We start from the raw sequence: 288,358 nt of genomic DNA, 5'->3' as shown, positions 1-288,358 counted from the left end.
TATATCAAATGAATCATCTCCAGCACCACCCCTATATCAAATGAATCCTCTCCAGCACCACACCTATATCAAATGAATCCTCTCCAGCACCACCCCTATATCAAATTAATCATCTCCAGCACCACCCCTATATCAAATGAATCACCTCCAGCACCACCCCTATATCAAATTAATCATCTCCAGCACCACCCCTATATCAAATGAATCACCTCCAGCACCACCCCTATATCAAATGAATCACCTGCATTATTTTGGCAACCATGGCTATGCTGGATCATATGTTGGATGATAATGCCCTCATCCACAGGGTACGACTAGTCCCCCAGCTAGCACACTGGATCTAGGCCGATTCCGGCTGAGAGTCGGGGCACTCGGCTGAGAGTCAGACTCGGCCGACGTCATATGGCCAGAGTCTTGGCCGCCTTCGGCAGTATTACTTAAGGCTAGGATGCAGGGATTGAGCTCTGGCCGATTCCGGTGTGAGTTATCTGGCCCAAATGTATTACTTGGGGCTTGGGCCGATTGGGGCTACTCTCTGGCAGATGATTACACGGGCTGCTTTATATAATTAACAGTTCATTATTTATTTATTTATCCATTTTTTTCTGTGATCATAAAACACAATTCACATTTAAATTACATTCTTTAAGAGTCCTGTGTAGTATTTTAGTATTTTGATACTTTGTGCAATGCAATTGATAAGCATTAAAACCTTTGTTGATGGATCCTCCCCGAGTGGCGCAGCGGTCTTAAACACGGCATCACAATGTAAACTGTGTTGCTACAGATGCTGGTTCGATACTAGCCGCAACCGGGAGACCCATGAGGTGACTCACAATTGGCCCAGCGTCGTCCAAGTTAGGGGAGGTTTTGGCCTGGCCAGGATGTCCTTGTCCCATCGTGCTGTAGCAACTCCTGTGACAGGCACAGGCACACTGACACGGTCACCAGGTGTATGGTGATTCCTCCGACATCATTTTTTGGGGGTGTATGGGTATAAATTTGTATGCATAAAATGTGTAACAGTAATATTTAAAATGACTAAATCGAGTAATTTGTATACATTTATTTAAATTTGCATCGGGCCGCTTCTGGGGGGGGTTCTAGTAAGATGCCGGCAAAGTCGGGTAAATTCCGGTAGACGGAAACGGCCCAATGTAGAGGGAAACGGCCCGATGTAGACGGAAACGGCCCGGTGTAGACGGAAACGGCCCGGTGTAGACGGAAACGGCCCGGTGTAGACGGAAACGGCCCGGTGTAGACGGAAACGGCCCGATGTAGAGGGAAACGGCCCGATGTAGAGGGAAACGGCCCGATGTATTTGGGTCGATTCTGGGCAGACATTTTGATTCCGGGGCTAGTCCGACACTCAATGGTTTGATGAGCATGAAAATTAGGTAAACATGCCATGGCCGTCTCAGTCACCAGATCTCAACCAAATTGAAAACTTCTGGGAGATTCTGGAGCTGCACCCGAGGCAGAGTTCTGCACCACCATTAACAAAACAACAAATGATGGAAGAATCAGTTCCAGACACTTGTAGAACCGATGCCAAGGTGACATAAGGTGTTTCCTTTATTTTGCCAGTTACCTGTATATCGCTCTAAAACAAACAAATCCTTGTTAAATGCAGCCATGCCTGTCAACCCTGCCTCCACTGATGACTATTACGACTGCATTGCCTTCAACCGGGCAAAGCCCCGCAGGGCTGTGGCAGCCTGCTTCTGTGGCCTCTCTATTCCAGGAAGGAATGCAAGGTATTTCGTCAGCACAGCTGAAAGGGGGTGGAGGAACACGTAGGCCTGGACCCCGGGGCCTATAAACACACAGGCTATGAGCTGGCAGCTGGGTCTCTTTGTGTGGTGGTCAACTGTGCTTCCTCATGTGTGTGTGTGTGTGTGTGTCTCCCTCGATTGTTTAACTTTAGAGAGCATAGGAGAGTTGTGGGAGCCAGTGCTCTCACTGACTAAGGGGACAGTTGGGGGAGCCAGTGCTCTCACTGACTAAGGGGAAGGTTGGGGGAGCCAGTGCTGTTACACTGACTAAGGGGGACAGTTGGGGGAGCCAGTGCTCTCACTGACTAAGGGGGACAGTTGGGGGAGCCAGTGCTGTTACACTGACTAAGGGGGACACTTGGGGAGCCAGTGCTCTCACTGACTAGGGGGGACAGTTGGGGGAGCCAGTGCTCTCACTGACTAGGGGGACAGTTGGGGGAGCCAGTGCTGTCACTGACTAGGGGGGACAGTTGGGGGAGCCAGTGCTCTCACTGACTAAGGGGGACAGTTGGGGAGCCAGTGCTCTCACTGACTAGGGGGGACAGTTGGGGGAGCCAGTGCTCTCACTGACTAAGGGGGACAGTTGGGGGAGCCAGTGCTCTCACTGACTAAGGGGGACAGTTGGGGGAGCCAGTGCTCTCACTGACTAGGGGGACAGTTGGGGGAGGCAGTGCTGTCACTGACTAAGGGGACAGTTGGGGAGCCAGTGCTCTCACTGACTAAGGGGAACAGTTGGGGAGCCAGTGCTCTCACTGACTAGGGGGGACAGTTGGGGGGAGGCAGTGCTGTCACTGACTAAGGGGGACAGTTGGGGAGCCAGTGCTCTCACTGACTAAGGGGAACAGTTGGGGGAGCCAGTGCTCTCACTGACTAGGGGGCACAGTTGGGGGAGCCAGTGCTCTCACTGACTAGGGGGCACAGTTGGGGGAGCCAGTGCTCTCACTGACTAGGGGGGACAGTTGGGGGAGCCAGTGCTCTCACTGAGTAAGGGGGGACAGTTGGGGGAGCCAGTGCTCTCACTGAGTAAGGGGGGACAGTTGGGGGAGCCAGTGCTGTCACACTGACTAAGGGGGACAGTAGCCTGGTGGTGAAATGGTCTACAGTGGTGAAATGGTCTACAGTGGTGAAATGGTCTACAGTGGTGAAATGAGGTCTACAGTGGTGAAATGTCTCTCAAGTTTGGTTGACAACACCTGGAAAAGGGTCGGGAGAGAATTGTTCTATAAGGGTAGAGGCTCTGTTTGTGATAAGAACAATACTCTGGGTTTCTGTTCACTGTGACAGGGGGAAATGGGTTAAGTTCATGATTTTCTCGTGCAGTCACTGTTTTCCCTGCAGGCTCACTAACCATAATAGAGGCTCTTATCATTTAGAAGAGTTTCTAAGAGGTTTCAGACAAAACAGCACGTCATGTGCTGCGATGAAACGGCTTTGAATCGGTTTACCTGATTTTTTTTTTTTTTTTACCCCTTTTCGTGATATCCAATTGGTAGTTACAGTCTTGTCCCATCGCTACAACTTCTGTACGGACTCAGGAGAGGCGAAGGTCGGGAGCCGTGCATCCTCCGAAACACAACCCCGCCAAGCCACACTGCTCCTTGACACAATATTCGCTTAACCCGGAAGCCAGCTGCACCAATGTGTTGGAGGATACGCCGTACAACTGGCAACCGTGTCAGCGTGCATGCACCTGGCCCGCCACAGGAGTCGCTAGAGCGCGATGGGACAAGGACATCCGGGCCGGCCAAACCGTCCCCTAACCCGGATGACGCTGGGTCAATTGTGCTTCGCCTCATGGGTCTCTTGGTCGTGGCCGGCTGCGACACAGCTCGGTATCGAACCAGGATCTGTAGTAACGCAGCTAGCACTCCAATGCTGTGCCTTAGACCAATGCGGCACTCGGTTGGCCCAAACAAAGAAACTTGACGTGATATGAAATGAAACATGCCCTGCATTCTCATGTGTTAGCAGATGAACGTGGTACCTTTCTCCCAAGGATGAACCAGACTTGTGGAGGTCTATAATCCTTTTTCTGAGGTCTTGACTGATATCTTTTGATTTTCCCATGATGTCAAGCAAAGAGGCACTGAGTTTGAAGGTACACATCCACAGGTACACCTCCAATTGACTCAAATGATGTCAATTAGCCTATCAGAAGCGTCTAAAGCCATGACATAATTTTCTGAGATTTTCCAAGCTGTTTAAAGGCAGAGTCAACTTGGTGTATGTAAACTTCTGACCCACTGGAATTGTGATACAGCAATTGTTGTAAAAATGACTTGTGTCATGCACAAAGTAGATGTCCTAACCGACTTGTGTCATGCACAAAGTAGATGTCCTAACCGACTTGCCAAAACTATAAAACAATACATTTGTAGAGTGGTTGAAAAACGAGTTTTAATGACTCCAACCTAAGTGTATGTAAACTTCCGACTTCAACTGTATTATTGTTGCATCATAAGACGTTATCAGGCTCCAACCTGTTCAAACGCCTACACAGTTCCTACCCTGTTGAAGTTTTATTGCTCTTTTGTAAAATAAAATATTTAACTAGGCAATCTAGTCAAGAACAAATTCTTATTTATAATGACGACATAGGAACTGCCTTCTTCAGGGGAAGAACGACAGATTTTTACCTTGTCGGCTCGGGCATTTGATCTAGCAACCTTTCTTTTACTGGCCCAACGCTCTAACCACAAGGCTACCTGCCGCCCTGTAACGGGGCATGTTTGCTTAATATTTCCGACTAACCCTTCCCATCACTACTTTAAAACCTTTTTTATGAGCGTTAAGTCAAAGACAAAACTATGTAGACAAACTGCTGAAACAAGAGCAAAAAAAGTGTAATAAAAATCCTTTAAACAGATTGTGCACAGATCGATCTTGTGTCTACAACTTCTGTGTTAACTTCCTTGATAAGCGGCTAGTTTTACATGGAAGAAATTAGCTTTATGTGCCGAATGTGGATCGTGAGGAAAATGCTTGTGCTTCTACTTCTCGACAGTGCAGCAATATCTAACAATTCCACATATACCTAATACACACAAATCAAGTAAAGGAAATGAATTAAGAATATATACATATGAGATGAGCCATGTCAGAGAGGCACAGACTAAGGTATAGTAGAATACAGTATATACATATGAGATGAGCCATGTCAGAGAGGCACAGACTAAGGTATAGTAGAATACAGTATATACATATGAGATGAGCCATGTCAGAGAGGCACAGACTAAGGTATAGTAGAATACAGTATATACATATGAGATGAGCCATGTCAGAGAGGCACAGACTAAGGTATAGTAGAATACAGTATATACAGATGAGATGAGCCATGTCAGAGAGGCACAGACTAAGGTATAGTAGAATACAGTATATACATATGAGATGAGCCATGTCAGAGAGGCACAGACTAAGGTATAGTAGAATACAGTATATACATATGAGATGAGCCATGTCAGAGAGGCACAGACTAAGGTATAGTAGAATACAGTATATACATATGAGATGAGCCATGTCAGAGAGGCACAGACTAAGGTATAGTAGAATACGGTATATACATATGAGATGAGCCTTGTCAGAGAGGCACAGACTAAGGTATAGTAGAATACAGTATATACATATGAGATGAGTGCTATGATATGTAACAGGAGGAACAATCTTACAGACAGTTGTGGCTGCTTTGTGTGATGTATTGTTGTCTCTACCTTCTTGCCCTTTGTGCTGTTTTCTGTGCTCAATAATATGTACCCTGTTTTGTGCTGCTGCCATGTTGTGTTGCTACCATGCTGTGTTGTTCTCATGTGGTTGTCATGTTGTGTTGCTACCATGCTGTGTTGTCATGTTGTGTTGCTACCATGCTCTGTTGTTCTCATGTGGTTGTCATGTGTTGCTACCATGCTGTGTTGTTCTCATGTGGTTGTCATGTTGTGTTGCTACCATGTGGTTGTCATGTTGTGTTGCTACCATGCTGTGTTGTTCTCATGTGGTTGTCATGTGTTGCTACCATGCTTTGTTATCATGTGTTACTGCCATGCTATGTTGTTGTCTTAAGTCTCTCTTTATGTAGTGTTGTCTCTCTTGTCGTGATGTGTGTTTTGTCCTAAATGTTTATTTAATCCTGGCCTTTTGGTAGGCCGTCATTGTAAATAAGAATATGTTCTTAACTGACTTGCCTAGTTAAATAAAGGTTAAATAAAATACAAATAGAACATTTCTGAGGGAAACTATGTGTCCTTAAGCAGACAAAGTGGCTAACACTCCCTAGTACCTTACCGATGACAAGCATACCCATAACATGATGCAGCCAACACCATGATTGAAAATATGAAGTGGTACTCAGTGATGTGTTGTGTTGGATTTGCCCAAAACATAATGCTTTGTATTCAAGACAAAAAGTGATTTTTTTTCTGACATTTGTTGTAGTATTGCAAACTTATTGTAAACAGGATGCATGTTTTGGAATATTTTTTATTCTGTACAGGCTTCCTTCAGTTCACTCTGTCATTTAGGTTAGTTTTGAAGAGTAACTACAATGTTGTTGATCCATTCTCAGTTTTCTCCTATCACAACCATTTAACTCTGTAACTGGTTTACAAGGTCATCTGTCGTTCTGCCCCTGAACAGGCAGTTAACCCACTGTTCCTAGGCAGTCATTGAAAATAAGAATGTGTTCTTAACTGACTTGCCTAGTTAAATAAAGGTAAAAAAAAAAAAAGAAGACCAGTGGGCTTTTGAAGGGGGATGAAAAGCCATTCTCAAAATATTTTTTCATGGAAAACATGTTCGCTGTAAGGCCTAAAGCATTTAAACAGTACATTTCAAACTACTGACTTGTTCTCATGAGAGAGTTTCTCTTAGGGTGAAAGGTCATAAAACATCAATACATTGATAATAATTTGATGTCAAGAAACTGGGTTTAGATCCAAGGTTGGCAGAAGGTCTTTTTACACTACAGTATGTCATGTGTAACTGGCTACAAAACTTGAGACGAGAAGCATAGACAGGTGACAGAGTTTGAGACAGAACTTTATTGTGATAGCTCTACAAAGGTTTCCTCTGTGATCTAGGAACAGATCCTTTCTCTAACATTCAAACATTAGAAAACACAGCGAACTTGGGAAGTGCATGGCTTTTATCATGTGATTTGCTGTTAGCCTGCCTGATATCATGAAATGTAATTAGAAAATGGATTGGATGCGCTGACGACCACACGCTCGTCAAATAAATAGGGAATTTCGGGGACTATTCTTTTCCGCGTAATATTAAGGATCCAATCTCATCTCATCATATTTGCAAATTCTTAATTATTCTGATCTTCTGAATCACTGAGGAACAAACACTCAATGATGTTAACATACAGCAGACAGACCACATGTTGGGCACGACAACAAGGAAAGGCAACTCATGACATTAGAAACTGAAAAAAATAAAGTCATCATGCAGATTAGCAGTTCTGGTTATTAAATCAGCTGTAAAGTTGTTCTCTCCCTAACTTCTATCTCTGTCCGGATACAGTACTTTTATGTGACATCTCACGTCTCGGTTAGGACACCCCACTCCAGTTATAGAGAGGATGGTACTGCCTATATTGCCGTCTTATGGGAATCTGACAGAAGCAGTGAAAGGAGGAGAACTGAAGGTAGCTATTTGCGATTGCTCGATTGGCCCAGGGTGGCGTTTACTCCACCTTGATAGGCCCAGGGTGAACGTTTACTCTCCCTTGATTGGCCCAGGGTGAACGTTTACTCCACCTTCATTGGCCCCGGGTGGCGTTTACTCTCCCTTGAAGCGAGGAAGCCTCTTCTCCTTGAACGCAGCCAGTCCCTCCAGCCTGTCTTTCGTCGGAATCACCTTGGAAACGAAAGACAACAACATATATGTTCTATTTTGAGTGATCCTGTGAGCGATGGTGGTTGTTTTTTATGCGTCTACTGTGTGAGTTGTTTAATGTACAACTGAAGACTGTTCAAAGTGGTGTCCAAAGTGAGCGTAGATATGCAGCAGGTGGAAGAGGTACACTATGTCAATAGACACTATCTAACCTTGACAAAATCGTGGCGTCATTGTATGTGAACTGCATATAAAAAGAGTGTACATTTTAAATAGTTCTAGCAGAAAAATAAGCGTCAGAAATCTACAGCATATGGGCTATTTAACAGAATATGGGCTATTTAACAGAAGGGTTGTGGAATTGAAGTTCTTGTTCATGACTAGACGTACCTGGGCATAGCATGCTTCTTCAATTGCTAATCCCGTATTTAAATCCACCTGAAAAATATCAAGATATTAGAGAAAATAACAAACATATGCAGCAATATAAACCGTATAAAATAGCTATTTTCTACCATCTTTATTCTTGACCAGCTATGAGGTTTCCTTGTTTCATCGTTTCCTGTCATTCCTACAGGATCGAAACTACAGATGTAGCGTCTTAATTTAATCACCCTGTTGCAGAAGAACATTCCTGCAATGGAAATGTAAAACTTGTAGTGTATTATTTGAGGTTTAAAAAGGCTTCTCATGTTTGTAATTTCCACTGAAATTTCAGACTTGATTTTCCCTTATGGAAAATGTATCAACACCTACAAAAATGTCCATTAATTACACTGAACAAAAACATAAACGCAAATGGTAAAGCCTTGGTCATATGTTTCATGAGCTGAAATAAAAGATCCCTGAAATTATCCATACGCATAAAAAGCTTATTTCTCTCAAATTTGTTTACATCCCTGTTAGTGAGCATTTCCCCTTTTCCAAGATAATCCATCCACCTGACAGGTGTGGCATATCAAGAAGCTGATTAAAAAGCATGGTCACTACACAGGTGCACCTTGTGCTGGGGACAATAAAAGGCCACTAAAATGTGCGGTTTTGTCAAACAACACAATGCCACAGAAGTTTTGAGGGAGTGTGCAATTGGCATGCTGACTGCAGGAATATCCACCAGAGCTGTTGCCAGAGAATTTAATGTTAATTTCTCTACCATAAGCCGCCTCCAACGTCGTATTAGATCATTTGGCAGTACGTCCAACCAGCCTCGCAAACGCAGACCACGTGTAACCATGCCAGCCCAGGACCTCCACATCCGGCTTCTTCACCTGCGGAATCGTCTCAGACCAGTCACCCGGACAGCTGATGAAACTGTGGGTTTGCACAACCGAATAATTACTGCACAAATTGTCAAGGAAACTCATCTGCGAGCTCGTCGACATCACCAAATGCTCATCTATGATGGCCACTGGCACACTGGAGAAGTGTTCTCTACACGGATGAATGGAGGTTTCAATTGTACCGCACAGATGGTAGACCGCGTGTACGGTGTCGTGTGGGTGAGCGGTTTGCTGATGTCAATGTTGTGAAGAGAGTGCCCCATGGTGGGGTTATGGTATGGGCAGGCATAAGCTATGGACAATGAACACAATTGCATTTTATCGCTTGCAATTTGAATGCACAGAGATACCATGACGAGATCCTGAGGCCCATTGTTGTGCCATTCATCCACCGCCATCACTTCATGTTGCAGCATGATAATATACGGCCCCATGTCGCAAGGATCTGTACACAATTCCTGGAAGCTGAAAATGTACCAGTTCTTCCATGGCCTGTATATTCACCAGACATGTCACCCATTGAGCATGTTTGGGATGCTCTGGATCGACATGTACGACAGCGTGTACCAGTTCCCGCAAAAATATCCAGTAACTTTGCACAGCCATTGAAGAGGAGTGGGACAACATTCCACAGGCCACAATCAACAGCCTGATCAACTGTATGCGAAGGAGACATGTCGCGCTGCAGGAGGCAAATGGTGGTCACACCAGGTGCTGAACCTTTGTTTGATCAACGCCCCTACTTTTTTTAAAGGTATCTGTGGCCAACAGATGCATATCTGTATTCCCATTCATGTGAAATCCATGGATTAGGGCCTAATGAAATTATTCAAATTGACTGATTTCCTTCTATGAACTGTAACTCAGTAAAATGTTTGAAGTTGTGTCTATATTTTTGTTCAGTGTATAATCCACATACTAATTCACATTTCCTGTTGCTGTAGGCTTCTTTTCTAGCTGTAGAAAACTGGCTCAAATTATGATCCTATATCTGTATTGAGCATATGTCTGTGCATTGGTAAAATGTTCACCAACTTTAACAAACCTACCTAGATCCAAGACCCATTCCAAATTCACACTTTAAAGGTTGAATTATACAGAATTAGGGGCAGCATTTATTTTCCATGACAGCACAGAGAGGAGAAACCTACTTTCATAGGTTACCTTGGCATTTAACTGAACCAGAAATATCTCCTGTGCCATACTCTCCTTTAGAAAATAACCTACATTTAAAGAGATCGTGGTTGAGCAATTTTAAAAAGGAATGCACAGAAGAATTTCTCTCTGTTTAAAAATGTGCATCTTTCAAGTGGGCCAGCTGCTGACCTGTATTCATATAACCTGAGAAAACTACATGAAACCAGGCTGATCTTGCATGTGATTTGACCATTGCCATCCCCAATATGGATATTGGCAGTTTGTGTAGCCTATGATACATTAACATGGTAGAACAGGCTGTCTACAAATGACACAGCACCTGTCAGAAAGTGCGGTTTATTTGTCAGTTGTGACCGTTGGCCTCAGGGATAACGAAGGCACTCAACAGATTCTCTCAGGTTTCTCTGACGGCCTTCAGATGTGACATGGATCCCTTTGGCTCACTGACTACTGAATCAGATGCTTACTTCAATCCTCCACCATGCTTTGTGGCACCGATCCCTAAATGCAGCAAGACCCAAGAGGCCCAAATACTATTACTAGACCTAGGAGATCATTCCCAAATACTATTACTTAGACCTGAGGTCATTCCCAAATAATATTACTAGACCTAGGAGATCATACCCAAATACTATTACTAGACCTAGGAGATCATTCCCAAATACTATTACTAGACCTAGGAGATCATTCCCAAATACTATTACTTAGACCTGAGGTCATTCCCAAATACTATTACTAGACCTAGGAGATCATACCCAAATACTATTACTAGACCTAGGAGATCATTCCCAAATACTATTACTTAGACCTGAGGTCATTCCCAAATACTATTACTAGACCTAGGAGATCATACCCAAATACTATTACTAGACCTAGGAGATCATTCCCAAATACTATTACTTAGACCTGAGGTCATTCCCAAATACTATTACTAGACCTAGGAGATCATACCCAAATACTATTACTAGACCTAGGAGATCATTCCCAAATACTATTACTTAGACCTGAGGTCATTCCCAAATACTATTACTAGACCTAGGAGATCATTCCCAAATACTATTACTTAGACCTGAGGTCATTCCCAAATACTATTACTAGACCTAGGAGATCATACCCAAATACTATTACTAGACCTAGGAGATCATTCCCAAATACTATTACTTAGACCTGAGGTCATTCCCAAATACTATTACTAGACCTAGGAGATCATACCCAAATACTATTACTAGACCTAGGAGATCATTCCCAAATACTATTACTTAGACCTGAGGTCATTCCCAAATACTATTACTAGACCTAGGAGATCATTCCCAAATACTATTACTAGACCTAGGAGATCATTCCCAAATACTATTACTAGACCTAGGAGATCATTCCCAAATACTATTACTAGACCTAGGAGATCATTCCCAAATACTATTACTAGACCTAGGAGATCATTCCCAAATACTATTACTAGACCTAGGAGATCATACCCAAATACTATTACTAGACCTAGGAGATCATTCCCAAATACTATTACTTAGACCTGAGGTCATTCCCAAATACTATTACTAGACCTAGGAGATCATTCCCAAATACTATTACTTAGACCTGAGATCATTCCCAAATACTATTACTTAGACCTGAGGTCATTCCCAAATACTATTACTAGACCTAGGAGATCATTCCCAAATACTATTGCTAGACACAAGAGGTCATCCTTAAAAGGTCATTCCTAAGGGGTCAATCTCAAATATGATTTGAACCCAGGTCTGCTTAGAACATCAACATGACTTAACCTGTGCTCTAACCATTCAATAATAAACATATGAACATATTTGGTCAAATTATAAAATACTGTACTTGAGACCAGTATGTTGACTGAAAACTGAATTTGGATACATTTGATCACTTATTACAGAGAAAAGTACCGGTATGTATGCGTCTTACCTCTATGCCCTGGTTGATTGCCAACTTTGCCATCCTAATTGCAATGGGACCCTGAAGAGATCAAAGCAAAACAATCGTTTGTTTAGGGTCAAAAGTGCATGTAAATAACTTCTTATGGCTGGGAGGCGCTATTTCCACGTTCGGATGAAAAGCGTGCCCAGAGTAAACTGCCTGCTACTCAGGCCCAGAAGCTAAGATATGCATATTATTAGTAGATTTGGATAGAAAACACTGAAGTTTCTAAAACTGTCTGAATGATGTCTGTGAGTATAACAGAGCTCAAATGGTAGGTAAAAACCTGAGAAAAATCCAACCAGGATGTGGGAAATCTGAGGTTTGTAGTTTTTCAAGTGATTGCCTATCCAATATAGAAATGTGGTCTTTAGAACATTGTTTCAGGCTTCTACTATGAAGGGGGAGCGAATAAGAGCTATTTGAATCAGGGGTCTGGAAGAAAGCCATTAGTTTAGTCACGCGTGTGGCCGTGAGTAAGAGCTCCGCTCCTTTTCATTTCTAAAGACAAAGGAATTGTCCGGTTGAAACATTATTGAAGATTTATGATAAAAACATCTAAAGATTGACTCTATACATCGTTTGACATGTTTCTACGAACTGTAATAGAACTTTTTAGACTTTTCGTCTGGACCTAGTGCTCGCGCCTTGTGCATTTTGGATTACTGGACTAAACGCGCAAACAAAAAGGAGGTATTTGGACATAAATGATGGACTTTATGGAACAAAACAAACATTTTTTGTGGAACTGGGATTCCTGGGAGTGCATTCCGATGAAGATCATCAAAGGTACGTGAATATTTATAATGCTATTTCTGACTTTTACTGACTCCACAACATGGCGGGTATCTGTATGGCTTGTTTTTGTGGCTGAGCACTGTACTCAGATTATTGCATGGTGTACTTTTGCCGTAAAACTTTTTTGAAATCTGACACAGCGGTTGCATTAAGGAGAAGTATATCTTTAATTATATGCATAACACTTGTATCTTTCATCAACATTTATGATGAGTATTTCTGTAAATTGATGTGGCTCTCTGCAAAATCACCGGATGTTTTGGAAGCAAAACATTACTGAACATAACGCGCCAATGTAAACTTCGATTTTTGGATATAAATATGAACTTTATTGAACAAAACATACATGTATTGTGTAACATGAAATCCTATGAGTGCCATCTGATGAAGATCATCAAAGGTTAGTGATTAATTGTATCTCTATTTCTGCTTTTTGTGACTCCTCTCTTTGGCTGGGAAAATGGCTGTTTTTTGTGACTAGGCGTTGACCTAACATAATCGCATGGTATGCTTTCGTCGTAAAGCCTTTTTGAAATCGGACACTGTGGATTAACAACAAGTTTATCTTTAAAACGGTGTATAATACTTGTATGTTTGAGGAATTTTAATTATTTCTGTTGTTTGAATTTGGCGACATGCACTTTCACTGGCTGTTGTCAAATCGATCCCGTTAACTGGATTTCAGCCGTAACAAGATAATAATGGTTGTTGTGTCTACCCTGAGTCTATATAACAGGTGGTTCCCCGGTATAATGTTGCAGGTCACTAGAAATCTAATCCGTACATAAAAGGTACAACATCTGCATTCGCTCAGGTGTTATTTCTAAGAAGTTGATACATCACGACTGTAGGCTACACTCCAAATCAGTGTAGTATTCTGAGAATCTGAGAACAGGTTTGATTTCAGGGAAACCACAGAGTCAACGGAACACCCATACTTGCATCTAAAGAGTACGCTGATTGGGTATGCAAAAATAAAACGTTTTATATTATGTGAAATTTCCAAACATTTAGTACAGTTTATATGCCAGGATGTAAAAGTAATTTCAGTTTTTTAATCTAGTATGAATTCGCTGCACAAATTGAGGAAGAAAATTACATTTTTAGACCCAGCTGATAATCAAGTAAGGGGACACGATTTCAGACACAGCCAATGTGTAATAACATCCCTGCTTAAAGATGGTATTACTCTGGTTTGTACAGTGTACAATGTACAGAGCATTCGTCAAGTATTCAGACCCCTTGATTTTTCCCACATTTTGTTACGTTACAGCCTTATTCTAAAACGGATCAAATACTTTCCCCCCTCATCAATCTACACACAGTACCCCATAATGACCTAGTGATAACAGGTTTACATTTTTTTGTAGAAATTTATACAAAATAAAAAACTGATACATTATTTACATAAGTATTCAGACCCTTTGCTATGAGACTGAAAATTGAGCTTAGGTGCATCCTGTTTCGATTGATCATCCTTGAGATGTTTCTACAACTTGATTGGAGTCCACCTGTGTAAATTCAATTGATTGGACATGATTTGGAAAGCCACACAACTGTCTATACAAGGTCCCACAGTTGACAGTGCATGTCAGAGCAAAAAGCAAGCCATGAGGTTGAAGGAATTGTCCGTAGAGCTCCGAGACAGGATTGTGTCGAGCCACAGATCTGGGGAAGGGTACCAAACATTTCTGCAGCATTGAAGGTCCCCAAGAACACAGTTGCCTTTATAATTCTTATTAAATGAAGAGGTTTGGAAACATCAAGACACTTCCTAGAGCTGGCCGACCAGGGGAGCAATCGGGAGAGAAGAGCCTTGGTCAGGGAGGTGACCAAGAACCCGATGGTCACTCTGAAAGAGCTCCAGAGTTCCTCTGTGGAGATGGTTGTCCTTCTGGAAGGTTCTCCCATCTTTGCAGCACTCCACCAATCAGGCCTTTATGGTAGAGTGGTCAGACGGAAGCCAGTCCTCAGTAAAAGGCACATGACAGCCCGCTTGGAGGTTGCCAAAAGGCACCTAAAGGACTCTTAGAACATGAGATACAAGATTCTCTGGTCTGATGAAACCAAGATTGAACTCTATGGCCTGGATGCCAAGCGTCACGTCTGGAGGAAACCCTACAGTGAAGCATGGCGGTGGCAGCATCATGCTGTGGGGATGTTTTCAGTGGCAGGGACTGGGAGACTAGTCAGGATCGAGGGAAAGATGAACGGAGCAAAGTACAGAGAGATCCTTGATGAAAACCTAATCCGGAGCACTCAGGATCTTAGACTGGGGCGAAGGTTCACCTTCCAACAGGACAACAACCCTAAGTACACAGCCAAGACTACGTAGTAGTGGCTTCGGGACAAGTCTCTGTATGTCCTTGAGTGGCCCAGGCAGAGGCTGGACTTGAACCCGATCGAACATCTCTGGAGAGACCTGAAAATAGCTGTGCAGCGACGCTCCCCATCCAACCTGACAGAGCTTGAGAGGATCTGCAGAGAAGAATGGGAGAAACTCCCCAAATACAGGTGTTTCCAAGCTTGTAGTGTCATACCCAAGAAGCTAAAGGTGCTTCAACAAAGTACTGAGTAAAGGGTCTGAATACTTGTGTAAATGTGATATTTAAATGTAGTATTTTTAATACATTTGCAAACATTTCTAAAAACCTGTTTTTTGCTTTGTCATTATGGTGTATTGTGATGTCATTATGGGGTATTGTGATGTCATTATGGTGTATTGTGTGTAGATTGATGAGGAAGAAAAACATTTTTTAAATCAATTTTAGAATAAGGCTGTAAGTTAACGAAATGTGGAAAATGTCAAGGGGTTTGAATACTTTCTGAATGCACTGTACGTACATGCTTTATCATATACTCACATTTGGGTTGAACTCGCGGGCCAGGTCCAGTGCTCTGAGGTAGGCGGCATCTCCGCTCTTGTTCTGCTCCACGGCATGGCTGACCAGGCCCAGTCTCTTCGCCTCCGTTCCGTCAATCGCCCGCGCTGCAAAGATCAGCTCCTTAGCCAGGGCTACCCCGATGGCCCTGGGTAGTCGCTGAGTACCACCTGGATGGAGGAGGTGAAGGAGAAGGAAGAGGAGGGGGTGGAGGAGAAGGAAGTGGAGGAGGAGGAAGTGGAGGAGGGGTGGAGGAGGAGAAGGAAGAAGAGGTGGTGGAGGAGGGGGTGGAGGAGGAGAAGGAAGAAGAGGAGGAAGAGGGGGTGGAGGGGGAGGAGAAGGAAGAGGAGGTGAAAGAAGAGAAGAGATTGGATGCTACAGTGAGTAACGTTATGTTAATGAATAAATATGGCTAGCCTGCTGAAACAGAACAAAATATGAGCTATAATTCTATTTGTGAGAGCTGGCTGTTTTTATTCATACATGTAGGATTATTCATGGTTTATAACACCCAAAGACAGTCTACAACACTAACACACCTGATTTAAAACATTAACCAATCATGGAATGAAAGCCTGCACACTCTGTGAAGCTGTCCAGGACCTTTGGAGCTGGAGAGGAGACCCCTGGTCTACAGTGCATCTTTGTTGAAGTTTTCAGTTGAGTTTATTGTGATGATTTGACAAGGAATATTCCCCTCAAATGAGATAAGGATGAAAAGCAATGTTTGAACAATGCTGTGGGTCATAGCACGTTCCTCCTGGGCTGTGATCTCCTGGGCTGTGACATACTGGACTGTAATGTACTGTGATGTACTGGACTGGACTGTGATGTACTGGACTGGACTGTGATGTACTGGACTGTAATGTACTGGACTGTAATGTACTGGACTGTGATGCACTGGACTGTAATGTACTGGACTGTAATGTACTGGACTGTAATGTACTGGACTGTAATGTACTGGACTGTGATGTACTGGACTGTGATGTACTGGACTGTGATGTACTGGACTGTGATGTACTGGACTGTAATGTACTGGACTGTAATGTACTGGAATGTGGATTATGGTTAAACATTCTATAATACTCCACTGCTCTGTATCTTTTGGGGTGGAAAACATGTACAGTAGTGAATCAATTTCTTCCTTGTTGAAAGGACACTGTAAATCCTGACCTTTCTCATTCAGGGCAAGCAATTGCCTCACTCCATCTGTGGAAGTCACATATTTTGGAGGTGAAATACAAAGACAAAGAAGGTCTTGGCTTCTCACCACCTGAATATACAGTAACCTCATCTTGCAGGAGCTGTGATGCACTTGACAGCAGTTATGTCAAGCCTAGATCTAGATGCATCAAATATCTAGAAGGTGAACACAACTAAATGAGGGGTACAAAAAAAAGGGAGAAATTTGAGATAAACAGCAATGTGCTTTTTATTGGGCTTCTCTTAAAAATGCTAAAGTAGATAGCTTTCCTGAAATGTGTATTTATTTATTTCACCTTTATTTAACCAGGTAGGCCAGTAGAGAACAAGTTATCAATTGCAACTGTGACCTGGCCAAGATAAAGCAAAGCAGTGCGACACAAACAACAACACGGAGTTACACATAAACACAACAGAAAAATCTATGTACAGTGTGTGCAAATGTAGAAGAGTGGGGAGGTAAGACAATAAATAGTCCATAGAGGCAAAAATAATTACAATTTAGCATTAACACTGTAGTAATAGATGTGCAGAAGATGATGTGCAAGTAGAGATACTGGGGTGCAAAAGAGCAAGAAGATAAATAACAATATGGGGAAGAGGTAGTTGGGTGTGCTATTTACAGATTGGCTGTGTACAGGTATGGTGAGCTGCTCTGACAGCTGATGCTTAAAGTTAGTGAGGGAGATATAAGACTCCAACTTCAGTGATTTTTGCAATTCGTTTGAGTCATTGGCAGCAGAGAACTGGAAGGAAAGGCGGCCAAATTAAGTGTTGGCTTTGGGGCTGACCAGTGAAATATACCTGCTGGAGCTCGTGCTATGGGTGGGTGTTGCTATGGTGACCAGTGAGCTGAGATCAGGCGGGGCTTTACCTAGCAAAGACTTATAGTTGACCTGGAGCCAGTGGGTTTGGCGACGAATATGAAGCGAGGGCCAGCCAACGAGAGCATACAGGTTGCAGTGGTGGTTAGTATATGGGGCTTTGGTGATAAAACGGATGGCACTGTGATAGACTACATCCAGTTTGCTGAGTAGAGTGTTGGAGGCTATTTTGTAAATGACGTCGCCAAAGAAAAGGATCGGTAGGATGGTCAGTTTTACGAGAGTATGTTTGGCAGCATGAGTGAGGGAGGTTTTTTGCGAAATAGGAAGCCGATTCTAGATTTAATTTTGGATTGGAGATGCTTAATGTGAGTTTGGAAGGAGAGTTTACAGTCTAACCAGACACCTAGGTATTTGTAGATGTCCACAAATTCTCCTTCCAGAGTAGTGATGCTAGTCGGGCGGGCAACAATCGGTTGAAGAGCATGCATTTAGTTTTACTAGCATTTAAAGGCAGTTGGAGGCCACGGAAGGAGTGTTGTATAGCATTGAAGTTCGTCTGGAGGTTAGTTAACACGAACATTATGACTAACTTCCTTATCAGACTAGAATGGCGGTTATATTGCTCATGGCATTGCTCACCAAGGTAATAAACTCAGTCCGGATGCATTTCTACAGGAAATGAAACATACAAACAATGCAATGCACATAGTCCGGAGGAAAATAAAACAAAATCTTTTAAACAAATGGCAGTGTAGTGTAATTCCCTGGTAATATAGGGCTTAAGAGTGAATATGGGTCAGTCACTTCATTAGCAGCGTGTATTATCAGTATGTTGACAGTGATCACAGACACATTCTCACCTCCCGGACAGGATGCTCACACGTATTCAGTCATTCTGAATTGATCAAGTTGAGCTGATCGAACAGGGCAGAGGAGTGGTGGTGACAACAGTATTCTCTGTTAGTTGTGTTATCATTCTGACAGCTGCTACAGCCCACGTTGTGTCGACAAAGACAACATGATAACACGGGGGAAAATAAAGGGACATCACTAAAAAGTTACATATTATTATTATTATTGTATATTTCTATAAATTACAGGTAAACTATACACAAGGTAGAATGCAGGTTGTAGCTGTTCCAGACTTTCGTATATAAATAAATGCCATCTGTTTTTGTTGTCATGAAAGTAGTTGGTTTGAAGAGGTCCTTGTTGCTCAACTCTTACACAAGAACTTGGATGGGAAAGTGTTTACCCGTGGAGGAGCCTGCATGAATTATCACAGAACCCTGATGGCGCAATGACAAACACTCATTTGTTGCCAATTGCTGTTTTCTCTGTGTCTCTGTCTACATCTCTTTAGGCTGTTTTCTCTGTGTCTCTGTCTACATCTCTTTGGACTGTTTTCTCTGTGTTTCTGTCTACATCTCTTTGGACTGTTTTCTCTGTGTCTCTGTCTACATCTCTTTGGACTGTTCTCTCTGTGTTTCTGTCTACATCTCTTTGGACTGTTTTCTCTGTGTCTCTGACTACATCTCTCTGGACTGTTTTCTCTGTGTCTCTGTCTACATCTCTCTGGACTGTTTTCTCTGTGTCTCTGTCTACATCTCTTTGGACTGTTCTCTCTGTGTCTCTGTCTACATCTCTCTGGACTGTTTTCTCTGTGTCTCTGTCTACATCTCTCTGGACTGTTTTCTCTGTCTACATCTCTCTGGACTGTTTTCTCTGTGTCTCTGTCTACATCTCTTTGGACTGTTTTCTCTGTCTACATCTCTTTGGACTGTTTTCTCTGTGTCTCTGTCTACATCTCTCTGGACTGTTTTCTCTGTCTACATCTCTCTGGACTGTTTTCTCTGTGTCTCTGTCTACATCTCTTTGGACTGTTTTCTCTGTCTACATCTCTCTGGACTGTTTTCTCTGTCTACATCTCTTTGGACTGTTTTCTCTGTGTCTCTGTCTACATCTCTCTGGACTGTTTTCTCTGTGTCTCTGACTACATCTCTTTGGACTGTTTTCTCTGTGTCTGTGTCTACATCTCTTTGGACTGTTTTCTCTGTGTCTCTGTCTACATCTCTTTGGACTGTTTTCTCTGTGTCTCTGTCTACATCTCTTTGGACTGTTTTCTCTGTGTCTCTGACTACATCTCTCTGGACTGTTTTCTCTGTGTCTCTGACTACATCTCTTTGGACTGTTTTCTCTGTGTCTGTGTCTACATCTCTTTGGACTGTTTTCTCTGTGTCTCTGTCTACATCTCTTTGGACTGTTTTCTCTGTGTCTCTGTCTACATCTCTTTGGACTGTTTTCTCTGTGTCTCTGACTACATCTCTCTGGACTGTTTTCTCTGTGTCTCTGTCTACATCTCTCTGGACTGTTTTCTCTGTGTCTGTGTCTACATCTCTTTGGACTGTTTTCTCTGTGTCTGTGTCTACATCTCTTTGGACTGTTTTCTCTGTGTCTCTGTCTACATCTCTTTGGACTGTTTTCTCTGTGTCTCTGTCTACATCTCTTTGGACTGTTTTCTCTGTGTCTCTGACTACATCTCTCTGGACTGTTTTCTCTGTGTCTCTGTCTACATCTCTCTGGACTGTTTTCTCTGTGTCTCTGTCTACATCTCTCTGGACTGTTTTCTCTGTGTCTCTGACTACATCTCTTTGGACTGTTTTCTCTGTGTCTGTGTCTACATCTCTCTGGACTGTTTTCTCTGTGTCTCTGTCTACATCTCTCTGGACTGTTTTCTCTGTGTCTCTGTCTACATCTCTCTGGACTGTTTTCTCTGTGTCTCTGTCTACATCTCTCTGGACTGTTTTCTCTGTGTCTCTGTCTACATCTCTTTGGACTGTTTTCTCTGTGTCTCTGTCTACATCACTCTGGACTGTTTTCTCTGTCTACATCTCTTTGGACTGTTTTCTCTGTCTACATCTCTCTGGACTGTTTTCTCTGTGTCTCTGTCTACATCACTCTGGACTGTTTTCTCTGTGTCTCTGTCTACATCACTCTGGACTGTTTTCTCTGTCTACATCTCTCTGGACTGTTTTCTCTGTGTCTCTGACTACATCTCTCTGGACTGTTTTCTCTGTGTCTCTGACTACATCACTCTGGACTGTTTTCTCTGTCTACATCTCTTTGGACTGTTTTCTCTGTGTCTGTGTCTACATCTCTCTGGACTGTTTTCTCTGTGTCTCTGTCTACATCACTCTGGACTGTTTTCTCTGTGTCTCTGTCTACATCACTCTGGACTGTTTTCTCTGTGTCTCTGACTACATCTCTCTGGACTGTTTTCTCTGTCTACATCTCTTTGCTTTGGACTGCCTCATTTCTTACTTGCTTCATCAACTCATAACAGTTAGCTTAAAATAGCGCAACATAACAGAACTTTTGAAGGCTAAACATTTTGATTAGCCCAAAAAATGTAGCTATTGTTTACCCATTCTACAGAGTGCAAGATAGTGCACTGCAAATTCTCAGACAACATATTCAAGACATCCTCGACAAACACACAAGTGAAGAAAAAGGCAGATGAGAGATAAGATGTTACATGGAATCGTTGTGTCACTCGTCAACATTATTAACCACACAATTCTGGTAACTTCTGTGGCTCGACCTCATAGCCTTGCATAACATTGTGTAACTAAGTTTAAATACACCAGGGGGAAAATGGTGCAACAACTTCTGAGAAATCATTGTCACAATGCCATTTTCCTCATGGCGGTTGGTCAATTTTCTCATTGCTTAACCATTGCCTGAACCGTAAACATTGCACAATGAGGAACAGTTAGTGTCTTGACATGCCTTGAGAAAAGTATGATGTAGTGCAAATAGTGTTGCACAGTGCTATCATGTCAAGGAGCTGCCTTTAGGGGCGTGTGTTTGAAATCAGTCAGCCGGACAGCAAACGAAGTGAAGTGAAAATGCATTTTGGCTTCAAAGAAAAGTTCAAGGTCGGTGCTGAAGAGGACTCGTGACAGCTTTGTGAGGAGTCTAGACACTTTCTGCAGAAATGAGGCTCCTAGAATCGCAACATTAACCCTTCCCAATAGCCAGCACTATAGACTTATGTCTACTACAATGTTGCTGTTTACCACAGAAGGTTGGGGTCAATTCAGGATTGAAATGACCAGACAATTCGTCAAGTGTAACATGGTGAAATACCTCAATAACTGAAATCTTGCTGGAACGGACCTTAGCTCTGCTGAGTACCGAATTACAAAAAGTTTGTTGAATTCCCAACGTGTTATCACTATGCTTTCAACCATCTAAAAGCACAACCAAATTCCAATAGAAAAACAAAGGTTTTGGTTTAGTTGTCATCTTAAGGTGTTATCACTGCGTATTCATCCATCTAAAAGCACAACCAAATTCCAATAGAAAAACAAAGGGTTTGGTTTAGTTGTCATCTTAAGGTGTTATCACTGCGTATTCATCCATTTAAAAGCACAACAAATTAAAATGTGAAATACAATGTCTGTTTTTAAAATACAACATAATGTGTTACCACATAACAACAGCAGAACCAAATGACCTGGATTATAGTTCAGATGACTTTAAATGTATATTGTGCAAGTGAGATTCTCCACAGATTATCAACATTGTGAAGACTTTGTATGATTACATAATAAAACTCTTGTAGTTACAGTAACCTCAAAATGTGGCCATGGATGAGTTACACAATTTGGGGTTGAATAACAAAACTCCTCGGATAGTTTCATCAGAGCTACTGGCTTAACCTCGGCCAACAGCTCCGCCCCACCCGCAGCTACTCGCCCAAGCCTCTCCAGGTTCTCCTTTAACCAAATCCAGATAGCAGATGTTCTGAAAGAGCTGCAAAACATGGACCCGTACAAATCAGCTGGGCTTGACAATCTGGACCCTCTATTTCTGAAACTATCCACCGCCATTGTCGCAACCCCTATTTCCAGCCTGTTCAACCTCTCTTTCATATCGTCTGAGATCCCCAAGGATTGGAAAGCTGCCGCAGTCATCCCCCTCTTCAAAGGGGGAGACACCCTGGACCCAAACTGTTACAGACCTATAACCATCCTGCCCTGCCTATCTAAGGTCTTCGAAAGCCAAGTCAACAAACAGGTCACTGACCATCTCGAATCCCCCCGTACCTTCTCCGCTGTGCAATCTGGTTTCCGAGCCGGTCACGGGTGCACCTCAGCCACGCTAAAGGTACTAAACGATATCATAACCGCCATCGATAAAAGACAGTACTGTGCAGCCGTCTTCATCGACCTTGCCAAGGCTTTCGACTCTGTCCATCACCATATTCTTATCGGCAGACTCAGTAGCCTCGGTTTTTCTGATGACTGCCTTGGTTGGTTCACCAACTACTTTGCAGACAGAGTTCAGTGTGTCAAATCGGAGGGCATGCTGTCCGGTCTTCTGGCAGTCTCTATGGGGGTGCCACAGGGTTAAATTCTCGGGCCGACTCTTTTCTCTGTATATATCAATGATGTTGCTCTTGCTGCGGGCGATTCCCTGATCCACCTTTACGCAGACGACACCATTCTGTATACTTCCGGCCCGTCCTTGGACACTGTGCTATCTAACCTCCAAACGAGCTTCAATTACATACAACACTCCTTCCGTGGCCTCCAACTGCTCTTAAATGCTAGTAAAACCAAATGCATGCTTTTCAACCGTTCACTGCCTGCACCCGCACGCCCGACTAGCATCACCACCCTGGATGGTTCCGACCTAGAATATGTGGACATCTATAAGTACCTAGGTGTCTGGCTAGACTGTAAACTCTCCTTCCAGACTCATATCAAACATCTCCAATCTAAAATCAAATCTAGAGTCGGCTTTCTATTCCGCAACAAAGCCTCCTTCACTCATGCTGCCAAACTTACCCTAGTAAAACTGACTATCCTACCGATCCTCGACTTCGGCGATGTCATCTACAAAATAGCTTCCAACACTCTACTCAGCAAACTGGATGCAGTTTATCACAGTGCCATCCGTTTTGTTACTAAAGCACCTTATACCACCCACCACTGCGACCTGTATGCTCTAGTCGGCTGGCCCTCGCTACATATTCGTCGCCAGACCCACTGGCTCCAGGTCATCTACAAGTCCATGCTAGGTAAAGCTCCGCCTTATCTCAGTTCACTGGTCACGATGGCAACACCCACCCGTAGCACGCGCTCCAGCAGGTGTATCTCACTGATCATCCCTAAAGCCAACACCTCATTTGGCCGCCTTTCGTTCCAGTTCTCTGCTGCCTGTGACTGGAACGAATTGCAAAAATCGTTGAAGTTGGAGACTTTTATCTCCCTCACCAACTTCAAACATCCGCTATCTGAGCAGCTAACCGATCGCTACAGCTGTACATAGTCTATTGGTAAATAGCCCACCCAATTTACCTACCTCATCCCCATACTGTTTATATTTATTTACTTTTCTGCTCTTTTGCACACCAATATCTCTACATGACCATCTGATCATTTATCACTCCAGTGTTAATCTGCAAAATTGTAATTATTCGCCTACCTCCTCATTCCTTTTGCACACAATGTATATAGACTCTCTCTTTTTTTCTACTGTGTTATTGACTTGTTAATTGTTTACTCCATGTGTAACTCTGTGTTGTCTGTTCACACTGCTATGCTTTATCTTGGCCAGGTCGCAGTTGCAAATGAGAACGTGTTCTCAACTAGCCTACCTGGTTAAATAAAGGTGGAAAAAAATTAAAATAAATCCTATTCCTTAACTTTCATTTTTGGTTAAATTGGAGATTTAATTTGTAAACTTTTTTGCAAATCAAATGTATTTTCCACATAGATTCCACGTCACAATACGTGACAAATTACGTTAGAACAACATTGACTTAATGTGATTTATCACATACCTTAACAGAAGACATTTTTCAATATCTATATCAAAAGTACTTTTTTAAATGTTTTTTATGAAGATGATAAAAACAATCTTGATAGGACAGACCTGATTTTGTCAAATGCAAAATTAAATTTAGATGTATTATTTGTATTTATTTATTTAACTAGGAAAGTCAGTTAAGAACTAATTCTTATATACAATGACGGCCAACCCCGGCCAAACCCAGACCAATTTTGCGCCGCCCCTATGGGACTCTCAATCACGGCCGGTTGTGATAAAGCCTGGATTTGAACCAGGGTCTGTACTGACGTCTCTAGCACTGAGCACCCATAGGAACGGTGCACAATTGGCCCATCTCTGTATTTTGCTCCGTTCAACCCGATCAAACATCTCTGGAGACCTGAAAATAGCTGTGCAGCGATACTTCCTATCCAACGTGACAGAACTTGAGAGGATCTGCAGAGAAGACTGGGAAAAACTCCCCAAATACAAGTGTGCCAAGCTTGTAGCGTCATACCCAACAAGACTCAAGGCTGTAATCGCTGCCAAAGGTGCTTCAACAAAGTACTGAGTAAAGGGGTCTGAATACTTATGTAAATGTGATTTCATTGTTTTTTTTTTTTTACATTTGCAAAACAATATGTAAACCTGTTGTTTTTACTTTGTCATTATGGTGCATTGAGTGTAGATTTATGAGGGGAAAAAACTATTTAATCCATTTTAGAACAAGGCTCTAAAGTATCAAAATGTGGAAAAAGTAAAGGGGTCTGAATACTTTCCGAATGCACTGTTCCATTCAGAGGGTGAATGGGCAAGATTAAATATGTAAGTGGCTTTGAACGGGGTATGGTAGTAGGTGCCAGGCGCTCCAGTTTGAGTGTGTCAATAACTGCAACACTGCTGGGTTTTTCACGCTTAACAGTTTCCTGTGTGTATCAACAATGGTCCACCATCCAAAGGACATCCAGCCAACTTGTGGCTGGATGGCCACAACATGCTGGCCCAACATGGGCCAGCATCCATTTCATTTTTTTCATTTTACCTTTATTTAACCAGGCAAGTCAGTTAAGAACAAATTCTTATTTTCAATGACGGCCTGGGAACAGTGGGTTAACTGCCTGTTCAGGGGCAGAACGACAGATTTGTACCATGTCAGCTCGGGGGTTTGAACTTGCAGCCTTCTGGTTACTAGTCCAACGCTCTAACCACTAGGCTACCCTGCCGCCCCAAAAGACATCCAGCCAACTTGTGGGAAGCATTGGAGTCAACATGGGCCAGCATCCCTGTGGAAAGCTTGACAGCTTGTAGAGTCCATGCCACCACAGATTGAGATTGTTCTTAGGGCAAAAGTGGGTGCAACTCAATATTAGGAAGTATTCCTAATGTTTGTACACTCAGTGTATTTTAAATAAGATCTTTGAAAACTAACAATAAGTATTTTTGACATGGCACGTGGCCCCCAGTGATTTTGTTAGAATGTTTCAGTCACTCAGATAGCACAAGCCCAGCCAAAATGTGTAGAATTGAAGGATATTTTTTTAAATCTAAGCCCAAAAGAAAAATGTGTTAAATTTTAGCTTTAAAACTTCAAAATGCTCTCTCCACCACTTTTTCACCACGGCAAAAAGGAGGGCCTCTAAAATGTTTCGGTCTGCGACCACACCAGTGGCCACGCCCACAGCCAAGTCCCCCCTACGCCCACCACCCAAGCCCCACTTTGACCCCCCCCCCAAGAAACATCGCTGTATTGCAATCTTGAAAAGTAAATAGAATGCGATCTCTATTTCATTAGACACAAAACAAAAACCACATGGCTTTGGAAAGCAAACCATTCTAAATAAATTACGAAATACTCTCCAAATTGTACAGAGCATGGTACAACACATGGTAACTTCCGGTAAACTCCTTTGATTAATGCTTTGATCTGTTTCAATAACCCATCACTTTCATGAGCATAATTTCTTTTTTTTTAAGTGAGCAATACAAACTTACACATCTAGGCTACATTTCACCTCTGAATTCCTCCTTTGTGGCCTACATAAAGTGTTGCCTACATAGGGCTATGTTTTTGTTGACAGCAACTGTGGAACTAAAACAAAACTTTACTGTAGCAGGATGCTTTGCGAGAGACTTGGCAGCGATGTCACGAACATGTACCTTGGCGCATGCTTGGAACTTTGTTCAGGGGAAAAATAGGGAGATATATATATATATATCTCCCTATAGTTACAGGCAGGGATCTACTTCTTGTGTTACCGTTGCTCATCACTAGGCAACAGGGCTCTACTGTGCTAGCCTATTTCAAGGCGCTCCATTCAACCTGGGTTTGTTAACATTTCTGCTCACACTGCTGTTGACAACATTTGCCATTATCCAATTTATCAATTGAGTTCTATCTCAGTTGGCCCAGTTTTGAACTCTGACCGTGGCAAATGCGTAACTATGGTTCCGAAGCGAGCTCACAAACAAGAGAAACATTTTTTATTATCTGCACCAAACAAATACTTATATTCCTACACTGTCTCTCTGTTTACTGTAGGTCAAGGGGGGAGCAAACCCTGTGCCACTATGCTACTGAGTTACCTGATACAGTGCTTTTAGATATGCTTATATAATGTCCTGTCTGTTATCCCCACGGGGTTGCTGGACATTAATAATGGGCCTGTGATATTAAAAACGCCTACTTCTGAGACAAAGAGGCTCTTTTAAAAGGATCTGGGCCAAGCACTGACTGTTATGAGGAGACCTGGAACTGGGTCAGTGGAGTCATGCAGATACACTATGTGGTACGTCACAGATACAGTATATGGTACTTCACAGTTACAGTATGTGGTACTTCACAGTTACAGTATGTGGTACTTCACAGTTACAGTATGTGGTACTTCACAGTTACAGTATGTGGTACTTCACAGATACAGTATGTGGTACTTCACAGTTACAGTATGTGGTACTTCACAGATACAGTATGTGGTACTTCACAGATACAGTATGTGGTACTTCACAGATACAGTATGTGGTACTTCACAGATACAGTATGTGGTACTTCACAGTTACAGTATGTGGTACTTCACAGATACAGTATGTGGTACTTCACAGATACAGTATGTGGTACTTCACAGATACAGTATGTGGTACTTCACAGTTACAGTATGTGGTACTTCACAGATACAGTATGTTGTACTTCACAGATACCGTATGTTGTACTTCACAGATACCGTATGTTGTACTTCACAGATACCGTATGGTGTACTTCACAGATACAGTATGTTGTACTTCACAGATACAGTATGTTGTACTTCACAGATACAGTATGTTGTACTTTATAGATACAGTATGTTGTACTTTATAGATACAGTATGTTGTACTTCACAGATACAGTATGTTGTACTTTATAGATACAGTATGTTGTACTTTATAGATACAGTATGTTGTACTTCACAGATACAGTATGTTGTACTTTATAGACACAGTATGTTGTACTTTATAGATACAGTATGTTGTACTTTATAGATACAGTATGTTGTACTTCACAGATACAGTATGTTGCACTTCACAGCACGTGGTACCTGTTGGCACACTTTATGATTGGGAGCAAAACATGTCATAACACCATGTTCTCAGTATTGGTGTCTGGTACTTATATATTAAACATGCGTCCCAAATGGCACTCTATTCCCGGGTCAAAAGCAGTGCACTATATAGGGACCCATTTGGGATTCAACCACAGTCTTCATAGAGGTACCAGATGACAAGGAATGAAAAATGGAATAAGTATTCTCAGGTTTGAACAATACTTCCAAGTGCACTTTAAAAAAAATCTCTACAGAAAACTTTGAACCCGGTTACTAAGTATGCTTTCGAAAAGCGAAATTGGAACTGTGTGAAAGGCAAATTGAATTAGACAACCCTTTGAACAAAGAGCTGTATTAAAATATTTCACTGCAGCAATTTTTCGCTGCTCGCTCTAACCTTTTGGTCACCCTTACTAAAATAAACTAAATGGGGATGAGGTTGTCATTAGTACAGAGGAAATTTAGACTTCTCAGAAATGGTGAATTACCTTTTTTTTTTTAAGAAAAGAAAAGCTTCTTTGGCAATGTCAAGAAATTAATAACAAGGTAGAATGTTTTCTGTCCAATTTGCATCCTGGCAACCACTACATCCTGAGAGGAGTAAAGCACATCCTGAATTCTTAGAATCAGAGCTGATGCAAACACCATCATCACAGGAAATCACTGTTGATATAAAATGAAAGATTGTAACATTCACAGTTGAGTAATACTTAAACAGAAGGACAACGTAAGATTCATTACACCTTCATAACGCATCAAAGTCTTTCAGAATTAGGTCCTAATTCTGGTATGATACAACATACTTACCAAACAATAAGAAGCATTAATACTTTCTATTATTATCTGTTATTAGATTTGTCAGGATCCCAATTAGCCGACGCCAATGGCGACAGGTAGTCTTACAGGGGTCCGACACATAACGAAAATGTCAATTAGTTTACTAGGCAGTAAACTAATTGAAATCATAAAATGATGGCATTGCAGTCCAGACTTTGGTCAAAGCACGATATGCATGGATCCAAGTAGAGCTCACTTGGAAACCAGCAGACTTTGAGGCAAATACATTTGGAAAATCCCTAGTCATGGCCATGCCAAACAAATGAGCTTTCATTTCTTTTCCCGTAAATCCTAACTGGTTTTCTCATTAAAGAACATGCCAAGATTCTGTGTAAGGATACTGTATTCTTTGAATTTAGGTGTGTCATAGTTGGTAAAAGTTTGCCCGGGACACGGCTGCATCCCAAAAGGCACCATATTCCCAACATACTGGTGACCAACACTTTTACTCTAATAGGGCTCTGGTCAAAAGTAAGGCACTATATAGGGAAAAGGGTGCCAAATAGGGCACAGGAACCACACTTCCCTGAGTATTTCGGAAATCCCCTCAGATGACAAGGGCACTTATTATTTTAATATCAATGTCTTTATTATCTCATTATCAATATCTTTACCATCTCATTATCAATGTCTTTATTATCAGTGTCTTATTATCGGTGTGTTATTAGCCACGTCTTATTAGCATCGTCTTATTATCGTCTATATTAGCAGCGTCTTATTATCCACGGCTTATTATCCGTGCCGTATTACCCGCGTCTTATTACCCGCATCTTATTATCCACATCTTACTAGCCGCGTCTTATTACCCGCGTCTTATTACCCGCGTCTTATTATCCGCGTCTTATTATCCACGTCTTATTATCCACGTCTTTATTGTACGTGTCTTATTATCCACGTCTTATTATCCACGTCTTTATTATCCACGTCTTACTATCCACGTCTTACTATCCACGTCTTACTATCCACGTCTTTATTGTACGTGTCTTATTATCCACGTCTTATTATCCACGTCTTTATTGTCCGTGTCTTATTATCCACGTCATATCCACATCTTATTATCCGCGTCTTATTACCCACGTCTTTATTGTCCGTGTCTTATTATCCACGTCATATCCACATCTTATTATCCACGTCTTACTATCCACGTCATATCCACATCTTATTATCCGCGTCTTATTACCCACGTCTTTATTGTCCGTGTCTTATTATCCGTGTCTTATTATCCACGTCTTTATTGTCAGTGTCTTATTATCCACGTCTTATTATCGTCTATATTAGCAACGTCTTTATTAACAACGTCTTATTATCTCATTACCAATGTCTATATTATCAACATCTTATTAATTACGTCTATATAATCAACATCTTATTAATTACGTCTATATTATCAACATCTTATTAATTACGTCTATATTATCAACATCTTATTATCAACATCTTATTAATTACGTCTATATGATCAACATCTTATTAATTATGTCTATATCATCAACATCTTTATTATCAATCTCTTTATTATCAACGTCGGCAGGTGGCCTACTGGTTAGGGCGTTGGGCCAATAACCAAAAGGTTACCCGTTTGAATCCTCAACCTAACAAGGTGAAAAATCAGTCGTTCTGCCCTTGAGCAAAGCAGTTAACCCCCCACAACAACAGCTCCCAGTGTGGTAGCAAGGCAGTTAACCCCCCACAACAACTGCTCCCAGTGCGGTAGCAAGGCAGTTAACCCCCCACAACAACAGCTCCCAGTGCGGTAGCAAGGCAGTTAACCCACCACAACAACAGCTCCCAGTGTGGTAGCAAGGCAGTTAACCCCCGATAACAACAGCTCCCAGTGCGGTAGCAAGGCAGTTAACCCACCACAACAACAGCTCCCAGTGTGGTAGCAAGGCAGTAAACCCCCGATAACAACAGCTCCCAGTGCGGTAGCAAGGCAGTTAACCCACCACAACAACAGCTCCCAGTGTGGTAGCAAGGCAGTTAACCCCCGATAACAACAGCTCCCAGTGCAGTAGCAAGGCAGTTAACCCCCCACAACAACAGCTCCCAGTGTGGTAGCAAGGCAGTTAACCCCCCACAACAACAGCTCCCAGTGTGGTAGCAAGGCAGTTAACCCCCCACAACAACAGCTCCCAGTGTGGTAGCAAGGCAGTTAACCCCCCACAACAACAGCTCCCAGTGTGGTAGCAAGGCAGTTAACCCCCCACAACAACTGCTCCCTGTGTGGTAGCAAGGCAGTTAACCCCCACAATAACAGCTCCCAGTGTGGTAGCAAGGCAGTTAACCCCCCACAACAACAGCTCCCAGTGTGGTAGCAAGGCAGATAACCCCCAATAACAACAGCTCCCAGGCTTATCGACATCATTAAAAATAAAGTACAAACCATTTCCAACAAAGAAAACAAGCAATATCTGAAATTCTTTCATTATACAGACAGACCCACGGAGTGCTCAGTTGCGCTTAATGTGTTAATTCATCTTCCTTCCTTATAGATTCCCTCAAATACAAAAAAATACACTGCGAATATACTTTACATGGGGGCATTATAAACTACAACAATACACATTTCCAATACAACAATGTGGAAAGAATACAACTTCTATATTGTTCAAGGAGCGTTATTTAATCCAAACAGCTTGGACAGCCCTCGACTTTTAACCCCAGCATAATCCACCTGAGCTCGGATAACACATCACCTTTAAGATCCCCCTGGGATGTCTGGAGCTCCCTGACCCCTTCCTGACCCCTTCCTGCCTGCACCTCACATGTCAAGGCATCCATCAACCTCTAAGACACGCTGTCACCTGATAGGTCAGGTCTGAGTGTGAAAACATGGTCTCTGTACAGACCGCTCTCTGACCCTGGCGTTGAATGCTGAATCACTGAAAATGTCTCAGTCGGCTGCCAAAGGGTTTGCCAGGGAGCTAAGGGTTTCAACGTAGGGTACTTTGGAAGGGCAAAGGGAGAATGGCATGCACATGACCTTTTAAGGTTTTGTTTCGTGTTTATAGTTGGAGAGAAACATTATTTTGATTATATCCCATTCGTAACAACTATCCCATTCGTAACAACTGAGTGAGCGGATTACTTTAGGATAGGATAAAGTAATCCTTCTCACCTCCCCCCCCCCTTAAAAGACCTAGATGCACTATTGTAAAGTGGCTGTTCCACTGGATGTCATAAGGTGAAAGCACCAATTTGTAAGTCGCTCTGGATAAGAGCGTCTGCTAAATGACTTAAATGTAAATGTAAATGTAAATTAGCAAATGACTGAAAGTGACGTGCATTTGAGGCTTGGAATACTCTCTACAATAGCAATGGCCTACATAGCGAAGTTTTACATTCTAGCTGTTATTTCATTGTATACAACAGTAATTCAGTTCACGGGTTAACCACTTACTTTCCAAATACCAAACATCACAGGTTAGCAGGTGAAACAACCACTCTTTGTTCTATGTTCTGGCTATACAGGTGTTCAAACACTTATATACACAGCTACTGCCAAGATAAAGGACACACTTGAGTAAATGCAGGATACAAAGTATATTGAAAGCAGGTGCTTCTACATAGGTGTTGTTCCTGATTTAATTAAGCTATTTAAAATCCCATCATGCTTAGGGTCATGTATAAAAACGCTCACTTGCCCATTATTTTGGCTACCGTGGTTAGAAGAGATCTGAGACTTTGAAAGAGGTCTCAAAGGACCATAGGGGGTTTAAAGGGTGTGTGTGTGTGTGTGTGTGTGTGTCTCAGACACCAGATCTCAACCCAATACAACACTTATGTCAGATTCTGGAGTGGTGCCTAAGACAGTTGTAGTTGTTCAGCACCATCATCAAAACACCAAATGATGGAATTTCTCGTGGAAGAATGATGTCACATCCTCCCATAGAGTTCCAGACACTTGTAGAATCTATGTAAAGACGCATAGAAGCAGTTCTGGCTCATGGTGGCCTAACACCCTATTAAGACACTTTATGTTGGTACTTACCGGTAGCCGTAGTAAAATATCACATTTGTTATACTACAATGGGTGTCCCCTCACATAGGGAACCACAGTCAGGCACTAAGTGATACACTATTCCCATTAGGATCACATAGCGAGGTAATGACAAGCCTTGGTCACTGTAAACAACAACAGATCAGAGGACTGGGGTTGTTGTGTTCAATAGGAACTAAATGGAAGCCAACAGGCCAAAACGTGGAGGGACCAGTGATGTAGTGCCATTTCTTCAGGTGCCAAGCGGTTTAAAAAAAATGACATCATCATTTCTCAATCAAAGTTGCAATGCAATGTCTGCCTATACATACACATATCGGCTCACAGAAATGTTTATATTTTTAATACCCTTTAAATTAGATCTAATTTCAAAATAGTCCATCATCACTGTCAATCGTGAATTATATTTCTTCACGTTTTACGTGAGCTGTATCTGCGCATACCAACCATCTGATCACAATCAGTTTTGTGGGAATACGCAGATCTACTGATGTGAAACTACTGTTTCATGAGCAAATTTTATGAGAAGATGGGCTTATAGCCTACCTGTATTTTCTTTCAATAACAATCGATCGCGATCAAACATTTCAGTAGAAAAGCCAACGATAAAGGTTTGAACTGCTTTTTTTGTGTTTATGGTGGCAGTAGATGCACTTGATTCAGACATACTCCGCCTACCCGGTAGACCTGTGGTGCGCCTAATGCTCTGGCCAATCAGATAGCTCAAATCACTGTGTATACAGTTTCCACAACCACAAGCAAAGTTTGATACTAAGTTACGTGGGCAGCACGTAGCCTCATGGTAAGAGTGTTAGATTAGTAACCGAAAGTTTGCAAGATCGAATCCCCGAGCTAACAAGGTAAAAATCTGTCATTCTGCCTCTGAACAAAGCAGCTAACCCACTGTTCCAAGGCTGTTATTGAAAATAAGAATTTGTTCTTAACGGACTTGCCTAGTTAAAAAAAGGTCAAATACATTTTTAAAAAAACGTGAGATTCATAACTTAAAACCTTGACCAGAGAGAAACTCAAAGAATACAGCAAAGAGCTGCTGTTTTTACAAGTGAATTCATGTCTAAGTTTGTATTCAGCACTGTCAAGACTGTTTTTATTCAAAACTATTACAAAATTCCTCCGTACTTCCACTGGCCCTGCAACAAATGAGTAGCCAAGTGTATCGATGCCCTGCTTTTTTATTATTATTAGCAGCTCGTCATGTCTATTTTAATATCGAGGAATATTTCACTTTCTCTGGTCATAGGAACAACATGAATTTGTGCACGAGGCAGATGCGGTGCGATTCAGGGTTCGCCATCACGTGGAAGACGGTGTCTCCTCTCTCTGGTCAGTCTCACCGGAGGAAAGGAAGGAGAGAGCAGGGACTGCCAGCTAGCCTACTTCAGCAGTACTGTATCATTTTAATCATTTTAGTCAATAAGATTCTTGCTACGTAAGCTTAACTTTCTGAACACTCGAGACGTGTAGTCCACTTGTCATTCCAATCTCCTTTGCATTAGCGTAGCCTCTTGTGTAGCCTGTCAACTATGTGTCTGTCTATCCCTGTTCTCTCCTCTCTGCACAGACCATACAAACGCTCCACACCGCGTGGCCGCGGCCACCCTAATCTGGTGGTCCCAGCGCGCACGACCCACGTGGAGTTCCAGGTCTCCGGTAGCCTCTGGAAATGCCGATCTGCGGCCAACAAGGCAGAGTTCATCTCAGCCTATGCCTCCCTCCAGTCCCTCGACTTCTTGGCACTGACGGAAACATGGATCACCACAGACAACACTGCTACTCCTACTGCTCTCTCTTCGTCTGCCCACGTGTTCTCGCACACCCCGAGAGCTTCTGGTCAGCGGGGTGGTGGCACCGGGATCCTCATCTCTCCCAAGTGGTCATTCTCTCTTTCTCCCCTTACCCATCTGTCTATCGCCTCCTTTGAATTCCATGCTGTCACAGTTACCAGCCCTTTCAAGCTTAACATCCTTATCATTTATCGCCCTCCAGGTTCCCTCGGAGAGTTCATCAATGAGCTTGATGCCTTGATAAGCTCCTTTCCTGAGGACGGCTCACCTCTCACAGTTCTGGGCGACTTTAACCTCCCCACGTCTACCTTTGACTCATTCCTCTCTGCCTCCTTCTTTCCACTCCTCTCCTCTTTTGACCTCACCCTCTCACCTTCCCCCTACTCACAAGGCAGGAAATACGCTCGACCTCATCTTTACTAGATGCTGTTCTTCCACTAACCTCATTGCAACTCCCCTCCAAGTCTCCGACCACTACCTTGTATCCTTCTCCCTCTCGCTCTCATCCAACACTTCCCACACTGCCCCTACTCGGATGGTATCGTGCCGTCCCAACCTTCGCTCTCTCTCCCCCGCTACTCTCTCCTCTTCCATCCTATCATCTCTTCCCTCTGCTCAAACCTTCTCCAACCTATCTCCTGATTCTGCCTCCTCAACCCTCCTCTCCTCCCTTTCTGCATCCTTTGACTCTCTATGTCCCCTATCCTCCAGGCCGGCTCGGTCCTCCCCTCCCGCTCCGTGGCTCAACGACTCATTGCGAGCTCACAGAACAGGGCTCCGGGCAGCCGAGCGGAAATGGAGGAAAACTCGCCTCCCTGCGGACCTGACATCCTTTCACTCCCTCCTCTCTACATTTTCCTCTTCTCTCTCTGCTGCTAAAGCCACTTTCTACCACTCTAAATTCCAAGCATCTGCCTCTAACCCTAGGAAGCTCTTTGCAACATTCTCCTCCCTCCTGAATCCTCCTCCCCCTCCCTCCTCCCCTCTCTGCAGATGACTTCGTCAACCATTTTGAAAAGAAGGTCGACGACATCCGATCCTCGTTGCTAAGTCAAACGACACCGCTGGTTCTGCTCACACTGCCCTACCCTGTGCTCTGACCTCTTTCTCCCCCCTCTCTCCAGATGAAATCTTGCGTCTTGTGACGGCCGGCCGCCCAACAACCTGCCCGCTTGACCCTATCTCCTCCTCTCTTCTCCAGACCATTTCCGGAGACCTTCTCCCTTACCTCACCTCGCTCATCAACTCATCCCTGACCGCTGGCTACGTCCCTTCCGTCTTCAAGAGAGCGAGAGTTGCACCCCTTCTGAAAAAACCTACACTCGATCCCTCCGATGTCAACAACTACAGACCAGTATCCCTTCTTTCTTTTCTCTCCAAAACTCTTGAACGTGCCGTCCTTGGCCAGCTCTCCCGCTATCTCTCTCAGAATGACCTTCTTGATCCAAATCAGTCAGGTTTCAAGACTAGTCATTCAACTGAGACTGCTCTTCTCTGTATCACGGAGGCGCTCCGCACTGCTAAAGCTAACTCTCTCTCATCTGCTCTCATCCTTCTAGACCTATCGGCTGCCTTCGATACTGTGAACCATCAGATCCTCCTCTCCACCCTCTCCGAGTTGGGCATCTCCGGCGCGGCCCACGCTTGGATTGCGTCCTACCTGACAGGTCGCTCCTACCAGGTGGCGTGGCGAGAATCCGTCTCCACACCACGTGCTCTCACCACTGGTGTCCCCCAGGGCTCTGTTCTAGGCCCTCTCCTATTCTCGCTATACACCAAGTCACTTGGCTCTGTCATAACCTCACATGGTCTCTCCTATCATTGCTATGCAGACGACACACAATTAATCTTCTCCTTTCCCCCTTCTGATGATCAGGTGGCGAATCGCATCTCTGCATGTCTGGCAGACATATCAGTGTGGATGACGGATCACCACCTCAAGCTGAACCTCGGCAAGACGGAGCTGCTCTTCCTCCCGGGAAGGACTGCCCGTTCCATGATCTCGCCATCACGGTTGACAACTCCATTGTGTCCTCCTCCCAGAGCGCTAAGAACCTTGGCGTGATCCTGGACAACACCCTGTCGTTCTCAACTAACATCAAGGCGGTGGCCCGTTCCTGTAGGTTCATGCTCTACAACATCCGCAGAGTACGACCCTGCCTCACACAGGAAGCGGCGCAGGTCCTAATCCAGGCACTCGTCATCTCCCGTCTGGATTACTGCAACTCGCTGTTGGCTGGGCTCCCTGCCTGTGCCATTAAACCCCTACAACTCATCCAGAACGCCACAGCCCGTCTGGTGTTCAACCTTCCCAAGTTCTCTCACGTCACCCCGCACCTCCGCTCTCTCCACTGGCTTCCAGTTGAAGCTCGCATCCGCTACAAGACCATGGTGCTTGCCTACGGAGCTGTGAGGGGAACGGCACCTCAGTACCTCCAGGCTCTGATCAGGCCCTACACCCAAACAAGGGCACTGCGTTCATCCACCTCTGGCCTGCTCGCCTCCCTACCACTGAGGAAGTACAGTTCCCGCTCAGCCCAGTCAAAACTGTTCGCTGCTCTGGCCCCCCAATGGTGGAACAAACTCCCTCACGACGCCAGGACAGCGGAGTCAATCACCACCTTCCGGAGACACCTGAAACCCCACCTCTTTAAGGAATACCTAGGATAGGATAAAGTAATCCCTCTCACCCCCCTTAAAAGATTTAGATGCACTACTGTTCCACTGGATGTCATAAGGTGAATGCACCAATTTGTAAGTCGCTCTGGATAAGAGCGTCTGCTAAATGACTTAAATGTAAATGTAAATGATGGTCAGTCTCACCAGAGGAAAGGAAGGAGAGAGCAGGGACCGTGTGAGGCAGACCCTCTGTCTGGTCAGTCTCACCAGAGGAAAGGAAGGAGAGAGCAGGGACTGTGAGAGGCTGACCCTCTGTCTGGTCAGTCTCACCGGAGGAAAGGAAGGAGAGAGCAGGGACCGTGTGAGGCAGACCCTCTGTCTGGTCAGTCTCACCAGAGGAAAGGAAGGAGAGAGCAGGGACTGTGAGAGGCTGACCCTCTGTCTGGTCAGTCTCACCGGAGGAAAGGAAGGAGAGAGCAGGGACCGTGAGAGGCAGACCCTCTCTCTGGTCAGTCTCACCGGAGGAAAGGAAGGAGAGAGCAGGGACCGTGTGAGGCAGACCCTCTCTCTGGTCAGTCTCACCGGAGGAAAGGAAGGAGAGAGCAGGGACCGTGTGAGGCAGACCCTCTCTCTGGTCAGTCTCACTGGAGGAAAGGAAGGAGAGAGCAGGGACCGTGTGAGGCAGACCCTCTGTCTGGTCAGTCTCACCAGAGGAAAGGAAGGAGAGAGCAGGGACCGTGTGAGGCAGACTCTCTGTCTGGTCAGTCTAACCAGAGGAAAGGAAGGAGAGAGCAGGGACCGTGTGAGGCAGACCCTCTGTCTGGTCAGTCTCCCCGGAGGAAAGGAAGGAGAGAGCGAGGACCGTGTGAGGCAGACCCTCTGTCTGGTCAGTCTAACCAGAGGAAAGGAAGGAGAGAGCAGGGACCGTGTGAGGCAGACCCTCTGCTGCTCTCACCCTCCCTCCTCTGAGACGAATGCTGCGTTAAAAACAACTGGGAACTCGGAAATCTCTGACTTCCGACTTCAGTGCGTTCGAGACAACTGGGACCTCTGGAAGAAAAGAAAAATAGAGATCTGACTGGGAAAAATAGTTTCGAATGGTCATCCAACTCGGAAACTTTTAAAATATTTTTCTAGAGCTCTGACTTTCTGACCATAAGATCACTGACGTCATGTTTTGATCTTGTTTGTCCGAATTCCTAGTCTTGAAAGCACCATGACTATCAGATGCAGGTGCCATCAGGCCAGTGAAATAGAAAAGCTAATTATTTGCAATGTATGCTCAGCTGTACCTCACAAGTGCTACACCAACTGATATATTTTGTTATCAAAGCTAGCGTTTTAAAATATAATATCGCCTGAGAAGAAAAGAAAAGAATGGCAGGCCAGGCATGTAGCCAATATGCTGTGGTAATGTACTAGGCCCACTGCATAAACCTCATTTTTATTAAGTTAATGTTACGTGTTTAAAAAAGAATCTGAGCTGTAGATCTCAGCTTGCTTTTTGACTGAGAAAGTGATCTTGACTCAGAAAAGGTTGGTGACCACTGGACTAGCCTGTTGATTTTTGGCTTCTGTCATTCGCTGAGGAGAAAGAGCTGCATCAGTCAAAGGTCCCTTTGTTTTTAAGACATACAAAGCCCTCAGAAGACGGCAGTGAATGTGCTTGCTGGGTGCCAATGGAGTCAAAAGTTAGCTATCTAACTGGTGATTCTAACTGGTGATTCTAACGGGTGATTCTAACGGGTGATTCTAATCGGTGGTTCTAACTGGTGATTCTAACTGGTGATTCTAATCGGTGGTTCTAATAGGTGGTTCTAACCTAACTGGTGGTGGCCTCTGGAACGGTGTTTTCTCATGTCCTAAATCTAGATCTGTGTGTCAATGTATATCTTCTTCCGGAATTAAGCTTTACAGTCCGCTTGACTTGAGATCCGTCAGCTGATGAAAAATAGAGACTACAACTCGTTATTTTTTATAATAAAACACACAAAACAGAGAGCAATGAAAATAGCTCTAACTCATCTCGCATTCTAGTGTGCTCCATTTCCTTAGTGAGGAAGTAACTGGGCTACACTGACTGGGGCTACACTCTGACTGGGGCTACACTCTGACTGGGGCTACACTCTGACTGGGGCTACACTCTGACTGGTGCTAAAAATGAAGACACAAAATATGGTTACATCCTTAATGACTATTTACAGACAGCGCACACCCACCCACACACACACCCACATCCAGCCATCCACACCAGAGTTTCCGTTAGCCGGTAATCGACGGCTTTTATCAACAACAAAAAAATCGGAAAACCTGTTTGAAACCTGAATGTTTTACTTCAGGTTTTACCTTGCTCGAAAACCCAACCATAAAAGCATTATAAAGACTTCATAGGAGGCGCGAGAATTTAAAGTTTGGGGAAGCATATAATGTATTCTAGCTACTATTTCTAGCGACACAGTGATACACCGTGATCATTGGCCTCTGCTATATGGACACAGTGATACACCGTGATCATTGGCCTCTGCTATATGGACACAGTGATACACCGTGATCATTGGCCTCTGCTATATGGACACAGTGATACACCGTGATCATTGGCCTCTGCTATATGGACACAGTGATACACCGTGATCATTGGCCTCTGCTATATGGACACAGTGATCATTGGCCTCTGCTATATGGACACAGTGATACACCGTGATCATTGGCCTCTGCTATATGGACACAGTGATCATTGGCCTCTGCTATATGGACACAGTGATCATTGGCCTCTGCTATATGGACACAGTGATAAACCGTGATCATTGGCAGATAAATAGCCTAAATGAGCACATGGAACTCTGAGATGGCCAATGCAGCCGTTGACCTATAACTTCCATTGTCAACCAAGTAAAAATACATAAAGCCGACAAATAAAAACAGTAGAAAATATACTGATTAAAATTCAGGTTCATTCAATCACATGAATCTCTCTACAAGCCTGTCTGTCTGCCCTTCTATCTGTCTTGACTTGAGCTACTGCAAGTGAAGCGCAACATTGTATCAAATCAATCAACTGGATCCAGCCAAAAGCTGTCTCTAGCGAACTTGCAACATTGTATAAACTAGTCCATTCCAGAGGTATATTTTCCAGTGAGCTTAGGACAGACAGCTATTTTTGAGCAAGGAATATATATTTTAAGATGTTTCTACCGGATATATGGAATCATCAGATGATGATATTTTGCTCTTTTACATGAGGCTTGGTGATTATCGAGGGGGAGATTGTTGAAAAGATTTTTCAAATAGGACTATTGTGAGGAACTATTAGGCTATCATTCGCAATAGATATACTTTGTTGACTTACTGTGTGAGGTGAAGGGAAAAAAATACTGAGAAGCAGAGCTTATTAGTGGTGGACGAGGTGAGTTAAGACAATCAGACATCCCCCAATGGACACTTCCTTACATTTATGAGCAGCAGGTCAGGTAGGCTATGTCTATATGTGCTCAGGTGTGCACACACCCTCAACTTTAACAGAGAAACCTGACCCACGATCATTACACACAAGCCATAAGACTCCTGAACATATCGTCAAATGGTTACCCAGACAATTTGCATTGCCCCCCCTCCCCATATGCATAGTCACATTAATAACTCTACCTACATGTACATACTACTTTAACTAACCGGTGCCCCCGCACATTGACTCTGTGCTGGTACCCCCCTGTATATAGTCTCACTATTGTTATTTTACTGCTGCTCTTTAATTACTTGTTACTTCTACCTCTTATTCTTAACCATATTTTTTATTAAATTGAATTGTTGGTTAGGGGCTCGTAAGTAAGCATTTCACTGTAATGTATAAAACTGTGGTATTCGGCGCATGTGACTATTAACATTTGATTTGACAAAGGACTCCAAACAAAAGACCATTTTTAAAAAATGGACAAGTCATAAATTATGTTAATAAAATAAACCAAAACTTGTTTCTCACAAGTGGGTCGGTCTGGTCTCTCTTTATGTAGTGTTGTGTTGTCTCTCTTGTCGTGATGTGAGTTTTGTCCTATATTTTTATTTTATTTATTTTTTCTAAATTGCAGCCCCCATCCCCGCAGGAGGCATTTTGCCTTTTGGTAGGCCGTTTTGTAAATAAGAATTTGTTCTTAACTAACTTGCCCTGTTAAATAAAGGTTCAATTTAAAATCTCCTATATTTTGTGAAATCATTAAAGGTTAAGGTTAAAGGTTAAATAAAATAAAAAGTGAACTGAGAACGGTAAATAACTCTAGGTCTAATTAGTAATACAACGCATTAACAGAAATGAAGGTCACCAAATTAAGGGAATTAACGGTACATTTACTATTTTGGTATTTTATTAGGATCCCCATTAGCTGTTCTGAAAGCAGCAGCTACTCTTCCTGGGGTCCAACACAAAACATGACACAATACAGAACATTAATAAACAAGAACAGCTCAAGGACAGAATTAAATCAATTTAAAAATGGCACATGTAGCCAACATATCAATACATACACACAAACCATCCAGGTCAAAAAAAGGGAGAGGCAAAGTGCCGTGAGATGTTTCTTTATCTGTTGTTTTTAAACCAGGTTCATTGAGCAATATTAGATGGAACGCCCTTCCATGCAATAATAACTCTTATGTACTGTAACACTCAAATCAAATCAAATGTTATTAGTCACATGCGCTGAATACAACAGGTGTAGGTAGACCTTACAGTGAAATGCTGAATACAACAGGTGTAGGTAGACCTTACAGTAAAATGCTGAATACAACAGGTGTAGGTAGACCTTACTGTGAAATGCTGAATACAACAGGTGTAGGTAGACCTTACAGTGAAATGCTGAATACAACAGGTGTAGGTAGACCTTACAGTGAAATGCTGAATACAACAGGTGTAGGTAGACCTTACAGTGAAATGCTGAATACAACAGGTGTAGGTAGACCTTACAGTGAAATGCTGAATACAACAGGTGTAGGTAGACCTTACAGTGAAGTGCTGAATACAACAGGTGTAGGTAGACCTTACAGTGAAATGCTGAATACAACAGGTGTAGGTAGACCTTACAGTGAAATGCTGAATACAACAGGTATAGGTAGACCTTACAGTGAAGTGCTGAATACAACAGGTGTAGGTAGACCTTACCGTGAAATGCTGAATACAACAGGTGTAGGTAGACCTTACAGTGAAATGCTGAATACAACAGGTGTAGGTAGACCTTACAGTGAAATGCTGAATACAACAGGTGTAGGTAGACCTTACAGTGAAATGCTGAATACAACAGGTGTAGGTAGACCTTACAGTGAAGTGCTGAATACAACAGGTGTAGGTAGACCTTACAGTGAAATGCTGAATACAACAGGTGTAGGTAGACCTTACAGTGAAATGCTGAATACAACAGGTGTAGGTAGACCTTACAGTGAAATGCTGAATACAACAGGTGTAGGTAGACCTTACAGTGAAGTGCTGAATACAACAGGTGTAGGTAGACCTTACAGTGAAATGCTGAATACAACAGGTGTAGGTAGACCTTACAGTGAAATGCTGAATACAACAGGTGTAGGTAGACCTTACAGTGAAATGCTTACTTACGAGCCCCTAACCATCGATGCAGTTGAAAAAATATGGATAAGAATAAGAAAAAAAAGTAACATGTAATTAAGAGCAGCAGTAAAATAACAATAGCGAGACTATATACAGGGGGTACCGGTACAGAGTCAATGTGGAGACTATATACAGGGGGGTACCGGTACAGAGTCAATGTGCAGGCTATATACAGGGGGTACCGGTACAGAGTCAATGTGGAGGCTATATACAGGGGGTACCGGTACAGACTCAATGTGGAGGCTATATACAGGGGGGTACCGGTACAGAGTCAATGTGGAGACTATATACAGGGGGTACCGGTACAGAGTCAATGTGGAGACTATATACAGGGGGTACCGGTACAGAGTCAATGTGGAGACTATATACAGGGGGTACCGGTACAGAGTCAATGTGCAGACTATATACAGGTGGGTACCCACTGACAAAGAAATTATCCGTCTATAATTTTAATGGTAGGTTTATTTGAACAGTGAGAGACAGAATAACAACAAAAAAATCCAGAAAAACGCATGTCAAAAATGTTATAAATTGATTTGCATTTTAATGAGGGAAATAAGTATTTGACCCCTCTGCAAAACATGACTTAGTGGCAAAACCCTTGTTGGCAATCACAGAGGTCAGATGTTTCTTGTAGTTGGCCACCAGGTTTGCACACATCTCAGGAGGGATTTTGTCCCACTCCTCTTTGCAGATCTTCTCCAAGTCATTAAGGTTTCGAGGCTGACGTTTGGCAACTCGAACCTTCAGCTCCCTCCACAGATTTTCTATGGGATTAAGGTCTGGAGGCTGGCTAGGCCACTTCTTCTTGAGCCACTCCTTTGTTGCCTTGGCCATGTGTTTTGGGTCATTGTCATGCTGGAATACCCATCCACGACCCATTTTCAATGCCCTGGCTGAGGGAAGGAGGTTCTCACCCAAGATTTGACGGTACATGGCCCCGTCCATCATCCCTTTGATGCGGTGAAGTTATCCTGCCCCCTTAGCAGAAAAACACCCCCAAAGCATAATGTTTCCACCTCCATGTTTGACGGTGGGGATGGTATTCTTGGGGTCATAGGCAGCATTCCTCCACCTCCAAACACGGCGAGTTGATGCCAAAGAGCTCCATTTTGGTCTCATCTGACCACAACACTTTCAACCAGTTGTACTCTGAATCATTCAAATGTTCTTTGGCAAACTTCAGACGGGCATGTATATGTGCTTTCTTGAGCAGGGGGACCTTGCGGGCGCTGCAGGATTTCAGTCCTTCACGGCGTAGAGTGTTACCAATTGTTTTCTTGGTGACTATGGTCCCAGCTGCCTTGAGATCATTGACAAGATCCTCCCGTGTAGTTCTGGGCTGATTCCTCACCGTTCTCATGATCATTGCAACTCCATGAGGTGAGATCTTGCATGGAGCCCCAGTCCGAGGGAGATTGACAGTTCTTTTGTTTTGCTTCCATTTGCGAATAATTGCGTCACCTTCTCACCAAGCTGCTTGGCGATGGTCTTGTAGCCCATTCCAGTCTTGTGTAGGTCTACAATCTTGTCCCTGACATCCTTGGAGAGCCCTTTGGTCTTGGCCACGGTGGAGAGTTTGGAATCTGATTGATTGATTGCTTCTGTGGACAGGAGTCTTTTATACAGGTAACAAGCTGAGATTACGAGCACTCCCTTTAAGAGTGTGCTCCTGGGAGCCAGAAAAGACACCTGGGAGCCAGAAATCTTTCTGGTTGAGAGGGGGTCAAATACTTATTTCCCTCATTAAAATGCCAATCAATTTATAACATTTTTGACATGCGTTTTCTGGATTTTTTTGTTGTTATCCTGTCTCTCACTGTTCAAATAAACCTACCATTAAAATTATAGACTGATCATTTCTTTGTCAGTGGGCAAACGTACAAAATCAGCAGGGGATCAAATACTTTTTTCCCTCGATGTATGCATAGATGAAAACAACAGAGAGTAGCAGCGGTGAAAAGGGATGGGGGGGCAATTGCTAATAGTCTGGTTTGCCATTAGATGTTCAGGAGGCTTATGGCTTGGGGATAGACGCTGTTTAGAGGCCTCTTGGACCTAGACGTGGCGCTCCGGTACCGCTTGCCGTGCGGTAGCAGAGAGAGCAGTCTATGACTAGAGCAACTTGCCCAAGCCTTCCACATTTCTCCTTCTCCCAAATCCAGTCAGCTGATGTTCTGAAAGAGCTGCAAAATCTGGACCCCTACAAATCAGCCGGGCTAGACAATCTGGACCCTTACTTTCTAAAATTATCTGCTGAAATTGTTGCCACCCCTATTACTAGCCTGTTCAACCTCTCTTTCGTGTCGTCTGAGATTCCCAAAGATTGGAAAGCAGCTGCGGTCATCCCCCTCTTCAAAGGGGGGGACACTCTTGACCCAAACTGCTACAGACCTAAATCTATCCTACCTTGCCTTTCTAAGGTCTTTGAAAGCAAAGTCAACAAACAGATTACCGACCATTTTGAATCTCACCATACCTTCTCTGCTATGCAACTGGTTTCAGAGCTGGTCATGGGTGCACCTCAGCCACACTCAAGGTCCTAAACGATATCTTAACCGCCATCGATAAGAAACATTACTGTGCAGCCGTATTCATTGATCTGGCCAAGGCTTTCGACTCTGTCAATCACAACATCCTCATCGGCAGACTCGACAGCCTTGGTTTCTCAAATGATTGCCTCGCCTGGTTCACCAACTACTTCTCTGATAGAGTTCAGTGTGTCAAATCGGAGGATCTGCTGTCCGGACCTCTGGCAGTCTCTATGGGGGTGCCACAGGGTTCAATTCTTGAACCGACTCTCTTCTCTGTATACATCAATGATGTCGCTCTTGCTGCTGGTGAGTCTCTGATCCACCTCTACGTAGACGACACCATTCTGTATACTTCTGGCCCTTCTTTGGACACTGTGTTAACAACCCTCCAGGCAAGCTTCAATGCCATACAACTCTCCTTCCGTGGCCTCCAGTTGCTCTTAAATACAAGTAAAACTAAATGCATGCTCTTCAACCGATCGCTGCCTGCACCTGCCCGCCTGTCCAACATCACTACTCTGGACGGCTCTGACTTAGAATACGTGGACAACTACAAATACCTAGGTGTCTGGTTAGACTGTAAACTCTCCTTCCAGACCCACATCAAACATCTCCAATCCAAAGTGAAATCTAGAATTGGCTTCCTATTTCGCAACAAAGCATCCTTCACTCATGCTGCCAAACATACCCTTGTAAAACTGACCATCCTACCAATCCTCGACTTCGGCGATGTCATTTACAAAATAGCCTCCAATACCCTACTCAACAAATTGGATGCAGTCTATCACAGTTCAATCCGTTTTGTCACCAAAGCCCCATATACTACCCACCATTGCGACCTGTATGCTCTCGTTGGCTGGCCCTCGCTTCATACTCGTCGCCAAACCCACTGGCTCCATGTCATCTACAAGACCCTGCTAGGTAAAGTCCCCCCTTATCTCAGCTCGCTGGTCACCATAGCATCACCCACCTGTAGCATGCGCTCCAGCAGGTATATCTCTCTGGTCACCCCCAAAACCAATTCCTTCTTTGGCCGCCTCTCCTTCCAGTTCTGTGCTGCCAATGACTGGAACGAACTACAAAAATCTCTGAAACTGGAAACACTTATCTCCCTCACCAGCTTTAAGCACCAACTGTCAGAGCAGCTCACAGATTACTGCACCTGTAAATAGCACACCTATCATTTAGCCCAAACAACTACCTCTTTCCCTACTGTATTTATTTTATTTATTTATTTATTTTGCTCCTTTGCACCCCATTATTTTTATTTCTACTTTGCACATTTTTTCACTGCAAATCTACCATTCCAGTGGTTTACTTGCTATATCTTATTTACTTTGCCACCATGGCCTTTTTTTGCCTTTACCTCCCTTATCTCACCTCATTTGCTCACATCGTATATATACTTGTTTATACTGTATTATTGACTGTATGTTTGTTTTACTCCATGTGTAACTCTGTGTCGTTGTATGTGTCGAACTGCTTTGCTTTATCTTGGCCAGGTCGCAATTGTAAATGAGAACTTGTTCTCAACTTGCCTACCTGGTTAAATAAAGGTGAAATAAAAAAATTAAAAATAAAAGAGTGGCTCGAGTCTGACAATTTTTTGGGCCTTCCTCTGATACCGCCTGGTATAGAGGTCCTAGATGGCAGGAAGCTTGGCCCAGTGATGTACTGGGCCATTCGCACTACCCTCTTTAGTGCCTTGTGGTTGGTGGCCGAGCAGTTGCCATACCAGGCAGTGATGCAACCGGTCAGGATGCTCTCGATGGTGCAGCTGTAGAACCTTTTGAGGATCTGAGGACCCATGCCAAATCTTTTCAGTCTCCTGAAGGGGAATAGGTTTTGTCGTGCCCTCTTCACGACTGTCTTGATGTGCTTGGACCATGATAATTCGTTGGAGATGTGGACACCGAGGAACTTGAAGCTCTCAACCTGCTCCACTGCAGCCCCGTCGATGAGATTGGGGGCATGCTTGGTCCACTTTTTCCTGTAGCCCACAATCATCTCCTTTGTGTTGATCACGTTGAGGGAGAGGTTGTTGTCCTGGCACCACATGGCCAGGTCTCTGACCTCCTCCCTATAGGCTGTCTCGTCATTGTCGATGATCAGGCCTACCACTATTATGTCATCTGCAAATTTAATGATGGTGTTGGAGTCGTGCCTGGCCGTGTAGTCAAGAGTGAACAGGGAGTACACGAGGGGACTGAGCACGCACCCCTGAGGGGCACCTGTGTTGAGGATCAGTGTGGCGGATGGGTTGTTACCTACCCTTACCACCTGGGGGCAGCCCGTCAGGAAGTCCAGGATTCAGTTGCAGAGGGAGGTGTTTAGTCCCAGGTTTGTTAGCTTATTGACGAGCTTTGAGGGCACTATGGTGTTGAACGCTGAGCTGTAGTTAATGAATAGCATTCTCACATACAGTGGGGAGAACAAGAATTTGATACACTGCGGATTTCCTACTTACAAAGCATGTAGAGGTCTGTCATTTTTATCATAGGTACACTTCAACTGTGAGAGACGGAATCTAAAACAAAAATCCAGAAAATCACATTGTAGGATTTTTAAGTAATTAATTTGCATTTTATTGCATGACCTAAGTATTTGATCACCTACCAACCAGAAAGAATTCCAGCTCTCACAGACCTGTTAGTTTTTCTTTAAGAAGCCCTCCTGTTCTCCACTCATTACCTGTGTTAACTGCACCTGTTTGAACTCGTTACCTGTATAAAAGACACCTGTCCACACACTCAATCAAACAGACTCCAACCTCTCCACAATGGCCAAGACCAGAAAGCTGTGTAAGGACATCAGGGATAAAATTGTAGACCTGCACAAAGATGGGCTACAGGACAATAGTCAAGCAGATTGGTGAGAAGGCAACAACTGTTGGCGCAATTATTAGAAAATGGAAGAAGTTCAAGATGAATCACCCTCGGTCTGGGGCTCCATGCAAGATCTCACCTCGTGGGGCATCAATGATCATGAGGAAGGTGAGGGATCAGCCCAGAACTACACGGCAGGACCTGGTCAATGAACTGAAGAGAGCTTGGACCACAGTCTTAAAAAAAACATTAGTAACACACTACGCCGTCATGGATTAAAATCCTACAACGCACGCAAGGTCCCCCTGCTCAAGCCAGTGCATGTCCAGGCCCGTCTGAAGTTTGCCAATGACCATCTGGATGATCCAGAGGAGGAATAGGAGAAGGTCATGTAGTCTGATGAGACAAAAATAGAGCTTTTTGTTCTAAACTCCACTCGCCGTGTTTGGAGGAAGAAGAAGGATGAGTACAACCCCAAGAACACCATCCCAACCGTGAAGCATGGAGGTGGAAACATCATTCTTTGGGGAGGCTTTTCTGCAAAGGGGACAGGACGACTGCACCGTATTGAGGGGAGGATGGATGGGGCCATGTATCGCGAGATCTTGGCCAACAACCTCCTTCCCTCAGTAAGAGCATTGAAGATGGGTCGTGGCTGGGTCTTCCAGCATGACAATGACCCGAAACACACAGCCAGGGCAACTAAGGAGTGGCTCCGTAAGAAGCATCTCAAGGTCCTGGAGTGGCCTAGCCAGTCTTCAGACCTGAACCCAATAGAAAATCTTTGGAGGGAGCTGAAAGTCCGTATTGCCCAGCGACAGCCCCGAAACCTGAAGGATCTGGAGAAGGTCTGTATGGAGGAGTGTGCCAAAATCCCTGCTGCAATGTGTGCAAACCTGGTCAACAACTACAGGAAACGTATGATCTCTGTAATTGCAAAGAAAGGTTTCTGTACCAAATATTAAGTTCTGCTTTTCTGATGTATCAAATACTTATGTCATGCAATAAAATGCAAATTAATTACTTAAAAATCATACAATGTGATTTTCTGGATTTTTGTTTTAGATTCCGTCTCTCACAGTTGAAGTGTACCTATGAGGGAGATTCTCCTCTCTGTTACGAACCGTTCACATCAGGTGCAGTGTTTAGAATGTTGTTATCTCGTAAAACAACATTTTGGCAAACGTTTGAAAATGATGTTTTATTTGATTACAGGAGTTGCATGGTATGTTAAGATGAATGCTAATTATTTACGCAACGGTACATTTCTGAAAACAGACAGTAAATTAAAATCTTCCCCCACATTTTTCTCATGGAAATTCTCACACAACACACAGACAGCTCACACACAGACAGCTCACACACAACACACAGACAGCTCACACACAACACACAGACAGCTCACACACAACACACAGACAGCTCACACACAACACACAGACAGCTCACACACAACACACAGACAGCTCACACACAACACACAGACAGCTCACACACAAAGAGAGAGACAGCGCACACCCAGACGGACAGGTTGGAGGGCCAGTGGTCAGACATAGTGGGCCAGACATTTCCGTGGGTAACTGCAACAGCCCTTCAGATAGATGCCGCTTAATAACAGGCCAGTGAGTAAATGTCTTCCAGGGCACAGGACGACACGCCTGCCAGACAAAAACTGTATCCTGCTGACGTCTCCCCTGCCACCCCACCCCCACATTTCCAGGGAGTGCGGCGGCAGCGGTGAATAAATCTCTAAAGACTTGGACGGGTGCCAAGGATTTGGTGACCTATTTTCAACCAGGTGGAGCTCTCTCTCTCTCCCTCTCTCTCTCCTCCTCTCCCCCCCCCTCTCTCTCTCCTCCTCTCTCCCTCTCTCACTCTCTCCCTCTCAGGCCTAGATAAGAATATCTCGCTCTCAAATTTCAATAGAGACCGAACAGATTTAAAAATAAATAAATAAAGGCATTTGGGTGCATTAGTGAGACCTCATTAGAAGACAGGCAGTCTTCTCTGATCCGCTGCTTGGTCACGGGTCTATTCAGCTGTTGTAGTGAAGCTTTGGGCCCGTATAAAATCTATGTTGCAGAAAAAAACGAACGGAATCACAGAATCCAGACATTAAAATGGAATTCAACAATTTTCAAAAATGTGTTGAACTTTTAGTATGATACCAACAAAATGTATTGAATTTAGTAGGAACTCAACTAAATGTATTGAACTTCATAGACAATTAGTTAATTTGGCCAAGTTAATCATAAGACATGAACAAATTTGCATCAGTGATTGGTATTTTCCTGCAACTTTCTTAAAGGGCACAGGAATTCCCGTCAGTGTGTGTTTCGTGGTGCAGGTATGTCTAGTCTACACTTTGTGTAGCCATTAGCAATAATGCTAACGATAACTGTCTGCTAGTAGATGGAAAGGCTTTCCCAAAAACCTTTTCAATTAAATGTTAACTACAAAGTAGCCTATGCCTTACCTTGCAGAATTAAATTATGATTATTGGCATCCTTCCAGTGGCCATTTGTTTTGCAAACTCTGCAATCCCATGAGCACTAAAGAAACACCACCAAAACAATGGTTGGTCTGTACTTGCATTAAAAAGGTAACTACCCCCAAAATTCAGAGAAAATGTACTTGATACGATTGTGATGTGTTGTTGTATCACCTAGCAATCTTAAAATGAATGCACTAATTGTAAATCACTAATTGTAAATCAGCATAAGAGCCTCTGCTGAATTACTAAAATGTTTTAAAAAATCTAAATTTCTTAGATTTTTTCCCCAGAGTTAAAAGTGGTCTACTGATGTGGGTTAATGTTGTGGACTTAAAACATACATTTTTGTTGTTTTTCTATTTCAAAAAGTGTGATTTTGAAAGCAAAAATCTGAAGAAAAAAAAATTGAAAACTGAAACCTGGAAAAACAAAATGGAAAAAACGACATTTGTGAGAATTTTTGGGGCGAATAATAAAATGACTGCTTTTACAGGGCTCTAGAAGCTCCTTCAGCCTGATGGAGTGGGAGGGGAGGATATTGTTGAATAATGTCCCAATTATCTCTCCTTCCTCCATAAGTGTGCACTTGTTCCGTTCCCTTCACTGAATTGAAAGGAAATGACATGTGTCAGAAATACGGTGGAAACACTCCCACTAGCTACACCAATCCAATGCAAGTGCACACTTCAGGAGACAGGAGATATTATTGGGACACACCCTTGGACTGACTTCCTTCAGTTTCTCAGCTGTGGATACTGGAGAACCTCAAGAGCTCTTTGTTGCTCTTAATTTAGAGGACCTTTCATACACCCCCCCCCCCCCAAAAAAAATCCCCAAATAATCCTTAGAACATTATTTTTAAGGGAAAGTGATATGTAAAATGTTAAACGATGCCCAGCAGGTTATTTACACGAGATTTAAGTAAATAGTGCAACAATGAGTTGCATGCGATGCAATCACCAGCTGTCTTCCTAAAGTTCATTTGGGTTTGAATCCATCGACATCAAATCTGTTATTTTGGGAAACATTTGACGCTGCAAGAGCTTTTCCGTGGACACGATTGATACTGTAATGAAAACAAATCACAAGTAAAACTTCAATGATACAATTTAGGCCATTGACAGTTCATTAGGTCAAAGGTCAATCCTCAATAGTCAAATTTGACTTTAAAAATAATGAAACGCGTGACAACTGTGGCTGTCAAATATCCCACAAAAAATAAAGTGAGGAGAGGAGAGGATCAGCAGAGAGAGAAATTATTTTTCAGAGAGGCAGCCAGCGAAATGTCAAGAGCTAAATCCCTTAGGCCTTGCGAGAGACGAAGACAAAGGGCACCTGAATCCCTGGATGAGACTGAACAGAGACGGACAAAGGTCTGACATCAGCCCTGATGAATCGTACAGCAATGGGCTGGTGGTGCCTCAGAAATGACTGACATGCTCTATGTAATGTAGAACACCTGTCAGAACACCTGTCAGAACACCTGTCCAAACAGAATTCACACCGACAGACGAATGTACATCTCTGTGACAGATAGGCCCAACATGGTGCTCCATACATTTGAGTGAGAGAAATGTCATTGGTGGCACATTGGTGGTGGTGGTGGTGGGGGGGGTATCTGGATAGACAACACGTTGTCTTTTTAAAAAAAAACACATTGATGAGTTAACTATTAATCTGAGAATAAAAAGGGACTTCTATAAAAACAAGAAAGGTAGAAACAGGTCAAGCCTCTCGCTTCATAGTAGAACGAGGATCATTCAGTCGACTTTCGTACTGGTCCTAGACTACGGCGACATCATCTATATGAACGCAGCTGTCACTTCATTAAAGCCGTTAGATGCAGTCTACCATAGAGAACTACGTTTCATTATGCTCGGCAGGTTTAGCAGTCTACACATCTTCAGAATTCTCTCCCTTTGGGTGGCTGTGCAGCTAATAGCTATAAACAGACACAAGACCTCTGTTGATGCCTCTCTACTCTTAGACTAGAGAGAAGTAAGCTGGTTTTATTAAAACAATCCTTGGAGAGGGTTCAACACCAGTGTAGCTCAATCAGACACGGATTGACCTAGTTCCCTACTGTGACCTCCCTTATAAACTACTCATCAATTCATGTTGCAAATATGGCACAATTATATTGGTTAAGTGATGTCCAAAGAGTTTGGGTAGTATACTGAATGTGCCATAAAAACCGTTGAGGAATATGTGCTAGAATGAGTCAGTGTAAGCTTCTCCTAATAAAAGGCTGACCCACAGCAGGTCAAGGTTGTGTACATTTGTAGTCGAACAAATGAGAAGTGTGTTCCTTCCTGGTTACAATTGTTGATAAAAGGCAGGAAACAAACAGGCATTTACCACATACATAGCTAGGACACAATGATACATATCTCTCCCTTGCTTACATATCGGAGCAGCTTTTCTTTTAGGTTAGACAGAGACACAGACACTCTCTTAAGCTTTGATTTTCATGCCACATTAAACAATTCTGCAACCAAAAATATATCTCTGTGTACATTTTCATGCGGTGCACCATTTTATCCAAATTGACCCAGTCAACCTCATATCTGGTCAACATTTGAGAGTTGGTACACCAGGGATACTAAATAAAGAACTCTCAGGGATTCTGGGAAAGAAAAAGCCACGTGGCCCATCGACGTAGGACGTGTTAACAGCCAAGAGAGAGAATGTCGCCACACGTCACGCCTGGACAAATGCTGCAATTTATTTCAAACAACAACATGCACTTGAGATGGACATTTCTTAGAAATACAAAACTGTGTAATTTAGAAAGTGGTTGTATATTCACCATATCGCTTGTGATTAAATTTGAAAGGTAAGCATTTTTGGTTTGATTGTCAATTTCACGAATTGTAGTCTTAGCACACAAAGGCACAACAGCACTCTAGGAAATGAAACCTTACCTGCTCCTGGAATGATGGCGAGTTTGGTTTCAGTCAGGCCGAGCTTTGCATTGTTAGCTACAGAAAAAGGGAAATGTGACAGAGTCAGAATATCTGGAATCAATCAGTTCTAGACGAACATCTTTGATCTATTTCCTTTCAATGGAAAGGGAATTCCTGCATCGGCTCAGAGCAAACTAACAAATCCCACATGTCTTGGCTTGAATATGTATATTTAGAGGGACTTATCCTTAAGCAATAAGGCCTGAGGGGGTGTGGTATATGACCAATATACCACGGCTAAGGGCTGTTCTTCAGCGCTACGCTGAGGTGCCTTATTGCCATAATAAACTGGTTACCAACATAATTACAGCAGTAAAAATAAATGTTTTGTCATACCCGTGGTATATGGTCTGATATACCATGGCTGTCGGCCAATCAGCATCCAGGGCTCAAACCACCCAGTTTTGAAAAGTCAGTAACTTATAAAGTGAATCCATTGCAGGAAGGTAAGCCTGTTCATGTCCTGCCAATAAATATTGGATGAATAATGCAGAAACAAAGTGCTCTTTTTTCTTTATTTCACCAGTTGACGTGTCCTGGGGTAAAGAATATTTTTTGGGGGTCCCTGGGTCGAGCACCCGATTCCCCTTTTAGTTTCAAGCTGGGCTGAAGCGTGTTTGGGTATGCTTTCTTACCATTGCAGGTGTTGTTTAAAAACAAGGGAAATATGGAAGTCTAGTTGTTTGTTTGCGAAAACAAGGGAAACAAGAGAGAGGGTGTAAGTTGCTCTCCATCCCTACATAGGGTGTGAAATGTGAGTGACCTTTTTTGTTGTTGTAAGGATGCACCATATATTCATATCGGTAACAGACGGCAATGGTTAAAAACATAACTACCATCCCGTTGGTCCTTATTTTGGTGTTTACCTTTTGGCTTACAGGCCACAGAACTGCTGCAGGTATCTTTAATGTAAATAAAGGAGGGACTTCTACATTCTAGGTTGTAAAATGTTTTCTGCACCCACCCAGGAACCAAGAACCACACAGCTACTGAGTCGGCCCTCACAAAATACTTTAGTTTCATCCCTCACTAACAACAATGACAACCACTATGGCTGTCGACAGTTGACAGTTGATTCATTCAGAGAGGACTCTTCAGTCACTCAAGTCTGGCATGCATGATCACATCCAATCTGTGGTGCTATGATGTGGTGCTATGGTGCTATGATGCCAACTTTAAAGCCACTTTCATCTGTGAACACCCCCCCCCCCCCCCATCCAATCCGATGCTTAAAATAGATGCTAATAAACTCATCAGAGAACATGTGTGAAAAAATACGGAATATTGCAGCTCTCTCGTACGGGGAAGGGGAGTGACGTGCTAGAAACGAGGAACAGATTTAATTCTGAGGCTGAGGAAAAACATTGCACACGCTGACATCTGTTCCTTGGTAATTTTAAAGATGGGAGCGTTGATTCGCTCCAGCGAATGGAAGCCGTGTGCATCTCAATAGAAGGGACTTGTAAACGCTTGACGAGGACAACAACATGTACGTTCAACAACAATTTGATCAAATACAGTGATGTTTTAGATAGGCATTCATCTTAGAAATATCATAACGCCAAATCAAATTATACTAATTTCATCAGTAAATGAATCAACCAACTGCCATAGCCTAATCTCTCAATGTGGGGAAACAAAATATAGGTCAGGTACATTCTACTAAATCTGTTCTGTACAGTCTATTCATTCATCAGGGCATGTACACTCTCTTATATTTGCTCGTGATCATTTTTCAACTAGAGAAGTACAGTATTTGAAAAAACATGTACATTAACTCTGTTGAACAGGAATGTTATCATGTCTCATAATCGACCCAGCACAAAGACACTGTGTCAACACTTTGTTTTGCTAGTATGAATCTTTGGAGGCTCTAGAGAAATTCTAGCTGTGTGTACTGTAATGTCTATGCTACACCCCTATATATTAGTCATTTAGCAGACTCTCTTATGCAGAGCGACTTGCAGGAACAATTTAGGGTTTAAGTGCCTTGCTCAAGGGCACATCGACAGATTTTCCACCTAGTCTGCTCTGGGATTCGAACCAGTGACCTTTTGGTTACTGGCCAAAAACCCTTAACCACTAGGCTACCTGCTACCTATATGTACCTGTTTACATACAAGCACCGGCACACCCATTTTAGCACAATGGGTTACTTACAGGCAATTCTGATGTCACAGGACAGAGCCATCTCCAGACCACCACCAAGGGCGGCTCCATCGATAGCTGCGATCGTTGGCATGGGCAGATTACCTACACAGAAACGGGGGTATTTGTCAAAATGGATTATGGATGGAAAGCATTTTTCCTCCAGTAGACACAAAGAAAATAAGAAGACATGTCATCGATCATCTCTCTGAAGACAGTCAGTCATGTCTCACACACATCCACAACATAAAACAAAAACAAAATGAAATATGTATAAATGACTCTATGAATTAGCAATGAGTCCTTAGCCCTCAATCACAACAGAGTAAAATGTGTACAGGCAATATGAACACATCTCCCTGAAGAACTGAACCTTGTGTAAATACATACGGCGCATTCGGGAAAGTATTCAGACCCTTTAACTTTGTCCACATATTGTTACGTTACAGCCTTATTCTAAAATGGATTCAAATTGTTTTTTTCCCACTCATCAAATCTACACACAATACCTCATAATGACATCACAATACCCCATAATGACAAAGAAAAAACAGGTATAAGAAATAAAAAACAGAAATAACTTATTTCCATAAGTATTCAGACCCTTTGCTATGAGACTCGAAATTGAGCTCAGGTGCATCCTGTTTCCATTGATGTTTCTACAACTTGGGAGTCCCACCTGTGGTAAACTCAATTGATTGGACATGATTTGGAAAGGCACACACCGGTTTATATAAGGTCCCACAGTTGGAAGAGCATGTCAGAGCAAAAACCAAGCCATGAGGTCGAAGGAATTGTCTGTAGAGCTCCGAGACAGGATTGTGTCACAACAAATTTCTGCACAATTGAATCGTCCCCAAGAACACAGTGTCCTCCATCATTCTTCAATGGAAGACTCTTCCTAGTGCTGGCTGCCTGGCCAAACTGAGCAATTGGGGGAGACGGGCCTTGGTCAGGGAAGTGACCATCAGGTTCTGCAGAGAAGAATGGGAGAATCTCCCCAAATAGAGGTGTGCCAAGCTTGTAGCATCATATCCAAGAAGACTCAAGGCTATAATTTCTGCCAAAGGTGCTTAAACAAAGTACTGAGTAAAGGGTCTGAATACTTATGTAAATGTAATATTTCCATTTTGTTATTTAAAAGCCTTTTCTGCTTTGTCATTAAAAGGGTATAGTGTGTAGGTTGAAGAGGGGGAAAAACTATTTAATCAATTTTAGAAGGGGAAAATGTGGGAAAAGTCAAGGCGACTGTGTACTTTCTGAATGCACTGTAGGTGCAGTGTGGCAGCTCAGTGTTAATCCCATATAGCCTAGGTGCCCTCAAACTAAACTCTGGACCTCCAAGCCAGTTCCACTGTTTTTTTCCATTGTTCCCTTTTAATCATGGACTGATTTAGACCTGGGACACCAGGTGGGTGCAATTCATTATCAGGTAGAGGAGAAAACCAGCAGGCTCCGGACCTCGTGGGGTAAGAGTTGAATACCCCTGGCCTAGTGAATAACAAGACTCTAAAAATGGAATGGAATGAGTCATCTCATTCCAGTCCACCTGGCATGAATTTATAACCACAGGAAATGAGCAATTATCATCAATGACTCGAATGGATTTGAGGATGATGAAATGATTAATGTGCTGCTTTGTGAACATGAAACAATTTGGGACATAATGTCCAGACTAATACTAGGGACAACAGGGCCGTGACAACAGGGCCGCGACAATAGGGCCGCGACAATAGGACCGCGACAATAGGGCCGCGACAATAGGGCCGCGACAATAGGGCCGTGAAAATAGGGCCGCGACAATAGGGCCGCGACAACAGGGCCGCGACAACAGGGCCGCGACAATAGGGCCGCGACAATAGGGCCGTGACAACAGGGCCGTGACAATAGGGCCGCGACAACAGGGCCGCGACAATAGGGCCGTGACAATACAATAGGGCCGTGACAATAGGGCCGTGACAATACAATAGGGCCGTGACAATAGGGCCGTGACAATACAATAGGGCCGCGACAATAGGGCCGTGACAATAGGGCCGTGACAATAGGGCCGTGACAATACAATAGGGCCGTGACAATACAATAGGGCCGCGACAATAGGGCCGTGACAATACAATAGGGCCGCGACAATACAATAGGGCCGCGACAATAGGGCCGTGACAATAGGGCCGTGACAATAGGGCCGTGACAATACAATAGGGCCGCGACAATAGGGCCGCGACAATAGGGCCGTGACAATACAATAGGGCCGTGACAATAGGGCCGCGACAATAGGGCCGTGACAATAGGGCCGCGACAATAGGGCCGTGACAATACAATAGGGCCGCGACAATAGGGCCGCGACAATACAATAGGGCCGCGACAATACAATAGGGCCGTGACAATACAATAGGGCCGTGACAATACAATAGGGCCGTGACAATAAGGCCGTGACAATAAGGCCGTGACAATACAATAGGGCCGTGACAATAGGGCCGTGACAATAGGGCCGTGACAATACAATAGGGCCGTGACAATACAATAGGGCCGTGACAATAGGGCCGTGACAATAGGGCCGTGACAATAGGGCCGCGACAATAGGGCCGTGACAATACAATAGGGCCGTGACAATACAATAGGGCCGTGACAATACAATAGGGCCGTGACAATACAATAGGGCCGTGACAATACAATAGGGCCGTGACAATAGGGCCGCGACAATAGGGCCGCGACAACAGGGCCGCGACAACAGGGCCGCGACAATAGGGCCGCGACAATAGGGCCGTGACAACAGGGCCGTGACAATAGGGCCGCGACAACAGGGCCGCGACAATAGGGCCGTGACAATACAATAGGGCCGTGACAATAGGGCCGTGACAATACAATAGGGCCGTGACAATAGGGCCGTGACAATACAATAGGGCCGCGACAATAGGGCCGTGACAATAGGGCCGTGACAATAGGGCCGTGACAATACAATAGGGCCGTGACAATACAATAGGGCCGCGACAATAGGGCCGTGACAATACAATAGGGCCGCGACAATACAATAGGGCCGCGACAATAGGGCCGTGACAATAGGGCCGTGACAATAGGGCCGTGACAATAGGGCCGTGACAATACAATAGGGCCGCGACAATAGGGCCGCGACAATAGGGCCGTGACAATACAATAGGGCCGCGACAATAGGGCCGCGACAATAGGGCCGCGACAATAGGGCCGTGACAATACAATAGGGCCGCGACAATAGGGCCGCGACAATACAATAGGGCCGTGACAATACAATAGGGCCGTGACAATACAATAGGGCCGTGACAATACAATAGGGCCGTGACAATAAGGCCGTGACAATAAGGCCGTGACAATACAATAGGGCCGTGACAATAGGGCCGTGACAATAGGGCCGTGACAATAGGGCCGTGACAATAGGGCCGTGACAATAGGGCCGTGACAATACAATAGGGCCGTGACAATACAATAGGGCCGTGACAATAGGGCCGTGACAATAGGGCCGTGACAATAGGGCCGCGACAATAGGGCCGCGACAATAGGGCCGTGACAATAGGGCCGTGACAATACAATAGGGCCGTGACAATACAATAGGGCCGCGACAATAGGGCCGCGACAATAGGGCCGTGACAATACAATAGGGCCGCGACAATAGGACCGTGACAATAGGGCCGTGACAATAGGGCCGCGACAATACAATAGGGCCGTGACAATACAATAGGGCCGCGACAATAGGGCCGTGACAATACAATAGGGCCGTGACAATAGGGCCGCGACAATAGGGCCGCGACAATACAATAGGGCCGCGACAATAGGGCCGTGACAATACAATAGGGCCGCGACAATAGGGCCGTGACAATACAATAGGGCCGCGACAATAGGGCCGTGACAATACAATAGGGCCGCGACAATAGGGCCGTGACAATAGGCCCGTGACAATAGGGCCGTGACAATAGGGCCGTGACAATAGGGCCGTGACAATAGGGCCGCGACAATAGGGCCGTGACAATACAATAGGGCCGCGACAATAGGGCCGTGACAATACAATAGGGCCGCGACAATAGGGCCGTGACAATACAATAGGGCCGCGACAATAGGGCCGTGACAATACAATAGGGCCGCGACAATAGGGCCGTGACAATAGGCCCGTGACAATAGGGCCGTGACAATAGGGCCGTGACAATAGGGCCGCGACAATAGGGCCGCGACAATACAATAGGGCCGTGACAATAGGGCCGTGACAATAGGGCCGTGACAATACAATAGGGCCGTGACAATAGGGCCGTGACAATAGGGCCGCGACAATAGGGCCGCGACAATAGGGCCGCGACAATAGGGCCGTGACAATACAATAGGGCCGTGACAATAGGGCCGTGACAATAGGGCCGTGACAATAGGGCCGTGACAATACAATAGGGCCGTGACAATAGGGCCGTGACAATAGGGCCGTGACAATAGGGCCGTGACAATAGGGCCGCGACAATACAATAGGGCCGTGACAATAGGGCCGTGACAATAGGGCCGCGACAATAGGGCCGTGACAATAGGGCCGTGACAATAGGGCCGCGACAATAGGGCCGTGACAATAGGGCCGTGACAATAGGGCCGCGACAATACAATAGGGCCGCGACAATAGGGCCGCGACAATAGGGCCGTGACAATACAATAGGGCCGTGACAATAGGGCCGTGACAATACGGCCGTGACAATACAATAGGGCCGTGACAATAGGGCCGTGACAATACAATAGGGCCGTGACAATAGGGCCGCGACAATAGGGCCGCGACAATAGGGCCGTGACAATAGGGCCGCGACAATAGGGCCGCGACAATACAATAGGGCCGTGACAATAGGGCCGTGACAATACAATAGGGCCGTGACAATAGGGCCGTGACAATAAGGCCGTGACAATACAATAGGGCCGTGACAATAGGGCCGTGACAATAGGGCCGTGACAATAGAATAGGGCCGTGACAATAGGGCCGTGACAATACAATAGGGCCGTGACAATAGGGCCGTGACAATAGGGCCGCGACAATAGGGCCGCGACAATAGGGCCGTGACAATAGGGCCGTGACAATAGGGCCGTGACAATACAATAGGGCCGTGACAATACAATAGGGCCGCGACAATAGGACCGTGACAATAGGGCCGTGACAATAGGGCCGCGACAATACAATAGGGCCGCGACAATAGGGCCGTGACAATACAATAGGGCCGCGACAATAGGGCCGTGACAATAGGGCCGCGACAATAGGGCCGCGACAATAGGGCCGCGACAATAGGGCCGTGACAATACAATAGGGCCGCGACAATAGGGCCGTGACAATAGGGCCGTGACAATACAATAGGGCCGCGACAATAGGGCCGTGACAATACAATAGGGCCGCGACAATAGGGCCGTGACAATACAATAGGGCCGCGACAATAGGGCCGTGACAATAGGGCCGTGACAATAGGGCCGCGACAATAGGGCCGCGACAATAGGGCCGCGACAATAGGGCCGCGACATTACAATAGGGCCGTGACAATAGGGCCGCGACAATAGGGCCGTGACAATAGGGCCGTGACAATAGGGCCGTGACAATACAATAGGGCCGTGACAATAGGGCCGTGACAATACAATAGGGCCGTGACAATAGGGCCGCGACAATAGGGCCGCGACAATAGGGCCGCGACAATAGGGCCGCGACAATAGGGCCGCGACAATACAATAGGGCCGTGACAATAGGGCCGTGACAATACAATAGGGCCGTGACAATAGGGCCGTGACAATAGGGCCGTGACAATACAATAGGGCCGTGACAATAGGGCCGCGACAATAGGGCCGTGACAATAGGGCCGTGACAATACAATAGGGCCGTGACAATAGGGCCGTGACAATAGGGCCGTGACAATACAATAGGGCCGTGACAATACAATAGGGCCGTGACAATACAATAGGGCCGTGACAATACAATAGGGCCGTGACAATACAATAGGGCCGTGACAATAGGGCCGTGACAATACAATAGGGCCGTGACAATAGGGCCGCGACAATACAATAGGGCCGTGACAATACAATAGGGCCGTGACAATAGGGCCGTGACAATAGGGCCGCGACAATACAATAGGGCCGCGACAATACAATAGGGCCGTGACAATAGGGCCGTGACAATAGGGCCGTGACAATACAATAGGGCCGTGACAATAGGGCCGCGACAATACAATAGGGCCGCGACAATACAATAGGGCCGTGACAATAGGGCCGTGACAATACAATAGGGCCGTGACAATAGGGCCGTGACAATAGGGCCGCGACAATACAATAGGGCCGTGACAATACAATAGGGCCGTGACAATACAATAGGGCCGCGACAATAGGGCCGTGACAATAGGGCCGTGACAATACAATACGGCCGTGACAATAGGGCCGTGACAATACAATAGGGCCGTGACAATAGGGCCGCGACAATAGGGCCGCGACAATAGGGCCGCGACAATAGGGCCGTGACAATAGGGCCGTGACAATACAATAGGGCCGTGACAATAGGGCCGCGACAATACAATAGGGCCGCGACAATAGGGCCCGACAATAGGGCCGCGACAATAGGGCCGCGACAATAGGGCCCGACAATAGGGCCGCGACAACAGGGCCGCGACAATAGGGCCGTGACAATAGGGCCGTGACAATAGGGCCGTGACAATAGGGCCGTGACAATAGGGCCGTGACAATAGGGCCGCGACAATAGGGCCGCGACAATACAATAGGGCCGCGACAATACAATAGGGCCGTGACAATACAATAGGGCCGTGACAATAGGGCCGTGACAATACAATAGGGCCGTGACAATACAATAGGGCCGCGACAATACAATAGGGCCGTGACAATAGGGCCCGACAATAGGGCCGCGACAATACAATAGGGCCGTGACAATAGGGCCGCGACAATAGGGCCCAACAATAGGGCCGCGACAATAGGGCCACGACAATAGGGCCCGACAATAGGGCCCGACAATAGGGCCGCGACAACAGGGCCACAGGCGCGACAATAGGGCCGCGACAATAGGGCCGTGACAATACAATAGGGCCGTGACAATACGGCCGTGACAATACAATAGGGCCGTGACAATAGGGCCGTGACAATACAATAGGGCCGTGACAATAGGGCCGCGACAATAGGGCCGCGACAATAGGGCCGTGACAATAGGGCCGTGACAATACAATAGGGCCGTGACAATAGGGCCGCGACAATAGGGCCGTGACAATAGGGCCGTGACAATACAATAGGGCCGTGACAATACAATAGGGCCGTGACAATAGGGCCGTGACAATACAATAGGGCCGTGACAATAGGGCCCGACAATAGGGCCGCGACAATAGGGCCGCGACAATAGGGCCCGACAATAGGGCCCGACAATAGGGCCGCGACAACAGGGCCGCGACAATACCAGTATCGCGATACTAGTTAGTATCGTGGAAAGGAAACAAAACACGAAGCGGATTTTAACTTCTTTAGGAAAAACGTAACTAATGTTGGAAGGAAAAAAACATCATTATGTTGTCATTTAGAGTCACATTACCTATTTTACATACAGCAGGTTTTTTAACCCCTTAAGAGTCGATGTCCACGCCCCTGCGGAAATCTAATTTCTATAATACAAAACATATGTCTGTTTAAAGTAGCAAAGAGTTTGGTCTGCTTCGTGTTTTTTTTTTTTGTATTGGGAAAAAAATATTGCTATACTGGTACCGTCCCGGCCCTATGAAATAAGTCGTCAACAATTCCCTCACCAAGTTCTGAGATTAGTGCCCTTGCCTTGGACACAAAGGGTCCAACTTCACTTTGGTGCATTTTGGCCCTCTCTTTAAGGTCCGCACCTGTACAGAGAAAACAACATGTCATTGTCATCCAATAAATCATGTAATAGAATGAAAATGTGCTCCCCCCCCCAGCTTTTCCGCCAGCATCTACGCTACAGTTACAGACAGCATAATAGCAACAAAAATGTACACAGATTATGGCTAGCAGTAACTGATTCCACACCCCAGTGAGTTATAAAAAAATACATGCAGGATATTTTCAAATGTATACTCATAAATGTCAGCCTTTAAATGAACAACATACCCATAGATTTGTATTTATTTTGAAGACTATCACTTACACTGTAAATGCATCATGGGTATAGTTCAAACTGTCTGACCCCTATTGTCACCCAAAATATAAAGTTGTTGTGTACCTGCACAGAATATTCCAGGCACCATGCTACAAATGATGACCGTCCGCACTTTGCTGTTCTTTTTTACACTCTCCACAGCCTCAGTCATCTAACAGAGAACACAATCAAAACGGGTGCTAATAACAGTCACGCTATGTGTAGGCTACCTCACGGATTTCCATACATACCTGAATGACAAGGTTTTTGCTGATGGCATTTTTTTGCTTTGGTCGATTGATCCCAAAGACGACAATCCCTAAAAGATAGATGAAACGTTAGGACTACGGAGTGGGGGCCATGAATATCAGACAGAGTGCGGGGCCATGAATAACAGACGGAGAGGGGGGCCATGAATATCAGAGAGTGGGGGCCAGGAATAGCAGACGGAGAGGGAGCCATGAATATCAGAGAGTGGGGGGCCAGGAATAGCAGACGGAGAGGGAGCCATGAATATCAGAGAGTGGGGGCCAGGAATAGCAGACGGAGAGGGAGCCATGAATATCAGAGAGTGGGGGCCATGAATAGCAGACGGAGAGGAAGCAATGATTAACAGACAGAGTGGGGGCCATGAATATCAGAGAGTGGGGGGCCATGAATATCAGAGAGTGGGGGCCATGAATAGCAGACGGAGAGGGAGCCATGAATAACAGACGGAAAGGGAGCCATGAATAACAGACAGAGTGGGGGGCCATGAATATCAGAGAGTGGGGGGCCATGAATAACAGACAGGGTGGGGGGCCATGAATAACAGACAGAGTGGGGGGCCATGAATAACAGACAGAGTGGGGGGCCATGAATAACAGACAGAGTGGGGGGCCATGAATAACAAACATGATATATGATATTATATAGTACCATAGTACTATGATAAAATATAGTACAGTACCATAGTACTATGATATAATATAGTATACCCATAGTACTATATAATATAGTACAGTACCATAGTACTATGATATAATATAGTACAGTAACATAGTACGATGATAAAATAGAGTACAGTACCATAATTCTATAATATAGTACAGTACTATACTACAGTACCATAGTACTACGATATAATATAGACACCCATAGTACTATATAATATAGTACAGCACCATAGTACTATGATATAGTATAGTAGCATGATATAGTATAGTGCCATATCACTATGATATAATATAGTACAGTACCATAGCACTATGATTGAATATAGTACACCCATAGTACTATATAATATAGTACAGTAACATAGTACGATGATAAAATAGAGTACAGTACCATAGCACTATGATTGAATATAGTACAGTACCATAGCACTATGATTGAATATAGTACAGTACCATAGCACTATGATTGAATATAGTACAGTACCATAGCACTATGATTGAATATAGTACACCCATAGTACTATATAATATAGTACAGTAACATAGTACGATGATAAAATAGAGTACAGTACCATAGCACTATGATTGAATATAGTACAGTACCATAGCACTATGATTGAATATAGTACAGTACCATATCACTATGATTGAATATAGTACAGTACCATAGCACTATGATTGAATATAGTACAGTACCATAGCACTATGATTGAATATAGTACACCCATAGTACTATGATTGAATATAGTACAGTACCATAGCACTATGATTGAATATAGTACACTATATAATATAGTACAGTAAAATAGTACGATGATAAAATAGAGTACAGTACCATAATACTATAATATAGTACAGTACCATAGCACTATGATTGAATATAGTACAGTACCATAGCACTATGATTGAATATAGTACAGTACCATAGCACTATGATTGAATATAGTACAGTACCATAGCACTATGATTGAATATAGTACACCCATAGTACTATGATTGAATATAGTACAGTACCATAGCACTATGATTGAATATAGTACACCCATAGCACTATGATTGAATATAGTACAGTACCATAGCACTATGATTGAATATAGTACAGTACCATAGCACTATGATTGAATATAGTACAGTACCATAGCACTATGATTGAATATAGTACAGTACCATAGCACTATGATTGAATATAGTACACCCATAGTACTATATAATATAGTACAGTAACATAGTACGATGATAAAATAGAGTACAGTACCATAGCACTATGATTGAATATAGTACAGTACCATAGCACTATGATTGAATATAGTACAGTACCATATCACTATGATTGAATATAGTACAGTACCATAGCACTATGATTGAATATAGTACAGTACCATAGCACTATGATTGAATATAGTACAGTACCATAGCACTATGATTGAATATAGTACACCCATAGTACTATGATTGAATATAGTACAGTACCATAGCACTATGATTGAATATAGTACACTATATAATATAGTACAGTAAAATAGTACGATGATAAAATAGAGTACAGTACCATAATACTATAATATAGTACAGTACCACAGCACTATGATTGAATATAGTACAGTACCATAGCATTATGATTGAATATAGTACAGTACCATAGCACTATGATTGAATATAGTACAGTACCATAGCACTATGATTGAATATAGTACACCCATAGTACTATATAATATAGTACAGTAACATAGTACGATGATAAAATAGAGTACAGTACCATAGCATTATGATTGAATATAGTACAGTACCATAGCACTATGATTGAATATAGTACAGTACCATAGCACTATGATTGAATATAGTACACCCATAGTACTATATAATATAGTACAGTAACATAGTACGATGATAAAATAGAGTACAGTACCATAGCACTATGATTGAATATAGTACAGTACCATAGCACTATGATTGAATATAGTACAGTACCATAGCACTATGATTGAATATAGTACACCCATAGTACTATATAATATAGTACAGTAACATAGTACGATGATAAAATAGAGTACAGTACCATAGCACTATGATTGAATATAGTACAGTACCATAGCACTATGATTGAATATAGTACAGTACCATAGCACTATGATTGAATATAGTACAGTACCATAGCACTATGATTGAATATAGTACAGTACCATAGCACTATGATTGAATATAGTACACCCATAGTACTATGATTGAATATAGTACAGTACCATAGCACTATGATTGAATATAGTACACCCATAGCACTATGATTGAATATAGTACAGTACCATAGCACTATGATTGAATATAGTACAGTACCATAGCACTATGATTGAATATAGTACACCCATAGTACTATATAATATAGTACAGTACCATATCACTATGATTGAATATAGTACAGTACCATAGCACTATGATTGAATATAGTACACCCATAGTACTATATAATATAGTACAGTACCATAGCACTATGATTGAATATAGTACACCCATAGTACTATGATATAACATGGAAATGATATCATCTGGTGCGCCATAAATCAATATGATCCCTTAGTGTGTAAATGTGTCCTATGGAATAACGAGACATCACCATTACATACTATGTCTGTGATCATACTGAATACCATCAATAACACTATGGCACTGTGCCCACAGAGGGTTGTGGGAATGTATTCTTGGTTCCACGTCTCCAGACAGAGGCCAATGGCCATGGGTGAATCTCAAAAGTGTTTTTCTAGAATCCTCCGGGATTTTCCTTGCCTCCTCAATCAAAACAAATCAAATGTTATGTCACATGCGCCGAATACAACAGGTGTGACCTACACCTGTGACATAACATTTGATTTGATTGAGGCGGCAAGGAAAATCCTGGACCTTACAGTGAAATGCATACTTACAAGCCCTTAACAAACAATGTAGTTTTAAGAAAAATAAACTAAATAACCTCAAGTTTTAATTTTAAAGTAACACAAAATAACAATAATGAGGCTATAGCCTAGTGGTTAGAGGTTTGGGCCAGTAACCGGAAGGTTGCTGGATTGAATCATCCCCGAGCTGACAAGGTCATTCTGCCCCTGAACAAGGCAGTTAATTCACTGTTCCCGGTAGGCCGTCATTGTAGATAAGAATTAGTTCTTAACTGACTTGCCTAGTTAAAGGTTAAATAATAATATATATATATATATATATATATATATATATATATATATACACACACACACACATACACAGGAGGTAACGGTACCGAGTCAATGTGCACGGTACAGGATAGTTAAGTAATTGAGGTAATATTTACATGTAGGTAGGGGGTAAGTGACTATGCATAGATAACAGCGATTAGCAGCAGCAGAAAAAAGAGGAGGGAGGGGGGGGTTCATGAAAAACGTCACAGGGAAGCAGTACTCTCTCTGACATTTCGATAAGCAGGCGAGGAATTGATCAAAATACTTTTGACATTAACTGGCAAGTCCTGGACTGGGGATTGAAGGGATAATACCAAACTCGTCATCCTTTATATTGACATTAGGATAAGATCACAAGGTTGGGAAGTGGCGAGATTTTGCGAGAGTCAAGTAATTGACACTGACAAATACCTTGCAGTCAATTTGAACATGGATGTTGTACGTAGTTTCCATTGAAAAAGTTAAAGGTTTTTCTATGTAGTTGACTTCTGGATAGTTATCTCTAACATAGCTAGAGAAAATGTGACAAATCTTTTTTGGAGATGATTTATCTAGTTTTACAATTGGATCTGTTGGGAATCGTTTTACCAAAATAGTCCCCTCCAAAAAATACTAAAATAAAGAAAATATTGGCAATTTAAGCTTTCTTTAGTGTTATGTGTCAGTCATTCAAATCCGCTATGTAGGCAATAGGTCATGTACAACAGGTGTAGACACCTTACCGTGAAATGCTTACTTACAAGCCCTTAACCAACAATGCAGTTCAAGAAATAAACTAAGGTAAAATAATTAAATTAAAAAGTACCAAGAAAAGGACATAACAATAACGAGGCTATAGAGAGTTAGTCGAGGTAATTTGTAAAGTGTCTTTGCATAGATAAACAGCTTGTAACAGCAGTGTAAAAATAAAGGCGGGTGGCCATTTGATTAGTTGTTCAGCAATCTTATGGACTGGGGGTAGAAGCTATTAAGGAGCCTTTTGGTCCTAGACTTGGCGCTCCGGTACCGCTTGCCCTGCGGTAGCAGAGAGAACAGTCTATGACTAGGGTAACTGGAGTCTGACCATTTTTGGGGGCCTTCCTCTGACACCGCCTGGTATGAAGAGCCTAGATGTCAGGAAGCTTGAACCAAGTGATATGATTAGTGGTTTCACCACAGCATTCATTTTACAGTCTACACTAGTGAAATAGGATTCGTTCTATACGTTTTCTTTCAACGTTTGATAATTAGCATAGGACATTGTAACATATTTTTAGAAACAATGTTTCTCTTTCAAAGGATTAGTCACTGCAACATTGTTTTTGACAGTTAAGACGTTGAGCGATAGATAGCGTAGCAGCTAACAGAGCAGCTTTATCTGCAGGCAACTCAAGCGTGTCGCGTTGAGTTGTTATAGCTTTTTGATTTGGCAACACACTTCCTGAAACAAAGTCGTCTTACACCAACAACACGATTTGGGATTGTTTTATACACTAATGGCAATGGCTAGCTACCTGAATCTTCTCCGTCCAGATATCTAATGCTCAAGTCATCCTTAATATCGGAGCTGTAATGACGGGTCGCTCCATTGCTTGTCGGACGAATGTACTGTAGTTTGTTGTTGAGGACATTGTGCAGAGACTTCGTATGCTCCTGCAATCTGCGCACTCCCTCGATGGTACCCGTTTGGGGTCGAATAGCTTGCAGAAGTACTCGGCAACCCACAAGAACCGCCATACTGTCGTGCTGCAGTGTTGTTTTGACTTTCAACTTTGAACCGAGTGTGACGTGGGGTTGACCATGTGACCAGCCGCAGAATAGGATTCCCTCTGCTAGTTACAGCCATAAAACAATGCTCTCTCCATAATTGTTTAAACAAACAAAAAACTCGCCATCGAAATCCATCACTTTGACCTGTGTATCTTCGTCGAGGCCGTAATAACACTACAGTGAAATTCTGAGCTATGGCACAAACGCATTTTTTTGCCCAAACATGCATTAGATGGGACAAAAACGAAGCAACTTGAATTGTTGCCTGCACTCAAGATGCATTGGTCTCAGGTGGTCCATGAAAGAGTGAAACCACCAACAAAGTGTAAACACTGCAGTGTGCTGTATCTCTTTACATGGTAACTGCCCTTTGATCCTGTGTGCAGTGCTCAACGAATGACATTCAATGAAATTAAGCAGTTTGGCTATTAGCAAACATGACTGTGCATGAGATATTGTTATTATTATGTGTCTAGACTTACATCCCAGGCATTATCTTATAATGTAATTGAGGAGACTGAAAAGATTTGGCATGGGTCCTCAGATCTACAAAAGGTTCTACAGCTGCACCATGGAGAGCATGGTTGCATCACTGCCTGGTATGACAACTGCTCGGCCCCCAACCATAAGGCACTACAGAGAGTAGTGCGTACAGCCCAGTACATCACAGGGGCAAAGCTTCCTGACATCCAGGACCTCTACACCAGGCGGTATCAGAGGAAGGCCCAAAACATTTCAAAGACTCCAGCCACCCTAGTCATAGACTGTTCTCTCTGCTACCGCACGGCAAGCGGTACCGGAGCGTCAAGTCTAGGTCCAAGAGGCTTCTTAACAGCTTCTACCCACAAGCCATAAGACTCCTGAACATCTAATCCAATGGCTACCTAGACTATTTGCATTGTCCCCCCCACACACACACACACTTTTACACCGCTGCTACTCTCTGTTGTTATCATCTGTGCATAGTCACTTTAATAACTCTACCTACATGTACATATGACCTAAATTACCTCGACTAACCGGTGCCCCCGCACATTGACTCTGTGCTGGTACCCCCCTGTATATAGTCTCGCTATTGTTATTTTACTGCTGCTCTTTAATTACTTGTTACTTTTATTTCTTATTCTTATTTGTACTGCGTTGTTGGTTAGGGGCTCGTAAGTAAGCATTTCCGCGCATGTGACTAATAAAATGTGATTTGATTATTTGATTTGACCAAGATACTGGGGACAGAGCCAACATGGTCTTCAATGCTTTACTTTGTTATAGTTGTGGCCATATGACAGAAATCAATAAACTATTTTTGACATAATGCAAGTTAGGCTGGTTGCTGTGAGAAAACAAGTTCTCAATGGGATATATTTGTTGGCTTCAGATGGCACTAATTTATTCATAATTATTAATTTACTGTATATGTAAATGTAATGTTCTAATTTCAAGGTAAGGTTGTATAGTTAGTTGTATGTTAGTCGGCTGATTTTCATTGTTAAAAGGGTGCTCTTGGCCCAAAAAGGGTCCCCTTAAATGGACAGAAATATTGTCCATAAATGACCTCATTGGACAGAAAGGGCAACACCTCCCCACACTTATCAGCAAAAAGCATATAGGCTATTGTTGGCCTAATACTTTGTGTGGTTTCATGATATACTGGATAATTATCATAAATGTATATGACTTGAACCATTCAGCAAAGATTCTATCCAAAATTGTATGTAAACAATAAGCAATTTAACTCACGTAGTGTTTCTTTAACTGGTCCGGGTTGGGAACACAAAAGCGGGCATCTGCAGAGCTCCCTTCATGTACATGTCTCACCTGTACTTTTTCCCCTGCTAAACTCTTCAGAGATTGTAATGGACATGAACAGTTTCTGATGAGTGTATTGCATTAATCCTACCAGTGTCAGAGACAATGATTTATTTGCATCCTTGTCGTGAACTGTTTGTTGAAATACTTAACAGATCAACTGAAAATAATACTGCTAAAAGACACACACGCACAAGGTTCAGTGCTTACACATATTTATTGTCAACAAAAAAGTCACCATTTACAACAAAACTTTCAAAAGTTGACATAAAATGTGCATGTACAGTAGCCTCAGCCTGACATTTGGCTTTGGGTTACAGGTGGAGTTATGAAGAAGATACGCCGAACTACAACAGCAAGTGCACAACACACCATTCATTTTAAATGTACTGCATTTATACACCATATCAACCGCACAGTGCAATAGTAAATACAGTGGAAAACCAGGCATTGTGCAAACAGAACTCATTTTGAGTAACATCCTTTCGATAATGACTCATGATCAGAGGTGCTTTTGGTTGATTCTATCACGGACCCTTGCCTCGATGTTATCAGTCTTTTCAGAGACAAAACTTCTGCAGACAGGTCAGCTATGCCTCGTTTTAAGTACAAGTTCTCAGAGTCTGAGTGGGCGTAGGAGCCGTCTTCAAGGTCCAGAGTGAGTTTTTTGGAGACAGGGACCAGGGAGAGCCTGTTCTGGTAGCCATTTTGTGGCTTCTCTGAGCTGTCTTTGTGCCAGTGCTCTGGCCGGTGGGTCCAATCCCGGATGTTGGTCACTTGGAGTGACAAGGGGCTGAGGGGCGACTGCATGTAGTCTGCCACGGAACCCTGGCCCCTCTGGTAGTCTTCTCTGGCCGACATGTCGATGGGAGAGGAGGACTTTCCAGAAGAGTCGTAGTCGGGGTCGATGGCCTCCACTTTGATTGGAATGGCCCTGTTTTTGAGCCGCAGTTTGTGGGGCAGAGCCGACGAACAAGCATCTGGCACTTTGAGGCGGGATACGATGACGCTCTTCGGGTCAGCAGCATGTGGCATGGGGCCTTTGGGGACCTGCTGCTCATCCTCGCCGTCCGAGGACTTACTCACGGCCCAGTCGTCCGAGGTCCTCGGGGAGTTGCTGATCGACCTGGTGAGCGGCAGGAACGGGGAGGGTTGGGAGTAAACCCTGGGGAAAGGGCTGGCAATGTAGTTCCTGTACAGTTCGTATGGACTGCTCCTCTCACGCACGTAGCTTCCGTGCTCGGCTGGCTCTTGCTTGATGATCTCGGGGGTCCTGCACATGCTACCCTTGGTCGCTGCAGAGATTTCAGCCATGTCAGACAGCGTGCTGTGAGGGGAGTGCTTGATGACCGATATGCAGCTGCTGCCCAGGTGAGGGGACTCTAGGTCCCTGATGCAAGAGCCTCGGGCTTCGCCCGGCGAGACAAAGTCGTGGTAGAGGGCGGCCGTTGACACAGAGATCTTCTGCACTTCCTGCGTGTAGGCCGCAGAGCTGACCAGGCCGAATTTGAGTTTCAGGGCCAGCAGCTCTCCTTTGAGGGAAGCGTTCTCCTCGCCCAGGGCCAGCAGCTTGTTCTCCAGCACCATGTCGTTGAGGCGGCGCTTCTCCCGAGAACGCTTGGCCGCCTCGTTGTTCTTGCGCCGCCTCTCCCAGTAGAGATTGTCTTTCTTCTCGTCGGGGATGAACTCCCGTTTCCTGCGGCAGGAGGTGCCTTTGGCCTTGAAGGGCATGGTGGAGAGCTTGTGGTCCATCAGATCCCTGTCGGCCCCTTGAAGGGCCACAGCCAGAACCAGGGCGTCCTCTCCGCTGTAGGAGCCATTTGACAGTGGCTCACTCTTGATGGTCTGCATATTTCAACGATTGGGATATTTGTGTTCAAGAAACTCATAGGTCCTTAGTCCTTTTGACTGGACATCTCGTTATCTTAAACCAAAAGGTACCAATGACATTTGTGTCCAACAATGGTAGTTCCAACAGGGGAATGGTCCTTTAGAATTCACCAAAGCTGTTGAGAAAAGAAAAGGGGAAGTTTTAGATATCAAAGTTTAAGATCGGATGGCTTTTCACATTTGTCTTTGGCTTCCATTTCATGTGTTTAGTCACCGTGTACATCACTATCACATTAATCTTTCGGCTGAGTAAACATAGATGTTGCTTAGTACTCATAGAGTACTGTAAGAAACACATTCTTGAAGATTATATGCACGCTGACCTTTTCTACATACTGCGTAATAAAGGGCAAGTTTTGTGTTTCAAGTTTTTGATGGGGATTTTTTTGTGCAGAACATATTATATATACCCGAAAAGGAGTAGCCAGGCTAGTTAAGCAAGCCAGGCACCATAATATGGTTTTGTCTTCAAACTTATAGCTATAGGTGGATGAACTTGAAAAACTGGATCTGGAGTTAGTGATGCCATAATAATCTCATAACGTTTAGTATAAACTGACTCTCAAAGTAGCTGAAATCCCCAGTGGTTTTGAGACCTGAAATATCCTCCACGCCATAATTTAAAACCCATTTTGTAATCTAGACTTTGGACATTTTGTATTATTACACCATAATGTAAAGCGACTTTTACAGCAGAGGAAAATTAATGTCTGAGCTCAATTGAGCTTCGTAACAAATGACGGAATGTCTGCATAGTAAGCTTATGTAATGGCTTTAACATTCACCTCCTGCTTAACAGTAGATTTACACCAGTCCATGTCCAATACACTGTTTAGGTATAGGTATGTACTATTATTTATTATAAACTGGGTGGTTCAAACCCTGAATGCTGATTGGCTGACAGCTGTGGTATATCAGATACCGTATATACCATGGGTATGACAAAAACATTTACTAATTATGTTGGCAACCAGTTTATAATAGCAATAAGGCACCTCAGGGGCTTGTGGTATTTGGCCAATATTGCTGTATCCAGGTTCATGCGTAAGAAAAGCTTTTAGCTGTGATATATTGGCAATATACCACACCCCCTCGGGCCTTATTGCTTAATTCTGTATTGTTTACTGACAGGGTGCCTGTGAGCAGGTCACACCACTGAGGGTGGCCCTTGGCCACACATCTTACAACTCTGAGCCTGCTGGTCATTTATGAACGTTTGAACATCTTGAAGAACAATCTACTCTTATAATCTCCATCTGGCACAGCCAGAAGAGGACTGGCCACCCCTCAGAGCCTGATTCCTCTCTAGGTTTCTTCCTAGGTCCTTGCCTTTCTAGGGAGTTTTTCTTTAGCCACTGTGCTTCTACATCTGCATTTCTTGGTGTTTGGGGTTTTAGGTTGGATTTCTGTATAAGCACTTTGTGACATCTGCTGATGTAAAAAGGGCTTTATAAATAAATTTGATTGATTGATGCTACTCATCCTAAGAGGGGACATAAACTGTTAAACTTTGCAACCTCTTGAGATCACAATATCAAGAGGGATATGCTTGCTGAATCAGGTCTCCATTTCCCTATTATAACAGACCAATCAGATGCCCTATCTTCATTCTTCACTAGAGAAAATGTATTACAGTGGATTCAATGTTTTATTAACTATTACCATTAGTTGGGTCCCGTTCTCTCTCTCCCTCTCAAATTGTAATTCAAATGGGTTTATTGGTATGGGAAACATGTTTACATTGCCAAAGCAAGTCTTTCTTGATCTCTTTCTCTCCCTCTCTCTCAGTCTCCTTCTAAAAGTACCGTGTAGGAATTAGGTAAAAACATTATCATAAATACATTAGACTGTCCATCTGTATCTACAGACAAAGTAGATGCGTGTAACAAGTACAACGTTTTCCAGGACGAATGGAGGACAAGACTACTCTGACATTTTAGGATGACAACTGCGAAATCCATTGGTCGGAGAGTGGCGAAAATGATGCGATTTTTGAGCGCGCACGACCCCATTCAGGCTCTACAAATGATGTCATCGCCAGAGGTCTAAGCATTAAGTCATGCACACTGAAACAATGCCCGTTTCAAAACAGTCTAGGAGGAAAAGCTATTTGCTATTTTCTTGCGGCAAGTCAGTTGAACAGCAAGATCTATTAGTGCCGTAAACCCACTACCCTAAACATAGATGTTTTAGCTCCAGTCGTAAAAGAGCTGAGAGACTGCCTGACAATGACCTTCAATGGTCAAACTCGGCGGTGCGTTCAAATCGAATGAGATAAACAGCTCGGAGCCAAATGCTTGGGCTTTACAAAAGGCGTGGTCCTTTAGTAACCACCGCCTAGGCTTATAGTCAGATTAAGCAGCAATGGGATAAAAAAAACTACACAGATATACTGTAGTTACATTGTGTTCCTATATTGAAGCCTACACCGTGCTCCCATAACTCCCAAAAACAAGGAACAAAGGAATGCGTCCAGTCATAATCATCACACGTGGTCGGACAGAAACAACTGAATAAAAACAAAATCAGGGAACAATGACGTCAGACTCTCACAATTGACACTATGCTAACTAAAGGCCCGAAACACGTGCGAATGAGTCTGCGATGTTTTTCTATACAATTATAATGGAGTTGTTTTTTGGAATGAACTTGAGTCAATATCGCGGCAATAGTGTAGGCAACAACGGTACAATAACGTTTTATACTACGGTTGCTTACAATGTCGCCAAACGCGTACCAAATTGAACAATACACTCTGCAAATATTGATTCCCCGCTCTTTTTTGATACCATGCTCGGATTTGTGAGTCATTTTAGCCTATGGGCAACAACTCTAGACAGTCTATAGGTGTAGCGTGCAAAGTTCCTCAATCGTTAAACAGCGACGGAATGTTCTGATTGTCAGTCAGAACAGGACCCGAAAGAATGAGGTGCTCGTTCACCGTCATGTCCCATTGCCCCTGATTACTTCATTGTGTCAGGATTATAAAATAAGCGCGATCAACTCCATCCCTCCCCAGCAAATTATGTGTCTGAGGAGGTTATGCAATGTTAGCCTATACAGGACTTGTAAATTGGTTTAAAGAAAAAATATCTAACACTAAGAACACATACATGTCGACTTGAAATATATTATCCAAGCCTATTTCCTCAATGGAAAGCATCACACATAGGTAGTCCCATGCATGTTTTGCTTGCTGTATGGGTATGTAGGCTAATGCCCATTTTAAACTGCAACGGTGTGATGTAAAGCAGTGCTTGGATAAGCTACCAACACGGGCATATTAGGCTATTATATATATATATATAATATTTTTTTTTACATTTGTTTTTACTTATTTCCATCCGCAGAGAGGCAGCAGCAAATCCACCCACATCGAATTCCAGGTCACTGTGCCATGTTCCGTCTGCGCGTATTGTTTACTGGTAGTTATCGAGCCTAAAATGATACAAAATATCAAACTAACCCGCACGCTCGCTACTGTAGCAACATGTGAAGTCTCCAGCGGTTACAGCTAACCAAGCAGGCGAACCTCATACGTAACATCATGCGTGATACCACAGCTATCCAACTAGCTAATTACACAGTAATACACTTGTTATGAGTTAATGTAATACGTTTAAAAAAAATAACAGGTAAACTTTTTAAATTAATGAATATGGTGCAATACAATAGCTAGACATTGTGTCTATAGAGACTAAATAGTTAGGGCGGCCAACTAGACTGCGTAAACATAATTTCCACCAGTATGGCTGGCTTTCCAACGCTTAACTAAAATAAAAATTACCTTTTCAAGCATCAGGTTGATTTTTTTTAAAGTATTGTTTTCCGATGTATACCGTGTAAAAGAGTATAGGCTGAGTTTCTGATTTACAAAAACAAATCGTTTTGTCGGAGGTAAAAATCCAGTAAATTTGGAGAAACGTTCCTTGTCTGCTTCGCTTTTCCTTTCGGAGTGACACTAGTATTCTGCCAGCAGCACAAACGGTGACCTATGCTAATGAAGAATTCTTCAAAATAAAAGCCCGCATTTCAAAACATTGCAATGTGGTTAACTAATTCATTTAAGATATTAGATTTTAATCAATGGACATTTTTATTGTGATTAGAAGCGAATGAAATAAGGACTTTATGGAAACAATTACACATATGCTTCTAAAAACATTTTTTAAGAAAACCATATCGAAACAATACAATGTTCAGACAATGTTCACAATATTGGGCTTTCCACTCCACCCATTCCATTGGTCCCAATGCAATACACTGTAGGGCCTATACATTACATATTGGCTTATAGAGAAAAAACGTTTCTATGTGCCTTTAGTTAAAGTGTCGTTGGGTATACTCAATAGGCTCTGTAGAATCTATAGATGGTGTTTTGGGGGTACTTAGGTCTATATACCAGCAGCAGTATATACTCCAACCATTCCATTCACTGTAATGCCTATAAATGATGATTGGCTTATAAAGAAAAAAATGAGGTAATAAAAAAATATATATAACACTTTAGCCAATTTTATTTCTCTATAAGCCAATATGTAATTGATAGGCCCTACAGTGTGTTGGAATTGGACCAATGGAATGGGTGGAGTAGAAAGTGATGCTGGGTGTTTAGACCACAGTCCCCCAAGAAACAAAACCCATTTATAGATTCTACAGACCCTACTGAGTATTCCCAACCCTACTTAGAAAAAAACAAAAATCTGCAATCGTGCTTCGAGCATAATATCCTGTTGCCAGGAGAACAGTAATCGAAGTGACCGCTGCCTCATGAATTTGTGTTAGTAGGTCAGTGGAGAAGTGTATTGGCGGCGTGCAGTGAGTGAAAGCCCACGCAGCCAATTGAAACCCAGCATTTTCTGTTTTGAGCCAATGATTCTTTATTCCAGTAGACATATCAAGTCCGATGCTCGTGAGGTCGCAAATCTTTTTCGGGGAACAGTAACAAGGAGATATTCATATCAATGGAAGAATTTAAAACATTGTGAATTTTGATTGATGGCAATTTTTAATATTTGAATTAGATGGAAACATTTCAAGTACAAATATGATTCTAGAAAAAAAACATCGATGTTAAAGATTTTTGCATTAAAGTAACCAAAGTCAACTCTTTAGTGAGCTAACATACACCACCATATATAGTACATTTATAACAATGACGTGACCCTGCAAAACAAGTGTCCTCTATTGACTAAAATAGATTAAAACTTAGATATGATGCCATATTTGATGCCATATTTAGAGGCCGTTTAAATAATTTTGGTAACAATATATATATATATATTTTTTTTTTTAAATGACCATAACTTAGGCCAATTTAATATGAATCGAATGCAGTTTAGTTTCTAGGCTACTCAAGAAAAAGACTTGGAGTAATGGAACATGAGCAATATAACCGTGCCTATTTATTTTACACCTGCCCTCAACAATGACTATTTACACCTGCCCTCAACAATGACTAGACTAATTTATTAACACAAGTAAGATCATTTATCCAAATTGCTAAATTATGGGATGAAGGATGAAAAACGAATTAGTATGAGCAGTACTAATGTGTAGGTGGGGCTTACAGACTCATGCTCTTTATAAAGAAAGTGCGACATCACCTGGCGGCAAAGTCCATATTCATGTAATTTACTGTTCAACGTATGTTTGAATAATAAACGAACTAGGCATACAATAGGACCATTGTCATTTAGGGAATTTTAATCATAACATACCGTTAACTTACATTTTACAATAGGCTTCAATAGTTTTAAGCCAAAACAGATTTTGGAAGGGCAACACAGCAGCATAATATCAACAACAAAATTATATTTAAAAAAAGGTTAGAACAGTCAATGGGGATTCAATCCAAAAATCTGTGCGATTTTCTCAAAATTATTTGCTTTAGGTTTTTCACCTCGGCACATAGCGACGCCAACTGATGCCTTAAATGTCCATTCTCAACCATTTCACCTGAGACGATTGTAGCAGGTGAACTTGTCATTATTTCTGGCGTCGTTGCTTCTTTTGACACTAACAGTTTACTGCAAGAGCTGGAAAAATATTGCGGCAACTTGTCTTTTTCTGGTTGAATGTTAGACCTACTTGAATTAGGCTTACTTTCTTTTTCGCAATCCCATTGTATCAATTCTTGCTCATCCATATGGCGCATAGGCCTAGTCCCATTGTAGATGCACAGTTGACCACTGTTCTTTATTTCATTGTCGTTATCTGTAGAAGCTCTGTTCAACAAATTCGTTTGTTCTTTTAGAGGTTTGTTAGCTTTGAACCTCAATTTGTGAGGTAAAAGGTACATTGTCCCACCGTCAGATGCTTCGGTGGTTCTTCTGTCATGGGCTTGTGCGCCCCTTTCAGTTATTTCCGAAGAGCACGGTTCTGTACCGTGACTCTGACCGTCAGTTGAGATTACTTTATTTGCGCGGTCGAGATCCACAGGTGTGTTTCCATTTGCAAAATCTTCAATGTTGGTATCTCGCGCATGGTGCGCACGTGCATTGGAGTATTGAGCGCTTGTCCGAATCACTGAGTATGATATGCCGACATTTGGAGAGGTGCTATATCTGGATGGTGATTCAAATATATGAGAAGGATAATGTCCAACATTGCATGCAATACCAACATTTCTGTAGCACTGATAGTCATTCAAAATTGGCACAGGTGGATAAGAATCGGGTACTCCAGCTCCGGAGAAACATTCCTTGTCCGGAGAATGGAATTGGTGAGAAACATCTGAACAGTTAAGATGGGTTCTTCGACAGGTGCCAACATCGGGGAAATCTGGGTTATGGGTGAATCCATGAGTAAATGTATTGTCCGACACATCTTTTGAAACATTAAACTTTGTGCCAAATGACACATCAGGTGGCAGCATCCAAGGAGCCGCACGAGGGACACTAGTTGAGGCCGGATGAAAACAATGCGTTGAGAAGAGTTGTTCATCAACGGGTTTATCACGACCACGGTCCACTCCAATGGCGCGATATTGGACGGCTGAAAGGGTCGCTCTTAGTTTTTCGTTCTCTCTGAGAAGCTCATTTGCTCGCCCCTCTAACAGAATCCCTTCCATTCTCCGACGCTGCCTTGACATTTTCGCTGCCTCGTTGTTTCTTTTCCTTTTGAACCAATAATTGCCATCTTTTTGCTCCTCGGGTATGAACTCTCTCTTTCTGCGCACTCGTAGTCTCCCTTTAGGACTAAAGGTCGAATTTAATCCCAAAACGTTTGCGTAAAGACGCACAGGGCTGCTGGTGTTGTCACCAGACTCCTGAGAAGGAGAGGACAACATGGTGGTCGTGGACATCACTTTTGGATAAAGCGATGTATCTTGGCTAGTCTGCATCCCACCTACACTTATCCATTGTTTTGCCATAAAGGATGTGCGTAAATCCAACCTTTTTTCTGTGCACGGGCAACGTCCATTCTGTAGGCCACAATTTCGAGGTCCATCTATGTGCATGCCTTTTAAATGAATTCAGAGTGACATTCGAGGATGCTGTCATTGTCAGTTGGATCAGTGAGGCACGCCTACACTTTGCAAAACCACAAGGATAAATCGAGTGAAGCTGTGTCTGTTATGTTTTTACGCGCCAGCCCAGCATCGGGCAGCTCGTGCACTTTTGATTAATCACAATGCAGCATTTTACAGCGCTTGACGTTTTGAGCCGAACCAAGGCCACCCCCCCCCCCCCTTTTCAAAAACGTAAAATGGAATGCCAGCACGGGAGAGATATCAAAACTACTCAATTTGTATGTTCACTGCAAAGATTAGGATTATTTAAAATATTCTTACTTTAATACTATTTTATGTTCATTGTAATGCATTTATATATGTTGTCTTTTGATGGTAAAGGTTATGTAAAAGGTACCTTCTCCCCTTTTTCTTTGAAAAAAATATCAGCAGAGGATATTTTACCAACAAAATAATTTACATTACATCGCTCTTCTTCAGGGGATGAAGTGGATATAACAAATACAATATATATATAGTACCCTCCGTAATTATTAGTACAGTGACGCATTTTTTCTTCTTTTGGCTCTACACTCCAGAAATTTGGATTTGAAATCAAACAATGACTAAGAGGTTAAAGAGCAGACTGTCAGCTTTAATTTGAAGGTATTTTCGTCCATATTGAGTGAACCGTTTGATGTAGTCATTGCGTGCTATGCATATGGGACCAAATACTTAACCTTTTACTACTTTAATACATATATAAGTGAATTTGTCCCAATACTCTTGGTCCCCTAAAATGTGTGTACTGTGTACAAAAAAAGTGCTGTAATGTCTAAACGGTTCACCCGATATTGTAGTGAAAAAGTTATAGATTAGATTCACGCGCAGAGCGCGGCAGGTGTTTATTTCGCCTTTAGCAGAAGGCAGGAATCGTGGTCACAGGCAGGCAAACAAGCAGGTGAATCAAAAACTAGGACTGAAGGCTGGTTCTCACAAACGCGCTAGGGAAATGCTTAATAGAGTCAAAACGAGCAATACCTCACAAAGGCACAAACACAATGAACTTAATATAAGGAGCTGATGAGACCAGGTGAGTAAACTAACACAGGTGTAATCAATGAACAAAAAATGAAAGACAGGGCTACGTTCAAGAACACAAAGAAACAGAACACAAGGTTGATTAAGAATATAAATACAGAACCTTACAGATATGGATGAAAATACCCTCAAATTAAAGTTCTGACAGTTCTGACAGCAATTTAACCTAGTAGTCATTGCCAATTGTAGAAACAATGCTTCTCTGTCCCAATAATTATGGAGGGCACTGTATTGATTGAATTATACATCTTCAGTTACACTCCCGTGGAATGATGAAAAATAATAAATAGTTTTGTTTGACTTTTATTTTCAGGTTTACTCTGATCAGTTGAAACTTAAAGTGAACATATACAGTTGATTCGAGAACGTATTCAGACCCCTTTTACATTTTCTATTTTGTTACATTACAGCGTTTTTCTACAAATTATTAAATCGTTTTTTCCCCCCTGTCCACAAACAATACCCCATAATGACAAAGCAAAAATATTTTTTTATACAGTATCAGTCAAGTTTGGACACACCTAGTCATCCAAGGGTTTTTCTTTATTTTTACTATTTTCTACATTGTAGAATAATAGTGAAGACATCAAAACTATGAAATAACACATATGGAATCATATAGTAACCAAAACATGTGTTAAACAAAAATATTCTTCAAAGTAGCCACCCTTTGCCTTGATGACAGCTTTGCACACTTTTGACATTCTCTCAACCAGCTTTATGAGGTAGTCATCTGGAATGCATTTCAATTAACAGGTGTGCCTTGTTAAATGTTCATTTGTGGAATTTCTTTCCTTCTTAATGCATTTGAGCCAATCAGTTGTGTTGTGACAAGGTAGGGTTTGGTATACAGCATATAGCCCTATTTGGTAAAAGACCAAGTCCATATTATGGCAAGAACTGTGATGTGATGAGGTTGCACCCAGGAGCCGAGAAGAGACCAGAGGAGGAATCAGTGGTTTAGGATAAACGTAATTACTTTACTGAGAAACGATAACAGTAGGATCACAGTAACACTGGGGAAACAACAAACACTAGGTCTCGAAAACTCACTCAGAAGACAAATACACACGACAAACTAATCAAGCTTCTGCAAAAGGAAACAGAAAACACACCTCTCTTAACAGGGAAATCATAATGAGTTATAGAACACACGTGAGTGTCATTAATGGTTTTTGCCGCCTCCTGGTGACAGGTGGAACCATAACAAGAACACCTAAAATAAGCATAGAGAAATGACAGTCCATCATTACTTTAAGACATGAAGGTCAGTCAATCTGGAAAATGTCAAGAACCATCAAGCACTATGAAGAAACTGCCTCTCATGAGGACGCCACAGGAAAGGAAGACCCAAAGTTATGCTATGGGCTTCAGCACATCACGGCCCCGTTCTGTGAGCTTGTGTGGCCTACCACTTAGCGGCTGAGCCGCTGTTGCTCCTAGACGTTTCCACTTCAAAATAACAGCACTTACAGTTGACCAGGGCAGCGCTAGCAGGGCAGAAATTTGACAACTGACTTGTTGGAAAGGTGGCATCCTATTACGATGCCACGTTGAAACTCACTGAGCTCTTCAGTAAGGCCATTCTACTGCCAATGTTTCTCTATGGAGATTGCATGGCTGTGTGCTCGATTTTATACACCTGTCAGCAATGTGTGTGGCTGAAATAGCCGAATCCACTAATTTGAAGGGGTGTCCACATACTTTTGTATATATAGTGTACCTGCCTCCATGGTTATAATGCCATTTGTGCAAATATTGCAATGTATGCCGCTGGTTTTCAGGACTCCAAACAATATGATTCTGAAGTCGTATAACCCCCCCACTGGTGCTGTGAAGAAACATTGAAAACTTTGAAAAGACAGAAGAACACATATACCCCCCCCTCAAAATATAAAACTGCAGTGAAGGATCAATTACAATTCACCCTTTGTTGACAGTGAGAATGTTTTTGTAGACCAGGGTATTATATTTGTTGAAGGGTCCATAGTAACCACTAGCCCCCAAAGTAATCCATAGTAACCACTCACCCCCAAAGTTATCCATGGTAACCACTAGTCCCCAAAGTAATCCATAGTAACCACTAGTCCCCCAAAGTAATCCATAGTAACCACTAGTCCCCCAAAGTAATCCATGGTAACCACTAGTCCCCAAAGTAATCCATAGTAACCACTAGCCCCCAAAGTAATCCATGGTAACCACTAGTCCCCCAAAGTCATCCACTGTAACCACTAGTCCCCCAAAGTAAACCATAGTAACCACTAGTCCCCCAAAGTCATCCATTGTAACCACTAGTCCCCCAAAGTAATCCATAGTAACCACTAGTCCCCAAAGTAACAGGGAATGCCACCTTCCATTCTGTAAGAGGGGACACACACACACACACACACACACACAAACAAAATCAGACTCGAAATCAAACGATACCTACCAGAGGCCTGATCCACCCAAAAAAAGTGATTTTGTTGTTGATTCATGTGGCAGTTCCAGTTATGTAGGTGTATCTCAAGACAGTATTGTAAACTAAGACCAGTCTACCTGTGTCTCACCTGTGTTCTCTATCTTCAGCTTCTCCACCTCAGTCTCCTGGAGTTCCACCTGGTTCTCAGTGTGGTTGGAGCAGACATCAAGAGTCCTCAGTGTTGTTGGAGCAGACATCAAGAGGTTCTCAGTGTGGTTGGAGCAGACATCAAGAGTCCTCAGTGTGGTTGGAGCAGACATCAAGAGGTTCTCAGTGTGGTTGGAGCAGACATCAAGAGTCCTCAGAGTGGTTGGAGCAGACATCAAGAGTCCTCAGTGTTGTTGGAGCAGACATCAAGAGGTTCTCAGTGTGGTTGGAGCAGACATCAAGAGTCCTCAGAGTGGTTGGAGCAGACATCAAGAGGTTCTCAGTGTGGTTGGAGCAGACATCAAGAGGTTCTCAGTGTGGTTGGAGCAGACATCAAGAGGTTCTCAGTGTGGTTAGAGCAGACATCAAGAGGTTCTCAGCGTGGTTAGAGCAGACATCAAGAGGTTCTCAGCGTGGTTGGAGCAGACATCAAGAAGTTCTCAGTGTGGTTGGAGCAGACATCAAGAGGTTCTCAGTGTGGTTGGAGCAGACATCAAGAGTCCTCAGTGTGGTTGGAGCAGACATCAAGAGGTTCTCAGTGTGGTTGGAGCAGACATCAAGAGGTTCTCAGTGTGGTTGGAGCAGACATCAAGAGGTTCTCAGCGTGGTTGGAGAAGACATCAAGAGGTTCTCAGTGTGGTTAGAGCAGACATCAAGAGGTTCTCAGCGTGGTTGGAGCAGACATCAAGAGGTTCTCAGTGTGGTTAGAGCAGACATCAAGAGGTTCTCAGCGTGGTTGGAGCAGACATCAAGAGGTTCTCAGCATGGTTGGAGCAGACATCAAGAGTCCTCAGTGTGGTTGGAGCAGACATCAAGAGTCCTCAGCTCCAGGGCTTGGGCTGGAACCAGTGAGTTTAACCATTGATTGATTGAAGTAACAAGTGACAAAATATTGGTAGGTTATCCAATTCACCAAAAAATTGCCAAAATATCTTGTTTACTGTGTCATCACCTGCATTCTCTTTAGCTCTTCCACCTGCATTCCATTCAGCTCTTCCACCTGCATTCCTTTCAGCTCTTCCACCTGCATTCTCTTCAGCTCTTCCACCTGCATTCCATTTAGCTCTTCCACCTGCATTCCATTCAGCTCTTCCACCTGCATTCCTTTCAGCTCTTCCACCTGCATTCCATTCAGCTCTTCCACCTGCATTCCTTTCAGCTCTTCCACCTGCATTCCTTTCAGCTCTTCCACCTGCATTCCACTCAGCACTTCCACCTGCATTCTCTTCAGATCTTCCACCTGCATTCCAACTTGGATGGACAAGTTGGGATGGGGGGAATGGAATGGGGAGTTGTGGAGTTGGGAGGTGATGTTTGGCTGGGGGTGATGGGATGGGGAGCTAGGAGTAATGGGATGGGGAGCTGGGGTTACCATTTCCCCAGCTCCACCACCATGGTCCCCAGATCCATAACCATGTTTCTCAGTGCTCTCAGCTCAGCCCAGATGTCTGTCCGTCTGTTGACCTATATTCTGTCTCGAACTCTACACCTGGGGGGAATGGGATGGGGAGCTGGGAGGAATGGGATGGGGACCTGGGGGGAATGGTATGGGGAGCTGGGGGGAAATGGGATGGGTAGCTGGGGATAATGGAATGGGTAGCTGGGGATAATGGAATGGGTAGCTGGGGATAATGGGATGGGGAGCTGGGGATAATGGGATGGGGAGCTGGGGATAATGGGATGAGGAGCTGGGGTAATGCGATGGGGTGCTGGGGGAATGAGATGGGGTGCTGGGGGGAATGAGATGGGGAGCTGGAGTAATGGGATGGTGTGCTGGGGTGGGAATGGGATGGTGAGCTGGGGGAATGAGATGGAGAGCTGGGGGAATGAGATGGGGAGCTGGAGTAATGGGATGGTGTGCTGGGGGGAATGAGATGGGGAGCTGGAGTAATGGGATGGTGTGCTGGGGTGGGAATGGGATGTTGAGCTGGGGGAATGAGATGGAGAGCTGGGGGAATGAGATGGGGTGCTGGGGGGGGAATGAGATGGGGAGCTGGAGTAATGGGATGGTGTGCTGGGGTGGGAATGGGATGGTGAGCTGGGGGAATGAGATGGAGAGCTGGGGGAATGAGATGGAGAGCTGGGGGAATGAAATGGGGTGCTGGGGGAATGAGATGGGGAGCTGGAGTAATGGGATGGTGTGCTGGGGTGGGAATGGGATGGTGAGCTGGGGGAATGAGATGGGGAGCTGGAGTAATGGGATGGTGTGCTGGGGTGGGAATGGGATGGTGAGCTGGGGGGAATGAGATGGAGAGCTGGAGTAATGGGATGGTGAGCTGGGGGGAATGAGATGGAGAGCTGGGGGGAATGAGATGGAGAGCTGGTGGGAATGAGATGGAGAGCTGGAGTAATGGGATGGTGAGCTGGGGTGGGAATGAGATGGAGAGCTGGGGGTACCATATCCCCAGCTCCACCACCATGGTCCCCAGTGCTCTCAGCCCAGATGTTCGGCTCGGCGGATGTCTGTCTGTCTGTTGACGGTTTGACCTCATTTCTTGTCTCGAACTCTACACATTTACCTTTAGTGAACTGTTCACGTTGACCTCTCGTGACCTCTACCCCAGACAGAGTGAGCAGTAGCAGAGGAACAACAAAGACTTGCATCTTCCTATCACAAACACACCTTTCTAATGGAACAGGAGGTAGCCTCTGAATATCTCTCATCCTTATATGCACACATACATATTCAGGCGCAAGTACAGTGGGGCAAAAAAGTATTTAGTCAATCACCAATTGTGCAAGTTCTCCCACTTAAAAAGATGAGAGAGGCCTGTAGTTTTCATCCTATGTACACTTCAACTATGACAGGCAAAATGAGAAGAAGAAAAAAATCCATAAAATAACATTGTAGGATTTTTTATGAATTTATTTGCAAATTATGGTGGAAAATAAGTATTTGGTCACCTACAAACAAGCAAGATTTATGGCTCTCACAGACCTATAACTTCTTCTTTAAGAGGCTTCTCTGTCCTCCACTTGTTACCTGTATTAATGTCATCTGTTTGAACTTGTTATCAGTATAAAATACACCTGTCCACAACCTCAAAACAGTCACACTCCAAACTCCACTATGGCCAAGACCAAAGAGCTGTCAAAGAAAACAATTGTAGACCTGCACCAGGCTGGGAAGACTGAATCTGCAATAGGTAAGCAGCTTGGTTTGAAGAAATCAACTGTGGGAGCAATTATTAGGAAATGGAAGACATACAAGACCACTGATAATCTCCCTCGATCTGGGGCTCCACGCAAGATCTCACCCCGTGGGGTCAAAATGATCACAAGAACGGTGGGCAAAAATCCAGAACCACACGTGAATGACCTGCAGAGAGCTGGGAGTAAAGTAACAAAGCCTACCATCAGTAACACACTACGCCGCCAGGGACTCAAATCCTGCAGTGCCAGACGTGTCCCCCTGCTTCAGCCAGTACATGTCCAGGCCCGTCTGAAGTTTGCTAGAGAGCATTTGGATGATCCAGAAGAAGGTTGGGAGAATGTCATATGGTCAGATGAAACCAAACTAGAACTTTTTGGTAAAAACTCAACTCGTCGTGTTTGGAGGACAAAGAATGCTGAGTTGCATCCAAAGAACACCATACCTACTGTGAAGCATGGGGGTGGAAACATCATGCTTTGGGCCTGTTTTTCTGCAAAGGGACCAGGACGACTGATCCGTGTAAAGGAAAGAATGGGCCATGTAGCGTGAGATTTTGTGTGAAAACCTCCTTCCATCAGCAAGGGCATTGAAGATGAAACGTGCTGGGTCTTTCAGCATGACAATGATCCCAAACACACTGCCCGGGCAACGAAGGAGTGGCTTCGTAAGAAGCATTTAAAGGTCCTGGAGTGGCCAAGCCAGTCTCCAGATCTCAACCCCATAGAAAATCTTTGGAGGGAGTTGAAAGTCCGTGTTGCCCAGCAACAGCCCCAAAACATCACTGCTCTAGAGTAGATCTGCATGGAGGAATGGGCCAAAATACCAGCAACAGTGTGTGAAAACCTTATGAAGACTTACAGAAAATGTTTGACATCTGTCATTGCCAACAAAGGGTTCCGTAATTTCTGGACTATAAGCTGTTACTTTATTCCCACGCTTTCAACCTCGCGGTTTATACAATGACGTGGATAATTTATGGATCTTTCCCGCTTTCACAAGATTCATGCCGCCAAAAAACTGAGCACCGTCACATAATGTGACGTAAATCGAGCGCGCTCAAACTTCCCATCATTCTGATTACGGTAGTCATTTTGTCACCCTCATCATGGCAAAGACACGAAGAAATGCATATTATGCAACTTTCAAGTTGAAGGGGATCGATCTGGCTGTTGGAAAAGGAAATAGAGCTGCTGACAGCGTGGAGCATTGTCAAAAAATCCACTATCATCAACGGGTTTCGAAAGGCTGGACTGCTGCGTGTTGAAGAGGGCAGCGATCCAACATCGGATGAAGCAATTCAACTCCGACACCGAAGGAGATGACTACAATGGTTTCAGTGCACAGGAGGAGGAAGAGGGTGACCAATGACTTTCTTGGTAGGCTACTGTTTCATTTTTGTTACAAGCCGTGATTCGTTAAAGCCTATTTATTTTTGTCAACAGCCCTGGGACAAGTTTAAAGGGCTCTGGTCCAAAGAAGTGCGCTATATATGGAATAGGGTACCATCTTGGATGCACCCTAGGAGTTTGGAGGATCAAGTGTACATCTATATTGTAATACCACAAACTTGCTCCTAGTTTTATACAGATTTTCATTTTAGGCTCAAAAGAAGATGTTTGGTATGTGTTTTTTTCAGGTTTTTGTGTTTTTGGCACGTCTGTAACCTTAATGTCACAATGCATACTACTTAATTAGGCCAGTTAGGAAACGTAAGAATGTCTACATTACCCATAATGCTCTGTATATCAGCTTCTATAGAACTATGTGACATCATGAAAATCCATCACAAGTCTTTTGATACAAACCTCACAATGACCAAGGGAACTATGGCTCTGCAAAAACAGGTGTTGGAGGTTAATGACCAAGGAAGGGAACTATAATGAATCAAATAAGCACTAGGCCTAAAACTTAGGCAACAAACATGCAAAGTGTGGGCTTTAATAAAGAGAGGAACAAGGCTGATGTCTTTATAATGTATCACTTTATTGGATACTCCATGTGGCTGGATGTATACAATATATGGTTAACATTTGTTATTACACCTTTACGGAGAGAAAAAAAAAAAAGCTAATATCTGGTTGCAATGACATTTAAGTATTAACCTCAAGACTAAACACTTTTTTGCCAACAACGCATGATAAAACAAAAATTGTGTTTAAAAAAATAATAATTACATAAATTACAAATCTGTAAAACAGGGTATCAAAGTTGAAGTTGAGCAACGTGTAACATACAAGCCCATAAGAAAGAGAATATGAGCATAAGGCTCAAACGGAATAAGGCTAAACATCAACAATTCCCACGCTAATATACTTATCATGTACAGTTCTTTCTTGTCTTATCACATGATGTATGTTGAGTAATGACACATCCATGTTCCATGAGCAATATCAATCTACTGAGTATAACAATTATTTGATAAAGTTTTATTCCAAAATACTGTATCTAAGGAAGGTTTTAATAGGGCAATTCCGCCACTTTTCAACCTCATATTCATTATATCCAGCACATTACCAGTATCTACACACTTCATGCATTTCTATGATCTGTGGTCCTAACAAATGCTTCTCTGTGACATAACATGGTATGGATTAAAAGTAAGATTAAAAAAAAATTAAAAGTAAGACGTTGATTTTCAAAATCGTCAACGAGTTTCTAAAAATCACTTTTTAAACATTTGAACTTTTGATGTCATGTGCCATTTTAACATATATAGACATATTAAGACAATGAAAATGGAGGTTGAAAAGTGGTGGAATTGCCCTGTAAACTCCCAATAAATGTTTCTGTCCATTCATCATACATTCTGCCAAATTGACACACTCCTGTCTCACGTAAAACCACAGTAAAATTGTCTCTGGAGTAGGCCTACTACTATACAATTGAACATTTTGAAAACATTAACACAAGGCAACTTCAGGAATCCTTTGTCGAAAAAAAAATACTTCATGTTGCACAGAAACAGTAAGAACCTAAATTCTTCTGAATGGCTTTGCAACAAAGTGAGCACACTGTCCATGCCGGTCGCACCCGCAGCCCAAATGGTGAAAATGGTTCTCTTCATTGACGTTTTCTGTCGAGCGGCTTTCAGGGTTCAGGGTTCGTTTTATGACACTTCGCTAAAGGGGTCCTGCAGGGAAGAACCTGAGACACTGATATCATTCGGATGTACCAGTGACAACTAAACAACCCATAAATAACATTCAGTCACTGTTTTTCCAATGCGTTCCCTTCACTTATTCATGGCGCTCAATTGAACTCAAACAAATTAAGTTCACAGAGCATTTCAGCTCTAGTTTGTTCCCCAGTCCTCCAGACTTTCGGTCCCCCTATGCCTCCGAGTGCATCTCCATGTCGTCAGTCTGTGGCAGGTCATTATCACCCAGTAATTCAGTTTCGGGGACTGTTGTGTCCTCTCCATGCCCCAGCCCATTCTGGGACGCACCGTCCGCCATGTCCTCCATGTTGGCCTTGGGGCTATCGCTGAGCAAGGCCGCTCGCTCTGTACCGGAGGCGTTGGAGGGCGCCGTGGTGACGTAACCCGTGGAGGTGGAGCCGCTGCCGCTGTGGTGCGATCCTGCCTTGGCCACCATCTGCGGCGGGTGGTGCGCCATCTGCTGGTGCGCCATTTGGTGCATGGACATCTGCATGGGGTAGAAGTTCTGCATGTATGGGTACGCCGGCATGGGCTGGTAGCCGTTGACCGGGATGTAGAGCTGCTGCGGGTGCTGCTGCAGCATGGGCCGGTGCATCTGGCCCTTCATGGGCATGAACTGGGGCTGGGGGAAGGGCGAGTTCTTCTTGGGGTTGGCGTAGCGCGCAGCATTGGTTGCACTCATGCTGATGTTACTGATGGGGCTGGTGCTCAGGGAGCTGGTCTGGGTGGTGTTGCTGGTGCCCGAGGTCTGAGCCGAGCTGTTGTAGTTGGACAGGCTCTCCCAGGTGCGCAGGCGAGTGTGGATGTCCTTAAAGCGTGGGCGGCGTGCCGGGAACTCGCTCCAGCACTCTAGCATGAGTGTGTAAATCCAGGCGGGGCAGTCGTCAGGACAGGCCAGCACCTGGCGGTTGCGCACCATCTCGATGACGTCCTGGTTGGAGTAGCCGCAGTAGGGCTGCAGGCCGTAGCTGAAGATCTCCCACAGCACCACACCGTAGGACCAGATGTCCGAGTCGGTAGAAAACTTCCCGTACATGATTGCCTCCGGGGACATCCAGCGGATGGGGAAGGGGCTGGTACCCATCAGCTTGTAGTAGTCGGCTGAGTAGACCTCCCGGAAGAGGCCCAGGTCCAGGATCTTGACGTTGAGCTTGTCGCAGACCAAGATGTTGCGGGTAGCCAGATCCTTGTGTACCACGTGGTGGCTGGACAGATACTCCATGCCGGCAGCCACCTGTGTCACCACGTGCAGGAAGTCGGCCTGCTCCAGCGTGGACTTCACCGTCTTGTCGTCATCCGAGCTGCCCACATCGGAGTGTGGCGAGCGCATGACCAGAAACTCGTGTAGATCGCCCAGGCCCGAGTAGCTGAAGATCATGCTGATGGGTTGCTCTTTGGTCACCACGCCCAGCAGGCACACGATGTTGGGGTGCTGGAGGCGCGAGCGCAACATGGCCTCGTGGCGGAACTCCTCGCGGAGAGTGCCCTCGTCCTTGTCCTTGACCGTCTTGATGGCCACCACCTGGGTCTGCTCGCCGGGCGCCGTGCCATATAGGTGGCCCTTGTAGACCTTGCCGAACCGGTCCTCGCCAAGCTCCTCCATGAAGCGCACCGCTGAGAGGTTGATCTCCCGCAGCTTTGCCTGAGTCACAAGGGGAAAACAAAGAGAGAATTAGAGTTTTTTTTTAAACTGACACTGATTCATGCTGATGTTAAAATAACACATACAAACAGTCAAAAGTTTGGACACACCTACTCTTTCAAGGGTTTTTCTTTGTTTTTAGTATTTTCTACATTGTAGAATAATAGTGAAGACATCAAAACTATGAAAAAAGACATATGTAATCATGTAGTAACCAAAAGTGGTAAACAATCAAAATATATTTCACATTTTTGATTCTTCAAAGTAACCACCATTTGCCTTGATGACAGCTTTTCACACTCTTGGCATTCTCTCAACCAGCTTCATGAGGTTCACCTGGAATGCATTTCAATTAACAGGTGTGACTTATTAAAAGTTAATTTGTGGAATATCTTTCCTTCTCAATGCATTTGAGCCAATCAGTTGTGTTGTTACAAGGAAGGGGTGGTATACAGAAGATAGCCCTATTTGGTAAAAGACCAAGTCCATATCATGGCAAGAACAGCTCAAATAAGCAAAGAGAAATGACAGTCCATCACTACTTTAAGACATGACAGTCAGTCAATATGGAACAAGTGCAGTCGCAAAAACCAATATGATCGTATGAGGACCGCCACAGGAAAGGAAGATCAGAGTTAACTCTGCTGCAAAGGATAAGTTCATTAGAGTTCACTAGCTAACCCATATGACAGTAGCTAGCCCATATGACTGTAGCTATCCCATATGACACTACTTACGCCCATATGACACTAGTTACCCCATGTGACTGTAGTTACCCCCATGTGACTGTAGTTACCCCCATGTGACTGTAGTTACCCCCATGTGACTGTAGTTACCCCCATGTGACTGTAGTTACCCCCATATGACTGTAGTTACCCCCATATGACTGTAGTTACCCCCATATGACTGTAGTTACCCCCATATGACACTAGTTACCCCCATATGACAGTAGTTACCCCCATATGACAGTAGTTACCCCCATATGACACTAGTTACCCCCATATGACTGTAGTTACCCCCATATGACAGTAGCTACCCCCATATGACACTAGTTACCCCCATATGACAGTAGTTACCCCCATATGACACTAGTTACCCCCATATGACACTAGTTACCCCCATGTGACAGTAGTTAACCCCATATGACAACCAACCCCATATGACAGTAGCTAGCCCATATGACTGTAGCTATCCCATATGACACTACTTACGCCCATATGACACTAGTTACCCCCATATGACACTAGTTACCCCCATATGACACTAGTTACCCCCATATGACAGTAGTTAACCCCATATGACAGTAGTTAACCCCATATGACAACCAACCCCATATGACAGTAGCTAGCCAACACCATATGACAGTAGCTAGCCAACACTATATGACAGTAGCTAGCCAACCCCATATGACGGTAGCTAGCCAACCCCATATGACAGTAGCTAGCCAACCCCATATGACAGTAGTTAACCCCATATGATGGTAGCTAGCCCCATATGACAGTAGCTAGCAAACCCCATATGACAGTAGCTAGCAAACCCCATATGACAGTAGCTAGCAAACACCATATGACAGTAGCTAGCCAACACCATATGACAGTAGCTAGCCAACACCATATGACAGTAGCTAGCCAACACCATATGACAGTAGCTAGCCAACACCATATGACAGTAGCTAGCCCATATGACAGTAGCTAGCCAACCCCATATGACAGTAGCTAGCCAACCCCATATGACAGTAGCTAGCCAACCCCATATGACAGTAGCTAGCCAACCCCATATGACAGTAGCTAGCCAACCCCATATGACAGTAGCTAGCCAACACCATATGACAGTAGCTAGCCAACCCCTTGACAGTAGCTAGCCCATATGACAGTAGCTAGCCAACACCATATGACAGTAGCTAGCCCATATGACAGTAGTTAGCATACATTACAGTTGTTAGCCCTTATGACTGTAGCTAGCCCACCTGGTGCTTGTGCTGGTTGAGCAGTGGCAGCTCCATGTCCTGGCTGGGCGAGGCAGTGAGCTGACGGCGAGGGGGAGTGTCAGTGGGCTCCTTCTGCTTGTTGCGGCACATGCAGACCAAGAAGAAAAGGCAGGCGATGACCAGTGGGATGGCGATGCTGGGGATCAAGATGTACAGGATCTCCTTCTTCAGGTTCTCTGGCGGTGCTGGAGGTCAAAGGTCAAACAGGGTATGTCTTTAGTCAAACTGACACTCAGCAGTATAATGTCGCCGCAAGCAGCACCTCACACATTTAGGTGGTGAACACGTTGAAAGACTTTGCTCTCACACAGTGTATCCGCACATCTACACAGACACACTTCACGCTGCAATGTGGTAGCTATGGGACCAAAACAGAGGAATTTATTTGTTCGGAAATTGACCCGATATTGTGGTTTTACTTTGTGTATTGCTGACTCTACCTTGAACTGGGCCTTGCTGAGTTAACTACTTTAGTGTTTTTATTGATTAAATGCAGATTTTCCAGATTCAGATTCTTGGACTGAAAAGCACTTTCAATGGAGGTTTTGTCTGGGTCTGGGAAAAATCGGCCTATTATGTATGTACATATAATGCAATGTAGAAACGTCCAAGTGTACTCATGTAAGAGGAATGGCATGGCATGTAGTAAAAGGTAACACTATCATTATGCACATATGGTACCACTGACATCACAAACAAACACATTACTTTTTTACTACTCATCCTAACATTTTCCACCAGACGTGGACTCTTAGATCTCACACCTTTTATGTGAAGTGTGTGGTGGGGGGATGTGCCAAATCGGTGACAAAATGCTAAAAAGACATGCTCAGCTCTTATTAAGTTTAGTAAATAAGTATTTGGGTGCTGTAGCCCAGGAGTATTTTCCATGGAAATCAACGGCCAGCCATAAAATAACTCTGGGGGTTCAGTACTCACTGCAGGGACGGACGTCGCACAGGTCCACTCTGACCTGCTGGTCAAGGGTGAAGCACCAGGGACCCTCCATCTGGCCCCCGGGGTTACGGCAGAAGTTGTGGCCCCCTCGCAGCTCAGGATACTCCATGGGGGACAGGTGGTGGCTGTGGGGGTACTGGGCACTCCACGACTGGCAGGGGTAGCCCGACTTGGAGACGCTCACCGTGCCCTTGTAGTTGGCTCCGCTGCCATTGTAGCAGCTGTGATCTGTTGGCGAATCTTTCACGAAGATTAAAAGTTAGTTTTGGATGACTTCATCTATGTTTTTACAATGTTTTAATTATAACTGCCAGGAAATCAAATAAGGAAGAAGAAGCAAGTTTGAAGTTGTGTTAAGTTTCTTCAAATGTTGTTCCCCTTACCTAAATGTGTCAAAGTAACAATTTCCAGAAATGCCACAAGAGGGCCCCCTAGATACACAATACAAACAACCATTTGTATTTATTTTATTTTATTTTTTACCTTTATTTAACCAGGCAAGTCAGTTAAGAACAAATTCTTATTTTCAATGACGGCCTAGGAACAGTGGGTTAACTGCCTGTTCAGTGGCAGAACGACAGATTTGTACCTTGTCAGCTCGGGGGTTTGAACTTGCAACCTTCCAGTTACTAGTCCAACGCTCTAACCACTAATAGTTCCTTGACCTGATGATGTAATGAAATGTCAACCTGTGTCTGCATGTTTGTGTTCAAGTGTCCACCTACATGTCCTTGTCTTATGTGTTCATGTCTATGTGTCTATGTCTATTGTCCACTTACATGTGCCCAGCTTGTCCAGGGGCACCCCGATCCTCATGCAGTTGGCAGCGTCGGGCGAGCTCGGGTGGGGCAGCAGGTGGCAGCTGGGCAGTTCCAGCTGCATAAGGATGAGAGGGTTGGAGCGGGCGATGGTGTACTCTGTGTAGCACAACTCGTTCTCTAGTGCCTCGCACTCATCACGGCACAGCTGGCGGCGCCGCGGGCCCCGAGCCCCCTCGTCGCACAGCGGGAACACGTAGTGGCAAAAGGAGGGGATGGCGAACTTGGAGCACTGGTCCGAGAGCTGCGTGGAAGTTCCGATCATGGTGAACGCAGCTGTGGGGGGAGAGCAGGAGTAGTGAGTGATTATATTATAGAGACTTGAGTTCAACACCTAGTGACCTCATCAAGAGGTTCAGAACTCTTAATGGACCCTGATTGTTCCGGGCTCCAATCCATTATGTGTCTCAGAGTAAGCATGCTGATTCAGGATTAGGTGCCCACTGTCTATGTAAATCTTATTCATTATGACCTAAAAGGCAGAATTGACTAGATCAGCACTGCTACTCTGAGACATTTGATTGAATATGGGCCCTGGTCAAACTACCTCTTGAATTCGCAAGAATATATGATGGTGATGAGTTTGGCCAAATTTAGAGATGCCATTCAAAGAGTATATTCTGATTCTAGTATTTAGCCTTTCATTAGGATCTCCATTAGCTGCAGCACATGTAGCAGCTACTCTTCCTGGGGTCCATTCTGAAGCACTATTGTCTTTATATCAACTTTGGTATGCCATCATTGCAAAGTAAGCAAAGTGAACGGGAAACTCTTCCCATGAGCCTTTTCTGTTTTTGGGGGTTGGTCTTCTACTTGAGGTAGGGACACCATGTCCTCACTATAAGATATTATTACATAGAGGAGTGAAAGTAATGAAAGAAAATACCCTCATTTCCTGAGAGAACCCATGCCAAACAGAACAGGGTTATGTCCCAAAACGGCACCCCCTATTCCTCATGTAGGGCACTACTTTTGACCAGAGCCCTATGGTCAAAAGCTGTGCACTATTTAGGGAATAGGGTGCCATTTGTGATGCAGCCCGAGTTTGGGACAGAGGAATCATGGGGCAATATCTTCTCTGACAGAGTTATTGCTTCAAATGCATTTCATTTGAGGGGCTTAACGATAAGATTATACTTCTTAGTCATATTTTCTATGTCCTTATGGTATCTTAAACTCGAGTTAGGTAACTGTACTTGGCATCTGTTTTGTGTAAAGACCCGTGCATTCCGAAGGTTTAAACCCCCAGAACCCCCAATTTTACAGATCTGATATGTACCACGATCTGCCAGGGCAATTTTCACCAGTCAGATTTGGTTGCCATACATACTTTAATAGCCTCCAGATCTATACACAACTCATGTAAAAAACAATCCTTTCCTTATGCATCCTACAAAACGACCCTTCATCTACATCACGTGGAAAACATGGAAACGTTCAAAACACACATCATGCCTGTGCGAAGTGATTATGTGCTTGCATTTTTGTGTGCGGGTGTGAATAAGCAAGAGAGCGAGAGAAACAGACAGTGTTTTACTCCAGCAGAGCTTGTGACTGTATTTTGGCATACCTCCCCACGGGCAGCCCTGGGACGTGCCTCCCCACGGGCAGCCCCGGGGACGTGCCTCCCCACGGGCAGCCCCGGGGACGTGCCTCCCCACGGGCAGCCCCGGTACGTGCCTCCCCACGGGCAGCCCAGGGACGTGCCTCCCCACGGGCAGCCCCGGTACGTGCCTCCCCACGGGCAGCCCAGGGACGTGCCTCCCCACGGGCAGCCCAGGGACGTGCCTCCCCACGGGCAGCCCAGGGACATAACTTCTCATGGGCATTCCCGGGTCTAGGGTTGCAAAATTCCAGGAACTTTCAACAAATTCCCTGGTTTAAACCGAAATCTTGGTCGGAGGAATCCGGATTTCCTTCTTATTCCCTCTGGAATTGAGGAAAAACCAGGGAATTTATTGAAAGTTCCAGGAATTTTGGAACCATACCCAGGACATATGAATCACAGTGAAAATAAAGAAGCGCTGTACGGTGGGTCAGAACATTAGAATATAAGTGGGCAGCAAATTGGCGAACAATAAATGATTGAAAGATCAGTTCAAGGCACATCACTACTAAACCGACCAAGCAGACAAAGTCAAATCTCAATGACATGGGATCATTTTTATTCCAGTGTCCAGTTTTCCAATTCTAGGTGTTGAACTAAATATGGAACATTTACATTATGGCTAATAAATGCATGCATTATTGTCTAATAATGGACTAGCCTTGGAATGCAACATTATGGATGTCGTCGGGGTATTCTTGATTAATGCACTATGATTTAAATCAAAATAACACAACATTGTATCTCTCTGGTAGTAATGGAGACAAAACACAGTGTACTGAATTTGCCCCTAGATGGCCCTGATCTTGGTTCAGTTTTGAAGTTTCCCCCGCCAATAGTGAAGGTTAGCATTTGGGGAGGGGAAGCTGATCCTAGATCTGTACCTAGTGGGAACTTTCCCCCCAGAGCATAACGGTGGTCGAGGGGGTGTGATCTCACCTGTGATGCGGTTCTCACTCTCTCCCTGCATCTGCAGAGATTCCACGTAGATGCTGCGGTTGCCGATGAAGCGGGCACAAGCAATGCCCAGGTAGGGCTGGCAGAAGCCCTTCTCATGCGTCCTGTAGGAACACAGACAGACAATGAACCACAGGTTCACTCAATGTTTCCCCTACCGTTGTATAGGCGGGGCGGAGCGAGAGAGAGAGAGACACACACACACAGGATACAGAGAGCCTGTTCAGCCAGATATCTCGTCTAGGCTACATGCTAACACTAACATGCTACCGTATTACATGACAGCCTCTCCTGTGTACGCTGATGTACAGGTAGCCTGTGAGCTAACATAACAGCCTCTCCTGTTTGCGCTGATGTACAGGTAGCCTGTGAGCTAACATAACAGCCTCTCCTGTTTGCGCTGATGTACAGGTAGCCTGAGAGCTAACATAACAGCCTCTCCTGTTTGCGCTGATGTACAGGTAGCCTGTGAGCTAACATAACAGCATCTCCTCCCAGCTAGCACAGTGGATCTGGGGCGATTTCGGCTGAGAGACGGGGGATTTGGCTGAGAATCAGACTCGGCCGACGTCATGTGGCGGCCGCTTTCAGCAGTATTACTTATGGCTAGGATGCGGGGATTGAGCTCGGGCCGATACCGGTGTGAGTTATCTGGCCCAAATGTATTACTTGGGGCTCGGCAGATTGAGACTACTATCTGGCAGATGATTACACGGGCTGCTTTGTATAATTAACATTTCTTTATTATTTTTTCCATATTTTCTCATTGTTTCTGTGAAAAAAATACAATTAACATTTAAATTAAATTCTTTAAGAGTCCTGTTTAAGTTGTATTTTAGTATTTTGATACTTTGTGCAAGACAAATGATAAGCATTACAAACATTGTGGATGGATCCTCCCCGAGTGGAGAAGGCTTCAGGGCGCCCAAGAAAGTCCAGCAAGCGCCAGGACCGTCTCCTAAAGTTGATTCAGCTGCGGGATCGGTGCATCACCAGTACAGAGCTTGCTCAGGAATGGCAGCAGACAGGTGTGAGTGCATCTGCACGCACAGTGAAGCGAAGAGTTTTGGAGGATGGCCTGGTGTCAAGAAGGGCAGGAAACAAGGCACTTCTCTCCGGGAAAAACATCAGGGACAGACTGATATTGTGCAAAAGGTACAGGGATTGGACTGCTGAGGACTCGAGTAAAGTCCCCTTTCCGATTGTTTGGGGCATCCGGAAAAAAGCTTGTCCAGAGAAGACCAGGTGAGTGCTACCATCAGTCCTGTGTCATGCCAACAGTAAAGCATCCTGAGACCATTCATGTGTGGGGTTGCTTCTCAGCCAAGGGAGTGGGCTCACTCACAATTTTGTCTAAGAACACAGCCATGAATAAAGAATGGTCCCAACACATCCTCAGAGCGCAACTTCTCCCAACCATCCAGGAACAGTTTGGTGACGAACAATGCCTTTTCCAGCATGATGGAGCACCTTGCCATAAGGCAAAAGTGATAACTAAGTGGCTCGGGGAACAAAACATTGATATTTTGGGTCCATGGTCAGGAAGCTCCCCAGACGTTAATCCCATTCAGAACTTGTGGTCAATCCTCAAGAGGCGGGTAGAGAAACAAAAACCCACAAATTCTGACAAACTCCAAGCATTGATTATGCAAGAATGGGCTGCCATCAGTCAGGATTTGTCCCAGAAGTTAATTGACAGCATGCCAGGGCGGATTGCAGAGGCCTTGAAAAAGATGGGTCAACACGGCAAATATTGACTCTTTGCATCAACTTCATGTAATTGTCAATAAAAGCCTTTGACACTTATGAAATGCTTGTAATTATACTTCAGTATTCCATAGTAACATCTGACAAAAATATCTAAAGACACTGAAGCAGCAAACTTTGTGGAAATTAAAATGTGTGTAATTCTCAAAACCTTTGGCCACGACTGTATGGTGTTTCCTCCAACACAAAACTATTTTTTGTGGATGGGTATAATAGTAATATTTAAAATTACAAAAATGTGACAATTTGTATACATTTATTTAAATTTGCATTGGGCCGCTTCTGGGGGGGTTCTAGTAAGATTCCCGGCAAAGTCGGCTGAATTCCGGTAGACGGAAACGGCCCGATGTAGATGGAAACGGCCCGGTGTAGACGGAAACGGCCCGGTGTAGACGGAAACGGCCCGGTGTAGACGGAAACGGCCCGATGTACTTGGGCCGATTCTGGGCAGTCATTCATTTTGATTCCAGGCCGAGTCCGACACCCGATTCCGGGCCGATTCAATCAGTTCCTGCCACCCAGAAGAGGGCCGCTTTGGGGCCGTTTCCTCATGGCTGTGTACGCTGATGTACAGGTAGCCTGTGAGCTAAACCAAAGGGAAATGTCTAATGTAATCTTGCCTTGTTTTGAAACTTTTCTCTGAGAACATCAGCATTTTGTGTTTGCATTGGGCTTAAATCTGGTTCCAGGTCAGTTAGGTAGCTGCCAGGGCCGACTACAGACTTTAATCCCCAACACAAACAAGCAGTGGGTTCAGTGACAAAACCTGTATGTTCCTGAAACGTGAGACTTACCTTAGGTTTACACATGATCTAGAATGGGTAGGAAGGGTTGCATCATTTTTCTGTATCCCTGAGAAGTTGTGTGTGACTTTCTGTGCAAATGTCTCTTTTCAGTAACCGGTATATGGAAACACATTGAACTGAGTGTGTAAACTCATTATACAGACTGAAGGTAGGCATATGAGCACTTTGTATAATCTGGTAGGCTGTTTGATTCAGTATCCTCTGTCTCAGTACAACCCTGTGTGGAGGAACCAGTGAGAGCTGGTCAAACTTTTAGCTTTTTGCCATTCTCAATGCAGGAGGTACATAAAGCCCTGAAATCCTTAGATCAGAGAAAGCCTGCATGTCCCGATCTTCTTGATCCCTGCTTTTTAAAACTGGCAGCTGGTTTCATAGCTGAACCACTTACACATCTGTTCAATCTAACCCTGGAATATAATGAAATTCCAAGGACCTGGAAATCAGCATTTGTCCTACCACTTTTAAAAGAGGGAGATCTAACTCTTAAAAAAAAATTACAGGTCAATCTCAAAGCTGTCACCCTTAGCAAAAATACTTGAAACCCTTGTTAGTGAAAAGCTAAAATAGTTTTTAAATACTAACTCTATTTGATCAATGTACCAATCGGGCTTCAGGAAGAAGCATAGCACAATTACAGCAGCCATGATATCACTGAAGGCTTGACAAAAAACAGCACTGTCTCACTTTTTATTGATCTCTAAGGCTTTTGATACAGTTGATCATGCTATACTGAGGCAGAGATAGTCGAGCGTAGGTCGCATGCAGTTGCATGTTTTGCTAACTATCTGTCTGATAGAACAATTTGATGGGCTCATGTCTGTTAAATTGTCTGTCTGTAATGGTGTGCCCCAGGGCTCTGTACTTGGTCCCCTCTTATTCAATATTTATATAAATCATTTAGACAAATGTTTGCAAAATGAGCAACTTCACTTTTATGCTGATGATACTGTTATTTATTGTTGTGCCTCGTCTCTCACAAAAGCTTTCCAGATATTGCAAACAGCTTTTTATACTGTTCAACGTACCTTGTGTCAATTGAAGCTTATCCTCAATACTGACAAAACTAAACTAATGTTTTTTTCTAAAGCAAGAAATAGATCTCTGAACCTTTCACCTATTACTAACTGTCCGCAATGATATTGATGCTGTAACCTCATATAGACATCTTGGAATTTTAATTAATTTAATTTAATCTCTTTTAAATGGCATGTTCCACAACTTGAAGTTGGGATTTTATTTTAGGAATAAGGCCTGTTTTTCTATTGAAGCCAGGAGGCTAGTATCAGCTACATTTATATCTTTACTTAACTATGGGGATATTTTATATATGAATGCTTCCGCTCAGTGTTTGAGATGAATTGACACCCTTTACCATGGAGCACTGAGATTTATTTTAAACTGCAAAACCCTTACGCACCACTACACTTTATATTCCAGGGTTGGCTGGCCTTCCTTAGTCATGCGTAGGCTCAGTCACTGGTATACTTTTATTTATAATGCCATTTTGGGTTTACTACCATCTTTTGGGGCATTTTGATTCTTCAGAAATGTGGTGGGTACACTCTTTGTTCGCAGGACTTTATCCTGCATTCTGTTCCAAATGTCCGAACAGAATTTGGTAAAAGGGCTATTGTGTACTCTGCTCCATCGACTTGGAATGCCTTTAAAAAAAGTTTTAAAATGGAATAACTTGTTTTTAAATCATTGATGAAGGATTTCGAGGCTGATCCCTTGACCTGTCAATGTTTTTAATTAGCTGTTTTATGATTTCGTTATACTCCTGTGATTTCTATGTTTTTTTACTATATTACTTGTAGTTTTTTCATGTTGTCTGTATGTACTTGTGTAATCTTGGCCAGGATAGGCATCAGATATTTGTATTTCCTGCAACTTTCTGAAGAGGGAACGAGAATGCCCCTGTCTGTGTGTGTGGTGCGCGCGTCTACTTCTTTGTGTAGCAGTTAGCGATAATGTTAACGATTACAGTCTTCTGGTAGAGACGGAAAGGCTTCCCCCCAAAAAAACTTCTCAATTAAATATTAACTACAAAGTAGCCTATTCTTCCCGAATGATATCATGATTACTTTCATTAATCCAGTGGGTATTCGTTTTGTAAACTAACATCACGTGCGCTAAAAAAAACACACCATTAAACAACAACCTCTTGCTAGGTGGACACTGGATTTACAGGGTAACTACCCAAAAATCTCAAATCAAACTTTCCCCAGACCTCAAAAGTGGTCTCCTGATGTGGTTTAAGCATAGTTATGGATTTACATCCAATTATGTTGTTTTTCTATTTAAAAAGGTGTGATTTTGAGATCAAAAACCTGAATAAAAATAAATAAGTGAAAATAAATGTATTTTTCCAGATAATGTGGGCTATTTACTTAATATTTCTGTTTTAATCAAATACAGAAGAACTAATATCAGTATTAAAATGTAAATACGACTTTAATCAAGAGAATACAGGTTAAATGAAAAAATAGAAATAAAGTTCAATGTTCTCTTACTTAGAAAATAGTCCTGATCATATAGGCCTAGACCTAGATCATTTCCAAAACAACTAACACACTCAACTCATACATGTTCAATCATTTACATTTTAAAGTCATGCCTTTTCTACACAATACCACAACAACAACAAAAATCCAATCTGGGAGGTAAACACGAATAAGTATTCAATAATTTTGCTGTTAATTTCAAATGTAATGAAGGCATTAGAACATAACCAGAGGCCACCAAAAGAGAGCTCCTTCGGCCCCGGGGTACCTGGCTGGCTACTTTTCCTATCTGGCTGGCTACTCTATGTACTTGTAGAAAACACTGCTTTGGATGTGCTTGAATCATACTTCCTCACAACAGAGAGTGGGAGAGAGACGGGAAGAACATCGAATATCGCAAAGCTCCCAATCCTAAAACTCGGCTGCCGCTCACGGACCTCTCAGCTGACAAGGCAGCCCCATATGTATAGAAGACGTTGCCCTTAGACACTGATCTTAGGTCAGCTTTGCATCTTTCCCACTAATGGTTAAGGTTAGGATTGGGGAGGGGAAACTGATCCTAGATCTGTACCAGGGAAAACTTCCCCCAGAGCCAGCCCATATGGAAGCAGCAGGAGGAGGGAAGGGAAAAAGAAAGCCGCAGCACTGGGAAGCAAAGCCACAATGACGTATGTTGACTCGCCAAGAGAGACTTCAGCATTCTAGAGTGTCCCGTGATCTGCCCTTTCCCAGATTAAAGAAAAGTGGGATCCAAGCAAAGGAAAAGACGTGGGCCAGTGGGGAGGTTTAAGGATTTCAACAACAGTACTGTGGGTTGGGAATCTTCGGATAAAATTCCCCTTATGTAAGACTCTTGTAGGTTACACAGTATTCTTGATACACAGTAGGCTTACCTTCTCCTTTGAGTGCAATGTGTTTGCTTTCCCTAAAGGATCTTGGTGCAGTAGTCAAATAAGAAGTGAGGACATCCTCTTTTCCAAACCTAAGCAAGCAATCCAGAGAACCTGATACTGATCTCTTAACCCGTACCAACACAAACTGTCTGGAGAGCTAGCTCAAGGCTGCGGTTACTGCTCGCTGCCCTTAACAACTGAATTTGGATCAGTTCTCTCTAACCCCAGTCTTGAGCTTAAGCAAGATTAACTATAACAACACTGGTCCAAAGCCAGTTGTTAAAAATGTACAATAACTATACACGGCTCTTGAATACCAGATTCATAAAAGGCATGTCTTTCCCTAGGAACAGATCTAGGACCAGTTTAATCCTAAAGATGAATCATAACCACAATCCATACAGGACATAAACTGATCTCAGATCAGTGTCAAGGGGGCAACTTCATCCAACTGCGATTTAAAGGGATTTTGGCACTTAAACCTTTCTTTTACTCACCCAGAGTCAGATGTCTCTGCTTGCAGTTTGAAGGAAGTTGAATGTAGCTTCTGGAGCAATTGCTAACTAGCATTAGCGCAATGACTGGAAGTCTACAGGAACAGCTAGCATGCTACTGACACCTAGATATAGATTAGAGAGACTGGTGAGATCTAGTCTAAGGAGATCTGGGGCCGAAGGCTGTGTTTGGGCTTGCCCTGTAATCAGTAGCAGACGACCAGACATCGTAAATCAATCTAGGTTATCTCAGGGAACACAAATCAGAGAGTGCTCATGCCTTGTGTGCATTGTGTACCTCAGTGTGTTTAGTCTTCCTCAGATGATCTATAATCCTCTTCACGGCAGTTATCGTTGACCCCTCTGACTGAATCTTTCCCCTATGACCAATAATATTGTAGTGTCGTCATCCGTGGTTGCCTTCAATTGCTCACAAAAAAGCGTCGGATACACGTGAAGTTGTCGTGGATTTGAGAGGTTGAGAGACAAATTTCAAAACGTCAAAACATAAGAGCAAAAAGCAGTCAATTGCCGTTACACCTCAGAGAAAGGAAACTTCCTTGATTCATAAATAAAAAGGAGAGCCTTTGTAGTTGTCCCTCACCGGAAGAGGGGAAATGCAGGAGTAGATGTGGCAGGTAAACTGGGGGCATAATTGCATGTGGCGGGCCAACAAAGGCTACTTTGAAAACAGCCATGGCCCCTGGGGACTTCGTCCAGACTTTGTTCAGCCGTATTGTAAACAAAAAAAAAGGAGTTACTAGAACCAGACTGCTTGAGAGCACAATGCTGCTGTAAAAGTTTAAAGGTCAGGAGCAACAGTGTTATGACATATTTTCTCCAATTCATGGGTTAAGTTTACAACAGCTTGGGCGTTTTTATTTTGTTGCTTTTTTTTGTGTGCGATTTGTGCTTTCTCTCTATTCAAACAAATGGGCCGTGTGAATGGATACGGTGCAGAGGGTGGCACCTCTAGAAAAGGAATGTCTGCACCGTTCACTTCTCGTTTGCTTCAACGTCCTCCAGAGAGGCGCGTTGCCAGGAGAGCTGTCAATGCTTTAAGCCCCGCAGTCCTTTCAGCATCAATATCCCATATGGTTACAATTTAACTCCAGTTTGGATCAACTGCGGGGGATTTTTGGCCAAAACGCACGTTTGAAGACTGAAGTTTAACAAGAATTACTGTAGGTTCGACTTCCTACTTTCTTACTTCCTTTTGGCCGACGAATGCGTGGTGAAGGTGAAAAATAAATACTTGCGTGAATAAGGGAGGAAGGAAAACGTTTCCAACTGGACACAGTCGAAACGCAGCTACGGGAGCTAGAGTGTGTCAAAATGCTTGTGGGCACCGAGGGTCAGATGAGTTTCAGAACGAGAGGGAGGTCACTATAGTTTATAGCTACAGACTCATTGACAAAGGCGTCAAAACCCGACGGAAAGAACTCTCTAAGGCTACTCTGGCATTGACATTGTTTATAGACTTATGGCATTGATTTACCTCCATGTTTTTTACATATGCAGCTCAAGCATTATTAGCACACATTCCACACAACAAAAGTATTACAACTACATGTGTGTAGTGTACAATTGTGTGGTGTGTGGAAACTGAATTGGATATTTATGCACCAAAAAAAAAAAGAGTCATTAACTTCACTTAGCCCTCATTCACATCAGCTGGACTGAAAAACACAGGAATTGTATTTATAGAACATTTTTAAAAAGCCTTCATGTGGTGCGAGCAATTTCCAACAGCTTTTGATCTATGAGAGCATCTACTTCTGTAAAGCTGTGCCTTCCTTCTCGACCTCAACTACCTATTATCCTTGTGACTGCACAAAATATATAGAGAGTCTGGAACCATCTCTATATTTATTCAAGAAGGTTGTGGACAGTAAAATAACTCCATAGCAGCAAAGACGAGTTGCCGGATGGTTTTCGATGTGATTTCAGAAAAGGGGGAGAGACTCAAGAACCTAATTTAAAATCGGCACGATCCGTTGGGCTGTTTTGCTACGAGGGGAAACTTTTCCAACCCCCCAATGTTGATTATCTGCAAAGACTGGCTTGATTACTTGGCTTTGTAGTTTGTCCTGCAAAGAAAACGAGACAATACCAATAGCTGTATCATTTTTTCTCCAAGCCTCCAGAACTCTCCAAACACACAGAGGAAGAGTGAGAGAGGGGTATTGGTATCATAACATTCAAGCTCCAAATAAACTCTTTGTACTGATTATCACAGGAAAAACAGCATAATCTCCGCATCACAAAACACATTTACATTTACATTTAAGTCATTTAGCAGACGCTCTTATCCAGAGCGACTTACAAATTGGTGCATTCACCTTATGACATCCAGTGGAACAGTAGTGCATCTAAATCTTTTAAGGGGGGGGGGGGGGGGGGGGGGGGTGAGAGGGATTACTTTATCCATTCCAAACCTTCTCCACTCCACACTGAGAGAAGTGGGTAACATAACAAGCACATAACATGTAAGTTCCAAATATGAAATTCCCTTTGCTGAAACCCAACGTTCAGAAATGCCGTTTGTTTGGGCATTTCACAGGGGGGAGCCAGCCTGAAGGTGTGTGGACAGGGGCGAAGGGGCGAGGGAGAGACAGAGGAGGGTTTGTGTGAGTCCAAGAGAGTGGAGAGAGGGGAAAGCAACCAGGTCAGGCCAGAGGGCCACAGAACACAGAGAACCTGTATAAGGGAAACATTCTACCTGATCAGCATTAAGCTCTGTACACACACACACACACACACACACACACACACACACACACACACACACACACGTGTAGAAACACACACACACATGTAGAAACACACACACACACACACACACACACACACACACACACACACACATGTAGAAACACAAACTGCACACACACACACACACATACACAACCATTTTGCAAATGGCAACCTAAGTAACACAAACCAGACCCCTTCACCAGAAATCGCAAACCTGGCTAAGAACGTTTTTAGAAACAGACAAGTTCTTCAGAAAGTACTTTTGGTTAGGTGACACATTTGGTTTCTGTTTCAAGGTAAAAAATACATATTTTCCACTGTAAGTGAACAATTAATTTATACATCCTATTCTAATTCACATCTATTGTAATAATCAACTCAATTCTTTATCACTAGGTTAAAGGTCACGTTTTCCGTTGGCAGCCAGATGTTCTAAAAGAATCAGTAGTAATTGTCAATCTGTGTATTGGATCAGAGACAGGCTCCTATTGGCCAGGCTGTTCAGCTCTGTAGCCAAATTAGTCTGACACTCTTCAGACGGCTCAAAAACAATGCAGTTAGTTGTGAACACACCGGATGAGGGGGAGAAAAGCCTCCAGAGTTCCATTCACTCTATAGGTTTTTTAGAAAAGGTGAGATTCTCTGAGTCAAACAACCTGTCAACAGAGCTAGTATGTGGAGTTGGACTGGGAGTAACAATAACTAAACATAATATGAAGCACACGGTTGCTGCTAAAAATAATTGTTGGTTTGTTGTCTGGCTTTTGAGAGTGCCCCATACACAGTTCAACTCTTTGTCATAAAGAGCAAAGACTTAGCTATAGCTTAACTTATCTTAATTTTACTTAAAAACAACACAAGCTTTAGAGTGTAAACACCTGACAAACAACCGCCCCATATCTCCACACGAAGCCCGCTGAGCCAAGTAAGACAAGCCACACATGAATTACACTCACAGAGGGAGGCTGGCACCTCTTTTGAAGCCTGATGAGACGTTTCCTCAGTTCCTCACAACTCCCGGGTTCTCAGCATTGATTGGGCGATGCCAAGTAGCAAGTGACCAATTACAACTCTCCACAAACAAGCATGCTAATTGCTAGGAAGCTCTATAAAGATCTGAGGCCCTCAGCAAGGTAGAGCTCCATTGCGTCCTTGCAGGCTACGAAGAGAAAACTTTGCCTTTGGTGGCAGAGAAACATCATATTTACCTCAGCGGATAGGTGATTATTACCTTCTGAGGTGATATGTAACAGTTTACGACCGTTTCATTTACTTTGGCTGGATTCACCAAGCCATGTAAATGACTTTTGTAAGCAGATTTCCTCCAGGGAGAAAATTGGGTTTAATGGCGTTACATGAGGCAATTCGGTATTTACGCACAGGCAGTGTGGTTTGTTTTTCTAATAGAGGGGAACGCTACAGAAATGTCACTTGTTTGGCCTCTGGATTAAATTAAAAAGGGTTCATGCAGTGGCCTTTGTGTCAGTAAAGGACAGTGCAAGTAACAAATCAAGTTTACCACAAGGTGGCGATAATGAATTAAATAAATGGGAGAGATTTGGTTTACATAGAAGCGCGGCCAGGCCGTTAATAACTGCTGTTCACCAAGTTGGAAAAACAAAATCTCGCCAGTGACAAAACAGACAGGAACATCTTCTGTGCCACATGTGAGACTCTTGGTAATTACATATAAAACTATGAGTGGAAAACTCTGGGCCTTCTTCACTGCTCCACTGGGGTTTATTCAAACCCACACAACACTCTGTCTCCCATGGTGACAAAAGGGTGAGAGTGGTTCTCTTCTTTCTCGTTTAACATCTCTGAACACAGGGCATCTCTCCCTCGCTCTGTAAATCAGTATGTGTGGGTGCGGTAACAATCAGCATTACAGAGTTGACTGGGGGGGAGTGAGAGAGTACACAGTGGCAGAAAACCTGACCACTGTGACTGACCCAGAATTAAAATAAATCTTTGACTATGTACAAAGTCCTCCCACTCCTCTTTCTATTCTGGTTAGCGCCAGTTCGCTCTGTTCTGTGAAGGGAGTAGTACACAGCGTTGTACGAGATCTTCAGTTTCTTGGCAATTTCTTGCATAGAATAGCCTTCATTTCTCAGAACAAGAATAGACTGATGGCCATTTTGAGCCTGTAATCGAACCCACAGATGCTGAAGCTCCAGATACTCAACTAGTCTAAAGGACAATTTTATTGCTTCTTTAAACAGAACAACAGTTTTCAGTTGTGCTAACATAATTGCAAAAGGGTTTTCTAATGATCAATTAGCCTTTTAAAATGATAAAACTTGGATTAGCTAACACAATGTGCCATTGGAACACAGGAGTGATGGTTGCTGATAATGGGCCTCTGTACACCTATGTAGATATTTCATAAAAAATCTGTCATTTCCAGTTACAATAGTAATTTACAACATTAACAATGTCTACACTGTATTTCTGATAAAATTTTATGTTATTTTAAATGGACAAAAAATGTGCTTTTCTTTAAAAAACAAGGACATTTCTAAGTGACCCCAAACTTTTGAACGATAGTGTATGTTCCCCATGCCAATAAAGCCCATTAAATTGAATTGAAACTGAGAGGAGAGTGAGACAAAGGGGTACTCAGAGATACAAAAGCATTGCTCCAGTCTGGTATTTACGACAGAGCACTAATCTACCACCAGTTCTCTGTTTGATTGGGCTAGGGAACCATCGTCACGGAAACAGCCCCCACTATCAGTACTAGCCTGAGAGCCTCTTCTTCTCCCATGAGCCTCCAGAAAGGGACAATGCTCTGGGGGGGGGGGGAGTTTCTCCTAGATACAGATCTAGGATACGCTTCCCCTCCCCCAATCTTAACCATTAGTGGAAAAAATACAAAACTCACCCAAGATCAGCATCTAGGTGCAACTTCAATCATACTACTTTTACTGTGTGACCTCTGTGATAATAATGACTGTCTGAATTTGCAGTTGATCAAAACATTCTTAGCACATAGCTTATTGCCTGTATCCCAAATGACATCCTAATTCCCTATATATAGTGCACTACTTTTGACCAGTATGGGCTCTGGTCGAAAGTAGTGCACTAGGATATAGGGTGCCACATTTGGGACAGACAAAACCACAGAAGAATGATTCACTACTCTTGCCTCTTCCTCCAAGTTCTACTTCAAAGGGAATTGTCTTGGTTGGTTATTGCTAAGGTGTTGTTAAAAAGATGAATCATTGCTTAGTCAGAATTCAAGTTTAGGTGAGGAGGGTCACAGTAGGAAGTCCTATTAAGGTAACCACACACTGAATGGGAGGGTGGTAGCTCACTTGGGGGTACAGTAGAGGTGTGTGTGTGTATAAATAAAATGAACCACATCAACAGCTCGTACTTCTGAAACAACCAATCCACAACAAGTCACTACCTAGCCTTGTATCATATTCTTTTGAGTGTACTACCCCCCATCTCAATCCATCCTGTTCTCTTCAGTAGCCTACTTTGGTTAACATGCTCCATTCAGTGTGCGTGGCTTTCAGAATGGCCCCTCAGACGTAGCGCTATTTATTTGACCTTGGCTAGGAACAATTACGACCCCAAACCGAGGGTGACTGCCAGCTTTCTTAGGGCTCCCTGGGACATTAAACAGGGCCTGTCCGACATTAGAATGAGTCTTTTGTTTCCCAGCTTACGTAAAGGAGTCCCTAGTAGGGGTCCCACACTGTTGCACCTACGGAGGTCCGCCACTCCTTTCAGACACCCAACCCCCCCTTGCTTATCGGCCTCAACTTCCAATCATCACCCGCTTTGTTAGGCTTTATTAGGACGCCACAGCAGCCAAAAGCAACAAGTGCTTTTTTTGTGTAACTAGGTGTGTTGGTGTGTGTGTGTTTTGGGGGGCAACTAGCAGTCATGGGGGGGGGGCACACTGCCATGGTCATTGAGCTGGTCTGGTGTTGAAGAAACAGAGTGAGAGGGAGTGTGATTTATATTGGCCAAGCGCTCTGTTGAGTTAGACACGGTCTGCGTAGAGTGTGTGTCTGAGTGGATAGGGTTGGGCGGTGTGAACAGAGCAGAATATAGAGTGCTATACCAAGTCTGACATATTGGTCCAGTGCTAAGCTACGCTAACGCCTAGCGCGTGTCCAAAAAACACTGACTGGATTCGAGAACAAGTCTGCCCTTTATAATAACCATAATAACACGTGGGTTTTATATACAGTTGATGTCGGAAGTTTACATATACCTTAGCCAAATACTTTTAAACTTTTAACTTGGGTCAAACGTTTTGGGTAGCCTTCCACAAGCTTCCCACAATAAGTTGGGTGAATTTTGGCCCATTCCTCCTGACAGAGCTGGTGTAACTTAGTCAGGTTTGTAGGCCTCATTGCTCGTACACGCTTTTTAATTTCTGCCCACAAATTTTCTATGGGATTGAGGTCAGGGCTTTGTGATGGCCACTCCAATACCTTGACTTTGTTGTCCTTAAGCCATTTTGCCACAACTTTGGAAGTATGCTTGGGGTCAATGTCCATTTGGAAGACCCATTTGCGACCAAGCTTTAACTTCATGACTGATGTCTTGAGATGTTGCTTCAATATACCCACATAATTTTCCTACCTCATGATGCCATCTATTTTGTGAAGTGCACCAGTCCCTCCTGTATAGCAAAGCATCCCCACACCATGATGCTGCCACCCCCGTGCTTCATGGTTGGGATGGTGTTCTTCAGGTTGCAAGTCTCCCCCTTTTTCTCCAAACATAACGATGTACATTATTGGCAAACAGTTTTATTTTTGATTCATCAGACCAGAGGACATTTCTCCAAAAAGTACGATCTTTGTCCGCATGTGCAGTTGCAAACCGTAGTCTGGCTTTTTTTATGGCGGTTTTGGAGCAGTGGCTTCTTCCTTGCTGAGCGGCCTTTCAAGTTATGTTGATATAGGACTCGTTTTACTGTGGATATAGATACTTTTGTACCGGTTTCCTCCAGCATCTTAACAAGGTCCTTTGCTGTTGTTCTGGGATTGATTTGCACTTTTCGCACCAAAGTACGTTCATCTCTAGGAGACAGAACGCATCTCCTTCCTGAGCGGTATGATGGCTGCGTGGTCCCATGGTGTTTATACTTGCGTACTATTGTTTGTACAGATGAACGTGGTACCTTCAGGTGTTTGAGAATTGCTCCCAAGGATGAATTCCTTTTCTGAGGTCTTGGCTGATTTCTTTTGATTTTCCCATGATGTCAAGCAAAGAGGCACAGAGTTTGAAAGTAGGCCTTGAAATACATCCACAAGTGCACCTCCAATTGACTCAAATTATGTCAATTAGCCTATCAGAAGCTTCTAAAGCCATGACATCATTTTCTGGAATTTTCCAAGCTGTTTAAAAGGCACAGTCAACTTAGTGTATGTACATTTCTGACCCACTGGAATTGTGTTACAGTGAATTATAAGTGAAATAATCTGTCTGTAAACAATTGTTGGAAAAATTACTTGTGTCATGCACAACCGACTTGCCAAAACTATAGTTTGTTAACAAGACATTTGGAGTGGTTGAAAAATGAGTTTTAATGACTCCAATCGAAGTGCATGTAAATTTCCGACTTCAACTGTAAGCCTAGTGCTTTTCAATGACCCAAAGTCACTTAAAGCTAGGCTAGCAATGAAGCTAGGCTAGCAATAGACACGACGACTGGTTAGCATCCTGCATTTGACAAAACTGCTAATTACATTGTTAACCTACTGATGATATAAGCAATTTGTTCTGACTGAGATTCCAAAAACAACTGGTCACAATATATAGATTATGAATCAGCCAGTGTTGTTTTCGAGACCACCTAAAGCAAGACCGATTCAACACCAAGACCGGAGCTAATCAAGTCAGAGTCAAGAATATATAGACTAGGAATCAGCCAGTGTTGTTTTCGAGACCATCTAAAGCAAGACCGATTCAACACCAAGACCGGAGCTAATCAAGTCAGAGTCAAGAATATGGAGACTATGAATCAGCATTCTTTCCAGTTTTGGACCAACCTCGATGAAAACCGCTAGTGTCTGACTCAGTGAAGGAATCTATTCCCTGCTCTGTCTTTAACTCATTCACGTCAGGAGAGCTTCAAAGGGGAAGGAGAAGAGAAGCTGCAGGAGCCTCTGTTCTCAAATGAGTTAATATTCTGCTTCGATGCATCTTCTGTTCAATGACATGTTGTTAGACTATGTATTGATAATTGCGTAAACCCACACTGATGTGAAAATCACGAGATAGATAGTGAACATGTGCATGCCTGCATTTGAGTGTGTTTTTGGGTGCAAGTGAGGTCACATGTACTTATATATATATATATATATATATATATACACACACACACACACAGCGCCAGTCAAACGTTTGGGCACGCCTCCTCATTCAAGGGTTTTACTTTATTTGTTACTAATTTCTACATTGTAGAATAATAGTGAAGACATCAAAACTATGAAATTACACATATGAAATCATGTAGTAACAAAAAAAGTGTTAAACATCCCCAAAAATATGTTATATTTGAGATTCTTCAAAATAGCAACCGTTGACAGCTTTGCACTCTTGGGTTAGGGTCACCTGGAATGCATTTCAATGAACAGGTGTGCCTTGTTAAAAGTTAATTTGTGGAATTTCTTTCCTTCTTAATGCGTTCGAGCCAATCAGTTGTTTTGTGACAAAGTAGGAGTGGGTATACAGAAGATAGCCCTATTTGGTAAAAGACCAAGTCCATATTATGGCAAGAACAGCTCAAATAAGCAAAGAGAAACAACAGTCCATCATTACTTTAAGACATGAAGGTCAGTCAATCCGGAACATTTCAAGAACTTTTAAAGCTTCTTCAAGTGCAGTCCCAAAAACCATCAAGCGCTATGATGAAACTGGCTCTCATGAGGACCGCCACAGGAAAGGAAGACCCAGAGTTACCTCTACTGTAGAAAAGAACTCTAATGAACTTAACCGCACCTCCGATTGCAGCCCAAATAAATGTTTCACAGAGTTCAAATAACAGACACATCTCAACATCAAGTGTTCAGAGGAGACTGTGTGAATCAGTCCTTCATGGTTGAATTGCTGCAAAGAACCACCACTAAAGGACACCAAAAAAGAAGAAGAGACTTACTTGGGCCAAGAAACACAAGCAATGGACATTAGACCGGTGGGAATCTGTCTTTTGGTCTGATTTTTGGTTACAACCGCCGCGTCTTTGTGAGACGCAGAGTATGTGAATGGATGATCTCCGCATGTGTGGTTCCCACTATGAAGCATGGAGGAGGAGGTGTGTTGGTGCTTTGCTTGTGACACTGTCTGTGATTTAATATTAATTCAAGGCACACTTAACCAGCATGGCTATCACAGCATTATGCAGCGATACGCCATCCCATCTGGTTTGCACTTAGTGGGACTATCATTTGTTTTTCATGGAGTGCTGTTTCAGATGACCCAGGCCTCCACAATCCCACAGCCTCAACCCAGGAAACATTCCAGGTGAAGCTGGTTGAGAGAATGCCAAGATTGACCTCAACCCAATTGAGATGGTTTGGGATGAGTTGAACAGCAGAGTGAATGGAAAGCAGCCAACAAGTGCTCAGCATATGTGGAAACTCCTTCGAGACTATTGGAAAAACATTCCAGGTGAAGCTGGTTGAGAGAATGCCAAGATTGTGCAATGCTGTCATCAAGGCAAAGGGTGGCTACTTGAAATAATCTAAAATATACAGTATATTGATTTGTTTCACACTTTTTTGGTTACGACATGATTCCATGTGTTATTTCATAGTTTTAATGTCTTCATTAATGTTTTACAATGTAGAAAATAGTACAAATTAAGAAAAACCCTTGACTGAGTAGGTGTGTCCAAACTTTTGACACACCACACACACACACACACACACACACACACACACACACACACACACACACACACACACAGTAGAATTACTTACGCTTCATTTGGCTCGTGTGTTGGTGACTGCCCTGTAGAGAACAAGAAAACAGGAGAGTGTGAAAATGGAGCAATATGCGATTGCCTTTTATCAAGCCACATCAGACGCTATCCCATTTCACTTTCGGTATTACAATCGTAGGTCAAAGGCAAAGGCTGAGAATTCAGAAAGGGCTTTAGTATCACTGAGGGAAGTTAACACCCAGTTTGTATTTTTGGCCTTGGTTTACCTCCATAAATCACCAGTTTGTATTTTTGGCCTTGGGTTACCTTCATAAATCATCAGTTTGTGTTTTTGGCCTTAGTTTACCTTCATAAATCACCAGTTTGTGTTTTTGGCCTTGGTTTACCTCCATAAATCACCAGTTTGTATTTTTGGCCTTGGGTTACCTTCATAAATCACCAGTTTGTGTTTTTGGCCTTGGTTTACCTTCATAAATCATCAGTTTGTGTTTTTGGCCTTGGTTTACCTTCATAAATCACCAGTTTGTGTTTTTGGCCTTGGTTTACCTCCATAAATCACCAGTTTGTGTTTTTGGCCTTGGTTTACCTCCATAAATCACCAGTTTGTGTTTTTGGCCTTGGGTTACCTTCATAAATCACCAGTTTGTGTTTTTGGCCTTGGTTTACTTCCATAAATCACCAGTTTGTGTTTTTGGCCTTGGGTTACCTTCATAAATCACCAGTTTGTGTTTTTGGCCTTGTTTTACCTCCAAACATCATCAGTTTGTGACAGGGAGTGTAGCTAGTAGTTGATGTTCAACAATGCCGAGCATCTAAAAATCTGTGATTTCAATCATGACTCTTGTAATTACAAGTCTACAACATGACCCAAAGCATCCTGTCACGGCTCCCACCGAAGGTGGCTCTCCTCTTCCTGTTCGGGCGGCGGTCGTCGTCACCGGTCTACTAGCTGCCACCGATTCCCTTTTCTGTTAGTTTTGTCTTATTGGTTACACCCGTTTCTTGCTTGGGTTTTGGTTAGGGATATTTAAGTTTTAGTTTGTGGATGTGCGTTTGTATTGTATTTTCTCCGGTCCGTTTTATGCTCCTAGTGTTTTGGGTTGGTCCGTTTTATGCTCCTAGTGTTTTGGGCTGGTCCGTTTTATGCTCCTAGTGTTTTGGGCCGGTCCGTTTTATGCTCCTAGTGTTTTGGGCCGGTCCGTTTTATGCTCCTAGTGTTTTGGGCTGGTCCGTTTTATGCTCCTAGTGTTTTGGGCCGGTCCGTTTTATGCTCCTAGTGTTTTGGGCAGGTCCATTTTATGCTCCTAGTGTTTTGGGCGTGACCGTTTTTGTACCGGAATAAATACGATTGTCCGAACCCTCTGCTCTCTGCGCCTGACTCCAAACCCACTACTCATAGAAGACCTGACACATCCTGATATAGCATAATACACCTCTATACATGCATGTCCTGGGAGAAACGGGAATGATAAATTGCTAGTGGCATGAGTTTAGAAATAAAAATCCCACTGGTGACATAACAGACCTTCTCCCTCTGAGGAAATACCTACTTCTGTTTTCAATAGCAGCTTTGGTAAAACGTTCACTTACTAAAAGCACTAACATTATTGTACTGAGATGACTATGCGTGGGGGAAGCTAGCGCTACAATTTTAGCCGGCTATTGCACTAAAACTGTCAGCGGCGTGGGTCTTTAAAAACGAGTTTATCTAGAATCACATAAAAGCAGTTGAAAACATTTGGAGAGCAGAAACACTGGGGAAACTGTTTCTGTGCTCGGCTCGATTTAGGAATGGTCGTTTTTACGTTAGGGAGGTGGGAGAGTTATACTAGTGCTCTTCAATAAATCTTAGAGCAGTGTCAGGAGTATGAGGTTGTACATATGGCCCCTTGACTAGTGTCACTCCAGTTCATTTAGATCAATGACATTGCCACATAATAACCCTCCAAAATAACTGGCCAGAACAGGAATAGGGCTATAATCACTACTTGGGTGAATTAATCGATTGTGACTTATGAGTAGTGAACAGAAAGTCCAATTACCAAAAATGTGCAGTTTGCCTTGTCCAGGAGTAGCTATGAATGCTGGGTTTATTTATTGAGTAAGTGAGTGGTTTCTGAAACCATGTATCCCACGGTAGGTTTTAACAACCATCTCTGTATCGCTCTCCTTTTTCGCCCTGCCCTCTCGCTCTTTCTGTTAAAGTATGAGAGGGAAAGAAAGACAGATATCGGGGCAAAAGAAAAAGTGAAAGAGCAAGAGAAAGAAGGTGACACAAAGCCCACAAGCCCAACCTCTCCTTACCCAGCTTCACGTAGAGCACGCCAGTGCCAGAGATCACCTTGACCGGGTTGGAGGCCACGCACTGGTAGTAGCCTGTGTCCGTGGTGTCCAGGTCCGTGATGCGCAGCTTGGAGCCCGCATCGGTTTTGCGGATGGAGATGCGTCCTTGCTCCTGGACCACGGGCGCGTCATTCTTCAGCCAGCGGATGGTGGGCCGTGGATTTCCCGTCACCTTGCAGTGCAGCGTGGCCGCCTGGCCCTGCACGATGGTGATATTGTTCACCGGCTCCTGGAACTCCAGGAAGTAACCTAGGAGAGAGGTCACGGGTTAGGTTGAAGGTTAGGGGTTAGAGGGCTAGGATAAATATCAATGAAGGATGGAATGTTGGGGTGAAGACCTCTACGTTCTCTTGTCCTGGTTGGTCTTTGGCAAAGTTTTTCTGCCCTTCTCACACTGTTGTGCCGACTCGAACAGCACTCTGCTGGCTTGGATGTTTTGTATTCACTTTGCCGTTTCTAATATAGTTCCAGTAGCTATGGTGGATGTGTAACTAACCAGGCCAGTACAGTACAGCATGGCTTGGCTCACTAGTGTGAAAAAGGTACAGAGGCCTATGATAGAAATGAGGCAACATACAGCACTATGTTGAATCAATGGGAATGAATTCCAAAATCATATTCTGAAGCTCCAAGGCCTGTCCTGTTAATTACTGCAGAGTTGCAGAGAGAAACACCCATTCCCTTCTATTGATATCACTTATTAGGTGGACACATGATCTCAACGGCTACAATAAGGAACTCGCTAGTGGAAGCCTTAATGAGTGAGGGGCTGATCCTTTTCTTTTCATCCAAGTGTGTGTCCCAAATGGCAAACTATTAATCCCTACATAGTGCACTACTTTTGATCAGAGATCTATGGGCCCGGGTCAAAAGTAGTGCACTATGTAGGGAATCGGGTGCCATTTGGGACACATTGCCCGTTTCCTGTCTGGAAGAGAGGAGAGTTAGAGCCAAACAATCGTGCTCCCCATCTCCTCCCACTTCCTGTGCAATGGAGGTTGAGTACTTCCTGCATCCCTCTTTCTTTCTCATTCTCTCTTCATCCCTCCTTCCCCCCAGATGCCTATTTTTAGAACACAAGGCCGGCACTGAGAAAAATATATCTATATCCCAACCGTGTCTAATTTATCATAACCATTACAGATAACAAATTCTAATTGCTAAATTGCCGCATAGAACCTCTGCAGCCACCTCTGCAGCCACCTCTGCAGCCACCTCTGCAGCCACCTCTGCAGTCACCTCTGCAGTCACCTCTGCAGTCACCTCTGCAGTCACCTCCACTGCTGAGGTCACTGCAGAGGTTACTGCAGAGGTTACTGCTGAGGTCACTGCAACCTCAGCAGTAACCTCTGCAGTGACCTCTGCAGTGACCTCTGCAGTGACCTCTGCAGTGACCTCTGCAGTGACCTCTGCAGTGACCTCTGCAGTGGCGGCTTGTAGAAGCCTATGGCTGTGCAAAGGCATAGCCTTGTTTTGTTCATTTAGCAGACAAGACGCTCCTATTTTACAAGCCCTTATCACAGTCAAGACGCTCCTATTTTACAAGCCCTTATCACAGTCAAGACACACCTATTTTACAAGCCCTTATCACAGTCAAGACACACCTATTTTACAAGCCCTTATCACAGTCAAGACACACCTATTTTACAAGCCCTTATCACAGTCAAGACACACCTATTTTATAGTAAAAAAAAAAGAATAAATCATGAGGTAATATAACAGAATAAAATACAACAGAATATGATTTTTTTTACAAATGATTTTAAAAAAGAGGCAAAGTGAAGCGCATCTCAAGAACAGTTATTCTCAAAGAGAGATCATCTCGTGCCAAGAACAGTTATTCTCAAAGAGAGATCATTTGAAAAACAAATCTGGGTTACAAACCAAAATCTTCTTTTCAATATATTCTTTCAAAATCTTCTTTTCAATATATTCTTTCAAAGTCTTCTTTTCAATATACAGATGTTTGATTTAGTTCATTCTGCCTGTTCTTTGGGATTTTCAAAATGGATGAACAATTCCACACGGAGCATTGCATGGTGATGAATTACAGCCAAAACATCTATTTGGTGAGTAGGCATATGCGTCATAATTCTGATGAAAATTCGCTCTGTCTTTATCAAATTAATGTTTTTTGCATATTTTCAGTGTGGAACGTGTCTATGTTTAGGGGAGTTATAGCCAAGGCTAACCAATTCTAAATGGCACTAGGAGTTTGCAAAGTTGTTTAAGTGGAAAATAGACGGGACGCAATTATTTGAAAACTGCAGCTCGTTATTGGAAAACATATTTTCCTACTTCAATCAACCAGCTCATTATGAATTTGTGATAAAACAGTTGTCATTTGACAAGGAATGTAGCTTGTGTATCTCATGAGTTATGTATGTTTTTAATGGGTGTTTATCTCTGTAGGCCTAACGGGAGCATCCAGTCTGACGTGTGTGTGTGTGTGTGTAGGAAGTGACCGGAACACAATTCAGTGAATGAGATGGAGGAGAAAGGGAATTTAGGGAGAAGAACAGTGTGATGCTTGGGTTAGTTTCTTTTTTGTTGTACCCCACAAACACAGATGTACAACTGGAACACTAGAGTAAATGAACGTGGTCTTCAAGACAAAATATCACTTGCCCGTTCGGGCAGTTCACAAAGCATATTCTACCACAAAGTGGTACAGTATAAAATGGATCTCTGATTAAAGATGACGTTTTATTTAAATAGGCAAGTCAGTTGAGAACAAATTCTTATTTACATTGACAACCTACCCCAGACAACGCTGGGCCCAATGTGCGCCACCCTATGGGATTCCCAATCACAGCCGGATGCGATTCAACCTGGATTCGAACCAGGGACGGTAGTGACGCCTCTTGACCTGAGATGCAGTGCCTTAGACCGCTACGCCAGTCAGTTGACGTCCATTAGAGTACTCCATTACTTATGCCCATCCCTACACGCAACCTTGTGGTGGTCGCCACATCTAGTTTACGTAACACTGACTCTTCAACAAAACAAACATGTCACTTTCTCGCGACAGAGACTGAAGGAGTAGGGTGGGAGAGGGAAGGAGGGAGACCTCTTTTCCCCTCTACTGCTCACAACGAGGTGAGAGGAGATGAGGTGAGGAATACCGCAGGCAATGAACTCTCTCTTGAAATAGAGGGCCTGGGAGGAAGGAAAGGACAGAGTGAGCATGAGAGAAAGCTGGAGAAAGAGTGAGAGTAAGAGGGAGAATAAAGAGGGAGAAAAGAGAAAGAGAATAAAGAGAAAGGGAGAGAGAGAAGGGAGAATAAAGAGAAGGAGAATAAAGAAAGAGAATAAAGAGAAAGGGAGAGAGAGAAAGAGAGAATAAAGAGAAAGAGAATAAAGAGGAAGGGAGAGAGAGAAAGAGAGAGAATAAAGAGAAAGGGAGAGAGAGAAAGAGAAAGAGAATAAAGAGAAAGGGAGAGAGGGAAAGAGAAAGGGAGAGAGAGAAAGAGAGAGAAAGGGGGAGAAAGAGAGAGAGAATAAAGAGAAAGAGAGAGAGAGAAAGGGGGAGAAAGAGAGAGAGAATAAAGAGAAAGAGAGAGAGAATAAAGAGAAAGAGAGAGAGAAAGAATAAAGAGAAAGGGAGAGAAAAGGAGAGAGAGAAAGAGAAAGGGAGAGAAAAGGAGAGAGAGAAAGAGAAAGGGAGAGAGAGAAAGGGAGAGAGAGTGAGAAAGAGAAAGGGAGAGAGAGAGAGAAAGAGAAAGGGAGAGAAAGAGAAATAATAAAGAGAAAGGGAGAGAGAGAAAGAGAGAGAATAAAGAGAAAGGGAGAGAGAGAAAGAGAGAGAGAATAAAGAGAAAGGGAGAGAGAGAAAGAGAGAGAATAAAGAGAAAGGGAGAGAGAGAAAGAGAGAGAATAAAGAGAAAGGGAGAGAGAGAAAGAGGGAGAAAGGGAGAGAGAGAAAGAGAAAGGGGGAGAAAGGGAGAGAGAGAAATATAGAGAATAAAGAGAAAGGGAGAGAGAGAAAGAAATAATAAAGAGAAAGGGAGAGAGAAAGAATAAAGAGGAAGGGAGAGAGAGAAAGAGAGAGAGAATAAAGAGAAAGGGAGAGAGAGAAAGAGAGAGAATAAAGAGAAAGGGAGAGAGAGAAAGGGAGAGAGAGAAAGAGAAAGGGAGAAAAAGGGAGAGAGAGAAAGAGAAAGGGAGAAAAAGGGAGAGAGAGAAAGAGAAAGGGAGAAAAAGGGAGAGAGAGAAAGAGAAAGGGAGAGAAAGAGAGAAATAGAAAGGGAGAGAGAGAAAGAGAAAGGGACAGAAAGGGAGAGAGAGAAAGGGACAGAAAGGGAGAGAGAGAAAGAGAATAAAGAGAAAGGGAGAGAGAAAGAATAAAGAGAAAGGGAGAGAGAGAAAGAGAAAGGGAGAGAGAGAAAGAGAAAGGGAGAGAGAGAAAGAGAAAGGGAGAGAGAGAAAGAGAAAGGGAGAGAGAGAAAGAGAAAGGGAGAGAGAGAAAGAGAAAGGGAGAGAGAGAAAGAGAAAGGGAGAGAGACAGAGAAAGGGAGAGAGACAGAGAAAGAGAGAGAGACAGAGAAAGAGAAAGGGAGAGAGAAAGAGAAAGGGAGAGAGAAAGAGAAAGGGAGAGAGAAAGAGAAAGGGAGAGAGAAAGAGAAAGGGAGAGAATAAAGAGAAAGGGAGAGAGAGAAAAACCCTTCAGTTTCTCTGCATTCTGACCAGCGTGACTCACTACAAATAACCAATACCATTGGATAAGAGACACAGACCGAGCCCACACTGCACAGTCATGTGATCCTGCCCTGTCACCAGGTAACCAATGTTAACAAACATTGTCCAGGGTCAACACTCTGGTCAAGACCGGTAGACCACTGAACCATAGAAATAGCCAATAGAATATCTAAGTACTGAACTCTGTGTACCAAGGTTACAGATGCCTAGCCCCAGACCTGCATGTGATTTAGCCAACTGCTTTCACAGATTTGGGGTTCATTCCATTTCAACTCTGCAAGGTATATAACATCAATCATCACATTGGACATTTGAGTCAAAACCATTTCTGTTCACATACTGTATCCTATTCCCTATATAATTGATTCCTTGCCCAAAGGCTTCTGGTCAAAGGCAATGTATTATGTAGGGCAGTGTTTCCCAACTCCAGTCCTCCAGTAAGCCCAACAGCACACATTATGTAGGGCAGTGTTTCCCAGTCCTCCAGTAACCCCAACAGAACACATTATGTAGGGCAGTGTTTCCCAGTCCTCCAGTAACCCCAACAGTACACATTATGTAGGGCAGTGTTTCCCAACCCCAGTCCTCCAGTAACCCCTATAGTACACATTATGTAGGGCAGTGTTTCCCAACTCCAGTCCTCCAGTAACCTCAACAGTACACAATATGTAGGGCAGTGTTTCCCAACTCCAGTCCTCCAGTAACCCCAACAGTACACATTATGTAGGGCAGTGTTTCCCAACTCCAGTCCTCCAGTAACCCCAACAGTACACATTATGTAGGGCAGTGTTTCCCAACTCCAGTCCTCCAGTAAGCCCAACAGTACACATTATGTAGGGCAGTGTTTCCCAGTCCTCCAGTAACCCCTACAGTACACATTATGTAGGGCAGTGTTTCCCAGTCCTCCAGTAACCCCAACAGTACACATTATGTAGGGCAGTGTATCCCAGTCCTCCAGTAACCCCAACAGTACACATTATGTAGGGCAGTGTTTCCCAACTCCAGTCCTCCAGTAAGCCCAACAGTACACATTATGTAGGGCAGTGTTTCCCAACTCCAGTCCTCCAGTAACCCCAACAGCACACATTATGTAGGGCAGTGTTTCCCAACTCCAGTCCTCCAGTAACCCCTACAGTACACATTATGTAGGGCAGTGTTTCCCAACCCCAGTCCTCCAGTAAGCCCAACAGTACACATTATGTAGGGCAGTGTTTCCCAACCCCAGTCCTCCAGTAACCTCAACAGTACACATTATGTAGGGCAGTGTTTCCCAACTCCAGTCCTCCAGTAAGCCCAACAGTACACATTATGTAGGGCAGTGTTTCCCAGTCCTCCAGTAACCCCTACAGTACACATTATGTAGGGCAGTGTTTCCCAACTCCAGTCCTCCAGTAACCCCAAACAGTACACATTATGTAGGGCAGTGTTTCCCAGACCTCCAGTAACCCCAACAGTACACATTATGTAGGGCAGTGTTTCCCAACTCCAGTCCTCCAGTAAGCCCAACAGTACACATTATGTAGGGCAGTGTTTCCCAGTCCTCCAGTAACCCCTACAGTACACATTATGTAGGGCAGTGTTTCCCAACTCCAGTCCTCCAGTAACCCCAAACAGTACACATTATGTAGGGCAGTGTTTCCCAGACCTCCAGTAACCCCAACAGTACACATTATGTAGGGCAGTGTTTCCCAACTCCAGTCCTCCAGTAAGCCCAACAGTACACATTATGTAGGGCAGTGTTTCCCAGTCCTCCAGTAAGCCCAACAGTACACATTATGTAGGGCAGTGTTTCCCAACTCCAGTCCTCCAGTAACCCCAACAGTACACATTATGTAGGGCAGTGTTTCCCAACCCCAGTCCTCCAGTAACCCCAACAGTACACATTATGTAGGGCAGTGTTTCCCAACTCCAGTCCTCCAGTAAGCCCAACAGTACACATTATGGAGGGCAGTGTTTCCCAACTCCAGTCCTCCAGTAACCCCAACAGCACACATTATGTAGGGCAGTGTTTCCCAACCCCAGTCCTCCAGTAACCCCTATAGTACACATTATGTAGGGCAGTGTTTCCCAACTCCAGTCCTCCAGTAACCTCAACAGTACACATTATGTAGGGCAGTGTTTCCCAACTCCAGTCCTCCAGTAAGCCCAACTGTACACATTATGTAGGGCGGTGTTTCCCAACTCCAGTCCTCCAGTAAGCCCAACAGTACACATTATGTAGGGCAGTGTTTCCCAGTCCTCCAGTAACCCCAACAGTACACATTATGTAGGGCAGTGTTTCCCAACTCCAGTCCTCCAGTAAGCCCAACAGTACACATTATGTAGGGCGGTGTTTCCCAACTCCAGTCCTCCAGTAAGCCCAACAGTACACATTATGTAGGGCAGTGTTTCCCAGTCCTCCAGTAACCCCTACAGTACACATTATGTAGGGCAGTGTTTCCCAGTCCTCCAGTAACCCCAACAGTACACATTATGTAGGGCAGTGTTTCCCAGTCCTCCAGTAACCCCAACAGTACACATTATGTAGGGCAGTGTTTCCCAGTCCTCCAGTAACCCCAACAGTACACATTATGTAGGGCAGTGTTTCCAAACTCCAGTCCTCCAGTAAGCCCAACAGTACACATTATGTAGGGCAGTGTTTCCCAACTCCAGTCCTCCAGTAACCCCAACAGTACACATTATGTAGGGCAGTGTTTCCCAGTCCTCCAGTAACCCCAACAGTACACATTATGTAGGGCAGTGTTTCCCAGTCCTCCAGTAACCCCAACAGTACACATTATGTAGGGCAGTGTTTCCCAACCTCCAGTAACCTCCAGTCCCCAACCTCCAGTCCAGTAGGGCAGTGTTTCCCAGTCCTCCAGTAAGCCCAACAGTACACATTATGTAGGGCAGTGTTTCCCAACTCCAGTCCTCCAGTAACCCCAACAGTACACATTATGTAGGGCAGTGTTTCCCAGTCCTCCAGTAACCCCAACAGTACACATTATGTAGGGCAGTGTTTCCCAACCCAGTCCTCCCCAGTAACATTATGTAGGGCCCAACAGTCCTCCACACATTATGTAGGGCAGTGTTTCCCAACTCCAGTCCTCCAGTAACCCAACAGTACACATTATGTAGGGCAGTGTTTCCCAACTCCAGTCCTCCAGTAACCCCAACAGTACACATTATGTAGGGCAGTGTTTCCCAACCCCAGTCCTCCAGTAACCCCAACAGTACACATTATGTAGGGCAGTGTTTCCCAACTCCAGTCCTCCAGTAACCCCAACAGTACACATTATGTAGGGCAGTGTTTCCCAACCTCCAGTCCTCCAGTAAGTGTTTCCCAACAAGTCCTCCAGTAGTGTTTCCCAGTCCTCCAGTAACCCCAACAGTACACATTATGTAGGGCAGTGTTTCCCAACTCCAGTCCTCCAGTAACCCCAACAGTACACATTATGTAGGGCAGTGTTTCCAACAGTCCTCCAGTAACCCCAACAGTACACATTATGTAGGGCAGTGTTTCCCAACTCCAGTCCTCCAGTAACCCCAACAGTACACATTATGTAGGGCAGTGTTTCCCAGTCCTCCAGTAACCCCAACAGTACACATTATGTAGGGCAGTGTTTCCCAGTCCTCCAGTAACCCCAACAGTACACATTATGTAGGGCAGTGTTTCCCAACCCCAGTCCTCCAGTAACCCCAACAGTACACATTATGTAGGGCAGTGTTTCCCAACTGTTTCCAGTCCTCCAGTAACCCCAACAGTACACATTATGTAGGGCAGTGTTTCCCATGTCCAGTCCTCCAGTAAGCCCAACAGTACACATTATGTAGGGCAGTGTTTCCCAACTCCAGTCCTCCAGTAACCCCAACAGTACACATTATGTAGGGCAGTGTTTCCCAACTCCAGTCCTCCAGTAAGCCCAACAGTACACATTATGTAGGGCAGTGTTTCCCAACTCCAGTCCTCCAGTAACCCCAACAGTACACATTATGTAGGGCAGTGTTTCCCAACCCCAGTCCTCCAGTAACCCCTATAGTACACATTATGTAGGGCAGTGTTTCCCAACTCCAGTCCTCCAGTAACCCCAACAGTACACATTATGTAGGGCAGTGTTTCCCAACTCCAGTCCTCCAGTAAGCCCTACAGTACACATTATGTAGGGCAGTGTTTCCCAGTCCTCCAGTAGCCCCAACAGTACACATTATGTAGGGCAGTGTTTCCCAACCCCAGTCCTCCAGTAACCCCTACAGTACACATTATGTAGGGCAGTGTTTCCCAACTCCAGTCCTCCAGTAACCCAACAGTACACATTATGTAGGGCAGTGTTTCCCAACTCCAGTCCTCCAGTAAGCCCAACAGTACACATTATGTAGGGCAGTGTTTCCCAGTCCTCCAGTAACCCCAACAGTACACATTATGTAGGGCAGTGTTTCCCAGTCCTCCAGTAACCCCAACAGTACACATTATGTAGGGCAGTGTTTCCCAACCCCAGTCCTCCAGTAACCCCAACAGTACACATTATGTAGGGCAGTGTTTCCCAACTCCAGTCCTCCAGTAAGCCCAACAGTACACATTATGGAGGGCAGTGTTTCCTCCAGTCCTCCAGTAACCCCAACAGCACACATTATGTAGGGCAGTGTTTCCCAACCCCAGTCCTCCAGTAACCCCTATAGTACACATTATGTAGGGCAGTGTTTCCCAACTCCAGTCCTCCAGTAACCTCAACAGTACACATTATGTAGGGCAGTGTTTCCCAACTCCAGTCCTCCAGTAAGCCCAACTGTACACATTATGTAGGGCAGTGTTTCCCAGTCCTCCAGTAACCCCTACAGTACACATTATGTAGGGCAGTGTTTCCCAGTCCTCCAGTAACCCCAACTGTACACATTATGTAGGGCAGTGTTTCCCAGTCCTCCAGTAACCCCAACAGTACACATTATGTAGGGCAGTGTTTCCCAGTCCTCCAGTAACCCCAACAGTACACATTATGTAGGGCAGTGTTTCCCAACTCCAGTCCTCCAGTAACCCCAACAGTACACATTATGTAGGGCAGTGTTTCCCAGTCCTCCAGTAACCCCAACAGTACACATTATGTAGGGCAGTGTTTCCCAGTCCTCCAGTAACCCCAACAGTACACATTATGTAGGGCAGTGTTTCCCAACCCCAGTCCTCCAGTAACCCCAACAGCACACATTATGTAGGGCAGTGTTTCCCAGTCCTCCAATAACCCCAACAGTACACATTATGTAGGGCAGTGTTTCCCAACTCCAGTCCTCCAGTAAGCCCAACAGTACACATTATGTAGGGCAGTGTTTCCCAGTCCTCCAGTCCTCCAGTAACCCCAACAGTACACATTATGTAGGGCAGTGTTTCCCAACTCCAGTCCTCCAGTAAGCCCAACAGTACACATTATGTAGGGCAGTGTTTCCCAACTCCAGTCCTCCAGTAACCCCAACAGCACACATTATGTAGGGCAGTGTTTCCCAACCCCAGTCCTCCAGTAACCCCTATAGTACACATTATGAAGGGCAGTGTTTCCCAACTCCAGTCATCCAGTAACCTCAACAGTACACATTATGTAGGGCAGTGTTTCCCAACTCCAGTCATCCAGTAACATCAACAGTACACATTATGTAGGGCAGTGTTTCCCAACTCCAGTCCTCCAGTAAGCCCAACAGTACACATTATGTAGGGCAGTGTTTCCCAGTCCTCCAGTAACCCCAACAGTACACATTATGTAGGGCAGTGTTTCCCAACCCCAGTCCTCCAGTAACCCCTATAGTACACATTATGTAGGGCAGTGTTTCCCAACTCCAGTCCTCCAGTAACCTCAACAGTACACATTATGTAGGGCAGTGTTTCCCAGTCCTCCAGTAACCCCAACAGTACACATTATGTAGGGCAGTGTTTCCCAGTCCTCCAGTAACCCCAACAGTACACATTATGTAGGGCAGTGTTTCCCAACCCCAGTCCTCCAGTAACCCCAACAGCACACATTATGTAGGGCAGTGTTTCCCAACTCCAGTCCTCCAGTAACCCCAACAGTACACATTATGTAGGGCAGTGTTTCCCAGTCCTCCAGTAACCCCAACAGTACACATTATGTAGGGCAGTGTTTCCCAACCCCAGTCCTCCAGTAACCCCAACAGCACACATTATGTAGGGCAGTGTTTCCCAACTCCAGTCCTCCAGTAACCCCAAACAGTACACATTATGTAGGGCAGTGTTTCCCAGACCTCCAGTAACCCCAACAGTACACATTATGTAGGGCAGTGTTTCCCAACTCCAGTCCTCCAGTAAGCCCAACAGTACACATTATGTAGGGCAGTGTTTCCCAGTCCTCCAGTAAGCCCAACAGTACACATTATGTAGGGCAGTGTTTCCCAACTCCAGTCCTCCAGTAACCCCAACAGTACACATTATGTAGGGCAGTGTTTCCCAACCCCAGTCCTCCAGTAACCCCAACAGTACACATTATGTAGGGCAGTGTTTCCCAACTCCAGTCCTCCAGTAAGCCCAACAGTACACATTATGGAGGGCAGTGTTTCCCAACTCCAGTCCTCCAGTAACCCCAACAGCACACATTATGTAGGGCAGTGTTTCCCAACCCCAGTCCTCCAGTAACCCCTATAGTACACATTATGTAGGGCAGTGTTTCCCAACTCCAGTCCTCCAGTAACCTCAACAGTACACATTATGTAGGGCAGTGTTTCCCAACTCCAGTCCTCCAGTAAGCCCAACTGTACACATTATGTAGGGCGGTGTTTCCCAACTCCAGTCCTCCAGTAAGCCCAACAGTACACATTATGTAGGGCAGTGTTTCCCAGTCCTCCAGTAACCCCAACAGTACACATTATGTAGGGCAGTGTTTCCCAACTCCAGTCCTCCAGTAAGCCCAACAGTACACATTATGTAGGGCGGTGTTTCCCAACTCCAGTCCTCCAGTAAGCCCAACAGTACACATTATGTAGGGCAGTGTTTCCCAGTCCTCCAGTAACCCCTACAGTACACATTATGTAGGGCAGTGTTTCCCAGTCCTCCAGTAACCCCAACAGTACACATTATGTAGGGAAGTGTTTCCCAGTCCTCCAGTAACCCCAACAGTACACATTATGTAGGGCAGTGTTTCCCAGTCCTCCAGTAACCCCAACAGTACACATTATGTAGGGCAGTGTTTCCAAACTCCAGTCCTCCAGTAAGCCCAACATTACACATTATGTAGGGCAGTGTTTCCCAACTCCAGTCCTCCAGTAACCCCAACAGTACACATTATGTAGGGCAGTGTTTCCCAGTCCTCCAGTAACCCCAACAGTACACATTATGTAGGGCAGTGTTTCCCAGTCCTCCAGTAACCCCAACAGTACACATTATGTAGGGCAGTGTTTCCCAACCCCAGTCCTCCAGTAACCCCAACAGCACACATTATGTAGGGCAGTGTTTCCCAGTCCTCCAGTAACCCCAACAGTACACATTATGTAGGGCAGTGTTTCCCATGTCCAGTCCTCCAGTAAGCCCAACAGTACACATTATGTAGGGCAGTGTTTCCCAACTCCAGTCCTCCAGTAACCCCAACAGTACACATTATGTAGGGCAGTGTTTCCCAACTCCAGTCCTCCAGTAAGCCCAACAGTACACATTATGTAGGGCAGTGTTTCCCAACTCCAGTCCTCCAGTAACCCCAACAGCACACATTATGTAGGGCAGTGTTTCCCAACCCCAGTCCTCCAGTAACCCCTATAGTACACATTATGTAGGGCAGTGTTTCCCAACTCCAGTCCTCCAGTAACCTCAACAGTACACATTATGTAGGGCAGTGTTTCCCAACTCCAGTCCTCCAGTAAGCCCTACAGTACACATTATGTAGGGCAGTGTTTCCCAGTCCTCCAGTAGCCCCAACAGTACACATTATGTAGGGCAGTGTTTCCCAACCCCAGTCCTCCAGTAACCCCTATAGTACACATTATGTAGGGCAGTGTTTCCCAACTCCAGTCCTCCAGTAACCTCAACAGTACACATTATGTAGGGCAGTGTTTCCCAACTCCAGTCCTCCAGTAAGCCCAACAGTACACATTATGTAGGGCAGTGTTTCCCAGTCCTCCAGTAACCCCTACAGTACACATTATGTAGGGCAGTGTTTCCCAGTCCTCCAGTAACCCCAACAGTACACATTATGTAGGGCAGTGTTTCCCAACCCCAGTCCTCCAGTAACCCCAACAGTACACATTATGTAGGGCAGTGTTTCCCAACTCCAGTCCTCCAGTAAGCCCAACAGTACACATTATGGAGGGCAGTGTTTCCCAACTCCAGTCCTCCAGTAACCCCAACAGCACACATTATGTAGGGCAGTGTTTCCCAACCCCAGTCCTCCAGTAACCCCTATAGTACACATTATGTAGGGCAGTGTTTCCCAACTCCAGTCCTCCAGTAACCTCAACAGTACACATTATGTAGGGCAGTGTTTCCCAACTCCAGTCCTCCAGTAAGCCCAACTGTACACATTATGTAGGGCAGTGTTTCCCAGTCCTCCAGTAACCCCTACAGTACACATTATGTAGGGCAGTGTTTCCCAGTCCTCCAGTAACCCCAACTGTACACATTATGTAGGGCAGTGTTTCCCAGTCCTCCAGTAACCCCAACAGTACACATTATGTAGGGCAGTGTTTCCCAGTCCTCCAGTAACCCCAACAGTACACATTATGTAGGGCAGTGTTTCCCAACTCCAGTCCTCCAGTAACCCCAACAGTACACATTATGTAGGGCAGTGTTTCCCAGTCCTCCAGTAACCCCAACAGTACACATTATGTAGGGCAGTGTTTCCCAGTCCTCCAGTAACCCCAACAGTACACATTATGTAGGGCAGTGTTTCCCAACCCCAGTCCTCCAGTAACCCCAACAGCACACATTATGTAGGGCAGTGTTTCCCAGTCCTCCAATAACCCCAACAGTACACATTATGTAGGGCAGTGTTTCCCAACTCCAGTCCTCCAGTAAGCCCAACAGTACACATTATGTAGGGCAGTGTTTCCCAGTCCTCCAGTCCTCCAGTAACCCCAACAGTACACATTATGTAGGGCAGTGTTTCCCAACTCCAGTCCTCCAGTAAGCCCAACAGTACACATTATGTAGGGCAGTGTTTCCCAACTCCAGTCCTCCAGTAACCCCAACAGCACACATTATGTAGGGCAGTGTTTCCCAACCCCAGTCCTCCAGTAACCCCTATAGTACACATTATGAAGGGCAGTGTTTCCCAACTCCAGTCATCCAGTAACCTCAACAGTACACATTATGTAGGGCAGTGTTTCCCAACTCCAGTCATCCAGTAACATCAACAGTACACATTATGTAGGGCAGTGTTTCCCAACTCCAGTCCTCCAGTAAGCCCAACAGTACACATTATGTAGGGCAGTGTTTCCCAGTCCTCCAGTAACCCCAACAGTACACATTATGTAGGGCAGTGTTTCCCAACCCCAGTCCTCCAGTAACCCCTATAGTACACATTATGTAGGGCAGTGTTTCCCAACTCCAGTCCTCCAGTAACCTCAACAGTACACATTATGTAGGGCAGTGTTTCCCAGTCCTCCAGTAACCCCAACAGTACACATTATGTAGGGCAGTGTTTCCCAGTCCTCCAGTAACCCCAACAGTACACATTATGTAGGGCAGTGTTTCCCAACCCCAGTCCTCCAGTAACCCCAACAGCACACATTATGTAGGGCAGTGTTTCCCAACTCCAGTCCTCCAGTAACCCCAACAGTACACATTATGTAGGGCAGTGTTTCCCAGTCCTCCAGTAACCCCAACAGTACACATTATGTAGGGCAGTGTTTCCCAGTCCTCCAGTAACCCCAACAGTACACATTATGTAGGGCAGTGTTTCCCAACCCCAGTCCTCCAGTAACCCCAACAGCACACATTATGTAGGGCAGTGTTTCCCAGTCCTCCAGTAACCCCAACAGTACACATTATGTAGGGCAGTGTTTCCCAACTCCAGTCCTCCAGTAAGCCCAACAGTACACATTATGTAGGGCAGTGTTTCCCAACTCCAGTCCTCCAGTAAGCCCAACAGTACACATTATGTAGGGCAGTGTTTCCCAGTCCTCCAGTAACCCCTACAGTACACATTATGTAGGGCAGTGTTTCCCAGTCCTCCAGTAACCCCAACAGTACACATTATGTAGGGCAGTGTTTCCCAGTCCTCCAGTAACCCCAACAGTACACATTATGTAGGGCAGTGTTTCCCAGTCCTCCAGTAACCCCAACAGTACACATTATGTAGGGCAGTGTTTCCCAACTCCAGTCCTCCAGTAAGCCCAACAGTACACATTATGTAGGGCAGTGTTTCCCAACTCCAGTCCTCCAGTAACCCCAACAGTACACATTATGTAGGGCAGTGTTTCCCAGTCCTCCAGTAACCCCAACAGTACACATTATGTAGGGCAGTGTTTCCCAGTCCTCCAGTAACCCCAACAGTACACATTATGTAGGGCAGTGTTTCCCAACCCCAGTCCTCCAGTAACCCCAACAGCACACATTATGTAGGGCAGTGTTTCCCAGTCCTCCCGTAACCCCTACAGTACACATTATGTAGGGCAGTGTTTCCCAACTCCAGTCCTCCAGTAAGCCCAACAGTACACATTATGTAGGGCAGTGTTTCCCAACTCCAGTCCTCCAGTAACCCCAACAGTACACATTATGTAGGGCAGTGTTTCCCAACTCCAGTCCTCCAGTAAGCCCAACAGTACACATTATGTAGGGCAGTGTTTCCCAGTCCTCCAGTAACCCCAACAGTACACATTATGTAGGGCAGTGTTTCCCAACTCCAGTCCTCCAGTAAGCCCAACAGTACACATTATGTAGGGCAGTGTTTCCCAACTCCAGTCCTCCAGTAACCCCAACAGTACACATTATGTAGGGCAGTGTTTCCCAGTCCTCCAGTAACCCCAACAGTACACATTATGTAGGGCAGTGTTTCCCAGTCCTCCAGTAACCCCAACAGTACACATTATGTAGGGCAGTGTTTCCCAGTCCTCCAGTAACCCCAACAGTACACATTATGTAGGGCAGTGTTTCCCAGTCCTCCAGTAACCCCAACAGTACACATTATGTAGGGCAGTGTTTCCCAACTCCAGTCCTCCAGTAAGCCCAACAGTACACATTATGTAGGGCAGTGTTTCCCAGTCCTCCAGTAACCCCAACAGTACACATTATGTAGGGCAGTGTTTCCCAGTCCTCCAGTAACCCCAACAGTACACATTATGTAGGGCAGTGTTTCCCAACTCCAGTCCTCCAGTAAGCCCAACAGTACACATTATGTAGGGCAGTGTTTCCCAGTCCTCCAGTAACCCCAACAGTACACATTATGTAGGGCAGTGTTTCCCAGTCCTCCAGTAACCCCAACAGTACACATTATGTAGGGCAGTGTTTCCCAACTCCAGTCCTCCAGTAAGCCCAACAGTACACATTATGTAGGGCAGTGTTTCCCAAGTCCAGTCCTCCAGTAAGCCCAACAGTACACATTATGTAGGGCAGTGTTTCCCAACTCCAGTCCTCCAGTAACCCCAACAGCACACATTATGTAGGGCAGTGTTTCCCAGTCCTCCAGTAACCCCAACAGTACACATTATGTAGGGCAGTGTTTCCCAACTCCAGTCCTCCAGTAAGCCCAACAGTACACATTATGTAGGGCAGTGTTTCCCAACTCCAGTCCTCCAGTAACCCCAACAGTACACATTATGTAGGGCAGTGTTTCCCAACTCCAGTCCTCCAGTAAGCCCAACAGTACACATTATGTAGGGCAGTGTTTCCCAACTCCAGTCCTCCAGTAACCCCAACAGCACACATTATGTAGGGCAGTGTTTCCCAACCCCAGTCCTCCAGTAACCCCTATAGTACACATTATGTAGGGCAGTGTTTCCCAACTCCAGTCCTCCAGTAAGCCCAACAGTACACATTATGTAGGGCAGTGTTTCCCAGTCCTCCAGTAGCCCCAACAGTACACATTATGTAGGGCAGTGTTTCCCAACCCCAGTCCTCCAGTAACCCCTATAGTACACATTATGTAGGGCAGTGTTTCCCAACTCCAGTCCTCCAGTAACCTCAACAGTACACATTATGTAGGGCAGTGTTTCCCAACTCCAGTCCTCCAGTAAGCCCAACAGTACACATTATGTAGGGCAGTGTTTCCCAGTCCTCCAGTAACCCCTACAGTACACATTATGTAGGGCAGTGTTTCCCAGTCCTCCAGTAACCCCAACAGTACACATTATGTAGGGCAGTGTTTCCCAGTCCTCCAGTAACCCCAACAGTACACATTATGTAGGGCAGTGTTTCCCAACCCCAGTCCTCCAGTAACCCCAACAGCACACATTATGTAGGGCAGTGTTTCCCAGTCCTCCAGTAACCCCAACAGTACACATTATGTAGGACAGTGTTTCCCAACTCCAGTCCTCCAGTAAGCCCAACAGTACACATTATGTAGGGCAGTGTTTCCCAACTCCAGTCCTCCAGTAAGCCCAACAGTACACATTATGTAGGGCAGTGTTTCCCAACTCCAGTCCTCCAGTAAGCCCAACAGTACACATTATGTAGGGCAGTGTTTCCCAACTCCAGTCCTCCAGTAACCCCAACAGTACACATTATGTAGGGCAGTGTTTCCCAGTCCTCCAGTAACCCCAACAGTACACATTATGTAGGGCAGTGTTTCCCAGTCCTCCAGTAACCCCAACAGTACACATTATGTAGGGCAGTGTTTCCCAACTCCAGTCCTCCAGTAAGCCCAACAGTACACATTATGTAGGGCAGTGTTTCCCAAGTCCAGTCCTCCAGTAAGCCCAACAGTACACATTATGTAGGGCAGTGTTTCCCAACTCCAGTCCTCCAGTAAACCCAACAGCACACATTATGTAGGGCAGTGTTTCCCAGTCCTCCAGTAACCCCAACAGTACACATTATGTAGGGCAGTGTTTCCCAACTCCAGTCCTCCAGTAACCCCAACAGTACACATTATGTAGGGCAGTGTTTCCCAACTCCAGTCCTCCAGTAAGCCCAACAGTACACATTATGTAGGGCAGTGTTTCCCAACTCCAGTCCTCCAGTAACCCCAACAGCACACATTATGTAGGGCAGTGTTTCCCAACCCCAGTCCTCCAGTAACCCCTATAGTACACATTATGTAGGGCAGTGTTTCCCAACTCCAGTCCTCCAGTAAGCCCAACAGCACACATTATGTAGGGCAGTGTTTCCCAGTCCTCCAGTAACCCCAACAGTACACATTATGTAGGGCAGTGTTTCCCAACTCCAGTCCTCCAGTAAGCCCAACAGTACACATTATGTAGGGCAGTGTTTCCCAACTCCAGTCCTCCAGTAACCCCAACAGTACACATTATGTAGGGCAGTGTTTCCCAACTCCAGTCCTCCAGTAAGCCCAACAGTACACATTATGTAGGGCAGTGTTTCCCAACTCCAGTCCTCCAGTAACCCCAACAGCACACATTATGTAGGGCAGTGTTTCCCAACCCCAGTCCTCCAGTAACCCCTATAGTACACATTATGTAGGGCAGTGTTTCCCAACTCCAGTCCTCCAGTAAGCCCAACAGTACACATTATGTAGGGCAGTGTTTCCCAGTCCTCCAGTAGCCCCAACAGTACACATTATGTAGGGCAGTGTTTCCCAACCCCAGTCCTCCAGTAACCCCTATAGTACACATTATGTAGGGCAGTGTTTCCCAACTCCAGTCCTCCAGTAACCTCAACAGTACACATTATGTAGGGCAGTGTTTCCCAACTCCAGTCCTCCAGTAAGCCCAACAGTACACATTATGTAGGGCAGTGTTTCCCAGTCCTCCAGTAACCCCTACAGTACACATTATGTAGGGCAGTGTTTCCCAGTCCTCCAGTAACCCCAACAGTACACATTATGTAGGGCAGTGTTTCCCAGTCCTCCAGTAACCCCAACAGTACACATTATGTAGGGCAGTGTTTCCCAACCCCAGTCCTCCAGTAACCCCAACAGCACACATTATGTAGGGCAGTGTTTCCCAGTCCTCCAGTAACCCCAACAGTACACATTATGTAGGGCAGTGTTTCCCAACTCCAGTCCTCCAGTAAGCCCAACAGTACACATTATGTAGGGCAGTGTTTCCCAACTCCAGTCCTCCAGTAAGCCCAACAGTACACATTATGTAGGGCAGTGTTTCCCAACTCCAGTCCTCCAGTAAGCCCAACAGTACACATTATGTAGGGCAGTGTTTCCCAACTCCAGTCCTCCAGTAACCCCAACAGTACACATTATGTAGGGCAGTGTTTCCCAGTCCTCCAGTAACCCCAACAGTACACATTATGTAGGGCAGTGTTTCCCAGTCCTCCAGTAACCCCAACAGTACACATTATGTAGGGCAGTGTTTCCCAACTCCAGTCCTCCAGTAAGCCCAACAGTACACATTATGTAGGGCAGTGTTTCCCAAGTCCAGTCCTCCAGTAAGCCCAACAGTACACATTATGTAGGGCAGTGTTTCCCAACTCCAGTCCTCCAGTAAACCCAACAGCACACATTATGTAGGGCAGTGTTTCCCAGTCCTCCAGTAACCCCAACAGTACACATTATGTAGGGCAGTGTTTCCCAACCCCAGTCCTCCAGTAACCCCTATAGTACACATTATGTAGGGCAGTGTTTCCCAACTCCAGTCCTCCAGTAACCTCAACAGTACACATTATGTAGGGCAGTGTTTCCCAACTCCAGTCCTCCAGTAAGCCCAACAGTACACATTATGTAGGGCAGTGTTTCCCAGTCCTCCAGTAACCCCTACAGTACACATTATGTAGGGCAGTGTTTCCCAGTCCTCCAGTAACCCCAACAGTACACATTATGTAGGGCAGTGTTTCCCAGTCCTCCAGTAACCCCAACAGTACACATTATGTAGGGCAGTGTTTCCCAACCCCAGTCCTCCAGTAACCCCAACAGCACACATTATGTAGGGCAGTGTTTCCCAGTCCTCCAGTAACCCCAACAGTACACATTATGTAGGGCAGTGTTTCCCAACTCCAGTCCTCCAGTAAGCCCAACAGTACACATTATGTAGGGCAGTGTTTCCCAACTCCAGTCCTCCAGTAAGCCCAACAGTACACATTATGTAGGGCAGTGTTTCCCAACTCCAGTCCTCCAGTAAGCCCAACAGTACACATTATGTAGGGCAGTGTTTCCCAACTCCAGTAAGCCCAACAGTACACATTATGTAGGGCAGTGTTTCCCAACTCCAGTCCTCCAGTAACCCCAACAGTACACATTATGTAGGGCAGTGTTTCCCAACTCCAGTCCTCCAGTAACCCCAACAGTACACATTATATAGGGCAGTGTTTCCCAACTCCAGTCCTCCAGTAACCCCAACAGTACACATTATGTAGGGCAGTGTTTCCCAACTCCAGTCCTCCAGTAACCCCAACAGTACACATTATGTAGGGCAGTGTTTCCCAACTCCAGTCCTCCAGTAAGCCCAACAGTACACATTATGTAGGGCAGTGTTTCCCAACTCCAGTCCTCCAGTAACCCCAACAGCACACATTATGTAGGGCAGTGTTTCCCAACCCCAGTCCTCCAGTAACCCCTATAGTACACATTATGTAGGGCAGTGTTTCCCAACTCCAGTCCTCCAGTAACCTCAACAGTACACATTATGTAGGGCAGTGTTTCCCAACTCCAGTCCTCCAGTAAGCCCAACAGTACACATTATGTAGGGCAGTGTTTCCCAGTCCTCCAGTAGCCCCAACAGTACACATTATGTAGGGCAGTGTTTCCCAACCCCAGTCCTCCAGTAACCCCTATAGTACACATTATGTAGGGCAGTGTTTCCCAACTCCAGTCCTCCAGTAACCTCAACAGTACACATTATGTAGGGCAGTGTTTCCCAACTCCAGTCCTCCAGTAAGCCCAACAGTACACATTATGTAGGGCAGTGTTTCCCAGTCCTCCAGTAACCCCTACAGTACACATTATGTAGGGCAGTGTTTCCCAGTCCTCCAGTATCCCCAACAGTACACATTATGTAGGGCAGTGTTTCCCAGTCCTCCAGTAACCCCAACAGTACACATTATGTAGGGCAGTGTTTCCCAACCCCAGTCCTCCAGTAACCCCAACAGCACACATTATGTAGGGCAGTGTTTCCCAGTCCTCCAGTAACCCCAACAGTACACATTATGTAGGGCAGTGTTTCCCAACTCCAGTCCTCCAGTAAGCCCAACAGTACACATTATGTAGGGCAGTGTTTCCCAACTCCAGTCCTCCAGTAACCCCAACAGTACACATTATGTAGGGCAGTGTTTCCCAGTCCTCCAGTAACCCCAACAGTACACATTATGTAGGGCAGTGTTTCCCAGTCCTCCAGTAACCCCAACAGTACACATTATGTAGGGCAGTGTTTCCCAACCCCAGTCCTCCAGTAACCCCAACAGCACACATTATGTAGGGCAGTGTTTCCCAGTCCTCCAGTAACCCCAACAGTACACATTATGTAGGGCAGTGTTTCCCAACTCCAGTCCTCCAGTAAGCCCAACAGTACACATTATGTAGGGCAGTGTTTCCCAACTCCAGTCCTCCAGTAACCCCAACAGTACACATTATATAGGGCAGTGTTTCCCAACTCCAGTCCTCCAGTAACCCCAACAGTACACATTATGTAGGGCAGTGTTTCCCAACTCCAGTCCTCCAGTAAGCCCAACAGTACACATTATGTAGGGCAGTGTTTCCCAACTCCAGTCCTCCAGTAACCCCAACAGTACACATTATGTAGGGCAGTGTTTCCCAGTCCTCCAGTAACCCCAACAGTACACATTATGTAGGGCAGTGTTTCCCAACCCCAGTCCTCCAGTAACCCCAACAGCACACATTATGTAGGGCAGTGTTTCCCAGTCCTCCAGTAACCCCAACAGTACACATTATGTAGGGCAGTGTTTCCCAACTCCAGTCCTCCAGTAAGCCCAACAGTACACATTATGTAGGGCAGTGTTTCCCAACTCCAGTCCTCCAGTAACCCCAACAGTACACATTATGTAGGGCAGTGTTTCCCAACTCCAGTCCTCCAGTAACCCCAACAGTACACATTATGTAGGGCAGTGTTTCCCAACTCCAGTCCTCCAGTAACCCCAACAGCACACATTATGTAGGGCAGTGTTTCCCAACTCCAGTCCTCCAGTAACCCCTACAGTACACATTATGTAGGGCAGTGTTTCCCAACTCCAGTCCTCCAGTAACCCCAACAGTACACATTATGTAGGGCAGTGTTTCCCAACCCCAGTCCTCCAGTAACCCCTATAGTACACATTATGTAGGGCAGTGTTTCCCAACTCCAGTCCTCCAGTAACCTCAACAGTACACATTATGTAGGGCAGTGTTATCCAGTCCTCCAGTAACCCCTACAGTACACATTATGTAGGGCAGTGTTTCCCAACTCCAGTCCTCCAGTAACCCCAACAGCACACATTATGTAGGGCAGTGTTTCCCTGTCCTCCAGTAACCCCAACAGCACACATTATGTAGGGCAGTGTTTCCCAGTCCTCCAGTAACCCCAACAGTACACATTATGTAGGGCAGTGTTTCCCAACTCCAGTCCTCCAGTAACCCCAACAGTACACATTATGTAGGTCAGTGTTTCCCAGTCCTCCAGTAACCCCAACAGTACACATTATGTAGGGCAGTGTTTCCCAACTCCAGTCCTCCAGTAACCCCAACAGCACACATTATGTAGGGCAGTGTTTCCCAGTCCTCCAGTAACCCCAACAGTACACATTATGTAGGGCAGTGTTTCCCAACTCCAGTCCTCCAGTAAGCCCAACAGTACACATTATGTAGGGCAGTGTTTCCCAACTCCAGTCCTCCAGTAAGCCCAACAGTACACATTATGTAGGGCAGTGTTTCCCAACTCCAGTCCTCCAGTAAGCCCAACAGTACACATTATGTAGGGCAGTGTTTCCCAACTCCAGTCCTCCAGTAACCCCAACAGCACACATTATGTAGGGCAGTGTTTCCCAACTCCAGTCCTCCAGTAACCCCTACAGTAAACATTATGTAGGGCAGTGTTTCCCAACTCCAGTCCTCCAGTAACCCCAACAGTACACATTATGTAGGGCAGTGTTTCCCAACCCCAGTCCTCCAGTAACCCCTATAGTACACATTATGTAGGGCAGTGTTTCCCAACTCCAGTAACCCCAACAGTACACATTATGTAGGGCAGTGTTTCCCAGTCCTCCAGTAACCCCAACAGTACACATTATGTAGGGCAGTGTTTCCCAGTCCTCCAGTAACCCCAACAGTACACATTATGTAGGGCAGTGTTTCCCAACTCCAGTAACCCCAACAGTACACATTATGTAGGGATGGAGAAAGGGGTATTGGAGGGGGGGGGGGGGATGAGATAGGGAGAGACGGAGGGGAGTTGAGAGAGAATGTTGGCCAGGTTCTGACAGGCAATCATGTCTCAATCTCTCATCAGACTGTCTATCTCTATGGTCACGCATGCACGCACGCACACACACACACACACCTCTAAAGATAGTGCCTTATTCTCTGATAATTACTGAACCATCTCTGATTTAACAGTTGATGACTTCCTGCTTTCCTTTTATCTGAGGATTTGCCTGTGTGCCATCTGTCCTATGATAAATCCTGTTGTCTTGGCCCAAAGCTCGGTGAGGTGGCATGCCTGCTCATGTAGGTTTGGTAAATGCCTATGACCACATAAGCAATCAAGTACTTTGGTGGTTAACACAGTAGATCAGTTGTTACATACATGCTGTCACTGAATCCTACAAGACCTACCGTGAGTACACTGTAACCACTAACCTAATCTACTGTTCTACAGTAGTGAAATCCATATATACACACACACACACACACTTAGAGAAAATAACATATGACCTTCATAGAGCCCACCACTTGGGTATGCCTTCAAGTTGTATATTTTGTAATGCCATAACATCAGGTTGCCAAGCCACAACTAGCCACGCTAGCCTCCAACAGCCTCGATGGAAAGTAATGGATAATGTTAGCAGGCCAAGGAGAGTGCAAGGCAAAGCTCCACTCCAGCTATATTCCAATTGGAAAATAAACCTCAAACATCCTCAAATAACCTCAATCACTTTGGTGTTTTTCCTTTCCTCCAGGCCAAAAGGTTGTTGGCGCCTGCACAACTGTTGATTCGAACAAATACACTTAAACAGTTTTGAAGTCGGTAGATATCTTGGATACTCGTCCTCAAGGCATCGGTTCAAAAGGCTGGTGATAGGATTTATCCATTTAAATGGCAACAAAGGGTCAAGGGTGAAACCAATGGTGTGGGATGAATCTCAAGTAGTTACAATATTCAGTGCATTATGCCTATAGGCATTTGATGTGTAATGTCTTGACGCATGGCAAATAATGGGATTTAAATCAGGAAGTGATGACTATCATCATCTTCACTATTAACTTATATCATTAACCAATTAAATTGTACAAGCAATAACCCAAGTTCAAAAGTGGTCTGGAAAGTTTTCCAACCTATTAACGCTACTTTAATTTAGAAAACATTTTACGTTATATCTTCTCCAAATTGATCTCAATATGTTGAGTTTTGGACAATTATTCCCCCATAATGCCGTTAGGTAATATAGTAATACCATTACTTATTTTTTTGTTTTATTTTTATTTTTTTAAATTATTTTTTATTATGAATAATAATACCATTACTGTTAGACCCACTTTTCCCATATGTTACCCATAAACACAAAATGTTAGTCTATTATCAAAAATATCAGGATGAAAACATAATGTCCTCTTCCCTCAACTTACCCCTTTAATATAGGGAGCTCCCCCCTATCCACATCGACAGGACAGCAGTGGAGAAGGTGGAACGTTTTAAGTTCCTCAGCGTACACATCACAGACAAACTGAAATGGTCCACCCAACAGGCAACAGTGCCTCTTCAACCTCAGGATTCTAAAGAAATTTGTCTTGTCACCTAAAACCCTCACAAACTTTTACAGATGCCTGTCCGGCTGTATCACCGCCTGGTAAGGCAACCACACTGCCCACAACCGCAAGGCTCTCCAGAGTAAGGCATCACCGGGGGCAAACTACCTGCCCTCCAGGACACTTACAGCACCTGATGTCACAGGAAGGCCAAAAAAGATAATCAAGGACAACAACCACCCGAGCCACTGCCTGTTCACCCTGCTATCATCCAGAAGGGGAGGTCAGTACAGGTGCATCAAAGCTGGGACCGAGAGACTGAAAAACAGCTTCTATCTCAAGGCCATCAGACTGTTAAACAGCCACCACCTATACAGAGAGGCTGCTGCCAACATACAGACTTGAAATCATTGGCCACTTTAATACATTTCATAAAGGTATCACTAGTCACTTTAAATAATGCCACTTTAATAATGTTCACATATCTTGCATTACTCATCGCATATGTGTATACTGTATTTTATACCATCCTACTGCATCTTGTCTATGCCGCTCTGTCATGGCTCATCCATATATTTATATGTATATATTCTTATTCCATTTCATTAATTTACTTAGATTTGTGTGTATTAGGTAGTTGTTGTGGAATTGTTAGATTACATGTTAGATATTGCTGCACTGTCAGAACTAGAAGCACAAGCATTTCGCTACACTCGCAATAACATCTGCTAACCATGTGTATGTGACCAATACATTTTGATTTGATTTTCTAATTGTAGTTCATTAGAGGAGCAACATAATGTCCTCTTCCCTCAACTTATCCCTTTACTGATTACAGTTTACTAGGAAGAGCCAGAGAATGCTTGGTTGAATAGTGACACACATACACAAATTCAATACAACTTGTACATCCCATCCCCTGGCTCCACACACTACAACATCTGCCTGGAGTACTTGTGGTCCGCCTCAGAGAGAGCTTATGCAATGGAAAAATGGCGCTGAGGAGTGTGCCTAACCCCACTGCACGCAGCAGAGTACTCAGCATAGCGCAGAGCAATGATGTCACCATTTAGGGTTTAATTAAAGGTTCCTAGTACAAATGGCATCCTATTCTCTATGTAGTGCACTTATTTTCACTATGTAAGGAATAGGGTGTCATTTGGAACACCCCCCCCCCCCCTGTTTTCTTCTGACAGCCCAGAGGAAGTGGAAGCTGCAGCTCTGCAGCTGGCAGACAGAGCCTAATAGGTTTGACTGTTTGTGTGCAGTGGTGATTGGAGGACAGTAAACAACGTGTTGAGTGCTGACAGGGGCAATGCAGCGCCACTGGACGAGCCAAAGTACGCCGGAAACAAACGGAGGAGCTCATTTAGAGGTGAAAATGACAAATGAGGGTTTTTAGTTTGGGATAAACCCGTAACATGCTGTCTTTAGGCAAGAAGAGGCGAATACATTTCATTGCAGGAAACACGGCCCGAAGAACTGTTAAAGTACATTTGTATCGATAACTCGTTGCTTTCTTTCCAATCCTCGGGCTAGGGTAATGAAATACATCTCCAGCTGCTGCAGCCCGCATGCGCTTGTAACTGGGCCTGCTCCACTAAAACCCTCAGAGTCCATCGTCTGTCCTGGTCAAAAGCCAAACTACTTTGTGTTCAGTGGCGGGGTTCTTGTGGCGACACGGTTGTATCAAATATCAAGGCTGGAGTGATTTACTTCTCCCCGAGAGATAGACGTAATGAAAAGCAGCTTCCTCCTAAAGCCCATTGCTGCCACCCTGGCGGACCAACGGAACCTCAGTCTTAGAAATGGCTGGGTATGTGTGTTGGATCATGCCACAGCGGTGGTGTTGATGCTTCCAAAACACACAATGGCCGTCCCAAAGCATGGAATCCCACCCCATGTCCCCACCTATGACCCTCATGGCTGTAATTCCCCTCTATCGCCTGATATCGCTGTATCCCATCTCCTTTCAACTACCCAAATTCACTGTGAAAAGAAACTGGCTGGGTATGACTTAGGCAAATTCAAACAAGCACTGTTTGAGGACTTAACCTGGTCTGACAACCCATGTACCTTACTAATACAAACCAAAACGTTCCTTTGCATCTGTCAAAGGAGAGGGAAACGCTGAGATTCGGGAGCTTTGATTTCTCTCGAAAGTTTCAATTTGTTTTTAATTTAATGAATTGTTCCGAATGTGAAGAGTAGACCCGCTCCTCTGAAAACTACTATCGTGTCCCAAGACCCTGGACCGATGGCCAACACAAAGCCTCTATGGTGCAGCATTACACTTTCCCTCTGCCAGTATTAAACAGACCACCCCCCCCCCCCCCCCTCCTGATTTATGCACGCAGTTGACTGGGGGACGCCCTCAATGCACGTCAAACCCCCACCGCTCTTAAACAACATAATTAGGCTGCACATGGAAGATAGAGATCTCGGAGTTTGGGAGGGCTATGTAGTGTTTGATGTTCGTGCCAATATGGCTGTCGGTAGCTTCAAAGCCTCACATTTGCCAATACATATCATCGGCAATCCAGGGTTTACACACATTGGTTTGGGAGGACTATATTGCGTTTGACGTTTGTACAGCCATTCGGGCGCTATTACAAAGTTCGTCTGGTGGTCATTAATTATCCTAATAACATAGAGCGGTGGGCTGATTTTCATTATGAATTTTGGAGTATGGTTTTGGGTGGAGGGCTGTAGAATGGCTGTGCTCCAGTTACTTCCCATCCTTCATAACAGATCTAGGACCAGTTCTTGCAGCCCTAGTCTAACACATTCTGAACATCTCAGCCAATCTGGCCAGGAATCAGTTCTTGTGTGGAACAAATGTACTGTATCAACATGACAGAATAGAGGGGGCCTCCGCTACACGCCTCCACTCCAGGATCCAGATTAGAAAGGGGATGTGTGTGTGTGTGGGGTGGGGGGGGGGGGGGGGGCAAAGGGCTAAAGGAGCTATCAGAACAAATGCTTTTTCCGACATAACGGCTTCCCTCGTCTTCAATCACCCAGAGTCATTGAGGCAGGGAGGCTGGTTGGAGGAGCTATAGTAGGATGTGTTCATGGAATGTAATAAAACGGAATGGGAGTCCAACATGTGGTTGCCATGTGCTTGATGTGCTTGATGTGCTTGACTCCATTCCAGCCATTACAATGAGCCCGTCCTCCTATAGCTCCTCCCCAGCAGCCTCTTCTGAACTTAAGCATGGGATGAGATGAGCTGTGAGGGCCCAGCTGCAAAGGGATGGGAGCTCTGTTCAACTCCAAAAGGCTTTCATTTTGAAGGTTCCCGTGCCGCTACGCTGACGTTCAACACGGGGTTCGCACAGGGGTTTGTTTAGAAGTTCTCTCCTGTACTCCCTGTTCACCCATGACTGCGTGGCCGTGCACGACTCCAACACCATCATCAGGTTTGCTGACGACATGACGGTGGTAGGCCTGGTCACCGGCAACGATGAGACAGCCTACAGGGAGGAGGCCAGTGACCTGGCAGTGTGGTGCCGGGTAAACAACCTCTTCCTCAACGTCAGTAAGCCCAAGGACCTGATCGTGGACTACAGGACACGGGGAGGTGAGCACGCCTCCATCCACATCGACGGGGGTGCAGTGGAACGGGTCGAGAGCTTCAAGTTCCTCGATGTCCAAATCACTGAGGACTTAAAAGTGGTCCACTAACACAGTCGTGAAGAAGGCGTGACAGCACCTCTTCCCCCTCAGGAGGTTGAAAAGGTTTGGCATGAGCCCTCAAATCCTCAGAAAGTTATACAGCTGCACCATTGAGAGCATCTTCACTGGCTGCATCACCACCTGGTATGGAAATAGCACCGTTCTCGATTGCATGGTGCTACAGAAGGTGGTGCGGACAGCCCAGTAGACCACTTGGGCCGAGCTCCCTGCCATCCTGGACCACTATAACAAGCAGTGTGAAAGGAAGGCCCGGAAAATCATTAAGGAATCCAACCACCAAAGCCATAGACTGCTCTCTCTGCTTCCACACGGCATGCAGTACACCAACAGGGTCCTGAACAGCTTCTATCCCCAAGCCATAGACTGCTCTCTCTGCTTCCACACGGCATGCGGTACACCAACAGGCTCCTGAACAGCTTCTATCCCCAAGCCATAGACTGCTAAATAGCTAACACACACACACACAAAATCATAATTTACTCTGCTGCTAATCTGTTTATCATATATTCTGATGCCTAGTCACCTTACCCCTATACATATCTACCTCCATCACTTCAGTATCCCAGCACATTGTTAATATGCTACTGACCCTGTATATAGTCACCTTACCCCTATACACATCTACCTCCATCACTCCAGTATCCCTGTACATTGTTAATATGCTACTGACTCTGTATATAGTATGGTACTGGAACTGACCCTGTATATAGTCACCTTACCCCTATCAATATCTACCTCCATCACTTCAGTATCCCAGCACATTGTTAATATGCTACTGACCCTGTATATAGTCACCTTACCCCTATATACACATCTACCTACATCACTCCAGTATCCCTGTACATGTTAATATGCTACTGACCCTTTATATAGTCACCTTAACCCTATACATATCTGTCACGTTCTGACCTTTATTTCCTTTGTTTTGTCATTATTTAGTATGGTCAGGGCGTGAGTTGGGTGGGCAGTCTGTTTGTTTTTCTATGTTTTGGGGTATTTCTATGTTTCGGCCTAGTATGGTTCTCAATCAGAGGCAGGTGTCATTAGTTGTCTCTGATTGAGAATCATACTTAGGTAGCCTGGGTTTCACTGTGTGTTTGCGGGTGATTGTTCCTGTCTCTGTGTTTGCACCAGATAGGACTGTTTAGGTTTTCGCACATTTATTGTTTTGTTAGTTATTTCATGTCTAGTTCCTTTATTAAAGAACATGAATAACCACCACGCTGCATTTTGGTCCGCTTCTCCTTCACCACAGGAAAACCCTTACAATATCTACCTCCATCACTCCAGTATCCCAGCACATTGTTAATATGCTACTGACCCTGTATATAGCTTCTTAGGTTCTTCTTATTTCTATTTCTCTGGTGTTTTTGTTCTACATTGTGTTATGTTTAGTACTACATTGATACTGATTACTGCATTGTTGGGTTTAGAGCTTGCAAGAAATGCATTTCACTGCACTTGTGCACGTGACATTAAAAACTTAACTTAATCTCGACCCGGGCCCTTCCATTGAACTGCGTAGTCAAATCAAACGAGAGCTTTTCTTACAGCTGTAATATGTGACTTTTTAGGCGACCCAACCAAATTCACATAGAAATGTGTGTCATAGATCTGTCATTGAAAGCAAGTCTAGGAAGCGGTAGATATGTTCTATATGCGTAATATGTATGCTTACTGTTTTTTATACGTATTACATTTGGTTACGTAAACCAGCTTCAAAGAGCAGAAAATACAATATTATTGGTTATGGAAAAGATATTTCACAGCGGTTTGGATGGTACAAGGACTCTCTCTACACTACACTTGCTTGTTTGGTCACAAACTGACATTTGATTTTAGGAACCAGGAAATAGCGGAGCGATTTCTGCATAGTGCATCTTTAACCGAGAAACCGAGGCTGTGTCTCAAAAGGTACCCTATTCCCTATATAGTGCATTAAATGAGGGAGTCATTTGGGACGCATACAGAGACACTCAAGAAACAGGAGAGTCAAGGACATCATTGCGCTTGAGAAGAAGCAGGTCTCTGCAGAGCCTTTTGGGGAGAGGTTTTAGGCCAGGGCGGGACTGTGAGGCCTGGAATGTTCTTTCCAGAGATTCTGTGCTCTGTCACACCACACCGGGTTCAGAGTAACGTGACCAACTACTCTTCAGATCGAGATAAGGGGAGTCCGTCTGTCAGTCAATTCGTCCGTCTGACAGTAAACAGCTGTACGAACTGATAACAAGTAAATATGTGTGTGTGTGTGTGTTTACAGCTCATGTACACTCCTATAGTAAATCATGATTAGGGAAAGGAGAAAAAGAGGGGATGGAGCCATAAAGAGAGAAAATCAGAGAGAAGGAGAGAGGGGGGTTAACTTCAGCTGTGGGTGCTGCTCCACTTTAATAAAGAGAGAGAGAGAGAGAAGGAGGGGGGTTACCTTCAGCTGAGGGTGCTGCTCCACTTTAATAAAGAGAGAGAGAGAGAGAGAGAGAGAGAGGAGAGAGAGAGGGGGGTTACCTTCAGCTGAGGGTGCTGCTCCACTTTGAGCTTCTGCCAGCCCCTCAGACTCCACTGGCTGGGATAAGCTAGGATCTGCTTCTGCTGCAGAGACAGGAAGGAGACCAGAGTTAGGAGGGAACAGAACTCACATAACCCTGCCTTGGTTTGCCTTAGATCCAGGTGTCTGAACAGAAACCTGGTGATACTGACTACAGTGCTGCTGACACATCAAACAATATACCACCTGAAATATTAAACACATCAATATGTTTCTGTTAGTAAATGATCCTATCATCTTACTAAATGTGCAGCAAAGAATGATCCAACAGCTGTCATGTCTCAATGCTTGAAGTCACATACATTTTTTGATTTATGCAAGTCAGTTAAGAACAAATTCTTATTTACAATGACGGCCTACACCAGCCAAACCCGGACGACGCTGTGCCAATTGTGCCTCCCCATATGGTGACTCCCAATCACGGCTTTGGATTTGAACCAGGGTGTCTGTTGTGACGCTTTAAGCACTAAGATGCAGTGCCTTAGACCGCTGCGCCACTCGGGAGGCCCAGAACAAAACGAGAAAGGAGTCTTCATAAACTCTGCCAAACACAACAAGTGGATCCAAAACCTCAATTTAATACAGCCGTTTTGGGAGCAAGGCTTTAGAGTGACTAGAAGGATATACCATCTGATGAAAATTGCCATGGCCAAAAGCACACAAAAAAAACACAGTTTTGATGAAACTATGATATTGTTGTATTCAATCCAACATCTGCCACCAAGAGTGCTGGTCTTGCTACAAGATGAACAAAGATCGATTTTCAGTGAGCCTGGCTAGAAATGCCTTCATTACATCAAAGGATCAACGTTGCCTATTGATTTGCCATTAGACCAATGTGCTACAGATGTTTACGATCACACAATGGATAATTACTGCCGAATTGGTCTCAGGGCACTATTGAAAATGAGATGTATTTATTTATCCCAGAAGAATTAGAAGAAGAAAAATACAAATACATATGTGCACAGAAAAATCATGATTTATATTCATGGTCAAAATTCACAACAGGTTATTTCTCAAAACAATCTGGACATTATTTTGGGACAAACACTCATTCATATGTTCAGTTTTTGATCCAAGAAAAATCTAAAAGATCAACAGATTTATGGTAGTGATTTTCCCCCCCGAAAAAACTTTACGATTGTTAAGAATTGCTTTCCAAAAGTACCGGAAAGAGAGAGAGAGAGAGTTCATCTTATAGGAAACAACACTTTGGCACATAGAATCCCAAACATAGCTGCTGGACAAGTTGAGGTCACTCACATGGTCTGCATTTCAAACGCCACCCTATTCCCTATATAGTGCACTAGTTTTGACCAGAGCTCATAGGTCTCTGGTCAAAAGTAGTGCACTATATAGGGGATAGGCTGCCATGTGGGATGCAATCATGATTACTCTGCAGTAGCGTTTCCCCACAGCTGGGTTAGGAATGTGCTGTGGGGCTGGCAATTAGCGATTAGCACATTAATGAGCGAGTAGCAATGGAGGAGTGTTTTAGCCCTGTCCAGTCCAATCCCCAGCTCCCATGGCCTGACATACACAGGGCTACGTTCAGTAGCCAAATGTTGTCGAACATTGCAGATTGAAATGGCTTGAATAGAACTGAAGCGATTCTCCTTATTCTACAGGTCAGGAGGCATGTTTGTTTTTACATAGAAATATTTATATCTGAACGTTCCACAACTGTGTCCTGCTGAAGGCCCCGGTCACCAGACAGCACATCAGCAGTGTCCTGCTGAAGGCCCCGGTCACCAGACAGCACATCAGCAGTGTCCTGCTGAAGGCCCCGGTCACCAGACAGCACATCAGCAGTGTCCTGCCGAAGGCCCCGGTCACCAGACAACACATCAGCAGTGTCCTGCTGAAGGTCCCGGTCACCAGACAACACATCAGCAGTGTCCTGCTGAAGGTCCCGGTCACCAGACAACACATCAGCAGTGTCCTGCTGAAGGCCTGTGTTCAGTAGGGCACACCATAGTAAATGTATTTAGGAAAATGTGCATTTCTTATTACAAAAATTGTGGTAGTACCTCCTCCATTTATTTCAGTTTTAAAACATTTTCTCCCTACTGGGCATGACCCTGGAAGCCTCAAAAACATGTCCATCTGGTAGACATATCTCACTAGTCTTCACTTCAAATCGATCCAACTCCTAGGTTTTATCACCTTTAGTAGTGTTCAGTGTAATGAAAATATGTCAAGCGCAGACTATTATTACTAACTTCCTGCAAGTCTTCACTTGGAAAAACATCACACTAACATTTTTCTAGTTATAGTGCATGACGATGAGAAGAGTTTAAACGTTGATATGTACATGAGCTCCTTCAAATCATGCATCCTAAATGACACCCTGGTCCCTATGTAAGTGCACTACTTTGACCAGGGCATATAGGGCTCTGGTGTAGTCCACTACATAGTAGTGCACATGTATCGTGAATAGGGTGCCACTTGGGACGGAAACCAAAGGTTTAGCTCAGCTCCCACGGTCTGGTTAAGTCATGCTGAAAAGCACAGCTAGGATCTGAGAGCACAACACCTCACGCAAATTCCATACATTGCAAGACCCATTAATTTGACTGAAGTTTTACCTCGGCAATGGGCCTAGAATCAAATCAGTTCTCAACCCAATTATGTCAAATCAAAAGATTTTCTTTTTTGCAATTCCATTTTTTTTTTATTCTATCCAGACTTCAATTGAGGTGTTCATAAAAAAAACAGCTTTATCTTTGACTGGGCAACATTCTGAAAATAATATTTAAAAATTGGGTGATGGACTTTCAATTGCATTGAAACGCAAACTATTTCCTTACTCTACAATGACGGCAAAACTACTCAAATACCCGTCCTTGATGAGCATATAGGGCTTGTCTGCTAATATAATTCATTGAACTGCTTGCATTTTGACTGCTACTGTATACATCTATATGCACACACACACACACATTACCAGTCAAAATGCAAGCAGTTCAATGAATTATATTAGCTGACAAGCCATGTACGCTCATCAAGGACGGGTATTATATATATATACTCTAATACCCGTCCTTGATGAGCGTACATGGCTTGTCAGCTAATATAATTCATTGAACTGCTTGCATTTTGACTGGTAATGTGTGTGTGTGTGTGCATATAGATATATATATATATATAGTCAAAAGTTTGGTTCACCTACTCATTCAAGGGTTTTTATACATTTTTACTATTTTATACATCGTAGAATAATAGTGAAGACATCAAAACTATGAAATAACACATATGGAATCATGTAGTAACCAAAAAAAAGTTAAACAAATCAAAATATATTTTATATTTGAGATTCTTCAAATAGCCACCCTTTTCCTTGATGACAGCTTTGCACACTCTTGGCATTCTCTCAACCAGCTTCATGAGGTAGTCACCTGGAATGCATTTAAATTAACAGGTGTGCCTTGTTAATAGTACATTTGTGGCATTTCTTTCCTTCTTAATGCATTTGAGCCAATCAGTTGTGTTGTGACAAAGTAGGGGTGATATACAGAAGATAGCCCTATTTGGTAAAAGACCAAGTCCATATTATGGCAAGAACAGCTCAAATAAGCAAAGAGAAACAACAGTCCATCATCACTTTAAGACTTGAAGGTCAGCCAATGCGGAAAATCTCAAGAACTTTCAAAGTTTCTTCAAGTACAGTTGCAAAAACTATCAAGCTCTATGATGAAACTGGTGCTCATGATGACCACCACAGGAAAGGAAGACCCAGAGTTACCTCTGCTGCAGAGGATACGTTTATTAGAGTTACCAGCCTCAGAAATTGCAGCTTAAATAAATGCTTTACAGAGTTCAAGTAACAGACACATCTCAACATCAACTGTACAGAGGAGACTGCGTGAATCAGGCCTTCATGGTCGAATTGCTGCAAAGAAACCACTACTAAAGGACACCAATAATAAGAAGAGACTTACTTGGGCCAAGAAACATGAGAAATGGACATTAGACTGGTGGAAATCTGTCCTTTGGTCTGATGAGTCCAAATTTGAGATGTTTGGTTCTAACCGCCGTGCACGGATGATCTCAGCGTGATGGTGTGCTTTGCTCAAGGTCATTTTTCCCCTTTTTGGCAAGGGCATTCGAACCAACAGCCTTTTGGTTACTGGCCCAACACTCTAACCACTAGGTTAGTTGCCGCCAAAACTGACTCAGTGAGGAATGTTATATGTCTGTAAGGAAGAGACTGTGTGTCTTACCAGTATGAAAGCATTACTCAACAGGGATCTCCACCGCTAGGACGTTCCTTGTCCTAGTCCCAAATGGCACCCTATTCCCTATATAGTGCGCTACATTTGACCTTAGCCATACGTTCCGAAGAGGGAGGATGAGTTATGGCTAGTAATGGAGCCAAAACCAACACGGAGGGGGGAGTTCCCATGTCAAATGATCGTCCCATTGTTGTGGAAATACGCCTGGGATTACTTTTACAATGTACATAATACACATACTCTTTCATGGAGAAGCTTACCTCAGAAAAGGCACAAAACCATTTCCTAAAATAAAAACAGGTAAGAGAAGAAGAAAAAGTCTGCTTGTTTAAATTAGCCATCTTTAAACTACGCTTAATGTTTAATGGCCAGAAGCATGAGAGAGAGAGGGAGGGGGGGTTACCTTCAGTTGAGGGTGCTGCTCCACTTTAATAAAGAGAGAGAGAGAGAGAGAGAGAGAGAGAGAGAGAGAGAGAGAGAGAGAGAGAGAGAGAGAGAGAGAGAGAGAGAGAAAATCTGACAGCTGACCTTGGTGAGAAAAAAGTTCTCCAGTGTCCTAAGGGGGGGGGGATGAATGAATGTCTGTCGTAGCGCAGGAAGTCATAGTAATTTATGTTCGCCGAGTAACAAATGAATAGAAAGAGTAGATAATTGTTTCAGTGTTAACAACGGCTCCGTGAGATACTTCAATTTCACCGGGAGTAAGTAATGAGTCTAGAGGCTCACAACTTACAACAAAGCCAATGCTGCTCAGTGATCTTCATTTTACTTCAAGTACAATCTGTCATATTCAGTTTGAAGGTCCAATTTATTTATTACTTTTATCGTTTTATTTAACTAGGCAGGTCAGTTAAGAACAAATTATCATTTTACAACGACGGCCTACACCGACCAAACTCTAACCCGGACGATGCTGGGCCAATTGTGTGCCGCCCTACTGTACTCCCAATCGCAGCCGGTTGTGATACAGCCTGGAATCGAACCAGGGTCTGGCGTGACACCTCTTAGACCGCTGCGTCACTCGGGAGCCCCAATGCAGATGTTTTATATCAATATCAAATCATTTATGTGTAACAATTAAGTGCCTTACTGTAATAGTTCTCCATAAAAATTGTTTTAAAAAATAAATTTAAAAAAGCTTTTTAGCAAAACAAATATTTCTCAAGCAAGAATTTTTCTTGGACTGTTTGGAACTGGTCTGTGGGGAGGGAAAACTGAAAACTAGCTGCTATTGGCAGAGAGGTTTGGAACTCTTTGTTACTGGTCTATCATTGATATATTAACTATTTGAACACCTGGTGATGTCACCGGGCAGTCTGAAACTCCCCTCATGCAAAACCTGCTGACTAGATCGTCCTGTGTAGACTGTATTTTCAACCAGAAACTATCAGGAAATAACACTGATCAAATTGTTCACCATTTTACAGTGTTAGTTTCTACAGCTATTGTACGATATGATACAAAATGCAGGGGAATTTTTTTTTTTGACTGCACTGGGCCTTTAAATTTAGACTAGTGTACTGTATATTCCTGGTAGATAACCATGAAGAAGAACTGTTAACATTAGGACCCTTCAAGGCCATTTTTGTCCGACTTCCTCAAAAGGCACTTTGTAACATGACCCTTCCAGCACTACCTAATGTCCTACCAATGACACCTGACACAACAAAGCCCTCCCTTCATAATGAGCGCCAGTATTAATCATAAAATAGATACGATGTTCTCCACCTCCCACCCGTGTAGAATGGGCTGATGCACAGAAACAGAAGTACAGAGAGTGAGAGAGGGGGAGAGAGAAGAGAAGGGCAGTAAGAAACCAAAAGAAAGACAAAAAGAAACAGAGGTAGAGAGAATGACAGAAAGAGAAAGAAAGGAGTAAGAGAGAGAGAGGGGAGAATGGAGAGAGAGAGAGAGGGGAGAGTGGAGAGAGAGAGAGAGAAGAGACAGCGCGACATTGGACTGAGGAGCTAGCTGATTATTTTGTCTCTGTGACAGTGGAGCCCTCGAGGAGCCCACAGTGCCCCCCGAATCACAGCCACCTTTCACAGAGGATTCTCCTTTTTCAACATCCGCTTCTCCTGGCAACGGCCAGCCCAGCCACTCCAAACACTCATAGAGACGAGAGAGGAGAGAGGAGGCAGTGGAGTAAGGAGAGGGGGGGGCAAATGGCCTCCAGCCCCCACTGGGGCTTAGTTGGGCTCCAACGAGGGGAGCAGCAGACCCCCTTGGCCCAGCCCAAAATGTAGGAGCTTGTTAACACTCCTCGTGCCCCTCAGGAGAGCCATTTTGACCAGGCCTGTTTTGCCAAAGTAATAAAATAAAAAAGAAGAAGTTGAATAAAATAATGAAATTGAGCAGCTGGAAGCCTTGTTGGGACCAACACAGTATTAAAATGCAACTTCAAAATTCACAAGTCTTCAGCGTCTACAAATGTCATTACTCAGTGTGGATGGCTGATGTAAGTATGTTCGCATCATTACCCCTCTTCATAGCACTTGTTGACAGCAAGGTAACAGATGCTTGAGCTTTCAGGATTTCTCCAGTAAGACTCCAACTGGAGCACATCTCTGTCTGCAAAAGCCCTTAGAGCAGAAGAGGCTGCTTGGAGACAAACAGCTCCTGGAGGTGCCTGACAGCCGTTAACTTGCAAATGCAGTGACCTGGAGTTCCATGAGTGTGTAGAAATGTTGGCAACGTTGTGCACACGGAGTCCATCTCTCTCCATTTAAGATGAAGAATGAATTGAATGGATGGATGAATTACAAAACCCCATGCAAACGGTTGGGTTCTCTCCTTCCTGTGGATCGTTTATTTGCTGAAAAGTTCACTTCTTTTGACCAGAGCATTATGGACCCTGGTAAAAAGTAGTGCACTAAATAGGGAATAGGGTGCCGTTGGACCCTGGTAAAAAAAAGTAGTGCACTAAATAAGATACAGGGTGCCATTTGGGCCACATCCAGGGAGACGTCCAGGGTCTCTCAGGCTAAATGTTCAGGACTAAACACAGAGTCACTCTGGACTCTCTCTAAGACGCTGTGACCCGGTGAGAGCCTGCTAGCTAAGTGCATTGTACTCCACATTTGGTGATCTATGGCTCTGGACCAAGTGGTGCGTAAGTTAGGCCTTGCTCTGTAGTTTATCCTCTGGTTCAAGTTTGAATCCCACATACTATTTCCAAACCAAGGCCTTTTCAAGAAATTACATCATGGCCTAGCAGTTAAGAGCGTTGGGCCAGTAACCGAAAGGTCTCTGGTTTGACTAGGTGAAACATCTGTTGATGTGTCCTTGAGCAAGGCTCTTAACCCTAATTGCTCCTGTAAGTTGCTCTGCATAAGTGTTTGCTAAATTACTAAAAAAAAAAAAAAAAAAATGTAAACCTTGAGAATTTCAGTGGGATGCTCGTATCATATTACAATAGCCATTACACACATCCTATCCTTTTATGAAACTAGACTGAGGACTCGGGTAAACCTGAGCATGCATGCATATGTTTTTCTAGCCTGAAATGTACCTTGCAGGTGGATTGTGGTTGGACAAGGTTTGGCCTCTCTCCAGTGGACTGCCAATAGCTCTTGTTATCACGCTACACAGGTGCACATGCCCAAATCTGTGTCGTCCCAGGGAGGTAAAGGTGGGGCCTTATAAGGACTGTGAGGATTATGGAATTTTGGGTAATGATGAATTGACAAATGTTTTGATATTGTAATTCGTCTTTAAAAATGAGCTATGACATACCTAACGAATACAACACAGTTTTAGAGACAACACAGTCTCAAGAACTAATGGTTGGAACTTTTGGAAATGAAGCTTCTCCTCCTGACCGCGCCGTTCTGTTCGTAAAATGATTACCAACTTTACTCATTTTTATTTCTAATTGAAAAACTGCTATTGGATAAACTGTATCTAATCGAATATGAAGTTGAATCCCCCTTCTCCTAAAATAAATGTATTAAGATGATGGACGATTAAATGTTTTTTGTTCACAGATATTGTCCATTATTGTCGGTCACCCTGGGACCTATTGCAGCTTTCATTATGTCATTGAATCTACCGCCCTCTGACTTCAGTATTACCCAATCTGAGATACAGTAGATTATATTCATTTACAGCTATATTCACTTGATATGTACATTCCTCAGTATTACCCAATCTGAGATATCTTTATATTAATTTACAGCTATATTCACTCGATATGTACATTCCTCAGTATTACCCAATCTGACACATCTTTATATTAATTTACAGCTATATTCACCTAATACATACATTTCTCAATAAGTAACAAAAACATCACAGTGGACTGCACCTCGAGTATTCCGGCAAGAGGCAGAACATTAGAAACAAGTGTGTTTATTAGCTAATAACAAATCACCAAATGTAACAGCGCATGAGAGAAAGTTGGAATCAAACTCGTCATATGGTAATTACCGTAAATTGTCCTTTACATACAATTTACAACAGCTTGAGTAAATCCACTTGCGGTAAAATGTAATAAATGAAATAAAAAGGAAAATCATTGGTATAAAAGTAAGCAACTTCATGTTCCCAGAAAGAAAGAAAGAAAAAATAATGATGGTCTGATCCTAATAAGACCCTTATGGAAAATATCAAAACTAATGATATTTTTCTAAAAACGACTAAAAGGCTCCAGCAGTGTGCAAACACAACAGTACAGTGTTGTAGTGTTGGAAATACTTCAAGGTGTTTCCACCCCCATGCATCACTGTAGAAGCCAGGGTTGTGGAAAAGCAGCGTGCAAACACAACAGTACAGTGTTGTAGTGTTGGAAATACTTCAAGGTGTTTCCACCCCCATGCATCGCTGTAGAAGCCAGGGTTGTGGAAAAGCAGCGTGCAAACACAACAGTACAGTGTTGTAGTGTTGGAAATACTTCAAGGTGTTTCCACCCCATGCATCGCTGTAGAAGCCAGGGTTGTGGAAAAGCAGCGTGCAAACACAACAGTACAGTGTTGTAGTGTTGGAAATACTTCAAGGTGTTTCCACCCCCATGCATCGCTGTAGAAGCCAGGGTTGTGGAAAAGCAGCGTGCAAACACAACAGTACAGTGTTGTAGTGTTGGAAATACTTCAAGGTGTTTCCACCCCCATGCATCGCTGTAGAAGCCAGGGTTGTGGAAAAGTGCTAACAGGAATCAATCAATTGGGTGTTTTAGAACAGAACCCTTAGACCACCCTTACACACAGCAGGCACATTCAAGGTCTCCGTGTGCCCGAGGCCATCCGCCTGGTTAACAGAAACATTAAAGAAGACCTAGGGACTATTCTAGAGATAGTTTAGCCCCGACATTAATTAAGAACTGTGGCTAGCATTGGACTTGTAGTTTCTTAAATTGCACCATGGACTTTTAACTGATGCCTTAATGTTTTTTTATTTATTATACTGTGAGTTTGTCCTGTCTGAAGCCCTCTGTCAGCACTGAACGAATTGCCCCTAGGGGATTAATAAAGTTGTATTCTATTCAACCTTGGCCTGAGCTACGTCCCAAATTACACCCTATTCCCTATTCAGTGCACTACATTTGACCAGGGCCCATCTGGCTCTGATCAGAAGTAGTGCACTACAGAGCCTGGGAACAGATGTGTGTGTGTGTGTGTTTAAATTCAGCACGGCATATTCCTACCCTTCCAATATTTCCGCATGTCTCTAGCTGTTGATGTTTGTCATTCCAAATGTCTAATGAACATGGTAGCCGGTAGCCTGGTGGTTAGAGTGTTAAGACTTGTAACCGGAAGGTTGCAAGATCGAATCCCCGAGCTGACAAGGTAAAAATGTGTTGTTCTGCCTCTGAACAAGGCAGTTAAACCCACTGTTCCTAGGCTGTCATTGAAAATAAGAATTTGTTCTTAACTGACTTGCCTAGTTAAATAAAAAGGTAGAAATATATACAAATCTTTCTAGCAGCTTCTGAGGCTGTTCTTTACCAGTCATCCTCTGAACACAACAAACTGAATAGTTTATTATTCACCGTGTGCATTCCATGTGTGAAGTCGTTCAATATATTTTGATCTGAGCAGTACACCGAGGGTAGTTATGAACACCAAAAACACTACAACCCTCTGTTCATTGACGCTTAAGATGAGAAATAGCCTCAGATATGACACGGTCAGGTTTAAGGGTGGCCTACTGTATTTGCTTTAGTCACTACGATCACCAATGAACTGATTGAACAAAGGCCTTAAAAGTGCTCAGCATGTAACATGTTATGCCTGCTGCGCTAAAAATACGACACAAAGCCTTTGATTCCAGTGGAGCGGTGCATTTTTATGCCAAACGCAATTACATAGCGGAACAGCCGACTCCTCAGATCTTCCACAATTACGGGATAACGACAGCTCTCTCCGCAGACATAAACTACACTCCACGGAACTCGCAAGGTTCTGTGTTTATTGTCAGGAATTCTGGTAGTCATAACAACACCTCTAAATATAAAATTGCAACAGGTCATTAGACAAATACAGTACATGGAACAGAAATGTTCAACACCCAACCCCCCCCCCAATTGGTATATGCCATGCCACCATGTGTCCCAATAGCTGTAATTAGGGTGGCAACATGTTGTGACATTCTGAAAGGTCGGTTGGGTTGGGGAGGTTGATGTGAAATGTAAGGTCATGCCTTGAACTTCGAGCTTAAACAGATGTAATGAATCATATCAAGGATCAGCTGTGGTGACAAGAAAAACATGGGGAAATAATGTCGTCTCCAACTTTTTGGGGTTTCGAGGGTTCTGAACATTGCACTTGAACAGTTGCACGGTTCAGTGAATCTGATGTGACTGCCGTTCATGCAGGTACAGTAAATCATGGTACAGAAGCTCAGCTGAACAGGACCACCCCATATCGTGTGCCTGACTGAAAGTGCAGTAATGCAAAGATATATGGACCCTCTCGGCCAATGGGGTAATTAAATAAATCAACTGGTTGCACAGTGAGCAATAACATCGTACAATGTTAGACTGTGGAGGTCCGTAAGGGAGATTACTTGGCCTTTGCCCAAGATATAACACAGCTTACTGTCCCATAACAGTATTTTGCAGGAGCGATAATCAAATGTAAGAAATGTGATTATGTTAAGGCAAAATCTTGGCTGATTTATTACTTCTTATTTCCATTTGTTAGAATAGGTTCACAGGGCTACTATCCTGCATGGCCTTGTTGAACTGCAGGGAGTCCAAGTTCCTGGGGTCTGAACAGGCATGTTTGGTCCACTGCCTCATAAAACCTCTGGTCCAATGCAGATGCTGGGGGAGATGAAGGATGGAGTGGCCGAGTGGGAGACTTACAGAGATGCTGGGGGAGATGAAGGATGGAGTGGCTGAGTGGGAGACTTGCAGAGATGCTGGGGGAGATGAAGGATGGAGTGGCCGAGTGGGAGACTTACAGAGATGCTGGGGGAGATGAAGGATGGAGTGGCTGAGTGGGAGACTTACAGAGATGCTGGGGGAGACGAAGGATGGAGTGGCTGAGTGGGAGACTTACAGAGATGCTGGGGGAGACGAAGGATGGAGTGGCCGAGTGGGAGACTTGCAGAGATGCTGGGGGAGACGAAGGAGATAGTGGCCTAGTGGGAGACTTACAGAGATGCTGGGGGAGACGAAGGAGATAGTGGCCTGGTGGGAGACTTAGAGATGCTGGGGGAGACGAAGGAGATAGTGGCCTGGTGGGAGACTTACAGAGATGCTGGGGGAGACGAAGGAGATAGTGGCCTGGTGGGAGACTTACAGAGATGCTGGGGAGACGAAGGATGGAGTGGCCGAGTGGGAGACTTACAGAGATGCTGGGGGAGATGAAGGAGGGAGTGGCCGGCTGGGAGACTTACAGAGATGTTGGGGGAGACGAAGGAGATAGTGGCCTGGTGGGAGACTTAGAGATGCTGGGGGAGACGAAGGAGATAGTGGCCTGGTGGGAGACTTACAGAGATGCTGGGGGAGACGAAGGAGATAGTGGCCTGGTGGGAGACTTACAGAGATGCTGGGGGAGACGAAGGATGGAGTGGCCGAGTGGGAGACTTACAGAGATGCTGGGGGAGATGAAGGAGGGAGTGGCCGGCTGGGAGACTTACAGAGATGTTGGGGGAGATGAAGGAGGGAGTGGCCGGCTGGGAGACTTACAGAGATGCTGGGGCAGACGAAGGATGGAGTGGCCAAGTGGGAGACTTACTGAGATGCTGGGGGAGACGAAGGAGGGAGTGGCCGGCTGGGAGACTTGGCACGAGTAAAGGCTCTTGAGCGTGCTTCTCAACCAGACTAATTTATTTTCTGCGTGCTCATCAGTGTGAGGGAGTAGCAGTGGTGAGGGGTTAGAAATGGTTCCCTGAAGCCTGGAAGACTTCCCAACCATTTCCTCCCTCCCTTCCCCTCGCCAGAGCAGAGCAGGGAGCTGCTGCTGGAATCCAGCTCAGGTTCACAGAGTTAAGATCAGAGTCTTCCATCAGCCATTTACCCCGAGCCTTTCAGAAGGTCCAAACAACACGACAGCTGGAACCGTTGAAATTATCCATTTAAAAAAAAGCTACATCAGCAATAAACTTTCACAGACAAGTGACAAAGACATTTTGAATTTATGGTAAAATAAGATTGTCAATAAATAAAAGGGTAAATGTTAAATGTGGAGCACTATACCAGTACTGCACTTCTGAGTAAGTCTGTAATGATGTAGTGGTTACAAGGTTTGTTGCAGAAACACTGAAATGTAGGCTATCGATCTCCATGGCATTTATGAATGACAGTGAAACGGTTCTCTGAATGACTGCAAGCAGGTCCACAGGAAGGCCTCTGTGCATTACGGACGTCAATAAAGCTCTACAGCGATAAGATGTCATGAAAGTCACTGTCGCTAGCCATAGATTCTTTATTTCTGCGTCCCATAGCCTGTCAGGGTTCAAGGTCAACAAACATGATTAATATGGTGGGTAAACAGTTCCAGTCAAATTACAGTCCTGATTCCAGTCAAATTACAGTCTGTGTTTTTTAATGGACTGGCAGCTCAGACATTTTTCCTCACAAACAATTTAGTCAAACGCAATTCATAAGTCAACATAATTTAATCTCTTTAAGTTTCCTATGGGGTGGGATACCCAGCCAGCTCTTGCCAGTGAAAACATTAAGAACATGAGTTATCTCTCTGGGTACGCTCAGATCAAAGCTATAGCGCTGCCTCGAGAATTTCTAAAGGAACTCTCCTCCCTGTGGGTAACAAGGGCTCTTATAGATGCCTCCAGTCCAGTACCACTTCAAATTATTAATCACCACCTAACTACCCTGGGTCATGACACAGTACACAACATGATGTCTGCATGCATATACAGTGGGCCTCTACTGTGAATGGAAATAATGGATATGTGGCTCCCATTTAAGTAAGTGGAGAAACGTATTAGTTTGACTAGACAATCTCTGGTTCCGTATGAGAAAGCGAGAAAAAAAAAATGTTTAAAAAAATAACTAAGCATTTCATATCTAAATATGAATAATAGTGTCCCACAAGGTGGCTAAGCCCAGTATCACTTCCAGGGCAACAATTAGTCCTCTAGTATGCATGTAAGGGTCACAACTAGAACCATTAAATAAGGCCAGAAACAACTTTATAGTTTTGTCCAAGATGCCAAAGCGTGGAGTTACCGGAGGTCTTCGAGGTTGGTAGGACCTACATCCGTTAATGTTGTTCTGCTATGCCTCTTTATTTGCAGTTACCTAAGCAACCAAGCCTCTGGTTCGAGGTGTTAAACCGTTTGAATGTAAACAAGCTTTATGACTAGTCCTGAAAGACTACAACCACTCACAGCCAACAGAAGTCTGATTAGCTATGTGAGGCATTCATCTCGTTTGTTCTACCCCCAGTGAATGGAAAATGTAAGTTCATGAGAGGAAACAGGTTTAGTATTTTTAGGGGCAGTTGGAGAGATGGCTGCTAAGCTAGTCTTCCTAGTGTGAACGTAACGCCATCAGGAGAGCAGGGGGGGAGGGGGGGGGGGGATAGCTTCATTCAAGTTCACTGTTTATTTTTCCTACAAGGAAATGTAGGAGAAATAAACAGTGAGGGAAGATGACCCCTAACAAAACCCTGGTCAATACCCTCAGGTCTGCCCTTTTATATCTATACAACAATAAGACAAAGGCCCATTCCTTTTCCTGACTTACTGAGGATTCTTGAGGAAAAGAGTTGTTTAAATGTGTTGGCAACAGGGTGCTATTCAAAACAATGGCACATGAAGATGCAATGAGCACTTAGGGGGTAATCAGGTTACCAGACAGACTGCTGCATAGATTGCCAAGGCAACTAGTGTCAGCCCCCGACAGTTTGTGGCTTTATGGGACTAAATGATTTTACGTCCCCTTGCTTCCTTCGATTTGACCGTACTGCCCATTTGGTAACCTCAGCCGCAAGCGAGGTATTTGTCTTTCAGAAACTGTCCCCTCCCACCAGTGGCACGTTAAATGATTAATAATGGACTTCAACGATAGTGAAAACTAACAAACTATGTTCGGCACTATCACAACTTGCAACTGGGAGTTTGGGTTGAAATTTCTCCCTGCCCGTTTCAGCGCTTTATGCGCTGCGAAGACTGTTACAAATTGGCATCTCTTTTGTCTCACTTACGACCCCCTTCTTACTGACAGCAGAGTGAAACAGCAATGGCGCTAGAAAGCAGTATGTGGAAAACTGAATGTCTGAGCTAGATTTTTTTTTTTAACAGATAACATGAGAAGACTCCAAGTCAACTGTGACAAAGGGCCACGTTTACCTTTTTAAATTACCCACAGTCAACGTGAGCTGGGCAATGTGACCCATCATAGAGGCTTTGCGGTCAGTTCATTATCCCTAAAAATGTCTTAAGGCTATTTTCACTGATTCACAGCATGGCGCTTCATGAATCTTTATTGTTACGCAGTAGGAATAACAAATAAATGTATGCACAATGTCGTACGCATCTCATGCCACAGTCAGCCCGACTACACGAGAGTAGTCTCCCCACGCACATTGTAATTTATGGGTTGGTGTTTTATCACGATCCGGCTCCATTTCATTTTCCATGGGGTTTGAAGCCTTGGCAGCATCCTTAAAACCAACAGCCATTTCCTTCCTCTGACTGGTTAGAGAGTGAAAGACATTGCGTGACATTCACACCAGTTATGACATGAGCGTTTCCTCCAAAAGTTGAGATCCTTCCCCAGACCCTCAACACCACAATGAATGACTACAACATTAGGTTCATCAACACTAGTTTATAAGGGAAGGAAATGTGAGAACGCGATGAGAAACATTGAAGAGGCTAGAGAAGGTGAGACCGTGATGAGAAACATTGAAGAGGCTAGAGAAGGTGAGACCGTGATGAGAAACATTGAAGAGGCTAGAGAAGGTGAGACCGTGATGAGAAACATTGAAGAGGCTAGAGAAGGTGAGACCGTGATGAGAAACATTGAAGAGGCTAGAGAAGGTGAGACCGTGATGAGAAACATTGAAGAGGCTAGAGAAGGTGAGACCGTGATGAGAAACATTGAAGAGGCTAGAGAAGGTGAGACCGTGATGAGAAACATTGAAGAGGCTAGAGAAGGTGAGTCCGTGATGAGAAACATTGAAGAGGCTAGAGTAGAGAAGGTGAGGAGAAACATTGAAGAGGCTAGAGTAGAGAAGGTGAGACCGTGATGAGAAACATTGAAGAGGCTAGAGAAGCTGAGACCGTGATGAGAAACATTGAAGAGGCTAGAGAAGCTGAGACCGTGATGAGAAACATTGAAGAGGCTAGAGAAGCTGAGACCCGTGATGAGAAACATTGAAGAGGCTAGAGAAGGTGAGACCGTGATGAGAAACATTGAAGAGGCTAGAGAAGGTGAGACCGTGATGAGAAACATTGGAGAGGCTAGAGAAGGTGAGACCGTGATGAGAAACATTGAAGAGGCTAGAGAAGCTGAGACCGTGATGAGAAACATTGAAGAGGCTAGAGAAGGTGAGACCCGTGATGAGAAACATTGAAGAGGCTAGAGAAGGTGAGACCGTGATGAGAAACATTGGAGAGGCTAGAGAAGGTGAGACCGTGATGAGAAACATTGAAGAGGCTAGAGAAGGTGAGACCGTGATGAGAAACATTGAAGAGGGAAGGTGAGACCGTGATGAGAAACATTGAAGAGGCTAGAGAAGCTGAGACCGTGATGAGAAACATTGGAGAGGCTAGAGAAGGTGAGACCGTGATGAGAAACATTGAAGAGGCTAGAGAAGGTGAGACCGTGATGAGAAACATTGAAGAGGGAAGGTGAGCCCGTGATGAGAAACATTGGAGAGGCTAGAGAAGGTGAGCCCATGATGAGAAACATTGGAGAGGCTAGAGAAGGTGAGCCCATGATGAGAAACATTGGAGAGGCTAGAGAAGGTGAGACCGTGATGAGAAACATTGAAGAGGCTAGAGAAGGTGAGACCCGTGATGAGAAACATTGAAGAGGCTAGAGAAGGTGAGACCCGTGATGAGAAACATTGAAGAGGCTAGAGAAGGTGAGACCGTGATGAGAAACATTGAAGAGGGAAGGTGAGCCCGTGATGAGAAACATTGAAGAGGGAAGGTGAGACCATGATGAGAAACATTGGAAAGGCTAGAGAAGGTGAGCCCATGATGAGAAACATTGGAGAGGCTAGAGAAGGTGAGACCGTGATGAGAAACATTGAAGAGGCTAGAGAAGGTGAGACCGTGATGAGAAACATTGGAGAGGCTAGAGAAGGTGAGACCGTGATGAGAAACATTGGAGAGGCTAGAGAAGGTGAGACCGTGATGAGAAACATTGAAGAGGCTAGAGAAGGTGAGCCCGTGATGAGAAACATTGAAGAGGCTAGAGAAGGTGAGCCCGTGATGAGAAACATTGAAGAGGCTAGAGAAGGTGAGACCGTGATGAGAAACATTGAAGAGGCTAGAGAAGGTGAGACCCTGATGAGAAACATTGAAGAGGGAAGGTGAGCCCGTGATGAGAAACATTGAAGAGGGAAGGTGAGACCATGATGAGAAACATTGGAAAGGCTAGAGAAGGTGAGCCCATGATGAGAAACATTGAAGAGGCTAGAGAAGGTGAGACCGTGATGAGAAACATTGGAGAGGCTAGAGAAGGTGAGACCGTGATGAGAAACATTGAAGAGGCTAGAGAAGGTGAGACCGTGATGAGAAACATTGGAGAGGCTAGAGAAGGTGAGACTGTGATGAGAAACATTGGAGAGGCTAGAGAAGGTGAGACCCGTGATGAGAAACATTGAAGAGGCTAGAGAAGGTGAGACCGTGATGAGAAACATTGAAGAGGCTAGAGAAGGTGAGCCCATGATGAGAAACATTGAAGAGGCTAGAGATGGTGAGACCGTGATGAGAAACATTGAAGAGGGAAGGTGAGCCCGTGATGAGAAACATTGAAGAGGGAAGGTGAGACCATGATGAGAAACATTGGAGAGGCTAGAGAAGGTGAGCCCATGATGAGAAACATTGGAGAGGCTAGAGAAGGTGAGCCCATGATGAGAAACATTGAAGAGGCTAGAGAAGGTGAGCCCGTGATGAGAAACATTGAAGAGGGAAGGTGAGCCCGTGATGAGAAACATTGAAGAGGGAAGGTGAGACCATGATGAGAAACATTGAAGAGGCTAGAGAAGGTGAGACCGTGATGAGAAACATTGAAGAGGGAAGGTGAGACCATGATGAGAAACATTGGAGAGGCTAGAGAAGGTGAGACCGTGATGAGAAACATTGAAGAGGGAAGGTGAGACCATGATGAGAAACATTGGAGAGGCTAGAGAAGGTGAGCCCGTGATGAGAAACATTGGAGAGGCTAGAGAAGGTGAGACCGTGATGAGAAACATTGGAGAGGCTAGAGAAGGTGAGCCCGTGATGAGAAACATTGAAGAGGCTAGAGAAGGTGAGCCCGTGATGAGAAACATTGAAGAGGCTAGAGAAGGTGAGACCGTGATGAGAAACATTGAAGAGGCTAGAGAAGGTGAGACCCTGATGAGAAACATTGGAGAGGCTAGAGAAGGTGAGACCGTGATGAGAAACATTGGAGAGGCTAGAGAAGGTGAGACCCGTGATGAGAAACATTGAAGAGGCTAGAGAAGGTGAGACCCTGATGAGAAACATTGGAGAGGCTAGAGAAGGTGAGACCGTGATGAGAAACATTGGAGAGGCTAGAGAAGGTGAGACCGTGATGAGAAACATTGGAGAGGCTAGAGAAGGTGAGACCGTGATGAGAAACATTGGAGAGGCTAGAGAAGGTGAGACCCGTGATGAGAAACATTGAAGAGGCTAGAGAAGGTGAGACCGTGATGAGAAACATTGGAGAGGCTAGAGAAGGTGAGACCGTGATGAGAAACATTGAAGAGGGAAGGTAAGCCCGTGATGAGAAACATTGAAGAGGGAAGGTGAGACCATGATGAGAAACATTGGAGAGGCTAGAGAAGGTGAGACCGTGATGAGAAACATTGAAGAGGCTAGAGAAGGTGAGACCGTGATGAGAAACATTGAAGAGGCTAGAGAAGGTGAGACCGTGATGAGCAACATTGGAGAGGCTAGAGAAGGTGAGACCCGTGATGAGAAACATTGAAGAGGCTAGAGAAGGTGAGACCGTGATGAGAAACATTGGAGAGGCTAGAGAAGGTGATGAGAAACATTGGAGAGGCTAGAGAAGGTGAGACCGTGATGAGAAACATTGGAGAGGCTAGAGAAGGTGAGACCCTGATGAGAAACATTGAAGAGGCTAGAGAAGGTGAGACCGTGATGAGAAACATTGGAGAGGCTAGAGAAGGTGAGACCGTGATGAGAAACATTGAAGAGGCTAGAGAAGGTGAGACCGTGATGAGAAACATTGGAGAGGCTAGAGAAGGTGAGACTGTGATGAGAAACATTGGAGAGGCTAGAGAAGGTGAGACCCGTGATGAGAAACATTGAAGAGGCTAGAGAAGGTGAGACCGTGATGAGAAACATTGAAGAGGCTAGAGAAGGTGAGCCCATGATGAGAAACATTGAAGAGGCTAGAGAAGGTGAGACCGTGATGAGAAACATTGAAGAGGGAAGGTGAGCCCGTGATGAGAAACATTGAAGAGGGAAGGTGAGACCATGATGAGAAACATTGGAGAGGCTAGAGAAGGTGAGACCATGATGAGAAACATTGGAGAGGCTAGAGAAGGTGAGCCCATGATGAGAAACATTGAAGAGGCTAGAGAAGGTGAGCCCGTGATGAGAAACATTGAAGAGGGAAGGTGAGCCCGTGATGAGAAACATTGAAGAGGGAAGGTGAGACCATGATGAGAAACATTGAAGAGGCTAGAGAAGGTGAGACCGTGATGAGAAACATTGAAGAGGGAAGGTGAGACCATGATGAGAAACATTGGAGAGGCTAGAGAAGGTGAGACCGTGATGAGAAACATTGAAGAGGGAAGGTGAGACCATGATGAGAAACATTGGAGAGGCTAGAGAAGGTGAGCCCGTGATGAGAAACATTGGAGAGGCTAGAGAAGGTGAGACCGTGATGAGAAACATTGGAGAGGCTAGAGAAGGTGAGCCCGTGATGAGATACATTGGAGAGGCTAGAGAAGGTGGACCGTGATGAGAAACATTGAAGAGGGAAGGTGAGACCGTGTTTTAGCCAACAGCAGCTTATGGTGTGAAAACTGGGCCAAGGTGTCAGAGAGCCAGCCATAACACCCCGGTTTGTTTGTGTTTTCAGCCACCTAAGGGACTCTTCGTTTGGTAACGTGTTGTCTACACTGACAGACACTGACCCTTTGCTCCAATTGATGTTCAATTAGAACCTCAACAACCCAACAACTCTAAATCAACGCCTCAGATGATCTGACCTTGTACGACCCACCCGCCACATAAAAAAATAACAGAGTGGCTGCAGTTCTGGATTTTCTGGAAACCCGATTTGCCGTGGCTAAACATACGGAGATTCCTGCACAGGTGATTTTCTTTTACCTAGCTGCTGCCGAGTGCTCCACTGCCTCTTACCCCCTGGGGAGGCAGGGTAGCCTAGTGGCTAGAGTGTAGAGGGGGCAGGGTAGCCTAGTGGCTAGAGTGTAGAGGGGGCAGGGTAGCCTAGTGGCTAGAGTGTAGAGGGGGCAGGGTAGCCTAGTGGCTAGAGTGTAGAGGGGCAGGGTAGCCTAGTGGTTAGAGTGTAGAGGGGCAGGGTAGCCTAGTGGTTAGAGTGTAGAGGGGGCAGGGTAGCCTAGTGGTTAGAGTGTAGAGGGGGCAGGGTAGCCTAGTGGTTAGAGTGTAGAGGGGGCAGGGTAGCCTAGTGGTTAGAGTGTAGAGGGGGCAGGGTAGCCTAGTGGCTAGAGTGTAGAGGGGGCAGGGTAGCCTAGTGGTTAGAGTGTAGAGGGGGCAGGGTAGCCTAGTGGTTAGAGTGTAGAGTGTAGAGGGGGCAGGGTAGCCTAGTGGTTAGAGTGTAGAGGGGGCAGGGTAGCCTAGTGGTTAGAGTGTTGGACTAGTAACCGGAAAGTTGCATGTCTCTAGCTGTTGATGCTTGTCATTCCAAATGTCTAATGAACATGGTAGCCGGTAGCCTGGTGGTTAGAGTGTTAAGACTTGTAACCGGAAGGTTGCAAGATCGAATCCCCGAGCTGACAAGGTACAAATCTGTCGTTCTGCCCCTGAACAGGCAGTTAACCCACAGGCAGTTAACCCACTGAAAATAAGAATTTGTACTTCACTGACTTGCCTAGTTAAAGGTAAAATAAATGTCTAAAAATAAATTTAAAAAAAATCCTTGATCAGCGATGAACACCTTTATCTGGTGTGGCATAGAAACGTAATGTTGTGCACAAAGGACATGGTCGACCTATTGCACTATTAAGCATAAGCGCGATTTCATGTTCTTTTCTTTCAGGAAGATAAAAGGCTACATGCAGCTATTAACATGTTGTACACAAAAGACATGATCAACGTGCTCGTACAAACTCGCAGATAGTTTTTTGCCCCAATGCTCAAGTAGGGAGTTTACATGCAGCTGGCTAGGCAGCACATCAAAACACAAGCAAGACACAGACAAGCAGTCTAATTAGCGGTTTAATTATCTTTTTTTTAATCATAATTGCAAAAATTGGCTAAGCAAGAGGCAGGCATACAGTAGTGTTATTTTTTGAGCAACTCTGGCAGCAACTACAAACATATTAACTTGCATCGTTACACAAAACACTGTATTTTTAATGCCCAATGCAATGTGTACTGAAATATCCGTTACAGACAGAGAAGGTCGTAGCAAAGATGGTTTAGTCTGGTTTGGAAACTCTGTGGTTGTAGCCTTCATAACGGCCCTGAACATTCATTCAAATCACAACAGGGTTTATATTTCAGCTGTTCAGAGACATAGATTAGGATTAGGCTACATTATCATGGTTCAGAAGAGGGTGAGTAAAGAGAGAAACGTGAAGGGAGGTGGAGTATGAGTAGCAGCTATGTAGAAACTAATGTGTGCATAAAAAAATCCTGTATTTGAAGCCACGGCCTAAAAAATAAATAAAAAAATGCCGCTGGTTTCAGCGGTTTGAGGACACTGACGTGTGGTGAGCCGGACTGAGATGAATCGGCCACTTGTCTTCTGAGGAGGCAGCATGTTTCACAGCTGGGGGAAGAAGAGGACCCTCACTAAGGTACATTCAACCACCTCACATGACTGCTAGGGAGAGTGCCTGAAAATGTGAGTCTCTCATCATTAGCAAGCAGTAAATCCTATTTATTTTTTTGTCAGGGGATTTCAGTCATTCCTTCAAAACCAGGGAAGGAACAACAAGCCCAGTAAACGGTATTTAAAAAGTACTCATCATCCTAGGTGATTAGGAGCAATTTATATTTAAATAAATGTTTAACACAGTTTGAAACTGAAAACGCATGTTCTTGCTTCACCATTTAAGTGCTAGGATTCTAACATCGCCACGATGAAGGGGTTGAAAAGTGAAATTACAGACTTCAGACTCTTATTCCTAGACAAATATGGGAACATTTAATGAGATATTCTTAAAACGCCACTAACTGTCCTTTTGAACTCTCTCCTTAACACAAAGTACCGATTCACTGTGTGTCTGACATTGACGGCAAAAAGAAAGTCTTAGATGCTCAGCCAAGGGGCGAAGGTCCAAATAAACGGTTATCCTCTTCTCTCTTCCCATAGATGGAGGGAAACCAAACAACACATATGATCAATGGCGTAGCAGAGCTGTAGAAATGTTCCCTTGTTGAAGCTCAACATCACCAGCTGGGCACACACACACACAGACTTTTTGGACCTGAAGAACAATCTCTGGCGTGTAATTCTCAAGATGGAAGGCACAGATTTATCAAATTGCACCTTGGTGCAGCACATCTCGCCAGCGCACATCGAGCTGCGTTGGGCTACAAATTACAACCGTTGACACTTGCACAACCTAAACTTTCCACCCAGGAGTTGCTCCAGTCTACAGGTACAGTACACTGAGCATATATGTGTAATAGTGCACGAAGCAGGGACCACTACTCCAAGTCCCAGACAGACCACTACTCCAAGTCCCAGACAGACCACTACTCCAAGTCCCAGACAGACCACTACTCCAAGTCCCAGACAGACCACTACTCCAAGTCCCAGACAGACCACTACTCCAAGTCCCTGACAGACCACTACTCCAAGTCCCTGACAGACCACTACTCCAAGTCCCTGACAGACCACTACTCCAAGTCCCTGACAGACCACTACTCCAAGTCCCTGACAGACCACTACTCCAAGTCCCTGACAGACCACTACCCCAAGTCCCTGACAGACCACTACTCCAAGTCCCTGACAGACCACTACCCCAAGTCCCAGACAAACCACTACTCCAAGTCCCAGACAGACCACTACTCCAAGTCCCAGACAGACCACTACTCCAAATCCCAGACAGACCACTACTCCAAATCCCAGACAGACCACTACTCCAAGTCCCAGACAGACCACTACTCCACGTGTCTGACAGACCACTACTCCAAGTCCCAGACAGACCACTACTCCAAGTCCCAGACAGACCACTACTCCAAGTCCCAGACAGACCACTACCCAAAGTCCCAGACAGACCACTACCCAAAGTCCCAGACAGACCACTACTCCAAGTCCCAGACAGACCACTACTCCAAGTCCCAGACAGACCACTACTCCAAGTCCCAGACAGACCACTACTCCACGTGTCTGACAGACATGTGTAAACTGTGGATCCCGCCCATGACTGTTTACCTTGAGAACTATCGCCGTCAACTATGTCGTGACGTAAACTTGGTTTACACAAGGTTGTCTTCTCAGGGTCGTCCACTAGAGTTGGGCGGTATCCAGATGCTCATACCGCCATACCGTTTCTGTACCATACCAGGGTATACGGTATTACCGAATGTGCCAACAAGGGGCGCTATTAAACAAATATTATTTTTGACGAACTAAACAATTTTGGCAACAGGGATCTTGATCAAGGAGGGGGATGTCTCTGCAGTAACCAAGTACTTCTATCTGGACAACTAGCATATTAGCTAGAAAGTTAGCAAACCAAATGCATAGCCGGAGCCCTGAGCTGAATCTAAGTTATTTCACACATCTTAAGATTTCTTATAGTTATACTTAAAAAGGACATGAACAGTCAAAATCATGTTTTTCATGAAATTGGATGATATTTGAAGGAAACCAGATCAAAGTACGATGACCAAAGTATGTAAAAAAAGAATGACTGTTGTTTCTACATTGATAGAGTTAAATCATAACGTTACTGGAACATTCCCCATGTCAAACACTTGGATTTGTTATTAAAGGGGACATCACTTGAACTCTCATTTTAATACACCAATGGTAATTTGATATTCTGTTATCTAATTTAAATAAGTACCTAGCCTTGAAATCAACTTTGGAAAAGGCAGGGTAGCTTAGTGGTTAGAGCGTTGGACTAGTAACCGGAAGGTTGCAAGTTCAAACCCCGAGCTGACAAGGTACAAATCTGTCGTTCTGCCCCTGAACAGGCAGTTAACCCACTGTTCCTAGGCCGTCATTGAAAATAAGAATTTGTTCTTAACTGACTTGCCTAGTTAAATAAAGGTAAAAATTTTAAAAAGAGGGGCGTGGATTATATAGCTAGATAGCTACTCTACTGGTGACAACATTTTACTGTATGGTGTCAGTCAATATAAATAAAAGTTTACCTACTCATCTACGGCAAAGACACTTATTTTTATTCATATTTTTCATCCACCTTTATTTCACCAGGTAGGCAAGTTGAGAAGAAGTTCTCATTTACAACTGCGACCTGGCCAATATAAAGCAAAGCAGTGCGACACAAACAACAACACAGAGTTACACATGGAATAAACAAACATACAGTCAATAACACAATAGAAAAAGTATATATACAATGTGTGCAAGGGAGGTAAGGCAATAAATAGGCCATTGTGGCTAAATAATGACAATTAAACACTGGAGTGAAAGATGTGCAGAAGATGAATGTGCAAGTAGAGATACTGGGGTGCAAAGGAGCAAAAAAAAAATAACAGTATGGGGATGAGGTAGTTGGATGGGATATTTACAGATGGACTATGTACAGGTGCAGTGACCTGTGAGCTGCTTCTGGCAGCTGGTGCTTAAAGTTAGTGAGGGAGATGTGAGTCTCCAGCTTCTGTGATTTTTGCAATTAGTTCCAGTCATTTGCTGCAGAGAACTGGAAGGAAAGGCGGCCAAAGGTAGTGTTGGCTTTGGGGATGACCAGTGAAAATACCTGCTGGGGCGCGTGCTGATATGGTGACCAGTGAGCTGAGATGAGGTGGGGCTTTACCTAGCAAAGACTTATAGATGACCTGGAGCCAGTGGGTTTGGCGACAAATACGTAGTGAGGGCCAGCCAACGAGAGCATACAGGTCGTATATGGGGCTTTGGTGACAAAACGGATGGCACTGTGATAGACTGCATCGAATTGAGTGTTGGAGGCTATTTTGCAAATGACATCGACGAAGTCAAGGACCGGCAGGATAGTCGGTTTTACGAGGGTATGTTTGGCAGCGTGAGTGAAGGATGCTTTGTTGCGAAATAGGAAGCCGATTCTAGATTTAATTTTGGATTGGAGATGCTTAATGTGAGTCTGGATGGAGAGTTTACAGTCTAACCAGATGTAACCGATGTGAAATGGCTAGCTAGTTAGCGGATGAGCGCTAATAGCGTTTCAAATCGGTGACGTCACTCGCTCTGAGACCTTGAAGTAGTTGTTCCCCTTGCTCTGCAAGGGCTGCGGCTTTTGTGGAGTGATGGGTAACAATGCTTCGAGGGTGGCTGTTGTCGATGTGTACAGAGGGTCCCTGGTTCAGGGCGAGAAGAGGGACGGAAACTATACTGGGATATTGATGCTGTTGACCTGGATCATTGGTTGCTGCGGAAAAAGGAGGAGGTCAAAAGGGGTGTGAGTGTAACGGATGTGAAATGGCTAGCTAGTTAGCGGGGGGCGTGCTAATAGCGTTTCAGTGACCTCACTCACTCAGACCTTGAAGTAGTTGTTCCCCGCAGCTTTTGTGGAGTGATGGGTAACGATGCTTTGTGTGAGGCAGTTGTAGATGTGTGCAGAGGGTCCCTGCTTCGAGCCCAGGTAGGGGCGAGGAGTGGGACGGAAGCTAAACTGTTACACAGACACCTAGGTATTTGTAGTTGTCCACATATTCTGAGTCAGAACCATCCAGAGTAGTGATGCTGGACGGGCCGGCAGGTGCAGGCAGCGATCGGTTGAAGAGCATGCATTTGCTTTTACTTGTATTTAAGAGCAGTTGGAGGCCACGGAAGGAGAGTTGTATGGCATTGAAGCTCGTCTGGAGGTTTGTTAACACAGTGTCCAAAGAAGGGCCAGAAGTATACAGAATGGTGTCGTCTGCGTAGAGGTGGATCAGAGAATCACCAGCAGCAAGAGGGACATCATTGATGTAGACAGAGAAGAGAGTCGGCCAGAGAAATTAACCCTGTGGCACCCCCATAGAGACTGCCAGAGGTCCAGACAACAGGCCCTCCGATTTGATACACTGAACTCTGAGAAGTAGTTGGTGAACCAGGCGAGGCAGTCATTTGAGAAACCAAGGCTGTTGAGTCTGCCGATAAGAATGTGGTGATTGACCGAGTCAAAAGCCTTGGCCAGGTCGATGAATACAGCTGCACAGTATGGTCTCTTATCGATGGCGGTTATGATATCGTTTAGGACATTGAGCGTGGCTGACGTGCACCCATGACCAGCTTGGAAACCAGATTGCATAGCGGAGAAGGTACGGTGGGATTCAAAACTTGGCTTTCGAAGACCTTAGAGTCTACAGTGTCTCCGTGGCAGCTTTCCAGTCTTTGGGGATCTCAGACAATATACGAAAGAGAGGTTGAACAGGCTAGTAATAGGGGTTGCAACAATTTCGGAGGATAATTTTAGAAAGAGAGGGTCCAGATTTTCTAGCCCAGCTGATTTATAGGGGTCCTGATTTTGCAGCTCTTTCAAAACATCAGCTATCTGGATTTGGGTGAAGGAGAAATGGGGGAGGCTTGGGCAAATTGCTGTGGGGGGGTGCAGGGCTGTTGACCGGGATAGGGGTAGCCAGGTGGAAACCATGGTCAGCCATAGAAAAATGCTTATTGAAATTCTCAATTATCGTAAATTTATCAGTGGTGACAGTGTTTCCTAGCCTCAGTGCAGTGGGCAGCTGGGAGGAGGTGCTCTTATTCTCCATAGACTTAACAGTGTCCCAGAACTTTGGGGAGTTTGTGCTACAGGATGCAAATTTATGTTTGAAAAAGCTAGCCTTTGCTTTCCTAACTGTCTGTGTATATTGGTTCCTAACTTCCCTGAAAAGTTGCATATCGCAGGGCTGTTCGATGTTAATGCAGAACGCCACAGGATGTTTTTGTGCTGGTCAAGGGCAGTCAGGTCTGGAGTGAACCAAGGGCAATATCTGTTCTTAGTTCTAAATGTTTTTAATGGGGCATGATTATTTAAGATGGTGAGGAAAGCACTTTTAAAGAATAACCAGGAATACTCTATTGATGGAATGAGGTCAAAATCCTTCCAGGATACCGGGGCCAGGTCGATTAGAAAGGCCTGCTCGCTGAAGTGTTTTAGGGAGCGTTTGACAGTGATGAAGGGTGGTCGTTTGACCGCAGACCCATTACGGACGCAGGCAATGAGGCAGTGATTGCTGAGATCCTGGTTGTAGACAGCAAAGGTGTATTTCGAGGGCAGGTTGGTTAGGATGATATCTATGAGTGTGCCCGTGTTTACAGAATTGGGGTTGTACCTGGTAGGTTCATTGATCATTTGTGTGAGATTGAGGGCATCAAGCTTAGATTGTAGGATAGCCGGGGTGTTAAGCACGTCCCAGTTTAGGTCACCTAACAACACGAGCTCTGAAGATAGATGGGGGGCAATCAATTCACATATGGTGTCCAGGGCACAGCTTACACTTCATCTGTGCTTGGTGTAAGCTAGTTGCTGGTTAGCTAGGTCTTCATCTGTGCTTGGTGTAAGCTAGTTGCTGGTTAGCTAGGTCTTCATCTGTGCCTGGTGTAAGCTAGTTGCTGGTTAGCTAGGTCTTCATCTGTGCTTGGTGTAAGCTAGTTGCTGGTTAGCTAGGACTTCATCTGTGCTTGGTGTAAGCTAGTTGCTGGTTAGCTAGGTCTTCACCTGTGGCTGGGGTTAGCTAGTTGCTGGTTAGCTAGGTCTTCACCTGTGGCTGGGGTTAGCTAGTTGCTGGTTAGCTAGGACTTCATCTGTGCTTGGTGTAAGCTAGTTGCTGGTTAGCTAGGTCTTCATCTGTGCCTGGTGTAAGCTAGTTGCTGGTTAGCTCGGTCTTCAGCCAGCATGAGACATAAAAAAAAGTATATATATATTATCATTGACGAAATTTAAATGGTGTTTGCTTTGTGTATCACCAAATTTGCTTGAGATGATATAGGCATTTCAACGAGCTCTCAGTCAAGGCGAGCACATGAACATAAGCTCGTCACCCCCACAGCCTGTAGGTAGCCAAATATATATATTTTTTTGGTACTTCGAAATATCCCTGTATACTGTATAAACGGTATATCGCCCAAGGCTATCTTCCACCTCTGAGCTCCTTACTCACTATGTACTTTGTTGTTACTCAAAGAACAAACTGACAGAACACAAACTGAGTCAACAGATGAACACGGTCAAAAGATGTGGACCAACGTAGACTCATGTAGACAGTCAACAGATGTAAACAGTCAGACGTAGACAGTCAGATGTAGACCGTCAACGGATGTAGACAATCAATTGTTGACAGTCAGACATACACAGACATAGACAGTCAACAGATGTAGACGGTCAACAGACATAGACAGAAGTAGACAATCAGCAGACGTAGACAGTTAGCAGATGTAGACAGATGTAGACAGTCAATTGTAGACAGTCAAAAAAAATTACAGTCATCAGATGTAGACAGTCAACAGATGTAGACAGTCAACAGATGTAGACAGTTGACAGATGTAGACAATCAATTGTATACAGATGTAGACAGTCAACAAATGTAGACAGATGTAGACAGTCAATTGTAGACAGTCAAAAAAATGAAAAGTCATCAGATGTAGACAGTCAACAAATGTAGACAGATGTAGACAGTCAACAAATGTAGACAATCAATTGTAGATTGTCAACAGATGTAGACAGTCAACAAATGTAGACAGATGTAGACAGTCGACAAATGTAGACAATCAATTGTAGATTGTCAACAGATGTAGACAGCCGGATGAAAACAGTTAACAAATGTAGTCAGATGTAGACAGATGTTGACAGTCAACAAATGTAGACAGATGTAGACGTCAATAGATGTTGACAGTAATTTGTAGACAGTCACCAAATGTAGTCAAATGTAGACAGATGTAGACGTCAATAGATGGTGACCGTCATTTGTAGACAGTCACCAAATGTAGTCAGATGTAGACGTCAATAAATGTAGACAGTCAACAAATGTAGACAGATGTAGACAGTCAACAAATGTATACAGATGTCGACAGTCAACAGATGTAGACGTCAATAGATGGTGACAGTCATTTGTAGACAGTCACCAAATGTAGTCAGATGTAGACGTCAATAAATGTAGACAGTCAACAAATGTAGACAAATGTAGCCAGTCAACAAATGTAGACAGATGTCGACAGTCAACAGATGTCGACAGTAATTTGTAGACAGTCAACGAATGTAGTCAGATGTAGACAGATGTCGACAGTCAACAGATGTCGACAGTAATTTGTAGACAGTCAACGAATGTAGTCAGATGTAGACAGATGTCGACAGTCATTTGTAGACATTCAACAAATGTAGACAGACAACAGATGTAGACAATCAATTGTAGATTGTCAACAGATGTAGACAGTCAGATGTCGACAGTAATTTGTAGACTTAACAAATGTAGCCAGTCAACATATGTAGACAGTCCTTTGTAGCCAGTCAACAGATGTCGACAGTAATTTGTAGACTGTTAACAAATGTAGTCAGATGTAAACAGATGTCGACAGTCATTTGTAGACAGTCAACAAATGTAGCCAGTCAACAGATGTAGACAGTCCTTTGTAGACAGTCAACAAATGTAGACAAATGTAGTCAAACAGATGTAGACAGTCAAAAGATGTAGACAGTCAACATATGTAGAAAGATGTAGACAGTCAGATGTAGCCAGTCAACAGATGTAGACAGATGTAGCCAGTCAACAGATGTAGACAGATGTAGCCAGTCAACAGATGTACAGTCCTTTGTAGACAGTCAACAAATGTAGACAAATGTAGTCAAACAGATGTAGACAGTCAAAAGATGTAGACAGTCAACATATGTAAAAAGATGTAGACAATCAATAGATGTAGCCAGTCAGATGTAGACATATGTAGCCAGATGTAGACAGTCAACAGATTTAGACAGGTGTAGACAGTCAACAGGTGTAGACAGTGAACAGATGTAGACAGTGAACAGATGTAGACAGATGTAGCCAGTCAACAGATGTAGACAGATGTAGCCAGTCAACAGATGTACAGTCCTTTGTAGACAGTCAACAAATGTAGACAAATGTAGTCAAACAGATGTAGACAGTCAAAAGATGTAGACAGTCAACATATGTAAAAAGATGTAGACAATCAATAGATGTAGCCAGTCAGATGTAGACATATGTAGCCAGATGTAGACAGTCAACAGATTTAGACAGGTGTAGACAGCCAACAGGTGTAGACAGTGAACAGATGTAGACAGTGAACAGATGTAGATAGATGTAGACAGTGAACAGATGTAGACAGTGAACAGATGTAGACAGTGAACAGATGTAGACAGTGAACAGATGTAGATAGTGAACAGATGTAGACAGTGAACAGATGTAGATAGATGTAGACAGTGAACAGATGTAGACAGTGAACAGATGTAGATAGATGTAGACAGTGAACAGATGTAGATAGATGTAGACAGTGAACAGATGTAGATAGATGTAGACAGTCAACAGATGTAGATAGATGTAGACAGTGAACAGATGTAGATAGCTGTAGACAGTGAACAGATGTAGATAGATGTAGACAGTGAACAGATGTAGACAGTGAACAGATGTAGATAGATGTAGACAGTCAACAGGCGTAGACAGTCAACAGATGTAACCAGTCAACAGATGTAACCAGTCAACAGATGTAGTCAGAGGTAGACAGTCAACAGATGCACAGTCCACAGATGTGGACAGATGTAGACAGAACCCATGACTGGGTTTTTTACACTAATGGTAAATAAAACACTAACTGTAAAGTGATTACCCCGTGTACCTGTTGACAAGGAAGACAGCTTGAGACAAACATGCTGCAGTGAAGGACTTTCTCCAGTCAGGACATAACTTGCTGTGGCAGGTTTTCACTCCCAGGTGAGCGCTACAGAGCAGCCTCCCACTCTTTATCACTTCCAGAGTGTTGATGGGGAACTATTGCCCTGTAGGGATGGGCCAAGTGAACTAGCATGCTTCCTCCCGAGCACAACTTACACAACACAGGAAGTAAGGCTGGTGTGTTGTGGGGCAACTTCCACAACACAGCTGGAAGTAAGTTGTTGGGCGGCATGTGTGCGCACACACACACACACGGCAAAGAGGGTTGTGTGTGTGTGACTGTTATGTTTGCACAGACAGCTGCCACCTAGCCTGGCGCCATCCCACCACAACCAACCTAAAATCTCCCACTACAGAAAAAACACAAGAAGAACTTGAAATGAAATTCACTCTTCTTTCTCACAGTGTAATATAAGCCTTGAACAACCAGTTCTACTTTTAAAATAGTAGTTCTCTCCCTAGCGTCTAGTCAACTAAAATAAACTGATAGTGAGTCATGTGGGTCAGGCTGGGTCCTACATTAGTGGCCCAGGCTAAGGGACGATGAGGGCCTCCAGGTCTGTGTATGTCATGTATATGGTCCTCCTTCGGTCTGAAATCTTTGGGGAATAAAACACTAGTACATCTAATCTCAGGGGAAGCGGGCTGCCAAACATGCCTGTGGCTGCAAGACCACAGCAGTCCCTTACTGTAAACAGAAGAGGATGGCCACATGGCCCAACTAATGCCAAACAGGTCCCCATGTATTAAGCCCGATGGAAAATATATCTGCTAGCTAGAGGGACATCTTATTCCCACACCCACATCTTATTCCAAAACAAGTCGTGCGTGCCCTCCCTCTACCAAAATATAGTGTAGGTATGTAGGTAGAATAAGTCCTGCTGCTGGCTCCAAAGTTGCTTTGCCAGTAATAATTATTTCATGTTTCCTTTATGGACTGTGCTTAGGCCCCCGAGGGAATCTCTCCCCATCTGTTCTGGGCCAAATCGGCCAAGCTGTAAATCACATGCAGTCAGTCCCGAGCCTGTCAGAATTGAGAAACGGAGACCAGAGACGAATAATGCATGACTATGAACTGCAGGTTCCCCCGATAGGTTGATCACTTGCGTCAAAACCAATACAAGGTAAAGTCATTTCATCGTAAACTCACTTTTCTAATTTAAGGAGATAATTGAGCCCTGTGAGGCCAAGGTTAGCCTCGACCAACACAAAAACAGCATCTAGTTCTTCCTACATGTGCATATTACCACAATTACCTCGACTAACCGGTGCCCCCGCACATCGACTCTGTACCGGTACCCCCTGTATATAGCCTCCACATTGACTCTGTACTGGCACCCCCTGTATATAGCCTCCACATTGACTCTGTACCGGTACCCCCTGTATATAGCCTCCACATTGACTCTGTACCGGTACCCCCTGTATATAGCCTCCACATTGACTCTTTACCGGCACCCCCTGTATATAGTCTCCACATTGACTCTGTACCGGCACCCCCTGTATATAGCCTCCACATTGACTCTGTACCGGTACCCCCTGTATATAGCCTCCACATTGACTCTTTACCGGCACCCCCTGTATATAGCCTCCACATTGACTCTTTACCGGCACCCCCTGTATATAGTCTCCACATTGACTCTGTACCGGCACCCCCTGTATATAGCCTCCACACTGACTCTGTACCGGTACCCCCTGTATATAGTCTCCACATTGACTCTGTACCGGCACCCCCTGTATATAGCCTCCACATTGACTCTTTACCGGCACCCCCTGTATATAGTCTCCACATTGACTCTGTACCGGCACCCCCTGTATATAGTCTCCACATTGACTCTTTACCGGCACCCCCTGTATATAGCCTCCACATTGACTTTGTACCGTAACACCCTGTATATAGTCTCCACATTGACTCTGTACCGGCACCCCCTGTATATAGCCTCCACATTGACTCTGTACCGTAACACCCTGTATATAGCCTCCACATTGACTCTTTACCGGCACCCCCTGTATATAGCCTCCACATTGACTCTTTACCGGCACACCCTGTATATAGCCTCCACATTGACTCTTTACCGGCACCCCCTGTATATAGTCTCCACATTGACTCTGTACCGGTACCCCCTGTATATAGTCTCCACATTGACTCTGTACCGGCACCCCCTGTATATAGCCTCCACATTGACTCTTTACCGGTACCCCCTGTATATAGTCTCCACATTGACTCTGTACCGGTACCCCCTGTATATAGTCTCCACATTGACTCTGTACCGGCACCCCCTGTATATAGCCTCCACATTGACTCTTTACCGGCACCCCCTGTATATAGTCTCCACATTGACTCTGTACCGGCACCCCCTGTATATAGCCTCCACATTGACTCTGTACCGGCACCCCCTGTATATAGTCTCCACATTGACTCTGTACCGGCACCCCCTGTATATAGCCTCCACATTGACTCTGTACCGGCACCCCCTGTATATAGTCTCCACATTGACTCTGTACCGGCACCCCCTGTATATAGCCTCGCTATTGTTATTTTACTACTGCTGTTTAATTAGTTGTTTCTTTTATTTTAAAATGTTTCTACTTATCTATTTTTTTTACTTAACACATTTTTATTTTTAACATCTTAAAGCATTGTTGGTCTTTTAAGTAAGCATTTCCCTGTGAGGTCTACATCTGTTGTTTACGGCGCATGTGACAAATACAATTTGATTAGCCTAGTGGTTAGAGCGTTGGACTAGTAACCGAAAGGTTGCAAGTTCATATCCCCGAGCTGACAAGGTACAAATCTGCCGTTCTGCCCCTGAACAGGCAGTTAACCCACTGTTCCTAGGCAGTCATTGAAAATAAGAATTTGTTTGACTTGCCTAGTTAAATAAAGGTAAACTAAAAAATAAATTAAATTAGTGAGTGACACAAGGCTGCTCGTGGATATCCTTGCCCACTAGTGGTATTCTTGAAACTCAACAGATAAAAAAAAAGGTATTCATACGAAAATAAGGCAAGACTACGAGGTCGAAATATAACATTGCGATATATTAGTCTTATTTTTGAAACTGTATTTTATGTTACTGAATAGTAAAAGTTCAAAATAATGTTTTATGAGTAGTGCCTAAGATGGCAACACATGATGTCTAAGTGGTTTTAATGGCTTTCTCCATTCTGATGGTTTTATACTCAACCAAACTAGGACAAAACCGACAGTGAAGTAGTCCAATTTGTAGAACTGATTTTGCACTGTATCAACATATCTTTATAGACTGTATTCTATAAATCCATACCGGTATGTGGTTGGTTGCCATGTTAAAATAGCTTTTTCTGAGCTGTGAGAGACAACTTGTGTCAGACAATCTTGTTTTTTGTTTTTTCCTCTTTTTTTTAGGGCACTTTCTTCTTTTAACATTCTTGGAAGGGCGGCAGGGGGTTTGCACAAGCACTAAAAGCTAATAGGAGTGTTGTGTCATAGGCAGGAAGCTGAGGAGTAATTTGCCTCAGACAGTGTCGACGAAGCCCTGAGGGGGGCTCTTACTTTTTAGGGCCCTGGAATGACAACAGCTTCAGTGTACAGCTGTGGTAGCTAGCTGGAATGACAACAGCTTCAGTGTACAGCTGTGGTAGCTAGCTGGAATGACAACAGCTTCAGTGTACAGCTGTGGTAGCTAGCTGGAATGACAACAGCTTCAGTGTACAGCTGTGGTAGCTAGCTGGAATGACAACAGCTTCAGTGTACAGCTGTGGTAGCTAGCTGAAATGACAACAGCTTCAGTGTACAGCTGTGGTAGCTAGCTGGAATGACAACAGCTTCAGTGTACAGCTGTGGTAGCTAGCTGGAATGACAACAGCTTCAGTGTACAGCTGTGGTAGCTAGCTGGAATGACAACAGCTTCAGTGTACAGCTGTGGTAGCTAGCTGGAATGACAAATCAAATCAAATGTATTTATATAGCCCTTCGTACATCAGCTGATATCTCAAAGTGCTGTACAGAAACCCAGCCTAAAACCCCAAACAGCAAGCAATGCAGGTGTAGAAGCACGGTGGCTAGGAAAAACTCCCTAGAAAGGCCAAAACCTAGGAAGAAACCTAGAGAGGAACCAGGCTATGTGGGGTGGCCAGTCCTCTTCTGGCTGTGCCGGGTGGAGATTAAAACAGAACATGGCCAAGATGTTCAAATGTTCATAAATGACCAGCATGGTCGAATAATAATAAGGCAGAACAGTTGAAACTGGACAACAGCTTCAGCGTACAGCTGTGGTAGCTAGCTGGAATGACAACAGCTTCAGTGTACAGCTGTGGTAGCTAGCTGGAATGACAACAGCTTCAGTGTACAGCTGTGGTAGCTAGCTGGAATGACAACAGCTTCAGTGTACAGCTGTGGTAGCTAGCTGCTATTGGAGGGGGCTCGAAACAAGCGTTTAGACCAAGCGCTCAGATGCACATAACTGCTATTCTTTTACCATTTCCTCCATCCCTTTTCACAACATACTCAGCCCCAACCCCCTGTTCTTCGTGAAAGACAATGATAAGACAGCTTTTCTTGTTATTAGCCTTTAGGGTATAATGAAAAGTGCTATTCTCTGTGTATTAGGTAACCAAAACAAATTGTATTTATAAGCCTATATGAAGGATACTTGAGGTAAAACAGAAATTATTTTAATCATTCTAAAAATGCTTAATCCTGTCCTCAATGGTTTCTTATCAAGTGTACAATTGAGAGATCTGAGATAGGAAAATCAGGCACATTTAGTAGTCTTTTTACAGAACACACGGTATCAGTCATGCCCATTGTCTGCATAGCACAAACAATGCGTTACTATAGCTTGAAGAGAAGCAGTCTCCGAGCAGTGCTGTTGACTTTAGGACCTCACACTGTCATAATTAACACGGGACCCCCCTCCCCCTAACACCACGCAGGTTGACGTTTATTATCACGAGTCTTGTCCTGGAGGCAGGACTGAGCAATTTCCCCTTTGATAGGCCAGCTGCAAAGTCAACATTGTCTATAATAATTCATGGTTTTGTTGTTGTTGTTGTTGTTGCTTTTTGGTCTTAATATAAGGTTAGGGTTATGCATTAGGATAAGCAAAGTGGTTACGGTTCAAATCTGATTTTATGACATTGTGGCTGTGCCAGCTAGTGACCACACTGCAGTGCTGCTTCCAGAACAAGATTCATGACTAAAACCTCTAACCTGCGAACACCGGGAAACTAAATGAGTCTAAACAAACGCGCTCCCAACAGACTCACTCCTGCACTTCATAGATGTCAAGGGGAAACGTCGCAACTGGCACCCTATACCCTATATAGTGCACTACTTTTAACCAGGGCAAATAGGGCTCTAGTAATAAAAAAAGGAAAGAAAAAGAGTGGGACTAGGGCACTATTTGGGGCACAAACAAGAATACCGGGGGAGAATTGGGGGGGGGGGGGGGTGCTTGACTCCCTCTAGTGCATAGGGAATGAAGGGTAGATCCGATTGTATACATTTCCATACAGGCATAGCTTCCATAAACCACCAACCGGATGAAAGTACAAGGCTTCCAGAAACTAAAAGTGTGCGTCGTCAAGTTTCTGCCGAAAGGGGAGGGACGGAGCCAGGGACTTGACCATGAACAGCCACGGGTCACAGTCCCATTCTGCTGCTAATGTTCCCCGTCTGGGGAGATTTTTTTTATGGCTTACTTTACACACTCAGGCCCTTGGCAGATCCATATGGAAATTACTAAATTACCTTCCAGTTTTTATAAGTGTGGTCGCTTTTGATTTTGTTCGACTTGCATTTCCTTCCAAAGTTCCACAAAACTCCATCAAAAAGGGAGGGGGCAGGCAAAGGCTTGTACTTGGAATATGCTTCATTGTGGAGTGGAAGCTGTTCAAAACAACAGCTTTTTTATGTCTAAACAAAGTCATCCATGTCAAAAGTCTGGTTCTCGTGCACCGCCGGTACCATCATTCTTATACTGTAACTAAAGGGTAGAGCGCAAGAGAGACATTTACAAAGAAGTAGGGCTGGGCGATATGGAAAAAGAAAAAAATCATAGCACAGTATTTTTATTTTATTTCAATTGGAAATTGATGTAATGTATTTTATGTTTTTGAATAATAAAAGTTATACGTTTGCTTTATGAGTAGTGCGAGACCCTATGATGTGTGACCCTAAGTGATTTCAAATGGGTCCTCCTTCATTTCTGATTGTTTTTATACGGTTCAATTCAGCTTCAACCCAAAATATATTGTTAGCATTCATCAATTTCTGCATGTTCTGCACTCACTTGAGATTATTTCCATACTGCCACGTAGGGCTGTAGAACACGGGCAAACAATCTAGGCTTTATTTTTTTTACCCAAATGATTTGCAGCAAAACACTTGGGTGAACTGTTGAAAGTCATGGCAATAGAATGATAGTTAGAATTACATTAGTGGGCAGTTATAATACGGTGTTGTTTGAGATGACAACGAATGAAAATGCCAGGGAGGAGTTATTGTGACAGGGTAAGAACCAAAGTGTTGACAAGTGTTTCCTAGGGGACACTATAATTTTTGGCTACATTGAATGTTTTCCCTTAGTTACTTCATAGCTAACATGTTCTTGCTTCACGTATTCCTCTTCGATTTAGAAGATACTGTAGCACAAACAACATGCTGATTTAGGTCTACACCATCACTGGTATTATCAGGCTATATAGCTAATTACGTTTGCTCTTACTCAGTACATGCATTAGTGGCTAACAATTAGCAGCTAACAAGATTTAGGCACAACTTGCTAAGAAAAGACAAGCTAGCTGTTTGCAGATGTAAGAAACACAAACTAATAGTGTAATTATAGAACGCCAGTTGATTTATATTAAGAAGCAAAGGGAAAACAGCATCGTTGTTATCAACATTGTTCCATGTGCTGCATTGACCATGCAGACTGAACGCAAGTGTCTCGTAATCGAGGAACAACAAATGCGCTCCTTGAGTGTCAGGGGGCGTGGCTTCGTTCTGTGTTGAAAGCAGCATGGAGAGAGAGCTGAGAGAGATGACTCAGGTAGGGAAGTAGTAAACTATAAAAATGGTCGTTACACACGGGGGTAATCAACCAAAACATTCAAATAGCATTAAAGGGTGAAGTAAAAACCCAAACCGGTCTGTGCATCAATACCGGTATATTGGAAAATATGTATACCGCCCAGACCTACAAAGAAGCTTGTAAATAAACAATTCTGCAACTCATCCAAAAAACGTAAATGCTCTGGAATCATCATGCATCTTGGGCTGTGATGTCTAGAGGAGTAAATAGCTAAATGGGATTATAGGAATCCAGTTTATCACATCATGTAATTATTTTACAATGAACTTAAGGAAAAAAAGGTTCCGTGCTAGCTGTCAGTAACCCAAAATAAATGAAATGAAATTCTGAAAAACCTTAATTTCTACACATCTGAAAGTCATACATGGCAAAAATGATATTACTGTGCAAACAGCCAGTTGTAACACATTGTGCAATGTATGACTCGACTGAAACGCTAAAATAGTAGTGTGCGGATGGTGTAAACCATAGTCAACATGGCTAAACCATCTGCAAACAGACCTCAAGTACCACAACATCCAGGGAAACTTGGAAAACAGCAAAACACAATGCCGATGACCGCCGGAACAGCCAGAAAAACACAATAACCCCATAAATGCAAGTTGACAGTAACTAGAGACCGGTGGTGTTTCTTAGGCCTACTTACAGTATGCCTTTCCTAACCTGTTGTAATAGATAAACCCACAATGCAAATGTTAGATCTATTTTGCCCTTAGAAACTGGTCCAAGGCCAGTTTTGTTGTAAAGCTCAAAAGTGTTCATAGACTGGCATTAGAGGAGCTGACCCCAGATCTGTTTGTCAGGACAGAGGGTTATTGGAACTGGGATAGTACTGTCTGAACTACTCTGTGGAGGTTGCCTAGGGGCTTATGTGGCTGCTGGTAGACAGAATGAAACACACACACACTTCTGGTATGCCCTCTGGCTGAGACCCACATCTCTGCCACTTCAAACCCTTGAGCCCGCTCCAATGTGGGTCTGATTAGGACTCAGCGCCCCTATGCTAAAAGACAAGCAGCTTCATCTCTCACACCAGTGACTACACGTTTACAGATTCTGTTTCACAACCATTGTGCTGCCAAAGTGTCATATGGGTACAGAGCTTTTAGATTTCCATCAGACCTATTTGACCATGTTTCCAGTTAATCACTGCATAAAAACCTCTGATCGTACTTTGACAGATAGCGAAAACCGAAAGTCGGTCTCATAAGGGAGGTGAAAAGATGAAACAGAGACTGTCAGACTTCCTGTTTTGAATCCAAGTCCTAAAATATAGGTTTATGGATCGGAATTTGGTGAAGACTAGGCAGAAGCGAAAAACAGATGCTAAGCTGCCAACCAGGCTGATGATGTAGATTCCACACAGGAAACCAGTAAGACCTGAGGACTGACTACACCTGGCTAGTCTCTCTCACCTCTGTCTGTCTGTCTGTACATTGTGTCTGTCCACTGGTACCATATTTGGTTATGGGTGGATGACCACCAAATGAAAGATCAAGATCTAGAGTTCCACTGTGCTGTGTGTTTGAATTCATGTGATACCCATGTAAATTAATTCAGTGTAAATTCAGTGTAATTCTTTATGTAAAACACAAAGGAGCCAGTCTTGTTATTAATTCAGACACACTCTCTCAAAGCACGGGGAACAAGTTGTTTGGCCTCCCTCTGGAAATGTCCACACACAGGTTGTGATTGAATGGGGCTCTTAGATGTTAAGAATTTGAAGGAAGGCACAGTTAGGAAATTAGCTGGACAGCTTTGCACCATTTCAGATCCACAACCAACCAACGGGCAATTTAAAGATGAAAAAAACAACAACATGCAAAATGATGATGTGCCGTTCTTTCGGCACTGTGTTTTAGGGACCACCATGCCTACATTTTCACCCGTTGTTACAAGTACAAATCAGCTTGCAGATTACGGCCTGCACTCTGTTCATGGTGCTAAGTGCTCTCGACCGGCGTGTCCATGCCTTTACACTTATCAAATCCTGCTGCCCTTTCAATACCCTCATATTAACAACGTATTGAGTAAATCCCAACCAGATTTTGCCATACAGTGGGATTAATGTGAGCTGTTAAGAAAACACAATCATTACAGGGGACTGCGAGTAGCCAAAATGGGATTAGTAGTAGTAGTAGTAGTAGTAGTAGTAGTAGTAGTAGTAGTGTGATAGTAGTAGCAATAGTAATAACAGTAGTAGTAGTAGTAGTAGTAGTAGTAGTGATAGTAGTAGCAATAGTAATAACAGTAGTAGTAGTAATAGTAATAAGAGTAGTAGTAGTAATAACAGTAGTAATAGTAGTGATAGTAGTAATAACAGTAGTAGTAATAACAGTAGTAGTAGTAGTAGTAGTAGTAGTAGTAGTGATAGTAGTAGCAATAGTAATAACAGTAGTAGTAGTAGTAATAACAGTAGTAATAGTAGTGAAAGTAGTAGTAGTAGTAGTAGTGATAGTAGTAGCAATAGTAATAACAGTAGTAGTAGTAGTAGTAGTGATAGTAGTAGCAATAGTAATAACAGTAGTAGTAGTAGTAATAACAGTAGTAATAGTAGTGATAGTAGTAGTAGTAGTAGTAGTAGTGATAGTAGTAGCAATAGTAATAACAGTAGTAGTAGTAATAGTAATAACAGTAGTAGTAGTAATAGTAATAACAGTAGTAGTAGTAGTAGTATTAGTAGTGATAGTAGTAGCAATAGTAATAACAGTAGTAGTAGTAGTAGTAGTAGTGATAGTAGTAGCAATAGTAATAACAGTAGTAGTAGTAGTAGTAGTAGTGATAGTAGTAGCAATAGTAATAACAGTAGTAGTAGTAGTAGTAGTAGTAGTAGTGATAGTAGTAGCAATAGTAATAACAGTAGTAGTAGTAGTAGTAATAACAGTAGTAATAGTAATAGTAATAACAGTAGTAGTAGTAATAGTAATAACAGTAGTAGTAGTAGTAATAACAGTAGTAATAGTAGTGATAGTAGTAGTAGTAGTAGTAGTGATAGTAGTAGCAATAGTAATAACAGTAGTAGTAGTAGTAATAACAGTAGTAATAGTAGTGAAAGTAGTAGTAGTAGTAGTAGTGATAGTAGTAGCAATAGTAATAACAGTAGTAGTAGTAGTAGTAGTGATAGTAGTAGCAATAGTAATAACAGTAGTAGTAGTAGTAGTAGTGATAGTAGTAGCAATAGTAATAACAGTAGTAGTAGTAGTAATAACAGTAGTAATAGTAGTGATAGTAGTAGTAGTAGTAGTAGTAGTGATAGTAGTAGCAATAGTAATAACAGTAGTAGTAGTAATAGTAATAACAGTAGTAGTAGTAATAGTAATAACAGTAGTAGTAGTAGTAGTAGTAGTAGTGATAGTAGTAGCAATAGTAATAACAGTAGTAGTAGTAGTAGTAGTAGTGATAGTAGTAGCAATAGTAATAACAGTAGTAGTAGTAGTAGTAGTAGTGATAGTAGTAGCAATAGTAATAACAGTAGTAGTAGTAGTAGTAGTAGTAGTGATAGTAGTAGCAATAGTAATAACAGTAGTAGTAGTAGTAATAACAATAGTAATAGTAATAGTAATAACAGTAGTAGTAGTAATAGTAATAACAGTAGTAGTAGTAGTAATAACAGTAGTAATAGTAGTGATAGTAGTAGTAGTAGTAGTAGTGATAGTAGTAGCAATAGTAATAACAGTAGTAGTAGTAGTAATAACAGTAGTAATAGTAGTGATAGCAGTAGTAGTAATAGTAGTGATAGTAGTAGTAGTAATAATAGTAATAACAGTAGTAGTAGTAGTAATAATAGTAGTAGTAGTAGTAGTAGTGATAGTAGTAGCAATAGTAATAACAGTAGTAGTAGTAATAGTAATACCAGTAGTAGTAGTAGTAGTAATAACAGTAGTAATAGTAATAACAGTAGTAGTAGTAATAGTAGTGATAGTAGTAGTAGTAATAATAGTAATAACAGTAGTAATAATAGTAGTAGTAGTAGTAGTAGTAGTAGTAGTAGTAGTAGTAGTAGTAGTAGTGATAGTAGTAGCAATAGTAATAACAGTAGTAGTAGTAATAGTAATAACAGTAGTAGTAGTAGTAATAACAGTAGTAATAGTAGTGATAGTAGTAGTAGTAATAATAGTAATAACAGTAGTAGTAGTAGTAGTAGTGATAGTAGTAGTGATAATAGTAATAACAGTAGTAGTAGTGATAGTAGTAGTAATAGTAGTAGTAGTAGTAGTAGTAGTAGTAGTAGTAGTAGTAGTAGTAGTGATAGTAGTAGTAATAATAGTAATAACAGTAGTAGTAGTAATAGTAATAACAGTAGTAGTAGTAGTAATAACAGTAGTAATAGTAGTGATAGTAGTAATAGTAATAGTAGTGAGTAGTAGTAGTAATAATAGTAATAACAGTAGTATTAATAGTAATAACAGTAGTAGTATTAATAGTAATAACAGTAGTAGTAGTAGTAGTAATAGTAGTGACAGTAGTAGTAGTAAAAGTAATAACAGTAGTAGTAGTAGTAGTAGTAGTAGTAGTAGTAATAGTAGTGACAGTAGTAGTAGTAAAAGTAATAACAGTAGTAGTAGTAGTAGTAGTAATAACAGTAGTAGTAGTAATAGCAATAGTAATAGTAATAACAGTAGTAGTAGTAATAATAGTAGCAGTAATAGTAGTAGTAATAATAGTAGCAGTAATAGTAGTAATAGTAGTGATAGTAGTAATAGTAGTGATAGTAGAGTAGTAATAGTTAACGGTAGTAGTAATAGTGATAGTACTAGTAGCAGTAGCAATAGTAATAACAGTAGTAGTAGTAGTAATAGTAGTAGCAATAGTAATAACAGTAGTAGTAGTAGTAATAGTAATAACAGTAGTAGTAGTAGTAATAGTAGTAGCAATAGTAATAACAGTAGTAGTAGTAGTAATAGTAGTGATAGTAGTAGTAGCAGTAATAGTAATAACAGTAGTAGTAGTAGTAGTAATAGTAGTGATAGTAGTAGTAGCAGTAATAGTAATAACAGTAGTAGTAGTAGTAATAGTAGTGATAGTAGTAGTAGCAGTAATAGTAATAACAGTAGTAGTAGTAGTAATAATAGGAGCAGTAATAGTAGTGATAGTAGCAGTAATAGTAGTGATAGTAGTAGTAGCAGTAGTAATAACAGTAGTAGCAGTAGTGATAGCAGTAGTAATAGTAATAACAGTAGTAGTAGTAGTATTAGTGATAGCAGTAGTAATAACAGTAGTAGTAGTAATAATAGTAGTAATAGTATTGATAGTAGTAGTAGTAGTGGTAGTGATAGTAGCAGTGATAGTATTGATAGTAGTAGTAGCAGTAGTAGTAGTGATAGTAGTAGCAGTAGTAGTAGTGATAGTAGTAGCAGTAGTAGTAGTGATGGTAGAAGTATCAGTAGTAATAGTAGTAGTGATAGTAGTGATAGTAGTAGTAGTAGTAGTGGTGATAGTAGCAGTGATAGTATTGATAGTAGTAGTAGCAGTAGTAGTAGTGGTGATAGTAGCAGTAGTAGTAGTAGTGATAGTAGTAGCAGTAGTAGTAGTGATGGTAGAAGTATCAGTAGTAATAGTAGTAGTGATAGTAGTGATAGTAGTAGTAATAGTAGTAGTATTAGTAGTAGTGGTAGTAGTGGTAGTAGTAGTAGCAGTAGTAATAATAGTAGTAATAGTAGTAGCAGTAGTAATAGTAGTAGTGATAGTAGTGATAGTAGTAGTAGTAGTAGTGGTGATAGTAGCAGTGATAGTATTGATAGTAGTAGTAGCAGTAGTAGTGGTGATAGTAGCAGTAGTGATAGTAGTAGCAGTAGTAGTAGTGATGGTAGAAGTATCAGTAGTAATAGTAGTAGTGATAGTAGTGATAGTAGTAGTAGTAGCAGTGATAGTAGTAGCAATGGTGATAGTAGCAGTAGTGATAGTAGTAGCAATGGTGATAGTAGCAGTAGTAGTGATAGTAGTAGTAGTAGTAGCAGTGATTGTAGTGATAGTAGTAGCAATGGTGATAGTAGCAGTAGTAGTGATAGTAGTAGTAGTAGTAGCAGTGATTGTAGTGATAGTAGTAGTAGTAGTGATAGTAGCAGTAGTAGTAGTGATGGTAGTAGTAGTAGTAGCGGTAGTAATAGTAGTAGTAGTGTAGCAATAGTAATAATGGTAGTAATAGTCATAGTCGTAGTAGCCATAATAGTAGTACTGGTGGTAGTAGTAATAGCAGTAGTAGTGGTAGTAGTAATAGTAGTAGTAGTGGTAGTAGTAATAGTAGTAGTAGCAGTAACAGTAGTAGTAGTAATAGCAATAGTAGTAGCAATATTCGTAGTTGTAGTAATAGGGGTAGAAGTAATAGTAGCAGTAGTAGTAATAGTGGCAGTAGTAGTAGCAGTAGTAGTGGTGGTAGTAGTAACAGCAGTAATAGTAGCAGTAGTAATAGTAGTGCTAGTTGGCCAGAGATGTTTATAGGCACTCTGGAGACACAGGGTCAATGGGATAAATAGGAGAGGGAGAGGTAAGAGAGAGTGCCATGACGTCATCAACCACTGTGGCATTTCACAACTACTAGTAAGAGTAGACTTCTTGGAAGTACCTGAGGTCATTGAAGAGAATGGAACATACACTAGGATGCCTTATGGTGATGGAACCCTCTAATTGTAGTAGGTTTGGATAAGTGTATGCAAGGATACCAATGATCCAATGACTTTAACCAATTCAGGTCTGTGATTTCTTCATGGAAGGTAGGAAGTAAGCAAGGATTTCTACCAGGGATGGTTGTCTTTTCCCCGCTGAAACTGAGAGGTTACCGTCTTTCAAGACCAACGTAGCCAACAAAAAGAGGCCATATCTGATCGTTTAGACATTCATCTAGGCCCACAGTTGGCGATGTGTAATGGTTATGCCATCCGTAGAACTGATTTCATCTAGGTCTCCCTGGGAGCTAATCAGTACAAGAGACACACAGCGGGCGGGTGAGTCCAAAAATGAAACCCTTTACCCTATATATTGCACTACTTTTATCCAGAGCCTTATGAGCCCTGTGCTATATAGGGTATAATTTGGAACACAGTTGGCAACTCTGGTAGCTCGAGGTGTGAGACTCCCATCACCCCCCCCACTCTCATTTGCTTTTTAGTCATTTAGCAGACGCTCTTATCCGGAGCGACTTAAGAGAGTGAACGTTATTTATAATAACACGGAGAAAATCGAACCCCTCTGAAATCGGACCTCCTTGAATACCTGAAGAAAGAAAAAAAAAAGTGACCCTCCCATATACCCAAAATAATAATTATAACAAAATGGATAACAGAGAAAAAAATGACCATTTACTTCTTAGACCGATCAGAGCCTTAGACATGCAGTTTTAGAAAGTGTTCTTCGTCCTGTCAGCATTACATGGCAACACAGGAATGTGGATAGCACACAGGGCTGCGGGCCAGAAGGTTGTGGGTTCACAGAAACACTGTGGACAAAAGTAGGGGTGGAATGATCTCCTTCATAGTAAAAGCATTGTATGAATTTATCATCGTATTTGCAGTCCTGAGTTTAAAAAAAAGAAAAGCCTTTTATTTAAAAAAAAGTACATCTTTTTTATTTAACTCGGCAGTTACGAACAAATTCTTATTTACAATGACAGCCTACCCCGGCCAAACCTGGACGATGCTGGGGCAATTGTGTGCCGCTGTCACGTTCTGACCTTTATTTCCTGTGTTTTGTATTTAGTTAGTATGGTCAGGGCGTGAGTTGGGTGGGCAGTCTATGTATGTTTTTCTAGGTTTTGGGTATTTCTATGTTTTCGGCCTAGTATGGTTCTCAATCAGAGGCAGGTGTCATTAGTTGTCTCTGATTGAGAATCATACTTAGGTAGCCTGGGTTTCACTGTGTGTTTGTGGGTGATTGTTCCTGTCTCTGTGTTTGCACCAGATGGGACTGTTTTAGGTTTTCTCACGTTTGTTGTTTTTGTTAGTTATCTCATGTGTAGTTTCTTTATAAATTAAAGAACATGAATAACCACCATGCTGCTTTTTGGTCCGCTTCTCTTTCACCAGAAAACCCTTACAGCCGCCCTGTGGGACTCCCAATCACGGCCGGATGTGATACAGCCTGGATTCAAACCAGGGTGTCTGTAGTGACACCTCTAGCACTGAGATGCAGTGCCTTAGAACGCTGCGCCACTCGGGAGACCAAGCCACAATATTAGCATAATCTTTTTTGAATACCACACAAATTACCAAAATTAGAGGATAAGAACACAGAGAGAGAGATAGGTCGATGTGTTCATCTTATATTTAGCAGCCTATTGCCTTAATTTATTCTCTCAAATTGGTAGGCCGACCACTTATTTCTTAAATAGGCTCCAACACAAAGCTTTCTTGTTGTTAGTAAAGTCTAATTATAACGACGACTGTTTGAATGAATTATGTTTACTCAAATTTGCCTACTTTCAGCACCATGAACATTTTTGATTGATTGTGCTGCAGCTGCTGCTTCAAGTTTCAGCACCACACCACAATGTTAATTGTTTGAATCTGGCATATTGTGAGGTCAATAATACATCATGGGCAAGAAACAATGTTTTTAATCAAATCATTTATAGTAGCAGCAAGCCATCAAAGTTGATCTCCGGTCCTCATCTTCGCGCTCTCCTTCTCAAACTGAACAGAACATAGGCTAGTCTGTGCGCAAGATAGTGCATTTTTGTTGGACTAGAGGCCTAATCAAAAATTATTTTCAGAAGAAACCTTTGACTCCTCCTCCTGAACAGCCACCGTAGACCTACACAGCACAGCCATTGGTTAGACAGCATACAAAAACGTTTTGAATTAGCAAGAGCAGAGCAGGCCGGGGCTCAGTGCTGGAATATCCATAGCAGCTTAGTTTAATTTACACCATTCCAGCAGCTCTTACAAATATCATTTTGCTCTTTGCTTCTCCGAGCATGCACTTTGTAGCCTATAGGCTATGAATAGTTTGATTGAGCCCACACTAAAATAGCCTATAGGCTATGAATAGTTTGATTGAGCCCACACTAAAATAGCCTATAGGCTATGAATAGTTTGATTGAGCCCACACTAAATAGCCTATAAGCTATGAATCATTTGATTCCCACAGTAAGTAGCCTACAGGGAAGTCAGGAACCAATACACGCAGTCAGTCAGGAAAGCTAAGGCCAGCTTCTTCAGGCAGAAGTTTGCATCCTGTAGCTCCAACTCCAAAAAGTTCTGGGACACTGTGAAGTCCATGGAGAACAAGAGCACCTCCTCCCAGCTGCCCACTGCACTGAGGCTAGGTAACACGGTCTCCACCGATAAATCCATGATTATCGAAAGCTTCAATAAGCACTTCTCAACGGCTGGCCATGCCTTCCGCCTGGCTACTCCAACCTCGGCCAACAGCTCCGCCGCCCCCCGCAGCTCCTCGCCCAAGCCTCTCCAGGTTCTCCTTTACCCAAATCCAGATAGCAGATTTTCTGAAAGAGCTGCAAAACCTAGACCCGTACAAATCAGCTGGGCTTGATAATCTGGACCCTCTATTTCTGAAACTATCTGCCGCCATTGTCGCAACCCCCATTACCAGCCTGTTCAACCTCTCTTTCATATCGTCTGAGATCCCCAAGGATTGGAAAGCTGCCGCAGTCATCCCCCTCTTCAAAGGGGGAGACACCCTGGACCCAAACTGCTATAGACCTATATCCATCCTGCCCTGCCTATCTAAGGTCTTCGAAAGCCAAGTCAACAAACAGGTCACTGACCATCTCGAATCCCACCGTACCTTCTCCGCTGTGCAATCTGGTTTCCGAGCCGGTCACGGGTGCACCTCAGCCACGCTCAAGGTACTAAACGATATCATAACCGCCATCGATAAAAGACAGTACTGTGCAGCCGTCTTCATCGACCTCGCCAAGGCTTTCGACTCTGTCAATCACCATATTCTTATCGGCAGACTCAATAGCCTCGGTTTCTCGGATGACTGCCTTGCCTGGTTCACCAATTACTTTGCAGACAGAGTTCAGTGTGTTAAATCGGAGGGCATGCTGTCTGGTCCTCTGGCAGTCTCTATGGGGGTGCCACAGGGTTCAATTCTCGGGCCGACTCTTTTCTCTGTATATATCAATGATGTTGCTCTTGCTGCGGGCGATTCCCTGATCCACCTCTACGCAGACGACACCATTCTATATACTTTCGGCCCGTCATTGGACACTGTGCTATCTAACCTCCAAACGAGCTTCAATGCCATACAGCACTCCTTCCGTGGCCTCCAACTGCTCTTAAACGCGAGTAAAACCAAATGCATGCTTTTCAACCGATCGCTGCCTGCACCCGCATGCCCGACTAGCATCACCACCCTGGATGGTTCCGACCTTGAATATGTGGACATCTATAAGTACCTAGGTGTCTGGCTAGACTGCAAACTCTCCTTCCAGACTCACATCAAACATCTCCAATCGAAAATCAAATCAAGAGTCGGCTTTCTATTCCGCAACAAAGCCTCCTTCACTCACGCCGCCAAGCTTACCCTAGTAAAACTGACTATCCTACCGATCCTCGATTTCGGCGATGTCATCTACAAAATGGCTTCCAACACTCTACTCAGCAAACTGGATGCAGTCTATCATAGTGCCATCCGTTTTGTCACCAAAGCACCTTATACCACCCACCACTGCGACTTGTATGCTCTAGTCGGCTGGCCCTCGCTACATATTCGTCGCCAGACACACTGGCTCCAGGTCATCTATAAGTCCATGCTAGGTAAAGCTCCGCCTTATCTCAGTTCACTGGTCACGATGGCAACACCCATCCGTAGCACACGCTCCAGCAGGTGTATCTCACTGATCATCCCTAAAGCCAACACCTCATTTGGCCGCCTTTCGTTCCAGTACTCTGCTGCCTGTGACTGGAACGAACTGCAAAAATCGCTGAAGTTGGAGACTTTTATCTCCCTCACCAACTTCAAACATCAGCTATCCGAGCAGCTAACCGATCGCTGCAGCTGTACATAGTCTATTGGTAAATAGCCCACCCATTTTCACCTACCTCATTCCCATACTGTTTTTATACTGTTTTTTTTATTTATTTATTTACTTTTCTGCTCTTTTGCACACCAATATCTCTACCTGTACATGACCATCTGATCATTTATCACCCCAGTGTTAATCTGCAAAATTGTATTATTCGCCTACCTCCTCATGCCTTTGCACACATTGTATATAGTCTGCCCATTTTTTTTTTCTACTGTGTTATTGACTTGTTAATTGTTTACTCCATGTGTAACTCTGTGTTGTCTGTTCACACTGCTATGCTTTATCTTGGCCAGGTCGCAGTTGCAAATGAGAACTTGTTCTCAACTAGCCTACCTGGTTAAATAAAGGTGAAATAAAAAAATAAAATAAATAAATAAATAAATAGGCTATGAATCATTTGACTGGGCCCACACTAAATAGCATATAGGCTATGAATCATTTGATTCCCACAGTAAGTAGCCGATAGGCTATGAATCATTTGACTGGGCCCACACTAAATAGCCTATTAGGCGCAATTGATATTATGCACACAGTGGAGAATCAGATATGAGTGGCATTGGGCACACATTAATATATAGCCTAAGTCAACTAATTCTAAAATATAGAAATGTCATCAATCACAAATGTCTGCTACTACTACTGCTATTACTACGACCACTCCTACTACTCAAAAATACTAAACCCTCCCCTTGACTGAAATTGAAAAAGCATGACCCTCTCCCATTTTCCTCCAGGTAACCATTATGTACATTTTGATCCATCTCTTACAGTAGTGAGTGCATACATTTTTGAAGTTTTTCATAATAGTCCCTTGTGGGAATCGAACCCACAACCCTGGCAAGTGCCATGCTCCACCAATTGAGCCACACAGGACCTCTCCCATGTGCTCGGCAGATGTGGAGGCAGGAGGACAAAAGTCTGAGCATTTCCCTCCGCACCCATGCACCCCTAATTCTGTTTTGTGGTTTAGCCCGACAATCCAGACTGTGGCGTCAAAAACGCTCATTAATACGAAAACACTGATTTCTCTCCGCTGAGCTACAAAGTTATTTTCAGGGCCAAAGACAGAGAGTTAAAAAATGTCTGACTTCCAACAAAAAGCCCTGGAAGGGAAGAAAATCATTGTTTGAATCAAGGAATTAAAGTTGAAGAAAGTAAATATGTGGTATTTAACCCCACGGATCCCCTGGCAGAACTTTACAGGAGACTGTCACATTTAACGAACGTGTCCAGAGCGGTGTTGACTTGATGTAAACATTCCACCGAGTGGTTTTGGAGGAGTAGCTCAACGCTCAAAACAAACATGTTCTCACAAACACAGCTAACGTTCATACAACGAGACAAACACACACACATAGCTACCGGATACGAGACAAACACAGACAGACACAAAAGGGCTTTTTCTCCATCTCCATTCTTACAGAGTCTGTACCCTTTCACTTCTCCTTCTCACAGTGAACAGTGACTAGCTCGTTGTGGGCAATGGGGTCATTCATGTTCCTTCGAGATGCCATTGGGGACTCCTCCAGGGTCTAGGCTTGCTCTCACAAACCCCATTGAGCCAATTTGTCAAATGTGATGATCGAGGGCTTCCTCAACACAACAGATTGGTTGTACATTCATCCTGGTGTTTTCCTTCCATACACAGTTGACTTTTCACCGGACTAAAAATCTACTCCGATACGTAACATAAACCTAATGAAAATACAAACCGCCCGTATTAAGTCTTCTTATACCACCACACATCATTTGTGATTATTGTGATTGTGATGTCATGAACAGCCAAGGCTTTGTACCATTGGATGTCTAGGCTCAGGTCAACATCATTGGACTATTACAGTGCCTCCAGGAAGTGTTTCACACCCCTTTGTTGTGTTACAGTCTGAATTTAAAATGGATTCAAGTTTGTGTCACTGGCCTACACACAATACCCCATAATGTCAAAGTGGAATTGTGTTTTTAGACATTTGTACAAATCTATGAAGAAATGTCAAACTGAAATGTCTTGAGTCAATAAGTATTCAACCACTTTGTTATGACAGAGTGAAAAGAAGGAGTCCTGTACAGAATAACAAATATTTCAAAACATGCATCCTGTTTGCTATAAGGCACTAAAGTAAAACTGCAAAGAAATGTGGCAAAGGAATGAACTTTATGTCCTGAATACAAAGTGCTATGTTTGGGGCAAATCCAACACAACGAGTACCACTCTGCATATGTTCAAGCATGGTGGTGGCTGCATCATGTTATGGGTATGCTTGTCATCAGTATTTTTGTCATCGGCAAGGACTAGAGAGTTGAAAGAATAAACGCAATACAGCTCTAAGCACAGGCAAAATCCTAGATGAAAACCTGGTTCAGTCTGCTTTCCCACAGTCACTGGGAGACAAATTCACCTTTCAGCAGGACAATAACCTAAAACAGAAGGCCAAATATACACTGGAGTTTCTTACCAAGACAACATTGAATGTTCCTGAGTGGCCTAGTTACAGTTTTGACTTAAATCGGCTTGGAAATCTATGGCAAGACCTGAAAATGTCGGTCTAGCGATAATCAACAACCAACTTGACAGAGCTTGAAGAATTTTAAAGAATAATGAGCAAATATTATACAATCCAGGTGTGCAAAGCTCTTAGACTTACCCAGAGACTGACAGCTGTATTGAGTCAGGGGTGGGAAATCTTATGTAAATTAGACATTTCTGTATTTCATTTTCATTTTCAATAAATTTGCAAAAGCTTCAAAATACATGTTTTCACTACGTCATTATGGGGCAGTTGGTATTTTATTAGGATCCCCATTAGCTGTTGCAAAAGCAGCAGCTACTCTTCTTGGGGTCCAACACAAAACATGAAACAACACAGAACATTAAATAGACAAGAACAGCTCAAGGACAGAACTACATATAGAAACAAATACATGTAAAAGAAAGACACACGTAGCCTATATATCAATACATACACACAAACTATCTAGGTCTCCCCCTTTCCCCTCCCACGGTCCCCACTGTCTCCCTCGTTCCCCTCCCACTGTCTCCCTCGTTCCCCTCCCACTGTCTCCCTCAGCCCTCGTTCCCCTCCTATGGTCTCCCTCGTTCCCCTCCTACGGTCTCCCTCGTTCCCCTCCCTCGTTCCCCTTCCACTGTCTCCCTCGTTCCCCTCCCACTGTCTCCCTCGTTCCCCTCCCACTGTCTCCCTCGTTCCCCTCCCACTGTCTCCCTCGTTCCCCTCCCACTGTCTCCCTCAGCCCTCGTTCCCCTCCTACGGTCTCCCTCGTTCCCCTCCTACGGTCTCCCGCGTTCCCCTCCTACGGTCTCCCGCGTTCCCCTCCTACGGTCTCCCGCGTTCCCCTCCTACGGTCTCCCGTGTTCCCCTCCTACTCCGGTCACCCTCGTTCCCCTCCCACGGTCTCCCTCGTTCCCCTCCCACGGTCTCCCTCGTTCCCCTCCCACGGTCTCCCTCAGCCCTCGTTCCCCTCCTACGGTCTCCCTCGTTCCCCTCCTACGGTCTCCCTCGTTCCCCTCCTACGGTCTCCCTCGTTCCCCTCCTACGGTCTCCCTCGTTCCCCTCAGCCATCGTTCCCCTCCTCCGGTCACCCTCGTTCCCCTCCTCTGGTCACCCTCGTTCCCCTCCCAGGGTCTCCCTCAGCCCGCGTTCCCCTCCTACGGTCTCCCGCGTTCCCCTCCTCCCTCTTACGGTCTGGTCTCTCTCTTTCCCCTCCTATGGTCTCCCTCGTCCCCTTCCTCTCTGTAAGGCCATTTCATAGAGCTGGATTTCAGATGAGATGAGATAGGACCTGATTTGATCCAGACTAAAATGGAACTCATTTGACTTGGGGATTTCATCCTAGTAAGTAGGGGAAAAAACAAAATGAATGACAAATCATGGAGCGAGAGAGAAAGGCAGACAGAGAAAGAGAGAAGGAACAACCGAGAGAGAGAGATTAAGAGGGTTTAGAAGTGACCAGAGGATGTATTTACTGTCTGAACCACAGCAATGCATTAAACTTAAGGGCCAAGATCGCTTAAAAAAAAAAAGAATTGTCTCTTCTTCCAACAACTGACCAAATAAGGTCTTTAAACGTATCTGTTGTTAGTACAGACAAGAACAAAACCAAAGAAAAATATGTTTTAACCACATTTTCTTTTAAATTAAAAGTATTGTGGTTGCACTCTAGCAATGCACTGTACTGAAATGACTATTTCAGCTTCGGTGCACAAAATTGATAGCTAGGGCGTGCTTCCATCCACAGCTGAATATCAGTGCTGGCTGCATTGCATTCCTGTAGCCTGCTTCCCTGGCCATGAAAGGGCCCTTTGAGAGTGGGGAGAGGAGGGCCAGACTGCTGTGGTATCAGCACAGCCTGGCGAACCTCAAGCCTCTCCTGCCAGGCTGTTCAAACTACATTTTGGAGAGGGGTAGGTGTGTGAGCTCCCTCCCTCCCTCCCCTTTGTAGCCTCTCATCCTCTGTCAGCCCCAGGTTTCTACCCATAAGGAGGCTCCTATTAACTTCTAGATTCCTGCCCACCATTTCACTTTCAGCCCTGTAGTAAATACCTTTTGGCCTCTTATGGAAATGACAGCAGTCCACTGGAGCTGAGGCCTGTGGAACTGCTCAGGGTGTCAAAGTGTGGATCATGAATCCTGAACACACACACATATATATATATATATATATATATATATATTCAGGGCCAATATTCTGTTTGCTTGACAATTTTTGTCTGTCATGTAGATTAGAATGTAATGGTAAAATATTTTTAATTTCAATACATTTTACAACTTTTATATAATATATATATATATATAAAAAAAGTTTTAACATGTATTGAAATTAAAAATGGTTAAATTGTCAATTTGTCAAGCAAACAGAATATTGGCCTTGAATCCTGAGATGGCAATCTTCTCAACATATACTGCATAACTGACGTCGGAGGCTTCAGTTAAACCATCAACTGCCCTCTAGTAGTCCAGACAGGCTAGTCACAGCCTAAGTCACATTCTACAGACCACACACACACCATGGCAGTGAATTAATCGCCACTACAGCTGGTCATATCCTGCCTGCTTGACCCCTTCGTGACAATACCCAGTCCTATAAACAGTCCAGGGACTGTGGTGCTTTTTATGGAGAATATCATCATCATTTTCAGTTTCCATATACACAGAGCCCTGCGGTCGGCTCAGTTTGGATTTACGTCGCTTGGATGTTTTCATAGCGCATGCCTCTCCCAGCTTAGGGGGGGCTTCACGTGTGTATCTTTCAGCACCTCACACAAAGTTTACAGTCTCCACCAATCTAAACCTCCCAGAGAGCCAGCTTTGCGGTAAACACGGCCAGGATCGCGACAGCATGGAGGGGGATTAGGCAGGCGATCCCCACCGCCTGCAACCCAACTGCAAGGTTGACCTGCCACTATCACATGCTGACAACACCTCTCTGTGAAAGCCTTGAATGTCAGCACAGTATCCACAATAAAGCTAATCAAAGAGTGTGGCAAATTGAGGGCTTTGAAACCGACACAGAGTGTGGTGTGCGAACGGGGTAAGGTTTCTCGCGTCAACTGTACAAGGGGGGGTGAGGGAAGATAATATTGGCTTTGATCATGCCAATGCCTAACCCGCAGAGCCAAACCGCACCGTAAGAGATACACAATAAAATGTGACCCAACCCTTAGTCAATCTAATTGGAGCCCTCTGAGGGACGGCTTTACAATGGAGGTCTGGTACACATTGTGTTTCTCCCTCCAAAATGTATTTCTTCTTAACTGGGGGCTTGTAAAACATAACATGCTTTCAGTGCCCAGAATCAGTGGGGACAACATATCATAGCAGTAAAATGTTGGAAAAATATTATTTCAGAGAAAAAACCTCCTATAGGTACTAGGTAGAAAGGACTGATGAGTAGAGGGGGACTTGGAAGCATCTGGGCCAAGCTTGGGGGTTCATATGGAATTTAAGAACTTCTGACAACTCAGTAAAAAGTTACAAATGTAATAACGGCTTAACAACAATCATCTGAACATAATTCAACAAAAGTTTTACAACAGCCCCAATAACTTTTTAAATTCAAATTTATGGAGGAATTTGCAGTCAATTTGTACCAGATGAATAAACTACAGAAAAGGATTGAAAAAGACAAGGGAATGAATGACACTGCAACCCATTCCTCATACCGAGCGGAGAGAGACAGATTTCAGAGTCACTTTTCAGTCCCACCAAAAACCACAATCCATTCCTGCTTCTCCTCAAATGACCATCTGGTTGCCATTTCTACCTCCGCAAACTGCTTTTTAATTGCAACATTAATCAGATGTCCAATCCGACCATCGCTAAGGTCGTCCCATAAACTGAGTGTTTATTTGATGAACACTTGTCATAACAGCACCGATGGAGAGGACCCAGTTGAACAAACCCACTAATTCTGCATCAGTGCTTATTAAGCCATTAGAAGTCCTCAAGAGGGGAGCAAGGCTAAAACAACCTTAGTGTTACCACCTCATATTAGATACCAAACTACGTGCTAATTGCGCTCTGTGCTTAGTGGGTTTATTTTCTCCCAAAATGCTAATCCCAAACTCTGGGATTTGAACTTCGCAGGGTCAATTGTCTGCATTTTTTTTCCCTCCAAAAGACAAGACATTCTGAAATATAATATGGCTTCTTCGTAGACACACCACCCATTAGTCTATGAAGTACTGGGGATATCAGCAGCAGAGTAAGTCATCTGGAGAAGTATTATCTCAGCTCGAGGTCAAAGCCTCAACCCCCTGAGGGGCCTTAAGTCACCTAACGCCGTCCTCTACTCGTTATCTCTCCGAACAGAGGACTCTGAGATACTCCAGAGATCTCCAGTGGGAAAAACCCAACGTTTCCCTCAGACCTGCCTGGGGGGGGGGGGGGGGGGGGGTAAACTTCACAGGAAGAAACGGGGCTTGGTTCCACAAAGAGGCTGAATCCTGGGTGTAAATCACCGTGGTGACCTGAAAGCAGGTGTGCCTTGAGCAGCAGGCAGTCAGTCAGCTGGATCCTGATTTAGTATGGTTGGGTTTAATGGCCGCGTGGTGCGGAGGAGTTCCATCAGGGCGTTTACAGCTGAGAGGTTCCCCCACTTGGCCCATTGGCCGATCAGTTTTAAATACCTGTAAATCAAATAGACCGAGGTAGAAATTGCCCGGAGCGCTTTAGCAGATACTGTAAAGAGAAGAACATGCCAGGATATTGATCCCCTCTAGGCACAATGACTTTAGGGGCTGGGAGGTGTGATCTGTATGTATATGTATTATGGATCCTCATTAGCTGTTGCCAAGGCAGCAGCTACTCTTCCTGGGGTCCAGCAAAATTAAGGCAGTTATACAATTTTAAAAAACAACAACAATTACAGTCACAACAGATATGTTGACATATTAAGTGTGTGCCCTCAGGCCCATACTCTACTACCACATATCCACTACACATAATCCATGTGTACCTGTGTGCATAATGCATAAGTTATCATGTGTGTTTGTATGCATGTGCCTGTGTTTCTGCTGCTTCAAAGTCCTCGCTGTTCCATAAGGAGTATTTTTACCTGCTTTTTAAAATCTGATTCCACTGCTTGGATCAGTTACCTGATGTGGAATAGAGTTCCATGTAGTCATGGCTCTATGTAGCACTGTGCACGTCCCCATAGTCTGTTCTGGACTTGGGGACATTGAAGACACCTCTGGTGGCATGTCTCGTGGGGTATGCATGGGTGTCTGAGCTGTGTACTAGTTGTTTAAAAAACAGACAGCTCAGTGCTTTCAACATGTGTGATGTTCGAGGTACTGACAGGTGTGGCCCATCTCTAACCTTTGGACATCTCACGTCCAGCATTGGTTTAAGTGACAGAAAAATGTATCAAATTTAAAACACTTGGCCTGTTTTCACACTGACCACAGCAGTGTGAGTGTGCCCAGGCCTGGCCTGGTTCTCATAGATCCCAGGGTGCGTGCGTTCTTCCTCTCGGAAGCATCGCTCTTTAATTACGATGAAAGGCGGTAACACTGGTAACCCTAGAGCGTGCAAATCCGGGTGTATCACGGCAGTAATGAAAAGGCAAGTGGTCTTCATTGAGAAAGCGGCGCTGCACATGGACTCTCTCGCGCCCCTGCCCTGAGCCCTCACTTCCTGTCTGGGGTTTAACCTAAAGCTTTAAGGGGAGACTGTGGTTGTGTTTGCAGAGTCTTGCAGTGATTTAGCCCCTACACGCTCTGACCTCGGTAAACTTCACGGTCCTGTTTGCCTAGCCGTCTACTCGGAGCAGGGGGTGGGGTCGAACCTCTTATCACAGCTGCTTTGTGTTACCTCACCAGCGAGGCAGCCAATCGGGGGTCCCCGACACAAAGAGGGGCAAGATCACGTGCTGGCGTTATCCAAACAGATTAGCTCAGAGAATTTGGGAGTGGAGCATAAATTGGCACCGATTCTAAAATACCTTTAAACTGAGCTTCCATGGCCTGAAGGCTTTCTGAGGCCTGATTTATCGTCCATGGCCTGAAGGCTTTCTGAGGCCTGATTTATCGTCCATGGCCTGAAGGCTTTCTGAGGCCTGATTTATCGTCCATGGCCTGAAGGCTTTCTGAGGCCTGATTTATCGTCCATGGCCTGGAGGCTTTCTGAGGCCTGATTTATCGTCCATGGCCTGAAGGCTTTCTGAGGCCTGATTTATCGTCCATGGCCTGGAGGCTTTCTGAGGCCTGATTTATCGTCCATGGCCTGAAGGCTTTCTGAGGCCTGATTTATCGTCCATGGCCTGAAGGCTTTCTGAGGCCTGATTTATCGTCCATGGCCTGAAGGCTTTCTGAGGCCTGATTTATCGTCCATGGCCTGAAGGCTTTGAGGCCTGATTATCGTCCATGGCCTGAAGGCTTTCTGAGGCCTGATTTATCGTCCATGGCCTAAAGGCTTTCTGAGGCCTGATTTATCGTCCATGGCCTGAAGGCTTTCTGAGGCCTGATTTATCGTCCATGGCCTGGAGGCTTTCTGAGGCCTGATTTATCGTCCATGGCCTGAAGGCTTTCTGAGGCCTGATTTATCGTCCATGGCCTGAAGGCTTTCTGAGGCCTGATTTATCGTCCATGGCCTAAAGGCTTTCTGAGGCCTGATTTATCGTCCATGGCCTGAAGGCTTTCTGAGGCCTGATTTATCGTCCATGGCCTGAAGGCTTTCTGAGGCCTGATCATCGCTTTCTTATCTGTCCATCTGTTCACAGGATGATTTGGAGAGCAGTAGGGCCTCCAGGGTTATTTGCATGTGAAACGTCTGCTACACTGGACAAATCCTCTTTCACTGCCCTTCTCAGCTGCAGCCTGCAACACAACGCTTCGCTTCAACCGAGATGGGAAATCACCAAAAACTTGACTAATTAATTCATGCCCAAAGCGTCATATGAAAGTGACTTGTATCAAAAGGAATTCGTAACGACTTTGTACCAAAGAAGCTCACAGAACTCAAAGGTTTGGCCAGAAAATATATCACATGGCCCAGAAGATCAAACGGACGTCGGAAAAAAATATATCCCCTAAACTTCAAACACTGATATTATCCAGACGTCCTCCAATCCAAGTCTTAATGACTGTCACAACCGACTGCATCACTGAAAATCATTTTGATGATTTAACTATGATCTTAACAATCAATCATATTGTAAATGATAAATAGGATTAGGCTTCTAATCACATAGAGGAATGTCTTTGGTGTAGTGAATGCCTGACTGGACATGGAGGAACTCATTAGTTGACTGAGATGACTTGTCGTTAAATGCACTTTGTAGAGCGATCTATGCATCGTGCAGCGTCTATCCGCTATCTTATAAGTAAATTGGCAGCTCGCCACTGCTGCTGTTCATGTAAAGCCTAAACACATCGAGTGAGGAGTCACACACACTGGATTTAGATGCCACAAGGCAACCACAGCTGCCTGAGCATCATTTCTCCAGTTCCTCTGCTATATGACAGCAGAGTGAGTCCCTAAGTCTAAGATCTGAGGAGAACCTGTAGCTACAGTATGTCTTGGAGGGATGGGTTTTGGACGGAGCTGTGGGAGTCCAGAATAGGTCCCAATCGTTGCCTTGGACAGAATTGTACAGGTTTTCTGGACTACCCTTCAAACTGGGTTTATCCGCCCCCAGTTTCCTGCGGGTCCGTGAAAGGGCAGCAAAACCACAGGCCCACTCTGCAGTGGTTACAACAAAAGGGGAAATGTACAAATCGTACAAAAAAACAAAACATTATCCCCGATTCTCGCTGCAACATGTGGGAAGCCAAGGGAAAGGAAACAAGAGGGACTTGGACGGCCATGCAAATGAATGGATGGATTTGTAATCATAGCCTATTTCTCAAGTCCCCATAGTGTCCATAAATCACTGGAGTGGGCCCCAGACAGGACTGCATGCACAGCACAGCCGGGCCTCGTGTTGAGATATTTGTTCATCGCTGGGTTTGATGGGCTGAGGCCTGTGATTGAACATGTCTAAAGACAACGTCTTGTCAAAGAAAGAAAGAGAGAGAGAGAAAGAGAGAGAAAGAGAGAGAGAGAGAGAGAAAAAAAAGAAGCAATTCCCACTCTCAGGTAATGAAGAAAGTCTAGAAAACAACACTTGCTTGTAAGTCTAGAATACTCATGAATACAGCACTTGCCTGTTAAGTATAGAACCAATCCAAAAATGATGAACATTGGTCTGATGTCAAGGACATACTTTTAAATATTGAACAATTAGAGACTTCAACTATTAAGAACCATACTACAACATAGTATTAGTTCCGGCTGTAAACAGAGTATTAGTTCCGACTGTAAACAGAGCATTAGGTCCGGCTGTAAACAGAGCATTAGGTCCGGCTGTAAACAGAGTATTAGGTCCGGCTGTAAACAGAGTATTAGGTCTGGCTGTAAACAGAGTATTAGGTCTGGCTGTAAACAGAGTATTAGGTCTGGCTGTAAACAGAGTATTAGGTCTGGCTGTAAACAGAGTATTAGGTCTGGCTGTAAACAGAGTATTAGGTCTGGCTGTAAACAGAGTATTAGGTCCGGCTGTAAACAGAGTATTAGGTCCGGCTGTAAACAGAGTATTAGGTCTGGCTGTAAACAGAGTATTAGGTCTGGCTGTAAACAGAGTATTAGGTCTGGCTGTAAACAGAGTATTAGGTCTGGCTGTAAACAGAGTATTAGGTCTGGCTATAACAGAGTATTAGGTCTGGCTGTAAACAGAGTATTAGGTCTGGTTATAACAGAGTATTGGGTCTGGCTATAAACAGAGTATTAGGTCTGGTTATAAAAGAGTATTAGGTCTGGCTGTAAACCGAGTATTAGGTCTGGCTGTAAACAGAGTATTAGGTCTGGCTATAACAGAGTATTAGGTCTGGCTATAACAGAGTATTAGGTCTGGTTATAACAGAGTATTAGGTCTGGCTGTAAACAGAGTATTAGGTCTGGCTGTAAACAGAGTATTAGGTCTGGCTGTAAACAGAGTATTAGGTCTGGCTGTAAACAGAGTATTAGGTCTGGCTGTAAACAGAGTATTAGGTCTGGCTGTAAACAGAGTATTAGGTCTGGCTGTAAACAGAGTATTAGGTCTGGCTATAACAGAGTATTAGGTCTGGCTATAACAGAGTATTAGGTCTGGTTATAACAGAGTATTAGGTCTGGTTATAACAGAGTATTGGGTCTGGCTATAAACAGAGTATTAGGTCTGGTTATAACAAAGTATTAGGTCTGGCTGTAAACAGAGTATTAGGTCTGGCTGTAAACAGAGTATTAGGTCTGGCTATAACAGAGTATTAGGTCTGGTTATAACAGAGTATTAGGTCTGGCTGTAAACAGAGTATTAGGTCTGGCTGTAAACAGAGTATTAGGTCTGGCTGTAAACAGAGTATTAGGTCTGGCTGTAAACAGAGTATTAGGTCTGGCTATAACAGAGATGTAACTTAATACACCAAGATGTGGCTAACATGTTGAAATATGTAACCTACTGTAATATTGGCTGAAAATTGCATCTAGGCTGGGGATTCATACATTTCTATGTCTGGACTTCCTCTGTAAAAAACATTCAAATACAGCATGGAGCATTGAAACATGTGTCAAACTAAACATTGGGAATCCAACCCCAGTGTTTCTTCTTCCCAAGAATGTGATGGGTTCACAGAGTGTTTTAATCATTTATTTCAATTTAATGAGAAGTTATGATCTACATCCAGTGTGCTAATACCCCTCCAACATTAACATCCCAGGGAATACTAAACTTGGACGAACAACAGAATGACCGATAAGGTCCGCTCTGGTATTGTTCAAGAGTTTAAAAACGGGGAAATCATGTTGGCTCAAAAGGCAGAACATAAAATGTTACAATCGCCACTAAGGTTTGTTTATATACCTATAGACCTTAATAAGAGCTTAAACATATTCATCAATATATTTATGTGGCTGAGATACACATTTCTGCAATGATATGTCAAATCAAATGTATTTATAAAGTACTTTTTACATCAGCAGATGTCACAAAGTGCTTACACAGAAACCCAGCCTAAAACCCCAAACAGCGAGCAATGCAGGTGTAGGAGCACAGTGGCTAGGAAAAAAACTCCCTAGAAAGGCTAGGACCTAGGAAGAAACCTAGAGAGGAACCAGGCTCTGAGGGGTGGCCCAGTCTTCTTCAGGCTGTGCCGGGTGGAGATTATAAACCTAGAGAGGAACCAGGCTCTGAGGGGTGGCCCAGTCTTCTTCAGGCTGTGCCGGTTGGAGATTATAAACCTAGAGAGGAACCAGGCTCTGAGGGGTTGCCCAGTCTTCTTCAGGCTGTGCCGGGTAGAGAGGAACCAGGCTCTGAGGGGTGGCCCAGTCTTCTTCAGGCTGTGCCGGGTAGAGAGGAACCAGGCTCTGAGGGGTGGCCCAGTCTTCTTCAGGCTGTGCCGGTTGGAGATTATAAACCTAGAGAGGAACCAGGCTCTGAAGGGTGGCCCAGTCTTCTTCAGGCTGTGCCGGGTAGAGAGGAACCAGGCTCTGAGGGGTGGCCCAGTCTTCTTCAGGCTGTGCCGGGTAGAGAGGAACCAGGCTCTGAGGGGTGGCCCAGTCTTCTTCAGGCTGTGCCGGGTAGAGAGGAACCAGGCTCTGAGGGGTGGCCCAGTCTTCTTCAGGCTGTGCCGGGTAGAGAGGAACCAGTCCTCTTCAGGCTGTGCCGGGTAGAGAGGAACCAGTCCTCTTCAGGCTGCGCCGGGTGGAGATTAAAAGAGTACATGACCGTTAACCTCTTAAGTCGACCCTCTACTTTTTTGAACATTCTGTTAAAAATCGCGCAACATTTCAGCGCCCTGCTACTCATGCCAGGAATATAGTATATGCATTTGCTTAGTCTGTGTGGATAGAAAACACTCAGACGTTTAAAAAACTGGTTAAATCACTGCTGTGGCTTTACCAGAACGGCATTTACATCGAAAAGCACAGGAAAAACTGATCACTGAAAATGGGAAAATATATCCATGCGCTACTTGAACTCATTGATAAACGTGAACCACAATTAATTGACTGAGGTTGCAGTACCTACAGCTTCCACACGGTGTCTAGAGTCTTGTCATTTCCCTTCGAGTTTTTTCTTGGTCAAACACATGCAGGACACCGTATCTCCTCCGGTCTAGGACCGGATATTTTCGTTGAGTTTCTAGCCGGACATTTTTCCAGATGGACAGCTAATGATCTTTACATCGCCTCCTGATGAATTTTATCGCTTATTAACGTTTACTAATACCTAAAGTTGCATTACAAACGTATTTCGAAGTGTTTTGTGAAAGTTTATCGTCGACTTTTTGAATTTTAAAAAATGACGTTACATTTTGAAACAATGTTTTTTTCGTTTATCACACAGTCTACATATAACGATATCTAGGCTTTATATGGACCGATTTAATCGAAATAAAGACCCAAATAGTGTTTATGGGACATCTAGGAGTGCCAACAAAGAAGATGGTGAAAGGTAATGAATGTTTTCTATTTTATTGTGCGGTTTGTGTAATGCCGAAATGCTAATTATTTTGTTTACGTCCCCTGTGGGTCTTTTGGGGTGTTGCATGCTATCAGATAATAGCTTCTCATGCTTTCGCCGAAAAGCATTTTAAAAATCTGACTTGTTGCCTGGATTCACAACGAGTGTAGCTTTAATTCGATACCCTGCATGTGTATTTTAATGAACTTTTGAGTTTTAACTAATACTATTAGCATTTAGCGTAGCGCATTTGCATTTCCAGAGCTCTAGTTGGGACGCAAGCGTCCCGAGTAGAAGCAACAGGTTAAGGTCAGATCGTTCTTCAAGACGTTCAAATGTTCATAGATGACCAGCAGGGTCAAATAATAATCACAGTGATTGTAGAGGGAGCAACAGGTCAGCACCTCAGGACTAAATGTAATTTGGCTTTTCATAGCCAAGCATTCTGGAGCAGCAACACAACAAGGTAAGACATATGTGTCAAGTAGAAATTGAAATTTAATGTATTAAGATGGCAGAGTCTTATATTAGGTCTATAACTTGAGGACATTTCACATTCTCTATGACAAACATAGGTCTTCGCACACAACATGCAACTTGCTTTTGAACCAAGTTCATTTTGAGAGGAGTTCTGTCCACAGTTCACCTGACATGAGTTCAGATCATTTAAATTGTGTTCCGCTAGGTTTTACGTAGTGCATCTGGGCAGGCTAACCATCACCTCTCACCTGAGGAACTCTCCCAGAGGGCCTTGCAATGGGGCACTGCACACTATCCGCCCCACCAAATCAATGTCAGCACCAGAGCCAAAAATAGCCAAGCAAAACACAGAACCTTCAACATGAATTAGCCTAGAGCTATTTTCCTGAATAAAATTCAGTCAGTTTATGGCAACCCAATACACACCCGCCTTACTTCCAGGAGAACCGACTGGGCCGAGACAGGGGCCTCGCTTTTGGTAAGACGTTCTAGAGAGAAGACAGTGAGTCAGTGTTAGTAGTAGTTATTGGGGATTAATGACGTATGGTGACGGTGGCAGGCATTTCTGGGTGGTGGTCATCCATTACCCTGGCAGCAGATGGAGCCACATTGGCATCCACCCACCCAGCCAGACAGGCTCTCAAGAGTCTGGCCTAGAGTGCCAACAGCAACAACCCTGGGTGGGGTTTCATTTCTCCATTTCCACTTTAATCAATCACCCCTTTTTACCTCGGTCCTCAGAAACCAAAGCATAATACACTAGATTTAAATGGCTTCGTCACCCAAGGTGTTCCTTAGAGAGTTCCTATTGTGAAGAACTACTCTGGACATTCTGACTAATCCTTTATTTTGGACAGCCGGAGTTCACTGCAGAACAGGAGGTGTGTAGACAGGGAGAACTGTTTTGGGTAAATACTCTGGGTATCCGGCTAAAATAAAAGGTCAAGTTCACTTTTGCTCAAATGGAAATGTAAAATGGGTCAGGCACATGAGAAACAAATGTATACTTGGAGGACACCATAATGAGTAAATGTCCCACACACTGCACTGGCATCTTTCTGTTAACAGAAGTCAATTCTCCTGCAGTCTCCATTTCAGCTCATTTATCACCTGATTTACTTAACAAAAGGCACATCTCAATAGGTGGTCCAGGTGTCCTCTGACATGGCACAAGTGGGGGGGGGGGCTTTCCTCTTTTGTGGTCTGTTGCTCCTCTATTGTTCCTCAAGCAAGGGGGGAGGGGGCTGATGACATCAGAAGGCACCAACAAACCAACTCCTTGAATGGCCTACTCTGTGAAGTTTGCACTTGTGTCAACAACCAACAAAAAAACTACATTTTTGCTAAAAAAAACTTTTTTTTTTACCATTAAGTGTTTGTAAATTACTGTATATGTGGGATATTGTTTTTCAACAGGAAACGTTACAGATAAATTGCTGGAGTGTGTATTTAAAGTTTCGGTTTTAAACATTGTAGAACTACTTCCTCTATCTTATCAATACAAAAGTTAAGACAAAGCACCTAGAGAATTTCTACATGCAGGGCATTAAACGACACTTTAATCTGACCACCATTATCTTTAAAAAGGCAAACACAAAAGCAGCCATTTTACAAAAGCTTAAAAGAGGTAGCCGCCACGCACACTTAGCAAACCTATGACAAGAGCCCATTTATCAGAGTAACAGAAGAAGTCCAACCCGAATCCCATGGCAGGGAACCGTGAGCTAACCAAGGCACACCAGACAGAGCAGGCCACTTTGGGTAGGCACAATTGATCTGTATTGGGTAACAAACGGGAGAAGAGAGGGTTTGACGAGGGGACTTAATTAGACGTTAAAAAAGGGTCCCTCGGCCGCATGGCCCATCACACAGATTGCAGTACAAAGGGATGCCCCTGGCAATGGCTATGTACTCTGATCCAGCACAGGTCAAGTGTCCGCTTAGCTGTGTGAATGTGGTCACTTGCGCTAATGCTTTTAGAGAGCGGGCACGCTGGTGATATTCCACAGTAAACAGAATGACGCTGATAGATCTCTCTCTGGACAGTATATATAACCCTATACAGTGTGTATGTATGTACAGTGGGGCAAAAAAGTATTTAGTCAGCCACCAATTGTGCAAGTTCTCCCACTTAAAAAGATGAGAGAGGCCTGTAATTTTCATCATAGGTACACTTCACCTATGACAGAAAAAAAATCCAGAAAATCACATTGTAGGATTTTTAAGTGGGAGAACATGCACAATTGGTGGCTGACTAAATAATTTTTTGCCCCACTGTATGTATGTATGTATGTATGTATGTATGTATGTATGTATGTATGTATGTAAGTATACACTGTATAGAGAAATTATATATATATATAAAGTATAGGGATATACAGCATATAATATAAATACTGTGTGTGTGTGTGTATATATATATATATAATTTCTCTATACAGTGTATACATACATACATACATACATACATACATACAGTGGGGCAAAAAAAATATATATATAGAGAGAGAGTATATATATATATATATATATATATATATATATATATATATATATAGAGTATATACATCTCTATACATTATATATCTATCAATCTTTTTTACATTTTTGTAAACATTGATTGCAAAGTTAAACAAACCATACAACTCTATGCACAATACTTTGAAGAGTTTCCAGTGAACCGTTAACATCAGAGAGCAGAGTAGATGTAAAGTCTGGTGACAGAATGACAGTAGAAACAGCCTCAGGTTTTTATGGGACTACTTTTACAAAAACTCAGTTAAATATCTACTATGAATTAAGATTTTAAAAAAGATGTCTGCAGAAAGAATGGGATGTCTGCTATGATATGACACATTGAGTTGGAAAAATATATATATTTGTTTATTAAACTACAGTAAGTAAAGTGAATTAACACCCGGTAACAAAATGGTAAGTTAATGCAATTATGGATCCCTGATCTGTACTACACAGAAATACATAATTATGAATGTCATGACCGTAGAAGAAGACACTATGAGCTGAACATAACAGTATGTCAGTGGAAGAGAGGACAGTAACAGGAGACACTATGAGCTGAACATAACAGTCAGTAGAAGAGAGGACAGTAACAGGAGACACTATGAGCTGAACATAACAGTCAGTGGAAGAGAGGACAGTAACAGGAGACACTATGAGCTGAACATAACAGTCAGTGGAAGGGAGGACAGTAACAGGAGACACTATGAGCTGAACATAACAGTATGTCAGTGGAAGAGAGGACAGTAACAGGAGACACTATGAGCTGAACATAACAGTCAGTGGAAGGGAGGACAGTAGCAGGAGACACTATGAGCTGAACATAACAGTCAGTGGAAGAGAGGACAGTAGCAGGAGACACTATGAGCTGAACATAACAGTCAGTGGAAGAGAGGACAGTAACAGGAGACACTATGGGCTGAACATAACAGTCAGTGGAAGGGAGGACAGTAACAGGAGACACTATGAGCTGAACATAACAGTCAGTGGAAGGGAGGACAGTAACAGGAGACACTATGAGCTGAACATAACAGTCAGTGGAAGGGAGGACAGTAGCAGGAGACACTATGAGCTGAACTGAGCTGAAGAGAGGACATAACAGGAGACAGCTGAACATAACAGGAGACTATGAGCTGAACATAACAGGAGACACTATGAGCTGAACATAACAGTCAGTGGAAGGGAGGACAGTAACAGGAGACACTATGAGCTGAACATAACAGTCAGTGGAAGGGAGGACAGTAACAGGAGACACTATGAGCTGAACATAACAGTCAGTGGAAGGGAGGACAGTAACAGGAGACACTATGAGCTGAACATAACAGTCAGTGGAAGAGAGGACAGTAGCAGGAGACACTATGAGCTGAACATAACAGTATGTCAGTGGAAGGGAGGACAGTAACAGGAGACACTATGAGCTGAACATAACAGTCAGTGGAAGAGAGGACAGTAACAGGAGACACTATGAGCTGAACATAACAGTATGTCAGTGGAAGGGAGGACAGTAACAGGAGACACTATGAGCTGAACATAACAGTCAGTGGAAGGGAGGACAGTAACAGGAGACACTATGAGCTGAACATAACAGTCAGTGGAAGGGACAGTAGGACAGTCAGTGGAAGTAACAGGTCAGTGGAAGGGAGGACAGTAACAGGAGACACTATGAGCTGAACATAACAGTCAGTGGAAGGGAGGACAGTAACAGGAGACACTATGAGCTGAACATAACAGGAGACACTATGAGCTGAACATAACAGTCAGTGGAAGGGAGGACAGTAACAGGAGACACTATGAGCTGAACATAACAGTCAGTGGAAGGGAGGACAGTAACAGGAGACACTATGAGCTGAACATAACAGTCAGTGGAAGGGAGGACAGTAACAGGAGACACTATGAGCTGAACATAAGTCAGTGGAAGGGAGGACAGTAGCAGGAGACACTATGAGCTGAACATAACAGTCAGTGGAAGGGAGGACAGTAGCAGGAGACACTATGAGCTGAACATAACAGTCAGTGGAAGAGAGGACAGTAGTAGGAGACACTATGAGCTGAACATAACAGGAGACACTATGAGCTGAACATAACAGTCAGTGGAAGGGAGGACAGTAACAGGAGACACTATGAGCTGAACATAACAGTCAGTGGAAGGGAGGACAGTAACAGGAGACACTATGAGCTGAACATAACAGTCAGTGGAAGGGAGGACAGTAAACAGGAGACACTATGAGCTGAACATAACAGTCAGTGGAAGGGAGGACAGTAACAGGAGACACTATGAGCTGAACATAACAGTCAGTGGAAGGGAGGACAGTAACAGGAGACACTATGAGCTGAACATAACAGTCAGTGGAAGGAGGACAGTAACAGGAGACACTATGAGCTGAACATAACAGTCAGTGGAAGGGAGGACAGTAACAGGAGACACTATGAGCTGAACATAACAGTCAGTGGAAGGGAGGACAGTAACAGGAGACACTATGAGCTGAACATAACAGTCAGTGGAAGAGAGGACAGTAACAGGAGACACTATGAGCTGAACATAACAGTCAGTGGAAGGGAGGACAGTAGCAGGAGACACTATGAGCTGAACATAACAGTCAGTGGAAGAGAGGACAGTAACAGGAGACACTATGGGCTGAACATAACAGTCAGTGGAAGGGAGGACAGTAGAAGGAGACACTATGAGCTGAACATAACAGTCAGTGGAAGGGAGGACAGTAGCAGGAGACACTATGAGCTGAACATAACAGTCAGTGGAAGAGAGGACAGTAGTAGGAGACACTATGAGCTGAACATAACAGGAGACACTATGAGCTGAACATAAGTCAGTGGAAGGGAGGACAGTAGCAGGAGAAACTATGAGCTGAACATACCAGTCAGTGGAAGAGAGGACAGTAACAGGAGAAACTATGAGCTGAACATAACAGTCAGTGGAAGGGAGGACAGTAACAGGAGACACTATGAGCTGAACATAACAGTCAGTGGAAGAGAGGACAGTAAACAGGAGACACTATGAGCTGAACATAACAGTCAGTGGAAGGGAGGACAGTAACAGGAGACACTATGAGCTGAACATAACAGTATGTCAGTGGAAGGGAGGACAGTAGCAGGAGACACTATGAGCTGAACATAACAGTCAGTAGAAGAGAGGACAGTAACAGGAGACACTATGAGCTGAACATAACAGTCAGTGGAAGAGAGGACAGTAGCAGGAGACACTATGAGCTGAACATAACAGTCAGTGGAAGGGAGGACAGTAACAGGAGACACTATGAGCTGAACATAACAGTCAGTGGAAGGGAGGACAGTAGCAGGAGACACTATGAGCTGAACATAACAGTCAGTGGAAGAGAGGACAGTAACAGGAGACACTATGAGCTGAACATAACAGTCAGTGGAAGGGAGGACAGTAGCAGGAGACACTATGAGCTGAACATAACAGTATGTCAGTGGAAGGGAGGACAGTAACAGGAGACACTATGAGCTGAACATAACAGTCAGTGGAAGAGAGGACAGTAACAGGAGACACTATGAGCTGAACATAACAGTATGTCAGTGGAAGGGAGGACAGTAACAGGAGACACTATGAGCTGAACATAACAGTCAGTGGAAGGGAGGACAGTAACAGGAGACACTATGAGCTGAACATAACAGTCAGTGGAAGGGAGGACAGTAACAGGAGACACTATGAGCTGAACATAACAGGAGACACTATGAGCTGAACATAACAGTCAGTGGAAGGGAGGACAGTAGCAGGAGACACTATGAGCTGAACATAACAGTATGTCAGTGGAAGGGAGGACAGTAACAGGAGACACTATGAGCTGAACATAACAGGAGACACTATGAGCTGAACATAAGTCAGTGGAAGGGAGGACAGTAGCAGGAGACACTATGAGCTGAACATAACAGTCAGTGGAAGAGAGGACAGTAGTAGGAGACACTATGAGCTGAACATAACAGGAGACACTATGAGCTGAACATAACAGTCAGTGGAAGGGAGGACAGTAACAGGAGACACTATGAGCTGAACATAACAGTCAGTGGAAGGGAGGACAGTAGCAGGAGACACTATGAGCTGAACATAACAGTCAGTGGAAGGGAGGACAGTAACAGGAGACACTATGAGCTGAACATAACAGTCAGTGGAAGAGAGGACAGTAGCAGGAGACACTATGAGCTGAATATAACAGTCAGTGGAAGAGAGGACAGTAACAGGAGACACTATGAGCTGAACATAACAGTCAGTGGAAGGGAGGACAGTAAACAGGAGACACTATGAGCTGAACATAACAGTATGTCAGTGGAAGGGAGGACAGTAACAGGAGACACTATGAGCTGAACATAACAGTATGTCAGTGGAAGGGAGGACAGTAACAGGAGACACTATGAGCTGAACATAACAGTCAGTGGAAGGGAGGACAGTAACAGGAGACACTATGAGCTGAACATAACAGTCAGTGGAAGGGAGGACAGTAACAGGAGACACTATGAGCTGAACATAACAGTCAGTGGAAGGGAGGACAGTAACAGGAGACACTATGAGCTGAACATAACAGTCAGTGGAAGGGAGGACAGTAACAGGAGACACTATGAGCTGAACATAACAGTCAGTGGAAGGGAGGACAGTAACAGGAGACACTATGAGCTGAACATAACAGTCAGTGGAAGAGAGGACAGTAACAGGAGACACTATGAGCTGAACATAACAGTCAGTGGAAGGGAGGACAGTAGCAGGAGACACTATGAGCTGAACATAACAGTCAGTGGAAGAGAGGACAGTAACAGGAGACACTATGGGCTGAACATAACAGTCAGTGGAAGGGAGGACAGTAGAAGGAGACACTATGAGCTGAACATAACAGGAGACACTATGAGCTGAACATAACAGTCAGTGGAAGGGAGGACAGTAGCAGGAGACACTATGAGCTGAACATAACAGTATGTCAGTGGAAGGGAGGACAGTAACAGGAGACACTATGAGCTGAACATAACAGGAGACACTATGAGCTGAACATAAGTCAGTGGAAGGGAGGACAGTAGCAGGAGACACTATGAGCTGAACATAACAGTCAGTGGAAGAGAGGACAGTAGTAGGAGACACTATGAGCTGAACATAACAGGAGACACTATGAGCTGAACATAACAGTCAGTGGAAGGGAGGACAGTAACAGGAGACACTATGAGCTGAACATAACAGTCAGTGGAAGGGAGGACAGTAGCAGGAGACACTATGAGCTGAACATAACAGTCAGTGGAAGGGAGGACAGTAACAGGAGACACTATGAGCTGAACATAACAGTCAGTGGAAGAGAGGACAGTAGCAGGAGACACTATGAGCTGAACATAACAGTCAGTGGAAGAGAGGACAGTAACAGGAGACACTATGAGCTGAACATAACAGTCAGTGGAAGGGAGGACAGTAAACAGGAGACACTATGAGCTGAACATAACAGTCAGTGGAAGGGAGGACAGTAGCAGGAGACACTATGAGCTGAACATAACAGTCAGTGGAAGGGAGGACAGTAACAGGAGACACTATGAGCTGAACATAACAGTCAGTGGAAGGGAGGACAGTAACAGGAGACACTATGAGCTGAACATAACAGTCAGTGGAAGGGAGGACAGTAGCAGGAGACACTATGAGCTGAACATAACAGTCAGTGGAAGGGAGGACAGTAACAGGAGACACTATGAGCTGAACATAACAGTCAGTGGAAGAGAGGACAGTAGCAGGAGACACTATGAGCTGAACATAACAGTCAGTGGAAGAGAGGACAGTAACAGGAGACACTATGAGCTGAACATAACAGTCAGTGGAAGGGAGGACAGTAAACAGGAGACACTATGAGCTGAACATAACAGTCAGTGGAAGAGAGGACAGTAACAGGAGACACTATGAGCTGAACATAACAGTATGTCAGTGGAAGGGAGGACAGTAACAGGAGCCACTATGAGCTGAACATAACAGTCAGTGGAAGGGAGGACAGTAACAGGAGACACTATGAGCTGAACATAACAGTCAGTGGAAGGGAGGACAGTAACAGGAGACACTATGAGCTGAACATAACAGTCAGTGGAAGGGAGGACAGTAACAGGAGACACTATGAGCTGAACATAACAGTCAGTGGAAGGGAGGACAGTAACAGGAGACACTATGAGCTGAACATAACAGTCAGTGGAAGGGAGGACAGTAACAGGAGACACTATGAGCTGAACATAACAGTCAGTGGAAGAGAGGACAGTAACAGGAGACACTATGAGCTGAACATAACAGTCAGTGGAAGGGAGGACAGTAGCAGGAGACACTATGAGCTGAACATAACAGTCAGTGGAAGAGAGGACAGTAACAGGAGACACTATGGGCTGAACATAACAGTCAGTGGAAGGGAGGACAGTAGAAGGAGACACTATGAGCTGAACATAACAGGAGACACTATGAGCTGAACATAACAGTCAGTGGAAGGGAGGACAGTAGCAGGAGACACTATGAGCTGAACATAACAGTATGTCAGTGGAAGGGAGGACAGTAACAGGAGACACTATGAGCTGAACATAACAGGAGACACTATGAGCTGAACATAAGTCAGTGGAAGGGAGGACAGTAGCAGGAGACACTATGAGCTGAACATAACAGTCAGTGGAAGAGAGGACAGTAGTAGGAGACACTATGAGCTGAACATAACAGGAGACACTATGAGCTGAACATAACAGTCAGTGGAAGGGAGGACAGTAACAGGAGACACTATGAGCTGAACATAACAGTCAGTGGAAGGGAGGACAGTAGCAGGAGACACTATGAGCTGAACATAACAGTCAGTGGAAGGGAGGACAGTAACAGGAGACACTATGAGCTGAACATAACAGTCAGTGGAAGAGAGGACAGTAGCAGGAGACACTATGAGCTGAACATAACAGTCAGTGGAAGAGAGGACAGTAACAGGAGACACTATGAGCTGAACATAACAGTCAGTGGAAGGGAGGACAGTAAACAGGAGACACTATGAGCTGAACATAACAGTCAGTGGAAGGGAGGACAGTAGCAGGAGACACTATGAGCTGAACATAACAGTCAGTGGAAGGGAGGACAGTAACAGGAGACACTATGAGCTGAACATAACAGTCAGTGGAAGGGAGGACAGTAACAGGAGACACTATGAGCTGAACATAACAGTCAGTGGAAGGGAGGACAGTAGCAGGAGACACTATGAGCTGAACATAACAGTCAGTGGAAGGGAGGACAGTAACAGGAGACACTATGAGCTGAACATAACAGTCAGTGGAAGAGAGGACAGTAGCAGGAGACACTATGAGCTGAACATAACAGTCAGTGGAAGAGAGGACAGTAACAGGAGACACTATGAGCTGAACATAACAGTCAGTGGAAGGGAGGACAGTAAACAGGAGACACTATGAGCTGAACATAACAGTCAGTGGAAGAGAGGACAGTAACAGGAGACACTATGAGCTGAACATAACAGTATGTCAGTGGAAGGGAGGACAGAGCTAACAGGAGCCACTATGAGCTGAACATAACAGTCAGTGGAAGGGAGGACAGTAACAGGAGACACTATGAGCTGAACATAACAGTCAGTGGAAGGGAGGACAGTAACAGGAGACACTATGAGCTGAACATAACAGTCAGTGGAAGGGAGGACAGTAACAGGAGACACTATGAGCTGAACATAACAGTCAATGGAAGAGAGGACAGTAACAGGAGACACTATGAGCTGAACATAACAGTCAGTGGAAGGGAGGACAGTAGAAGGAGACACTATGAGCTGAACATAACAGTCAGTGGAAGGGAGGACAGTAGCAGGAGACACTATGAGCTGAACATAACAGTCAGTGGAAGAGAGGACAGTAGTAGGAGACACTATGAGCTGAACATAACAGGAGACACTATGAGCTGAACATAACAGTCAGTGGAAGGAGGACAGTAACAGGAGACACTATGAGCTGAACATAACAGTCAATGGAAGAGAGGACAGTAACAGGAGACACTATGAGCTGAACATAACAGTCAGTGGAAGGGAGGACAGTAGAAGGAGACACTATGAGCTGAACATAACAGTCAGTGGAAGGGAGGACAGTAGCAGGAGACACTATGAGCTGAACATAACAGTCAGTGGAAGAGAGGACAGTAGTAGGAGACACTATGAGCTGAACATAACAGGAGACACTATGAGCTGAACATAACAGTCAGTGGAAGGGAGGACAGTAACAGGAGAAACTATGAGCTGAACATACCAGTCAGTGGAAGAGAGGACAGTAACAGGAGAAACTATGAGCTGAACATAACAGTCAGTGGAAGGGAGGACAGTAACAGGAGACACTATGAGCTGAACATAACAGTCAGTGGAAGAGAGGACAGTAAACAGGAGACACTATGAGCTGAACATAACAGTCAGTGGAAGGGAGGACAGTAACAGGAGACACTATGAGCTGAACATAACAGTATGTCAGTGGAAGGGAGGACAGTAGCAGGAGACACTATGAGCTGAACATAACAGTCAGTAGAAGAGAGGACAGTAACAGGAGACACTATGAGCTGAACATAACAGTCAGTGGAAGAGAGGACAGTAGAAGAAGACACTATGAGCTGAACATAACAGTCAGTGGAAGGGAGGACAGTAGCAGGAGACACTATGAGCTGAACATAACAGTCAGTGGAAGGGAGGACAGTAGAAGAAGACACTATGAGCTGAACATAACAGTCAGTGGAAGGGAGGACAGTAGCAGGAGACACTATGAGCTGAACATAACAGTCAGTGGAAGGGAGGACAGTAGAAGAAGACACTATGAGCTGAACATAACAGTCAGTGGAAGGGAGGACAGTAGCAGGAGACACTATGAGCTGAACATAACAGTCAGTGGAAGGGAGGACAGTAGCAGGAGACACTATGAGCTGAACATAACAGTCAGTGGAAGGGAGGACAGTAGAAGAAGACACTATGAGCTGAACATAACAGTCAGTGGAAGGGAGGACAGTAGCAGGAGACACTATGAGCTGAACATAACAGTCAGTGGAAGAGAGGACAGTAACAGGAGACACTATGGGCTGAACATAACAGTCAGTGGAAGGGAGGACAGTAACAGGAGACACTATGAGCTGAACATAACAGTCAGTGGAAGGGAGGACAGTAACAGGAGACACTATGAGCTGAACATAACAGTCAGTGGAAGAGAGGACAGTAACAGGAGACACTATGGGCTGAACATAACAGTCAGTGGAAGGGAGGACAGTAACAGGAGACACTATGAGCTGAACATAACAGTCAGTGGAAGGGAGGACAGTAACAGGAGACACTATGAGCTGAACATAACAGTCAGTGGAAGGGAGGACAGTAGCAGGAGACACTATGAGCTGAACATAACAGTCAGTGGAAGGGAGGACAGTAGAAGAAGACACTATGAGCTGAACATAACAGTCAGTGGAAGGGAGGACAGTAGTAGGAGACACTATGAGCTGAACATAACAGGAGACACTATGAGCTGAACATAACAGTCAGTGGAAGGGAGGACAGTAACAGGAGAAACTATGAGCTGAACATACCAGTCAGTGGAAGAGAGGACAGTAACAGGAGAAACTATGAGCTGAACATAACAGTCAGTGGAAGGGAGGACAGTAACAGGAGACACTATGAGCTGAACATAACAGTCAGTGGAAGAGAGGACAGTAAACAGGAGACACTATGAGCTGAACATAACAGTCAGTGGAAGGGAGGACAGTAACAGGAGACACTATGAGCTGAACATAACAGTATGTCAGTGGAAGGGAGGACAGTAGCAGGAGACACTATGAGCTGAACATAACAGTCAGTAGAAGAGAGGACAGTAACAGGAGACACTATGAGCTGAACATAACAGTCAGTGGAAGAGAGGACAGTAGAAGAAGACACTATGAGCTGAACATAACAGTCAGTGGAAGGGAGGACAGTAGCAGGAGACACTATGAGCTGAACATAACAGTCAGTGGAAGGGAGGACAGTAGAAGAAGACACTATGAGCTGAACATAACAGTCAGTGGAAGGGAGGACAGTAGCAGGAGACACTATGAGCTGAACATAACAGTCAGTGGAAGGGAGGACAGTAGAAGAAGACACTATGAGCTGAACATAACAGTCAGTGGAAGGGAGGACAGTAGCAGGAGACACTATGAGCTGAACATAACAGTCAGTGGAAGGGAGGACAGTAGCAGGAGACACTATGAGCTGAACATAACAGTCAGTGGAAGGGAGGACAGTAGAAGAAGACACTATGAGCTGAACATAACAGTCAGTGGAAGGAGGACAGTAGCAGGAGACACTATGAGCTGAACATAACAGTCAGTGGAAGAGAGGACAGTAACAGGAGACACTATGGGCTGAACATAACAGTCAGTGGAAGGGAGGACAGTAACAGGAGACACTATGAGCTGAACATAACAGTCAGTGGAAGGGAGGACAGTAACAGGAGACACTATGAGCTGAACATAACAGTCAGTGGAAGAGAGGACAGTAACAGGAGACACTATGGGCTGAACATAACAGTCAGTGGAAGGGAGGACAGTAACAGGAGACACTATGAGCTGAACATAACAGTCAGTGGAAGGGAGGACAGTAACAGGAGACACTATGAGCTGAACATAACAGTCAGTGGAAGAGAGGACAGTAGCAGGAGACACTATGAGCTGAACATAACAGTCAGTGGAAGAGAGGACAGTAACAGGAGACACTATGAGCTGAACATAACAGTCAGTGGAAGGGAGGACAGTAAACAGGAGACACTATGAGCTGAACATAACAGTCAGTGGAAGAGAGGACAGTAACAGGAGACACTATGAGCTGAACATAACAGTATGTCAGTGGAAGGGAGGACAGTAACAGGAGCCACTATGAGCTGAACATAACAGTCAGTGGAAGGGAGGACAGTAACAGGAGACACTATGAGCTGAACATAACAGTCAGTGGAAGGGAGGACAGTAACAGGAGACACTATGAGCTGAACATAACAGTCAGTGGAAGGGAGGACAGTAACAGGAGACACTATGAGCTGAACATAACAGTCAGTGGAAGGGAGGACAGTAACAGGAGACACTATGAGCTGAACATAACAGTCAATGGAAGAGAGGACAGTAACAGGAGACACTATGAGCTGAACATAACAGTCAGTGGAAGGGAGGACAGTAGAAGGAGACACTATGAGCTGAACATAACAGTCAGTGGAAGGGAGGACAGTAGCAGGAGACACTATGAGCTGAACATAACAGTCAGTGGAAGAGAGGACAGTAGTAGGAGACACTATGAGCTGAACATAACAGGAGACACTATGAGCTGAACATAACAGTCAGTGGAAGGGAGGACAGTAACAGGAGACACTATGAGCTGAACATAACAGTCAATGGAAGAGAGGACAGTAACAGGAGACACTATGAGCTGAACATAACAGTCAGTGGAAGGGAGGACAGTAGAAGGAGACACTATGAGCTGAACATAACAGTCAGTGGAAGGGAGGACAGTAGCAGGAGACACTATGAGCTGAACATAACAGTCAGTGGAAGAGAGGACAGTAGTAGGAGACACTATGAGCTGAACATAACAGTCAGTGGAAGGGAGGACAGTAACAGGAGAAACTATGAGCTGAACATACCAGTCAGTGGAAGAGAGGACAGTAACAGGAGAAACTATGAGCTGAACATAACAGTCAGTGGAAGGGAGGACAGTAACAGGAGACACTATGAGCTGAACATAACAGTCAGTGGAAGAGAGGACAGTAAACAGGAGACACTATGAGCTGAACATAACAGTCAGTGGAAGGGAGGACAGTAACAGGAGACACTATGAGCTGAACATAACAGTATGTCAGTGGAAGGGAGGACAGTAGCAGGAGACACTATGAGCTGAACATAACAGTCAGTAGAAGAGAGGACAGTAACAGGAGACACTATGAGCTGAACATAACAGTCAGTGGAAGAGAGGACAGTAGCAGGAGACACTATGAGCTGAACATAACAGTCAGTGGAAGGGAGGACAGTAACAGGAGACACTATGAGCTGAACATAACAGTCAGTGGAAGGGAGGACAGTAGCAGGAGACACTATGAGCTGAACATAACAGTCAGTGGAAGAGAGGACAGTATAACAGGAGACACTATGAGCTGAACATAACAGTCAGTGGAAGGGAGGACAGTAGCAGGAGACACTATGAGCTGAACATAACAGTATGTCAGTGGAAGGGAGGACAGTAACAGGAGACACTATGAGCTGAACATAACAGTCAGTGGAAGAGAGGACAGTAACAGGAGACACTATGAGCTGAACATAACAGTATGTCAGTGGAAGGGAGGACAGTAACAGGAGACACTATGAGCTGAACATAACAGTATGTCAGTGGAAGGGAGGACAGTAGCAGGAGACACTATGAGCTGAACATAACAGTCAGTGGAAGAGAGGACAGTAGCAGGAGACACTATGAGCTGAACATAACAGTATGTCAGTGGAAGGGAGGACAGTAGCAGGAGACACTATGAGCTGAACATAACAGTCAGTGGAAGAGAGGACAGTAGCAGGAGACACTATGAGCTGAACATAACAGTATGTCAGTGGAAGGGAGGACAGTAGCAGGAGACACTATGAGCTGAACATAACAGTCAGTGGAAGGGAGGACAGTAACAGGAGACACTATGAGCTGAACATAACAGTCAGTGGAAGGGAGGACAGTAACAGGAGACACTATGAGCTGAACATAACAGTATGTCAGTGGAAGGGAGGACAGTAACAGGAGACACTATGAGCTGACCATAACAGTTAGTGGAAGGGAGGACAGTAGAAGAAGACACTATGAGCTGAACATAACAGTCAGTGGAAGGGAGGACAGTAGAAGAAGACACTATGAGCTGAACATAACAGTCAGTGGAAGGGAGGACAGTAACAGGAGACACTATGAGCTGAACATAACAGTCAGTGGAAGGGAGGACAGTAACAGGAGACACTATGAGCTGAACATAACAGTTAGTGGAAGGGAGGACAGTAGAAGAAGACACTATGAGCTGAACATAACAGTCAGTGGAAGGGAGGACAGTAGAAGAAGACACTATGAGCTGAACATAACAGTCAGTGGAAGGGAGGACAGTAGCAGGAGACACTATGAGCTGAACATAACAGTCAGTGGAAGGGAGGACAGTAGAAGAAGACACTATGAGCTGAACATACCAGTCAGTGGAAGAGAGGACAGTAACAGGAGAAACTATGAGCTGAACATAACAGTCAGTAGAAGAGAGGACAGTAACAGGAGACACTATGAGCTGAACATAACAGTCAGTGGAAGAGAGGACAGTAGCAGGAGACACTATGAGCTGAACATAACAGTCAGTGGAAGGGAGGACAGTAACAGGAGACACTATGAGCTGAACATAACAGTCAGTGGAAGGGAGGACAGTAGCAGGAGACACTATGAGCTGAACATAACAGTCAGTGGAAGAGAGGACAGTAACAGGAGACACTATGAGCTGAACATAACAGTCAGTGGAAGGGAGGACAGTAGCAGGAGACACTATGAGCTGAACATAACAGTATGTCAGTGGAAGGGAGGACAGTAACAGGAGACACTATGAGCTGAACATAACAGTCAGTGGAAGAGAGGACAGTAACAGGAGACACTATGAGCTGAACATAACAGTCAGTGGAAGGGAGGACAGTAGCAGGAGACACTATGAGCTGAACATAACAGTCAGTGGAAGAGAGGACAGTAGCAGGAGACACTATGAGCTGAACATAACAGTATGTCAGTGGAAGGGAGGACAGTAGCAGGAGACACTATGAGCTGAACATAACAGTCAGTGGAAGAGAGGACAGTAGCAGGAGACACTATGAGCTGAACATAACAGTCAGTGGAAGAGAGGACAGTAGCAGGAGACACTATGAGCTGAACATAACAGTATGTCAGTGGAAGGGAGGACAGTAGCAGGAGACACTATGAGCTGAACATAACAGTCAGTGGAAGGGAGGACAGTAACAGGAGACACTATGAGCTGAACATAACAGTCAGTGGAAGGGAGGACAGTAACAGGAGACACTATGAGCTGAACATAACAGTATGTCAGTGGAAGGGAGGACAGTAACAGGAGACACTATGAGCTGAACATAACAGTTAGTGGAAGGGAGGACAGTAGAAGAAGACACTATGAGCTGAACATAACAGTCAGTGGAAGGGAGGACAGTAGAAGAAGACACTATGAGCTGAACATAACAGTCAGTGGAAGGGAGGACAGTAACAGGAGACACTATGAGCTGAACATAACAGTCAGTGGAAGGGAGGACAGTAACAGGAGACACTATGAGCTGAACATAACAGTCAGTGGAAGGGAGGACAGTAGCAGGAGACACTATGAGCTGAACATAACAGTCAGTGGAAGGGAGGACAGTAGAAGAAGACACTATGAGCTGAACATAACAGTCAGTGGAAGGGAGGACAGTAGCAGGAGACACTATGAGCTGAACATAACAGTCAGTGGAAGGGAGGACAGTAGAAGAAGACACTATGAGCTGAACATAACAGTCAGTGGAAGGGAGGACAGTAACAGGAGACACTATGAGCTGAACATAACAGTCAGTGGAAGAGAGGACAGTAGCAGGAGACACTATGAGCTGAACATAACAGTCAGTGGAAGGGAGGACAGTAACAGGAGACACTATGAGCTGAACATAACAGTCAGTGGAAGGGAGGACAGTAGCAGGAGACACTATGAGCTGAACATAACAGTCAGTGGAAGAGAGGACAGTAGCAGGAGACACTATGAGCTGAACATAACAGTCAGTGGAAGGGAGGACAGTAACAGGAGACACTATGAGCTGAACATAACAGTCAGTGGAAGGGAGGGCAGTAGCAGGAGACACTATGAGCTGAACATAACAGTCAGTGGAAGAGAGGACAGTAGCAGGAGACACTATGAGCTGAACATAACAGTCAGTGGAAGAGAGGACAGTAACAGGAGACACTATGAGCTGAACATAACAGTCAGTGGAAGGGAGGACAGTAACAGGAGACACTATGAGCTGAACATAACTGTCAGTGGAAGGGAGGACAGTAACAGGAGACACTATGAGCTGAACATAAGTCAGTGGAAGGGAGGACAGTAGCAGGAGACACTATGAGCTGAACATAACAGTCAGTGGAAGAGAGGACAGTAGTAGGAGACACTATGAGCTGAACATAACAGGAGACACTATGAGCTGAACATAACAGTCAGTGGAAGGGAGGACAGTAACAGGAGACACTATGAGCTGAACATAACAGTCAGTGGAAGGGAGGACAGTAACAGGAGACACTATGAGCTGAACATAACAGTCAGTGGAAGGGAGGACAGTAACAGGAGACACTATGAGCTGAACATAACAGTCAGTGGAAGGGAGGACAGTAACAGGAGACACTATGAGCTGAACATAACAGTCAGTGGAAGGGAGGACAGTAACAGGAGACACTATGAGCTGAACATAACAGTCAGTGGAAGGGAGGACAGTAACAGGAGACACTATGAGCTGAACATAACAGTATGTCAGTGGAAGGGAGGACAGTAACAGGAGACACTATGAGCTGAACATAACAGTCAGTGGAAGGGAGGACAGTAACAGGAGACACTATGAGCTGAACATAACAGTCAGTGGAAGGGAGGACAGTAGCAGGAGACACTATGAGCTGAACATAACAGTCAGTGGAAGGGAGGACAGTAACAGGAGACACTATGAGCTGAACATAACAGTCAGTGGAAGGGAGGACAGTAACAGGAGACACTATGAGCTGAACATAACAGTATGTCAGTAGAAGGGAGGACAGTAACAGGAGACTATGAGCTGAACATAACAGTCAGTGGAAGAGAGGACAGTAACAGGAGACACTATGAGCTGAACATAACAGTCAGTGGAAGGGAGGACAGTAACAGGAGACACTATGAGCTGAACATAACAGTCAGTGGAAGGGAGGACAGTAGCAGGAGACACTATGAGCTGAACATAACAGTCAGTGGAAGAGAGGACAGTAGCAGGAGACACTATGAGCTGAACATAACAGTCAGTGGAAGAGAGGACAGTAACAGGAGACACTATGAGCTGAACATAACAGTCAGTGGAAGGGAGGACAGTAACAGGAGACACTATGAGCTGAACATAACTGTCAGTGGAAGGGAGGACAGTAACAGGAGACACTATGAGCTGAACATAACAGTCAGTGGAAGGGAGGACAGTAACAGGAGACACTATGAGCTGAACATAACAGTCAGTGGAAGGGAGGACAGTAACAGGAGACACTATGAGCTGAACATAACAGTCAGTGGAAGGGAGGACAGTAACAGGAGACACTATGAGCTGAACATAACAGTCAGTGGAAGGGAGGACAGTAACAGGAGACACTATGAGCTGAACATAACAGTCAGTGGAAGGGAGGACAGTAACAGGGGATCCAACTGTGGTTTGTAACTACTATGAATACCCACTGTGAACTTTCATTATCCTCCCTCATCAGGAGGGAGAGAAATTAGAAAATATCTTCAAGATATTTCTGTCATTAAGATAATACATAATAAACTTTATTTTTCAATCATATGTTTTCATGAGATTCCTCTTGGTTTTCAGTGATGATAACATGTACACTTTCTTATTTTCCAGAAAGACACATGAAAGACTTTTGGAAACATACATTTTGGACACACACACACACACACACACACACACACACACACCGCCTAGCCAAAATACCAGAGAGGAAGAGTGACATAAAGAGATTGAGTGTGTGTTAAGGAGAAAATTAGAAACTTCTAAGAAAACTAAAATCCTATGTTATGCCTCAAAAACAGCCAGACGGGAGTGGCTTTCAACGGTCTATGGAGGATGCATACGAAAGAACCTCATCCAAGTTCAGAGCTCCTTTTGGGGGTTCCTCCTAAAAGAGAAGCTATATTTACCATGTGTGAAGTGTAGCTCGTAGTTAACACCCAACAGTATGAAAAGAGAGATTTAGGAAAACGTACTGTCTGGAAAAACAGTCAGTCATCTCAGCCTGTGGTTCCCATCCCCTTTCAAAATGGGACCCTGCCAGGGGTGTCTTAACGACTGCCATTGCTCCAGGAGGTGAAGAGACATTACAGTTCACAATTAGTTCATTGTTACGTTTATGGCTCGTCACCACACACACACAAAAAAAAGGTGAGTGGAGGTATTCCTTTTCATTTAATATGCGTTGCTTTTCATTCTAACAGGTAGGCTTAGACAACATCTGTTCAAACCTCAGGCTTCAACCTTCTCTCAATGCATCAGAGACAACTCACAATTCAAATAGGAAAATAACACCGACTGGGCTGTTGAAATAATTTGATCAAATTGCTTTTGGAGGGTTTTTATTTTTCCTTCATGAGAAACGGAATATCGTCTGACACATTGGAGGTATTTGGCGTATAAGCGATTTGGACAGGTGGATAAAGAATACAAGAGCTTGTGGCTTTAGGTGCAAAAATCAAGCTGGAATGTAGCCTATATGTTGTGGAAATAGGAATTAATGAAGTGAAATGTTTAAGATCTTAGTCATGTTTCAAATCCTACAATAGAAGTGTAATGGGAAGGTCTAAAAGGAGGGAAATGTTCCTACACATGGTGGATATTTATGCAGCTAGTTCCACATGTGGCATCTTGAAATATAGTAATATTATCATATTTGACCATTTCATATGAAGCAGATTATACCAAGTATGGTTTCATCTAATTTCTGCCATCATGAGACTGATAAGAGAAGCACAATGAAGAGGCTCTTCAACTGGATCAGACAGCTCAATGACCAGGCTCTTCAACAGCACATAAATATAACTACTTTATCTATGTTAATCACAGATACACTACTCACTACTCACATCCCCATCTTGGGTTTTATAGTCTGTTGAGTGTTCGCCTACATCTGTGTGTGCATGTCACATACCATTTGCCTGACCACTCAAACTCAATTCTTCCGTTGCTCCGTCATTCGCTACATACTTTAGTCTGAGACCGTCATTGAAGTCATTTGTGGTGCCGAGGAGCGCGTTTTACAAAACAAAGTAAATCAGCAATTGGACAATCTCTAACCAATCAAAAGTCAATGATGAATTTTTTTATCACTGCTTCACCCACGTGTGTTCTGGCTCCGCCCCAACTAATTGTTTTTTTGGACCAATCAGACGGCCCCGAATGCGTTGGTATTCGGTGAAGGGTCGGAGAGGTACTCAGATCCAGACTCATTGAGGAGAAGAAACTAACGTCCGTGGACGTGGTGTAGTGTTTGGCCCGGAGGAAGGAGTCTGAATAACCAGGCAAACATGCCATTGTTCTGTCATCTGTTGTGTGTCTCTGTTGACTGGTCACATGGTTTACGGGCCCTGGGCTGAGGACAGAAGTGTACTGGTCCATTAAACTCCAGCCTCAATGCTGGGATACAGACGTGTAGTACTGCATAACTATGTCCCCTTGCTTTTACCTCCTTAATAGCCTCTCATCGCTACACCTCTTCTTCTGTGGACAATAATACAAGACATTGTGATCTTAATCTAATCTGTAAACAAAAGTGTGATATAATGATACAACGTCCTATAAAATAGTTTAGAATGTCAGAATGAGGAGCTGTCTGGTTCAAGGGCGACTCTGGGTTATAGGACTAGTTATAGCTATGCTCTATTTTCACAAGCGTGGTCGTTCATGGAAAGGAGAACTCTCATTCTACAAACGTGTTTATCCTACCAAGAGATAACCATAATTAGGGGTGTTTGCTGAAGGCAAAGCATGACTATATTTCTTTCATAAGCTAGGTTTCCATCGTCTAGCTAGGTTTCCATCATCTAGCTAGGTATCCATCATCTAGCTAGGTATCCATCATCTAGCTAGGTATCCATCGTCTAGCTAGGTTTCCATCGTCTAGCTAGGTTTCCATCGTCTAGCTAGGTATCCATCGTCTAGCTAGGTATCCATCATCTAGCTAGGTATCCATCATCTAGCTAGGTATCCATCATCTAGCTAGGTATCCATCATCTAGCTAGGTATCCATCATCTAGCTAAGTATCCATCATCTAGCTAGGTATCCATCATCTAGCTAGGTATCCATCATCTAGCTAGGTATCCATCATCTAGCTAAGTATCCATCATCTAGCTAAGTATCCATCATCTAGCTAGGTATCCATCATCTAGCTAGGTATCCATCATCTAGCTAAGTATCCATCATCTAGCTAGGTTTCCAGCCAATTGTGCGGCTCTCTTTTATTTTAAAGTTTTCTACTCCGCTAGCCAGCACCTCGCCTAAATAGATGTGCGTTTCTTTTTCTTCTAGATCGTTCCAGCCAATGGGTGACAGATTTTCAAATATGATAAAAATCTGCATAAAGTACGCACTTCTTCCCACCAGAGATGTTTCCATCAAATGTACTTGTTGCCGATAAAAGGCTGATGACGTAGGGCACAAAAAAATTACTTTTGCGTTTAAATTCACATGTACGGGATAGAAAAAATACAAGTTAAATGGGTTCCCATCGCATTTTAACACTGATGGTCCTCACAAATAATCAATTGCATTATATAGTGAGCGTGCCCACTATGGTATTGGCACGTGCATTCTAGCCAACAGTGTGCAGATATTGTAATGTAGGCTACCTGCATGCTGGATAGCCTACATGATGAAATTATTATGGCCAAAAGATAAAAGATTTTTGTCAAACTGCAGCCAAGCATCGAAGATCATGTCACCAGAATTAGACCCTGGATATTTATTGGAAAGGAGCATCAGGCTCATCACCTTGGACTTTCACCTCCCTGTGAAGTTCATCATCATTTATTTGATCTGTAGCCTAACATGGTTTCCTGACGAGTCGTAGTGGGAGGACCGCACAACATGTCATCGCGTGACTCTCCTGACTAGTCGTAGTGGGAGGACCGCACAACATGTCATCGCGTGACTCTCCTGACTAGTCGTAGTGGGAGGACCGCACAACATGTCATCGCGTGACTCTCCTGACGAGTCGTAGTGGGAGGACCGCACAACATGTCATCGCGTGACTCTCCTGACGAGTCGTAGTGGGAGGACCGCACAACATGTCATCGCGTGACTCTCCTGACGAGTCGTAGTGGGAGGACCGCACAACATGTCATCGCGTGACTCTCCTGACGAGTCGTAGTGGGAGGACCGCACAACATGTCATCGCGTGACTCTCCTGACGAGTCGTAGTGGGAGGACCGCACAACATGCCATCGCGTGACTCTCCTGACGAATCGTAGTGGGAGGACCGCACAACATGCCATCGCGTGACTCTCCTGACGAATCGTAGTGGGAGGACCGCACAACATGTCATCGCGTGACTCCAACTTTACTTCCTTATGATGGTTATTATATCCATATTTACGCATAAAAGCATTTCCACTGACGTTTCTCGCATAATTCATATTACAGACACAAAAAGATCCCATCTTGTCTAGCATATTTTGTTTTTTGATTTGTAAAGTTTACTGAAAAATGTTCTGTCATGATGATTATTTTTTTGTTTAGAATTTTACCCCTTTTTCTCCCCAATTTCGTGGTTTCCAATTGTTTAGTAGCTACTATCTTGTCTCATCGCTACAACTCCTGTACGGGCTCGGGAGAGACGAAGGTAGTTTAGTAGCTACTATCTTGTCTCATCGCTACAACTCCTGTACGGGCTCGGAAGAGACGAAGGTTTAAAGTCATAGCATTTATAATAGCATTTTTGAACTACAACAATATTTAAATGAGCTCCCAATGCATTTCAGTGGCAATTAAAAAAGGTCCATAGACTTAACATTTTTAAAACAATTTAAATCTCCTCTTTCGCCGATTAAGCTATCAACTGCAAACCAACATCGAAATGTTCAGACTGACCCCTTAGATTGCTTGCATTCCAAATGTTGATAACATTTATACTTTTTGAACAAAAACCATTTAAATTAGCACATTAACATGGGTTTGAATACAGGGGTAGCTATTCAAAATGGTCATGCTCATTGGCCAATTAAGCTACAAAACCAACATTAAAACATTTAGGCTATCCTAAATTCAAATTCTTAAAAATCATTATCAACTATAACAACATAAATTTGCATATATTAGCTCGCCAACAGTAACTTTTGAACCATTCAAGCTAGAGACCAAACCTGTGGTAATTAGCATAACACTTAATGGATTCAATACAACAAATAAGAACACGGTGGTAGGGCCTCAAGTGGTGCAGCGGTCTAAGGCACTGCATCACAACAAGCGTCACTACAGACCCAGGTTTGATCCTGGGCTGTATCACAACCAGCTGTGATCGGGAGTCCCATAGGGCAGCTCACAATTGGCCCAGCATCGTCCGGGTTAGGGGAGGGTTTGGCCGGTGGAGCTTTAGAATGTAGAATGTTTATTCACATTATGTTAACTGGCTCATGCAACAGAATGTATTTTTTTGCAATGTCAGTAGAGTTGAAATCAACAAATCACAGCACATATTTTACATCTTGCTTTGCTCCAATGGGTACACTCGCAATGGCCGACAGTCCACCCATTATGCCATCATTGACTTGAACGGGGCTCCCTGTTCTATCCGTTCTATTTCTATGGCAGCGCATGCAGTCAGGAGCGGAGCGAACAGTTATTACGGTGACCATGGTCATTTGGCTGGCCAATTACCGTCATCTAAACTTCCCAAGACCGTCACAGCCCAACAAATCATTGATGTATGATTTATGAGCAAGTTTGAATTCCTTTATAACTTTTTATAAAATGTTATGTAAATCTGAGCCTTTCAAGGACAAAAATGCCATCCCATACATGCTTTTAATGTCTACTTGCTACTAACCTAATGTAGCAGGTGTAAAAACACACCAGAGTGGAGTTCCCTTGTTAGGTTGAAAATACCGTATCCCTGAAAACCGGATGTTAGTGTTTTCTGGCGACCCTGCATAGGCTGACTTGCTACTGGATGCTTTAAATCCTTTGGAAACCTCTTAACAACCAGATGATGTGATTAAAATTTTAAAAACAAAGTCAGAAAAGTAAAATCAACAGTTGAGACGCTGCTTCTCGCCCTGAGGGGTCGTTGTGTTTGTATTACTAAGATGTTAATACTGAAACAAACACTTCCATACACAGCTCCTGCCGGCTAAGAGCAACTTAAACAGAACAAGAGGAAAGCACTCCAAACATCGAAATTACATAAAAACATGTCGTTTTTGAATGACGTCACACACTTCTGCAACCCCATTGGACGACAACCAAGCGCTCAGAAAACATGATCCTTGTCATCTGTCTCTGATTAATTAGGGAGCGGAGAGAGGAACTCTGGGTAATTGTACGCTGCTAAGTTTTCTAATGTAATCTAAAATTGGAGACCACCAGTGGAAACTTGGCTTTTAGGCAGCAGGGGCAATACAAACACCCAACGACGATCAATTCATCAAACCACTTACTGGTGAGCACAGGTTGAAAGTTGAAATTTCACTGTGGGAATTTGGAAGGAATTTGTGGAGTTTTTTTCCCCCCATGGCTGGTGAACATGACATCAGAACCCCACAGGCCCCTCCTCCCAGCTCATAACGTCAGGAACCAGTGATGGTGGAGGTCTGTAATTAGAAGCATATGCACCAAACATAAAAGCATCAACGGGCATTATTGGTTGTTGCAGAAAATGCGTTATAAAAGTCCAAGATGGTTTCTTGAACATGGCTTTGTTATACAGTATGGGCTCTTCTAATTGGCTCCTGTTCTGGTGTATGAAGCCATGCTGGGTTTTAATTACATCTCCTTCCTGCATTTCCCATCATCATTTCTGAGTAAGGAAAACCAAATCAATCATCAATCAAGCCAGTTAAATCATTCACTGTGCTGACCTTGGCTAGTAGCTCTATTTCACTTCAGTTCAGACAACAGACATTAGGAGAAAGCTCTTCCACATTGTGATAAACATCCCGTCGATGGGAATAGAGCAGCACGTTTACAGTGTTGCTAACACACTGGCTGTGTGTCTGTAGTTTTTACATTTGCAGCGAGATTGTATCGCTTGTCTGCGTACAAATGGAATTCTCCCCCCATATTACCGATTCAGATGCTATCTCCCCCACCAGCGACAGAGCTCGCCCTCATCGTCAAGGTAACTTACGCACGGTAACTTCATCCCAGTGGCTGGGTTAAAACAACAATGGCCGTCTCGTAAAATGGAGGCACTGCCCTTTGAAGCCTTGGCCATTTGGAGGCCTAAAAAGACAAAGATAATAAACGAGGTGAGGAATGAAAGCTGTGAAGGGGAACCATCTCCTCATGGCATGTTGCATTTACATTTTACTGGCTCCGAGATAAAGTTAGCGCAGTGCTAAACAGAGTATTGTCACCTGTGTTCTGTTACCGATGAAGGACATTGGATTTGGACAAAAACCCTCAATATTAGTGAACATGGCATGCAGTGTCATCTACTGTTTTCCGTCGGTCTCGTTTCCTTTATCCTGACAGCTAGAGTATGCAGACATTACCTCGAGTACATCTTTCCGGTAGTGAATAACGCTCTCATTGCAAAAGGGCATATTTCATTAAGCACAAAGCTTTGTAAGTGAATGCATTTGGGCTAGCGGGGAAAATGTCTCCCCCATTCCTTCCCAGGCGCCCTCCATCACCAAGCTATGATTAACAAAGCATCTGTGTGAGGAGGGACAGACTTTATCTAAGGGGCTTGTTAAACCCCCCACTACGCACATGTCATTTCCGCACGTTCGCGGGAGACTGTTTTTTAACTCTTCTGTGAAAGGAAAACAAAGCACTTGGGAAAAAATTGGACAGGGTCGATCCACTTGGAAAGAGAATGATATGTTCTCATTTGGGGTTGTTGAAAACATTCGAGCTATCATGCTTTTTCACTGGTTGTGTGTATGCTAGTGCTTAGGCTACACAAGGGTTTGAAACATCACTGCCAATTGTTGACAAATGTTGAAGGTTCTTCCTGGTTGGGATGTTGGTGCCGTTCAATCATTTTTTTACATTTGTTTGGTCACTCCACTTTATTGACTTTCACTGCAGAGAATATCAGGATCAAAAGGAGGCAGTGGAGAAGTACACGTGTTTGGAACGTGTTTGGAACGAGGCCCATTTGTTTTAATTAAGTTAGGGGAGGAAGCCAAGACAAGAGCCCCGGGCTGGAGAGAGAAATATACAGAAACACACACACACAAAAAAATAGCAGTCGACTTTAAACAAGGTTACACAGTTGGGGAAGTATGTGCTATCAAACATGAGACAACGTCCTGTGACTGTTTACGAGGTAGATTAGGAACAGATCGGAGAACACGGCCTAATGGTTTATTACGGTCCCAAACAGCTTGCAATCTAAACAGACATTTGCCAGGCAGGCACATGTGAAAATTATTTAGAAAAAATAAATAAGCTGTAACACTCATTCATATTACATGAGAAGTGAAAATACTTGTGTCATATGAAAACTGATTAGGACATATTAAGAAACTTACTGTAAAATATTCAGGGTTCACTGAAATCAGAGTCAGAGCAAATGCAATTACCTGTGATGATGTCATTTGGAGAATAAACGAATGCAAAAATAACGATGACATTTGAGCTAATGTCCTAAATAAAAATAGTAATTTGTATCTGTGGCAAATCAAATCAACACTAAACAACAAAAGACGTGTAATAAAAATGCTCCTTCACCTCTTGAACTTAACTTAGGTAATCAGCCTGATGAAGTTCACATTCTGCCTTTGTCTCACTGATGGTCACAACACCACAGTTCAGGGAAATGCTCAACACACTCCATTCAGGAATGTGGTCTAATAAATAGTAAAAAAAAGTCAACAGGAGAGCGCATCCATTTTTCAAACACTGTCAAAAAACACTAGGGCAGGACAACGAGGGTCTACAAGCTCAAAACTCCTTCCTTGCCCCGTGTTAACTCTCAAAATATCTCTGATGCAACACCCCAGAAAGCCAGCCTGTCTAAATTCAAAGAAAAACATTACTGAAAAGTACGAGGGGGTTGGGTTGGGGGACATCTTCTAAACTTCCCAACCAGGAATCTGAACCAAACACTGCTGGTTGAGTCAGGGAAATTCCTCACGCCAAGTGAAGACCTCAAATAAACCATCCCCATCTCTCACGCCACCGTTATCACCTCACATTCTTTTATTACATTCCTGCATTTTAAGTGTCCTTCCTCTTGTCCCGGCTTTCATGTTTATTACAGAGCTGGAGTACCAGTGGATGAAATACTGGGCTCTTGGGAACACCTGGTGCTGGGGTGGTGGATGGTAAAACCCCTTTGGATTCAGCTGGTCAGGTATGTGACGGACAATAATGGAAGCCACACCTCACCTTCATTACCCTACAGCACATGTCAAAAGTCATTCCACGGAGGGCCAAGTAGCTGCGGGTTTTTCGTTCCTCCCTTGTACTTGATTGATGAATTAAGGTCACTAATTAGTAAGGAACTCTCCTCATCTGGTTGTCTTGGTCTTAATAGAAAGGAATACCCCCAAAACATGCAGTTCCACCTCAAAAAGCACCAGAAAGAGGTTTGACACCCACCATCTCAGATAGTAACTACTACAGAAACAAACAGTACCGATTATCATTCCTGAAAAAAATTATATGTCAACAAAATAATGTTATCTGAGAAATTAAGCTAATTTATTGCACCCAAATTGGCCATTTAAAATGTATAGGATTCAGATCATATTCAATACATATAGTACCCGGCAAACGATTTGGAACAAACTTCCTCCTACCAATGAGTAGCCTGATGGAGAAATGGGCTAGGGACTAAAACGTTGGGACAACCCTAATCGGGGAGGCAGGGTGGCCTAGTGGTTAGAGCGTTGGACTAGTTGCAAGTTCAAACCCCAGAGCTGACATGGTACAAATCTGTCGTTCTGCCCCTGAACAGGCAGTTAACCCACTGTTCCTAGGCTGTCATTGAAAATAAGAATTTGTTCTTAACTGACTTGCCTAGTTAAATAAAGGTTAAAAACATTTTTTTTTAAATTGATGGCAGTCTTCTGTTTTTCAATAAAGTTGTCAGGAAACAGCTTCATATGTAGTGTGATTAGTGACATTTACCATTAAACCCAACGCAACCCAATTACAAAACAATGTGTGTTTGGGACTTTAACCATTGAAGACCATACTATTGAAACCATTACAACTGTTGTAGCCTAATAGTTTGCTTGTACATCAGGAATGGTCGAACAGTAACTGGAAGGGAATAAACCACACACACACACACAGACAGACAGACACAAAGGGGCCGTTTCCTGGACACAAATTAAGCCTAAGAGAACGACAAACTGAATCCCTTTCATGGAGGACTGGTTTCTATGGTGAGGATGACCACACAATGTATTTTCATCATGAGAAAAAGCTATTGGTTTTCTACCCAAAGTCGCAAAGAAAATGTGGGATTGGCGTGGTTGTTGGGGTGTGGGGGTTGGCGTGGTTGTTGGGGTGTGGGGGTTGGCGTGGTTGTTGGGGTGTGGGGGTTGGCGTGGTTGTTGGGGGGTGATTGGCGTGGTTGTTGGGGTGTGGGGGTTGGCGTGGTTGTTGGGGGAGATTGGCGTGGTTGTTGGGGTGTGGGGTTGGCGTGGTTGTTGGGAGAGGTGGGATTGGCGTGGTTGTTGGGAGAGGTGGGATTGGCGTGGTTGTTGGGAGAGGTGGGATTGGCGTGGTTGTTGGGAGAGGGAGATTGCCGTGGTTGTTGGGAGGGGGAGATTGCCGTGGTTGTTGGGAGGGGGAGATTGCCGTGGTTGTTGGGAGGGGAGATTGGCGTGGTTGTTGGGAGGGGAGATTGGCGTGGTTGTTGGGAGGGGAGAGATTGGCGTGGTTGTTGGGAGGGGAGATTGGCGTGGTTGTTGGGAGGGGAGATTGGCGTGGTTGTTGGGAGGGTGGGATTGGCGTGGTTGTTGGGAGGGGTGGGATTGGCGTGGTTGTTGGGAGGGGTGGGATTGGCGTGGTTGTTGGGAGGGGAGATTGGCGTGGTTGTTGGGAGGGGAGATTGGCGTGGTTGTTGGGAGGGGAGATTGGCGTGGTTGTTGGGAGGGGAGATTGGCGTGGTTGTTGGGAGGAGATTGGCGTGGTTGTTGGGGGGAGATTGGCGTGGTTGTTGGGGGAGGGGCGTGGCATGTTGGGGGTTGGCATGGTTGTTGGGGGGGTTGGCGTGGTTGTTGTTGGGGGATTGGCGTGGTTGTTGTTGGGGGATTGGCGTGGTTGTTGTTGGGGGTGGGGATTGGCGTGGTTGTTGGGGGGTGGGATTGGCGTGGTTGTTGGGGGGTGGGATTGGAGTGTTTTTTTGGGTGGTTGTGGCATGTTTTTTTTTGGGTGGTTGTGGCGTGGTTGTGGGATGGTTGTGGGTCCGTGGGTGGCTTGTGACAATTTTTGGTCCAGATCGGATGTTGGGTACTATAGTTATTGAATCCTATACATTACAATGGCTAATTTGTATGAAATCTGAGATAACATTTTATTATTATATCCTTCCTGTTTGGCCCTGTCCGGGGGTGTCCTCGGATGGGGCCACAGTGTCTCCTGACCCCTCCTGTCGCAGCCTCCAGTATTTATGCTGCAGTAGTTTATGTGTCGGGGGGCTAGGGTCAGTTTGTTATATCTGGAGTACTTCTCCTGTCCTATTCGGTGTCCTGTGTGAATCTAAGTGTGCGTTCTCTAATTCTCTCCTTCTCTCTTTCTTTCTCTCTCTCTGAGGACCTGAGCCCTAGGACCATGCCCCAGGACTACCTGACATGATGACTCCCTGCTGTCCCCAGTCCACCTGGCCATGCTGCTGCTCCAGTTTCAACTGGCCTGGGCCCTAGGACCATGTCCCAGGACTACCTGACATGATGACTCCTTGCTGTCCCCAGTCCACCTGGCCATGCTGCTGCTCCAGTTTCAACTGTTCTGCCCTACTATTATTCAACCATGCTGGTCATTTATGAACATTTGAACATCTTGGCCACGTTCTGTTATAATCTCCACCCGGCACAGCCAGAAGAGGACTGGCCACCCCACATATGCTCTCTCTAATTCTCTCTTTCTTTCTCTCTCTCGGAGGACCTGAGCCCTAGGACCGTGCCCCAGGACTACCTGACATGATGACTCCTTGCTGTCCCCAGTCCACCTGACTGTGCTGCTGCTCCAGTTTCAACTGTTCTGCCCTACTATTATTCGACCATACTGGTCATTTATGAACATTTGAACATCTTGGTCATGTTCTGTTATAATCTCTACCCGGCACAGCCAGAAGAGGACTGGCCACCCCACATAGCCTGGTTCCTCTCTAGGTTTCTTCCTAGGTTTTGGCCTTTCTAGGGAGTTTTTCCTAGCCACCGTGCTTTTACACCTGCATTGTTTGCTGTTTGGGGTTTTAGGCTGGGTTTCTGTACAGCACTTTGAGATATCAGCTGATGTACAAAGGGCTATATAAATACATTTGATTTGATTTGATTATCAACAAAATAATGGTTTCAGGAATGCCAAGATTACCTGTTCCTGACTAAAGAAACAATTTCAGACAATTCCAACGGCACATTTTCTAAATGTTCTAATTTCATCTAGGAGAATATTTCCCTCCCTTGTTAAATATCATTTGAAGTCATTTTCCTTACCGACATCCGTCCTTATCTTTATTTTCAAGTTACGCCCATCCTCTTTGTACACACCCCTGGCTTTGACCATCTTTCACTCCCTGTAACTATCATCTGACAGAGTCCTATGATCCCTTTTACGATCAAAACAGACACGGACAGAGACAGAGAGGCAGAGAGACAGAGGAGAACGAACCAAACCTAGGAGGTTATGACAATCTTCTAGACTTTCTGATTAGCCATCTTGAATGCAGTGTATTGTAGTAAATACAGTCACTTCTAACATCATTAAAAGTATACTAGCTATGGAATGAGCAATTTCCTCCACAAAACACCCTGAGCTGTACTAAAGGGGAGGTACTGCTGGTTTTCTTATGGTCCTTCTCAGCAGGAGTGGTTCTCCTTCACTGTAGCACCGAAGGCAATTAGTTGGATGTGTTCACATTATGGGTAAATAGACACGGCTCTGTTTTACATGCAATCAAGATCATTTTGCCCAATCAACGACGTCAAATGAATGTTCCAGCCAAATAAATAAAGAGCACTGCAGGTCACGGACAAAAATCTTTAAGAGTGCAAGCTTTTTCAATCATTGGCTAGCCTGGCTTTCTGTTGAATAGAAGCTAGGTCCAAGAAGGTATAGTTTCATGTGGAGGAGAAACTCAAGGTAATTTTCACTGACTACAATGTACTAAAGTAGTCATAATAAATTAGTTGCGATTTAGGTTTCAGTGCTGTTTTTTTGCCATCATAAATCTGACTGAAAGATACAAGAAAAACACAGCACTTAAAAACGGTAGGAGAGAAATTCCACAAAAATACTCACATCGATGTTGAAATTACAACCAAGAGTTCTAGACCCCTGCAGAGACATACACAGAGGCACCAAAGCAGAGCTGTTGGTGCTAAAGCAACGGCATTAATGACACGTCCTTGGTTTATGGTTTTCTACTGATGAAATATGATCCGTTCTTGGAGGAGACTGGTACAGCAAAGCAGATTTTTAGCGATTTAAGAACATTCAATTTGCCTGTGTCTACCTTTCTATTCCTCATGCAAAATTCCAGATTGAGGATGGGGGGGGGGGATATATAAATCGCTCTCAAAACATTTTGAATTACCTTCACATTAGTGTTGCACCAGGGACAGAGGAGAGATCCAATTTTCCAACAGAAGGCCACCGCATTAATATTCCTTTCCACTGAAAAGTCCATGTTCATCTTTGAGTTTGGTTAGACTCTGACCTTTTCCCTCACTATAAATCACTGGATCTCCTAGTGTGGTTTTCAACCATCTTGAACCAAGTTACTCCTAAGAGCTGATCTGAGGTCAGATTTTCCTTTTAAGATATGAATTCCTTTTAAGATATGAAGAGTAAACTGACCCTAGAACAGTACGGTTTACATTACCACCGCCTCATCTCATCGAAACCAGTGCAACAGAATCTGTAACAATTTAGATGTTCCTTTACAGATGATTGAGGCCTGGTGTTCACTATTCGACTAACTAAACACATGCCGTCTGTTTCATGTATTGAGAGCCATCTGTAGCACGCAACAACTAGGCCAACTTTTACAGCTATGGCGGACGAAGACAAACAGTTACGGATGTCAGCGGAGTAGCAGTTGACTTTCAATAAATCTATGCATATAGTTTGTTGAACATCTGAGAAGCTGTTGGGGACTATCCAAATAGGGCTGTCCAGATTACATGAATGTACACAGATTCTGGTGTTCTTTTATGGCCTACTATTTTACTTCTCTGGTTTACTGATGCCCTAACCTAATTTAGAAAACGATTCAGCTTAAATCGGAGTGTAAGTCTGAAGGTTCCAAACAAAATGGGGACCAAGAGATCCAAGTTCAAAGAACTACAACCAAGCTGAGAACAACAACATGTAATGGTCTTGTTACACGTTTCAGTTTGTTCATGTTATTCTATGAAATAAGGGGGGAATGAATGATACAATAGGACTGCTGTTGGTTTGTGTCAAGCCTTTCTTAGACTTCCTCTCTACTCCGTGACCGCAGCTCTGAGCGACTATTCCGGGGCTGTGCTTTGGGTGGCCCAAAGAAAATGTTACTATGTGGCTTTAATGCGGTGCGTGGATGAATTAGGGCCCTCCAACTGCCAGAAGAACATCATAAGTTTCAGAGTCAGCACAAATTCCACGGACGTTAGTCATCCAACAGAATGGCTTGGAAAACTCTCAAAATGTCAAGAACAAGCTTGGCACAGAACGGTGTCAATCACACCAAGTAAAATGAGCACCTTGTGTAAAAATTTTAGGTGTGAGAAGACAAATGATTGACACAAATAAATACATATTTTAGAGAGAGAGAGTTCTATTTTTGTTTATTGATTAGAATGCAGGAATTACACGGAGGACATATGGAATATTTTTTCTGATTAAAAAAACATGTCAGTTACACCAGGGGAAAACTTTACTCAAATATGACAGACTAGTGGGGATGTGACAATACCAGTATCACAATATTTTCCCACTGTAAAATAAAAACACAAATCAGACTAAACTCTTTGATCCTTTAAAAACCTGCTGTATGTTTAAAATATGCGCTATAGCTTGGAAAATACATAAATGTGACTCTGGATGAGAACAGAATGATGTTTGTTTCCAACATTAGGGCTATTTTCCTAAAGAAGTTCAATTTACTTTTTATTTTGTTCTTTGCCACGATACTAAACGATATCCCAATACTGGTGTCATCCTGGACCTACTAGACTAGTATGCCTTTAAATCCATTTGATATCAAACCGATTCAAATTAAAATATCATGGACAACACGTAACTGTGTTCAGGGGTTGGACAATAGACAGGGTTAGACATCCTATATTTTCCTAGTCACTAGCATGACTAGAAGCCTAGCAAGAAAGGCTGGTTGGGACCCTATAGATGTGCCTTCTAATAGCATGACATAAAGCTCCACCTGCTCTTGCAGGAGGCAGATCAGCCCTTTTGTTTTCCATGTCGCTCTTCTCCCTCTATCCTGGCATCTTTCAGCACTCCCCACATGTGTCAGATTATCTAATGACGTGATGCTGAGATCTCATTTCCAGCCAAGGCCCACCTTGATTACAAATGGAGCTCTTCTCCCACAACTACAGGTATGCCTAAGAAAAGTCGCGTTTCGACAACCCAGCATGGCTTTCTCGTGGGTAATTAATCCACCTGGGATGCTTCGTCTGGGCCCGTATTCATAAAGAGTCTCAGACTAGGAGTGCTGATCTAGGATCAGGTCTCCCGGTCCATGTAAATGTTATTCATTATGATATAAAAAGGCAAAACTGATCCTAAATAAGCACTCATACTCTAAGACTCTTTAAGAATAGGGGCCATGGTCAGTTAAAGCTCCGTGCATGATCAGCATTGAGGTTTCTGTGTTTGTATTTTTATTATTTGGGATAAGCATATAGGGAACCACTGGGAGAGGGTTGAGTTGATAGCGGAGGAGGAAAGGTAGAGGGTTGGGGGGAGAGTTGATAGCGGAGGAGGAAAGGTAGAGGGTTGGGGGGGGGAGTTGATAGCGGAGGAGGAAAGGTAGAGGGTTGGGGGGGAGAGTTGATAGCGGAGGAGGAAAGGTAGAGGGTAGAGGGAACCACTGACCACAACCTGAGAACGCACAATGAGGCCTTCATTCTGACAATGTGTTCTCTATGCTGACATTGCATGTCATCGTTGAGTTTGAGTTTATTTTTTATTTTTACAGGGACAGTGCACATTAATCAACGTTTCAGTAAAAGTGCCGGTTTTAGCCAGCCGGCTCATTTTCAACCGCAGTCCCTGGGCAGGTTATTAAAAACAATTACAATATAGACAATAGTAACATAGAACAAGCAAGACATAGCAACATAGGACAAGCAAGACGTAGCATACAGACAGAGCAACATAAAACAAAAAGCAGCAAGACAAAATTCATAAAAGCAACAAAGTGTTTCCACACCTCACAAGCTACAGACAACAGTTGGTGCACATCTACATGGGTTTCGTGTGATAGCTGCTCGGTCGTAGTGACACACCATACCTTAGCCTCTCCTCCTCGCTCCTGTTCTGCTAGAGGGGAGTGCTGTGTACATCAACACGTCAACTACCATGTCAGTTTCTGTTCTCTCAGTTGTCACCAGCTGGTAATTACAGAACAAAGGAGACAATTACTGTTCTCTGCACACTGGCAACGAACTACTCCTTGTAGGCATGAGGGCACATTGATATGAACCCCCTCCATGTGTTGAGTTCGTGAGTGAGATGAACATTTATATAAATATCCAAATCTAGACTATGCCAATCAGGAAAGCTGCCAAGCCTACAAAGGTATGCCTAACTATGCCAAATTGTAATGTATTAGAGGACAAACAGATGTAAGCTTGCCAAAATTGCATTTGCAAGCTATGTTATTGGCATGGCTCAAATATTATGAAAAATGAAGAGTGGGGATCAAAACTGTTGTTGAGATGCGGGGGAACCCGGAGCAGGGAGCAGCTTTGAAGATTTCCATCCGCGGCCTGAGTTAACACTAGATTAGCTGGCTGAACTCTGGCTAACTTCTCTACCACGTCCAGTCCCACTACCTCTCGCCTTACTTCACAGCTCAGCTGCGGGAGAGGAAAGGGAGAGGGTTGGGGAAGAGTTGATAGCAGAGGAGGAAAGGGAGAGGGTTGGAGAGTGGATAGCGTAGGAGGAAAGGGAGAGGGTTGTGGGGGTTGGAGAGTTGATAGCGGAGGAGAAAAGGGAGAGGGTTATGGGGGTTGGAGAGTGGATAGCGTAGGAGGAAAGGGAGAGGTTTGTGGGGGTTGGAGAGTGGATAGCGTAGGAGGAAATGAAGAGGGTTGTGGGGGTTGGAGAGTTGATAGCAGAGGAGGAAAGGTAGAGGGTTGGGGAGAGTTGATAGCGAATGAGGAAAGGTTGGGGGAGAGTTGATAGCGAATGAGGAAAGGGTTAGGGGAGTGTTGATAGCGAAGGAGGAAAGGGTTGGGGAGTGTTGATAGCGAAGGAGAAAAGGGGTTGGGGGAGTGTTGATAGCGAAGGAGGAAAGGGTTGGGGGAGTGTTGATAGCGAAGGAGGAAAGGGTTGGGGGAGTGTTGATAGCGAAGGAGGAAAGGGTTGGGGGAGTGTTGATAGCGAAGGAGGAAAGGGTTGGGGGAGTGTTGATAGCGAAGGAGGAAAGGGTTGGGGGGAGTGTTGATAGCGAAGGAGGAAAGGGTTGGGGGAGTGTTGATAGCGAAGGAGGAAAGGGTTGGGGGAGTGTTGATAGCGAAGGAGGAAAGGGTTGGGGAGAGTGTTGATAGCGAAGGAGGAAAGGGAGAGTGTTGGGAGAGTTGGTAGTGGAGGCAGTAAATAAAAAAATAAAAAGCAAAAAGAGAAACCTGCCCTGTTTGTAACTCTTCTTCTGCCAGTCCCCTGCCCTGTGACTATTTTCAATAGTTCCCCTCAATAAAATTGCACCATGTGAGGCAGTTCTGTTCATAGCATCACTGGTTGTGTGTTGTGATTGTAGCAAAGCTATTGGTTAGTATTACAAACACATATAAGTGATCCACTACCATGAGAAATGTGTTTATTATGCTCTTAATCTAATTCAAATCACTAAATTAGGAGGAACCTCGTTGCAACGCCAAGCATGGTCTGTTTACTCTACACTGAAAAAGGGGCCAGACATCAATCATTTTGACCTGCTGTTACTATTGCAAGTTTTAAACTGCATTAGGGTTGGGCACTGCAGAGAGAAACACTGGAAAATGTATGTTATGGTTTTGCTTGCGATGAAGAAAAAAAAATCAAATGTATGAACACAAAGTTGTTTTAGAAGTCAATAAATAGGACCAGTTATCACCAAGTTGGCATACCTGGATATTGCCAAGGCTTGAACATACAAGGAGGACACCAATACAATGAGTGGAGCAGCGGTATAAGGCACTGCAGCTCAGTGCTCGAGGCGTCACTCGACACCCTGGTTCGAATCCAGGCTGTATCACAACCGGCTGTGATTGGGAGTCCCATAGGAAGGCGCACAATTGGCCCAGCTTTGCCAATGTTTGGCTGGTGTAGGCCGTCATTGTAAATATGAATTTGTTCTTAACTGACTTGCCTAGTTAAATAAATAAAATAATAACCCATATAGCCTTTAATGTAAACAATGTTTTCTCAAGAAAAGTCATACAAAAGGTACATTTAAAAGACAATGTGTGCATAATCATTCTAGTTAAAGAGGACAGACATCAACTCAAGACTAAAAGACAGCCTCAACACATTCACATTCTAGAAATCAACTACTCTTTAGAGGAGAAATGCTCCTTTGTTCGATGGTAAAGACGACAGGCCTGTAAGTTCAAGGGCCGGTTATTAGCAAGTGAAACTATTAGCATGTCAATGGGCCAGTTTGAATATCCCCCAACACCTTTTGATGGGACGTGAGTAAGGAGCAGAAGAGGTGAGCCTTCTGTGGATACCCCCTGCCCCCTCTCACCCCCTTCACATACCTCCCCAGGCCAGGCCAAGCTGTGCCTGGCCCCATCAACAGGCACTTTTATTCTATTTATACCCAAACCCCTGGATGAGAGACTGTTGCGCCAGCCAGTAAAAAAAAAGAAGCCTGCGTGACCAGTAGCCTATAAATGACAGAATGTGTAAAAACGAACTAACCACCACCAGATGAAAAGAGCAAATCCTTTAGCTTGATTTTGTCATAAAAAAATTAAAAATCCTCTGCAATTGAAAGCAATTCCATAGGAGTTCCATAAATTATACCATTTTTTCCTTTCAATCATATAGGCCTATAGTCTTTTCCCCCCAATCATGAACCACTGTAATTCTACTAAGGTAGTCAATTACGTTATCGTATATGTTATTGGGAGGTCCTTTGAGGGGACCTGGAGACACAAGGTAGGCCTACATGATCCTAAATCTCTGTCATACCCCCCTTTGACCTGATACCAAATGGCAGGACCTGGGGACCCAAGCTGAAAACAGGAAATCCCAACATCTGTCACCCCCCCACCAGGGTCTAAATGAATTAGCAAGACTGACAAAGACAAGAGATCACTTTCAAATAGGCAACTGATTAACACCTTCACCAACCGTGGCCTCTGCCTAGTAAATCCTTGGTTTTATAGGAGATTGATACTGAATATCATACGATGGACACATCTACAGTTCGGTCTGTAGATCAACCACATTTCAGATCACACACATCAAAAACAGGACAAAGATGGCTACATTTTGAACTTGTCCAATACAGTGCACCACTCTATTCTATTCCTTGAATAAACGGGCCTAATTAGGACGAGGAAAACACACTCTCCTGTTCCACTAGGAACGTCTAGGGGGTGATTTAAAATGACCGAGGTCTGATCACAACCTGAATGTATCCCGCCCCAACAATGGACGTGCTTGTTGAACCAAATCCAAACGTCCCACAGACAAAACAAGAACTGGAAAAGGTCTGACAGGAATCATAGGAAAAAGAAACCACTGAAGTATTCCAATAAACCTATCCCTGCGATGCAACACAGAATAAGAATAACGTATTTATGTATGTGAAACTGTGCTATCCTACTGTAAACTATTGCTCAAACTTCAGAAACGGATGGCATTTCTTATTTAAGTTTTTTTTTAACTACGCAAATTAAATTAATTGAGATTACTCACTGACATAAAACGTGTCAGAGTAGCGTATAACACGAAGTTATAAATAACTGCGAATTCCAAGGAGCACTTACCTGCGGATCTCAAACTTGGAGCCAACACAACCGCAAAAAGGAAGCTTTTGAAGAGCTTGATCAAAACACCACTCTTTATCCATGCCATGGTTCCACAAAGTGCTCATTCAGTTTTATAAAACTTGACCTAGGAAAGTCTCATCCGATATGCACTACAGGTATTTCAATTATTATCTAGGGAGATTGAATTCGTCTGGGGAAAAATTGAAGTAGTAAGTAGCACTCAATGGGATAAAAACTACGGTGTGCAATAAACGAAACTCCTGTTTATAGTAGCTAGTTGTTCTGAAAAAATAACGGCGAATTTCATCCAGTGCATTCAGAGGGAGACCGTCGAGAGTCGCTATTCCTTCCTTAACTGTTTGCCCGAAGTATCCTAGTTAAAAACGTCAGCTTTCTTCACACATGACGTAGCATGGAACTCTCCCCCAAGGAGTGAAGGAACTTTGGGGCGCTTTGTGTTGTGAGAGAAGCGCCATCTACGGGCGAAATATGTGATACGTTCAAGACCTTGACGTGCAACATTGTTTCTGAGAGGTCTGCTCTGTGGATCATTTGCGCATTGGTAGATACCTACAATAAGGAACTTATTAATGATTCTTACAATCATTTTACTAACCCTTAAAGCCGAAATATGCGATTGCTACATACATTTTGGGACATTTAAATTAATTATATACCCATTGATTCTTGAAGAATATAGAGTATAAATCCTCATGTACTTAAGTTCAACAGTTGTCTTCCATCAGAACCCAAAATATAAACTTGTTTTACTCCAATGTTTACAAACGTAAACAAACACTATATAGCCTCAACATGATTAAAACTATAATATAGTTATCATGGATGTTCTGTCCTTGGATGATACATAAATATGAGTAGTTACATTGCCCCAGCCCCACCCGTTTGACGACCCCCCCCCCCTCCAAAAAAAAATGATACGTTACCATTTTCCCATTTATTTGATTAATAGTCAATCAAATTGATAGCACATTTAGCAACACAAAGGCACATAATATACTGCATATTGGATGTTGTTTAAATGAACCAGTGAGTAGGTCTTTGTTACCAAAAAAGTGACACTAGTGTGTCTTGCAGGAGTGTCATGTCACTCAACAATAGGCTTCAACATGAACACGAGATTGATGTGCATCACAGTGCAAATGTATTTATATTCAAGTTGGCATGTGTTAAAACTCTCAAATGACATGAGGTGAAATTTGTATGCAAATCATTCATGTGATCTAATGAAGAAATTGAATGAACATTTACATTTACATTAACTGTTCAAATCAAACTCATTTAAAAGACGTAAAACCACTGGAGGCAAGTTACTTAATGATCAGTGACAGAACAACATTTTAATATGTTCAAAGAGCCTAACATAAAAATAAATCCCCAATAATAAATACCGCCAGGGTGCCAATGCAGGCTGACCTAACCATGATGCCAAGTGGGGCGATTGGTAAGATGTTTATTTTACCTTTATTTAACTAGGCAAGTCAGTTAAGAACAAATTCTTATTTTCAATGACTGCCTAGGAACAGTGGGTTAACTGCCTGTTCAGGGGCAGAACGACAGACTTGTACCTTGTCAGTTCTGGGATTTGAACTTGCAACCTTCCGGTTAATAGTCCAACGCTCTAACCACTAGGCTACCCTGCCACCCCTTGCAAGTCTTAAAATCAGTGACCACTTGGAATCAAATATGAATTAGTATAGAGGACAAAAAAAAACTAAATAAGTGCATTTCATACAACGCAGTGCGATAATGTGAAACTCTTTTGGGAATACAATCTAACATTTAGGCAAAAGACAGAAAATCATAGCATACACAATTTGATTTGTGTCAGTATATAAACAAACAAAAACAAAGAAAATGTTTCGTAATACAGTATGTATATAAAATAATTTTAAAGTAACTTCACTTACAAAATGAATCAGCTCTTTGGTTACAAATATTTATTGTTTATTAGTTAAGACTTTCAACCTTCATTCAAACAGATAGTGACCTGAATGACGGTTGGGGGACGAGGCCCAGATTTTACATTCATTTATATGTGAGAAGGTGAACGAGGACCGTCAGCAAAATGGGAGGTCAAACATAAATAAGTAGCTGTGAGAAGGATAATCTGATTTAAAAATCGACAACGCTCCTCACAGAAAGTGTTGTCCACCTTGAGTCTTCTCCTCCTCGAGTTTGTGGATGAACGCACCCGGCTATGCCTTGATGGACCTTTCCAACGTTGCGGTCTATTGATGCTCTGCGAAGCCTGGAGGTGAATCCTGGGAATGTCGGGAAACTGAGAACGGAGAACTCCAGGTCTGGTTGGTCAGGAATCATTTGAGGATAGCCAGAGCTGCCTCTCTGATACAGGACGCAGCTTTCTCAATGTCCTCTTCACTCTGCTCGATGGTGACCACTACCCGGATCCTGCAGACAGTGGGGCCGTCATGGCAAATGTCATCTTTCAATGCTATGATAACTTCCAATAGATATTCTACTCATTTACAACACAAACTGCATACATAACCTTTATGTTAATATATATATATATTTTGATAAACTTACGAAGGCGGAGGGAGAAACCGCTCCTCTTTATCCAAGTACCGAGCTAGGGTGAGTGCGATCTGTCTCTCCAAACACTGGTCAATGAAGAACAGTAGAACCATCAAACAAAACCTACACAAACAGCTCTCGGGAAAACCAAGGCCACTTGTCTAAAAGAAACTCATGGTAGCCATATCTCTACAGTAGTTCCTTCATATGTAATGTAAGGTAAAAACACTCACCTATGAGCAACACTCAAGAATCAAAGCAAACCATTTTAAATTGAAAAGAAAAACCTCAACATAGTAAAAGCCAATGTTTATCATTAAGACACTAGTGTTCTAAAATATGTCATAGAAATGTAGATGTCTTACGTAATCTACGATGCTGCGAAGCATCCTCACGTCAGTGTCTCTGGATCCAGAGCTTCTCTCTAGCTGTAGGTGAAGGGCAGGGGCATAAACTTCCCCTATTACCTTCACCCCAGGAATCCTGCAATACAGAGACGACATCTACATAAGAATAGTGTAAATACAGATTTCACAGCAGAATAAGAGTATTTGAAAATATTTATTCACCAAATCATACATAAATTTAAATAAATAAATCTAAACCAGATAAGTATTACAACTTTGAAAGGACTACTACTTCTTCAAACCCTTGACAAACCAAAACACCGAAATTCCCAATGTCTTACGCATATTGAATATGAAGTGCTTTCTCCCTACAGACTTCTTGGAACAGAAGAATTCTTAGCAACCCTGTGGTCATAACTCTGAACATGCTTCCCTTTTAGAGTCGCTGCAGTTTTCAGCTCTGGGAAGCTATTTACAAGGAAAGGAGGTTCTTCTAGTGCTGCTTTTCCACAGTAACACCAGTGTTCTACCCTGATGTTATACTAGGGACATGGGGTTTACATATCTAGGGCTGACAATGAGGACTTGTGAAGAGCAGAATCAACATCTGCATCATCAAGACAGTTGCTTTGTGAGAAGGTGTCAAAGTCCACATTTAACCCTTGTTATGTAAATGACAGCTGAAAAGTACCAGTGGCCTGGCTTTGTCTCTAAGTGAGAGCAGGTCTGCCGGAGCCATGGCCCAGTGAGACATGGGTGCCAGCCCACGTAGATGGAAACAGAGGATTATCTTAATTTACCGAGGTTAGCTAGCCAGCTATTTGTCGTCCTTAACGTAGGAGACACTGCTAGCTAGCCAACAGCTAGCCAACGTCTACCGAATAGAACTTCCTCACTCAACAACCCGGTCGCATTCGCTCCACAGGTAGTATCACATTTTCATTTCATTTCATTACAGTACAACGGTTTGATTTGTTTGATCGTAGCTAGCTACATAGCTAGCTACATAGCCGTCTTTGTATCAAAGATAATTGTGTAGTCTAGAGCGATTTTCTAGGTTAGCTAGCCAGCTATTGTCGTTCTTTTAACGCAACGTAACGTAATCAACACTGCTAGCTAGCCAGCTAGCCCCCGAATAGCAGCACTGTTGAAACTATCACACTCAACGGAACGACTTGATTAGTGTAGTGCCAACAACGCAGCCACTGCCAGCTAGCCTACAAAGTCAACAACGCAGCCACTGCCAGCTAGCCTACTTCAGCAGTACTGTATCATTTTAATCATTTTAGTCAATAAGATTATTGCTACGTAAGCTTAACTTTCTGAACATTCGAGACGTGTAGTCCACTTGTCATTCCAATCTCCTTTGCATTAGCGTAGCCTCTTCTGTAGCCTGTCAACTATGTGTCTGTCTATCCCTGTTCTCTCCTCTCTGCACAGACCATACAAACGCTCCACACCGCGTGGCCGCGGCCACCTAATCTGGTGGTCCCAGCGCGCACGACCCACGTGGAGTTCCAGGTCTCCGGTAGCCTCTGGAACTGCCGATCTGCGGCCAACAAGGCAGAGTTCATCTCAGCCTATGCCTCCCTCCAGTCCCTCGACTTCTTGGCACTGACGGAAACATGGATCACCACAGATAACACCGCTACTCCTACTGCTCTCTCTTCGTCCGCCCACGTGTTCTCGCACACCCGAGAGCTTCTGGTCAGCGGGGTGGTGGCACCGGGATCCTCATCTCTCCCAAGTGGTCATTCTCTCTTTCTCCCCTTACCCATCTGTCTATCGCCTCCTTTGAATTCCATGCTGTCACAGTTACCAGCCCTTTCAAGCTTAACATCCTTATCATTTATCGCCCTCCAGGTTCCCTCGGAGAGTTCATCAATGAGCTTGATGCCTTGATAAGCTCCTTTCCTGAGGACGGCTCACCTCTCACAGTTCTGGGCGACTTTAACCTCCCCACGTCTACCTTTGACTCATTCCTCTCTGCCTCCTTCTTTCCACTCCTCTCCTCTTTTGACCTCACCCTCTCACCTTCCCCCCCTACTCACAAGGCAGGAAATATGCTCGACCTCATCTTTACTAGATGCTGTTCTTCCACTAACCTCATTGCAACTCCCCTCCAAGTCTCCGACCACTACCTTGTATCCTTTTCCCTCTCGCTCTCATCCAACACTTCCCACACTGCCCCTACTCGGATGGTATCGCGCCGTCCCAACCTTCGCTCTCTCTCCCCCGCTACTCTCTCCTCTTCCATCCTATCATCTCTTCCCTCTGCTCAAACCTTCTCCAACCTATCTCCTGATTCTGCCTCCTCAACCCTCCTCTCCTCCCTTTCTGCATCCTTTGACTCTCTATGTCCCCTATCCTCCAGGCCGGCTCGGTCCTCCCCTCCCGCTCCGTGGCTCAACGACTCATTGCGAGCTCACAGAACAGGGCTCCGGGCAGCCGAGCGGAAATGGAGGAAAACTCGCCTCCCTGCGGACCTGACATCCTTTCACTCCCTCCTCTCTACATTTTCCTCTTCTCTCTCTGCTGCTAAAGCCACTTTCTACCACTCTAAATCCCAAGCATCTGCCTCTAACCCTAGGAAGCTCTTTGCAACCTTCTCCTCCCTCCTGAATCCTCCTCCCTCCTGAATCCTCCTCCCCCCCCCCCCTCCTCCCTCTCTCTCTGCAGATGACTTCGTCAACCATTTTGAAAAGAAGGTCGACGACATCCAATCCTCGTTTGCTAAGTCAAACGACACCGCTGGTTCTGCTCACACTGCCCTACCCTGTGCTCTGACCTCTTTCTCCCCCCTCTCTCCAGATGAAATCTCGCGTCTTGTGACGGCCGGCCGCCCAACAACCTGCCCGCTTGACCCTATCCCCTCCTCTCTTCTCCAGACCATTTCCGGAGACCTTCTCCCTTACCTCACCTCGCTCATCAACTCCTCCCTGACCGCTGGCTACGTCCCTTCCGTCTTCAAGAGAGCGAGAGTTGCACCCCTTCTGAAAAAACCTACACTCGATCCCTCCGATGTCAACAACTACAGACCAGTATCCCTTCTTTCTTTTCTCTCCAAAACTCTTGAACGTGCCGTCCTTGGCCAGCTCTCCCGCTATCTCTCTCAGAATGACCTTCTTGATCCAAATCAGTCAGGTTTCAAGACTAGTCATTCAACTGAGACTGCTCTTCTCTGTATCACGGAGGCGCTCCGCACTGCTAAAGCTAACTCTCTCTCCTCTGCTCTCATCCTTCTAGACCTATCGGCTGCCTTCGATACTGTGAACCATCAGATCCTCCTCTCCGAGTTGGGCATCTCCGGCGCGGCCCACGCTTGGATTGCGTCCTACCTGACAGGTCGCTCCTACCAGGTGGCGTGGCGAGAATCTGTCTCCTCACCACGCTCTCACCACTGGCGTCCCCAGGGCTCTGTTCTAGGCCCTCTCCTATTCTCACTATACACCAAGTCACTTGGCTCTGTCATAACCTCACATGGTCTCTCCTATCATTGCTATGCAGACGACACACAATTAATCTTCTCCTTTCCCCCTTCTGATGACCAGGTGGCGAATCACATCTCTGCATGTCTGGCAGACATATCAGTGTGGATGACGGATCACCACCTCAAGCTGAACCTCGGCAAGACGGAGCTGCTCTTCCTCCCGGGGAAGGACTGCCCGTTCCATGATCTCGCCATCACGGTTGACAACTCCATTGTGTCCTCCTCCCAGAGCGCTAAGAACCTTGGCGTGTTCCTGGACAACACCCTGTCGTTCTCAACTAACATCAAGGCGGTGGCCCGTTCCTGTAGGTTCATGCTCTACAACATCCGCAGAGTACGACCCTGCCTCACACAGGAAGCGGCGCAGGTCCTAATCCAGGCACTTGTCATCTCCCGTCTGGATTACTGCAACTCGCTGTTGGCTGGGCTCCCTGCCTGTGCCATTAAACCCCTACAACTCATCCAGAACGCCGCAGCCCGTCTGGTGTTCAACCTTCCCAAGTTCTCTCACGTCACCCCCCTCCTCCGCTCTCTCCACTGGCTTCCAGTTGAAGCTCGCATCCGCTACAAGACCATGGTGCTTGCCTACGGAGCTGTGAGGGGAACGGCACCTCAGTACCTCCAGGCTCTGATCAGGCCCTACACCCAAACAAGGGCACTGCGTTCATCCACCTCTGGCCTGCTCGCCTCCCTACCACTGAGGAAGTACAGTTCCCGCGCAGCCCAGTCAAAACTGTTCGCTGCTCTGGCCCCCCAATGGTGGAACAAACTCCCTCACGACGCCAGGACAGCGGAGTCAATCACCACCTTCCGGAGACACCTGAAACCCCACCTCTTTCAGGAATACCTAGGATAGGATAAAGTAATCCTTCTCACCCCCCTTAAAAGATTTAGATGCAATATTGTAAAGTGGCTGTTCCACTGGATGTCTTAAGGTGAACGCACCAATTTGTAAGTCGCTCTGGATAAGAGCGTCTGCTAAATGACTTAAATGTAAATGTAAAACACTGGGGTAGATCCTGGGCCTTTTGGGGTAAAACACTGGGGTAGATCCTGGGCCTTTTGGGGTAAAACACTGGGGTAGATCCTGGGCCTTTTGGGGTAAAACACTGGGGTAAATCCTGAGCCTTTTAGAGTAAAACACTGGGGTAAATCCTGAGCCTTTTGGGGTAAAACACTGGGGTAAATCCTGCATGGAAATGTTCCGATGTTCCAATCATATTGACCCCTTTGTTAACTTCCCAGTACATTGTGTCAGATATGAAATACTTACTACATCCCTATGGACCAAGACTGATTTTGTGATGTATAGCCTAGCTATGGTATAGAGACAGCCAATATAAGCAGTGGGGGGGGGGGGGGGGGTCTGGATAAAGAGAGACATGTGAGCCTCAAAACTAGGAGGAGGTCTCCTCAGAGATATCCTATTGCCAGACGAGAGGAAGAGACGCTAAGCAGACACCATGGAACAATCGCAGGGACAATCCATGGAAAACAGAGACATGCGAGAGACTGCTGTTATGGTTTGGTGTGTAGGATTTCAACATGTGTAAAAAGACATATGGATAACCCCAGGGTCCCGCACAAGAGGTTGAGCAAAGAAGGTAAAAGGGGAAAGTTTTGTCAGAGCAGCGCAATGGCGTGTGGAGATCTCATTGTTAAAAGGTGTAATAAATAACTGAAAATGTCTGCGTCTCGTTTTAACTACTCCCACACCCTGCCTATATTCACTGTTTTCTTGAGTTGGGTTTCATTTCAATAAAATTGATTTATAAAGCCTTTTTTTTTTACATCACCCAATGTCACAAAGTGCTATACAGAAACCCCAAACAGCAAGCAATGCAGAAGCATGGTGCCTAGGAAAAACTCCCTAGATAGGCAGGAACCTAGGAAGAAACCTAGAGAGGAACCAGGCTCTGAGGGGTGGCCAGTCCTCTTCTGGCTGTGCAGGGTGGAGCTTATAACAGAACATGATTGGTTTTCACTCTCTCCTCCCCCCCCCTTGGTGCAAAAAGTGCAAATCAATCCCAGAACAACAGTAAAGGACCTTGTGAAGATGCTGGAGGAAACAGGCACAACAGTATCTATATCCACAGTAAAACGAGTCCTATATCAACATAAGCTGAAAGGCTGCTCAGCAAGGAAGAAGCCACTGCTCCAAGACAGACATAAAAAAAGCTAGATTACGGTTTGCAACTGCACATGGGGACAAAGATCGTACTTTTTGGAGAAATGTCCTCTGGTCTGATGAAATCAAAAATAGAACTGTTTGGCCATAATGACCATCGTTATGTTTAGAGGAAAAAGGGGGAGACTTGCAAGCCGAAGAACACCCTCCCAACCATGAAGCACGGGGGTGGCAGCATCATGTTGTGGGGGTGCTTTGCTGCAGCAGGGACTGGTGCACTTCACAAAATAAATGGCATCATGGGGAAAAATTATGTGGATATATTGAAGCAACATCTCAAGACATCAGTCAGGAAGTTAAAGCTTGGTTGCAAATGGGTCTTCCAAATGGACAATGACCCCAAGCATACTTCCAAAGTTGTGGCAAAATGGATTAAGGACAACAAAGTCAAGGTATTGGAGTGACCATCACAACGCCCTGACCTCAACCTATAGGACATTTGTGGGCAGAACTGAAAAAGCGTGTGTGCGAGCAAGTAGGTCTACAAACCTGAATCAGTTACACCAGCTCTGTCAGGAGGAATGGGCCAAAATTCACCCAACTTATTGTGGGAAGCTTGTGGAAGGCTACCCAAAATGTTTGACCCAAGTTAAACAATTTAAAGGCAATGCTACCAAATACTAATTGTGTATGTAAACTTCTGACCCACTGGGAATGTGATGAAAGAAATAAAAGCTGAAATAAATCACTCTACTATTATTCTGACATTTCACATTCTTAAAATAAAGTGGTGATCCTAACTGACCTGAGACGGGGCATTTTTACTCTGATTAAATGTCAGGAATTGTGAAAAACTGAGTTTAAATGTATTTGGCTAAGGTGTATGTAAACTTCAGACTTTCTGAAGTCTTGGCTGATCTCTTGATTTCCTCATGATGTCAAAGGGGCTTGAAGGTAGGCCTTGAAATACATCCACAGATACACCTCCTATTTAGTCAAATTATTTTATTTTGCCTATCAGAAGCTTCTAAAGCCATGACAATTTTCTGGAATTTTCCAAGCTGTTTAAAGGCACAGTGAACTTAGTGTATGTAAACTTCTGACCCACTGGAATTGTGGTACAGTGAAATAATCTGTCAGTAAACAATTGTTGGAACAATGACTTGTGTCATATACAAAGTAGATGTCCTAACAGACTTGCTAAAACTATAGTTTGTTAACAAGAAATTTGTAGAGTGGTTGAAAAACAAGTTTTAATGACTCCAACCTAAGTGTATGTAAACTTCTGACTTCAATTGTGCGCCGCCCTATGGGACTCCCAATCATGGCCGGTTGTGCTACAGCCTAGAAATGAACCAGGGTCTGTAGTGACGCCTCTAGCACTGAGATGGCAGTGCCTTAGACACTGCGCCATCTCGGGAGCCCCAATGAGATCAATCACAAAATATGCATTAAGGCATTAATGGCACTGGATCTTATCGTTCAATGGAAAGTTCACAAGACCATGCAACAAAACAATTCCTTTCCCAGGACAAAAATAAACTTAACTTACTCTTGCAACGCTTTGTGGACGTGTTTGCACTTCTCCCTCAGGATGGTAAAAATTTCTACAACACAAGAGAAGGGAAAAGGTTCAGTATTTTTCATTCTCAGATTGAAGCACCAGACGAGCCAAGTTCCAGCTGGCGTACAGTAATTAGTTTACCTTGGCCAGTGTGTGGCTGGCGCCTTTTCAACAGGGAGTGAGACTGGGGTCTGCTCGGCAGTGCTAAGTGCACTCGACCTCAGCTCACGCTGTGAGATACGCGTGAGTGCACACACGCACGTAAGCATACTTAGCATTCACACACACAAATGTACTGTTCAAGCACCAATCACACCTAATAACACAAACACTGAAAATAACTTGCACTGGACATACACACTTAGAAATTGGACTGCCATTCCTAGAATCCTCCTCATTGGAGGAGAGGAAAAGCTGTGCAGGTTGTGAACAGTGCATGTGGTTTGGATCAGAAACTCAAATTGATCACATGGTGTTTCACTGAAACGCTGCCAATTCAATCAGGAATAGTCAAAGAAAATCTGGAGTCATTTGATTGGAATTTAATAAACAAATTAGTTGATAGACATGAATATCAGGGGGCAAATAATTGTTCTAAGTGTAAGATATGGTGTGTGTGTGTGTGTGTGTGTTTGGAAGAATCCTTGTTGCAAGTGTATGTGTGTGTCTCTCGCTCATCTACCTGGGTCTTCCTCCATGATGTTAAGGGCCTCTATGGCTGCAGCAGCCAGCATGGGGGGCAGGGAGGCAGAGAAACAGTACCCCTGGCCTGACAGACGCTGAGAAACACAACACATCAGACCTGGGAAACACAGAGAAACCGTACCCCTGGCCTGACAGACAAATTATCTTGTTTGCTCAGAACCAATAGTTACAAAAGTGCAAACTCTAAATTGAATCAAGTGCCTGAAATACTTATCCTATACTATGACTTGTCCGTTACCTAAACACCCATATCAAAGCAGTCAGCATTCAAAAGTCAGTACTCACACATGGACAGCTGACGTCAGACCTGTACAGCTCACGTAATTGTATACAAACATAGACATGTTTTCCTCTTTCAAAGTAGAGCTTCACATGTTACAGCTGTTTTTAGAAAAACAACTGATCATTGAAAGCATGTTCGCTTTGTGCGTGTGCGTGTATGTTTGCGCGTGTGTGTGTGTAAACTGCTTATGGGAATTTCTCCAAGTGTGTGTCCTTTGGAAATAACAAGACAGTTTAGGGAGCAAAACCAGTTTACACAGTGGGCCTCCAAGACTATGACTGAGAAATACTGCACTCCAATCTGTAAAAAGCCCATTATCAATACCTGATGGTCTATGACGAACGACCTTCCACAGCAGAAGCCACCGATGGAAGCCACAGCGTTCTCCATGTTGGCACTAATGAGGTCAATATCGTCAATCTGAAAATGACAAATAGGAACCAAAGGGAGGGTAGTGAGATCCACCACACAGAACCCAGGGTCATGTTCACGAGGGCACACAATCAAAGACGTTTCGCAACAGAAAATGGAAGCAAGCGTTTCCAATTGTCCAGCTAGTCCCTCCCTGTTTCAGTCAGTTGTCTTCCGTTTGGTGTCTAATGAACATGAACCAGATTTAATCCATCCTATGGGGTTGGCTGTGTGGCGTACTACTCACGTTGACCCCAAAGTGTTCCGTAACCCCTCTGCCATGTTCTCCCAGCACCCCGAACGACATACTCTCCTCCAGGAAGATGCGGACCTTGTACTTGTACTTCAGCTTCACCTGGTGGCCAATAGAAATATGAGTTGGAAGGTGGAACAGACCAAACACTATATTCGGTTGTAACGTGCTAGAAACTTGTCCCATAGACTGAAAGTGGAAAAAAGGGCGAGCGTTCATTTATATAGCTACAGTTGATACTTTGTTCAAAATACTGTATAATATGAACCATGAATCGAAGTACCATCATTACAAAGTAACACATGACACACACATGGGGCGGCAGGGTAGCCTAGTGGTTAGAGCATTGGACTAGTAACCGGAAGGTTGCAAGTTCAAACCCCCGAGCTGACAAGGAACAGGCAGTTAACCCACTGTTCCTAGGCCGTCATCGAAAATAAGAATTTGTTCTTAACTGACTTGCCTAGTTAAATAAAGGTAAAATAAAAAAAATAAAACAGCTCTATGGCAATCAACAATCGGTGTGCTCAAACTCAACAATGGAACCGTATTGGGTCACTCACCAGGTCTGGAAGGGGACAAACATCTGCAGTGTTTATATAGAGCCCCTCCACTATGATGAACCTCCTGGTCACTCTGGCCTTCCGAGGATTCTACAGCAATAGAACAAGAGCTTTCCTTCATGGATTTGAGAGGAAATGACTAGTATATGCCTACACCAATCAAATGCCTTTAAATGTGGGGACTAGTGAAGAAGCGCAAGCTTCAGTAAGGAGATATTATTGAGACTCAAGAGTCTACATCCCAATTCTTCACCCTTCTTCTGAAGTGTGCTCTTCCCGTCATGAATTGAACTATGTTGGAAACTCCCATCAGCCAAAACTTACACCATTCCTATACTTTTAAATCCATGCCAGGGGGAAAATCTCAATTGCATTTCCTTGTATCCTTGCGTCCCCTCTCCAAGCTTCATTCTCAAAACACAATGGACGAGGTCAGAGATCATCCCCTGGGTTTTAAGAAGGAGGTGGGGAGAGAGGATGCAAGAAAATTCAATTGAGATACTCCCACTGAGTATGTAAGTGCACACTTAAGGGAAAAAAGAAAAAAAAAGTGCAGAGAATCGGGATGAAGAGATTGGTCAAGTGGATGGTGTTGACAAAATGGTGGCAGGCCTGCTTGTACTAACCCTCTGATCCTCGATCTCCTGCTCTTTGAGCAGTCTCTCCAGATCTTCCATGTCGTTGTGTTTGAAGTACTTGATGAAACTGCGGGAGGCTTGGAGACCCTTTTGTATGGAGAAACATGCCGCCTCATCCCTGGAAAGAAACAAATAAATATGGATTCAAAATGCTTGTTGGAGACTAAATTGAAATAGGACTAGTTGGCTTGTTGAACCAATGGGGGGGGGGGGGGGGGGGAACTTACACAAACACTATGTCTCCTCTCTTGGAGTAGGCAGGTATAGCACTAGCTATCGTTGCAAAGCCATAGGAATAGATGATGGCCTCCTCTGTTTTCATGAACTTGGCCAAACGATCCTCTAACTCCAAGTGGACATCTGGAATGATCCCCCATAAAATGTCAAGAGTTATGGAGACAAATGGAACAATAATTTTTTAAAAATGTTTTAAAGAGACCGACATGGATGTACATGTACAGACTGACAACCCTTCAGTCTACATTTGTACATATTGACACATAGGGACATCTTGTAAGATCTGAAATACACAAGAGGATAACTGAGCTGCAAATCAAATTTTATTTGTCACATGAGTCAAATAAAACAGGTACAGTGAAATGCTTACTTACAAGCCCTTAACCAACAATGCAGTTAAGAAAAATATTTAATAAATAAACTAAAATGTAAAAACATAAAAGAGCAGCAAAATAATAACAAGGCTATATGGGGGGGGACTGGTACCAAGTCAATGTGCAGGGGTACAGGTTAGATTTTATTTGACCTTTATTTAACTAGGCAAGTCAGGTAAGAACAAATTCTTATTTTCAATGACTGCCTAGGAACAGTGGGTTAACTGCCTGTTCGGGGGCAGAACGACAGATTTGTACCTTGTCAGCTCGGGGATTTGAACTTGCAACCTTCCGGTTACTAGTCCAACGCTCTAACCACTAGGCTACCCTGTAATATGTACAATACCATATTACAGGTATTGTACATCTGATATCCAGAAGCTCTTTTCGGTCATAAGAGATGGTGGCAGGAACATTATGGACAAAATAAGTTAAAAACAAGGCGAAAAACCGCCCACAAAACAGCACAATTGGTTAGAAGCCCGTAAAAAAAGCAGATTCCGGTTCTCAGAGCATGACTTTTCTTTAGAGCAACTCACCAAAGGTTCCATAGAAACCTCTTGGACCACAGGTACCAACACCATACCTCCTGAGAGAAGTCAAGGCCTTTTGCTGTCAGGGAAAGAGGGGAAATAGAGCAATTGATATTCATTGAAATGCTTTTGTCCTACAAATATGCATTGCCGCTATAGGCAGGTGTGGTGATGGTATGATCAGAAAGACTAAACAAAACAAATAGATGGGTTAGCTGACAATGTCACAAAAACGATGCACACCCTTCAAATAGGGCAGAAGTGCGTGAGTTGTTGAGTTGCCATAGCGACCAACAATGACAAGAAACAGACGTGGAGAATCATTAGTGACTCGTTTCAGCTAGTTTCATGGTTCTTGATACCATGTCTTGTTTTGACTGATTTCATGTCAATGCTAATATGGCAAAAATATTTGCTAGCTAGCGAACCAACAACTTTAACAACGTATTTGAGAGACAAGTGCAAATGTATTTATGTTATCAATAAACATTGGGATGGAGAATAAATATAGTTTACATGTTGTCAACATTCTAAACCAACTGTCTGTTTTGCCCCATAGTTGTGCATGTGTCAGTTGTGTTGCTAAACAACCAACATGTCTATAGGGTTAAGCCCAAGAGATACACCATTTGTTGTCAACATAGGCTACTAGTGCCCATAGGGGTACTTGGCATATGGACAATTAATATGGGAACACGGGGCTGTTTCATCATTTGTCGTGTAAAAACAGACTTAATGGTCAAATGATTAATAGTCCCGATCGGTTGAACCGAGGCAGGCAGAGTAAAATGTCATTTGGAGTACAGTAACCTAAATAGGTTGAGAATAAGCCATGATTACTGAATGATTGTTTTTGTTTCAGTGTTCATCTCCACAAAAGTATTTTGCTCATGTCTTTACATTTTGATTAACTGTTGGCACAGTACAATGCTAATCAAAAATGGCTAATATATTGGAAAATAAACAAAAAAGGTATGCTTCTACTTAAAATAGTACAGACCTTCACTCGCTCGTTGTCAAGGAAACCCAAGAAGTTAAATGAAGCAAAGTTGATGCACTCTTTTCCATTTACAATGATTTTGTGGCTTGGTGGGCTGTAAAATAAAACACCTGCTATTAGCTAAACACAACACAAGGTTCACTTGATGTTAGAATGAAGCTAGACCGACCAGGGTACTGTTCAGTAGGCAGAAAACTGTTTTGAAACCATGTACAGCATTAACTTGTTAAACAAGACCACATATTGTAGTTTTTGCTACGGTGTGCCCTACTGAACAGGACCCAGGAGTTTGACTGTACTGTGTAAAGCAAGCTAGATTTGCCCACTCGGAAAGATGTTACTACAGCATAGGCTGTGAGATCATTCACTGCACTTCAAAAACAAGTCAATAAAGCATCATTAGCTTACCCAGTGACGATGTCATAATTGAGGGAAGGATGGTCTTTGGACATAGGAGGGACAAGGGGTTCTGGTTGCCATTCTTCAATTAAGTCCTCCTTTTCCTGTTATAGACCAACACTACGGAGTTAACACATTGTGCCAGAAACAGTTGCACGCAGAATGTCCATCCAGAGTGTCCAATGCACTCACAGGTGGGTGAAACCATTTTTCTCTACCTTCTCTGTGAGGTCTGAACGCTCCTGTAGTTTGTACGTCTTTGAAAACAGCAGTCTGATGATCCACAATATGAGGATCCCCTCCAGGACCAGATGATAGGCAGGTGCCTGGGGAGAGAAATGGGTCAAATCTTATTTGTCACATGTGTAGAATACAACAGGTAGACCTTACCGTGAAATGCTTTACAAGCCCTTAAACAACAATTCAGTTCAAGAGTTAAAAACATATTTACTAAATAAACAAAATAATGACGTTATATACATACAGGGGGGTACCGGTACCAAGTAAATGTGCAGGATTATAGGTTAGTCGAGGTCATTTGTACATGTAGGTAGGGATAAAGTGACTATGCATAGATAATAAATAGTGATTAGTAGCAGTGTCAATGTAAATAGTCAGGGTGGCCAGTTGATTTGTTCAGCAGTCTTATGGCTTGGGGGTAGAAGCTGTTAAGGAGGCTTTTGGACCTAGACTTGGTGCGCCGGTACCGCTTGCCGTGCGGTAGCAGAGAGAACAGTCTATGACTAGGGTGGAGTCCTTGACAATTTTTAGGGCCTTCCTCTGACACCGCCCCGTCGATGAGAATGGAGGCCTGTACGGACTTCCTTTCCCTGTAGTCCACGATCAGTTCCTTTGTCTTGCTCACATTGAGGGAGAGGTTGTTGTCTTTGCACCACACTGCCAGGTCTCTGACCTCCTCCTTATAGGCCGTCTCATCGTTGTCGTTGATCAGGCCTACCAACGTTGTGTTGTCAGCAAACTTAATGATGGTGTGGGAGCCATGACTGGCCACGCAGTCGTGGGTGAACAAGGAGTACAGGAGGGTACTAAGTACGCACACCTAAGTGGCCCTGTATTGAGGATCAGCGTGGCAGATGTGTTGTTGCCTACCCTTACCACCTGGGGGCTGCCCATCAGGAAGTCCAGGATCCAGTTGCAGATCGAGGTGTTCAGTCCCAGGGTCCTTAGCTTAGTGATGAGCTTTGTGGAAATTATGGTGTTTAACGCTGAGCTGTAGTCAATGAACAGCATTCTCACGTAGGTGTTCCTTTTGTCCAGGTGGGAAAGGGCAGTGTGGAGTGGAATTGAGATTGCATCATCTGTGGATCTGTTGAGGCGGTATGCACATTGGAGTGGGTTTAGGGTTTCTGGGATGTTGGTTTTGATGTGAGCCATGACCAGCCTTTCAAAACACTTCATTTCTAACGACGTGAGTGTTAAGTGGCGGTAGTCATTCAGGCAGGTTCCCTTCTCTTTCTTGGGCACATGGACTATGGTGGTCTGCTTGAAGCATGTAGGTATTACAGACTCGGTCAGGGAGAAGTTGAAAATGTCAGTGAAGACACTTGCCAGTTGGTCACACGTCCCGGCAATCTGCTCTGAATACACGTCCCGGCAATCTGCTCTGAATACACGTCCCGGCAATCTGCTCTGAATACACGTCCCGGCAATCTGCTCTGAATACACGTCCCGGCAATCTGCTCTGAATACACGTCCCGGCAATCTGCTCTGAATACACGTCCCGGCAATCTGCTCTGAATACACGTCCCGGCAATCTGCTCTGAATACACGTCCCGGCAATCTGCTCTGAATACACGTCCCGGCAATCTGCTCTGAATACACGTCCCGGCAATCTGCTCTGAATACACGTCCCGGCAATCTGCTCTGAATACACGTCCCGGCGTCCTCTGAATACACGCAATCTGCTCTGAATACACGTCCCGGCAATCTGCTCTGAATACACGTCCCGGCAATCTGCTCTGAATACACGTCCCGGCAATCTGCTCTGAATACACGTCCCGGCAATCTGCTCTGAATACACGTCCCGGCAATCTGCTCTGAATACACGTCCCGGCAATCTGCTTTCTGAATACACGTCCGGCAATCTGCTCTGAATACACGTCCCGGCAATCTGCTCTGAATACACGTCCCGGCAATCTGCTCTGAATACCGTCCCGGCAATCTGCTCTGAATACACGTCCGGCAATCTGGAATACAATCTGCTCTGAATACACGTCCCGGTAATCTGCTCTGAATACACGTCCCGGTAATCTGCTCTGAATACACGTCCCGGTAATCTGCTCTGAATACACGTCCCGGTAATCTGCTCAGAATACACGTCCCGGTAATCTGCTCAGAATATACATCCTAGTAGTCCGTCTGGCACCACGGCCTTGTGAATGTTGACCTGTTTAAAAGGTCTTGCCGACATCGGCTACAGCGAGCGTGATCACAGTCATCCGGAACAGCTGGCGAGCTCCTTGAAAGCGGCAGCTCTGGCTAGCTCCCATGGGGGAGCGGTAATCGTGCTTACCAACGCTAGGATCATTACAGTATCTTAGGTACTTCCCCGCTCCCAAACCATGTAAAGCAGTTGTTGACAAGTGTCCTCTCAAGTAAAAGTGGGCCAACTAATTTTACTTGGAAAATTGAACTCAACCCGCAACAGGTCTACTGTCGTTCCATTTTAACTAGGAGCCATGCTGACATGTCCCAAAAAATGACAAGCACAGATGCCTATACTTGTTAGGTTAGCCCATGATCATGAGTGAGTTCCATTACACACGTTTTGTTAAGAGCCCGACACTCGGTTTGAACATGAACACCGGTTTTGGAAGCATAAGGACCTTCTCTTTCAAATGAGTGTTGAAATAATATTTTAATTGATGTGCCTTTTTAGAGTTAGGGTTCCCACACTGACAATATTTTCATGTTACAGCACTTGTTTATAAAAAACAGATGGAAGACAGAGTAGACTACCTGTGCTAATTAGCCATCTGCATCTTCGAACACCTGTGTGTAAACGGAAGACAAAGACGCCACAAACTGAAAAATACTGTCCGCTGCAACTGTTAAAACAGTACACAGTAAGAGTGTATTTTGCATTTGTGAAATTATTTTTGATGTGACATGAAAGTAGAAGGATTTATGTTTCTAAAACCGTACCGCAGCTGAGGATCGATTCACGTTTACATTAAATATTTGTCTGTTTTGACTTCGAACCAATTCGCCTTTAAACAGAACATGTACGGTCCTTGGACTATAAAATAGTAATTTTTGGCTCCTTTCGTCCATAATTGGGCTACTGTTAAGGAAATAACATCACTTACTCAACAAACAATGTCTGCTAACAAAATGTGTCTCCATTTCACGGGGTATTGATCAGCAATGCTAAAGTTAACTCAAGATAATAGCTCTCAAATCATAAGATATCTGGTGATCAATGAAATTGGAACAAACTCAACCCAAAAACTATCAAAATATGCCCTCGACGTGGAACAGGTGAAATAAAAAGAAATACGTGTGTGTTTCGAAATTAAGATAATGGCAAATGTATGTAGTGTAAAGTTCTGTTATAAAATCATCACAGCCCCCCTTCATATTTATCTCACTACGATTGGCTCATACTACAAAATCGAACGACGCACCTCTGACACGAAAGACTATTGGCTACAATATTCTGTCAATCATACCAGGTAACAATATGAAGTACACTTCCTGAAAAACCGGAGTTTTCTGTCGTTTCTCTCTTTTTACAGTTTAATGCACAAACAACATATGAGACAGTTTTTTGTAACTGAACAGAATACATCTACAACTTCAAATAAAAAAAGTATTTAAATAAAGACGAATTACCTCGTAGAGTGCTTGTACCATCTCCACTAACACCCACTGCTGCCCCGACGCCATCTTGGTTACCTGATCACATGGTCAACGTCATCGTCCGTAAAATAAAAGGTGTGTTCGTAAGTTCACTCTGGTTATCTACTCCAATTAATTAACGAAAACGCAACACCGGTTGAATATAACGGATGTCAGTAAACGTCGCAAAATTGCAGTTAGTCACCAACCCAATAGAACACATGAAAACAGCCTAACCAGCTCTGCTAATACGAATCAAATGGTGTTCTCTCATTTGTGTCTGGAAGTAGTTAGCCAACTTTAGACAGTAAGTTTGGGTGCTTGACTGCCGTTGTAAGGTCAGAACGCTCGCATCAACCCTACTCCTTGGCCATAGCATCCAGTGTGCGCTCTGGACGGTCCTCCGAATTTGCGAACGGACAATCTGACAACGTTCTGAATTTAAGAACGACCAGACCATCCTCTAGCACTCCAGAGTGAATTTACGAACACACCCGAAGATGCGCAAGGCCTCTAGCAAATGCGCATATAGGGCTGCGCCCCTTTCCGGGCCATGGCTTGAAGGGTTTGCGCTTTTCTCAAATGATCGTCAAAAGTTTAAATCTCCGGGGTGAACTATAATAATTCAAAAGATTAGAAATCGCTTTAAAAAAACGCTGATTTATGTTTTTTTTTTTTTAAGGCAAAGGTACAAGACTGTACATACCAGAATTAGGGGGCAAACAAACTGCTCATCCCATACAATGGCGCGGTCTGTATCGCCCAATCAGAGAGCAGATTACAAGTGACGTGACCTGTTAGCGACACGTAAAGGCATGTTTGCAAACATGTTTCAATAAATACCTTGATTACTTAAAAAAATTAAAAAATATTTTTAAAACAGATCACATGAGTTGTATCTTATCTGTGATTGGACGATACAGACAGTGAGGCTCATGGTTAGTGTAGGTTTTTGGTGCTATTTGAAACAGAATCTGACACTAAAAACACGACTTCTCAACACAAACTGGCCTGCTTCGCTAGGTTTTTACTTTCTGGAACGTTCAATTGAACGGAAACGACGCTGTACTGAACGACCAGTTGAAAAATGGGGAGGGGTTGGGGAACGCTGTCAGCATGGCCACTGCCTTTTAACAACGTCACTCATTGCTTAAAGCTACAGCCATCAAACGGTGACACACATCAAATCAAATTGTATTAGTAACATACACATATTTAGAAGATGTTATTACCGGTGTATCAAAATGCTTGTGTTCCTAGCTCCAACAGTGCAGTAATATCTAAAAATGCACAACAATATACACACATCTAAATGTAGAATAATGGAATTATGAAATCTATATATATATTAGGACGAGAAATGTCAGATTGGCGTTGACTAAAATACATTAGAAGTCTGTTCAAAAGTCTACCTCAAAGTCTGTTCAAGAACGTATTGGGGAAACATGTCGTTCAGTACAAACCGTTCTGCAACATAGCAAACGTTCAATCGAACTGAATGAACAGGTTTCCATCCAACCTTTTTATTGGGATCCAGGGGCGTAACTTTCACTGGGGATAGTGCAATGTGATCCAAAAAGCGTCTGGGTAGGCTGCTTGGTGTGTTCAGTCAGCGGGATTTAGCAATGCTCAGACACCACAGAGTGGGCTGACAGGCTGTGTGAAGGCAAAGCTTCTTGGAAGGCTGGCAAAACCAGCAAGGAAGAGTTTAGCATAGTTCAGTGTGTATGTTTGTGCTCTTTCACCGAGTTTTGAAAAGCAAGCAGAGCAGAAACTGGCTACTCTTTAGTTGACTGATGTAACTGCTGTTTAACTTAACAGAAAAAAAAAACTTGTGTTTGTTCTGAGCTAGTATTGCAACTGGCATGTACGGTAATGTTAGCTAATGTTTCATCCCCTCTCAACTGAGGTGAATGAATAAGTTCCGCTAGCTCTTAGTAGCTACTACAGCCAGGTCAACTCTAGGCTCTAGTTATCGGTCAGATAGTAAAATTAGCCACCCCATATCACTATCTAACAGCTGTTGTTTGTATGGGAATGTTTTGTAGCCTTTGTTTTGTCCCATTTCAGAAATACATGAACTTGGCTAGCTTTTGCCAGTTGATGTACAACTGTACCTGAATAAAATGATGAAACCATTGGTCAAAGGAAGATCTGTTGATGTTTTTTTCAAGTGCAATGTGAGCTGTATTAGTCAGTATGGCAATGTTACATTATTGATCTGTCCATTTCCCTATCTAATTCCCTACTTTTCATACTGACACAGTAATTTTATTTGAACCTTTATTTAACTAGGCAAGTCAGTTAAGAACAAATTCTTATTTTCAATGACGGCCTAGGAACAGTGGGCTAACTGCCTGTTCAGGGGCAGAACGACAGATGTGTACCTTGTCAACTCTGGGATTTGAACTTGCATCCTTCCGGTTACTAGTCCAACGCTCTAACCACTAAGCTACCCTGCTGCCCCATGTAATAAACAGCTGTAATGTTACAAGCTTTACTGTCATGGTGCACAGTAGAGGTCTGCATGGGACCGATTTCTTCATCCTGCTACTGCCCACATCTGCTGGCTTTCTGTCCGACTCTCACCTTCTTCTGCAATAACTGGTCCCAACCACAACTGAAGTCCCGCAATGTTAATTTTAGGCGTATGTGACACAGCCCAGTTGCCAGCCATGGTCCCAGCAATTTTTGCACCCTATAGGCAATATCAAATGCTCATAAATAACGTTAAGAAATAGGTTACATTTACTAGAGATTCTCACATGGCCCTTATATTATATTATTGGGCTATATCAAAAAATATGCTAGATGTAGATTGAAGAGAGCAGAGTTGGAGAGACTTGCACTTTCTTTTGAGATATTTTTAAAGCCTACCTTTCAGGAGTGGGAAGATTTTCAGACTGAGAAATATTTAGGCCTATTTCTAGGCAATGTAGTAAACTATAGCCTTAACATAGGCCTATTTAGGAAGTACATTTCCTTGGAAAGATAACTGGAAGCAGCAAGAACTATGACAGCTACACTTGCTACGTTTTGTAATGTCCTATAGGATATCGTCTACCCTTTAGTAGGACGATTTTCAAGCAGTGACAAATAAATGGGTAATCAATACTTTTTGAAAATGAAATGTACAATGCTCGCTCACCATAGTAGCCTAACCTATGTGCACGTTATGCCTTTTCCTTTTCAATTATGATTATATTTTTGATTGCACTTCAACTCATGTCGGTTGAGCGCCCTCCATTTTCCATTATTTATATTTATTTACAGACAATGTAGTAAACTACAGTATAATCATATTTAAGTTAATTTCATATTCAAGTTAACTGCCACGTGATTCTCCGCCCATGTAGGCAGCCTACTCTATTTAAATGAGACCACACATACTAGGCACACTTGAACTCTCACACCCAACAAGGAGAAGTTGGCTACTGAAGTGTGTGAATAATGCGAGAGAAAAAAATCTGTTTTTAATACAATAGGTAGGCTAATGCATACAAAGCTGAAAGAGGACTGTTTCCAAATCATCTGTGGGACAACAAAAATAAGTCCATCCCAAAGTTGTTTGTCTGACCGCCGCTCGCGCCCGTAACATGAAAAATGCAGAAAGCCGACCTCGCTGCAATGATCTCTGTCGGGACCCACATGTCCCACATGCATCACGCGGGAATGCAGCCCTCTAGTGCTGTCAGTTCACAACACCATGCTCATCATGTCTTAGTGGGATCAGATGGTGACATGGGATCCCAGTAGGGTCAGACAGCCAGGGAAGACCAGTCTACGGAGCTCCAGTGAATTTTGTAGTATATTAACAATGTCAGTGAATGATACAAAGTTCCATCTTGAGTTGATGGGTAGGCCTACAGTAGCTACAGGAAAGCAGTTTAAAGCTTAAAACTACAGTCTGGGATCTGGGAATAATGGTCATTTTAATTATTGAACCATTTATTCTATTCTTGGATAATATAATGTATAAATGCACACCAAGGTAATCCTTTACATGCCTAATTTTAGGAGGATCAGATGGTGACAGGGGTCTCAGCAGGGTCAGGCAGCCAGAGAAGACCAGTCTGTGACGGAGGTGATGTATATTTTTGCAGATACAACACTTTGTTCTCTATGTGCAGCAAACACTGGACAAACCAGATGCTATTTTAAAGGCAGTCTGACAAACCTCCAAAGTTGATTTCCAAACTGTATCAAGAGTTGATAGAGGCTTTTCCCGATGATACACAACATGTCAAACACAAATGTGAGGAAGACCTGGTAGAAGCTATTGATGATGATGAATGGATACAGATACTGTATGTTGGAATGCCCAGTCATCTTCATATCATCACAGACATAGATTACGGCAGTTTAAGGCCACCCATAGAACATACTAAATTCCAGTGAAACTGAATTACACACACTCAGAAATGTACTTCCTCTGCTGGAGGTGTAAAACACAAAAGGGGAACATATTTGCATATATTATGGTCTTGTGAAGGCTGGCTCAATTCTGTCAAAGAGTATGTTATTTTATCTCAGCATGTCTACAGATTCTCCCTTCTCCCTGTTATGTTTGCTTAGAAAGGTTGATACTGGACACTTATCTGAAGAAACTGTATAACCAAGCATTTCTAGTATCTAAGAAATGCACTGCTATTACCTGGAAGGATGGATGCCTTATATGGAATACAGTACGACTAAAGGAGTCTGTATTGAACACATGCCAACATCTGGAGAGATCCCTGTTTAGGCAATCGCTAGCTGCTGGGCTACTCAGTCCTGGCCCTGGGGGTCTGCCGTCCTGTGGGTTGTCGCTCTGGCATTGGCCTAACACCCGAAACCACTAAGGTCCTAAAGCTGAGTGGGGTGTGTTGGGTTTGGGGGGCTGCAGAGTGGTGGACCCCTAGAGACAGGACGGGGCGACCCAGCTATATTGTTTGCAAGTTCTTTTTAAAGCTCTACAGTACTATTAGTCTTATGAGATTCATTATATGGAGGATTTGCTGTTTCTGTTTTTTAATGAATATTTGAAGTGTTTGTGGGGGTTTTTTTCGTGTTTTTTTTCCTTTCCCCCCAAACCTTTCCCGTAGGAATTTAACAAATGAAACGTGTGAACTAGGAAGGAAATTGTGTTGGGAGAGAGTTGAGTTAATGACTAGACCGATGGGGGTTGGGCGTGCAGGCGGCTCGGGCTGGCTGGTCGGTCTGGCTGGCTGGTCGGTCTGGCTGGCTGGCTGGTCAGTCTGGCTGGCTGGTCGGTTTGGCTGGCTGGTCGGTCGGGCTGGCTGGTCGGTCGGGCTGGCTGGCTGGTCGGTCGGGCTGGCTGGTCGGTCTGGCTGGCTGGTCGGTCGGGCTGGCTGGTCGGTCGGGCTGGCTGGTCGGTCTGGCTGGCTGGTCGGTCGGGCTGGCTGGTCGGTCTGGCTGGCTGGTCGGTCGGGCTGGCTGGTCGGGCTGGCTGGTCGGTCGGGCTGGCTGGTCGGTTTGGCTGAAATTTGATATAGAAGATGTCTTAATAAAGACAATCAGTTTTTTATTTGTTATGCAATTGATTAAAGGTGCAACATAATATGTATTATTGAATTAACTTTGATCTAGTTCAGTCTTATTGATCACGTAAACATTTAATAATGATATATTACCTAGCTGGATTACTGTGGGCATTTTTCTTAATTTTTGTTCGAAAAAGAGATGGTTTTTTGAATTGTGCAAAAATGCAGGAAATAACCTTTAGATGCCCACAAAAATTCTGGGGGAGGACCCCAAGACCCCCCGCCAGGTTATCTTCCCCCCAGTTCTAAAACCAAAGTGGAGCCCCTGGAGATAGTCATTTAAAAAATCATGGTAAACACTATTATTGCACACAGAGTGACTTGTTAAGCACATTTTTACTCCAGAACAGATTTAGGTTTGCCATAACAAAGTGGTTGAGTACTTATTGACTCAAGACATTTCAGCTTTTCATTTTTTATTAATTTGTAAACATCTCTAAGAACATAATTCCACTTTGACATTATGGGGTATTGTGTGTAGGCCAGTGACACAAAATCTAAAATCTCCATAAAATGGGGCTCCTGAGTTGCGCAGTGGTCTAAGGCACTGCATCTCAGTGCTAGAGGCGTCACTACAGACCCTGGTTCGATACCAGGCTGTATCACAACTACCCGTGATTGGAAGTCCAGTAGGGCGGCTCACAATTGGCCCAGCGTCGTCTGGGTTAGGGTTAGGCCGGGGTAGGCCGTCATTGTAAATAAGAATTTGTTCTTAACTGGCTTGCCTAGTGTAGTGGCTTCCTTTCGTCTTTACCATAGCCACTGCCCAAGCCTGAAGCGGGGTTGTTTGGTACGCATACAGTCCACACTCAAGGTTTCCAAACGGCCAAACATTCAATGACATCCAGGGATATGGTGCAACAAAAATGTTTATTCTTCTTATATCTAACAAATAAATGATTCTCCAATCAACTTAAAGCATAGAATACTTTATATGGAAAATACATATTATGACCTGTCTGTATGTCTGTATGTCTGTATGGTCAAAAAACTATACCGCTCCCGCATCTAGCAAGGACTCTCCCCCTCCCGAAGGCCCAACTTCCTGCCTTTATCCTAACACACTTACCACAATACAATGAATAGGCAAGAGGGGGGGCCAAAACCTAAGTTACACTAACAACAAATGAATATATCTCAATCAGGTAAATATAAATCATAAAGGTACGTACCTAATATTTCATCATTTACATTAATATTTAATATATTTACACAAATATACATGGAGCTCCATATGTTCGGTCTTTTATACAAATATGTCCAAATCGGCTCTAACACCTAGTATAATAAAGGTTAAAGAAAAGAAACAAAATAAAAATGCAGGCTATTACACAGCAAAATGTGGAAAAAGTCAAGGGGTGTGAATACTTTCTGAAGGCACTGTATATGATGGTGTATAGAGACAGTATGGACAGTATATGAATAGAAAAGGTGTTTACAGCAGTAGTTATATAGGATGAGCATTGACTAGAATACAGTATATACATATGAAGTGGGTATAACATATGTAAACATGTTCTCGATAGCTGGTGTACGACCTTCCCAGAACTATTCTGCAGTCTCTCTTCTGGACACGCTACAGCTGAGCAGTCATTGCTTAGGGATTTTGACGCATTGCCTCGGAGAGCCGGTATCAAGCGTAATGTCATTAGGAGTCACACAATGATATCTACAACTCGGGATGCAGTTTATTAGGCTACAGATTAATTGAAGCTGCAATATGTAACTTTTTGGGCAACCCAATATACTTTTAATTTCGGTTTTGTACACCTCCTTAAGAAAAGCTGAAAAGACTCTATTTTTTGGTTATTGAAAAGATATTTCACAGAGGTTGAGATGGTACAGTGATTCTCTACACTATGCTAGCTTGTTTTTTTCACATAAACCTAAATTAGGCAGACTATTAGACTTTTAGCAACCAGGAAATGGAGGAGCGATTTCTGCTTATTTCACCTTTAAATGATGAGGAACTTCACAGGGATGCACTGTGACGCACTGTGATGAGCTTTGTGCTCCTTTCCACTAAATATTGAGGGTCTTATTCTGGTGACATGATGTTACTTTGTAAATTTGTGGTTTTGAGTACAATACATTGGTTACTCATATCTGCTGTCCTGCGCCTGACTCTCTACACCAGCTACAAACACAGGATCCTTACACACATACACTTTAGAACCAAAAAATTGGAGACAAAACCACCAGTAGAGTTGAAAATGCAATGGAAACACATTTAACTTGTATTTTTTTTTCTATTACATGGAAATTTAATTGCAGAAGTTATTGTTATGTGCACTACTTCATCACGCATAGCATTTTACGCATAGCATTTTACCCACAACATGTCAATTTGATGGAAACGTCTCTGGTGGGAAAATGCACATATTGTTTTTATTTTACCACTATTACTAGCCTGTTCAACCTCTCTTTCGTGTCGTCTGAGATTCCCAAAGATTGGAAAGCAGCTGAGGTCATCCCCCTCTTCAAAGGGGGGGGACACTCTTGACCCAAACTGCTACAGACCTATATCTATCCTATCGAAAGCCAAGTCAACAAACAGATTATCGATCATTTCGAATCCCACCGCACCTTCTCCGCTATGCAATCTGGTTTCAGAGCTGGTCATGGGTGCACCTCAGCCACGCTCCACCATCGATAAGAAACAATACTGTGCAGCTGTATTCATTTTACCTTTATTTAACTAGGCAAGTCAGTTAAGAACAAATTCTTATTTTCAATGATGGCCTAGGAACAGTGGGTTAACTGCCTGTTCAGGGGCAGAATGACAGATTTGTACCTTGTCAGCTCAGGGATTTGAACTTGCAACCTTCCGGTTACTAGCCCAACGCTCTAACCACTAGGCTACCCTGCATTGACTTGGCCAAGGCTTTCGACTCTGTCAAACAACACATCCTCATCGGCAGACTCGATAGCCTTGGTTTCTCAAATGATTGCCTCGCCTGGTTCACCAACTACTTCTCTGATAGTGTCAAATTGGAGGGCCTGTTGTCCGGGCCTCTGGCAGTCTCTATGGGGGTGCCACAGGGTTCAATTCTGGAACCGACTCTCTTCTCTGTATACATCAATGATGTCACTCTTGCTGCTGGTGAGTCTCTGATCAACCTCTACGCAGACGACACCATTCTGTATACCTCTGGCCCTTCTTTGGACACTGTGTTAACAACCCTCCAGACGAGCTTCAATGCTATACAACTCTCCTTCCGTGGCCTCCAACTGCTCTTAAATACAAGTAAAACTAAATGTATGCTCTTCAACCGATCGCTGCCCGCATCTGCCTGCCCGTCCAGCATCACCTCTCTGGACGGTTCTGACTTAGAATATGTGGACAACTACAAATACCTAGGTGTCTGGTTAGACTGTAAACTCTCCTTCCAGACTCACATCAAACATCTCCAATCCAAAGTTAAATCTAGAATTGACTTCCTATTTCGCAACAAAGCATCCTTCACTCATGCTGCCAAACATACCCTCGTAAAAATGACCATCCTCGACTTCGGCGATGTCATTTACAAAATAGCCTCCAATACCCTACTCAATAAATTGGATGCAGTCTATCACAGTGCCATCTGTTTTGTCACCAAAGCCCCATATACTACCCACCACTGCGACCTGTACGCTCTCGTTGGCTGGCCCTTGCTTCATACACGTTGCCAAACCCGAACAAGGCGCCACCCGAACGCCACCCGAACAAGGCGAGGGACCAACTTCCGCGGAAGTCGTGACAGCAACACACAGCCAAGCACTATGTTTAGAAAGTGTATTATAGTAAATAACATTTGTGGGACTGGATTTCTATTCAATGAGAATTCTGGGTAGAAAGTCCTTGAATGACATCTCTAAAGTGAACATGAGTGGAAGCAGAAGCAGATTGATCTTAATTGTATGGGATGTTGTTGATTAAAGCCAAGTTTACCAAAGTCTCTAAATGATGGTTATGAAATGATAGCAAAGCCTTTGTTTAAGAAAACAGTGATGACTTATTACTTTTTAGCTTGCTCTTTATTTTGATTAAATTACCAAGTGAGTGTGCTTGATTGAGACCAGGTATCAAACATTAGAATTTCGATTCAAAACAGATTTCCACCATGTGATCAAAACACTCGAGGCAGGATGTATTTACGAGTTTCCTCAGTTTGCCTTAAATCATAATCAAATGGTCATAGTGGTGGGTTTTGTAGTTGGGCACCAAGAGTTGTAAACTGTATCCCAGTAGGTTTCTTACCCTGTGAGCAATACTAATGTTTGCCTCAAAAATACACTGGTTGTGCTACTGGTTTAAGTTTCGTTGTTTAGTTACTATTATTGTTAAAAACATGCACATTATCAAAAGCTTGAAAGCAATCTCATTGGTCCCACTTTTACGTTTACAATCAAGTCCAGGGTCAGCACTTTTGATTGGAAAGTTAAAGAGAGTTTAAAAAAAAATACCATCTAAAATCTAATAAAATGTCATTTGTCACATGCTTCGTAAACAACAGGTGGAGACTAACAGTGAAATGCCTAATTACTGGCCCTTCCCAACATTGCAGAGAGAAAAATATAGAAAAATAATAACACAAGGAATAAATAAACAATGAGTAACGATAACTTAAAATTATGACAAATAATTGAATAAATATGGTTCAGCAGCCTGGAAACTGGATTAGCTTCATAGGTCTCAGGCTGACTGTCAGCCGGTCTAGTTCAATAACATACACCAACCACCAGAGAACAGTGTTGTACCTTTGCCTGGGCCAAAAGTACATAATGTACTCTGTTCGGAAACTGCAATGCTGCAATTGAATGTCATATTGTCATGTTTAGACAGTGTGCTATGGTAAAAATACAGTTTCCCTTCCACCCCAACAGTTGCTACTGAGAGGCAAAGGATTCTAAATGATTTGTTAGAATGATATATTTTGGAGAGACCATTCAAATTGCTGCAGGATTTCCTTTTTCAAATTAAACGCATCAAATCATGTGACAGCAATATTCGGTTTTTCATCAAAATAATATTTTTTGCGAGCTAACATGACGTATTAAATACATTTGCAAATGTCGCAAGAGAAAATATAATTCGCCTTTCTAAAACTCGACAGATAATATTGCATCAATGGCTGTCGATTTGACTAAAATAAATCCCCTTTGCGCATGTGCAAAACAATAGATAAATCCATCAGTTGAGTTTGAGTGATGAAAGTTGGGACAGAGGATTTACGAAATCTCAGCGCAAGAAACACTTTTACGAATTTAAAAGAACGAATGTTATTTCTGGCAATTGTGTTTCATTCTGTGCCAGATGTTATACAAACTGTTACAAAGGAATAAGGCAAATAGTTAGTCCTATTTGCGTGATTGACTTGTCATTTCAATAGGCCTAAACTACTGAATAAAACCTCAGTTTATGATTGTAATTAAACTTTGCCATGGTTTATTGAGCTAGATGCAGGGAGCCTATAGCCTATAGCCCCAGATAGCCTCCAGTAGCCTAGGCAAGATGTAATTAACATGAACGATTTAGCAGTTTGCATAGTTCATATTGACAGACTCATTTATTCAATCTAAATAGCGAGGCGTTATCGAGGTAAGAAGGGCTTGTGTTGTCCAATATCCTACTGGAATAGGCTACTGAGGATGGGGTCATAATTTCAATCAAAAATGAATAACATGGAAATTAACAGACAGTTTTTTAAACAGTTTTTTTAATTTTTAAAAACCTGTAGCCAAATCTGATTGACAGCTACGGTCAATCTAATGCATTCTAGCAATAGCTGGTCGGCAATTGCGATAGAGCTGTGACCATGATCACAATTGATAGCGTTCAATTTAATTAACTAAACATGGCTATTAATAATTGCATAATAACACAAGGCTACAACAACAATAAACTGAAGTTGTAGGCTATTTATTAAATCCGTTTGCCAGCTCCATGCAAATGTATCATTCTACACATTTAATGTCAGTTTCATTGTGTGAAACAGAAGCATGTGACGGAGTTCCATAAACTCCATTTCAAATTTTAACTGGTTTGATACGGTTTTACATAAGCAAAGTCGAGATTAGAGTGGAGTTAAAAGCACCTCTTCCATCTAATTTATCTAATGCGCTCTAGTACGTCCAAAGTAGGTTTAAACGTTTTTCAGTGCATTTTTGTCAGATTAGTTCTTGATGGGCATCAGTTCTAGCATGTTATTTTTTATTTTATGGAAAAAGGATTAAAGCAGTGGTTCCCAAACTAGGGGTCACGAGCCCATTTGCGGTCGCCTGATATGAAAATGGGATCGCGGGAGAATTTCAAAAATCCTGAGACTTTTTCCACATTTTGTTATATTACAGTCTTATTCTAATATAGTACCCCCCGCCAACGCGCGGCTCCAGCAGCGCATCGACACCGACCTCGGGGACGACCTGGAGGGCGAGGCGCTGATGGCGCATTCATCATCCTGTATGGCATGACGAGGTACTCCTAGGTGGTACTGAAAACCATCTTCCACTCGTCATCCTCTCGGATACGCACCAGGTTGTAAGCGCTCCTGAGATCTAATTTGGTGAAGAAGTGCGCCCCCGTGCATTGACTCTATCGCTGTGGCTATGAGCGGTAGTGGGTAACTATACCTCACAGTGATCTGATTCAGACCCCGATAGTCAATACACGGCGCAGACCTCCCTCCTTCTTCACAAAATTAACTTGAGGAGGCGGGTAAAGTGGAGGACCGAATGTACCCCTGACGCAGGGATTCATAGCCTCCGTCTCCGCCTGTGAGAGGGGATACACGTGACTCCTGGGAAGTGCAGCGTCTACCAGGAGAACTATCGCACAATCTCCCCGTTGATGAGGTGGTAATTGAGTCACCTTCTTTTTGGAGAAGGCGAGAGCCAAATCGGCATATTCAGGGGGAATGCGCACGGTGGAGACCTGGTCTGGACTCTCCACCTTTGGGGAAACCCCTAAACACCTACCTGAGCATTCTCAAGACCACCCCATGAGAGCCCTCTGTAGCCAAGAAACAGTTGGGTTATGACAAGCTAACCAGGGTAGGCCCAGCACCACAGGAAACGCAGGAGAGTCTAATTCTCTGGTTGAGAATGGTGCGGGCTCACCTGGGGTGACGCCAGAGCGCCCTACCTGCTGCCTCGATTCCCAGAGGAACCAACCCAGCACCGGCAGTGTGACCTCTGCGGCCACAGATGGTGCACGAGCGGGAACCCCCTCCGGTTTCCCTACGCTCTGCCCCTCCCAGCTCCATGGGTATCAGAGAGGGGGTGCAGGAGGATGGAACCACCAGACCCCGATCTGAACGTCCGCGAGTAGCCAGCAGGTTGTCCAGCCGGATGGACAGGTCCACCAGCTGGTCAAACACGAGGGTGGTGTCTCTGCAGGCCAGCTCCCGACGGATGTCCTCACGCAGACTGCAGCGGTAATGGTTGATCAGGGCCCTGTTGTTCCATCCCGCCCCGGCAGCCAGGGTCCTAAACTCCAGGGTGAACTCCTCAAACTGGTCCAATGCCGCATTTGCCTCTGACCTCGCCATGATGGATAATCCGACATTTTGAAAATGTTGTGCAACTTTTGAGAAGTCCAGATAATAAGTTATGAGAAAGACGTCATATTTTGGTTTTCTGGTCAGAGAAAGTATTTAGCTGAACTTTTTTTTTATAATCCTCTGAGACCGAAACCTTTCCCGAAACTTGGTGTGCAGCATCTATTGACCAAGATCATTGTAAGCTGATACCTTGAACGTCATAGCTGCTGTGAGTCAATGAAGTTGAGTGAGTGTGTGGTCTTTTCAAATGCTCTTGGAGGGTTGGAGCCTCCTGCTGGCTCTGAAGATTGACCTGGAATTTAAATTTAATTGATAGAATTTATAAGGAAAGTGAATTGAATTTGTGGAATTGACCCCAACTCTGAGAACTATACAACATAGATTTGAGATATGTAATCGCTGTTTATCTGAGTACTTGAAACTTGATTTCGACATAATTTCCTGTTTCAGTGTTTCCTCATTGGGTATCCGTTCAGTATGATCTAGCCGATCTGCGCTTCTGTGTGACAGAAGAGACCAGTCAATTGCTTCAATAACTAAGGTAGGATGGAAGAGAAACTGTAAGTCTCTATATTTTTTAAATGTTCATTATACACTGACTGTAAAACACATTAAGGACACCTGCTCTTTCCATGGCATAAAATGCAAGATGGTGTAGCAGTCAAACGTCTTTGTCCTTTGTCTTGTCTCGTTCCATGTATATATCTTTTTATATCTTTTTCTTTGCATTCTTTTTAATATTTTTCCTAACCTCAACTTCAAAATACTCTCCTGCAACCCGCCTCACCCAATGTGCTGTGGATCAGTTTTTTTTCTAATTTCTCAATTTACCTCCGAACTGGAATACCTCAACTGAAGCTAGCTAGCTAACTAGGTACCAGCTATCAGCTATCAGTCAGCTAACCTTAAGCTCGGAAAGCTCTCGCCAGTTCGTACAACGCGTTTCAAACCAGAGCATACTGGACCTATTTTTCTCTCCATATCCCCGGATTCCTACCTCAAACTCTGAACCCTTTCATCTGGATCATGGCAGCTAGCTAACCGCAACCCGGGTTGACTACTCCTTGCTAACGTTTCCATCACGGAGAATCCACCAACTAGCCTGGGGCTAGCCCATGATAGACCAATCTCCCGGCTAGGGCTCCTGGGCTACTCCTCGGCTACAATATCCGGACCCCTTCTACTGCCGGTACGGGGCAATGAACCCCGCCGATCCTTCACGACTGGAATACCGACATAATCTGCCCGAGGATTCCAACAGGCCCCTCAGAATCGACGTCCCCCGAAGGCCCATTCTGCTAACCGCGGCCTGCTAGCTATCTATAGCAAATTGGACTGTTAGCTGATCCACCGGCCAGTTTCTTGGACCACTATACCCATTTTGCCAATTGGACTTGGACCCCTCTGCTACTTGGACGCCTACTAATTACACGACTGGTCTATCGTCGTCACCGCACAAGGAGGCAAAAACAGACTTTTCCCCCATCGCGACGTCCCTCTAAGGTCCTTATGCTAGCTTGCTAGCCCCGGCCTGCTAATTGTCTGAATTGCCGTGTCCCCATATCCACTGCACTGAGGCTAGGAAACACTGTCACTACCGATAAATCCACAATAATTGAGAATTTAAATAAGCATTTTTCTACGGCTGGCCATGCTTTCCACCTGGCTACCCCTACCCCGGTCAACAGCACTGCGTTCCCCACAGCAACTCGCCCAAACCTCCCCCACTTCTCCTTCACCCAAATCCAGATAGCTGATGTTTTTAAAGAGCTGCAAAATCTGGACACCTACAAATCAGCCGGGCTAGACAATCTGGACCCTCTCTTTCTAAAATGATCTGCCGAAATTATTGCAACCCCTATTACTAGCCTGTTAAACCTCTCTTTCATATCTTCTGAGATTCCAATAGATTGGAAAGCTGCCGCGGTCATCCCCATCTTCAAAGGGGGAGACACTCTAGACCCAAACTGCTACAGACCTATATCCATCCTGCCCTGCCTTTCTAAAGTCTTTGAAAGCAAAGTTAACAAACAGATCACTGACCATTTCGAATCTCACCGTACCTTCTCTGCTGTGCAATCTGGTTTCAGAGCTGGTCATGGGTGCACCTCAGCCACGCTCAAGGTCCTAAACGACATCATAACCGCCATCGATAAGAGACAGTACTGTGCAGCCGTATTCATCGACCTGGCTAAGGCTTTCGACTCTGTCAATCATAACATTCTTATTGGCAGACTCAACAGCCTTGGTTTCTCAAATGATTGCCTCGCTTGGTTCACCAACTACTTCTCCGATAGAGTTCAGTATGTCAAATCGGAGGGCCTGTTGTCCAGACCTCTGGCAGTCTCTATGGGGGTGCCACAGGGTTCAATTCTCGGGCCGACTCTCTTCTCTCACTGCTGGTGATTCTTTGAACCACCTCTATGCAGACGACACCATTCTGTATACCTCTGGCCCTTCATTGGACACTGTGTTAAGTAACCTCCAGATGAGCTTCAATGCCATACAACTCTCCTTCCGTGGCCTCCAAATGCTCTTAAATGCAAGTTAAACTAAATGCATGCTCTTCAACCTATCGCTGCCCGCATCTGCCCGCCTGTCCAGCATCACTACTCTGGACAGTTCTGACTTAGAATATGTGGACAACTACAAATAGCTATGTGTCTCGTTAGACTGTAAACTCCAGACTCACATTAAACATCTCCAATCCAAAATTAAATCCAGAATTGGCTTCCTATTTCGCAACAAAGCATTCTTCACTCATGCTGCCAAACATACCCTCATAAAACTGACCATCCTACCGATCCTCAACTTCGGCGATGTCATTTACAAAATAGCCTCCAAATTGGATGCAGTCTATCACAGTGCCATTCGTTTTGTCACCAAAGCCCCATATACTACCCACCACTGCGACCTGTATGATCTCGTTGGCTGGCCCTCGCTTCATACTCGTCACCAAACCCACTGGCTCCAGGTCATCTATAAGTCTTTGCTAGGTAAAGCCCCGCCTTATCTCAGCTCAGCAGGTATTCCTCACTGGTCACCCCCAAAGCCAATTCTTCCTGCCAATGACTGGAACGAACTGCAAAAATCTCTGAAGCTGGAGACTCTTACCTCCCTCACTAGCTTTAAGCACCAGCTGTCAGAGCAGCTCACATATCACTGCACCTGTACATAGCTCATCTGTAAATAGCCAATCCAATCTTCCTCATCCCCATACTGTATTTATTTATTTATTTATTTATCTTGCTCCTTTGCACCCCAGTATCTCAACTTGCACATTCATCTTCTGCACATCCTACCATTCCAGTGTTTAATTGCTATATTGTAATTACTTCGCCACCATGACCTATTTATTGCCTTACCTCTCTTATCCTACCTCATTTGCACATGCTGTATATAGATTTTTCTACTGTATTATTGATTGTATGTTTGTTTATTCCATGTGTAACTTTGTGTTGTTGTATGTGTCGAACTGCTTTGCCTTATCTTGGCCAGGTCGCAGTTGCAAATGAGAACTTGTTTTCAACAAGCCTACCTGGTTAAATAAAGGTGAAATAAAAAATAAATAAAATAAACAGACTGACCAGGTGAATTGTGGTGAAAGCTTTGATCCTTTATTGATGTTACCTGTTAAATCCACTTCAATCAGTGTAGATGAAGGGGAGGAGACAGATTAAAGAAGGATTTTTAAGCTTTGAGACAATTGAAACATGGATTGTGTGTATGTGCCATTTAGAGGGTGAATGGGTAAGACAACATATTTAAGAACTGCAACGCTGCTGGGTTTTTCACACTGAACCATTTCCCGTGTGTATCAAGAATGGTCCACCACCCAAAGGACATCCAGCCGACTTGACACAACTGTGGGAAGCATTGGAGTCACCCTGGGCCAGGGAACCTGTCCCATAGTGTGTTTGATTCTGTTGATTGGGTCTGTTGATTGGGTGGTTTTTTAAAATTATTATCATGACTATTGTTTATGATTGGGTTATCTTCTGTTTACAACCCAGAAGTGAGATTAACAGTCTCTTCCCAGTCACAGCA

At 44.0% G+C, this 288,358-nt stretch overlaps 5 protein-coding genes across 10 annotated transcripts in view; 1 reads left to right on the top strand and 4 right to left on the bottom strand.

The window, feature by feature from the left end:
• Positions 1-6,782: 6,782 nt before the first annotated feature.
• Positions 6,783-69,971, bottom strand: auh (AU RNA binding protein/enoyl-CoA hydratase). 2 transcript variants are annotated; one of them, XM_029646388.2, is made up of 10 exons: positions 69,695-69,969; positions 64,318-64,385; positions 64,151-64,238; positions 63,705-63,791; positions 55,960-56,052; positions 53,758-53,814; positions 15,652-15,839; positions 11,978-12,028; positions 7,998-8,045; positions 6,783-7,628 (listed from the first exon to the last, which is right to left on the bottom strand). In XM_029646388.2, the coding sequence occupies exons 1-10, from the start codon at positions 69,915-69,917 to the stop codon at positions 7,551-7,553; spliced, it is 981 nt and encodes a 326-aa protein (XP_029502248.1). In that variant the 5' UTR covers positions 69,918-69,969; the 3' UTR covers positions 6,783-7,550. The 2 variants fall into 2 exon arrangements, with proteins under 2 accessions (XP_029502248.1, XP_029502257.1); XM_029646397.2 differs by lacking the exon at positions 63,705-63,791 and having other exon boundaries at positions 69,695-69,971.
• A 1,983-nt stretch (positions 69,972-71,954) lies between these two features.
• nfil3 (nuclear factor, interleukin 3 regulated) lies at positions 71,955-77,616 on the bottom strand. Its single transcript, XM_029646370.2, is given in 3 exon segments — positions 71,955-72,320; positions 72,323-73,762; positions 77,434-77,616. Coding segments are annotated over 2 exon segments (1,347 nt in total). The 5' UTR covers positions 73,608-73,762; positions 77,434-77,616; the 3' UTR covers positions 71,955-72,258.
• Positions 77,617-89,924: 12,308 nt separating this feature from the next.
• On the bottom strand, positions 89,925-252,270 carry ror2 (receptor tyrosine kinase-like orphan receptor 2). 2 transcript variants are annotated; one of them, XM_029646352.2, is made up of 9 exons: positions 251,883-252,270; positions 149,390-149,473; positions 118,530-118,817; positions 116,263-116,293; positions 99,069-99,190; positions 96,485-96,799; positions 95,688-95,945; positions 94,728-94,933; positions 89,925-92,761 (listed from the first exon to the last, which is right to left on the bottom strand). In XM_029646352.2, the coding sequence occupies exons 1-9, from the start codon at positions 251,968-251,970 to the stop codon at positions 91,292-91,294; spliced, it is 2,862 nt and encodes a 953-aa protein (XP_029502212.1). In that variant the 5' UTR covers positions 251,971-252,270; the 3' UTR covers positions 89,925-91,291. The 2 variants fall into 2 exon arrangements, with proteins under 2 accessions (XP_029502212.1, XP_029502220.1); XM_029646360.2 differs by having other exon boundaries at positions 95,688-95,933.
• Positions 252,271-252,825: 555 nt separating this feature from the next.
• sptlc1 (serine palmitoyltransferase, long chain base subunit 1) lies at positions 252,826-271,952 on the bottom strand. Its single transcript, XM_029646342.2, has 16 exons — positions 271,934-271,952; positions 271,222-271,284; positions 267,585-267,692; positions 267,376-267,470; positions 266,968-267,061; positions 265,974-266,046; positions 265,051-265,183; positions 264,812-264,941; positions 264,186-264,275; positions 263,617-263,724; positions 263,283-263,378; positions 262,653-262,749; positions 261,959-262,013; positions 254,807-254,924; positions 254,454-254,527; positions 252,826-254,315 (listed from the first exon to the last, which is right to left on the bottom strand). Exons 2-16 carry the CDS (start codon positions 271,273-271,275, stop codon positions 254,222-254,224), a joined length of 1,419 nt encoding a protein of 472 aa, XP_029502202.1. The 5' UTR covers positions 271,276-271,284; positions 271,934-271,952; the 3' UTR covers positions 252,826-254,221.
• A 12,589-nt stretch (positions 271,953-284,541) lies between these two features.
• LOC115117809 (NACHT, LRR and PYD domains-containing protein 3-like) overlaps positions 284,542-288,358 on the top strand; it is a 12,033-nt gene continuing 8,216 nt past the window's right edge. For 2 of the 4 annotated variants that reach the window (XM_029646325.2, XM_029646314.2), the window contains exon 1: positions 284,559-284,852. The gene's annotated coding sequence lies outside the window, so the exon portion shown is untranslated. Of the gene's footprint in view, positions 284,872-288,358 lie in introns of all 4 variants that reach the window. The other 2 variants (XM_029646333.2, XM_029646320.2) reach the window with 2 other exon arrangements.

Source organism: Oncorhynchus nerka, linkage group LG4 (assembly GCF_034236695.1).
Source record: "Oncorhynchus nerka isolate Pitt River linkage group LG4, Oner_Uvic_2.0, whole genome shotgun sequence".
NCBI lineage: Eukaryota > Metazoa > Chordata > Actinopteri > Salmoniformes > Salmonidae > Oncorhynchus > Oncorhynchus nerka.
Note: the sequence above shows the minus strand (reverse complement) of the source record. Positions and strands in the feature narration are given on the sequence as shown.

Bases quoted from the DNA above. Each gene is read 5' to 3' on its own strand.
- auh (XM_029646388.2), bottom strand. From the start codon at position 69,917: ATGGCGGTTCTTGTGGGTTGCCGAGTACTTCTGCAAGCTATTCGACCC. The intron at 56,053-63,704 runs GTGAGGGAATTG...GTTTCTGTGTAG, and splicing joins GGCACTAATCTCAGAACTTG to GTAATCTGCCCATGCCAACG. The intron at 15,840-53,757 runs GTAAGGTTTCAT...TCCTCCATCCAG, and splicing joins CGCCATCATTCCAGGAGCAG to GTGGTACTCAGCGACTACCC.
- ror2 (XM_029646352.2), bottom strand. From the start codon at position 251,970: ATGGCATGGATAAAGAGTGGTGTTTTGATCAAGCTCTTCAAAAGCTTC. The intron at 99,191-116,262 runs GTAAGTAATTCT...GTGTTCCTACAG, and splicing joins ACACACGAGCCAAATGAAGC to GACGCATGAGAAGGGCTTCT. The intron at 96,800-99,068 runs GTGAGATCACAC...CTCCCCCCACAG, and splicing joins GAGTGAGAACCGCATCACAG to CTGCGTTCACCATGATCGGA.
- sptlc1 (XM_029646342.2), bottom strand. From the start codon at position 271,275: ATGGCGTCGGGGCAGCAGTGGGTGTTAGTGGAGATGGTACAAGCACTC. The intron at 264,942-265,050 runs GTAAGTTCCCCC...GTTTCTTTCCAG, and splicing joins AGAGGAGACATAGTGTTTGT to GGATGAGGCGGCATGTTTCT. The intron at 263,725-264,185 runs GTGAGTGACCCA...ATTGGCCACCAG, and splicing joins TTTGTCCCCTTCCAGACCTG to GTGAAGCTGAAGTACAAGTA.